Source organism: Archocentrus centrarchus, unplaced genomic scaffold, assembly GCF_007364275.1.
Source record: "Archocentrus centrarchus isolate MPI-CPG fArcCen1 unplaced genomic scaffold, fArcCen1 scaffold_36_ctg1, whole genome shotgun sequence".
NCBI lineage: Eukaryota > Metazoa > Chordata > Actinopteri > Cichliformes > Cichlidae > Archocentrus > Archocentrus centrarchus.
Window position 1 is genome coordinate 2,680,592 of NW_022060263.1, and position 248,510 is coordinate 2,929,101.

General features: G+C 43.7%; 8 protein-coding genes and 1 pseudogene across 21 annotated transcripts in view; 5 read left to right on the forward strand and 4 right to left on the reverse strand.

Moving 5' to 3' along the window:
• Positions 1 to 51, forward strand: part of ccdc93 (CCC complex scaffolding subunit CCDC93) — a 19,130-nt gene extending 19,079 nt beyond the window's left edge. For both annotated transcript variants that reach the window (XM_030724486.1, XM_030724485.1), the window contains exon 23: positions 1 to 51. This exon is cut by the window's left edge and continues 407 nt beyond it. The gene's annotated coding sequence lies outside the window, so the exon portion shown is untranslated.
• Positions 52 to 2,264: 2,213 nt separating this feature from the next.
• On the forward strand, positions 2,265 to 5,630 carry LOC115776660 (fibroblast growth factor 4-like). The gene is made up of 4 exons (XM_030724383.1): positions 2,265 to 2,430; positions 3,671 to 3,799; positions 3,924 to 4,027; positions 5,448 to 5,630. Exons 1-4 carry the CDS (start codon positions 2,265 to 2,267, stop codon positions 5,628 to 5,630), a joined length of 582 nt encoding a protein of 193 aa, XP_030580243.1.
• Positions 5,631 to 9,002: 3,372 nt separating this feature from the next.
• tmprss3a (transmembrane serine protease 3a) lies at positions 9,003 to 47,694 on the forward strand. The gene is made up of 14 exons (XM_030724475.1): positions 9,003 to 9,030; positions 9,154 to 9,194; positions 13,841 to 14,066; positions 18,997 to 19,113; positions 21,615 to 21,731; positions 26,736 to 26,859; positions 27,495 to 27,614; positions 30,226 to 30,272; positions 33,567 to 33,732; positions 40,300 to 40,469; positions 41,152 to 41,247; positions 41,359 to 41,501; positions 42,832 to 42,984; positions 47,624 to 47,694. Exons 1-14 carry the CDS (start codon positions 9,003 to 9,005, stop codon positions 47,651 to 47,653), a joined length of 1,578 nt encoding a protein of 525 aa, XP_030580335.1. The 3' UTR covers positions 47,654 to 47,694.
• On the forward strand, positions 29,449 to 29,567 carry LOC115776729 (uncharacterized; annotated as a pseudogene).
• A 76-nt stretch (positions 47,695 to 47,770) lies between the features above and the next one.
• pknox1.1 (pbx/knotted 1 homeobox 1.1) lies at positions 47,771 to 61,731 on the reverse strand. Of its 6 annotated transcripts, none has more exons than XM_030724426.1 (11): positions 61,653 to 61,716; positions 60,190 to 60,302; positions 58,046 to 58,176; positions 56,970 to 57,141; positions 55,343 to 55,543; positions 55,017 to 55,167; positions 54,804 to 54,901; positions 53,843 to 53,971; positions 53,684 to 53,760; positions 50,550 to 50,716; positions 47,771 to 49,571 (listed from the first exon to the last, which is right to left on the reverse strand). In XM_030724426.1, the coding sequence occupies exons 2-11, from the start codon at positions 60,238 to 60,240 to the stop codon at positions 49,390 to 49,392; spliced, it is 1,359 nt and encodes a 452-aa protein (XP_030580286.1). In that variant the 5' UTR covers positions 60,241 to 60,302; positions 61,653 to 61,716; the 3' UTR covers positions 47,771 to 49,389. The 6 variants fall into 6 exon arrangements, with proteins under 6 accessions (XP_030580286.1, XP_030580285.1, XP_030580283.1 ...); XM_030724425.1 differs by having other exon boundaries at positions 55,050 to 55,167; positions 61,653 to 61,713; XM_030724423.1 differs by lacking the exon at positions 61,653 to 61,716 and adding an exon at positions 61,165 to 61,346.
• A 456-nt stretch (positions 61,732 to 62,187) lies between these two features.
• On the reverse strand, positions 62,188 to 73,200 carry ndufv3 (NADH:ubiquinone oxidoreductase subunit V3). The gene is made up of 4 exons (XM_030724487.1): positions 72,601 to 73,200; positions 70,578 to 70,689; positions 66,925 to 67,884; positions 62,188 to 62,473 (listed from the first exon to the last, which is right to left on the reverse strand). Exons 1-4 carry the CDS (start codon positions 72,643 to 72,645, stop codon positions 62,304 to 62,306), a joined length of 1,287 nt encoding a protein of 428 aa, XP_030580347.1. The 5' UTR covers positions 72,646 to 73,200; the 3' UTR covers positions 62,188 to 62,303.
• A 25,638-nt stretch (positions 73,201 to 98,838) lies between these two features.
• Positions 98,839 to 135,557, reverse strand: LOC115776686 (fibrous sheath CABYR-binding protein). Of its 2 annotated transcripts, none has more exons than XM_030724437.1 (7): positions 135,450 to 135,557; positions 135,262 to 135,328; positions 134,380 to 134,482; positions 111,812 to 113,257; positions 110,427 to 110,490; positions 100,320 to 100,444; positions 98,839 to 99,109 (listed from the first exon to the last, which is right to left on the reverse strand). In XM_030724437.1, exons 2-7 carry the CDS (start codon positions 135,304 to 135,306, stop codon positions 99,078 to 99,080), a joined length of 1,815 nt encoding a protein of 604 aa, XP_030580297.1. In that variant the 5' UTR covers positions 135,307 to 135,328; positions 135,450 to 135,557; the 3' UTR covers positions 98,839 to 99,077. The 2 variants fall into 2 exon arrangements, with proteins under 2 accessions (XP_030580297.1, XP_030580296.1); XM_030724436.1 differs by having other exon boundaries at positions 135,262 to 135,323; positions 135,450 to 135,549.
• Positions 135,558 to 137,114: 1,557 nt separating this feature from the next.
• wdr4 (WD repeat domain 4) lies at positions 137,115 to 148,767 on the forward strand. 2 transcript variants are annotated; one of them, XM_030724428.1, is made up of 11 exons: positions 137,115 to 137,270; positions 138,757 to 138,825; positions 138,944 to 139,090; positions 139,159 to 139,315; positions 141,055 to 141,167; positions 141,275 to 141,335; positions 141,963 to 142,067; positions 142,550 to 142,614; positions 145,714 to 145,894; positions 146,425 to 146,494; positions 147,198 to 148,765. In XM_030724428.1, exons 1-11 carry the CDS (start codon positions 137,185 to 137,187, stop codon positions 147,362 to 147,364), a joined length of 1,221 nt encoding a protein of 406 aa, XP_030580288.1. In that variant the 5' UTR covers positions 137,115 to 137,184; the 3' UTR covers positions 147,365 to 148,765. The 2 variants fall into 2 exon arrangements, with proteins under 2 accessions (XP_030580288.1, XP_030580289.1); XM_030724429.1 differs by lacking the exon at positions 141,963 to 142,067 and having other exon boundaries at positions 147,198 to 148,767.
• A 4,382-nt stretch (positions 148,768 to 153,149) lies between these two features.
• On the reverse strand, positions 153,150 to 240,277 carry pde9aa (phosphodiesterase 9aa). 6 transcript variants are annotated; one of them, XM_030724415.1, is made up of 19 exons: positions 240,169 to 240,277; positions 220,153 to 220,223; positions 207,863 to 207,940; positions 184,995 to 185,038; positions 181,760 to 181,814; positions 179,852 to 179,922; positions 168,893 to 168,977; positions 165,727 to 165,787; positions 164,969 to 165,043; positions 163,790 to 163,876; positions 163,535 to 163,639; positions 162,958 to 163,040; positions 162,030 to 162,186; positions 160,959 to 161,072; positions 159,351 to 159,455; positions 158,949 to 159,077; positions 153,782 to 153,877; positions 153,613 to 153,677; positions 153,150 to 153,532 (listed from the first exon to the last, which is right to left on the reverse strand). In XM_030724415.1, exons 1-18 carry the CDS (start codon positions 240,229 to 240,231, stop codon positions 153,627 to 153,629), a joined length of 1,530 nt encoding a protein of 509 aa, XP_030580275.1. In that variant the 5' UTR covers positions 240,232 to 240,277; the 3' UTR covers positions 153,150 to 153,532; positions 153,613 to 153,626. The 6 variants fall into 6 exon arrangements, with proteins under 6 accessions (XP_030580275.1, XP_030580278.1, XP_030580277.1 ...); XM_030724418.1 differs by lacking the exons at positions 220,153 to 220,223; positions 240,169 to 240,277 and adding an exon at positions 209,549 to 209,578; XM_030724417.1 differs by lacking the exons at positions 220,153 to 220,223; positions 240,169 to 240,277 and adding an exon at positions 209,151 to 209,183.
• Positions 240,278 to 248,510: the final 8,233 nt, after the last annotated feature.

Sequence of the window (248,510 nt, forward strand, 5' to 3'; positions counted from 1 at the left end):
CTCTGACCACTTGTGAGCAGGATTTAATGAATAAAGAAATGTTGATGCTAATACCTGAAAGGCCTGTGGTCTTACTCAGACAGGGTGTGACTGCCCAGCACAGCGTGCAGCATTGTGTAGTGAAGTCAGTCAGTGACTGTGAAGGAAACGTCCTGTGTGTTACTGCAGCACCTCAGGCTGTCCAAACAAACACAGTGGCCTTCAGTTCTGATGACCTCGGTGCTTCCTGAGCTCATAAACTCCCAGAGTGACGCAGCAGAGATGATGGTGGGTGAACGTCCATGAAGAAATCACAGGTACAAGCTGCAGATTACTGAGAAGATACACCATCCTGCCAACAGTATCCACTCACCATCCAGATCACTGAGTCCAGGTGTTCCAGTCACTTCCACAGGTGTATAGATCAAGCACCTCGGCATGCAGACTGCTGCTACAAACATTAGTGAAAGAATGGGTCGCTCTCAGGAGCTCAGTGCACTCCAGCGTGGTACCGTGAGAGGATGAAACCTGTGCAACAAGTCCAGTCATGAAATTTCCAATTTGATTTTATTTATATAACATCAAATCACAACAAACAGTCGCCTCAAGGCGCTTTGTATTGTGGGTAAAGACCCTCCAATAATACAGAGAAAACCCAACAGTCCAAACGACCCCCTATGAGCAGCACTTGGTGACAGTGGGAAGGAAAAACTCCCTTTAACAGGAAGAAACCTCCACCTCACAGAACAAGGTTCTGGGTTTTGTTGGGTTCCCATATATATATATTTTGCTCGGGTGATTGGACCTCCTTGAACTGTTGTGATTCAGAGTCTATAATGTGGGATTAGATGTCATCTTCCAGCCATTCTTCTTCTCTGCTGTTCAGTCTGAGTTGCTGGCATCTCTGAGATGTGCAGGTGTCCTTTGGCTGGCTAAGACTAAAAGCTTACATTTAAATAAGGAGGCTGGGGGTTCACTTGGGTTCTCTGTTATTTGTGAGGTTTAGCACCACATCAGTGTTCTCATTAGAACTCTATAAATACATGTTTTAAAAATGCTGCTCTGAAATAAAGCTGCAGACCGCTAAAGCACCGTCATGTTACTGTTTTATTGCTGTGTCTGGGTTTAGCCACCATAAAGATTACTATAAAGGGGTACCCTTATGGGGCAGCTGTGGGTCAGGGGGTAGAGGGGGTTGTCTCACATGGTTGGTGGTTCGCTCCCCGGCTCCTCCAGTCTGCATGGTAAAGTGATGCATCCATGTGAGTGTGTGGATGTTAGATATGGGGAAAATCGTTTGTATGAATGTGTGACTGGATGAATGAGGATTGCAGTAAAAAGTGCTTTGAATGCTCAGTTAAAGTAGAAAAGTGCAGTATAAGTACCACACAACACTGAGGAACACTGCACTGTAATGATATGAATAAAACTGCCAATTCCATCTGTAGTCCCCGAGCAGGTCTAATAACACGTTACAGTAAACAAAACAAGCAAACAAAACCAAATACAAACATTACATCACACACAGATGAGTTCACAGGGGTCGCACACTTGGTTCAGGTCTGAGTCTTTATTGCCGCTGGTAAACCAAGATTGCCCGTTATAGTTGCTATTACTAAAAAATATCATGTCAGGAAACCTTTATAAGGCTTTGGTCAAAGGCAGTTTGAGGAGTGGCAGTGAGCTGGGGGCTTAATCACACTGGGTTTATCTGTCACATGGTTTAATATTCAGACACTATTTTAAACACTGTTAATAAATAGTGAATATTAAACAAACTGGAGAAGATGAGGTTACCTTCCCTCACTCGTGTTTGTGTGTTTATTATGAATGTGATCTGCTGCTTTAGCCTCGATCCTGCTATCAGCCCCACTCACTCTCCAATCTCACTGACTGCAGTACTGAACAGTTTGCATGTACCTCGCCCATCACAGTCTCACTGGACGACATATCATGTCCATGTTTAGAGGGTCAGAGTTTGTCTGACTATGTTGTTCTCTTCTTACAAACATCATCCATCTACAAACAGGCTGATGATGAGAGAAAATCACTGATATGTTGATGATAATGACTGTACAGTCAGGTATCTCACAGTGTCCCTGTCACTCAGGACTCCAGAGTAGGAGACATGGAGGAGATAAAAGGAGGAAGTGGCTGCTGAGGAGCCAGTGGAGCTCAGCTTTGTTGTGTTCAGCAGCAGAAGAAGAGCAGGTCTAATCTAATGAGATGAGTGCATGTAGGACATCAGTGTTTGGTCTGCTGCCGTCTGTCTGATTAGCTTCACTATGAATATTCCCACACTGCTGCCTGCATTCCTCCTGGTCTTAGCTCTGGGTGAACGGTTGGTGGGGGCAAAGAAACAGGAGTCACTGACTTCAGGTGAGGACTATGGCACACTCCTCAGGCGCCTCTGGAAGCTGCACATGAGGGACGCCCTTCTGACAGGAAAAGGTGAGGGGGGGCTTTTTGTTTTCAGAGGTTACCGCTGAGAAACTTTCAAATTACAATAACAGGAAAACATCACGTTAATGACGTTCCACACGTGTTACTTGATTCTGTAACACTTGATAGAGTTCTTACAGAGCTGCAGACCCTCTGAGAGGCACAGTTACAGTCCACCCATCACAGAACGTTATGCTGACCTAAATTAGTACTGTGGAGACTTAGCTCAACCCTGAAACTTACCCTAGTCTTAAACCAAGGCTTAAACTAACAAAAACATTTACATAATGAAGACTGAAGAGACAAATGCTCACAGTCTAACAGCTGTGTCCCCACAACATGACTTATACCAGAGTCATAAAAATGTACTCAGCAGCCACATCTGATAAAAATCACTTCAAAAGCTGCCTTTGCCCCACAATAAGGTTTTAATGGGATTGATTGATTGATTGATTGATTGATTGATTGATTGATTGATTGATTGATTGATTGATTGATTGATTGATTGATTGATTGATTGATTGATTGATTGATTGATTGATTGATTGATTGATTGATTGATTGATTGAGTGTCCTGAAAGTCATCCTCAGCTTTAATTTTGGGATGTTTTTTGTGAGTTTTGTCTCCCTATCATAATGTCTGTGCCAGCACAAACACACACACTCTGTTCAGTGAGTTTTAGGTACTAAAATTAAAGTAAAGATGTTTTCAAAAACAATCCCACAAACACAGCACTGTGCAAAAGTCTTGTGACAGCCCTTATTTCTTTATATTTTGAAGGTGCAGCAATTTATTGAAATATGTGCAAACATGAATGGAAACACTGTATGTAAGGCAAAGTTTGCACATTTCTAACAGTATTTGGTATGGCCGTCTTTACTCTGTAACACAGCCTGACTGGGGCAGGGTTTCTTGTAATTGATTGGAGTAGTTCTAGGATTAGTTCTCCAGGCTTTTGAAGGAAACTCCAAAGCTGGCTCGCTGGCTGCCTCGTCAGGATGACCCCACACTCCCCGGGCTTACTGTGAGCATCCTGTGGTGTTGAAGACCAGCTCAGTGCACTTGCACACACACACACACAGGGTGCTCAAAGCAGCTTGGAGAATTTGTCTGTTTCAGTAGATATAAGGTAGATAAAGTACTATCCATCATTGTCTACTTCAGAGTACAGAATAACAGTGTATGAATGTATGATTAAATGTAGCTTGTGCTATCTAAATGCTAGTCATTCCATTTCCATTAATGCAGATCCGAGTTCTCATCTAGTCAGACAAAGGTTCACACATCAGCTGCTCTACTGCCGTGCTGGCATTGGCTTCCATCTTCAGATCCTGACCAATGGATCTGTGGGAGGCGTCCACAAACCCACTGAATACTGTGAGTTCAGTCCACATGTAAGACCTGATAATAAGAATACAGTGAAAAGTGTAAGAGTAAATACTTGTGCTACTTGGAAAGTTGCACTTTAATGTCTTACTGTACCCTTCTGTCTCTCCTTAAGGTCAGCTGAAGGTGTTTGCTATGCAGCGTGGTGTTGTTGGTATCAGAGGGGTTCAAAGTGGATTGTACCTTTGTATGAGTAGAGAAGGTCTGGCATATGGAGCGGTATGTAGGCTCAGACACGGGGGGGTGGTCAAAGCTAGAGCTATATACAGGGGTTGGACAATGAAACTGAAACACCTGGTTTTAGACCACAATAATTTATTAGTATGGTGTAGGGCCTCCTTTTGCAGCCAATACAGCTTCAATTCGTCTTGGGATTGACATATACAAGTCCTGCACAGTGGTCAGAGGGATTTTAAGCCATTCTTCTTGCAGGATAGTGGCCAGGTCACGACGTGATGCTGGTGGAGGAAAACGTTTCCTGACTCGCTCCTCCAAAACACTCCAAAGTGGCTCAATAATATTTAGATCTGGTGACTGTGCAGGCCATGGGAGATGTTCAACTTCACTTTCATGTTCATCAAACCAGTCTTTCAGCAGTCTTGCTGTGTGTATTGGTGCATTGTCATCCTGATACACGGCGCCGCCTTCAGGATACAATGTTTGAACCATTGGATGCACATGGTCCTCCAGAATGGTTCGGTAGTCCTTGGCAGTGACGCACCCATCTAGCACAAGTATTGGGCCAAGGGAATGCCATGATATGGCAGCCCAAACCATCACTGATCCACCCCCATGCTTCACTCTGGGCATGCAACAGTCTGGGTGGTACACTTCTTTGGGGCTTCTCCACACCGTAACTCTCCCGGATGTGGGGAAAACAGTAAAGGTGGACTCATCAGAGAACAATACATGTTTCACATTGTCCACAGCCCAAGATTTGCGCTCCTTGCACCATCGAAACCAATGTTTGGCATTTAATTCTGCCGTGATTTGGGCAGCCGTGGTTTTATGTTTTTTGGATACAGTCCGGGTTAGCACCCGAACATCCCTTTCAGACAGCTTCCTCTTGCGTCCACAGTTAATCCTGTTGGATGTGGTTCGTCCTTCTTGGTGGTATGCTGACATTACCCTGGATACCGTGGCTCTTGATACATCACAAAGACTTGCTGTCTTGGTCACAGATGCACCAGCAAGACGTGCACCAACAATTTGTCCTCTTTTGAGCTCTGGTATGTCACCCATAATGTTGTGTGCATTGGAATATTTTGAGCAAAACTGTGCTCTTACCCTGCTAATTGAACCTTCACACTCTGCTCTTACTGGTGCAATTAATGAAGATTGGCCACCAGGCTGGTCCAATTTAGCCATGAAACCTCCCACACTAAAATGACAGGTGTTTCAGTTTCATTGTCCAATCCCTGTATATATATATATAGTTAAAAATAATAATAAAATAATATGAATAATTTTAAATATATATTTATATTTTAAATTATTCAATTTTTTTATTTTGTATATTTTATTGGGGGGAGGGGTTCCAGTATAAAATTATATGGCTGCATAACAGGTGTCTTTTATATAAGTGTATATTAATATTATATGTAATTCACTGAATTTGCTGGCTGTCTTCTTTTTGTAGGAACAGTTTTCTGATGACTGCATGCTGAGGGAAAAACTGGAGGAGAATCACTACACCACATACTCTTCTTTTGTTCACCCGGATATCTACCTAGCTCTTTCCCACAAGGGGGAGCTCAGGAGGGGCAATAGCACTGGACCCCACCAGTCCTGCACCCACTTTCTACCTCGGAAGAGACGATGATCAGGGACCATGACACCAAATTCAAAACATGGCTTCTTATGTTGCAGCCTACAAGAAAGGCACCAGAGGCTGCCTTCCATCTAGAAACAAGACAGAAGACTGCAGCACAGAAAAAACAAGGAAGGGATTGTTCTCAGACCCACAAACCTTGCAGTATGCTGAAATGTAAATGTAAACAGAACCACCTACAGTTTCTTAAGCCATTTAAAAGATATTAATCACACTGACAAAAAAAAAATTCAGTTAACAATTAACCCTTTAAATGCTGCAGAAATCAATGTTAAGCAACAAACAGGAGGCAGTGAAGTTTAGCAGCTAGCTTTGAACACAGTGAAGCATTTAGCACCAAAGGAAGTGAAAAAGAACAACCACTTTATCACAGGAGTTGGTGGAGGCCAAAAGCAGAGCTTTCATTTAGCAGATGCTCATCAATCAATCAATCAATCAATCAATCAATCAATCAATCAATCAATCAATCAATCAATCGGTCAGTCAGTAAGTTTTTTTTGTTCACTGATCTAATTCATGGTCACAGGGTGAATAGGACCTTCAATCATAAATAGGATCAATATATCTCTATTAATGGGCTAAACCATTATCATCAGTGACCCAGCTGTCTTAGCTAATTATAGGCCAATCTCCAACCTTCCTTTTCCCTCAAAGAGTCTTGAAAGAGTAGTTGTAAAACAGCTAACTGATCATCTGCAGAGGAACGGTTTATTTGAAGAGTTTCAGTCAGGTTCCAGAATTCATCACAGTGTGAGTTCCACAGGGTTCTGTGCTAGGACCAATTTCACTTACATTAGGCAGTATTATTAGAAAGCATTGCATACATTTTCATTGTTATGCAGATGATACTCAGCTTTATCTATCCATGAAGCCGGATGACACACATCAATTAGTTAAACTGCAGAAATGTCTTAAAGACATTAAGGCCTGGATGACCTCTAATTTCCTGCTTCTATATTCAGATCAAACTGAAGTTCTTGTACTCGGCCCCACAAATCTTAGAAACATGTTGTCTAACCAGATACTTACTCTGGATGGCATTACTCTGGCCTCCAGTAACACTGTGAGAAATCTTGGAGTCATTTTTGAACCTTCACCTGGTTTCACCTGGTAAACCAAAACTCACCACACCAAATCATAATGTGTCTGTGTCTGTAATGAGCCCTTTGTTTGCTAACACATAGCAGATTTATTAGCAGATAAACACAAGGGACAAATTTATTGTGTGCCCCAAAACTAGTGTTGGGATTTACTAAAAACTCACATTCATAAGTAAGTGATTGAAAGGCATTGCCTCATTGAATATAATATGTATGTATAGTGTATAGTATATAGAGTATAGTGTATAGTGTGAATTACTTTTTTTATTTTTATTCTTCTTATTTATATGTGTGTGTATATATGGTTGCAGGTACAAAATACATTTCACTGTGCATTGTACTGTGTATAACTGTGCATGTGACAAATAAACACTATCTTAATCTTAATCTTAAAATGTATTTGAAGTTTTCCTTTTCAAGTGCAGTATTTGGGGAAGAGAGTAGTTAATTTTCCAGTAGTCAGTTTACTGATGTTTGTGCCATTATTTAATGTGAGAAAAAACATGTACAGTAATGCTGTATCAAGAGTCACTGAATTTCATTCTGAATTATGATTCTTTCATATCCTGTTTTTTGCTCACAGGTCATGAACATAAGTAGATTTTTCCTTTGACTTTAATAAATACCTGCAGCATCAAGCACATGCAGAAAAAATACACAGCAGTAACTTTAATACCAATTTTCTCCAGATCTGACAGATAGTATTATTTTATGATGCTCTGCACATTTTACAGGTCAGTTGTTATACATTGAGTCTATGTTTATTCAGTAAAATAGTTTGTCTAAAATCAGCTCCTCACTTGATGAATGCTGCGCTCCATCTGAGGTCCCAGCTGCTGCTGCAACCCTAGACCCCTGAAAGACTCTTCTGCCACTGCCTGTTCTCAGTCTGATCTGCTGCTGCCTAAAGGACTCAAATGTGGAAAACCTGGAAATATTGTTTTCACCTGTGCTGTTGGCAGGTCTAATTTAATCCCAGCCTCATCGTGTCTGCGTGTTTGGGACCTTTTCATGTGTGCTGTCTTGGCAGAATGCTCTGCTCAAAATTAAATGGCTGTGTCTGTGTAAATAAATGTGACCAGTACTTTCCCCCTGCAGTACTTTCCTCTCCAATCAGTGCTTTTCTGTGATTGCATCCTCAAGTCAATTTGCCCAGCTTAGTAACTGTGCTCCTATATGCAGTATGGCTTTTATCGTCAGTTACCTGAAGCTCTGTCACACTCTGAGAAGAGCTTTGCTTCAGATAAGTGAACATTATGAATTATACTACAGGGATAGACTTTCAATTCAATTCAATTCAATTCAATTCAACTTTATTTATATAGCACCAAATCACAACAAACAGTCGCCTCAAGGTGCTTTGTATTGTGGGTAAAGACCCTACAATAATACAGAGAAAACCCAACAGTCAGAACGACCCCCTATGAGCAGCACTTGGTGACAGTGGGAAGGAAAAACTCCCTTTAACAGGAAGAAACCTCCATCAGAACCAGGCTCAGGGAGGGGGGGTCATCTGCTGAGAGGGGAGAGAGACAGAGATTAATAATAACTAATGATTAAATACAGAGTGGAGTATAAACAAAGTAAATAAGGTGAATGAAAAGAAACAGTGCATTATGGGAACCCCCCAGCAGACTAGGCCTATAGCAGCATAACTAAGGGAGGGTTCAGGGTCACCTGATCCAGCCCTAACTATAAGCTTGATCATAAAGGAAAGTTTTAAGCCTAATCTTAAAAATAGAGAGGGTGTCTGTCTCCTGAATCCAAGCTGGGAGCTGGTTCCACAGAAGAGGGGCCTGAAAGCTGAAGGCTCTGCCTCCCATTCTACTCTTAAGTATCCGAGGAACCACAGGTAAGCCAGCAGTCTGAGAGAGAAGTGCTCTGTTGGGGTGATATGGTACTATGAGGTCTTTAAGATAAGATGGTGCCTGATTATTCAAGACCTTGTATGTGAGGAGAAGAATTTTAACTTCTATAATTCTATTCTGGATAACTTGCTTCTTTGCTCCAAATCCCTGGTCTCTTTGGAGGCATTATGTAACCCAACCTACAGAGCAGGGGGTGCAATGTCACCCGATCCCCACTCTGTGTGGCAACACTCACCTGCTCAGGTGTCTCTTTGTGTCAAAGTCAGGAACAGCAGGAGGGCAGTCTTTAGGAGGAGATAAGAAGACGAAAAGGGAAGAGTGAGCATAACAAGGACATATTAGGGAGTTTGAGTTATATGGTCTTAGTCAAAGTGCAGCTGAGTGTGGACAATGGCATGATGACTGAAGACTCTGTGGAGACCAGTATGTTGGACATAATTTCGAATTCAGGAATATATCCTATCCAGCCTTTTTCTTTAGGAATGTTTTTCTTTGTCTTTGCATCTCCAGTTATACCTTTGTGACAGACTCTGTCTATTTTTACAGGTCCTGCTGCTGGTGCTGATAACACATCACCCCTCTCAACAGTAAGTGGACAGAATTTTGTAAATCAACCAATCCAGAACCAGTTAGCCTGCAGACATCATAGTCTTTGTCTTATATTGCTGTGAACTGTGAATTTTCTAGTATTTTCTTTGACACACACACACACACACACACACACACACACACACACACACACACACACACACACACACACACACACACACACACACACACACACACAGATCATGTGTCAGAAAATGTATTTATGTGAATATCCATGCACAGGGAATACATTATTGTAATGTTACACAGAATGGGCTTCTGAAAGAGTGACTGGGAGAAGTGCTCTGTTTTAATCCAATGGTTGTTAAAGACCATTAAAAACTCATGAAATAATAAACTATTATCACATACAGCGCACCTGTTCCTAAGTGCTGTTGATACACTAAGCACAGTTTACACAGGGCACTGTCAGCCTAATGTAAGAAAGCCCAATCCGTGTACTCATTAAGCACTGTGCACACAGTAAGCTGTTTCCACAGTAGCTCCAACATACTTTGATTTTTGAACATATTTTCACATCAATAATTTTCTGACAGTTTATTATAAATTGAAACGGTGAATTATGAATCTGTTTAGTGATGTACATTACATTTTAAATTCACATTTAAAAAACATCAATCTACACTCAATAAGCAACAACAAAGAGAAACATGATTTGATTTATTTTTAAATTAGAAAAAAGGAAGAAATCTGTAATTCTTCTGTCATTATTTAAGCCTCTTGCTATGGCTTCAACTTGTGGTCAAATGCATCATGCTGTCTTTACTAGTCTGTTAACTTGTGTGTATATTAACTATTAACGAGTTATCCAAACCAAGCTTTGAGTGCTCCAAGGAGCACACTGACCTCAAAACAAGAAATTAAGAAGTTGAAACTACCAGGTCTCTTCAGCTGACCTGCTGAAACTGAATAACAACTGCCTTTGTCAGGGAGGTGACCAGGCAGCACTTTGTCTATGTGAAAGCAATTAAACAGAAGACCATCTGTCCAGTGTCTTTTGTCCTGTCTCCCTCCCCCCTCAGCAGATGACCCCCCCCTCCCTGAGCCTGGTTCTGATGGAGGTTTCTTCCTGTTAAAGGGAGTTTTTCCTTCCCACTGTCACCAAGTGCTGCTCATAGATCAGGGATCCTCAAATCCAGGCCTTGAGGGCCCCTGTCCTGCAGGTTTTAGACGTGTCCCTGATCCAACACACCTGAATCAAATGGCTGAATTACCTCCTCAGTATGCAGTCAAGTTCTCCAGAGTCCTGCTGATGACTTCTATATTTGACTCAGGTGTGTTGAAGCAGAGACACATCTAAAAAGGTGCAGAACACCGGCCCTCGAGGCCTGGACTTGAGGATCCCTGTCATAGGGGGTCGTTTTGACTGTTGGGTTTTCTCTGTATTACTGTAGGGTCTTCACCTACAGTATAAAGCACCTTTAGGCAAAGGTGTTGTGATGCTGCGCTATATAAATAAAATTGAACCGAACTGAACTGAGTAAAAGACATGACAACCTGCTGCAGGGACTCTGGGCACACAAGCATAAAGGATAATGCATAAAGGATTACTCCTTAAGCACAAATACAAGCACTTTTCCTGGTAAACCTTAGACATTGCTCAGCATCTGTTAATGGTAAATGGACTAGTTCTTATATAACACTTTTCTACTCAGTATGAGCACTCAAAGCGCTTATACAACCTGTGCATTCACCCATGCACTCCCATTCATACAAGCACTTCCATTTTTACGAAGCTAAGTGCTTTTTAATTAACTAACATTCACACGCATTCATACTCCGACAGAACGGTCGGAGAGCAACTTGGGGTTAAGTATCTTGCCCAAGGATACATTGGCATGTAGCCTGGAGTAGCCAGGATTCGAACCGCTGACCTTCCGATCAGTAGGTGACCTGCTCTAATGCCATCACTCTAATCCAGCCAGATACCAGACTTCCACATCACAGAACATCTGTGAAGAAATCTGAAGATGCTAGTTACCTAATGATTCCATCTGATCTCAAGGAGTCCAATAGAATCTTCACAATTTTTATTATGTTGTTTTCTTCTTTACAGTCCCAATACAACAGGTAACAGCTGACAGAGAATACAACACATGATGACAGAGAAAAGAATTCAGCCCAACATCTTTCTTTTTTTCTTTCTTTCTTATGTCTCCTGGTCCTGGATTACTGAAGTGGCCCCACTCACTACTTCACTGCTGTCTGCCCCTTAATTTATCTGCACCTTAGACATTGGGGGTTTTGGGGGGGAGGTGTGGATGAACACTGCTGATTGGTAGTCAGGTGCTCATCATGCATCTGTCCCCTCAATTTAAGTAGCACTCCAGTTTTCATACAGACATACTCATTTTTTACACCTCATACACTTACATATTCCAACACATGCACCCAACATTTCACCTTCCAGATGAGTGGGGAGGGGAGCAGGCGGGTCTCTCCACACCCCTGTTTCCTGCAACCCCTGCACCCGCCCCAAGGCAGGGGTTGGCTAGGGTGTCGGGGGTGGGTCATTCGCCCACAAGTTGGAAGCCTGGGTTGACATGGATGGGTGTGTTTTGTTGTGCATTTGTCTTTGGGTCTGGAGCTTGCTGTGCCCCGCCCCCTCTGGGACATGTTTGCTACCCACTAGTCATTGCCGCCCACCTGGGAGGTGGGCACTCGGTGGTTCAGGGGCATGAGGCTGGGTGTTTTGGCCTGGTTGTTGGCCAGTTCCATTAGGGGTTGTGGTGGGGGCTGGCTCAGGCTGCTTCAGCATGCACGGGGGCGAGGAGTCAGGGGGGGGTTGCTCTGCCCTTTGGCCATGAGAACCCCAGCTGGGACCTCCCTCCTCCTTCTCTGGGGTTGGGCACGTGGTTGTCATCGGGATGTGTGGTCTCGGGTCTTCAGTGTTCATGGGGGGGCTGCAGGCAGCCTGGGTTTCCTGACTCTCTCTGTCTGTCTCTCGTTCTGGGGTCATTGTTGCAGCTTCTCACTCTCTTTATCAAGTACAAACACACACACACCCACCCACACACCCACACACACACACACACACACACACACACACACACAAGCAACAGAACAAGAGTGTGTGTCTGTTGTATTGTTCTGTTTCAGGTGCTGCTTGTTGTGGGCTTTTTTTTTTTGTATGTTTTGTGTTTTGTTACAGATGCAGCAGTTGGCGACCCCCCCACCCCCAAATCTCTATCATTTCTCACGCCACTTCCCTCCTGGTGTTGGTGGGCCATTAAACTTGTAAATAAAGAAAATAAAAGAAGAAGAAATTAACAGAGGAGCCTACAATACAGCTCCTCGTGGCACAGCAATGGTGTTTGGCACAACAGAGCATGCAGACAATAATTTTGCTTGCTTAAGCTGCCGGACAAGACAGGGTTAAAACAACAACAAAAACCCAGTCTTTCTCGTAGCAAGTCTTGCATCTGAGCAGCCGTTTTGGAATGAAGATTGGCCGATGTTCTCCTGTCTATGGACAGAACTTTAATTTCAGTGGTCACTGGGACACACAAACTGCTTGTATCAAATCACCAGTCAAAGCAGAAAGTCAGATTTCTTTGAGTTGCATCCTTCCATTAAAACAGTGTTCAGATTACAATGAGGTGCATTTCAAATGTAGATGGGAGATATTTCATTTCAAGGCTCTTTGCCAGAAAGTCTTTAAGTTGTGGTTAATGTTTAATATTTTTTCCTACACCTATCCAAGTGTATTTGTGCCTAACCTATCCAACATGAAAATGAAAAGCAAAATTTTTTTTAATAAAATAAATTTTAAAAAATGTGTCAGGTTAACCTAAGAAAGTAATTGTTTTAAGATGCCACACAAACCCCACTGTGTTAGGATAAAGTGTGTTTGACAAATTCATTCATTCACTACAATCTGCTCCTACATCACCATTGTTGCTCTTCATGCTGCCTCCTCTAACCAGATGAGTTGGTAGAAAACTGCCAAAAAGCCCTAAAGGGGAACCCCTACCAGTAGCATTTCATGTGTTTATCAGGGGCTTGTTCCTGTAAATTGTTGACTGATGGATAAAACCACTGCCCACTGGGTTCTGGAATTGACATTTTGAAGGATTTTGGCAGCCACCATATTCGTTTGTTTGTTTGTGCTACAAGCTATCATAGTTTGATGAGAGGGTGGAGTGCTATGTTATTTGCATTTTCGTAAACTATATAGTCATAACACACAGACACACAAACCCGCTGATTATTCAGCTGAGGCCCGGCAGACATCAGACAGTTACAGCAGCCATGCCCCTAACAATTCAACCACTTTACAGCTGTTAGGAAGGTCATAAATGTTTTTGTACCAGTCCACAAATATGCTTTTTGTAAAGCAAGCGTAATCATTTGCATTTGGAGCCAGCCTTTTATGGCAATGGTGGAACTGAAATTTTTAGCACAGCTGTGTTGGCTTTGATTTTCAGGCCCAGAAGTTGCTGTTTCAGATAAAACAAGCAAGTTCTACAAAATTTGGAGATTTAGACATTTGAGTTTTACAGTCACAAACATTTTCTGGCAAGTCATTGGAAATCTTGTCTGGGCTGTAGATGTATCTTGTGAAATAAACTGAATGTTGTTGGACTCACATAGTACCTGATCCCCTTCATCTTCAATCTTACAGGAACCTAAGGAAGATGAACCAGAGCAAGCAGCTGCCTCCACAATAGACCTGGTCTCAGTAACAGAGGAAGACCTCCCCACTGTCAAGACCCCCACCAGTCTGAACATCAGCCCCCTGGACAGCTTTGTTACTGACCCCCAGTCAGAGAACTATTGCACTAAACCTGCAAATCCAGCTGCACCCAGCCCAGCCATGCCCATTACCAAAGTGCAACCGTTTATGCATGGTGAGATGCTATTAATGTATAACACAATGGATATGAAAATTACTGTTCAAAGGTAAAAACTACAGTGGGATCAGTACAAAATAGGACTCAGTACAATAGCACTACATATTTCAGAGATTAAGTATATCAACTCTTTGTTGCTTGAACTTCTTCATTTTAATGCTTAAATTGGCATTTTAAACCTGATTTCTATAAAAGGGTATGAGTAATATTGAAGGAAATTATTTTGACATTTGTCTTGAAAAAAATGTCTGTTCCCTCCTGCTAAATCAATGTTGGTAAGGACCACAGTGCATGGGGTGGCTGTAGCTCAGTGGGTAGAGCAGGTCACCTACTGATCGGAAGGTCAGTGGTTCGATTCCTGGCTACTCCGGGCTACATGCCAATGTATCCTTGGGCAAGATACTTAACCCCAAGTTGCTCTCCGACCGTCCTGTCGGAGTATGAATGTGTGTGAATGTTAGCTAATTAAAAGCACTTAGCTTAGTAAACATGGAAGTGCTTGTATGAATGGGAGTGCATGGGTGAATGTAAAACGTGTTGTATAAGCGCTTTGAGTGCTCTGACTGAGTAGAAAAGCGCTATATAAGAACTAGTCCATTTACCATAAATACAGTGCAGTGGAAATGCCCCCCAAATACCGATATGCCTACCGGGGGTAGAACAAAATGCAACAATGTTTTCCATTTTCTCCAGGGTCTCTAATTAATCAAATTCAGAAGAAAAAAGGAAATATGCAAAAGTGGTTAAATCTAAAAATATTGTGATATACCACACAAATTAATGCCAAGCCAAATTTTAGATGCAACATCTGAAGCCAAATTGGGTGTGACAGGGCGTTCCTCTATATGTCTGAACAATCAAAATGTGAATACCTTGATGCATTGAGGAAATAAAGCCCTACAAACAAATAAGTACAATAGGTGGAAATTTCAAATATGAGAATATGTATTCATATAATTTTTGATAATTTTTGTTGTGATTGTCCCAGAAACACCAAAGATAGTTTGTTGGAAAGGTCTGTCAGGACTGAATCCAGCAATATATGATACATGACTGTTTGAGGTATAATTTTACATTAAAAAGGTGCATGATGTCATTCAAGTGAAATACACAGGTGTGAAATAGGTGCATTGGTAGCTTTTCCCCAGCAGATTGTCCTGAAAGCAGGCTGGCTGGGTGACTGAGAAGGAAATGCAGTCCTAAACAGAAACCCCTGGTGCACCACCAACCTGTTCACGTTTCAAATAGTTTTTCCCCACTCGGCGACACGCCTACTGGTTATTCCGACTCTGTTTAGAGCAATGTGATGCTAGCAACACCAGCTACCATTGTTGATTGTCTCGCCAGAGTTGCTGACATCAAAGGAAATCTGAAACCGCTGGCTATGGATAAATATAGATTTTGTAAAACAACAATTCATGCCGGGGGTAATGACACCCAGTTACGTCAATATTGAATCAGTGTGTAACTTTGCTAAAACAATGTTGGTTTTCTTTGTGTTCCTCCACAGTCAGACCAGGAATGATATGTTTGTGCTCCTTAAATAGCTGGCTGTCCAAAAAACCAACGTGGGCTTCATAGATAATTGGCAAAGTTTCTGGGGAAAACCTGGTCTTGTTAGGAGAGACGGCATCCATCCCACTTTGGATGGAGCAGCTCTCATTTCTAGAAATCTGGCCAAATTTATTAACCCTCCTAAAAACTGACTACCCAGGGTTGAGACCAGGAAGCAGAGTTGCAGTCTTACACGCCTCTCTGCAGCTTCTCTCCTCCTGCCATCCCCCCAAAACCCCATCCCCATAGAGTCGGTGCCTGCTCCCAGACCACCAAAAACCAAAGCTAAAATCAGCAAAAAGCTATTTAAGCATAAAAATTCAAAAACAATAAATAATACAGCTTCATCAACTGCACCAAAAATAAAACAATTAAATGTGGATTGTTAAACATTAGGTCTCTCTCTTCCAAGTCCCTATTAGTAAATGATTTAATAATTGATCAACGTATTGATTTATTGTGCCTTACAGAAACCTGGTTACAGCAGGATGAATATGTTAGTTTAAATGAATCAACACCCCCGAGTCACAGTAACTGTCAGAATGCTCGAAGCACAGGTCGAGGAGGAGGAGTAGCAGCAATCTTCAATTCCAGCTTATTAATTAATCAAAGACCCAGACAAAGTTTTCATTCTTTTGAAAGCCTGACTCTTAGTCTTGTCCATCCTAATTGGGAAAATCAAAAACATGTTTTATTTGTTATTATCTATCGTCCACCTGGTCCCTACTCAGAGTTTCTGTCTGATTTCTCAGACTTTTTATCTGATTTAGTGCTCAGTTCAGATAAAATAATTATAGTGGGTGATTTTAACATGCATGTAGATGCTGAGAATGACAGCCTCAACACTGCATTTAATCTATTGTTAGATTCAATTGGCTTCTCTAGATCTTTTTATGACATGTGACATAGAAAGTTTAAAGATATAATTCCTAAATTGTTTTCTTCACTGCTATATCTACAATGCAGAGTAGCTAACTGACTCACTGGTATAACTCACAAACGCACAGTTTAAAGTAGATAACCTGTAAGCTGGAGAGGAAATGGTGTCTCACTAATTTAGCCTGGAAAAAGAAAAAAGCCCTCCGTAAAGCTAGGACATCTTACTACTCAGAGTAGAATAGAATGACTTTATTGTCATTATACAGGATGTACAATGAGATTGGATTCATCATTAATTGAATTGAAGAAAATAATTGAAGAAAATAAGAACAACCCCAGGTTTGTTTTCAGCACTGTAGCCAGAGACAAAGAGTCAGAGCTCTGTAGAGCCGAGTATTCCTTTCACTTTAACTAGTAGTGACTTCATGGATTTCTTCACAAATAAAATTTTAGACATTAGAGAAAAAATTATTTATAACCATCTCACAGAAGTATCATTATGTACAGCTCTTCCTTCACCTCCAGTGTACACCACCTGGTTTAGGGGTGTACCACCATGACAGGCACCAGCCACCCTGCAGCAGCAGCTCTGTGTGACAACAATGGAGGTGTGGAACGTGGTCCATTTGGACTCAGTGTTCTCAGCCTCCGTCAGAATGCTGTTGAAGTTCTGCCAGAGGTGGGAGTTGAAGATCTCACTGAGTGGGACCTCTGCCAGGTGTTCCCAACACACCCTCACTATACATTTAGGTGCAGCAGGTCTGTCCAGCATCCTCCCCCACCACTCGAACCAACTCACCACCAGGTGCTGATCAGTTGACACCTCAGCTCCTGTCTTTACCAGAAAGTACAGAACATACGGCCAAAGATCTGATGATACGATTACAAAATCAATCATCCACCTGCAACCTTTTTTGTCCTGGTGTCACATGCACTTATGGACATCCTTATGTTCAAATGTTATGGACAAACTGTGATTTGCACAGAAGTCCACCACTCACGTCCAGATTAGGTAGGCCGTTCCTCCCAAACACTCCCCTCCAAGTCTTACTGTTGTAGTCTCCCAGCAGGATGATGGAGTCACCAGCATCCCATCCAGCAACTCCAAGCACAAATGATAGTCAGGACCTGTTCCCTGGCCTGGCATGTGAATGTTAGATAGAAAGCATTTTGAAAGCGCTATATAAGAACTAGTCCATTTGCCATTTACCACACCAGCCTGCCACCTCTTACCGAGACCAACTCCAGACTGGAACAGAGTCCAGCCCCTATCCAGGAGACTGGTTCCAGAGCCCAGGTTGAGGTGAGCCCGACCATATCTAGCTGGTATCTCTCAACCTCATGTACTAGCTCCTTCCCCACCAGAGAGGTGACATTCCATGCCCCAATAGCCAGCCTTGATAGTCCACCAGGACCTCTGCCCTTGGCCAACACCCAACACACACTGTATCCGACCCCTATAGTGCCTCCTGTGGGTGGTGGGCCTACAGGAGGGTGGGCCCATGTCTTCTTTTTGCACTACACCTCTTCAAATGAGCTTGAGAGCATCCTGGAGGGCTCCAGATTGGGACCCCAACCCTATGCCAGGAGAGGTAAACTGGCATAGAGGGTAGTTGGAGTTTGTTTGTTTGTTTGTTTGTTTGGGGGGTGATCAGGACCATAAATTCAGCTTGTGGGACAAAAAATATCCAATACAGATTAAGAACACAAAGGTAGCTGACATGAAACAAATACAGGGTAAAGTCAAATGTCCTTTACTGTTAGACAAGGTCCAAGAAGTGGAGTCAGTGAGCAGTATCCCTTAAAAAGCATTAAAAACCTTGACTTGCCAGTAATGAGCTTATAGATAGCTATCCTTCGGTTCCTTCCTCGATGCTAAATTAGTTTTTTCAAATCATTTATATTTTCCAGACTTACCGTAGATAGTTTAAAAGACATCTGTAAAGACTGTGGCTCATGGGTATGGGTCAAATTACACCTTGAATGTGTCATAATGGCTTGAAGTTATCAAATTCTCCTCAGCCAGTCAGGCTCTACTTCTATTTATCATTCTCTATATACTGACTAAGTCTAGTTTTGTAGAAGATGTTTTGCCAATATTATTTCCAGGACATTGGCAACTTATATCTTAGTCAAGTAAAACATATTTTGCTCAGCTAATGTATAAGTAAAATACCAGAGAATGGCTGTTTTGATACATGCACGCCTTTCACACCTGTGTATTTTACTTGGACCATGTCAAACACTTTTTAATGTAAAGCAATGACTATAGCTCACACAGTCACATATCATATACTGTATTGCTGAATACAGCAGAGCCAGAACCTATATTAAGATACAAGAAGTTAAATGTTATGACTAAATAAAGCACGCAATTACTGTGATGAACCATATGTTCATGAGCCTTTCAGTGTTGGAGGTGAAACAATATAAAAGTGCTCATATTGTGTATTTTTGGCACAGCAAATTTTCACAGTACCCTGTTTGTCAGCAGAAGATGGCATGGACATGAGCTGGAAGGCCAGAATCTTGGCACATCGCTTTGAAGTGCTGGTATTTGCTGTATGCTGTATCCTGGGGGTGGCTCTCCTTCTCAGCATTGGCCTTGGAGGTAAGGAGCTCAGTGCTGTGTCAACTCTGTGCATTTGGCAAAAACTGAGCCACTGAAGCATGGGCTGTGTTCGTTCCATCAATACTTTAGTCAGTCGTTACCTGTTATACAACCAAGGTTCCACACATATACTGCAGTCAGATGGTATGAGGTCACTGATTCACGTAAAGCTTTAATGTGATGGTCAGTTATCTCGTGTTTCTACACACTGACGCTCACTGTTAGGCAACAGAGACTAACTACATATTATAATGCATTTAATACCTGGCATAGAATCTTCTTTCTTGCTTGTGGTCAGCAAAGTCAACTCACAGCAAGAAGGTTTCTGGTTTGAACTCCAGCTGGAGCTTTTCTGGGTGGGGGTTTCCTCTGGGTGCTCTGGCTTCTTCCCACAGTTCAGTGCCTGTTAGGTTAACTGGTGTTTTCTAAATTGGATGTAAGGTAGATAAAGTGCTTGAACTGTATAGGGGGTGTATAGTGGACTGGGGGTGGCTGTAGCTCAGGATGTATAGCAGGTTATCAACTAACTGGAAGGTTGGTGGTTCATTCACTGTCTGCTCCAGTCTGCATGCCAAAGTGTCCTTGGGCAAGATATTGAACCCAAGACACTGCTCTCCGATGCATCTATTGTGAATGTGGCTGGATCTAATAAACACGTTGATGGTTCGGAGGAAGTAATTATTGAAGTTAACTGTGCTGAAAACAGCTGAAGATAAATCTGTAAGATGGTTATGAATAATTTTTTCTCTAATGTCTAAAATTTTATTTGTAAAGAAATCCATGAAGTCACTACTAGTTAAAGTGAAAGGAATACTCGGCTCTACAGAGCTCTGACTCTTTGTCAGCCTGGCTACAGTGCTGAAAACAAACCTGGGGTTGTTCTTATTTTCTTCAATTAATGATGAATAGTAAGATGTCCTAGCTTTACGGAGGGCTTTTTTCTTTTTCCAGGCTAAATTAGTGAGACACCATTTCCTCTCCAGCTTACAGATTATCTACTTTAAACTGTGCATTTGTGAGTTATACCAGCGAGTCAGTTAGCTACTCTGCATTGTAGATATAGCAGTGAAGAAAACAATTTAGGAATTATATCTTTAAACTTTCTATGTCACATTTCATAAAAAGATCTAGAGAAGCCAATTGAATCTAACAATAGATTAAATGCAGTGTTGAGGCTGTCATTCTCAGCATCTACATGGATGTTAAAATCACCCACTATAATTATTTTATCTGAACTGAGCACTAAATCAGATAAAAAGTCTGAGAAATCAGACAGAAACTCTGAGTAAGGACCAGGTGGACGATAGATAATAACAAATAAAACATGTTTTTGATTTTCCCAATTAGGATGGACAAGACTAAGAGTCAGGCTTTCAAAAGAATGAAAACTTTGTCTGGGTCTCTGATTAATTAATAAGCTGGAATTGAAGATTGCAGCTAATCCTCCTCCTCGACCTGTGCTTCGAGCATTCTGACAGTTACTGTGACTCGGGGGTGTTGATTCATTTAAACTAACATATTCATCCTGCTGTAACCAGGTTTCTGTAAGGCAGAATAAATCAATACGTTGATCAATTATTAAATCATTTACTAATAGGGACTTGGAAGAGAGAGACCTAATGTTTAACAATCCACATTTAATTGTTTTATTCTTTGGTGCAGTTGATGAAGCTGTATTATTTATTGTTTTTGAATTTTTATGCTTAAATAGCTTTTTGCTGACTTTAGCTTTGGTTTTTGGTGGTCTGGGAGCAGGCACCGACTCTATGGGGATGGGGTTTTGGGGGGATGGCAGGAGGAGAGAAGCTGCAGAGAGGCGTGTAAGACTGCAACTCTGCTTCCTGGTCTCAACCCTGGGTAGTCAGTTTTTAGGAGGGTTAATAAATTTGGCCAGATTTCTAGAAATGAGAGCTGCTCCATCCAAAGTGGGATGGATGCCGTCTCTCCTAACAAGACCAGGTTTTCCCCAGAAACTTTGCCATCACACTGCCTCCACCAAAATCTGTTACCCTATCAGTGCCAGTATCAGCATTCTCCACACTTTGACCCTATGATCCAACTGCTGTAGGCAGAATCTGGATTCATCTCTGGACATAATGTCCCTCCACATGTTCACATGTATTGAGTATTACCCAAAGACAGTGACAAAGCTGGACATAATTGTCATAATGTTTATCATAATGTCACTGCCATTGCTTGTGAAGTCTCATTTTAATGCTTAAGATGAGAGTTTTCATGTTTTGAAACTGGATGTGAGAAGAGAGAGGTGGAGCTGGCAGGTCAACAGTAAATGAGAGCACGCTGGATAATCCTCCTTTCTGAACCATAGAATGACTAAATTCACTAAACAGACTTAATATTTTATTCAGTATGACCAGAAATGAGTGACTGAGCCCATAAACTCAGCAAGGAAAATGTCAGGTCCAACTGCTGTTTTCCACTAGACTTCTAGATGATCGGAAAGTTATTCAGATTCTATCCAGTCTCATCTCTACCTACAGTGGGCCTGAGCTGTTATGGGAGGTTTCAGTGTGGCTCCTCATCGCAGTGCATCAACAAAGTTCACTTGTGTGATGGGATACTGCACTGCAACAATGGGGAAGATGAACTTGGCTGTGGTAAGACAGACACACACACACAGGCATACGGTACGAAGGACCGGAAGTGTATGATTGATCTGCTTCTGAATACAAAAAGCATTTAATAAAAAATTCAAGCTGTCTTTTTGTTTTTTAAAATTAATATTAATTATTAATATAAGCAACTTTATAGCAGGCAACTCAAGCTGCACTAGCTCACACACACACACACACACACACACACACACACACACACACACACACACACACACACACACACACACACACACACACACACACACACACACACACACACACGCACCACTCTCATCACACTGATATACTAAACATACAAAATACAGTCAACCCTCCCACATAGTGTTTTGGGCATATCTTTATGCAGAACTGAACTAGCATAACACATGGGAATGACTGTTGTGTTAAGACTACAAGATTGCTCAAAGAAGTCCTACCACTGATTAAAGCTTCAGTCTTAAAATTGATGAATCTATCTTTATTAATTGTCATGTTCTGGTTCTGAGACTCAGGGTTTCTGAGTTAAATGGACTTTTGTAATTAGTTAATTTACCTTTGTGATCACTGGTTCATTTTCTGTGATATTGTTTCTAATATTCCTTAGTGCATTTGTTTCTTCTTAGTTCAGTCTTGGTCTGTTTATTTGTCTTTTATGTGTTCTTGTTCTCTGTCTTTAGAGGTTAGTTCTCCCTGTTCTTTTCCCTTACTGTTCCTCCTTCAATGTGGAGTCTCTTGTGTCTGACCTCCTCAGTGTGTCTGTCTCCCCATGTTGTGTTTCTGTTTTCCTGTCTTCTCACTTCCTGTTTTATTTTGTCAGTCCCTTGTTCCATGTTCTTTGTGTTCTGTTTTCCTCAGGCCTTCAAGGTGGCTGTAATTAAACCTCTACTTAAAAAGCCATCACTGGGGCGCTTGGGTGGCTTAGTGGGGAAGCCGGTGACCACATACATATGCCGCGTTGCGGTGCGGGTTCGCGTCCCGGCCTGTTGCCAATTTGCCCGCATGTCTTCCCCTATATCTTTCCCCCATTTCCTGTCTCTCTCCACTGCTAGCAAAAAGCTGCTGTGGCCAAAAATGCAAAAAAAAAAAAAAAAAAAAGCCCTCACTGACCCAGCTGTCTTAGCTAATTATAGGCCAATCTCCAACCTTCCTTTTCTCTCAAAGATTCTTGAAAGAGTAGTTGTAAAACAGCTAACTGATCATCTGCAGAGGAACGGTTTATTTGAAGAGTTTCAGTCAGGTTTCAGAATTCATCACAGTACAGAAACAGCATTAGTGAAGGTTACAAATGATCTTCTTACAGCCTCTGACAGTGGACTCATCTCTGTTCTTGTCCTGTTGGACCTCAGTGCAGCTTTTGATACTGTTGACCATAACATTTTATTACAGAGATTAGAGCATACTATAGGTATTAAAGGTACTGCACTGCAGTGGTTTGAATCATATTTATCTCATAGACTCCAATTTGTTCATGTAAATGGGGAGTCTTCTTCACACACTAAGGTTAATTATGGAGTTCCACAGGGTTCTGTGCTAGGACCAATTTTATTTACATTATACATGCTTCCCTTAGGCAGTATTATTAGATAGATAGATAGATAGATAGATAGATAGATAGATAGATAGATAGATAGATAGATAGATAGATAGATAGATAGATAGATAGATAGATAGATAGATAGATAGATAGATAGATAGATAGATAGATAGATAGATAGATAGATAGATAGATAGATAGATAGATATGCATGTATACACAGAATACTCCAGCGTTCATTAATAGAAACTGCACAATGTGCAGTGAGCAGTTTCGTAATAGGTATATGAAACCTCTTTATCGAGACAGGGATGAGTCATTATATAAAGTTATTGCAGTGGGCAGGAATGATTTCCTGTAGTGGTCCTTAGTGCAGCAAAGCTGTAAAAGCCTCTTACTGAACACACTCCTCTGTTTTCTCAGTAGATCATGCAAAGGGTGCATTGTGTTATCCATTATTTTTATCAATTTGTGTAGCTTTTTATTTTTTCTCCACAGTCACCTCCAGGGGCTCCAGAGCAATTCCAAGAACGGATCCAGCCTTCTTTAAGAGTTTGTTTAGTCTCTTTAGGTCTTTGGCTCTGATACCACTTCCCCAACAGACAGCTGCAAAGAAAATTGCACTTTTTTGTTTTTTTTTTTTTGCCCACAGCAGCTTTTGTTAGCAGTGGAGAGAGACAGGAAATGGGGGGGGAGATACAGGCCGAGACTCAAACTCACACCGCCCGCACTGCAATGCACAGCATACGTATGTGGTCGCCGGCTTCACCACTAAGCCACCCGGGCACCCAGAAAATTGCACTTTCAACAACAGACTTGTAGAAGATGTGTAACATCTTGCTGCACACACCAAAGGACCTAAGCTTCCTCAAGAAGTAGAGTCTACTCTGTCCCTTCCTGTATACAGCTTGCATGTGACACCTCCAGTCCAGTCTGTTGTCCAAGTGAACTCCCACGTATCTGTAACTCTCCACCACCTCCACCTCTTCTCCCAGGATGGATACAGTATTTGATGCCGTAGTCATCTTCCTAAAGTCCACTACCATCTCCTTTGTCTTACTAACATTCAGAAGGAGATGGTTGTTTCCACACCACTCTACAAAGCACTCTACCAGAAGGCATTGCATCAGTTTTCATTGTTATGCAGATGATACTCAGCTTTACCTATCAATGAAGCCAGTTGACACACATCAATTAGTTAAACTGCAGGAATGTCTTAAAGACATTAAGGCCTGGATGACCTCTAATTTCCTGCTTCTAAATTCAGATCAAACTGCAGTTCTTGTACTCTGGATGGCATTACTTTGGCCTCCAGTAACACTGTGAGAAATCTTGGAGTCATTTTTGACCAGGATATGTCCTTCAATGCACATATTAAACAAATATGTAGGACCGCTTTTTTGCATTTGTGCAATATTTCTAAAATTAGAAACATCCTTTCTCAGAGTGATGCTGAAAAGCTCATTCATGCATTTATTACCAAATATTATTTAAGCACCAAATCACAACAAACAGTCACCTCAAGGTGCTTTGTATTGTAGGTAAAGACCCTACAATAATTACAGAGAAAACCCAACAGTCAAAACGACCTCCTATGAGCAGCACTTGGTGACAGTGGGAAGGACTGTCATCAAGTGCTGCTTGAAAGGACTGGTAGCAGTTGGTAATTTATAGCCAACAGCCTGTGTTTATGTGTTTTTAATCAAATTTTCAAGTAAATCCATCACTTTCTCTTGTATGTTGATGAGAGTGAAGACAGGCTGCTAGCCAGTACACAGATACTATAAAAGGTAGACTTCAGTGAGTGAATCTGATCAGTATTATCAGCTTAAATTTAAATTGACATTTGCTACCTTTGGTGTACCCAAACACTGACCATGAGCACCACAGCCTGCTCCAACATATTGCTCCAACCTCCCCACAATATAAGATAAGATAAGATAAGATAAAACTTTAATGATCCCACGACGGGGAAATTTGTGCATTACAGCAGCTCAATACAGAGAAAAAATGAAAAGGATGAGTAAGAACAAATAACTAAACTAAAAACTAAAACTAAAATTCAATAGAATAAAATAAAATAGCAAAAAATTATACACATATACATAAGCACTATATACATAAATATATATATCAGTGTCAATACCCACATTTACATATACACACATATACACACACGTCAACACTATATAAAGATATCAAAATATTATATACATTTGTAGCCGGTAAGGTACACAGCATACACGGTATGCATTATATGGGTGAGTGTAATAAATAAAATGTATCTGACTGTATGGATAAAGTGATATTGCAAATTAACCAGTTTAGCTTACATTAAACTGAACCAAACTACTTTATCAGATGTCAGGTTGTTTTTTAAGACATTTCACAATATGAAAAAAACACACATCATGTATAGATGTATTATCTGAGTTTAAAAAAAAAATTAATAGCTTTAATGAAAACATAGATTGTATTGCCAAAAGTCTTCACTCACCATCCAGATCACTGAGTTCAGGTGTGCCTTCTCTCCAACATCAGTGTCTGACCTCACAGATGTGCTTCTGGAAGAATGGTCAGAAATTCCCATAAACACTCCTAAACCTGTGGAAAGACTTCCCAGAAGAGCTGCAGCTGTTATAGCAGCAGAGGGTGGGCCCACATCATATTAAAGCCTCTGGATTAAAGATGGATGTTACTCAGGTTCATGTGTGTGTGAAGGCAGATGAGTGAATACTTTTGGTGATATAGTGTGTGTAAAATTTACATTTCCAGTTTATGAAATGTCATATTTTCAAAGGTAAGCAGTCCTTACCTTTGAAAAAAATCTCTCATCTTCCTCTCCTGTCCTCTTTTTCTTTCATCTTTCACCATCTGAGTGTGTCATACATTAAGATACAGCAAATTTAGCTAGCAGACACATCATGGTCAGAACTGTGTTTGGTGAGATTTGTTGAACACTGCCACTTCAAAAGTAAAAATGCATTCATGCTCACTCTTCTTCAGTAAAGCTTGCTAGCTGCTGAAGCAGCATGACCACAATATAAGTGACATCTGCAGACATCTGCAGAATGAATGCACCACAAGGATGAGAAGAAAAAAGGATGTGTTGAGGGTGTAAGCAGGCTGTGGGCTGACATTATTTTCATTTTACTGAGCAAGTCTCTCCCTGTAGTCAGCTTGAGCTCCAGGCTGCTGCACAACACAGCATCTGGGAATCTCGGGTGGTCTCCCATCCAAGGCCCAAACCTGCTTAGCTTCTGAGATCAGACACACTCAATTTGCATTAATTGCTCATTAACTGAAGATGCCAGGACACCAATCTGGATTGTTCTGGTCCATTTAACCCGTATTTACAGGAATAACTATGATATTAAGATTTCTGTGATTTAAAAGAAGAAGAAACTGTATTTCAGTGTACGGTGCTGCTTCTGTTCTTGTAACTGTGTGTGCTGCATGTCTCTGTGTGTCAGTGCGTCTGAGTGGCAGAAGTTCGGTCCTGCAGGTTCAGACACAGGGAAAATGGAGGACAGTCTGCTCAGAGGATTGGAACAACAGGCTGGGCAGATCTGCCTGCAAGCAGCTTGGATACTCCAGGTTACACCAGTGTTTCATTTCTAGCAGTGTCCACATGTTATGGTGTGATGGTACATTTCTTATTCATGTATTTTCTTAAGACACCTTTTAAAAGTTGGCCCACTAGTCTGAAGGTCCAACATATTTGACAGAGTAAACATTCTCCAATGAAGCACCAGAGTAAAGTTACTGTGACTGACAGTGACCTGTCCTGGAGGAAGCATGCCAGGAATACTGTAATACCTGAGCTACTGAGACATAAAATATAGTTTATTGTTTTGTTGAGCTATGAAGGAAACTTATGCAGTTTGTCTCAAACATCATGTGTAAGTGAGGCTCCAAGTTCAGGACTGTTTGGTTAAATGCCTGTTGCCTTGACCCCTCTTTCCTTGTCTCCTTTCCTCCTCCACTCTACTCACATCTTTGCTTGGATGAACTAAGATGTGAGGAGTGTAATCAAGGATGTGCACCTTGAGGAATAAGAAAGGAAGGGTTCTTCCATCTTTTCATGTAATCCCACACTGACTCAGTGATTTGAACTCTTCTCTGTGAACCTGGCTGGATGTAGCTGGATATAGTTGCTGGGTGTTTTTCTTTTATACTCTTTATATCAGCATGAAAAAATGATCTGTCTCATCCCTTTTATTGCCTTTCAGTTATGTGGAATCTTTCTTCATCTCTCTGACTTTCATTGAGAAGGACCTTCAAACCGACCTGATGTCCATCCACTGGAACAAGTCACAGATAATCAAACTTCAGGATGCTCCATCTGTCAGGTATGCAAGCACTAAAGGAGTGTGGCATCATTTTAAGCAACATTCTCATCAATTTTGAATCTTTAAACTTTTACACAACACTACCTATATATCAGCCTATAAATCAGCAGCCCAATATTAACAATTGTGGGCTCACCGAGAACCAAAATACAACGAAACACTGGTAATAAACACAAATAAGCTAATCCCATTGCAGGTCTTAATAATCTTGAGTTCGATGTGTGTATAATATCGGCTGTAGTAGCTATGCTGATGTCACCCATTGATTTTGGAGTCATGAGTGTTTTGGCTGCGGACATGTTAAATTTGATTAAATGGTAAATGGACTGGTTCTTATATAGCGGTTTTCTACTCTGAGCACTCAAAGTGCTTATACAACACAGGCTGTTGGCTATAAACTACTAACTGCTACCAGTCATATATAAAGTGCTAACACCAGTGTGTGAGCCATTTGCCACAAACTTCAACACAAGAGCAGTAAATTTAGGTCTGAGTAATGAGTAACATCACAAACTAACCACCTCCTATGACCAGTTTTAATTCTCCTTTTAAATATATAAATACATTTATATAAATATGTAACTATGCATACTTGTTGAACAGCAGGAGCACAAGTCAGCTAACAAAATCAAATCTAATGGCATTCATAATGCAAATTATTGTGACTTAATTAAATATTTTTTTCCAACAGTGCACCACTACACCCCATCTTTTGGTTCATCCACCTACCAAATCCCACTTTAACCCCTTTCTGTCAACCTCTCCAACAGCCATATATCACACAAAATTCTACTTTATTATTTAATTCAGTTCAGTTTTATTTATATAGCACCAAATCACAACAGTCGCCTCAAGGTGTAAAGACCCTACAATAGTTACAGAGAAAAGTACAAAAGACATGCTGTGGAAGAGAGACAGAGATTAATAATAACTAATGATTAAATGCAGAGTGGGGAATAAACAGAGTGAAAAGAGGTTAATGAAGAAGAAACACTCAGTGCATCATGTGAACCCCCCAGCAGCCTAGGCCTATAGCAGCATAACTAAGGGAGGGTTCAGGGTCACCTGATCCAGCCCTAACTATAAGCTTGATCATAAAGGAAAGTTTTAAGCCTAATCTTAAAAATAGAGAGGGTGTCTGTCTCCTGAATCCAAGCTGGGAGCTGGTTCCACAGAAGAGGGGCCTGAAAGCTGAAGGCTCTGCCTCCCATTCTACTCTTAAGTATCCTAGGAACCACAAGTAAGCCAGCAGTCTGAGAGTGAAGTGCTCTGTTGGGGTGATATGGTACTATGAGGTCTTTGAGATAAGATGGGGCCTGATTATTCAAGACCTTGTATGTGAGGAGAAGGATTTTAAATTCTATTCTAGATTTAACAGGGAGCCAATGAAGAGAAGCCAATATGGGAGAAATCTGCTCTCTCTTTCTAGTCCCTGTCAGTACTCTAGCTGCAGCATTTTGGATCAGCTGAAGGCTTTTCAGGGAGCTTTTAGGACAGCCTGATAATAATGAATTACAATAGTCCAGCCTAGAAGTAATAAATGCATGAATTAGCTTTTCAGCATCACTCTGAGAAAGGATGTTTCTAATTTTAGAAATATTTCACAAATGCAAACATATTTGTATTTGGACATATGCTGGTCAAAAATGACTCCAAGATTTCTCACAGTGTTACTGTGATAATGCCATATGTGGTTAAACACCATGTTTCTGTATGAGAGATATAGCTGGGTATCATCTGCATAGCAATGAAAATGTGTGCTATGCCTTCTAATAATACTGCCTAAGGGAAGCATGTATAATCTAAATAAAATTGGTTCTAGAATGAAACCCTGGCTTATGGCCATACCACCCTGAACACATCCAGTCTCATCTGATCTTGGAAGCTAAGCAGGGTCTGGCCTGGTTAGTACTTGGATGGAAAACTGCGCAGGAACACCAGGTGCTTAAATTTTAGAAGCCCCCAGTACACCACCAACCCGTCCAAGTCTCGAATGGTTTTCCCAATCAGCAGCACACCAACAGAGGAAACATACTCTGGTTATTGGTAACGCTATTCTGAGAAACATGAAGTTAATGGGACTAGCAGCCATCGCTGCAGAACACTAGTTAAATAAATTAAATTTTATTAAAAAGTGCTGCTAACTTTTGAGATTGCCTCAAGACAAGATTACATGAATACATACATATACACGACAATGGATACATGGGGGAACAATTCTGGTTTCAGAATATTACCCAAGATCACTTAAATATATGGACCAAGGGAGCCAGGCATCAAACTACAACCTTCCAGTTAGTGAAACACCCGGCATACTGCTTCATCCACAGCAGCCCTGTGGCTTTGTATTGAAAAGCCCAGTGCCTTTGACATCCTGCTAGTCACAGCCTGAAGATGAATAATTGATCAAGGAAATGAAAGTTCAGATTACATATGTGAATGTTTACATAACAGGCTTTGGAGGGAGGGGTTGGGAATAAAAGAGATGCCATTCAACCTATTACCCAGTGCACCATCAAAAAGGTTTTGAAGCTGTTGTTCACCATGTTGCCTCTTTGTATTTGTCCATTTTTTGCTGAGCTTCTATCTCTGTGATTCCATTTCACCACAGTAAGATGCAGTGCAACTCAGGGCTGGTGACCACCCTCAAATGTCTGGGTGAGAAAGCAGTTACATTTTATTGGAGTGGTGTATATATATATATATATATATATATATATATATATATATATATATATATATTGCAATTTTTTTAACTGGTCTTAAGATTTTGATCAAGAGTGTATATACACACACCCTGTGTGGTACATATAAACAAAGAAAGCTGTGCAACAGTCTTGAGCCACCCCTCACTCTATTATGTTACTGTGTTGAAAATGACTAATCTAGCCACAGGTGCAGTAATTTACTGAAACATGTACAAGCATCCATGAAAATGCCCTGAGGGGCCACCTTTATTCTTCTGAAAGTCCTTAAACCAGTGCTCTTGTAATTCCTATAAGCAGTCTTCAGGGACAGTTCTCCAGGCTTCTTGAAAGGCATCCCAAAGCTCTTCCCTGGATTTCATCTGCCTTTTGTTCCATTTTCTATCAAGATGATCCCATAATACTTCAATCATGCTGAGGTTTAGGGTCTGACAAGGCTAATACATGACACGACTAATTGGACTAGTTCTTATATAGTGCTTTTCTACTCTAGTTGAGCACTCAAAGCACTCACAACACATTTGAATTGACCCATTCATACAAGCACTTTTTTCTACATCTAAGTGCTCCCTATTGAACACTCCACTGAATTCACTGGGAGCAACTCGGGGTTCAGTATATTGCCCAAGGACACTTTGGCATGCAGTCTGGAGCAGCCAGGAATTGAACCACCAACCTTCCAATTAGGTGACCTGCTCTACCTCCTGAGCCACACTGATAGTGTTCCATTGCTTGTTTTTCTATCCACTGCAGTGTTTGGGATCATTGTAATGCTGAAAAATGCCAAATAAAAGCTTTCTAGATGGGACTGTGTGGTGGATCTCTCTGTGTTTTGAATTTTATCAGTTTTGACAAGCTGCTCAATGCCACTGGCTGAAATACAGCTCCAAACCAGACTGAGCTTCCACCATGTTGTACTGTCATAGCTCTTTCCTGACCTCCTCATTGGCAACATTTTAAACCAAAACTTTCAAAGTTGGATTCATCCCTCCATCAGACCTGTTGCTGCTGATTTTCAGCTTAGTTCTTGTGTAATTTGGCAGACCTCAGCCTTTTCTTCCTGTTTCCCTTCCTCAAGAATGGATTCTTGACAGCCACCCTCCCAATGAGACCATTTCCAATGAGACTTCAGAAACAGTAGATAGATGAACTGAAGGTCCAATTCTCAGGTCCTGTGTCAGGTCTTAGTGGGATTGTTTTCCTCTTTCTTAAGGACATGAATTTCAGATACTTTGTATCTGCTCTAGATAGTTTTTCAGGCCTGCCACTTCTTCTTTTGTCCTCCATTTGTCCATTTTCCTAACATTTTTTCAGGACATGCGGCACATCGTGCCAAGATATGCGAGATATAAGTTTTCAGCTAATAGCTCTTTGGGAATCACCTTTTTGGTGCTGTACTATTTTATGCCTGTCAAACTGTCTTTGGCATTTTGTAGATTCAGTGAAGAAATGGGAACAAACTAAATGGTTTCTGCAACAGGCTGCTAGTAACTAAATTAAAATTGGTTCTTACAAAGTTGTTAAATAAAAAATGAATATTTTGGTCAGGTACAAGAACTGGACTGAAAATGAGTGAAAAAGCAGCCAGTGTCCAAAGACACACCTGAGAACTGGAAAACTATTGCTCTTTGGAAGCAAAATATGAAGAAATGAAAGAAATTAGGGGTGGCTCAAGATGGAAGTGTGTGTGTGTGTGTGTGTGTGTGTGTGTGTGTGTGTGTGTGTGTGTGTGTGTGTGTGTGTGTGTGTGTGTTGCTCAAAAAATTAAAGGAACACTTTTAATCAGGGTTCAGCATCAGTCAGGTAAACCTCTGGGATATTGATGTGGTCAGTAAGTATTTGGGGGGGGGGGGGGGGGGGGGGGGGGGTCATCAGTTTCAGCTGCTTTGGTGTTCTTGAAATTACCAACAGGTGCACTAGAGGGGCAACAAGGAGACAACCCCCAAACAGGAATAGTTCTATAGACACCCACAGTTTTCCCTGCTCACCTTTCCTGACTGGTTTTTCACTGGCCATTTGACTGTCATCAGGTATCAGGATGATGTCCTTGGACCCACTGTCAGACCCCACGCTGGTGCAGTGGGTCCTGGGTTCCTCCTGGTGCTGGACAATACTCATACTCCTGCCACTGACAAAGATATCACTGACTGGCCCCCACACTGACCTAAATCCAGCAGAACACCTCTGGGACATCATGTTTCAGTCCATCTGACACCACCAGGTTGCACCTCAGTGATCCCCAGGTCCAGATCTGGGAGGAGATCCTCCAGGACACCATCTGTGGTCTCATTAAATGGTTCTTATAGAGCACTTTTCTTCTCTACTTTGAGCACTCAAAGTATGCCTCATTCACCCATACACACAAGCACTTCCTTCTATAGCCAAGTGCTTTCTATCGAACATTCACACACATTCAACTTGCAACTTGCCCAAAGTATGCAGACCAGAGTAGCCAGGGATCAAACCACCAACCTTGTGATTAGCAGGTGACCTCCTCTACCACCTGAGCTACAGCCACCCTGAATGCCTAACAAGCCCTGACATTGTCAGACATGCATAGAAGCATGAGGGGGCCAAACTACTGAGTACCATTTTGAGTTGCTGCAGTAACATTTCGGTCAAATGTTCCAGCTGCTGCATCATTTTCTCACTTTGGTTTTTGAAATGTTTTTGAATTCAGCCTCTGTAGGTTGATCATTTTCATTTCCATCAAACAGTGTGGCAGCTTTTCACTCCCAACACATAACCCAGTCTACATCAGTATAGATATCAGCAGGATTTCCCCCAATGAGATCTGATATGCTTTCACAGTGTTCCTTTAATTTTGGCATCCTTCCCTTAAATGAAATCATCGTTTAAAAACCATATTTTCTCTCTTCATTCAGGTTATCTCTGTCTAATATTAGAATTTGTTTGCTGATCTGAAACATTGAAGTGTGAGAAATATACAAGAAACTCAGAAATCAGGAAGTACTTTTTCATGACACTCTGACATTTCTTCTTCATATTTTAACCATGAAAAATGTTGTCAGTACTAATTGTTTATTTGTTTCCAGCACAGCACAAAAATCTTGATTCTAAAATTTTTCTGTGGTCTTGATTCCAGTATGACCAGTTAGAGCTGTTACCAGTATCTATGCTATCAAGTGCTGACTATAACCAAAACAGATAAGGTGGCCAAAGGCAGACAGGTAGTGTCACTGTGTTTGGTGTTGACATTATGAACTGCTTATTACTGTGTCCTCAGACTGTGGGTCCAGGCCTCAGTACAGCTCACGTATTGTTGGAGGTGAAATTGCCAAACCAGGCCAGTTCCCCTGGCAGGTCAGCCTCCACTTCAGGAATGAACACCTGTGTGGAGGCTCCATCATATCATCATACTGGATCCTCACTGCAGCGCATTGTGTGTATGGGTGAGTCAATCAGACACTGACAGTCTACATACTCTGCAAGCATCAACATCTAGTTCTGCTTAGATTCACCTGGAAGCTGATAAAACAGACTCAGTATGATTTAAACAGTACCAAATCACAGTCACCTCAGGGTGCTTTATACTGTAATGTAAAGACCCTACAGTAATACAGAGAAAACCCCAACAATCAGATGACCCCAGCATTTGGTGACTGTGGGAAGGAAAACCTCCAGAAGAACCAGGCTCAGGGAGGGGCAGCCATCTTTCACAGCTGGCTGGGGGTGACAGGACAAAAGACACACTGTGGAAGAGAGCCAGTTTAGCAGGTATAATGCTTACCAGTGATGAACACAAGTCTTCACTGTATTCACTGCCTTCTTTTCCTCCTGCCTGGCAGCTCCATTTTCAGCATCCTTTCCCAGTATATCCACTATCCCATCTTAACCTTGCTTTTCTATCCTTCTCTCCAAACCACTCAACCTGAACTGTCCCCTGATAGGCTCATTTCTAATCACCTCTAATTAAAATCACTGAAGCCGCCACCTCCAGCTCCGCCTCCTGTCTTTCTGTCAGTGCCACCATATCCAAACCATGCATCGTAGCAGGTCTCACTACCAGCTTGTAAATGTTCTCTTTCACTCTTCCTGCTATTCGTCTGTCACAAATCCTCCCTGATACTCCTCTCAACCCACCCCACCCTACCTGCTCTCCTCGACTCTCTTGTCCATTGCTTTGGATGGTTGCCCCCAGGTATCTGCTGTGACCGGTTGGGGCTGAGGGGAGAGAGACAGGACAAAAGACATGCTGTGGAAGAGAGCCAGAGATTAATAATAACTAGAAGCACTCAGAGAGCGCAAACCTCCGCCAAGGCCATAGGGTCACTGACGCTGTAATACGTGTGTCTAAATACTGTGAAATAATAATCTTTCATCTTTCCCAGACAACAATAACCCCCTATCCCGCAATAGTGAAGAATCCTTAAAAAAATTCCTGGATCCAGATCGTGATCCGGATCACCGCCAAAATTTAATCACGTCTTCCTCTTGTCATTTCCAACCACTCCACAAAATTTCATCAAAATCCGTTCATAACTTTTGGAGTAATCCTGCTGACAAACAAACGGACAGACCTCCTTGGTGGAGGTAATAATGATTAAGTGCAGAGTGGAGTATAAACAGAGTAAATAAGGTGAATGAAAAGAAACACTAGGAACCCCCCAGCAGACTAGGCCTATAGCAGCATAACTAAGGGAGGGTTCAGGGTCACCTGATCCAGCACTAACCCTTGAACAGGGTGTCTTCCTCCCCACTGTTGCCAAGTGCTTGCTCTGTAATTATTGTATATGTTTTACTTTACAATACAAAGAGATGACTGTTCGTTGTGAATTGACACTTTATAAATAAAATGAAATTGAATTCATTATTATCATAACAAAATTCTGTGCAATAGTTCCCATCTTAAAACAGAGTGTTTAAAACACGTACACAAACACGATATATAAACATACACAACAGGGACACAGTTATAAGGTCGTACTGTATTGCATGTTGTAAAGTCTTCAGTCTTTTAAGGTATGAGGTGTGTATGCAGGGGGGTGAGAGGGTTCACTGCTGTGGGGAAGAAGCTGCCCCCCCGGTCTGGTAGTTCCTGTTTCTCCACCTTCTTCCAGAAGGCTGAGGGACAAACAGTTGACCTTGTTGGGTGGAGTCTGCCCAGGTCAGGTCAGCTGTGATGTGAATGCCCAGGAACCTAATGATGTTCACCTGTTCTACCTCCTCCCCATGTATAAGGAGAGGAGCGTGTTGTGTCTTCCTGGACCTCCTGTGGTCCACAATGGCCTCCTTTGGGTCATGTGCTGGACCTCCTCTGTGTAGTGAGTCTCATCATTATGTGTAACAACTGTTGCCCATAGATTCATGATATGGTTCATCAACTCCACCCCTCTGTAGTTACTCCAGCGCTGCACATCACCGTTCTTCAAAATCAGTACCAGTACACTTCCTCTCACTCTGTTCAACATCCTGGCCAAAGAGTCCACTGCCCCCTCTGCTACACATATACATACCTGCACAGGTATGTCACCTGGACCACCCGCCTTTCTGTTCTTTATCTTCACAGCAGCGCTCAGTTCTCCCCTTACTAATTCTAATAACTCTGACACCTCCGTTGTTGCCACTGTTATGGACCAACAGGTTGTTTCTGTGAGGCTTTAATTTGCCTTTGCAAAGACTCAAACAGCAGCACAGAGCACAGAATCATTTATAGAAACATGTTATCTACCCGCCCGCCATGGTCACAGCATACAGTCAGGACATTCCATGCAAAAGATAGCTTCTACAGTATATCTTGTGATATAGGATTATATAAAGACAAAACATGATGCCTTCCATTCAGACATATCAACTTAACACAGATAATCATCTCTGCGTCATACAGAAATACTGTTGTCATGTGGAATATGCACTGTTAGTGTGCTATGAGAAACAAAACAGAGGCAAAACATCCATTTTAAACTGAAACGTCTGATTCTTCTTCATACTGTACATCAGTGGTTCCCAAAGTGTGAGCCGCGGTCCCCTGGTGGGCTGCAAAGGTACTGCAGGAGGGCTGCTGTAAGAACAGAAAGTATGCGTAGTTACATATTAATATACATGTATTTATATCAAAAGTGGATTAAACCTGGTAACAGGAGGTGGTCAGTTTGTGATATTACTCTGACCTTGTATTGAAGCCTGTGTCCCAGAGGCAGCTGGGTCACATATTAGCATTAGCACTTTACATATGAAAGATAGCAGTTAGCAAGTTATAGCCAACAGCCTGTGCTGTTTTCTTGTTTTAATCAAATTTTGAAGGAAATACATCACAAGTGCACAAGGGGGGGGGGGGGGGGGCTCTGGGTTTTAAGTGGGCCGCAGCACTCCTGACTTTGGGAACCACTGATCTACATGATAAGTTGGGATTAGGCTGCTGGCAGAGTCAGATCACACTGAACCAACTGGGCTGACAAATGATGATCACTCATCCTTAGCCGCACTGGAGTAACACACAGAACTACACAACAGGGGAACACAACTAACACTGGACATAATGGGACACATCAGGTCATAGTGGTGGTTGGGCTTGCTCAGATGACATCCTCATTCTGTAAGCTGTCTTTCATACGTCACACTTAGGTACAGACAGATGAGACATAATGCACACAGTCAGGTGGGTCCATCACACCTCAGAGCTGACCGGTGGCAGAAGTGCAGGCTGAGCTCAGTCAGCACTGAAGCTACAAAGCTGCTGCTTTCTGTCTGCTCGTCAGGTCAAGGTGATGCTCAGTCACATCCTTCACCTGTTTGTGAATTGGGGAAAGCAAAAAGTTTCCTGTCTCTCTGACCTTTCTGTTTTTAATTCAGGTTAGTTTCAGTCAGTTTGAAGGGGTTTAGCTTTAGTCTGAATCATTTTTGTATGGAGGGCATATCCCATAAACTCAGTGCAGGTATTACAATAAAAACAGAATTCTTTGAAAGCTGGACTCGTGGTCTCAGTAAACATGTACATCAAGCATCATCAGGCAAACAAACTAACAAATAATAACAATATTTTCAGTCAGTTTCACAAAATTCACAAACTCATCTACCCTGGTGTGCATGGTTTTCCCAGCCTCCTTCAAGTAGGTCACTTATGTTTCCAGCTGGTTGTCCCCACTGACAAGACCGTGGAGCGGCTGTGGCTCAGGTCATCTACCAGTCGAAAGGTTGATGGTTCGATCCCTGGCTGCTCCCGTCTGCGTGCCAGAGTATCATTGGGCAAGGTCCTGAATGTTCATCAGTGTGAATGTGTGAATGTTAGCTAGAAAACAGTGCTGTATGGATGTGTGTTTGAATGGGTGAACTGGTCCATTTACATAAGTAAAATGTTCTCACACCTTTTGTCCTGACAGAGTGAGCATAGCTGCCACTGACCCGTGGGGGGAGTCAGAGACACCATTTGTCTTCAAGGCAAGGAGTAGCTTGTGTTACAAGAGTGAGCACAGGCTGTATGCTGGCATGTGTTGCTGTAGGTGTGGTAAGGTCAAGTGTCAGCTGAGTTAGAGCAGCTGCATGTGTCTCCTGTCCTCCCCCCAGCCCCAGTCAACCCTGCCTGCTCGTCATCATCAGTTGGAGCGGTCTGCAGCCCCATGTCCCCTCTGATTCAGCTTCCTTTGGCAGGAGCTTGATATATGGTGAGGGCAGCCGTGTGGAGCTGCTGGGCTTTGAGGCCATTCAAACAGCATGATGTTTGACCTCCTCCCAGGAAATGCAGCTTGTCTCAAGCTCTGCTGCGATCTCCACTTAGAGACCTGTTTCTCAGATGGGTTTCCCAGCTAGTAACCTCAATACCCAGGTCTGCAGGGTGGTCAGTGCCACTGTGTATGGCAAACACTTCAGTCACATGAGCATAATATTCCTGAACAGGCTCATCATCCTTCTGTTTGCATGCAGAGATCTTTGCAGAGTCCATATGTGGAGGAAATGCCTTCTCCAACACACTGCACTGGGCTATAAGGCCTCCCTATTGGGGATATTGACACCTGATTGGTATGATCATCCCAATCATGATGTCATCTGTCTCCTGTAGGATAACTGCCAGAAGTCTTTGCCCAGTCTCCTGCTCCTGACTTCAGCACCAGCAGCTGCTGCAGTTCTGCCATGGTAGGACTAAACTCTGCAGAAAACAGCCAACCTCTTGCCTGAGTCCCTTTGGTGTAGCACATGAGTCATGGTTTAATCTGTGGCTCTGACCAAGAGCAAAGAACTAGGGGGCTGTCCAGTGCCGCACACCACTTCAACCATGGGCATTTGAGGGGCAGCTGGAGGGCGTGGTGGGGTATGGGAGAAACGTTGGAGGTGGCTGAGGTTTCTTTAGCTTGTTGATGTGAACCCTTCAGTGATGAATGTGCTGTGGTTGGTCCTAGAAGAATCTGCCTGTGCCAGATGATGTCCATCTGCGTTGTATGGTGGCAGGTGGAGGTCAGGCAGCTGCAGTCGTAACCCACACTGAGACTCTAAGGAGGGATACAAACAAGAATTTCTCTGAGAAGATTTATTTGTTTCATCATCATCCGTTTCTTTTCTTCTCAACATTTTCCTCAGCCTTTCTTTCCTTCCCTGCACTCTCCCTCACACAGATTTAATGTTTTCAGGCAATTTCCATTTCAACAAACTGCTCCTTTTAATTTTTCTATTGGCTTTTATCTCTTTTGTTTTCTCTTCCATTTGCATTAGCTGTATCCTCCATGTGTCTCTGTGTGTCCTGCTTCATTTCTTCTGCAGATGTGATCATCACACAAATCCAGTTTTTCACCACGATTTGTTGGTGCAGTCAATACAGCCAGGAGGACCCAGCATTTAAATACCTCTGCATTTAATCATTAGTTATTATTAATCTCTGTCTCCCCCCTCAGCAGATGACCCCCCCTCCCTGAGCCTGGTTCTGCTGGAGGTTTCTTCCTGTTAAAGGGAGTTTTTCCTTCCCACTGTCACCAAGTGCTGCTCATAGGGGGTTGTTTTGACTGTTGGCTTTTCTCTGTATTATTGGAGGGTCTATACCCACAATACAAAGCACCTGGAGGTGACTGTTTGTTGTGATTTGGAGCTATAAAAATAAAATTGAACTGAATTGAATTGTTATGGAAATCTGAAATAAATGGAGCTACACCAACAGGTTGTCTCTGAGAGGTTTTAATTTGCCTCAAACAGTCTGCAGAGCTTTGGACAAACAATAACTAGAAGCAACTCATCTACCCACCATGGTCACAGTCAGAACATCCATGCAAACCACAGCTTCTACTATATATTTTATATTTTGTAATGCAAAATATAAACTATATATTTTGTATTATAGGGGTATTACAAAAGTATATTTTGTAATATAGGATTATATAAAGACAAATTCAGCCATATGACTTCACACAGTGAAGGGCAGAATCTCAACATCGCACACTTGGACTCGACGCGCTCCATCTCCCTGACTATCCCACTTTTCCTTTGCTAACTTCTTCCTTTAATGCTTTCCTTCACTTCTTCATTCCACCACCAAGTCTCCTTGTCTTCCTTCATCTGTCCACAGGACACACCAAATACCTTGTTGGCAGTTTCTCAGCACTTCAGCTGTACTCTTTGCTTTCACTGTGCAGTTACATTACCTGTCCCCTTGTAGAAACCCTCCATCTACCTTCCTTCTCTCCATCACTTCAGCTAGCTCTCTGCCTTTCAGTCATAGTCTCTACATTTTAAGTCCCTACTCTCCCACCTTTCCTTTGCTCTTGCTAACCCAAACACAGCTTCCCACCCTCCTTCTCTTCTGTCTCCATCCAACAGTAACACAGTTTCCACCTCCACTTCAGACATCATGCTCATCTCCTTCATAAAACACCAGCATCAGGAACATTTCTGGAAATATTTTGCAGATGTTATCGCCGGTGCTGTTCAAACTTTTGCATCAGCTATAAGATGAATAATGAGGCTGATGGAATAACAGCGGCAAAGACTGAGCTTACAATATTTGCTGTGTGCTGATGATCTCTGCTGTTTATGTTCAGGTTTATAAACTCATCCATGTGGACGGTCCACGTGGGGCTGACGGAGCAGCTGCTTCACGGGGCCCAGGCTCTGGCTGTTGAGAGAATATTATACCATACTCGCTACCGACCCAAAGGACTGGACTACGACATCGCACTGATGAAGCTGGCCAAACCACTCCAAGTTAATGGTATTAGTTTACTTCAAGACCTCACTGACTACAACCTTTATTTCTCAACAGCACTCCCCAGTGTCCACCCATGAGCACAGCTATAAGATGCTGCAGTGAAATTAAGTTCAAATGTTCCAGCCCCCCCCATTTTGATTTGACCCTTTTATTTAGACCATATGAGTGTGGATATGAGCAGGACATTTTCCCATTGAGACCTGATGTGTTTTCAAAGTGTTCCTTTCATTGAGCAGTGTATAAATTATTGATGGCATTATTTGTTTCATGTATTCTGACTGTACTTTTATAGCTTTAAACCTTTGCACAGTACAGTCACATGCTGGAGTGCACTTCATGTCTGTCAGATTTTCTAATTATTGACTTCTATCTAATGAGCTTGTTGTCCTGTGCGGTGGCTTTTCACTCACTGTCCTCCCCTGCCTCTCTCTCAGGTTTCTTGGGGTGCCACTACCCAGATCATATTTCTGAGACTCACCTCTCTCCCTGCTGCATGTTTTAGGGGAACTGCTTTATGTCAATCAGCTGATTGCTGAATCAGCTAGGTCTAAATTGCTGTTATTTGTAAGGCTTGGAGGCAGAATAGGGATGTAGCTACCCATTTCTGATTATGGCAGAAATTGTGCACACAGCTGTGGCCAGTGTGTGTTGTAGTCTGGGGGTTTGGTAACACTTTCCTCCACAGGCTCTGTGCAGCCTATCTGCCTGCCCAGCCATGGAGAGGAGTTTAAGGAGGGCACCCTGTGCTGGATCTCTGGTTGGGGCGCAACAGAGGAAGATGGTGAGTGTAGGCATCTAAAGCTTTTTTGTAGCCTGTTTTTCCACAGTTTGGTTTTTGTGTGTTTGTGTTGGGAGCACCTAATAATGGTTAAAATTCATTTCTTTCTTCTAGGAGACACTAGTGTGGTTCTGCGCTCAGCCAAGGTACCACTCATCTCCAACCAGAACTGCAGCAAACCAGAGGTTTACAAGGGCTTACTCTCCTCCTGGATGATCTGTGCAGGATACCTGGAGGGAGGAACTGACTCCTGTCAGGTACAGCGGCTTTGTTTTATGGTGGATTATGTCAGTACAGGTTTGCCCTTTAGGGTTTTAAGACTGTTGTTACTATACTGCTACAGTATGGCTACTGATGCACAGACTCACTGACAGCTGAACTAACCATCAGCAGAGTTATGATGGTTTATTCAATATCTTTTTTATATAGTGACAAATCATAACAACAGTCGCCTCAAGGTGCTTTATATACAGAGAAAACACCAATAATCAGATGACTCCCACCCTCCCCTATCAGCAAGCACTTGGTGACAGTGGGAAGGAAAAACTCCCTTTAAACAGGCTCGGGGGGGGGGGGGCAGCCATCTGCTGGGACCAGCTGGTGGTGACAAAGATAGAAGGTGAAAGCTTCAGTTTGTCTACATCAGTGTCAAACTCGAGGCCCGCAGGCCAGATCCAGCCCGAGATACAATTATATTCGGCCCGTGAGATCATTTCATAGAATTATGATTAATGGGCCGCCGGTAAAATGCACTCTCACCACTTACACTACAAATCCCACAATGCACTGCAACAGCTGCCGCAGGTCAAGACCTGTGCACTAACTCATTTTCCGTGTTGCCAATGACACAGTGATCAGCAGATAAAAACATCAGTCAGCACTTTTTACAGTGACATGTAAGCTAACCCGACCCCCAAAAATGTCCAAACAAAAAGAGGACCTTGAAATCAGGTGGGAGGCAGAGGACCTGATCACTGGAGGGAAAGTCGTGTGTTTTTTCCACGTCTGTGACGTGCGAGGAAAATAGCAGATTGGTGGGATGGATTTGGGAGAAGATGCAGAGGGAGACCTGCACAGGTGAGCTGACAGACCTCATTTCAGGCTGCAGCTGAATAATTAGACTTTATAAATCAAATGTAAAATCAGGATTCAGCTTCATCTGATGGAGATTCAAGTTGTGTAAATGATGACAGCAGATATTATAAATAAATGATATATTTGATAAACTGTTATTCTGTCTATAATGATGTCAGAGTGGGTCAGGCTGATTAAAGTGACTCGTCATGCTACACATCCTCCATCCATCCAATTAACATGGAGGCTCCGCCCTTTATTTGCCCATTGCCATGGTGAATCCTGGTGTTGGCGCTCTATTGATGATGGCTTTCTTTCCTTACTCACGGACGCGCTAACTTAGGGTGATCATACTCAGCTGTTCTGGAACAGGAAACTCTGATCTCAGAGTTGGTTTTTAGACTCAGTTTGTTGGAGCTGCTGGAACAGGGACCTGATCTGTGAAGAACTGCTGATTTGATTTGTAAGATGGGGACTTACCTTCTATGCATGTTTGCCCATGTGTGTCTGCAGGGGGACAGCGGAGGTCCTCTTGCCTGTGAGGACTTGTCTCTGTGGAAGCTAGTTGGAGTAACCAGTTGGGGGATTGGCTGCGCTCAAATAAACAAGCCGGGCGTTTACACCCGCATCACACACGCTCTCAGCTGGATCCACAAACAGATGGAGGTCAGTGCAGGACAAACTAGGTTCTCTTCAAGGTCCTGATCTTACAAAGGTTCAGCCTTAACCTTGGTTTAAGACTAGAGCTGAACCTGTTTCACATCCAGTTTTCCACAGAGGTAAAAAGTAGGTAAAAAGTAGTAGACTACTTTCACCCCACAGAGGGGTGAGAGTAGTCTTAAATTCTTGCCGGAACTATGTGACAAAAACATTTTATATATATATATATATTAGGGGTGGGACTTTAACGCGTTAATTTCGATTAATTAATTACGGGGAAATTAACGAATTAAAAAATTTAACGCATTTTAATCACACTTTGCACCGTGGAACGTTTCTCAGTGCATGAGTTCCAGGCATACAGATTATATCGACGCACAATGTCCAAATTCAGGGGCCGCATCCTGCGAAGGACCCGGCCCACGTAGACCAGGTCCTTCGCAGCCCAGGAAGACCACAAAGGCTGGAAGTGAGCAGCTAGCCTTCATATCAGCCTCACCTGCCCTCACCTCTGCATGTCGCCTAGTAACCGTGAGTGCGAAGCACAGCTGTGTAAAAGCAGCTGGTTAAACGGAGAACGCACTTTTTCTGCTTTTTGTGGTTTAATTTTAATTCTTTATTCAAAATAAGCTGTTAAAACAAGCATAACAACATCAAGGAATACAGCTGAGTGAATGATTAATTTCAAACTATATTAAGTGAGACATTAATGTTGACTAAAACTATCCAGTTATGATGCTTAACTTTAATTTCAGGAGTTTGTTTATCACAGGAGCACTTCCACCCTTCATTGGTCTGTGTAGTAGACTGGTGGGAAAATAAACAACATTTTGAAGTTTAAGCTTATGTATATTGATTCATTCATCAACCAAACTTAAATTAATATTTCTCATGTCAAATATTAAAATGTGATTAAAATGTGATTAATTTTGATTAATTAATTACAAAGCTTCTAATTAATTCAATTAATTTTTTTAATCGAGTCCCTACATATATGGTAAATGGACTAGTTCTTATATAGCGCTTTTCTACTCAGAGCACTCAAAGCGCTGATACATGTTTTACATTTACCCATGCACACCCATTCATACAAGCACTTCCAATATTAGCTCAGCTAAGTGCTCTTTAATTATCTAACATTCACACGTCGGAGAGCAACTTGGGGTTAAGTATCTTGCCCAAGGATACACTGGCATGTAGCCTGGAGTAGCCAGGAATCGAACCGCTGACCTTCCGATCAGTATACATGTGATGTATACATACATACATACATAAACACGGTTATTATTGGCTCTGGAAAACCCATGTCGTAGCCTGTTGAATGGCCACGTCCTGTCTGCGGGAAATATGTAGAGCCTTTTATATGGCAGGCTAGACCCTCCCACTTTGACACCTCATTTGGCCAATCATATTAAGACATAGATTTTTCAGAGCCAATAATAACCAGAGGGCGTCAAGCAGCTTTTTCAGGTGATTTTGGTGCAGCCAGTCACATGATTGGCTGAATGAGGTGTCAGTCAAATGGGAGGGTCTAGCCTGCCATTTAAAATGCACTACACACATTCCTGATCAAAATCTTAAGACCAGTTAAAAAATTGCAAGAATTTGCATTTTGCACTATTGGATCTTAAGAAGGTTCTAAGTAGAGCTTCTCAATGCTAAAAGAAGAAATCAGAGCAAGACATAAAAACTTTAGAGCAGGGAATTTATTGAAAACTGCATTTACACTCAAACATGATTTTTCCAGCTGATCAAAAGTTTAAGACCATAGGCTTTAAAAGCCAAAAGCTGTGCAAAAATTTGGATTCCATGTCATTTTCTGTCAAGTCTTTACACTGTCCAGACCTCCTGATGGCAAAAGCAAAAAAGCTCACTGACTGAACGTGGTAGGATTGTTGAGCTGCATAAGCAAGGCCTCTCAACGTGCCATCGCTGCTGAGGTTGGACGCAGTAAGACAGTCATTTAGCATTTTTTAAATGATCCTGAGGGTTATGGAACAAAAAAGTCAAGTTGACCCAAAAAAATTTCACCAGCGCTGAGCCACAGGATCCGATTGGCTGTCCGTCAAGACGCGGGACGATCCTCTACCCAAATTAAGGCCATTACTGGTGCTGACTGCAGCCCAATAACCATCAGACGGCATCTGCGAGGGAAGGGCTTCAGAAACAAAAAGCGTCTTCAAAGGCCACGTCTTCCTCAACGCCACAAAACTGCCGGTTTGGACTTTGCAAGGGTGACCAAACATGGGGCACTGAAAGGTGGAAGAAAGTTGTCTTCTCTGATGAGGAAAAATTAACCTTGATGGTCCTGATGGCTTCCAACGTTACTGGCATGACAAGGAGATCCACCTGAGATGTTTTCTACACGGCACGGGGGGGCATCATGGTTTGGGGTGCGTTTTCCTTCAGTGGAACAGTGGAGCTTCAGGTTGTGCAGGGGCGTCAAAGAGCAGCTGGCTATGTGGACATGTTGCAGCGGGCGTCCCTCATGACTGAGGACCCTCGTCTGTGTGGTAATGACTGGGTTTTTCAACAGGACAATGCTGCAGCTCACAATGCACGCCTGACAAAGGACTTCTTCCAGGAGAAGAACATCACTCTTTTAGACCATCCTGCATGTTCCCCTGATCTAAATCCCATTGAGAACATTTGGGCATCAGTTCCAGACAGTGGATGCCCTTCGTGAAGCCATCTTCAACACTTGGAGCAATGTTCCCACTAGCCTCCTGGAAACACTGGCATCAAGCAAGCAAACGATTGTTTGAAGTGATCAACAAGAATGGTGGAGCTGCTCATTACTGAGTCCTTTTTTTGAAACTTTGATTTCTGTCTTGAGGGGTTTTCAGGGTTTTTTGAGCTTTGGTCTTAAACTTTTGATCAGCTGAAAAAAATCATGTTTGAGTGTAAATGCAGTTTTCAATAAATTCCCTGCTCAAAAGTTTTTGTCTCCTGTGCCGACTTCTTCTTTTAGCATTGAGAAGCTCTACTTAGAACCTTCTTAAGATCCAATAGTGCAAAATGCAAATTCTTGCAATTTTTTAACTGGTCTTAAGATTTTGATCAGGAGTGTGTCCTGTGGAGGTTAATGGGGTAAATGTAGTAAAGAGAAGCTGGAGAGTTGAGGCTCCAGCACCAACAGTTCAGAAACAATTTGAAATGAGAAAATTATTAGCTGATTAGGTCGTGTTTTAGACTGCGTATTACTAGCTGATCTATTCTGACCCAAAGTGCCGCTGTGACCGGTTCTGAATGACAGCTTTACAGCAGACAGCCGCCCCCCCTCTTCAGGTACTGCGTACTGGCGCAGAACCTTTTAGTGGTACGCAGTACTGGACCGTACCGGCTTACTTTCACCCCTGGTAAAAACCATCGTGTCTGCCAAGGTTCTCAGACTGATGCATTTTATTATTATCAGTGCACGTGTAGTATTCCTTTGAGGCTGATCTAAGGGTAACTTGTTTTAATTTCTCAGCTGGTTTAATCACACCCCCTTCAAAAGGTCAAAGGTCAAATTTCTTGATTTTCATGCTCAGTCCTTTTAACAGCAAGCACGCTGGGCTACATGCTCTGCACCCCTGTGAAACAAGATCAACAGCAGAGACCAGACTGAGTTTCTTCTGCCATTTTCATTTCTGTCACAAAACAAGCAGCACTCGACCAAAAGCTCCACCAAGGCAGCTCGCTGTGTGGGCAGGATGTGCTCTAAGGGACCTGAATCCGTGCTGAATAACTGAACTGAATGTTGTGTTTGCTTCATGTTAGTTTTGTTCTTTTTAAACGTCCTTTAAGAAGTTTGTAGTGCAGCCAAACTGTGATGAGGGCAGCAGGACAGGTTTGATTACACTCAGATAACAGGCACTGATTTCTAAATGCCTGGACAACAATAACTGAGCTTATTACATATTAATGTACTACAGTATGTGAGCCCATTCTCTCTCTGGACACTTTACAGATATAATGTATTTTGGGGTCAGCTTGAAAGAAAAGCAGATGTGAAATGTAAAAGTGGGGTCAGAGGTCAAATGTTATAAGGCCTTTTGTCAATTTTTGACCAGTAAATCATGAAGTTGACCTTGGTGGATGTTTAACACGTCCCACATCAGATCACTGAAAGCTTTTGAAGAGGATGGCACGCTGCTGAAACGTCAGCTGCAGACTGCTGGACGTCCTGTTAGAACCTGACCAGGTGAACATCCATCACAGCAGCTGCTGGTTCTCCTCCTTTAAGGACACCTGAGAGCAGCAGGTCACAGGGTAGTCTCATCAGCTCTGACAGCCAATCAGACCACATGGATCATCAGCATGACTCCCTTTAACTCAGGCCAGCATGTGTGAAGCTGCAGGAGCAGCCAATGAAAACAGAGCCATACAGAGGCTTTGTCACCTGTGTGGTGTTTGTGGTCCACCCAGCAGACACAACGCCTTTAGACTCAACATATTCACTTTGTACTGTACAAACTCAACCACTTCTAGTGGGAGTATTAACAACACACTCTGCATCATTTTAGGACCATCGTGTTAACATCTGTGCAAACTCACAGGCTTAGGAGAGCCATGAGGGTTTCAGCTGGAGCCCTGCAGCTTGGTGTGAAGAGAGTGTGGTTTAAAACATTTACGGATGAGTAAGTGTCTCTGTATGTTTCAGAAAGAAGAGGCTCTGAGAACAGACAACTGAACCCTGTCACCTCCAGTCACCACGCTGGACGTTTCCACATCCGACACAAAGAGCCTGCAGAGACAAACTGCACACATGATAACAGCAGAGACTCTGATGGAAGGAGCAGAGACGGCAGAGAGTTAGGCATCATTTATTCCAAAATAGAAAGCTCTAAGGCAAAACAGACAAGAGAAAAGTACAAGAGAAAAGTGAATAACGCTTCATAAAAAGCTAAACAGGTGACAAACTGAGAGCTCAGCGAGGACCGACAGTCATTGAGCCCTCAGGCTGAAGCCAATTAGCCGAGTCTCAACTTTACAGGAGGGATATAAACCAGGATACTGCAACTACTTAGAAACAACTGTTGTACAGTACAGCATTACAGTTATTTAAACAAGAGGCACCCCAATATGTGCAGTAATGTCCAACTGAAAGAGCTTTCAGATCCTTCTGTGTGTGTGTGTGTGTGTGTGTGTGTGTGTGTGTGTGTGTGTGTGTGTGTGTTGGGGGGTCCTCAATAGAGGCTGCAGCTCTCAGTCTCATTCCTTCAGGCGGGCAGTGAGTAGTAGGAAGTTTCCAGCTGCTCTGTATCCGATGCAGCAGCATGAATGTGTACATAAATAAAAGCTGAGTGCGTGCAAAAGTCCACGGCTCCTTGCTGATGGAGTTCTCGTCCCCCCCGTGTGATTGTGTGGTTAGCATAGTGTTCAGGATTGTGCATTTTAGAAGGTGACGCCTACGTTACTACTGTAAAATGGTTAAAGGACAGAAGGTATGGTATACACAATGTGGGCAAAGCTGGAGCAGTGTTTTAAAAACTGCAGTCACTTTTGTGTGTCAGAGGATTTCTTCAGGTAAGTGGGACGCTGCAGTACACAAAGGAAACGCATTAATGATGCTTTACAGAGCCACAACCGTCCCACTGTTTAGTGTCGTTCTGACCAATTTCTCCAAGGGTCACACTTTGTTTTTGTGCTTCTTGGTAAGACTCTTTTAGAAAAGAACGTGGATAAGGCCTTGTTAGGATCGCAAGCTTCAAACCAATTTAAATAGTGATTTTCATCAGCATTCAATTCCTTTTTCTGTTTTTTAGAAAACTTCAAAAGAACCCTGGAAAACAGGGTCGCTAGCATTTATTATGAATCTGTACATAAATATTTCTTACAAAACAGGAGAACACAAAAATGAAACAAAACACTCATTTCATACGTTTGTATAGAAAAATAAGCATCTCTCCTCTAATTTAATCTCTCCACGTGTGCTGTGCTGCCTGCAGGGGGCAGTGTGAGCCGTGGAGTCAGTCATAAGAGCACGCACATCTACTCAAAACACAAGCATGCAAAAGTCAAGACAAACCAGAGATACAAGAACAAGACAGAAGTCTAAAGTGGTGGCATCCAAAAACACAATCCAGCTGGGAGCGGGGCAGAAAGAAAGTCAACATTTATTAACGGACTATAGAAATTTGCTTCAGGTGTTCATAAACACGTTTTTTTTCTTCTGTTTGATTTCATTTTTTAGCTTAAATATACAAAAAGTGCACTCACCTACATCATCTATAGAATTAAAAAAGGGTTTCTGAAATGACACACGCACGCGCAGCATGAACCGCCGTTCAGCAGGGTGGAGGCTCGGAGGAGTGCGGCTCGCTCCCGGTGTGTCCTGTGCTCTGTGGAAATCTAACGGTGTCTGGACGCACCTGTGTTCTGGAGGACTAATTATGCGTGTCCGCTGTGTGTGAGGGAGCGCGTCCTCTACTGCAAGGAGTTGCTATTGTCCAGGCCCAGAGCAGCCATGTCTGCATCAGTGTCCTCGTCGCCGCTGTCCCCTGACTCATCTTCACTGTGGCCTCCCAGCATCACTTGCTGCACCGCCAGCGTGGCGCCATCTGACGTCAGGCTCTGCAGACCCTCCATGTTCATCGTCACCATCGTACCTGAAACGATAACTGCAGGTGTTTAAGCCCGTTACCAAAGAAGGCACAGGTCTGTCCAGTCATCTCAAAGCTGGAAACTCCTGACTGAGACCGCCCAACCTGCAGCAGGACAAGTTCCAAGAAAGCATTTCAGTGGGCATCAAACCTGAACGCCAGCTCAGGACGAGTCATTACAAACAGCTGTTTGATTTTAGGGGGAGTTTCTCACAGACAGACAACACTGTGGTTAGGATGTGTAGGTGCACTCGTGCTGTGTTACAGGCGTCACTACAACAGAGGAAAGTACTCTGTACCACAGGAGGAGTAAGATGGTAAAGAGGCACATCATCAAGAATTCAACCATGCTGACTCATGCTAATGTGCTACGGCCCTGTTTATTTCCTGGGCTTCTGGTGACCGGGCACCACATGTTCACTGCTCATCAGATGGTTTTTAAATAATGTTATCCTGCTCAACTCAAACTGTCTGTTAATGCTGAGCGCCAACATTAACGTTATGGTTACAGCCGTGTGTGTGTGTGTGTGTGTGTTATACAACAGGTTTCAGGCCCAGTTTACAGGGAAACGCCAGATATTTAAGTTAAGTTTAAAAGACTGAGCAGCACAAGAAGCACTCGTGATTCCGCCATTGTGATTGTTGTTCATCTATTAGTGCATGCACGGAAAACTGTGGCGGTCACAACCACAGTGCACATGTGCGAGCGCCCCCTTTTCCAAAAATAGTTTTCACTGCGTCCTCGTGTAAACGGGAGGGCGAAACGCATCAGAATGACAGTTTCCACTGGAAACGTCGTGTAAATGGGGCCTGAATCAGCTGCATATCTAATACACATTACTCCTGCTCCATCAGCTTTCAGCACACTTTGCTAAACTTGGTGAACAGATGAAATTCAGACAGATTAGTCAGCAATAAATATTATGGTACACATCCAGTTTAAAAACTAAACTCAACAAAGCATCTGGACAAAGTATTGCTTACCATCAGGCATGGCAACTTGCTGCGGGGTGCCTCCTCCTGCTGCAATGGAGTCAGGCCAGAAGCGCTGCAGTGGCCTGTTTTGTGGGGTCTTTTTCTTGGCTTTGGGCGTCTCTGAAGAGCTGGCATCCAGCATGGGCTGCAGGATCCGTCTCCGTGCATTTATAAACCTGCACACACACGACCGTGATGCTGGCTGCACACACCTTTGCACCTCAAATACTAACGAGTTCTGATCAGGCTCACTGACAAAGTATGGCTCACACAGCTACATTTATGCAGAACTCTGATATTGACAGGCTCTCCTTTACTGCACATATTAAATACACTATTAAACAAATAACACTTTTAATCAGAGTTCAGCATCAGTCAGTATCCCTCTGTGATACTGATGAGGTCAGTCAGTATCAGAGGGGGGGTGTTCATCAGTTTCAGCTGCTTTGGTGTTCATTAAATTACCAACAGGTGCACTAGAGGGGCAACAATGAGACCCCCCCACACACAGGAATGGTTTACAGGTGGAGGACACCCTCAGTTTCCCTTATCTTTTCTGGTTTTCACTAGTTCTGCATTTGGCTAGAGTCAGAGTCACTGCTGGTAGCGTGAGGTCATACCTGGACCCTACAGAGGTGTTTTTTAAGTAAAGAAAAAATAAATCATGATATCCTCTTTCCTATTGGTGGAAAAATGCACCACATCAACTGTGGAGCTTGATAAACAGGGCGACTGGACAAAAGGCTGCTTTCAGTTCTTGAACTGGAGAACTGAAGTGAGGTGAAACAGCTCAGCTCCACAGACTGCTATGACCTGCATGACTGAGCACCTACACACGCACCACAGCAACCAATCAAAATTTATACAACATGTGGCATTTGGTTGCTGAGCAACAGGTGGAAGTTGTGGGAGTGACAGCAGTGACAGAGAGACGGTGATATCAACAGTAAGTTCTTAAATTTGAGAGATTTGGGACATTTAGCGTGTTTGGAGTGTGTAGTTAGTGTGTTTAGTATGTTGTGTAGTCATGGCCAAAGCCACCAGAGGCAGACTCAAATGTACACACTGCCTCCTGGTGGACAGAAGGAGGACTGACACACCTGAAGTGTCAGGCCTGTGACGGCGCCCTCTGTCTGTGGGGACAGGAACTGTTTGATGTGTGGCTTCTTGTGACACCTGATTATCTAAGCAGTACAGAAACACCTGAGGCACTGCCTGCATTTGAATGTAAACAGCTGAGAGTAACTTCATTGTTGCTAAACAATTCATAGATTTGTATTTTATATTAAAATGGTTTTCACTGCAAAAATCTATTTTTTCAACTCTGATTTTTGTGTGTGTTTTGGTTCAATGTGTTAACACAGTATGTCAAAATGCAAAAATGTGACTGTACAGTCACATGTGAGGTTGTGCTGAAAAATTATACCATACAAGGCAAGGTGAACGGTTTTTAAGGTGAACTATAAGGTAAAGAAGCAGTGCAGCATCTGAGTATGGCTGTGGCCCAGACCCACTCAGTATACACTATTACTGCCAACAGTATTCACTCGTCTGCCTTCACACACACATGAACCTGAGTAACATCCATTCTTAATCCAGAGGCTTTAATATGATGTGGGCCCACCCTCTGCAGCTACAACAGCTTCAGCTCTTCTGGGAAGTCTTTCCACAGGTTTAGGAGTGTTTATGGGAATTTCTATCAGCTTTTACATTTTGCATAAGGTTATTTAAAATGTGGCAGTAAACACATACTTCATTCAAAACTTTTAATCAGGTTTGCTGCAGATATAACTTTAACGGTCCATTTTTCCAACCATTCAAAAACTAAATAAATAATATATAGTACTTTTTCGTCCCTGTAAAAGTTGGCACAGTTTCACAGTATCCCCCCATCACTAAACGTGCCGCTGAACGCTATCCGATCTTTAAGTCTGACCTCACTTCTGAGTCCAAATGCTTCTAAATAAACAGCACTGGTATAACCAATGACTGGTCACTATTAAAGATGATTGTAACATACCTCATCAGCTGCAGCCATTTCCACCTCTCTTTCTCATCGGTAAAATCACAGCTGAGTGTTTTTTTCGAGTTAAAACAACAAGGGACAAAGCATTACCGCAGATTGATAACGTGACAGTTTGGGCCCGGAAATGGAGTTCTACGTCATCACTTAACCGCGCACGTGTGAAGCTCGCCAGAGATAGACGGACAGGAAGATGTCTCACTACGTTAAAAAAAACAAAAAAAAACACCAGTAATAATAAACGACTATTATCGACAATTAAACTCGTCGTCATCTATTTTTATTGTCGATTATTGTCGACAATGTCGACTAATCGTTGCAGCCCTAGTCTCCACTGCTCTGGAGTCCAGTGGCGGCGTGCTTTACACCACTGCATCAACACTCTGCACTGAGCTTGGTGAAGGCTTGGATGCAGCTGCCACGGAAACCCATTCATGAAGCTCTCTGTTCTTGAGCTGATCTGAAGGTCACATGAAGGTTGGAGGTCTGTAGTGACTGACTCTGCAGAAAGTTGGTGACCTCTGTGCCCTATGACCCTCAGCATCCTCTGACTCTGAAGTCTCCACCACATATTATCTCTTTCAATTTTCAGATTACAGTAAATATGTGGGATCAGATGTCTGACTCGCCTCTCTCTCCCACAGTGTGTCTTTTGTCCTGTCTCTCCCCCCTCAGCAGATGACCCCCCCTCCCTGAGCCTGGTTCTGATGGAGGTTTCTTCCTGTTAAAGGGAGTTTTTCCTTCCCACTGTCACCAAGTGCTGCTCATAGGGGTTGTCTGATATTTGGGGTTTTCTCTGAGTTATTGTAGGGTGTTTACCTTACATATGAAGTGCTTTCAGGTGACTGTTATTGTGATTTGGTGCTATATAAATAAAACTGAACTGAATTTATTATCTATTGAAATCATTCTACTTTCACCCTACAAAAGAGTTGACTTTTTAAAATATTTTCTTCAGGATGTGTTAGAAGCATTAAGAGAGAGCAGGTAAAGTCTACTCTCTTCAGGCCTGGTTGTGTGGACTGAGAGTACCTGGCTGACCACTTACATTCCTACACTCAGTAGAAAACTGCCTGACAGCACATTAATGATGGTATTGTTTTTTGGCTATAGGACTCACCAGTTGTTGACCTGCAGAAGTGTCAGGTTTGTCTGAGTGGCAATCTGCTTCTTCTCATCCTCTGTCGGATATGGATGCTGCTCAAGAGAAACAAATGCATCACTGCTGTGTAAGGGCTCGAGTCTGATACAGGCAGATCACACACGCACAAAGACTCACCCCGATGTGCTGGAAGAGCCATGAGCGCATGACATTGGTGGCATGTTTTGGTAGAACGCCGCGCTTGTTCTTGGTTGAATTGTCATCGTGACCAAAGAGGTTCAAGTCCTGGTGAAACTGCAGCTGAAGCTGAGCACACAGAGGGTGGTTACGCCAGCTGGTGTTCATCTCAACACAACTCATGTTGTGTTACAATTACAATACTTTGATTAAGGATCTCATCTCTAAGCTTCTAATTATTTGCTCATAATGGCAGGACACCAACCCTACAAAGCTTCTCTTAGTAGCAGACAGCACATCCTGTGCCACAGCAGGAACTAGATGAACTTTTTATGCAGGATGTAATTTGAAAATGTGTCAGTGGGATCAGTTTCTGCACAGCTCAGTGTTCATGGTTACAGCACTGATCCTCCAGCAGCTCTGAGCTTGTCTGTATGTGCCATGTACCTCAGCCACAGAGGGTCGGGGGGCCTCATGTGAAGCAGTTACTTCCCCGTGTGATCAGTGCCAGTGATCACCTTTCAGCCGCTCACACAAACTTACAGTGTTGGCCAAAAGCAGTGGCACCACGGCCTGAACTCCATTTTTATTTGCCAATAAAACTTTTTGAAGCATCTGATTCTTCTTCACTATATCATAGAAACATGTAAATAATAAGCTGCAGATGAACTGAAGAGGTAAGAAACAACCTTTTAGCCACAGCAGCATATCCAAACACCATAATTCAAGGTCACAAAATCAATTTTCCAACTGGGTCTAAGAATGAAGAATTTCAATGAGTCCTTTTCCTTTAAAAACCAAAAAGCAGCATTTCAAATACAGAACCTGGCACAGATGAATGCCTGTATGCTGCAGTTATTTAACAATGATGGTAGTTTACAGCAGTGGAGGCCAGTAAAATGTCACAGATCCCTGCAGTACTTCACTGACCTGACAGCAGAGACAAACACAGATGCACTACCTGATTGTTCTGGACGCGTATCGTCCCAGGAGACAGAGCCTGTGTTACTACCTGGCCCTGAGGAGTGACCACTGTGACTGGCTGGTACACGGTGCCACCTGAAATCAACACACACACACACACACAGTTTTCTACACAGTTGGGCTGAGCACAGAGGGCTCAGAGTCCCATTGGTACATGAGAGTATCTCAGCGACAGTCATCAGTACAGTACCTGAGGGAGGAGCTGCACACCAAGGTGACATACCTGCGACCACCTGGGTAGGGTTGACGGCCGTCACGGTAACGTTTCCTTGCTGCAGGGCCGATGCTGGCACTACAATCTGACCCTGGGGACTAATGGTCCCTGAGACGGAGCTGGGGGTCTGTGTGACGCATACATAACATGTATGTTTTCCATGCTGTTAATTCTTCTAACCGTTTTAAAGCATTGTCATTTAAGTGACTAATATAAGCCAGCAGTGACACCGATCTATGGTAGCTACCTCTTCACCTGCACGTGTTTGGTGGTGATGCCTGCAGTTCACCTACGCTGCATACCTGAGATTTGGTGGGTGAGAAGCCCTGGGCCTGGCCTTGTACGGGGGAGTATGGGCTTCCTGGATCTCCACTCAGCAGGGTCTCACTGTTCATCTTAGTCTTGAGGCAGGCGATGTAGCGGCTGCAAAAGTCCTTACACAGGTCGCTCACCTTCTCCAGCTCCAGCAGGTGGATCCGCAGCACCTGGATGGCTTTCACCATCTTCACATATGAGGAACACAAAGAGTTCTCAGGCTGAACAGCTGTTCCTTCAGTTCATCTCACAGTTTCCTTTAACTTCTGATCAACTATCACTTGTACGTGTTTAATTTCCCCGAGCGTTTGCACACATCTTCTTCTCATACTTCCTTGTAAAGCACACTGTAAGCATTTGGGACATTTTCCCTCTTAGGTTATTCTGGACACTGATTACCTCAGGGTTCATACACCGATTACCTCAGGGTTCATACACCGATTACCTCAGGGTTCATACACCGATTACCTCAGGGTTCATACACCGATTACCTCAGGGTTCATACACCGATTACCTCAGGGTTCATACACCTTTTCCAGGGTCACATTCAAGCACTTCTCAAACCTTGAAAGCACAATATTAAAATCCAAGCATTTTCAAGGATTTCCAGCACCCACATGAACCCTGCTACCTGCAGATGTAAAGTTAAGATATTTTTTACCAAAAAGAGCAACATCAATCATGCAGCTGGAGTGACCAGAATAGGAGGAGCGTATGGCATCACTGAAGAAAACATGACTGAGTTTCTGCATGCACACACAGGCCTGCTGTCACAAACACAGTGATTCTGTGGGGAGCACCGGACCACATTTTGTACGTAATCAATGCATAAATGTTCTTTAGATATTCCTATCAACCTGGGGGCCTTTCAGGGAGGTCAAAGTTCAGGTCAGGCTATGAAAGTCTCACGATCACAACATCAAATGTCTTAAGTCAGACAGCTAAATAACAGCCACTGTGCACCTAATCCAGGGGTGGGGAACTCCAGGCCTCGGGGGCCGGTGTCCTGCCGGTTTTAGATGTGTTCCTGATCCAACACACCTGAATCACATATAAAAGTCATTAGCAGGACTCTGGAGAACTTGACTGCAAACTGATGAGCTAATCATTTTCACAAGATAATCCATTCTGATGAAAACACTATCACAATCCTGGGAAGCTCAAAGGTCACGGACAACTGAATGTGTGAGTCGGGTGGGTTCTTGGTTTACTGAGGACCATCACCTGCCTATTAGCCCCCAAAATAAATCCTCAGTAATATAAAGAGCTGCTGGCTGTCTGACAGACACTGCGTAAACAACCAGTCTGTGGGCTGTTCCTGCTGCTCCTTCAGTCAGCCGCAGAGAAACGTGCAGTCAAAACATTCAAAGAGTGAGACAGTGGAAATGTGCAGTCTCGTCTTTCTGTGCTTTTCATCCTTTTATTGAGCTTTATGTTTTGGGTTTTTGGCACTCCTTCCATCCTTTTCTGATTCTGACCCACTTTTCAACCAATCAGCATCATTTTCTGGAGGACTGCACGTTTGCATAGGTTGTCTTTGTGTTGGCAAACATGTACGCAAACACACAAACGCAGTACCGTGAAATACGGCCCTCTGAAGCAACAACGTCTCACCAGGTTGTCGAGTTCGGGGTCCTCACTGAAGAAAGGTTTCCCCTCCTTCTCTTGGTTGCGGACAAAGTTCTCGATATCCACATCGAAGCTCGCTGAGGTGATGCAGTCAGAGCTGAGCGTGGACTGCTCACACTTCTCAAACAGCAGGGCCAACAGGGGGAACAGTGGATGCCTGTGAAAGGTGCACACACACAGACACACACACAGTGCTTAACCAGTTTCTTTGACCACCTGTCAAAAAAACAGGAAAACAAATACTTTAGAAACCTAAGAGTTACAGAATTCATGTTTTCATACCCAAATATGAGGCAGCACATGGAATTATGAGAAGCCCCAACATAATCAAGCAAAACATTCAATCTGTCAAACAGGCATGACGGTAAATGGACTGGTTCCGGTTCTTATACGGCACTTTCCTGCTCTGAGCACTCAAAGCTCATACAACATGCTCCACTCACACACACTGACTTCTTTCTACAGCTCGGTGCTTTCTAACATTCACGCTCCAATGGACGCATCAGGAGCAACTTGTGTTTCAGCATCATGCCTAAGGATGCTGTGGCCTGCAGCTTGGAGCAGCCAGGGATCGAACCACCAACCTTCTGAGCAGCAGTGACCTGCTCTACCTCCTGAGCCCCATCAATAACTAAAATGGAACATCTTAATCAAAGAAGTGCTTTGCAATGTTTTTCTGCTTCTCTGTAAAACAGTCAGTTTGAATGGATATTAACAATGATACCATTAAAAAAGCAGTAACCAAAATTAGCATTAAACACAGATTAAAGACTGGTGGATTACAGAAACATAAAAAATGATCTTGGTAATTATCAGTACTGTTAATTTAAGGCAGCTGTGGCATTAGCCTTACACTGGGTGGTGGTCCAATACAGTTAAGCATTACATATGAAAACTCTCCCTGCAATGTTTGAAATGCCACAGAGCGGTATGAAAGTCACATGACGAGGGCGTCCCAGGGATGAAGGCAGACTTGGACAGGTGGGTGTTCTCAGTGATGATGAGGAGGAGGTCTGCTCTTCTGTTTCTATTTAAATAAACACACACAGAAGCAGCCCTACCGATATATGGATGCTTTGTCAGCGTCCATGGGTGTCTGCGGCTCTGCTGGGGCCGGGCTGGGCACCTCTCCCAACGTCTCCTCAATAAACTTCTGCTCCGTATCACTGTCTACCTTTATCACACCTTGCATCTGCAGGGGAGGTGAAGACAAACAAGTAAGAGAAGAGAAGACGGTAATGAGCATCACTGCTTTTCAACGTCACACAAGCATAAAGACTAAATCAACAACAAGGGACGCACGTCCTGAACAGTGTCCTTTTTGTTATGTGTGTGATATTGTAATATTTGGAAAAATGACTGCCATGCATGTCTGGTGGGCAGAATGACTTCAGTCTATGCCTGCAGCCCACACCTGCACACATTATCTGTACTACTGTTCAACATGAACCCTGGTGTGAACAGACTGGACCTATTCAGGCTGGTTTACATCACTTCCTGTGAGCCTCACTTCCAGCAGGAGACACATTAATGACATCAACCTCACCTGACAGGAACAACGAAGGATTTAAGAAAAAGAAGAACGAGCTGAACTCTGATTGTTTCTGGAGTTTAATCCCAGCTGCTTCTGTCCAACACTGAGCTTCACTTCTGCAGTGCATTATGGGTGATTTATGTCAGTCCAGTGTCCTCCAAGTTCAATTATGACAATATTGCCTTGAAAATAGTAAGCACGTGGCATGCTCCTGGGGTGGGCCCATAATAAGGTTTCAGACAGTAATCCAGCACACGTTAGGACAGAAGGTCAGGTTCTGGATTCTCTGCTTTTCACCTGACACAGTGCTGATCTATGTTCCATCTATGGAACTCGCCTCCATCTGAACTGAGAGCGCCTCAAACTTTGGACCGTTTTAGAAAGGACTTAAAGACTTTTCTTTTTATAAGAGCTTTGAATCTTTGTGCATAATTCTTAGCTATTTTATCTACACCCTGGTGTATTTTAATTTATACCATAGTCTGTTACTTAGTGTGTTTTATACTGTTTATGTTTTTTGTTTTGTAGCACTTTGAGGTTTTTTTTAAAAATGTAAAGTGTGTTATAAATTAAAGGTATTATTATTATTATTATTATTATTATAAGAGTGAGTGTGGGAGGTAGAAGCTAATGTTGCTTAGGATTACTGTAGCACTGTCCGCCTGATATAATGCTAATAATGGAGGAACAGACAGATGAGCAGAGCTGCACCTCAGCGCACAGCAGGACGTTTATTTCCCACCTCCAGTATAAAGGATGTATATACACCAGTGTGAGGATACAATTATATGAAGCTGTTTTACACAGCAATGACTGATTTAACCTACCTCATTATTAGTGTGAGGTTATATTTGCCTGGTTCTTTAATTCCCTTTTTTAACTTATCTCTAGTTTGTTCAAGCAAACTGTTGAAGGGAACAGTGAGCTAATAAGACACATTAGGTCTTTAAATCCACAGTTCATGGGTCTGATGGGTTGCTGAGCTGGAAGCAGCTGAGAACACACTCCCCAGCTTCCACGTCCATGCCTGTCACCCGGTGGAAGGCAGAGGACACTGAAATGTGAGCATAGGCTCCACAAAGTGCTGTCATTGATTAGGAGCCAAGTTTCTGCCCCTTTTTTACATTGCCTGCTTACCAGCAACACAGCCCCTTCCAGGAGCATAAATCCCATCCTCAACCATGTGACTGTGGCCAACAATGACTTAGATTGAACACAAATAGACTAAAAATAATCGCATGCTTTGGGAGGAACATTTCTCATTAGTCATAGTTCATTCTCAGCTCTCAACACCCACAAATTTTGGCACTTGTATAAAGATGTTTTGTAAGCAATTTACATAAGTGCATACAGACAAATACTAGGAAGAAATAAGGCTTTAGATGCGTCACTGATATCTCCCATATAATACTGAAACTGATGTACCAGCATCAACAAAGGGCTCCCCTTTATTCAGCTCCCCAGGCTGACCCATCACCTCCATAACTAAATGAAGGAGCTATTGAGCAAAGAGTGCAGAGTACTCAAAGTTGTAGGCTGGCACAGTTAAGTGTCCCAATGACAAACAGGATCCCGGTTTGCTGTTGTGCTCGTTTGTCTTTAGTGAAGCAGTGCCCACAAAGAGCAGACTGTGTCAGCCTCCAGAGCCACAAGTTTCTCCCTCTCACCCACCTGCTGCTCTCCCTTTGGGTACTTATCTATGGAGACCGGCTGGGCTGCCATCACGTTCACTGCAGATGCTGCAAACACTGGGGCATTATAGAGAGCAGGGACAGGTGGCCAACCTACACAGTACACACAGTTTTAGTTAGACTGCCTCGAGTGTATGCACAAAACCTTCAAATTACACACATGTACTCGTGTCACTACTAAACTATTATCAGCGTTACTGGCTTTATTAGGCTGGTATTACTGCGGGAAAATAAATAAAACAGAACTGCTGTTCTTTCTTACGTCAGGATTAAAATATATAGTTTTAATAAACATTTACAAAAACTCCGCATTTAGCAAATATACTAATATAGTCCAGTGAAGTCTTAATTTGCGCTGGAAACGAATGTGAGCACCGTGATCTGCAGCGTCCCTCTTATCCCCACACAGTTCATCAGCTCACAGCTGAAAGCCAGCGGGAGGCTGGTATTTTGGAGCTAATGGGTGTTGTACTAATAATCATGGTGAGCTTATCTTAGCGTGTCTTGCAACTGCTGTTAACACACCCACCACGGTTTAGCCTTTAGCCCGTGTTAGCTGTGGCAACTCGTGGTGGCAAGGGCACATTAAAGCGAAATACAAACTCCGGGCTAATATTAGCCTGCGATCCTCTAACCCGACCAACGTTAGCCGTAAACAAAGCAGCTCGGCTGCAGTCAGGCTCGCTTTCGTATAACTAATAATTACCCCGTAACGTTAACGCCACATTTGCGCTAATGCGCGACCCCAGCCCGGGGTTAACCCAAAACAGCAACCATATGGCTGAGCTAGCCTTATCGCTGTAGTCAAGTGTTAACTTCAAAGTGTTTTCGTGCTGGTAGTGCAGCCAAAACGCAAAGCGCCATATTTAGCAAAGGAAACCGCGGCCAAAAACAAGCTAACCAAGCTAGCCAGGTACAGAAAAGCCCTCCCTGCGGAGGAAGCGAGCCATTTTACCAAATCATAAGACAGCGTCGGTCGCTTAAGAGCTTATCAGTGTGCATTTTTAATCAATTTATATTTCTTGTCAGCTGTATAAAATAATTCGGCTGCAGTGATATTAGTAAGTATTGGATTGCTAGCCGGTTGATCCTAAATTCCTCCCCCTTTCAGTCAATCAATCATGCGGGGACAGCTGCCCTCTCCTTCCCCTCCCCTTCGCGCTAACGTTACAAGTGTCGGGCCTCGTTTCTAGCTCTCGCCCTTTGCTTTTCCACAGTCCTCCTCAGCCCCCAAAACGCCGACATATTTTTTAACCCCCCCTCCCTTGTATACAGATTTTTTTTTATCCTTCCCGAAGCTCTGCCGCTTCTGCTTCCCCTCCAAAAACACCCTCCGCTGCCCTGACTAAGTCCGCGCTCCTCGCCCCGGGGCATTTTTGCGTGCGGCCCAGATTGTTTGATTGATAGGGAACGGAAAAAGAGGGACTTTGAGTGACAGCTTACCTGAGTGCCAATCTTCGTCACACTGACAAGCGGCTGCAGCAATCGGGACCCGCAGTTGTCGCGTTGCGTCATCGCGCAAGGGCACGCAGGGGCGCTAGGCTCATGATTATGTATAAGGTGGGCGGAGACGTGACGTCCTGCAGCCTGTGAGTCCTTCTGCACCCTGCTGGGGCTTTTCCTTTTTGCCGCTTGGCAAACGCTATTCACTCCCCGCATTTACACATTTTCTGTACATATCTCCAGCTTTGCATTCCTTTATACACATCTTCTAATCGTCAACACATAACAGACTGCTGACTGCTTGCAGTGTAACCTGGGTAATTAGGACATTATGTGCAAGCCTGCTGAGTCAAAATTGTAATCATTAAAATAGAAACACAGATAAACCACTTGCACACTCAGCGCTATTCAAATAACGCCCCCGAGGCAGAGACACACGATAAAAGAACTGTTTGATCTTTCCTATTTCTCCATACACCCATTGCTTTATATAAGACAAAACAACCACGCCAGGCAAAAGCAGACCTCAATTCTCATGTGTGCACTTTAATGATAGAACATTTTAACAGAAGCAGAGGGACGATGGCACACAGTGTTACACTGCCATCACTAGCATCGCTGAGCAGTAATCTGCAGCCGGGTCAGCTCTTCTTAGTGTCTGGGTGACAGCTTGCCAGAGGAGGGCTGAGGGAGGCGAAACTTGGCCATCTCTACATCCAGGTCTGCAAATGTGTAGGGGGTGTAGCTGTGGTGCTGGCAGTTTTTGTAAGTGCTGTTATCAAAGAGTTCTTCAGGCTCTGGAGGTGCTGCTGCCACAGCCTCTGCAGGAAGGAAAAGAAAGCTATAAGAAAGCTTGTAAAGGGTGAGCATCACAAAATGTGCCGTATGAGAAGAGACAGAAAAGAAGGTTAGCTAAACACAGTACTGGGTTTGTCCCTGGTTTTAAGGAGGCCTTCATCACTGCACTTCTCACAAGGTCTAAGAATGAGAACAAACATCCAGTTTTGTAACTACTGTTTGAGGGACTGTTGTCACTCATGGTAACAAAGGGGGGGGGGGGGGGGGGGGGGGGCATTTCTGCTATGGCAGCCACCCCCAACAGAGTGGAGACGCTGGTGTGAAAAGCCCCAAGGATCATATTTGTGAGGAAAACAAAGGTGAAGATCAACATGTGCAGACAGTCAAACAGCCCATAGTAGAAGAGTGATTCTGCAGCAGCACCAGTGACATGGAAAACAAGTTAAAGCTCTGAAGGTTAAACGATACATGAACACACTTCTGTCAGTCTGCCGGCAGGCCTCCACAGGAAAGGTGTAAACTGAAAAAAACGGACCACCGTCACAGAGAAACGTTTGTTTTTATTTATCCACCCTTACCCAATAGGATTCCAGATAAAGAACACGTTTCCAGGATTTCAAAAAAGAGAAATAAGTGTTGAAATGAATGGAGGAGTGGGGGCAGGGCGGAGACCTCAGGAATACCCAGTTGGTCGGGGAAGTGTGGGACACAGAGGTATTACCACCAATTTGTGCTTCAGCAGGAAATCTACGTCTTAACCGGAAACCCCTCTGAATCCTACGCCGCAACCTTCGACGTAACTCCACGAAGTCCCAAGAACTCCAACTACACAACTGGGACACGACAGTTTTTATCCCACAGCAATAACCAAACTAAATGCAATTTCAAACAACCCACAAAATCGACATGTAAGATGTGTGTGAGAATGTTAGTTATTTATTTCTTATGTTGTGCACAAATGATTAGTTACTATAGCTATTATTTTATTTATTTATTTTAGGCACCGACTGATGGCATACCCATAATGCACTTGTCTGCAACGACGCCGGCCACTTACACAGGGCTCTACAAGGATCCAGTCTAAATCAGGCCTGACGTGTGCTACTGTCCGTTTGCCCCGGAGCTGGGAGCGTCCCTCCAGCAGGGCCGCTCTGATTTCCCAATCTCAAGGTCCAATTTGAGGGGAGCAATCCAGTTGAAAATTCCAACTGGGAACTTGGAAATTCTGATTTCCAACTTCAAATGGAGCACACCAAACAGCTCTGTAGTTGGATCATCTGACTGTCCAAAAACTACAAGGCACACTTTGATGAAACGTGATGGAGACGTGTCAAAAAAGCCTTACAGGACTCCCAGATTCTGCTCACCCAGCTGCTGTCAGGAACAGGACCTCACTGATTCACACTATTCACCATTTGCACTCTAACACTGCTGAGAGAAGCAACAGCAGTACCTGGAACAATCACTTGTAACCCGTGTTTCATATACACAAAGATATTAACAGACACTGAGATTAGAAAACAGCTGTGAGAGATTCTGAGGGAAGATGGAGACGGAGCCGCGGTCAGCCAGAAGGATGAAAAACATTCAGGGGTGACTTCCTGGGTCAGAGAGGGAAGGAAGCAGAAACAGGAGCAGGATTAGTGTAGAAGCAATGTTCCTCTGATGATACACCGCTAATCAGACAGCCGTGACTTTGGTTTGAGAGCAAGCCAAGGTAAAGGTAAAGCTCCAGAAATAGCAGAATGTGCAGAAGAAAAATGATAGAGAGACAAGCCTGCGAGCATCGATCCACAGCACGTGCAGGAGAGAACAACTTCATTTCAAAGTCGCGACTTTAAAAGGATTCTAACATGAATAAGAGGGGTAGCTTCATTATTTAAAATATTCTTCTTCATAATGTAAAAACCTTTAATGAACAGTAACCACACAGCATTTACCAATGAATCAGCCTTAATCAGCCTTCTTATGGTGCTGTTCTACTCTGGCTGCGCACTCAAAGCACTTTACACGTTTGCATTCACCCATTCATAGCGCTTTGTAACATTCATACTCTGATGGCTGCATCGGAGAGCAACTTGGGGTTCAGTATGTGGCATGCAGACTGGAGCAGCCAGGAATTGAACCACCAACCTTCTGATCAGTGGAGGACCTGCTCTACCTCCTGTCACTGCAGTCACATTTGGGCCAGTTCTCCGCTGCCCACAGACACTATTGCTGTGTTTCCATTAGCACCCACTCAGCGCGGGTCGGCACGATTCACCACGGTCACGTTGTGTTTCCATTGCAATTGAGGACCACCTCCGTGTGGGTGGAGTCAATATAGCAGTGCGGGCAGTAGTTTGTATGTGACTCAAAACACAACAATGGATGAGACAGAGGCAAGCTAACATAGCTAATGCTAGTTTAATATCATCATCATGCATAAGTCCCCCAGGGGTGAGCGATATTGACAAAAAATAATATCTCAACATTTTCTGTAATTTTTTTGATAACAATAATAAACAATATTTTGCATTATTTAAAAATGTGTTCATAAAAGAAGTGCAAGCTGGTAAAACAAGACTTAAATCAGTGTTTTTGAGACATTAACTTATTTTTATTTTAACTTTTATTTAACCAGGAAAAACACAGTGAGATTAAAACCTCTTTTTTTGTCCTGGGCATCAGGACAAATGTAAATAGAAAAACTTTGGTAAGTTTTTCAAAAGCAATCGCTCCATATGGAAGACTTGACAGAATGGAAAAAGAGGCTGTCCAGGGGGATTCCCCCTACATTATAGCCAAATAAATCACAGAGAGCACACACCTTCATCTGATCAGAAACCCACCCCAAACACGTGAGCTCCGAGAACGGTGCTAGGTTATGACGCAGCGATTGTAACATACCTGCTTTATCTTAAAGGATATTAAAATCCATCCATTATCTTCCTCTTTATCCCGCTGGTCAGGGTCACAGGGGCGGGGGGCTAAAGTTTGCTGAGTGTGTGTTTTGCCCGACACCTTAGCTGATTTAATTTTGTCTTGGACAGCGAGTTCCTGAAACTTTTCATATTCCTCATACTTGCTGATGGAACAGGTTAGTTGTCAAGCTGTCTGCTTTCTTACAAAGTGCAAACTGCAAACCACCTCCTCGCCTAGGAATTAAGGCGGTAGACTGCGAGGCTGGCGATGTCTGAATTTCCTCCCCTGGTGCCGTGTGTTCACTCATTTCCAGCTTTAGGTGTGTTGTTCAGGCGGCTATGCCAGTGCACAGGATGGACACTCTCACGCAGCAGCCTATACTGAAGCATAAAGTAGTGAACGCGCAGAGCCGAGGGTTTGATTGTTGTTTTTTTCCTCATTAGCATACTCAATAACGTCAGCTCGCACATCGTTAACACGGCAATTAAAGTAAATAGATGAAGGTTATCATTGTTAAGTATTATAATATGTATGCTGTGTGAGCATTTCAGATGGCTCTCATGTTGAAAAACTACTGCTTCAAACTGTCGGTCTGAGCATTCAGCCGGTGCTTTGCGGGCCTCCAGTTTCTTGCTGTCGGGTTTTAAAAATGGCGCAGTTGATTCTGGGAAAGGAGTCGCTCTCCTGACTCTGCTAGTGACGACACTCCCTGGCCAATCAGTGACATGCTGTTCTTCCGCATCACATTTTCGGATTGCCTTGGATTGCTTGGAACCCCGGCTGAGTGGGTACTAAAAAAGTACCTGGTACTAATGGAAATGCCTACAAACCGCGCTGAGTCGAGCCGCGCTGAGTAGGTACTAATGGAAACGTGTCATATGTTCCTCAGATGATGAGTTCTTGTAATGACTAGCTTTGACCAAAGTCTCCATTCATCCTGAGTCTCACATGGATGAGCAGAACTTTAAGGAGACCTGAGTCAGACACTAAGAACAACAACTTGCTCAGAGTCACCCTTTCAGTCTTTACCTGAACATCAGTGTTAACCATCAACCTGCTAAATGACACTTTCATCGGGTTTGTCAGATAATTAAAATTAGCACCAGTAACTTTGACGTATCCCAAAATATTTGCAAATATTATCTCTAAATTTAATCATCTCCAAATTATGAACGACTTCAAATCCATCCCCCTTATTTATGTTAGGATCAATTATAGCTGGCATAATTAGTGACTGAGTTTTAGGAAAATTCAAGCTGTTCTCTACTTTTTATTCTTTTTATTTATATAGCAGCAGTCGCCTCAAGGTTTGTGGAACTAACAAAGTGGACTCAATGGGAGATGATACAGCAACTGAAGAGAAGCAAAAAGGAGCCATTAAAAAGAAAACATTTAAAATACGTGAGTGCAGCAGCTGCTACATGTGAGGGGAGCTGCCAGCTGGTTAACAGATCACCAGCACACAGGATGTGTTTAGAGACACAGAGAAAACCACCTGTGGGGGCTTAAAGAGCCATAAATCAAACAGAGGGAGATACAGATTTGGGGGCTCGGGTGGTGTAGTGTGTACCCTCAGAGTGTTCAGGTGTGGCCTCTGCCTGCAGCTCCTCTCCTGCAGCTTCTGTCACAACAGGATCAGGGTCCACCAGCTCCTCGGTGCTCCCTGCATGGGCAGAAGCTACTTCAGCAGGGGGAACATCTTCTGTGGGGGGGTTTGCAGAGGCAGCTCCAGCTTCTGCAGGCTCAACTCCAGTTGCAGTGGCAGCTGCAGCAGAGGCAGGCTGGGTTTCTCCTGAGGTTAGAGCCTCACCATCACCTTCAGCTGGAGCCTCTACCTGAGCATCAGCAGGAAATGGAGCATCTTTTATCACTTCTGGAGGATCTTTGGCTGAAACATCAGAGCCGGTCACCTTTCTAGTGTTTTCTGCAGCGGTGCACAATTCAGGGGCTGGGTTCACTAACTTCTCCAAACCAACACTGGGTGCCTTCACAGTAGCTTGAGCTGCTTTTGAGGGTGCTGCTGTCTCTGCACCAGATGTGAGAGGAGCTCCAGATTCATTCTGACCCTCATTAGTGCCTTCCTTCACTTCTGTGACTGTAACCTTCTGGGGTTCTGCTGCAGGTGCAGAGCTCCTGGTTCTAGTCTTCGGCTCTGACTTCTCATCCTCAGAGTCAGAGTCTGAATCAGAATCAGATTCGCTAGATGATGATGAGGATGAAGAGGACGACAAGCCACGGGCGGCTGCATCACCACGCTCAGAGGATGCTGCAGCTGGAATGTCTTTTGGTGCTGAGAGTTTACTGTGCGCCTCAAATGGGATTTCGTGAGCTGGAGAAGGTGAAGCAACTATAGGTGGAACTGCACCACCGACAGCCCGGGAAACATCTGGGTCAGTAACTGGATTTGGCACGGCAGCTGCTGGTTCTCTGGCAGATTGTGCTGGGAAAAGTCCAGACCCTGAAAGTCTAACTGGGAAGGCAACTGCTGTCTTGTAGGCTAACAGGGCTGCTCTCTCATCTGGAGTCTCTGCTGCTGAGGAAAATGGTACATGAGCAGTTACATTCATTTAGCTTTGCAGGCGAGCATTCGGTACCCTTTTAGATACTTTTTAAATACCACTTAACTTTCAATGTACAGTCCCAATTCCAAAAAAGTTGGAATTTTGTAAAATGTAAATAAAATCCAGATCATAAACCCATACTTTATTCATATCAGAACATAGAAAACACTTCAAATGTTTAAACTGAGACATTTTATGATGTCATGAAAAATATTAGCTCACTGGGGCAACTTTTATCAGGGCTAACAACAGGCTGGGAAAGTAAGTGGTACTAAAAAGAAACAGCTGGGGGAACATTTTGTAACAGGTCAGTAACATGACTGCATATAAAAAAGAGCATCTTAGAGAGGCAGAGGTTCACCAAGCTGCAGAAACTGCCTCTAAAAGACTGAACATCTCTTCACCTGCAGTACGTGATATCATCAAGAGTCTGAAAATCTCTGTACTCAGGCCCTCAACCAGCACTGCACTAAAACAGGTACGAGAGGCAGCACCCGGCTATATATAAGCTAACACATTATATTATATTTCTATATATGTGTGTGTGAGTACCCCAAACAGCAGAAACCTGAGCAAGAACAGGAACCATCATGGAAGGACAGGCCTCTGCACAGCATGTACCACCAGCAGACTGAAGAAGTGGCTGATATAGAGAAATCCTACCAATGGCTGGACAAAGCTGGACTGACAGACAGCACAGAGGCAGCACAGGAACAAGCTCTGAGCACAAGATCAATAGAAGCTGGGGTCTACCACACCAGGCAGGACCCCAGGTGCAGGCTGTGCAGAGATGCTCCTGAGACAATCCAGCACATAACAGCAGGGTGCAAGATGCTAACAGGCAGGGCATACATGGAACGCCATAACCAAGAGGCCGGCAGAGTATACAGGGACATCTGTGCTGAGTATGACCTGGAAGTCCCGAGGTCAAAATGAGACACGGCCCCAAGTTTGGTTGAGAACAACAGAGCTAAGATCCTGTGGGACTTCCAGATACAGACAAACTTGTGATGGCTAACTGCCTTAAGCACCTTGAAGTGACTGTTCTGATTTGGTGCTACATAAATAAAATTGAATTGAACTGAACTGAATTAACCAACCGGACATCGTAGTGGTGGACAAACAAAGGTTGTAGTGATAGACGTTGCGATACCAAGTGATGGCAACACCAAGAAGAAGGAACACAAGAAGCTCGTTAAATACCAAGGACTCAAAGAGGAGCTGGAAAGGAAACCTGACCCCAAACCGGGAGAGTGGCTCCAGCAGATTCCAGAAACAACATCTGAGATCTCTTTGCAGAAGAGCGCAGTCCTGGGAACAGCTAAGATACTGCGCAGGACCCTCAAGCTCCCAGGCCTCTGGTAGAGGACCCGAGCTTAGAGGACAAAGACCACCCACAGAGCGAGCTGGGACTTTGTTTTTTTAGTTTGAGAACAATATATGCCCGTATCCAGACCATGACTTTTTCAGGAAAGGCCTTGCATATTTTTCAAGACAATGCTAAACTGCATACTGCAGGTATTACAACAGCATGGCTTCACAGTAGAAGAGTCCATGCTAGCCTGCCTGCAGTCCAGACCTTTAATCAACTGAAAACATCTGGCACATCATGAAATTGCAAATATGACAAGGCCCAGGATTGTTTATCAGACAACTGCTACCTGGGACAGCATTCCTCTGGATCTACAGAAAGCATACGATAGGGTGCCTAGAAAGGAAGTATGGAGTGGGAGACAAGTATGTGAGGCGGAGGTAGGAGGACAGTGAGACAGTGGTGAGATGTATGGCAGGAGTAACAGATGGGTTCAAGGTCAGGGTGGGATTACATCTGGGATCAGTTGTGACCCCCTGCTTGTTGGTAACAGTGATTAACAGATGAGGACTGAAAGTCAGTAGAAGCAAGACAGAATACATGAGTGTGAATGAGAGGAAGACAAGGAGAAGGGAAGGTGGACGTGTTTAAATACCTGGGGTCAACCACCCAAAGAGAGGTGAAGAAGAGACTGCAGCAGGGTGGAGACAAGTATCAGGTGACTTATGACAAAAGGACAGCAGCAAGAGTAAAAGGGAACGTTTACAAGACGGCAGTGAGAGCTGCTGAGACAGGAGGAGGAGCTGGAGGTTGAAAAATGCTCAAGATGTTCTTTGTGAGCGAGCAGGATGGACAGGATTAGGAGTGTGTACATCAGAGAGACAGTTCAGATTAGGCTGTTTGGAGACAAGTCAGAGAGGCAAGGCTGAGCTGGCCTGGACATGTGCAGAGGAGGGACAGTGGAGGATGATGAAGATGGAGCTGCAGGCAGGAGGAAAAGAGGAAGACCTCAGAGAAGACTCATGGATGTAGTGAAGGAGGACATGCAGAGGGTTGGTGTGATAATTTATGGGTTTTTAATTCCTTCTCAGGTGAAACTCGACTGACTTCAGGACCTGTGGATTCCACAGTGAAGCAGCAGCTTCACCTCTCACAGACTTGCACTGAATTAAATGACTGGAAGAGAGCATAAGGAACATTCCCTGCACTGTGGAAAAAGGTTCATGTTAAGCTTTAAAGGCACGATAACTTTAAACTACACACATACAGAGTATTATTACAATAAACCACCACCCAGCACTACTTCAATGGCCACAGCTTCAAGCAGTTAACAGAACCTGAAGGTCTTACTCTTGCCTGCAGCCTTGGCCTTCCCCACGGGTTTCACTGGCTCCTCACGTGCAGTGCAGAGTGAAGCAGCCGGGCACCTCCTCAGGATGCCCCAGTTCTCCAGCTGGAGACGCTGCAGAAGAGAACAGACATCATGAAACAGACGCTCTGTCAGTGACCCTCTTTCTAAATGCTGTCTGAACAGAGCTGACAGGTACTAAGGTGAGAACGACGCCACACAGCAGATCACACGGGTCGCCTTTCAGCTCTTTGCTGTGTCCGTTTATGGTCGACATCTTTGTGTAGTCATTTGTATTTTTGGATACCACTGTTTTCATGGTTGCTTGGCAATTATGGTGGTGCCTCAGAGCCACTGAAGGTTAAGATAATAAAGTAAAATTCTGAGAAAAAAGCTCCAAATTTTAGTCATCAATTTATGAGAAAATCTTTTTTACAAAAAAAAGTGCAAATTTATGACAGAGAAATTGCAAATTTACAGAGTTTTAATGAAAATGAGCTTGTAGTTGTTTTCTGCCTGAATGTGCTTGGATGGGTTACTGATCCCAGTTCATATATCTGATTTGTTGACTTCAATCAGTGAAGCAATATCACTGTTAGAAATATGTTTCCTCATAAACGTGTCATTTTTTTCTCCAGGAATATTTCCAATTGTTCTGCTTTTCTATGATGTCGTTTTGCTTATCTCCATTTTGTATCTCTGCAATTATGTTCCTGTATACTCTGCCGGCCTCTTGGTTATGGTGTTCCATGTATGTCCTGCCTGTTAGCATCTTGCACCCTGCTGTTATGTGCTGGATTGTCTCAGGAGCATCTCTGCACAGCCTGCACCTGGGGTCCTGCCTGGTGTGGTAGACCCCAGCTTCTATTGATCTTGTGCTCAGAGCTTGTTCCTGTGCTGCCATGATTAGTGCCTCTGTGCTGTCTGTCAGTCCAGCTTTGTCCAGCCATTGGTAGGATTTTTCTGTATCAGCCACTTCTTCTATCTGCCGGTGGTACATGCCATGCAGAGGCCTGTCCTTCCATGATGGTTCCTGTTCTTGCTCAGGTGCCTGAGGTACTCAGCAAACACATGATCAGTTGTGGCCATCTTCCTCATATACTCATGGATCTTTGTTGTTTTGGAACACTCGGGGCAATGACCCCCAAACTGGAAAAGTGGCTCCAGCAGATTCCAGGAACCATGTCCAAGATCTGTGTCCAGAAGACATGCTGTGCAGGACCCTCAACCTCCCAGGCATGGTAGAGGACCCGAGCCCGAGCTTGGAGGACAAAGACCGCCCACAGGGAGAGTGGGGAATTTTGGAATTTTATATTATATTATATATATTATATTATATATATATATATATATATATATACACACACACACACACACACAAAACCACCGGTGGCACAATAGAGCATGAGTTAACACCAACAGTCACACTATGGTACAGTGGCTCCTGCTGCGCTGCTTTGATTGTTGGACATGACTTTGACTGACACCTGTTTTACTGCTATGTGTGGGACCATAAGTGCTGAGCAATGATGCAGCCTTTCCCCAAAAAGGAAGAACGCAGCAACTTTTGCTTTGTTGTTGGTGTTCAGTCCATGTTGGGGCCGCGTGCCTCAGCGTGTTGCACTGATTTGCGGGAATCACACGTTTAAATGTGAATGAAAGTTTTCCACTTGCTTCGTCATCTGCTCTCTTCCTGAGCAGATCATCTCCGGCTACTAAGTCCTAATCGTGGAAACCGAGTTTCGGCTATCACGGAGCCTTTGGTCTGGGTAGATCACCTCTTTACAGTAACAGAAACAAACGGCGTGTAGCTGCTGTCGCGTCGGACTCTAAATGACTGCACCGAGCAGTGTCCAGGTAAAGGTCAGTCAGCCTACTGTCGGGGTGCTGCGGTGACGCGTCAGGCCGGCAGCCTCTAACAGGGCTGCTGCTCCGCCGTGTCCCATAGGACGTGTTGTATCTGTGCAAGCATGACAATGAAACGCTACAAAACCAACTCCTGACAGCCGCTACAGGTCTTATTACCTTCAGAGATCCCAGTCGCCCTAACCGAAACAAGGAAGTCGCCATTTCGTGTTCCGAATATGATACTCCGGTCGGAAACAGGGTGGTGGTAAATACAGTTCCACAATGAAATCGACGGAACCTAGTTTAAAAAATGTCTGACCGCACAGGATTTCAAAGCAAACTGATCTGAAGGCCCTTCATTTGACTATCTGACGGATTTGGCCTGTGTCAGACATTTGGAGGGTTCTCCTCAGAAAAATAAGCGAGACGTCGGAAGTCTTCTTTCGCCCGCTCCCTACAGGGGGCGCCACACCGGATCAGCTGCCTCCAGCTCACCCTATCCCCGCATCCTCATCTGTGACGCCAACCGTCTGCATGTCCTCTATCACCGCATCCATAAAGCTTCTCTGAGGTCTTCCTGTTTTCCTCCTGCCTGGCAGCTCCATCTTCATCATCCTTTGGCCCTCCTCTGCACATGTCCAACGCGTCTCAGCCTGAGCTGTGCCTCTAATCTGGTCACTCCCAGTGAAAGTTTTAACACCTTCAGCTCAGCTAAACTTTCCCTTCACTGCTGTCTTACTGTAACAAAGCACCCCTGACACTCCGCCCTGCCTGCACTCTGCTTCACCCCTCTTGTGCACCGTTGTTTGACCGCAGGTAAACCCATCTACCTTCAGTACCTCTGCTCCTTGTCTCCCTCTCACTCACACACTATTCTGGCAGCAAACGAGGCTTCAGAAGGAGAACCTGTTTGTGGTGAGCACCCGTACATCAAACAAGTCGGTGATAAATGACTTCCGGTCATCATTCGTGCATGTGGGACTCATCGAGGCGCTGCGCTGTGATGCATGCAGAGTCAGCTAGCGCAAAAGTCGCTAGAAGTCTCTAAGTATGTACACAAAACACAGTCAGAGGATTTCATGTTTCCGGGCTATCTCCAAAAATCGCCGAAGTCACCGTAAAAATGCTAAATCTGCCGCTAGTCGCTCTTTGGGGGGGAAAAAAAGGGGGGGGGGGGGGTCTGAAAAGTCGATAAATCTAGCGACAAAGTCGCTATGGTGACAACGCTGATTTGATATTTAAGTCTAATATCCCTACAGCATATATTCTTTCTCACACTTGCATCAAACTGTAGTATGAATCTTAAAAATAAAAGTCATCCAGACATGAAGTAGTTTCATGTGCTTTATTATGGCGCAGTGTTTCATTGCAGCACTTCCTGTTCTACTGCAGCAGGTGCAGGAGCTTTAATGATACCAGAGGCAGCCATGTTACATAAAAAAACCAAAAACAAAGCATAAAGATTTTCTTTGATTCCAGCTATGCTGCCAAGTAGCTACAGCTAAGATAACATTTAATGTGTGTAAGGGCCCTATTATACCTGCCATGTGGGCCTGACAAACAGCACAGTACGACAAAGTTGACCTCAAGCAATACGTTGTTTCTTCATGGCCTCAGCTCCTTGTTCCTACTTCCAGTCTGGAAAGCACAAAAATTTAATGTCATTCAGGTCATTTGTATGAGTGTACACTATCCTGCCAACAGTATCCACTCACCATCCAGATCATTGAGTTCAGGTGTTCCAGTCACTTCCACAGATGTATAAACCAGCACCTCGGCATGCAGACTGCTTCTGCAAACATCAGTGAAAGAATGGGTCGCTGTCAGGAGCTCAGTGAACTCCAGCGTGGTACCGTGATAGGATGATACCTGTGCAACAAGTCCAGTCACTGCTAAATATTCCACAGTCAGCTGTTAGTGGGATTATAACAAAGTGGAAGCGATTGGGAACAACAGCAGCTCAGCCATGAAGTGGTAGGCTACGTAAAATCACAGAGTGGGGTCAGTGGATGCTGAGGGTCATAGTGCACAGGGGTCACCAACTTCCTGCAGAGTCAGTCACTGCAGACCTCCAACCTTCATGTGGCCTTCAGATCAGCTCAAGAACAGTGTGTAGAGAGCTTCATGGGATGGGTTTCCATGGCAGCTGCATCCAAGCCTTACATCTCCAAGCTCAATGCTGATCGGAAGGTCGGCGGATTGATTCCTGGCTACTCCAGGCTGCATGCCAATGTATCCTTGGGCAAGATACTTAACCCCAAGTTGCTCTCCGACGCAAGCGTTGGAGTGTGAATGTGTGTGAATGTTAGATAATAAAGCACTTAGTTAATCATGGAAGTGCTTGTATGAATGGGGTAAATGTGAAGGTGTTTTATAAGCACTTTGAGTGCTCAGACAGAGTAGAAAAGCACTATATAAGAACTAGTCCATTTACCACATTAACTAAAGTAACTGCAGAACGATTTTGTTTTCAGAAACATGATCAGAAGGATGAAGAGTCAGTGACCAATTACTTAGTCGCTATAAGACAACTGTCACAGAATTGTGAATATGGAGAACACTTAAATGAAGCCTTGAGACATTATGTAATTAGTGGACTGACCTCTGAGTCAATCCAATGAAAGCTGTTGACAGAGAACAAGCTAACATTTGCCTGTGCATGTGAGATAGCATTAGTGATGGAAATGGTGTCGAAAAATTCCTTTGAAATCTTGGGAAAATCACAGCCTGCAGCAGTAAACCAAGTCTGAAGAGCAAAATTCACCAAAAAAGGAAAAAGACAGTTTAGAAATGCAAACGAGAGTCCAAACCAGAGAACAGAAGGAAAAGTGGGCAATGATCAGAAAATGTTATTGTTGTGAGGAATGGAAAAACTCCCCCCAAGAGAATCGAGGAATGTGGACATATTTCCAGAACAGGCGGAAATAAACAAAGAGCCGAGGCCCAATATGTGGGAACGGAGGTCAGACAGCAGGAAGAGAAGATGCCTCCTCAGGAGTCTGTTCTGTGTATATGGCATCCATCAGGGATGGAGGCATTAAAGTAAATGTGAAAGTGAGTGATGAGGACTTCAGCATGCAGTTTGATACCAGTGCAGCAGTGTCACTCACACCAAAGCAAAAAGTCAAGCATCAGATTGAAGGCGCTCTCTGGAGAGACCATCCTGCTGCTTCTCTCTGTAATGGCACCAACACTGCCTCTCATGACAGTGAGAGGCAATAGGCCTGCACTTATGGGACGAAACTGGCTAAAGAAATGTAAGGTGGACTGGAAAAGCACTTTCACGGTTCAAAAAGAAACAGAACACAGTGACTCAGAGTTACAAGGCCTACAGCGCCACTCAGTGGTGTTTTCTGAGAACGTCAGTGCCATAGAGGACTTAGACAAATGTGCAGTGATGTACAGTCCATATTTCCCAAAGCTGTGAGAAATGCTGTGGAAAAAGAGCTGTGATGTGACTATGCGGCCCCAGTTCTGGGGCTGACAAATCCATTTGTAATTGCAGGGAATCCAAAGTGTTTGTGACCTACCGCGTCTCAGAAGGAAATCGGTGACATACTGTCCATGTTTATCAAATACTGGAGAAGAGGAGAACTTCAGAAACTGGAGCCTTACACAGGATAAAGACTCACCACCAGCACCTGACCCACACATGACAGACAGGAGCTTCTGTCTGACAGGTCCAGCAGTGCAAGGCTACACCTCCTCTGCCCTGCAGTGCCCACACAGCTGCTGTACCACTACAGGTGCAGCCACAGATATCCTGAGAGGCTCAGCAGGGCTCCAAAGACACTCGACCTCTAATGAGTTTAAATGAATTCAAAAGAAAAACCTGTAAAATCAAAGAACGCTCTTACTGTGTGGCAGACATTTTAACTTGAGTCCATGTTTTGTTTTTGTTTTTTTTAGAGGGGTCTTAAAGGGAAGAATGTAAAAGACTTTTTTTCAGGCAATAATGTGATTGGTTCTTTGTGCATCATGTGACAGTTGCCTAACTGTTTTAGAGAGTGTGAGTTCCTGAAGTGGGAGGCTTGGGCTCTGTGTATCTGTTTGACCTAATCAGTAAATGTTATACTGACTGTGCAAACCACCATGGTGAGTGCCTAATTAATAAGGACACACATCAATCAAGACTGCTAATAAAGAACTCTCAGCTGAGAAAGATTTCAGAAGGCACAATCTGGCTCTCACAAATCAGTCCTGATTCAGTCAATCCTTATACCACAAACACTCAGTGAAACCAACGGCTGGTTCTTTGTTGGGGGAAGTGTCTGCCGGCTGGAGGAGCCACACATGTGAACAACATGGCACATAAGCCAGCCGAGCTTCCAGAATTCCTGAGGTGCACACAGGAAGCAGCACAGTGTCTGTCATCTAGTCACAGGGACATGGTAACAAAACTAACACACGGTCACCTGTTTGGAAGGTCCAGACTGTACTTATCCTAAAGGAATTTTTCTTACATAATGGTGCACGGTGTGGCCAAAAACTCAGTGAGCTGGACTGAACCCCAAAGATTCCTGACAAACAGCCCCTCATCACACTGATGGTTCGACTCAATGCAGAACTTGCAAAGCATGTTTTCCAGAGTTTGGGGTGGCTGTAGCTGTAGGAGGTAGGTCATCTACTAATTGGAAGGTTGGTGGTTTGATTCCTGGCTGCTCTGGTCTGCAGTATGAATGTTAGAGAGAAAACACTTGGGTGTAGAAAAAAGAAGTGCTGGTTTAAAAGAGTGAATGAGGCACTCTGAGTGCTCCAGTAGAGAAGTGCTGTGTAAGAACAAGTCCATTTACCTTTCTAATGATCACTTCACTTCTCTGTGTGATAAGTGATGGAGGTGCTTGACACAAAGTTTGTGCCCTGATCTGTTTGGATGAGTTTTGGAAGCCTGAAGGTTGAAAAGAACAAAAACACAGGTTTGTAACGAGCACAGGGGGCCGGCCTCGGGATGATGAGGAGCAGTACGCATCATGGTGACAATGTGTCGGTTTCCCAATTCTGCTTTTGGAGGAGGACCGACACGCTCAACAACAACATGCTTGAACGGGTCTTCAAAAACTGGGATGGCTTTAGTGACAGGAATCACCTGATTTGGTTGACCTGTAATTTGACCTGTATGACACTACACCTGAGTTTACATGCCTGCGCACACATCACAGCACACACAGCAAACACACACTCATGTCTGTTGGTGGTTTTTCAACTGCCGTGGGCAGCAGAAAAAATTTACTGCCAGCCAAAGAATTTCAAGGATAATGTCAGTTCCTGCAACTGGCAACTGAGGACATGCAGAAAATTTAATTTGCCTGACACAAACCAGGAGAACTGAACAAACTGCACATTTTTAAAAAATACTTTATTTATAATTTCTCAGAATTAAACAATTAAAGCAGATGAAAAACAATGAACAGTCAAAACAGTCTGTCAGCCCGCGAGTGTGCTGATAGACGAGGATAAAACGGTGCGTCGGTCCAAAGTGGGCAATTAAGCACGAGACAGAGACGTAAGGGACAACAGGCAGTTCAGGCAACAGTGTGGTTCAGACAGTGCACCATAAAAAAACTGATCCAAATGGTCAGAATAATCCTTTAGGCCCATTACTTTGTATATATCTACTGAAAGGAGCCCACACATCAGGGAACTTATGCTGAGTGTCTGAATCTCTTCAAGATAAATACAGGAGACCATATCATTAAGACATGTTTGAAACAAGGGGGGGTAGAGGATTTCCAGTCCCTCAGAATAACCTGCTTTGAGACCACCAACCCAAATATGAGAGCCTGCTGGAGACACAAGGGAAGAGTAAGAGAAAAATTAGAGCAAGCCAGAATAATCAAATGGTTGTCAGGAATGAGGTGTCTGCCTTAAACGTCACTGTAAAATTGGAATATCTTGCAGCAGAAGTCCATAAGTTTAGGGCAGGAGCAGAAAAGGTGGCCCAGAGTCCCATCATCTGATTTACATTTGTCACATATTGGAGTGACGTGGAAATAGTTTAAGTTTGGTTTTAGAAAAGTGCAACCGATGGACAACTTTGAATAGAATAAGTTTCGGTCCAGAGTTGATGGAACAGGATTTGCTTCTCCACAGACTCTTGTCCCACAGCTCGTCTGAGATTTCACCGAGTATGGCAGAAGACCAGGCAGCTTTTATATGGTCAGAGGGAGGGGACGAACTGAAAAGACTGACAAAATAATACATTAACTGTTCAGAGGTAGGGGGCTTTTTTATAAGAGAATCAGAACAGTCTTTATCTGCTTGAGAATCCTGAGTGAATGTTTTAGCATGAAATTGTCCTTCAGCTGATGGAAAGATAAAGAGAGACTGGAAAACAGAGCAGCAGATAGAGAGGAACTAGTGAGTGCTAAGGAGGCAAGATTTTCATTCAGCGGCCAATTAGGCAATGGTGAGTAAACCTCGTTATCCCCGGATAGACATGACTCCAAAAACCAGGCTCTGGCATTACAGGCCCAATAATAATGGGGAGAAACGGGGAGGCCGAGGCCACCCTCAGCAGTAGGTTTCTGAAGGTGAGACTTTGAGATTCGAGGATGTTTCCCAGCCCAGACAAAAGGAATGATCATTGAGTCTGTCATCTTAAAAAACGAGGCAGGAAGATAAATGGGTATATTTTAAAAAGATAAGTAAATTTAGGGAGGGCAACCATCCTGACATTAACACAGCCAATCAAGGAAAGAGGGGGAGTTTCCACTTAACTTGACTGGCCAGATAACTAGTGGCAGTTTACTAAGAAAAGCAGTGTCCAAACCACCAAACACACATTTTAACTCCCCACGACAGCACACCTGCACCACTGCAGGACTGAGCTGCACACCATCAGAAACCACCATTAATATGGGACCGTTTTACACCAGTGTCACAGAATAGAGTCAGGAACGCTCTTTTCATCCCAACAAAGAAACAAAACCTTTAGATACCAAAGGTTTGAGTTCCTCATCCCCTGTTTCAGCCGCAGCTACAGGATGTTATGAGCGAGGTTTAGTTTGAGGAGGATTTATCAGTGAAGGAGAGGTAACCTTCTCTTTTCTGTGTGTCTTCAGAGCTGGACAAGCACTGATGAGGCATCCGTGCACATGGTGGTAGTAACACTTTGGGGGCTCGGTGGCTGCAGTGTTTAGGGGGACGGTTTTTTAGGCTAAATGAACCAGGTGTGAACAGGGGATAAACGAACACTCAGAGCTCATCAGCCTGCACAGCAGCTACAGCAAGAATTTTAGCCTTCAGTTCATTTAAGTAGGTTTTTATCTTTTTCTGGAAGTTGATTTTTGAACTCATCCAACAACACAAGCTCTCACAGCTCATCTAAACCTTTGACCTGTAGTAGAAACTCAGTTAAATCCCTCACTGTCTTAAAATAACCTACATCTGATTCAGGAAATTCTCCATAATCCACGATTCTTTATTTCAAATAGACTTTTATGATTTCTGCCATTAGCTTACACTCCATAGTTGTGACTGGTGTACAGCAGAGAGGAAGCGGGGAAAGAATGTGAGGGAGTGATATGTAACACATGGTGTGGGGAGGGCTCAAACCCAGGACCCTGTAGTATACCTTTTGATTATGTCCCGCATACTAAACCAGGTGAGGTACAGCAGGCTCCTCTCAAGCTGGATTTTAATATCTTAATGAAGACTTGTGTTTTTGCTGAACAGACTGACCTACTTTCTAATGAATTCCTAATGTAGCTGACCATGGACACACGGGGCACTGTTACACACCATCACCCATTCAGCTGTGTCATTTCTGACCTGAGAGACGCTCGTCTGCCTTCACACACATGAACCTGAGTAACATCCATTCTTAATTTTTAATTGTATCATTGTAGGGTCTTTACCCGCAATACAAAGCGCCTTGAGGTGACGGTTTGTTGTGATTTGGCGCTATATAAATAAAATTGAATTGAATTGAATTAATCCAGAGGGTTTAATATGATGTGGGCCCACCCTTTGCAGCTGTAACAGCTTCAACTCTTCTGGGAAGTCTTTCCACAGGTTTAGGAGTGTTTATGGGAATTTCTGACCATTCTTCCAGAAGCACATCTGTGATGTTGGAGAGAAGGCCTGACTCACCGTCTTCATCCCAAAGGCGTTCTATCAGGCTGAGGTCAGGACTCTGTTGGGAATTTTTATCACTTTGATATTTGTTGGAATATGATATATGCTACATACATTTACTTACATACGTTTACTTCCCTGAGAAATTTGTCTGGAAAATAACTTAACTGATTAAAAATACAGAAGCTTATGTTCTGTGTCATCATGAACTTTGTGTTCTGACTGTACAATGAGCCACACTGATAGAGACTACACAATGATAGAAATGGAGACTTCGAGGTCACCCTGCTGTTGAAATTATCTGTTTTCCACATTCTGTTTTGTAAATGATGTAATCAAGACTGATATGCTCTGACTATATGACAACTGTAACTTGAATTAGAAAGCGCCAGTACTTCATGCCATCTCACACGAGTATGGTATGCAGTTCTCCATCCATCCATCCATCCATTCGCTTCCGCACATCCTGTTAAGGGTCGCGGGGGGGGCTGGAGCCTATCCCAGCTGTCACAGGGCGAGAGGCAGGGTACACCCTGAACAGGTCGCCAGCCTGTTGCAGGGCCAACACAGAGTGACAGACAACCTTTCACACTCACATTCACGCGCTCAGTCACACCTATGGGCAATTTAGAGTAGCCAATTAACCTAACCCCAGTAAGTGCATGTCTTTGGAATGTGGGAGGAAACCGGAGTACCCGGAGGAAACCCACGCAAGCACGGGGAGAACATGCAAACTCCACACAGAGAGAGGGAGAGGCCTGGGCCAAGGTGGAATCGAACCCAGGCCTTCCAGATGGTATTCTAACTGTGAGGCAGCAGTGCTAACCACTGCGCCACCGTGCTGCCCAATAGGACATTGGTATGCAGTTCTGACCCGGATTAATCTGTAAACTGTTTGAAAATGGCTTTATTAAATTTAATATTTGGACTCCTTATTTCTGTTTGTGTTATGTCATTCCTGTTCAAGAAATGAACACGCAGAAACCTAAAGGCTTAAACAGCAACAGCACACAGACACACACTTCATATTATTTTAAATTCCTTCAATTGGTGACCCCGACGTGATCGAACAGGAATGTTTTTGATTTTCAGATGTTTTTATATGTTTTTGAGTTTCTTGGGAATAAGAAGTGAATTTGGCCACCGATAATCACCGCTTCGAGGTTCCTCGTGACAGTACTGACTTCCAGACTCCTATCAGTGACCAGGAGATCTCCACCTAAAGGTTGGCAGAGACCTTTTCTAAATATCTGCATATTGAATGGTATCAAATTATAATGGTCACTGGTGGTATGACAGGAGGAAGGTGTAATTCGAGCCATTTCACACAGGTGTAAGAGTTTAAGAGAAAAAGAGTTGAAAAGAATAAAAGAGTTTAAAAAAGTAAAGAAAAATATAGGCAAAACGAATAGCGATGGTGATGAGTCCAAGGGCCGTCTGATCAGCGGACAGAATTAATACCCTTTTCAGGGGGTTTTTAGGTTTAGAGGGCCTTTGGTTCTTCTGAAGTGAACTGGCCATTTGCTTTTTACCAATGTCCTCCCGGTATAGAGAGGTTGGTCTAGCGCGTAAAGACATAGTACTCCTGGTAGAAGTTGACGAGAGTAATAGCTTATGGTTATATGGTTCTTTCATAAGAATCTTCACTTCAGAAATCCATAAAAGCAACTAAAACCCTTTAAAAGCCTCAAAAGATAGAGATAAAGAATAAAGAGAAAAAAGAAAAAGTAAAAGAATACAGAGAAATGAAGAAATAAAGAGAAAAGAGTTTGTAATAAAAGTAAAAATCCTAAAAAAAAATAAAAAATATAAATGGTACCTTGTTAACATTGTTTTTGTTGTTGCAGTTTTGACTGACTGACTGACAAAATGACTGATGACGCTGGGTGTAGAAAAGGGGCTCCGATTAAAAAGAGGTTGAAACTTCAAAAATAACTGGTGATGTAAAATTATTGTTATTATTGTGTAAACTTCCAAGCACAGATATTAAGCTGAAAGCTAAGTTTAAAGGAGAAATCTCTCCATGCTAATCAGGTAAAAGTTGATCTGTGGGTCAGAAACTAATTAAGCAATCCCAAAATTAGGTCACTTGGGAAAGAAAAATCTACAGCAATAATGAATATTGAGAAAAAAAAAATCTGATGGATGCTTGAATGTGTGTCTGTGTGTGTGTAAGGAGGCCTCCATGTGTCTGTCTGTGTGACTGAGTACTGCTGTGTATTTGTATTGTCATGTGTGTTTCAGAGAGAAATAGGAAATAAGGACAAAATATTTTGAGGTGAATTTCGTTGCAAAGTATGGTGTTATTTGTTGTTTAAAAAGGAATAGAGTTTAGAGGAATAGGACAATTTCCACTGGTCAATATTAGCTGTAATGCCATAGCTGTGTGTGTGTGTCAGTATGTGTGGGGAAGAAAAAAGGAAAAGAGAATGGTGCCAAGGCTTTAGCATTGCTGTGTGTGTGTGTGTGTGTGTGTGTGTGTGTGTGTGTGTGTGTGTGTGTGTGTGTGTGTGTGTGTGTGTGTGTGCATTTTTATCTCAAGGACGTGTGTGTGTGAATCTAAGTGAGAGCCAGAGAGACAGAAGTCGTGCGTATGGATGAGAGTTGTAGCTCTAAGTTTTTCTCTTCTTTTTTCTTTTCTTTAAATTGGACTGATATGGTTGTATAAGGGAATGCTGGTCAAAAATTCTCGGAAGGAAGGTTTCACTTCCGATACATATGAGAGATAAGCCGACCACAGATGGATAAAAAGACAAAAAAATTTAAAAATCACAAAAGAGGGAGTCAGGAGTTTATTGCTTTAAAAATAAATAATGAATAAACAAAGAGAGAAAAGCAGTAAAATAGATGCCTTGAAAATCTCAGGTTGAGGTTTTTTTTGTTTTTTGGGGTTTTTTTTGCAAATTATTAGAGGTCATTTTTCCAGAAGATTGTTGTTAAATTTCAAGAAAAAGTCTACGTGGGAAGCTCAGTATTAGTAAAACCTCAAAAGAAGAAAAAAACAGTGCATGTAAAGACTTTGTGAAACAGCCGAATCTGAGACCCAAAACAAAGTGCCAAACTTTGAGCTGCTGCTCTGCTACAAAGCAAAACATAGAGAACTAAAAACTTATTTGTTTGCCCATGTAGGATAGAATACAAGTTCCCGATTTATTCTTTTGTGTATTTACATTTATTTATTTGGTAGATTTGTTTAAAGCTAAGATTATAAGAGAAAAGCAGAGAACATTTGAAATTTGAATGTCTGACCAATTTGATATTAAATCAAGCATTAAAGGAAAAATCTCAGAAGCTAATAATATAAAAATCAGTATACCCTTTAGATAAATAAGCTAAAATTAAGGTAAATTATTGAGACAAACAGAGTTTGTCTCAAAAGGAGGGATATGGACTAGGAGAAAAGTAAAGATTTAACTAATGAAAATCTCTCAGTTTTATTCTAACAGGAGCCTGAACAACAACACAGGAGACTGGATCAGCTACCAGTAAAGAGACTGGTGCAGATCGAGGTGTTCAAGCTCATCCTAAGATCTCCTGAACAGACTGAGAGCTCCATAAACTCATATAAAAAGGCTCCTGGTGCTCAAGAAGGAGGAGGAGGCCAACCATCTCACAAACCGGTGACCTGAGAGTTCTTGACCCTTGACCTCGGTGTAAAGTCTGAGACCAGGAGGAGGGTCATCAACAGGAGATCTCTTCGACATGGGGAGCGTTAGGCCTTATTACTGCTCAGTCATAGGTTTCAGTGAAGAAAGAGCACATTAGAGGGTCAAAGGTCAAAGAACTCCCAGGCAGAAAGCAATTGATTTCAAGATTTTAATTACAGTTATGCTATATTCAGTAGTATGACTCAACTACTATTATAAGGCCACCCCTACAGGGGCCAGAATTTTGTGGTTTCAAGAGTATAACTTGTTTAATGCTTCCTCCAACACTAACTATTGTTCTCTTATAAATTCCCATGAGGCCTCAGGGGGACACGCCCTGATTTCAGTTTAGACGACCAAAGATGACAAACCTGCAGTGAGCTGCATGTAAGGTCAACAATGGTATTGTGAGTATGACCTCTGACCCTAAAAGTATCTACGTTTTGACTAAAATGTCCATGACATTTTTATTTTTATTTTGTTTGTTTTGTGGTGAAAATCCCACTGCAGGGGTTTAGATTTAAAAGCACAGAATTACACAAAATGGAAAAAAAAAAAAAGAAAAAAAAATAGTTAAAGCCATTCCTATTTTACTGCTGAACTAGTAACAACTGCTGATGTTGTTTTAGGTCAAGGTTATGCATTTTTACCCTTCACGATTTAATAACTTAAGGTTTATGAAGCCATATTTTGTCTGCCATAATTATGCTTTTCTTTTAGGTACAGACCCTTACAGAATAAATATAATTTTGAGTCCAGTAATACTTTGAAATGATTTTGATTGTCGATCTCTCTAAGATATTTTATTTCCCCAGATTTTCATGCCAAAGGAGAATTGAACAGTAATTTTATAGACAGAGTTATCCAAGAGCTGTTTAAGATCAGAGAACTTTAAAATGATTATTTTTAGATATTTTGAGAATCATCCCATGTTTTGTTTTTTTGTTTTCTTGTGTTCTTTTTGTTCCAGCTTACATAGAAGGTGTGTCAAATTTTAATTTAAGGATATTCATTTGCATTTTGAATTTTTTGATGAGTTTGAGACCAGAATGCAAAAGTTAACTTTACAATTGGATGAAAAATGAGACAGCTGACACTGAGCTTGTAAAAAAAAAAAAAACACAAACATAAACACTTGCAATGAAGAAGCAGCTTACACTCACACACACTCTCCCACTCACCCACTCATAGACAGACAGAAGCTCAAATTATATTTTTGCTTGATCTGATATTTAACTCTAGGTGCATTAAATCAGGTTCACTTTTGGTGGATTGAATCCACTTACTTAGTAAATTAGCAAATTAGTGGTATATGAAAATTGTAAGATCATTTTTCTCAGGCTGATAAACAAAAGAAAAGATTTATAATAAAAGCCATTGAATAAATACATCCTTAGAATATTTATGGACATTTTGATGTCCTGTCTTGGTTTGTGCAAATTTAATTATTGACCCACAGACCTGCAGTTCATGGTATTTTGTTTAACTGACAGGGAGAAATTGGAACTTCTTCACTGGACTTTTTCCACAGGTACCTGAGATCATACCTGAGACATTATGAGCCTTTAACAGGAAACTAACCAGGATGACGGCCAGATGTGAACAGCTGATGTCTAAAGAGGTGCAGGAATGCATCTCAGGGACGAGTGCTGACTGCTGTGGTTTGAACATCATGGCTTTGGTGAATATGAGCAGGGTGTGCTGAAGGCTGAAAGAAGGCTGCATATATAATTTTTACCTGTGCACTGATCAGTGATCATTTCTTTATGTTTGCAGTAAGATTTTCATCGATTGGAACTGGATTTGATCCTGAAGGGAGGCAATCCACATTTTTTAATGGATTTGAGAAAAATTATTAGATAGTGACTGTTTCATGTTACTGTTTGTCATGTGGGCCAATTTATATGCAGAATTTACTTTGGACTGATTAAATTTAAATGCTAATCGACTTCACTGAACAACATTGACACATGAAAGACTAATGCTTGTTGTCTTTTTGTTTTTCGGGCCATAAGAAAGTATAGAAAGTAGGTACATCCATTATAAGTATGACTTTATTGTATGACATTATTAAACTCTGTCTAATTTTTTGCTAAATTCACAATCACAATAGTATGAGATTAGTTTTCACAAGAATCCTCTTCTGGCTCTTAACATCAATATAGTCCTGGCTGACCACCCGAGGTCAGGCTGGTGAAGTTGACCTTAGAAATGTCTAAGGTCAAAAGGGGGATTGTTGGAATATGATATATGCTACATACATTTACTTACTTACTTACTTACTTGCAGTGGTTTGAATCATATTTATCTCATAGACTCCAATTTGTTCATGTAAATGGGGAGTCTTCTTCACACACTAAGGTTAATTATGGAGTTCCACAGGGTTCTGTGCTAGGACCAATTTTATTTACATTATACATGCTTCCCTTAGGCAGTATTATTAGAAAGCACTGCATCAATTTTCATTGTTATGCAGATGATACTCAGCTTTACCTATCAATGAAGCCAGATGACACACATCAATTAATTAAACTGCAGGAATGTCTTAAAGACATTAAGGCCTGGATGACCTCTAATTTCCTGCTTCTAAATTCAGATAAAACTGAAATTCTTGTTCTCGGCCCCACAAATCTTAGAAACATGGTGTCTAACCAGATACTTACTCTGGATGGCATTACTTTGGCCTCCAGTAACACTGTGAGAAATCTTGGAGTCATTTTTGACCAGGATATGTCCTTCAATGCACATATTAAACAAATATGTAGGACCGCTTTTTTGCATTTGCGCAATATTTCTAAAATTAGAAACATCCTTTCTCAGAGTGATGCTGAAAAGCTCATTCATGCATTTATTACTTCTAGGCTGGATTATTGTAATTCATTATTATCAGGCTGTCCTGAAAGCTCCCTGAAAAGCCTTCAGCTGATCCAAAATGCTGCAGCTAGAGTACTGACAGGGACTAGAAAGAGAGAGCATATTTCTCCCATATTGGCTTCTCTTCATTGGCTCCCTGTTAAATCTAGAATAGAATTTAAAATCCTTCTCCTCACATACAAGGTCTTGAATAATCAGGCACCATCTTATCTCAAAGACCTCATAGTACCATATCACCCCAACAGAGCACTTCGCTCTCAGACTGCTGGCTTACTTGTGGTTCCTTGGATACTTAAGAGTAGAATGGGAGGCAGAGCCTTCAGCTTTCAGGCCCCTCTTCTGTGGAACCAGCTCCCAGCTTGGATTCAGGAGACAGACACCCTCTCTATTTTTAAGATTAGGCTTCAAACTTTCCTTTATGATCAAGCTTATAGTTAGGGCTGGATCAGGTGACCCTGAACCATCCCTTAGTTATGCTGCTATAGGCCTAGGCTGCTGGGGGGTTCACATAATGCACTGTTTCTTCTCATTCACCTTATTTACTTTGTTTATACTCCACTCTGCATTTAATCATTAATTGATATTAATCTCTGGCTCTCTTCCACAGCATGTCTTTCTCTCCCCTCAGCCCAACCGGTCGCGGCAGATGACCCCCCCTCCCTGAGCCTGGTTCTGCTGGAGGTTTCTTCCTGTTAAAGGGAGTTTTTCCTTTCCACTGTCGCCAAGTGCTGCTCATAGGGGGTCGTTTTGACTGTTGGGTTTTCTCTGTATTATTGTAGGGTCTTTACCCACAATACAAAGCGCCTTGAGGCAACAGTTTGTTGTGATTTGGCGCTATATAAATAAAATTGAATTGAATTGAATTGAATTGAAACTAGTGGAGCCCAAAGGTAATTGGTCTGTTTCAGGTTCTTGGGGACGACACTTTATGTAAACTAGGAGGGGCCAAGGGCAAGTGGGCAGTTACCATCTTTAAAGGTATAAAATAAGATGCTTGTTCTTTGTCTGGCACTTTTTCACTCTCACTTTACTTTTTGCTCTTCCCTTTCCTGTCCTCTTCTTCTTCTCTTCCTGTTTCTGTGTGTGCATCCTACTCTTAGTGCTGTTACTGTCTGTCTTTTGGTTTGTGTCAGTGTTTTGTGTAACCAGTATGGCTAGTAAACAGCCTGCACTGGAACCTGCTCATCCCAGTGAGTTCTTGGAAACTTTGGTTTAATCGAATTTTATACAGGATTAAATCCACTTCACTTTGGCCAAAAAGGAACATGGGGACCCCTAAAAGACAACCCACAACTCTCTGCAGATGAGCCAGTCAAGCTCTTCCACACCAAACTGGCTCATCCATGTCTTTATGGACCTGCTTCGTCCACTGGTGTGCAGTCATGTTGGAACAGGAAGGGGCCATCCCCAAACTGTCCCAAATGTCTTGGTCTGCTGAAGCATTAAGAGTTCCTTTCACTGGAACTAAGGGGCCGAGCCCAACTCCTGAGAAACACCCCCACACCATAACCCCTCATAATTCCACTTTGTTATAATCCCACTAACAGCTGACTGTGGAATATTTAGCAGTGACTGGACTTGTTGCACAGGTATCATCCTGTCCCGGTACCACGCTGGGATTCACTGAGCTCCTGAGAGCGACCCATTCTTTCACTGATGTTTGCAGAAGCAGTCTGCATGTCTAGGTGCTTGGTTTATACACCTGTGGACATGGAAGTGACTGGAACACCTGAACTGAATGTTCTGGATGGTGAGCGGATACTGTTGGCAGTATAGTGTATCTTGGTGTTACCTCTGTACCGTGCCTCCTTGGCCCACTGACCACGAGATCTACATGGATGCAGGACTAAACAACAACAGTACATGAGATATATAGATGTGTCCCACATGGTCAACAAATGCTCTTCTAGGTCTGCATACTCTGATTACACAGCTGAATTCAGGAACAAGGGGAAGTTAAGGCCTTTCAATGTAATGCTGTTAAACTAAAGCTTTGTGGATGCCCTAGCTACATTAGCAATGTCAGAGCATGTCAGAGGACCAGAAGTCACCACCTTAGCAGGGCCCCAAGAACGCTTGCCCTCAGTGGTGAAAAGACGGAAGCTTCAGTGGTTTGGGAATGTTGCAAGACATGACTCCTTGTGCAAAACAATCCTCCAGGGAACAGTTGAAGGAGGAAGCCGATGAGGCCAACCACAAAAACGCTGGACAGACGATATTAGGCTTGGACTGGTCAGGGTATGAACAGCCTGCTGTGTGAAGTCAAGGACAGCCCAAAGTGGAGTAAGCATCTACCATGACATAGACAGCTATGTCAGCATCTCTTATGCCTCCCTACAACCGCAATGTGGTTACAGGATGAACTAACAATGCACCAAAGAAGAAGGATGCTCCTCTGGATTGTACTGAAGGCATTAATCCATCCTCAATGCCACCATGTAGAGCTGTAGTAGAGAACAACATCAAACAAGTAAATTATGTGGCTAGAATGTGGAAGCAGGCTGGAACAAAACGCCCTGCTAGCACAATGAATCCTGAGCAATGTGGACGGGAAAAGGATTTCAAGCTAAAGTGGTGTGATTTTGAACAAGTTCCCAAGGAAATGCTAGATATACTACAGAAACAGTCCTCAGGCCTTCTACATCAGCAAGATGAGGATGAAGATGGTGAAACTCTGCATGGTACTGATGAGGCAGATGATGAAGAAACTGATGAAACATGTACCTTCTAGTACCATATTTATCTGATAAGTATATGTATGGTGCCATGCATATCTTTATCAGATATGTAGAAGCATATCGTTTTTGTATGATTCTACACTACCTGACTGTGCATAGATCCCATACTGAGATATAGCATCACTCTGCTATAACAGATATGACTATGTGTATATGTCTATTAAACTATTATGGTTCTGATTATCTTTCTGATTCTTGTACACACCGGATGGTGACAGTGGAGAGTGTGGCTAGTTGCTGTGCTAACGTACCTGTTAATGTTTCCTTGTTCCGCCATGAGAATTTTTTTTTTTTTTTTTTTTTTTTAAGCCTGTCATGTCTGGTAGATCTTGCAAGCAGAACTGTGATCTGAATGCGTTGTTGTGCCAAACATATTTGCTATTTCAAGATGAGCTCTATAGGTTCTCAATAGGCTCTTCTTGTTGTTGTTTTAACCCTTTATTTTATTTATCTGAGTTATTTTTCCACATACTATGTAACAGCCAGAGCTGACAGGCTGAAGAAGAGGAAAATAAAGAGAAGAAAAAGGGAGAGAGAAAGGGAGCAAAAAAAAAAAAAAAAAAAAAAAAGGGGAAAGAGCACAAGTCTATTAATCAGATACTTCATCATTTTAACATATAAAAAAATACTATCAATACTTGCAAAAATAAATTTGTGTGTGAAAAACAAAACTAACAAAGCATGTTACGCACACCAACAATTTTGTTGAGTTGTGATTGAGTGGGCGTTTGTGTCTGTGTCATGTTTGTGTCTGTGTCATGGAACGTACTTACCAATGAGGGCAAAACGCTGCAGCTCCACCCATCAGAAGCCAGAGGCAGGTACGGAAAGCCCCCGGAACCCCAGGCCACCAGCAGCCCACCAAGAGCCAGGAAGACCCCCGGCCACTCAGTCCAAAGACAACCGCACACCTACCCCAGCAGACGGGAGAGGGTGGTCTCAGCCGGAGCCCCCCCAGTCGCGGAGCGCGGGCTCCAGGGAACCCAAGGCGATGAGAAGCCAGCCCCCCCCCCAGCGGCCAGCCCCCTGCACTGGCCGGCGGCAGGGCTCCCGGGCCCACGGCACCCAAGGACCGCCCGACCCTCCACAGAGCCCCCCCCCACGCCGAAGAAGCCAACGCAGCCCCGCACCGCACCCCCAAGGGGGGCAGGCCAGTACCCACGCCAGAACACCCAGCCCCACCCAGGAACCCCGAGGCACCCCCATCCCAGGGGGGTAGGGGGGAGGAGGCAACCAGCAAGGAGTGGCCAGGAGGCAAGGCACAAGGCCCAGACCCAGGTCCAGCCATACATACAAACACACCCAGACACCCGTGTACACATTTATACACAGATACTCATACATGCCCATACATACTTACCCACACACAGATATGCCATACATACACATTCACTCACCCACCCATACTCACGGAGACGGTGACAAATACACAAAGACACACATTCATCCATAGCTACCCACCCTCTGAAGGCGGGGCAAGTGGAAACCACCCCAGGGCCAACAGCGACCCCAGGACGCCACCAGCCCGGTCCCCAAGGAAGCACCCGACCCCTACCCCGGGCGAGACGCAAGAAATCGGGGTGTAAGATGACCCATCCACCCCTCCTCCTCCCCAACTTGTAGGTCTATGTGTTAATGTTTGTGAGTGAATGAGGTGTATAGGGTGCAGTTAAAATTGAGGGGACAGTTATGCCACAAGCGCCAACTGTTGGTCGTCAGCGCTTGCCCACACTGCCCCCCCAAAACCCTCCATGTCTAAAGTGCAAATAAAATTTGGAGACAGACAGTGACGAGGATCCGAGTGGGGCCACCTCAGCGGCCCATCTCATCAACCTCTGAGTAACATGCCTGCCCCAAAGGTCCTATGTGTATCAGGGTGTAAGTGTGTATGTGTTGTGAGTTATAATGACTAAAGTGCAATTAAAACGGAGAGGCAAGTGGTGGTGCAGCTCTCCACGTGGCCTCTCCATCCTACATCTGTGAGTGATGTGTATTCTGTGTGTGTGTGTGTGTGTGTGTTTGTGTATGGGGAGGGGGAGGGGGGGGGGGCATATGACCAGGAAAAATCCTGGAAGAAGAGAGCCAGCTGGCCGCTGGCTCAATAGGCACCCCGACCTCCCACACCCCAGCACAGGGCAGGGGGAGGTGAGCCCGGGGCCGCGGTGACAGCATCCCGGAGCACTGCAGCACCCGAGGTTGGCGCCCTCGCCCCCACCGCAGAGGGCGGCCCGCTCCTCCTAGATGCCCATTCACTCAACAATAGACACAAACAGGCGACAGGACATACTGGCCTGGGCATGGAAATGCAGTGCCCAGTCCCCCCCAACCACCCCACCGCGGCCCCATCCCCCACCCCACCCCCCCGCAATGCAGGCACCCCAGGGCCCCAAAAGCGTAGACCGGACATCCCGACGTCAGGCCAACCCACCCCACCCGGCGGCGCGGCCGGGACAGCAGAGGCCCCCCCCGCGCCAGGGGGGGCCCACCGGGAGCCGGCGCGGCCCCAGTGCCGGGGCCCCAGACCCCAGCCCCCAAGCCATACAGGGAAGACCAGCCAACCGACCGAGGGCCGGCACCACCCCCCCAAGCACCCCACCCACACCCCAGGACCGAAGGCAGCACCATCCAAGCCCCCACCACCATCAACCAGGACAGGCACACAGACATCACCAGAAGGTCGCCCCAGGACCCCAGCCTCAGGAGGCTACCAGCTACCCAGGCCCCCGGAGTCCCCCCCCACCCCCCCACAAAGCACATCAGGAGCAGAGCCCGCAGCCCACCACCCCCACTAAGTAATGGAGCTGAGCAGTGGGAACCAAAGAGAGTCAAATTCCTCCAATTTGTTTTTAGAAGAAGCAGACATTCTCTCTAAACTAACATGATCTACTAATAAATTTCTGTACTGAGTAATACATAGTTTATTTTTTGTCTTCCAGTTCATGAGGATCATCTTCTTAGCGATGCACAAGGCAGTAAGAACTATGTGTGATATATTTAACTCCATAATTAATTCACTGACATCACCTAAGATGCATAGTCTGGGGGAAGTTGGGATATGACAGCTAAACCATGTGGATAGATCTTCACAAATCCTCTGCCAAAATCTCTGAACTGGTACACAAGACCACAGAGCGTGTAGATGATTATCCTCTGAATTGCTTGTACAGTGGGTGCATATGTTTGAGTGTGTAAGGCCCATTTGGAACATCCTTTGTCCAGTGTAGTATGTTCTATGGAGAATCTTATATTGTACAAGTTGTATTTGGGGTCTTTTAGTCATTTTGAAGATATTTAAACATATTTCTGTCCATAAATTTTGATCCAGGTTGACAGAAAGATCACGCTCCCATTTTGTAATTGGGAGGGAAACTGAATCATCAGTTTTTATTAATAATTTATATAATTTTGATAACAATTTTGGGGTACAGAGGTTAAGAAATTCTGTTACCCAAGTAGGCATTTCTAGATTCAATTGATTAAGGTTAAATCTTCCCTGTAGGACGGACTTAACTTGTTGATATTCCAGAAATCTACCGTTGCCAATTCTATATTTTGATATAAGTTCTTGGAACGTGATAAAATTTCCATCTTGGATAATATGTTCTAAGTTATTTATACCCTTATCACGCCATAACGGAAAATTCAGCATTTTCTTTTTCTGACAAATATCTGGATTGTTCCAAATGGGTGTTAGTTTACAGGGGATGAGTGAAGACTTAGTTATTTTTAAAAATTCCCACCAGGCTGTCAGAGAGGTATTTATACTAAGGACTTTATAGCAGTTATGATGTTTAATACTGGAACTAATGAAAGGTAAATCTGAGATTTTTATTTTTCCACAAAACGCCTGTTCTAGATCCAGCCATGGGTTGTCTAATGAATTGGATTTGATCCACTTTGAAATATACTGCAATCTACTGCTTAAGAAATAGTAATAAAAGTTTGGTAATTCTAGACCTCCACTGTGTTTTGGCTTTTGTAAAGTTTTTAACCTTATTCTTGACGGTTTGTTTTTCCATAAAAATTTTGAGATGTTTGAATCTAGTGACTTGAACCAAGGAATAGAAGGTTTATTAGGGATCAATGAAAATAGATAATTAATTTTTGGTAAAACCATCATTTTAATGGCAGCAACTCTCCCCATGAGTGATATAGGTAAACTGTTCCAACGTGTGAGATCATCCTCTATTGTTTTTAATAAGGGGATATGATTTAATCGTACCAAGTCTGAGAGCCTGGCGGAAAAATTTATGCCTAAATATCTAATATTTCCTGACTTTAGTGGGGTCCTAGAGGTTCTCTGGAAATTACAATTCAGAGGCAAAACTGTTGATTTACTCCAATTGATAGAGTAATCAGATATAGATGAGAACTTATCTATCAGTGTGATAGTCTTCAAAAGAGAGCCTTGTGAATTCCCAAGGAAAAGTAATACATCATCAGCATAAAGGCTAAGTTTATGGTCCATATTTTCAGTTTGAATCCCTTTAATATTTGCATTTTGACGGATTGCTGCTGCTAGCGGCTCAATGAAAATTACAAAAAGAGAGGGAGAGAGTGGGCAGCCCTGCCTAGTGCCCCTCTGCAGACTGAAACTTTGTGAAATGAGATCATTTGTCCTAACACGCGCATTCGGAGAGCTGTGTAGTGTTCTGATCCAGTTTATAAAGGATGAACCGAATCCAAATTTTTGCAGAACTGCTAGTAAGAATTTCCAATTTACCCGATCAAATGCCTTCTCTGCATCTAAAGACACGATTGTCGTCTCTAATTTGTTAATAGAACAATAGTCTATTATATTTATCAGTCGACGTGTATTATTGGCTGAGTGCCGACCCTTGATAAAGCCTGTTTGATCTGGATGTACAATAAATGGAGTAATACTTTCTAATCTTTTGGCAAGGGCTTTGCAAATTATTTTAAGATCTACATTAATGAGAGAGATTGGCCTGTAGCTGGATGGGAGTGTGGGGTCTTTGCCTGGTTTAAGAAGCAGGCTAATGTTAGCAGAGTTTAAGGTTGGAGATAAGATGTGGTCATTCTGAATCTGAGTTACCATTCTGAAAAAAATGGGAGCTAGCTCAGACCAAAATTCTTTATAAAACTCGGCTGGAAAACCATCTGGGCCTGGGGCTTTATTATTTGGGAGATGCTGTAGGGCTTCACTAAGTTCAGACAATGAAAGAGGTAAATCCAGAGCTGCAGCCTGGCTGTCATTTAGTTTTGGTAGATTTATATTATTAAGAAATTCTTCAATTTCAGTATCAGATGGGTTAATCTGTGGTGAATATAAGGCTTCATAGAAGTCTCTGAAAGAGTTATTTATTTGTTGTGGGTCATGAGTAATAATACCAGTCGAGTCTTTAATAGAAAAAATAGCTGTTTTTTCTTTATTCAGTTTTAATTGCTTGGCCAGGAATTTTCCAGATTTATTTCCATGCTCAAAGTTTTCCAAACGCAGCCTCTGCAACATAAATTGTGTCCTTTTATCAATTATTTCATTTAGCTCCAGTTTCAGTTTCCTCAGGCTGATAATTGTATGTTCTTGTGGTGAAGCGGCATAAGCAGTTTCTAAAGATTTAATTTTTTGTTCTAATTCTAACACAAGTGCTTTTTCTTTATTTTTCCTATGCGAGCAGTAAGATATTATTTTGCCCCGCATTACTGCCTTTCCTGCTTCCCAAAGAACACATGGTGATATTCCTGGAATATCATTATATTCTAAGTATGCTGACCATTCCTTTTTGAAATAATTAATAAAATCTTCTTCTTTAAGTAATGATGTATTAAATCTCCAGTTCCTGATTGGTGGTGTGACTCTTTTCTGTGTCAGAGACATAGACACCGGTGCATGATCGCTAATAGTGATAGGGTGAATCTGAGTGTCTGTGATATCCATCATCATGGAGCTGCTAACTAAAAAGTAATCTAAGCGGGAATGAGATTTGTGTACTGGTGAGAAATAACTATAATCTCTCAAAGTAGGGTGATGTGAACGCCAAGCATCGCAAAGTCCAAAATCCTTCATGTACTGTTTAAGAATGTCTGCAGACTGCCAGTTCCTCTGACTCACTGCTGTACTGAGCCTGTCAATATCTGCATTAAGTACCAGGTTGAAGTCTCCTCCTATTACAAGTGTGGTGTCAGAGTGATCTGAGAGTGAAGTGAACAAAGCATGAAAGAAGGAGGGGTCATCAACATTTGGTCCATATATACTAGCAATACATAAATCTGTATTCTGTATAGATAAATTAAGTATTATAAATCTACCTTCAGGGTCTATTGTACTGTTGCTAATGTTAAAGTTTATCTTCTTGTTAATCAATATAGCTACACCTTTGTTTGGAGATATAGCAGGCTGAGTACGTGTGAGGGAACTGTGGAGAGGAAAGAGTGAGCACAGATGTTTTGGACACATGTGTCTCCTGTAGAAAAACAACATCTGCTTTTAAGTCTTTTAACCAATTAAAAATTTTTAGTCTCTTTTCCCTCGAACCAGCCCCGTGCACATTCCATGAGACAAATCTGAGTGTGCTCATATTTAAACTAACTGATGGACTGTTGTGTGCTCACTAAGGATGTGTGTGTGTGTGTGTACATATGTTCTGTATGTTGGCGTGTGCCCTTTATATTGATGTGTGCGTGTGTATGTGCGCTGTATGTTGGTGTGTGTGCATCTGCGCTGTATGTTAGTGTAGTAAACTGTAGCATTGTAAGTGACGTAAACATATTGCTGAGTGCAGAAAGAAAAAAGACGTGTAAAAAGTGACCTAAGTGACATAAGAATGAAATTAGATGAGGGGAAAACAAAACAGAACAAACAAACAAACAAACGATCACGGTACTATGCTGACTCGTCGGCGTTAATGGTACTACTTAGACAGATTTAGACTATTTAATGGTACTGTTTAGATGGTTGAAAAAAAAACTCAGAAAAGAACGTTAATATGGACACAGATCACCTGATCGATCAGCTGAGCCATGGCGTGGTGTTTTTGTCTCGGTAAAGCTGTCCGTTTACATACAGTTTGTCCACGGCGATGACAGCCCGGGAGCCTCCCTGCATGAACTTCTTCCGGATGGGGAATAGGGCCTTGCGTCGCTCCAGAATCTCCTTTGGAAACTGGTCGTTGACGCTGAAGTCCGTCCCTCTCAGCTCCCGGCCGCGGCTCTTCACCAGCTCTTTTTCTTTGAAGTGTTCGAATTTGGTCACGATCGGTCTGGGTCTGCGTGCTCCGGGTCGCTTCCCTCCCAGGCGGTGGACTCTATGGAAGGCGATGGTCTTCACGGCGTCCTCCGGGAGCTTCAGGTGAGTTTGGATAAATTCCTTCACTGTAGCCTCCGGGTCCTCCTCTGCCTTCTCCGGGATACCTGAAAACACAAGATTTTCTCTCATGCTGCGGGCCTGAAGCTCGATAATCGATTCTTTAATTTTCTTATTTTCTTCTGAGAGCCGGGTCGTTTCCTCGGTGAGGGAATTCACCGACTCTCTGAGGACAGCGTTTTCAGCAGCCAGTGTTTCCACCTGATGCTGGCTGAACTCGACTGACTCCCGCAGGGCCTGAAACTCCTTGTGAAGGATTTCAACCAGGGCCAAGCGGGCGTCAAAGCTGGACAATTTGTTATTAATGGACTCCAGAATGTCCACAATATTGGTGGTGGGTGGCGAAGTTGCCTCTGGGGAATCTTCTGGGCGGCTTCTTTTTGTGGACGGCGTTGCTTTGCTGGTGGAGGGAGTCGGCGTCTTGTCTGTTTTCCCCATGACGACTCGCTCAAAACACCCGTCGATGTACCGCAGCAAACTATCCAGGTCCTCTTCACCGTCCTCCAGATTGTTGAAAATAATTTAAGTTAGGCTAAGAAACTACCTATATTTTTTTAGTTTTAAGCCTGTCTAGTTATAAATTGGCGAGAAAAAAAAAAGGCTAATCACGCAAATGTTTGCTGATAGAGTCACGCCGCCATTAACGATACTGCCGAGATTCACAAAGTCTCGCGTGACTACAGCATAGTCTCCGTCAGGACTCTTGCCTCCGCCATGAGAATTAATCCGATGTTCAACATTTGTTCTGCATGACTTTCCCCCCCCCAGTCATTTGCGCCCCCTCTGTCATGACCCTAAGCCCACTGGTGGGCCGTGCCCCACAGTTTGATACACACTGAACTACACCAAGGCAAGGCTGTAGTCCCTGATCGCTTCAGCCTGAGTCTGCTGCAGTATAAAGTATTAGTGCTAAGGAAAACCTCATGTTTAGTGCAAATACCAAAGATAGCCACCACTTCTGGCCGTAATGAGGTCACACTGGTTTCCTGGACATCACGTGTAATGAAGGTGCTGGAGAGACCGCTTCTTGCCTTGTTTAGCTCACAGGTGAAACATGCTCGACCCTCGTCAGGTCATTTATCATCTTCATGTGGGGTTGGATGATGCTGCTACTATTTGCTCACCTTTTTGCTACCTGGACAGTACTGGTGACACTATGAGAATCATGTTTTTTTGTTTTTTTTCCAGTGCCATCCAACCAGTTCTGATGGATTGTGACTATCTGTCAGAGAGGTCTCAGTAAGACTGGGGGGAATTGGCACTGCAGTGGTTGGCTGTATTACAGGTGGGCAGGAGTCAGTGTACTGGGAGATGTTGAGGAGCTTTGTGGAGTGGTCCAGCAGAAATCACCTCCTTCTGAATCTCAGCAAGACAAAAGAGATGGTGATGGACTTCTAGAGGGAAAGAACTGTGGCTAAGCCCATCAACATCATGGGCGAGGAGGCTGAAACGCTGGACAGCTGCAGGTACCTGAGAGTTCATTTGAATGGCAGACTGGACTGGAGGACCAGCAGTGATGCTGTGTACAGGAAGGGGATGAGCACACTCTACTTTCTGAAGAAGCTCAGATCCTTCGATGTGTGCAGCAAGATGTTGGAGATCTTCTAGCTGTCTGCAGCAGCATGTGAACAATTTTGACTTGCTATAGTTCAGAGGTCATATTCCATTACTGAACACAATGGGACCCCTGTGTTATACTTGAATGATCCAGATACAAGAATTTCAAATTGTCAGGGAAAGATGTGGATACAACAAATATGGCATGAAATTTATTGTTTTCCTTAACACTACACAAAGATTACATTGTCTGCACGTCTACGTGTATTACTCCAGCTGTCATTCCCATGCAAATCTATAGAAACTGCTCTTTACATACAAATCTAGAGGCAGTGGCTGTTAGCACGAACACTATGCAGACTGCTCACGGTCCACTACGAAGCACAGATGGAGAGGAAAAGCCGACAGTAAAAAAGTTCACTTGAAAAGTACTTCTGTTCACTTCTGGGAAACTTCATCCAATGTGGGCTCTGAAACACACAATATGTGAACATTTTATGCTTCAAACACACTGCTCCAAACAATTTAAGGAGCACTTAGAAAATACATCAGACCTCAATGAGCAAAAGAATCATGCTGCATGTCTATGGACAGAAATGTTCCTACAAATGCATATGATATGATTCATGAGCATAAACTCAGATTGACAAATGTGTGCAATGACTTGTGTGTAACGTCTAAGGACTGTGTGCTCCAGTCCACACACAAAGCAGTCTGATTACACGTGAAACTATTTATATGCAAACGTGAATGAACATCATTTACACACAATTTCCCGGTTCAGCTCCAAATGTCTACAAATACACAATCCTTTCACTCACAAATGCACGCTGCCTTCAAGTACTAGAGGGAAACTGGGACATCTGGGCTTCCTCTGCATTCCTGCGTTCATTCAGAGAAAGTTTCTTTTTCCAAACGAGCAGAACAGCTCGTCAGCCCTCTGCTAGAAAACAGATTTACCGATTACAGGCTCTACACAGGAGCCCGTGGAGGTTAATGAATGGTTTAAATATGCTGCTGCTACAGGCTGCAGGTTCTTCTGCTGACAGAAGTCAGTCAGTGCTCAGCTGGGAGAACATCCCTGAGGGTCATCCTCTGCAGGTTTGCTGTACGTCAGCAGAGGGCTGATAAGCTGTTCTGCTCACTGGCAAAAAGAAACTTTCTCTGAATAAATGCAGGAATGCAGAGGAAGCCCAGATGTCCCAGTTTCCCTCTAGTACTCGAAGGCAGCGTGCATTTGTGGGTCTGTGGAAGCTGCAGCGTGAAATTTGACTCAAAACCCCACGTGGGCATGTGACGTTGTCTGTGCGGATCAGGGATCGTGGATTTGTAGACATCTGGACCCACAGGAAACTTTGTGAAAGAGAAGATGATCAGATTTGTGAGGCTGAACTGGGAAATTTTGTGTAAATTTTGTTTATTCACATTTGTATGTCCACATTTGTAAAATATGCATTTGTAACCCTTTTGAGGCATATTTGGCTCCATGGATAAACACACTGATATGGTCTGGGTAATGTGTTAGCAATGAAAGGATGCTGCATCATTTGATGAAGTGAAAATGATCCACCTGTAAACTGTTCCTGTTTGGGGGTGTCTCATTGTTGCCCCTCTAGTGCACCTCCCACTGTTCAGCATGAAAACCCCACTCAGTTACTGCTGCTATGTGATTTGACTCACCTGTGAACTTGAATGTTGGGAAAGAAGTGAGGTCTCCGCCACCATAGATTCTCTGCAGCTTTGCTATCTCCTCAGCCAAAGCCTTTTCATACTCCAAGCCTGCATCAACTAGCCCCTGGGTAGCCCTACAGGAGGACAAAGATCAACTTCATTTTCTCCAAGATTAAAGGCCTTTATTGTGACACGCAAAAGTGTTGTCTAAATTTATAAAAGAATAGTGAGTCCAAGATGAACTGGTCTCCAAATGGTGTAACATCAAAGATTAAACCTTCTTTTCAAAACTTTAAGAGCTTCAGAGTGAGAAAAAGGAAAGAAGGACTGGATTTTGGACACTCCAACAGATTTGAGCTCTCATAACATTTACCATGGTCTCAGACCCTCAGCCATCCACACAGAAATCAGTTTGCTTATTCCACATCACCTTCTAACTGACAATCAGTACTTAGAGGACATCCAGTTGCACAGGTGACCAACTAATACACAAAGGAACACTTTGAAAACACATCAGGTCTCAATGGGGAAAAAATATCCTGCTGGATATCCACACTGATATGGTCTGGGTAATGTGTTAGGAATGAAAGGATGACATCATTTGATGGAAATGAAAATGATGAACCTACAGAGGCTGAATTCAAAGACACCCCAAAAATCAAAGTGAAAAAAATGATGCAGCAGCCTGAAACATTTTTAATGAAATATCACTGCAGCATCTTGAAGTGGTCCTCAGTGGTTTGTGTGGTCTCCATGTGCTTCTATACAGCCTGATAGCATCAGGGCTCCTAATGAGATGATGGGTGGTGTCCTGGAGGATCTCCTCTCAGATCTGGACCTGACCATCGCTGACTCGCCAGAATAGGCAGGTCCAGCGGTTAATTCTGGTATTCTATGGTAAATGCCAATCAGGCTCCACGGTGCCAGGCAGTGAGCACAGCTCAGGACGTCGGGCCCTCAGGCCGCCCTCATGAAGTCTGTTTCTGCTTGTTTCCTCAAAGACATTCACACCAGTGGCTGCTGGAGGTCTTTTTGTAGCTCTGCAGGGCTCATCCTGTTCCTCCTGCACAAAGGAGCAGATCCCGGTCCTGCTGATGGGTTAAGGACCTTCTACGGCCCTGTCCAGCTCTCTTAGAGTAACTGTCTGTCTCCTGGAATCTCCTCCATAATCTGAGACTGTGCTGGGAGACACAGCAAACCTTCTGACAATGGCACGTATTGATGTGCCATCCTGGAGAAGTTGGACTACTTGTGCAACCTCAGCGACACACCCACCAAGGTTAGCCAATTTGCCAAGGAACAAACTCTGGTTATTGGCGACTTTGAGAAACATGAAACTAGAGACACCAGCAACCATAGTCGAATGTCTTCCAGGGGCCAGAGCAGGCGAAACATAGATCTCGTAAAATAATAATTCACGTCAGCAGTAATGACACTCAGTTATGTCAGTCGGGATCACTAAATTTAATATTGAATTTTGAGTAACTTTGCCAAAACAATGTTGGAGTCTCTGGTCTCTCTGTGGGTTTCTCTGGAGTGACATGTTTAACCACATGTTCTCCTTCAATTTCTGACTGTCCAAAAAAAACCGATGTGGGCTTCATAGATAATTGGCAAAGTTTCTGGGGAAAACCTGGTCTTGTTAGGAGAGACGGCATCCATCCCACTTTGGATGGAGCAGCTCTCATTTCTAGAAATCTGGATGAATTTATTAACCCTCCTAAAACCTGACTACCCAGGGTTGAGACCAGGAAGAAGATGCAGTCTTACACGCCTCTCTGCAGCTTCTCTCAGGGATATGAATGAGTCTGGTAGTGCAATATAAATAGTCATTAGTGCAGAGGCAGATGTGCAACAATGCAGTAATATACAGTAATACACAGTAGTAATGTGATAACATTTCTGATTTATAGAGTGACAAATATCAACATATGTAATGATGATTGTATGTTATTGTCCCCCAAGTGAATCACTGATGACTTTTGGAACAAATGATTTCTTAAATCTGTCCATTGAGCAGTTCTGTGAGAGCAGCCTTCCACTCATCACACTCCTCTGTTTCATTATACTGGTGTGTAATGGGTGACTGTCATTGTCCATGATAGAGAGCAGTTTATCCAGTGTCCTGCTCTCTGCCACTGTAGTCAGAGAGTTCAGCTCCACTCTGACCTCTGACCCAGCCCACCTGACCAACTTATCCAGCCTCAGCGCGTCTCTTTTCCTGATGCTGCCTCCCCAGCAGACCACCGCATAGAAGAGGATGCTGGCAGCTATAAACTGGTACTGTACAACATCTGCAAGAGTTTTCTGCAGATGTTGAAGGACTCCAATCTCCTCAGGAAATAAAGCCAGCTCTGCCCCTTCCTGTACAGTGTGTCGGTGCACACTGACCAGTCCAGTTTGTTATTCAGCTGCAGACCGAGGTACTTGTAGGTCCTCACCATCTCCATATCAACCCCCCCAATAGAGACTGATGGTGGGGGTGGTCCAGACCTATGGAAGTCCACCACCATCTCCTTAGTCTTGGCTGTGTTCAGCAGCAGTATGTTCAGTTGGCACCATTCCACAAAGTTATCCAGTCTCCTGAAATCCTCCTGTCCACCTGACATACCCGACGATGGCCGGGTCATCTGGGAATTTCTGCATATGACACGTCTCAGAGTTGTACTGGAAATCAGATGTGTACAGTGTGAACAAGACAGCAGAGAGGACAGTCCCCTGTGGTGCGCCCATACTGCTGATCACAGTCTCAGATGTACAGTCCTTCAGCCTCACACACTGCAGTCTGCCAGTGAGGTAATCCATAACCCAGGTCACCAGGTGTGGGTTAACCTGAATCCTGTTCAGCTTGTCTCTCAGTAGAGGGGACTGTAGTGTTGAAGGCACTGGAGAAATCAAAAAACAAAATTCTCACAGTGCCACTTCCATTGTCCAGGTCGGAATAAGTCTGGTGGAGGATGGCATCTTCCACACCCACCTTCTCCTGATAGGCAAACTGCAGGAGGTCCAGTGCACGTTTAACCTGGGTCTGAGTAAATGTAGGAGATGTTTCATGGTCTTCATGATGTGCAGTGTTAGAGCAATCGGCCTGAAGTCATTGAGTACGCTGGGGCACACTTTCTTTGGCACAGGAAGTAGACATGATGCTTTCCAAAGTGAGGGGACCATCCCCAACCGCAGACTCAGGTTAAAGATGTGCTTCAGAGGTTCACCCAGCTCAGAAGCACATGCTTTCCGCAGTCTGGAGCACACTTTATCTGGGCCAACTGCTTTCCTAATGTGGAGTCTTCTGAGCTCACCTCTGACCTGGTCTGCAGTGAAGTGGGGGGGCTGCTACATTACCTGTTCTGATGGCCTGCAGGTGAAGTGTCTGAGCAGCAGTGGGGGGAGGAGGGTAAATGGCTGGACAGGCAGTCGTGCCCATAGTTGCTGTTACAGTGAGGGGGGGTCAGGGCAGACAGTAGCAGTTGTAGCAGAGACAGGGCGGTCAAACCAGTTACTGATGAGATTGAATTAGTTCGCTCTTTTCATATTACCATCTTGCACTGCTGCTCCTCTGCATGCATCCTGTGATGGGCTTCATGCTGTCCCAGCCCTCCCTCACATTATTGTCCTGCAGCTTCTGCTCAGCCTTCCTCCTGTAGGACTCTTTGGCCTTCTTTAAGCAGGACTTGAATTCCCTTCGTATGCTCCTGTGCTCCTCCTGGTTTTCTTTAAAGAAAAGAACCAATACTATTATTGAAGAGGTCCTTGATGTCACTGGTTATCGGGGCTTGTTGTTGGTGAAGCAGCGTACAGTTCTCACAGGAACAACAGAAGTTTATGTAGTCTGTTGTGCAGTGTGTGAGCCCCTCAGTGAATCCTGCATCACACTCCAGTCAGTGGACTCAAAGCAGTCCCTGAGAGTCTCCTCTGCTTCATGAGACCATTTCCTGAAGGGACGTATTGTCACAGGTTGTTTTTGGACACAAGGTTTATACTGAGGCTGCAGGTAGATGACTGTGGTCATATTTTCCCAGTGGCGGCAGAGGGATTGCGGTGTATGCATCACTTGCATTGGTATACAGGAGGTCTATTGTTCTGCTTTTCCTGGTGGGACAGTTAACATACTGGTGAAAAGCAGACAGTGTTAAATCCAGGGCAGGGTGGTTGAAATCTCCCGGTAAAACAATGAACGCCTCCAGTTGCTACGCTTGTAGCCTCACGATGGACGTGTGTATGACGTCACACGCAGTCTCAGCATCCACCCGCAGAGGAACGTAAACACAAACAGCAATGTCATGTGAGAACTCTCTGAGCATGTAGGGTCGAAGAATCACTGCCAGCAGTTCAATATTCTGACAGCAGATTCATCCTTCACTGTCACGTGCCCGGGGTTACACCATCTGATGTTAATGAACAGCGCAAGCCCTCCTCCTCTGCTCTTGCTGCTCTGCTTAGCGTCCCTGTCGGTTTTTACAGTAGTGAATTCAGGAATGTTTACATTAGTGTTGGAATTTTGTCCAATAGCCACGTCTCCGTCAGACAAATCAGACTGTATTCTCTGTAGATCCTCTGGTGTTTCACTAATGAAGTGAGCTCGTCAGTTTTGTTGACCTGCGAGTTCAAATTCCCCATCACTGCTGTGGGAACAGATAACTTTTATCTACTGTGTTTCTCCGTTAGCTTAGCCTTTAGCCTAGCTGCTGCTCTGCAGCCCCTGAAGGGCCACTTCAGCTCACGTGGAATGAGGTGCATTGTGTTGGCATGGCCCATTGTCCTCAGTGTGAGTAGCTCTCCCCTTGAATAGACAAGGTTCTTGCGAAAAAGTGCGATCCATATCCATAGGATACACAAAAGACACACACTACAACGTAGTGTGATGAATATGTTAGTTTAAATGAATCAACACCCCCGAGTCACACTGTCAGAATGCTCGAAGCACAGGTCGAGGAGGAGGAGTAGCGCTACCATGGGTAGCAACAGTTCTGATAAGAGATGGAAACGTTCATCGGCAGCTGGGTCAGGGAGATCAGTTCTCACAGGTCAGAGAAGACAGGACAGCGGGGGGGTAGAGCATCTGTTTACAAACATCCAGGAGAAAACTGAGATAAGCAGCAGTCCAAGAACGCCAGGGAGCCAAATTCCTGATTCTATGACTTGTTTTGGTGCAGACTGTACTGATTCATTTGTTGACAGCCTTCAGTCTTACTGGCACCTCTCTGTGGCAAAAAAATCCAATCATCCGAATCCCTTGGTTCAATCCTTCACCGTGCAGAAACAGGTACCTCTCCAAGATTGAATCCCTCCAATCAGCTCCAGATATACAGAGTCTGAGTTTGAGTCTGTACCTTTCTGCTTAACCCGTCATAAGCAGCCTTACCAAGGCCCAACAGCTGCCCAGGTATCTCCAGATCCAATTCAGAGAGATCCCAGTGTCAATAAGCTGAATGTGTGTGTCCTCCATTGACAGTACGGCCAGGTACATCATCTTCCACCCACACAGGAATCCATAACGTAGCCAGCCGGGAATGTCAATTGGATAAGAGGAAATAGAGTTCTCCTTTCCCCAATCTTCTCATGGTGAAAATTTGATCAAAATAATGGCACTGAGAGACCAGCTGACCAGATCCATAATCATAAATTCTAGTTCGGAAGCTTTGTGAAGAGAGGCTCTAAAGCAGCAAAGCAGGATAAAAAAGGAAAGACTGGGGAGAGAAGAAAAGTGCGTCCGTTTCCACTGAGAGCTGAAGAAAAATCTATGTAGGTGTTGAAAATAAAAACCCTGTATTTAATCTTATTCATTCAATTGGCTTCTTTCAAACTGTAAATGAGCCCACCCACCACTTTAATCATACTCTTGTGATCTTGTCCTGACATATGGCATAGAAACTGACAGTAACAGTATTTCCTAAAAACCTGTTTTGTCTGATCATTTATTAATAACATTTAAATTTACAATAATGGATTATACAGCAGTGGGAATACATTTCATCTATTAATTTCATAGATGCCATCTGCCAACACAGCAGAGCAGCTACCTAAACTCTGTTCCCACAGAGGTTGATTATCTTTTTAATAGTTTTACACCCTCACTGCATACAACTGCGTAAGAGGTTGTTGCTCTATTAAAAAGCCCTCTGTAAAGCTAGGACGTCTTTCCAGCACTGTGGCCAGGCTGACAAAGAGTCAGAGCTCTGCTGAGCTGATTATTCCTGGAACCTCTGTCCTAAAAATCTTAGCAGCTGTGATAACTCCTGTACTAAAGAAACCTGGTGCAGATCCCAACAATTTCAATAATTTCCATCCCAGCTAACCTACCCTTTATATCTAAAATCCTTGAGAAAATAGTTGCTTCTCAGGTTCATGTTCACTTGTCTGGTAATAACCTTTATTTTATACACTGCTCAAGGGAACACTCAAATAACACATCCTAGATCTGAATGAATGAAATATTCTCATTGAATACTTTGTTCTGTACAAAGTTGAATGTGCTGACAACAAAATCACACAAAAATCCTCAATGGAAATCAAATTTATTAACCAATGGAGGCCTGGATTTGGAGTCACACACAAAATTAAAGTGTAAAAACACACTACAGGCTGATCCAACTTTGATGTAATGTCCTTAAAACAAGTAAAAATGAGGCTCAGTATTGTGTGTGGCCTCCACGTGCCTGTATGATCTCCCTACAACGCCTGGGCATGCTCCTGATGAGGTGGTGGATGGTCTCCTGAGGCATCTCCTCCCAGACCTGGACTAAAGCATCCGCCAACTCCTGGACAGTCTGTGGTGCAACGTGACGTTGGTGGATGGAGCGAGACATGATGTCCCAGATGTGCTCAGTCGGATTCAGGTCTGGGGAACGGGCGGGCCAGTCCATAGCTTCAATGCCTTCATCTTGCAGGAACTGCTGACACACTCCAGCCACATGAGGTCAAGCATTGTCCTACATTAGGAGGAACCCAGGGCCAATCGCACCAGCATATGGTCTCACAAGGGGTCTGAGGATCTCATCTCGGTACCTAATCGCAGTCATGCTACCTCTGGCGAGCACATGGAGGGCTGTGCGGCCCTCCAAAGGAATGCCACCCCACACCATTACTGACCCACTGCCAAACCGGTCATGCTGAAGGATGTTGCAGGCAGCAGATCGCTCTCCATGGCGTCTCCAGACTCTGTCACGTCTGCTCAGTGTGAACCTGCTTTCATCTGTGAAGAGCACAGGGCACCAGTGGCGAATTTGCCAATCCTGGTATTCTCTGGCAAATGCCAAGCGTCCTGCATGGTGTTGGGCTGTGAGCACGACCCCCATCGGTGGACGTCGGGCCCTCATACCATCCTCATGGAGTCAGTTTCTAACCGTTTGTGCAGACACATGCACATTTGTGGCCTGCTGGAGGTCATTTTGCAGGGCTCTGCTCGAGCTGACCTGAAAAGAGGAATTAAAAAAGCCAAGGCGGACTACAGGAGGAGAACAGAGTCCCATCTGTCCAGCAATAACACACGGGAGGTGTGGCAGGGCAGAGCATCATAAACTTCAGAGGCTGTGATGTGACTGCAGGAGACCTGAGTGTGTCACTAGCAGAGGAACTTAACTGTTTCTCTGCTCGCTTTGAGACACCACAGGACCACCCATCTGCTCCGGCCCTGCCACAGCCACAATCATCCCCGTGCCCAAAAGGTCTTCCATCACCAGCCTAAATGATTACCGCCCTGTGGTCCTCACACCGGTAATCATGAAGTGCTTTGAGAGGCTGGTTCTCCAGCACATCAAAGACCATCTGCCCCCCACTTTCGACACCAATCAGTTTGCATATCGTGCAAACAGATCCACAGAGGACGCCATCGCTGTAGCTCTCCACTCTGTGTTGAGCCACTTGGAGCAGCAGCAGAGCTACGCTCGCATGCTCTTTGTGGATTACAGCTCAGTGTTCAACACAATCATCCCGGACATTCTCACCACCAAACTGCACACCCTGGGCCTCCCCCCTCTCACATGTTCCTGGATCAAGGACTTCTTAACCAACCGGCCCCAGACTGTGAGACTTGGCCCCCATCTCTCCTCCACCCGCACACTGAGCACTGGCTCCCCACAGGGCTGTGTGCTGAGCCCCCTCCTGTACTGCCTCTACACCCATGACTGCAGTCCGGCCCACAATAACAACATCATCGTCAAATTTGCTGACGACACCACAGTGGTCGGACTCATCTCAAAGGGAGATGAGGCAGCTTGCAGAGAGGAGGTCCTGAAGCTGACAGCCTGGTGTTCAGAGAACAACCTGGTACTGAACACCATGAAAACCAAAGAGATCATCATCGACTTCAGGAAGCACAGGACTGACCCAGCTCCCCTCTACATCAACGGCGAGCATGTGGAGAGGGTCCACACCTTCAGGTTTCTTGGTGTCCTCATCTCTGCTGATCTCTCTTGGTCAGATAACATCACAGCTGTTATCAAGAAGGCTCAGCAGCGACTTCACTTCCTGAGGGTCCTCAGGAAGAACAACTTGGACTCAAACCTGCTGCTGACCTTCTACCACTCATCCATTGAGAGCCTGCTGACGTACTGTATCACAGTATGGTACGGCAGCTGCACTGAGGCAGACAGGGTCAGGCTTCAGAGGGTAGTCAAGACAGCACAAAGAATCATTGGCTGCCCTCTCCCCTCCCTGATGGACATCTACACCTCCTGCTGCATCAGCAGAGCCAGGAACATCATCAAGGACAGCTCACACCCTGGCTTTGACCTGTTTGACCTGCTGCCCTCTGGCAGGCGCTACAGGAGCATCAAAGCCAGAACAAACAGACTCAAGAACAGTTTCTTCACCAGAGCAATCACCACCCTGAACTCTCACACTCACCCACTGTAACTGTGCAATATTATATTATTCATACTGAACAATATCTAACATTCCTATATTGTGTAATATCCAGTATTCATTCACTAGTGCAATATTCATTTACCAAGTGCAATATTCATCATCTTTTCTTATTTTTTACAACATATATATTTTATACATTCTCTTATTGTCTATATTTTTAATACATTTTATTTTCTGTATATTTTTTATAGATTTTATTTTCTGTATATTTTTAGAAGTTCTATTTTATATTGACTTTCTACAGCATGTCACTGAACAGGAGTGGCCCTCCAATCTCATTGTACATTTTGTATAATGACAATAAAGGCATTCTATTCTATTCTATTCAATCATTAGTTATTATTAATCTCTGGCTCTCTTCCACAGCATGTCTTTTCTCTCCCCTCAGCCCCCTCTCAGCAGATGACCCCCCCTCCCTGAGCCTGGTTCTGATGGAGGTTTCTTCCTGTTAAAGGGAGTTTTTCCTTCCCACTGTCACCAAGTGCTGCTCATAGGGGGTCGTTTTGACTGATGGGTTTTCTCTGTATTATTGTAGGGTCTTTACCCACAATACAAAGTGCCTTGAGGCGACTGTTTGTTGTGATTTGGTGCTATATAAATAGAACTGAATTGAATTGAATTTGTGATTACATTACATTTAAGAAAAATTGTGCTTTCACAAAGATCATATTTTAATATAGCAACGTAAATACAATGAAAGGGTTTGGTTCTTTTGGAAGATAGTGTATGTAGTTAAACTATTGAAACATTGCAGTTTCTTGAAAAATATGAGCAGTTCATTTTAAAAGACCTCTGTTTTTTCTTTTAATATTTACTATTGCTCATTAATAAAATAAAAGTATTTCTTATCCAATTATTCAATTAATCAATGGAATAATTGCAAGAACACTTGATTACTAAAATAACTGATAACTGCAGCCCTCACTGGTACATACTGTATGCAACAGTATGTGCTTTGTAAGGATAGCTGCAGAACATAGTGAACATAGAAAAATGTGTACACGTTTGAATGCACAGCTGATTTGGCTGCAGTGGTTTAACTGGACCTGCGGTGGTTTTGAGGATGCAGTCAGGCCCTGTTTATCATAAAGCTGCATATTAAACCTTTGGCAGAGCTGCCAAAGGTCCCTGGACCTGTTCTAAACCACAGTTAAACCTGTCACAAGCTAAATGAAGACGCAACAGCCTCATGAAGTCTCTGAGATAAAGCTATAACAGACAAAGGGGTTATGGTGAGGTTGTGACACTTACTGGCTTTTTGTAGAGTACTGGCGTATCGAGTCCAAGAAAAGCTTCTGAATTGGGTCCATTTGAGCTGAAAGTAACAGTGAGAAAAAATGAACTTATCTTCATGTAAGAAATCCCCATAAACCGATATCATGTATTTGGGCATCACGTTTGTTTGGACAGAACAAGTAAATCAGGTTTAACCAAAGCCCTCATGCACAAAACAGCTCGAAAGTGGCAGAGACTCAAGCTACAAAGGTCACCGAGCAAAGAATGTGTGAAAGTCTGGGTCAGTCAACAGGCTAAAAGGTTGCTGTGATAAGTCATGCTACACTACACGACTGCAGCATGACTCAAAGATATCGGCTCCCAGCAGGTTAGTTGCAAAGTGCCTTCACACCTCATTCAACATCCAAAGAAACAATACAAAGAAACACACACACACACACACACACACACACACACACACACACACACACACACACACACACACACACACACACACACACACAATGACAAAAAGGTGAAGGAAAGTTAACATTTACATTTTATCCACTAACAAAATCCACAGATCAGAACAATAAAGAGCCATTACATCACGTTTACCATGCGACTCACAAGTGTGACAAGTGTGGGTGGGAGAAAATTGAGGCTTAAACACACACACACACACACACACACACACACACACACACACACACACACACACACACACACACACACACACAATGACAGGTGATGGCAGCAACCTTAACGTTCTGCTTTATCAGTTCAAATGTCACCTTTAACATTACCTTTACAAAACCATAATACAAAATCAAAAGTAGACAATCGTTTTCTTTGACACTGGATCTTAAAACAAAGAAATCTTCTCTAGTTTTGACTAAATTACAAAGTACCTGTGAAAAGAGTGGGATTAATAACGGATATATGCAGTTAGGTGTTCCAGAAAACAAAGTAAATCCTGTAATTAGCAGCCAGATGTGAGTAATGAGTTTAAAAGCAAAAAGCAGCCTGAAATCAAGCAAGCCAAAAATAAATAAAAAAAAATAAATTCCATGATGTTAAGCATCATGTGGAACCTAGCTGAAGCAGAGCAATGCACAGGACAAACAGTTCATTTAAAGCTCCATGAAAGATGGCTGACACACAGGGGCAGCATGAAGAGGGGAGGGTAGTGTTTCAGTGTTATGCTAACACTAAGAGACTGTTAGGAACAAGCTGTGTGAGGCTACAATCACAAAGTGCATTTGTGATGTCAGGCATCTTTATACTTTATCCTTACATTCATCACAAACTACTGGATCTTTGGATAGATAGTGACAAAAATGGAAACGACAGCTGGTAGACTGCAGGGTCCACAGAGGGAAAGAGAAGGATTGTGGGAGAAGGGAGTTTGTTGTGTATACCCTCAGAAGGATCAGCAGGTTCAGCTGCAGCCTTGGCTTTCTGCTCCTCTCCATCAGCCACAACTGGAGCAGGATCCACCAGCTCTTCAATACTCTCTGGGGGTGCACAAACTTCTCCAGGGGCAGCATCAGCCACAAGCTCTTGGGCAGCTTCTCCAATGGCAGCTTCAGCTACAGGCCCCAGAGCTGCTTCTAGAGGAGCAGCTTCTACCAGGGGTTCAGCGAAAACTTCAGGTGGGGTTTCCATGACTGGTGTAGTTTCTGCATGAGCACTCTGATTAAGAGCTTCTGAAGGTGCTGCTTCCACTAGAGGTGCTGCTGGAGCAGCTTCAAAAGTAGGTGCAGCAGCTTCATCAGTAGGTGCAGCCGCTTCATCAGTAGGTGCAGCAGCTTCTACCAGGGGATCAGCAGTAGAAACTTCCAGTGGGGTTTCCATGACTGGTGTAGTTTCTGCATGAGCACTCTGATTAAGAGCTTCTGTAGGTGCTGCTTCCACTAGAGGTGCTGCTGGAGCAGCTTCAAAAGTAGGTGCAGCAGCTTCAAAGGTAGGTGCAGCAGCTTCATCAGTAGGTGCAGCAGCTTCATCAGTAGGTGCAGCAGCTTCTACCAGGGGTTCAGCAGTAGAAACTTCCAGTGGGGTTTCCATGACTGGTGTAGTTTCTGCATGAGCACTCTGATTAAGAGCTTCTGAAGGTGCTGCTTCCACTAGAGGTGCTGCTGGAGCAGCTTCAACAGTAGGTGCAGCAGCTTCATCAGTAGGTGCAGCTGCTTCAACAACTGGTACAGCTTCAGCTACAGGCCCCAGAGCTGCTTCTAGAGGGGCAGCTTCTATCAGGGGTTCAGCAGTGGAAACTTCAGGTGCCGTTTCCACAACTGCTGTAGTTTCTGCATGAGCACTCTGATTAAGAGCTTCTGTAGGTGTTGCTTCCTCTAGAGGTGCTGCTGGAGCAGCTTCATCAGTAGGTGCAGCAGCTTCAACAACAGGTACAACTTCAGCTACATGTCCAGCTGCTCCATCAACAGTGTCAACAATAGATGCATCTTCAGCTATAGATGTAGTAGCGTCAATAACAGCTTCAACCTTAACCACTGGTTCTGCTTTTAGGACAACTTCAGCGACAGGTGCACCTGCTGGGGCAGATTCAGAGACAGATTTGGCAGCAGCTACAGCTTCAGTAACAGGTGTGGCTTCAGCTGCTGGAGCAGGCTCGGGGATAGCTTCAGAAGTGGGAGTGGCCGTAACCACTGGGATGGTGAGTTCCATCATAGGAGTGGTTGCAACAGCAGAGGGTGTGGGCTCTGCAACTGGTGTAGCAGCAGCTATGGCTGCAGCTTCTTGTGCTGCAATGGCTGCTGCTGCTGGAGAAGCTTCCTTCTTGGAAAACTCGTATGGCTTATGCTGAACAAGTTTCTCTATATCAAAGTATGTTTTAGCCTGGTTTTTGTCTAGAATGAAGGAAGAAGGCAAGCAGATGGTTTTTAAACATACGTATACTGTTGAATGGCAAAAAACATTAAAGCACATTTAACAACATCCCAATGTTTGACGCAAAAGAGATCCTGTGACAATAGTATCTGGTACATGTAGTTTTTACCTGAAAGTTTTTAAAAATAAAAGAAGAATAAATATCAAACGCTAATGTACTATAGGAACTCTTAAAGAACTCTTGGCAGAAGAAAAAAGTCTTGACGATAACGATTTTTATATTGAAATAATTATATCCAAATTCCAAAACAGTTGAGGTACAGTGTAAAAGGTATATAAAACCAAAATGCAATGATTTGCAAATTTCATCAACCCATATTTTATTCACAATAAAACATAGAAAACAAAATGTTTAAACTGAGAAAATGTATAATTTTGAGAAAAATATCGTCTCTTTTTGAATTTGATGGCAGCAACAGAACTCACAGCTGGGACAGAACCATGTTTACCGCTGTGTAGCACACCTTCTTCTTTAACAACAATCCGTAAGCCTCTGGGAACTGAGGAGACCAGTTGCAGGACTTTTGGGAGAGGAATGTTGTCCCATTCTTGTCTAATACAGGACTCTAGCTGCTCAACAATCCTCGGTCTGCTTTGTTGTACTATTTGTTTCATGATGCACCAAATGTTTTCAGTTGGTCAAAGGTCTGGACTACAGGCAGGTCATTTCTACTGCAAAGTGATGCTGCTCTAACAGGTGCACCATTGTCTTGCACAAAATTCAATTCAATTCAATTCAATTCAATTTTATTTATATAGCGCCAAATCACAACAAACAGTCGCCTCAAGGCGCTTTGTATTGCGGGTAAAAGCAAGGAAATTCGTGTTTGGTCAGTTATTTCTAACAATACTTCTTGGCAATAAATCTTATCCCGTTGGAAAGCCTGTTTATTTCCCCTTAAATGGAGCCACATTTGTAAGGAAAATGCATTTGTGGGTTGAGCAGCAGAGGTGAGGATGTGGGTCGTGCCCAAGTGCTCTCTGCCAATGCCAAACAGCACATTCTGCTATTGACTCGTCTGGTGTCATTTATTTGATTGGATGAAGTTTGGAGAAATGAGACATATTGGCAATTTAACAGTTTATTAATTTAACAAACTGGGGACTTCAATAGCATGTGGAAGAATTAAATGGAGCCACTTTTGTATATCCACATTCCCGAGCACCCACATCATTAAGTTGGTGGACAACACAGCAGCGGTCGGACTCATCTCAAATAACAAGAAGTCAGTGTACAGATTTGAGGTGGAACACCTGGAGACCTGGTGCAAGTACAACAACCTTTGCATCAGCGTGGCCAAGACCAAGGAGATGATCGGCGATTTCAGGAAGAACAGTAGCCCAGACCTTTGACCAATTGAAAACATTTGGCCCATCATGAAACAAAAAGTACAACAAAGCAGCATGTGCAGCAGAGGGCTGAGGACACATCCCTGAGGGGAGCCAGTGTTGAGGGCGATGGGGGAAGAGGTGATGTCTTGGATTTGGACCAACTGCTTCCTGTTTGTTAAAAAGTCCAGGACCCAGTTGCAGTGTGAGGAGCTCAGACCAAGTGTGTCCAGCTTGTGAACAAGTGTCTGTGGAATGATTGTGTTAAAGGTGGAGCTAAAGTCCAGGAAGAGCAACCTGACACAAGAGTCCCTGGTCTCCAGGTGGGTGAGAGCCAGATGGACTACCTCTGAGATAGCATCCGCAGTGGACCTGTTCTTCCTATATGCATACTGGTGTGGGTCAGTGCAGGGAGAGATTACTGATTTGATCTGTTCCATGACCAGCTGCTCAAAACACTTCATGACTATGGGTGTGAGTGTTATTGGCCTATAGTCATTCATGCATGACACAGCTGAGGTTTTAGGAACAGGGGTGATGGTTGCTGTCTTGAAGCAGGACAGGACTATTTCCTGTGAGAGTGAGGTGTTAAAGATGTCAGTCAGAACCTCAGAGGGTCAATATCCGCAGTCCTTGCAGATATTGACCCTCTGGAATGACCTCCTGACCTTTTCATTCCTGAGTCTGGGATGCTGCTCCTGCTATGATGAGGTGAGTTGGAAGGAGGGAGATTTGCTTCAAAGCGAGCATGAAAGGTGTTAAGAGCATCAGGTAGAGATGGGTCCCTGGGACATACAGCATCTTTCCTACTGTGGTCTGTGATGCTCCTAATACCCACCCACATCCTCCGAGGATCGTTGATGTTGAAGTGACCCTGGATCTTTAGGGCATATGCAGCTTTGGCTCTCTTGATACCAGCATCTAGAGTTCTCCTTGCAGTTCTTAACATGACTGTGTCACCTGACCTGAATATAGAATCCCGTGCTCTCAGAAGGCGTCTGACCTCTGTGTTCATCCAGGGCTTCTGGTTGAGGTGAACGGTGAATGTTCTGGTAAAGGTGACATCATCACTTACTGATGTACCTGGAGACAGCTCCTTCAGGTCCACCTCACTCCTTTTGTTGCAGCCTCTTTGAAGATGGACCACTCAGCGCATTCAAAATAGTCTTGGAGCACAGAGGTGGCGTCAGTGGGCCACACAGTGACTGTCCTTTGTGTCGGTTTGATTATCCTCTGGAGGGAGTTGTAGGTGTGGATGAGTAGAATGGAAAGTCCAAGTCCAAGTCCACGGTGAGGGTGACGGACAGCTCTGTATGCTCCACGCCAGTTTGTGTAAACACGATCCAAAGTATTGTGCCCTCTAGTTGCAATGTTTACATGCTGGTGGAACCCTGGCATCGTGTCCGACAGCTCAACACAGTAAAAGTCTCCCCCATCATGTTCAGAGCTTCAGGGTGTTTGTTTTGGGGGGAGGAGATACTGTCATGTAGCTCCCCGAGCGCATCTTTAGCATTAGCGTTTGGGGGATGTCGGCGGCTATGATGAACACTGCTGTGAATTTACAGGTTGGGGTGGCTGTAGCTCAGTAGGTAGAGCAGGTCACCTACTGATCAGAAGGTCAGGGGTTCGATTCCTGGCTACTCCAAGCTACATGCCAATGTATCCTTGGGCAAGATACTTAACCCCAAGTTGCTCTCCGACCGTTCCGTCGGAGTGTGAATGTGTGTGGATGTTATATAATTAAAAAGCACTTAGCTTAGTTAACATGGAAGTGCTTGTATGAATGGGTGTGCATGGGTAAATGTAAAAAACGTGTTGTATAAGCGCTTTGAGTGCTCTGACTGAGTAGAAAAGCGCTATATAAGAACTAGTCCATTTACCATTTAGGTTATGTGGCTGGCACTTGATGGTTAAGAGTTCAGCTTTCTCAGAACAGCTGCTGGTGACAGAGCAGTTAGTATACCATCCTTTGTTGATGTAAACACACAGCCCTCCACCCCGAGTCTTTCCCAACAGCTCGTTCCGATCGGCATGGAAGAGTAGCATTCCACTAATCTGGAAAGCTGAGTACAGCATGCTGTTTTTTAACCACGTTTCAGTCAGCATGACTGCACAGCAGTTCCTCATCTCTGGGTACTCACACATCCACAGCTGTAGCAGATCCATTTTATTGTCCAGGGCACAGATGTTGGTGAGGAAGAGTGATTGGATGATCAGTCTGCCATTAACCTTTAGCTCAGTTAGCAAGCTTCCGCACTTGCCTCACTTCTGTTTAGGCTGCACCATTTCCACTTGCTCCCCAGTCACCGTAAGATGGAGCGCCATGACGCTATCCTCAATAGGCCTAGCCTACCAGGCTACGCTTTCGTGTTCAGGGGTAAGTCCACCTCCGTCTGGCAGTTAATCCTCCGGTGCATGGATGTAACGTAAGAGCAATGAATGGCTCGAGGTATTTACAAAAGTAAAACAACTATTATAGAAGACAAAAGGAACCACTCGCACTGTCAAGAGCTCGAGAAGCTCCTGCCTGTCTGAGTGCTGCTATCTTGAGAACAGTAATATATTAGTAATCACTACTAAAGCTGCATCTAGGAATTTATATTTCTTCATAAGGGAAATGCAAACAGATGTCAAAAAGTAGATGCTACTGACAGATGTCTTGAAGGCACTGAAAAACTTTAGACCCTCCTACTGTGGGTCAGAGATCACGCTCAGAGATCCGAGGGATCTTCCAGGAATGGTGACACTATTTTCTGGAGAACTTGTCGATAGGCAGCTGCTGCTGATCTTCAATGTAGAACCCAACCTGCTCCGTAGCAGGTATTCAGTTCCTTTGTCTAGCATAAGTTACCACAGCAATATACCCAAGTAAGAAGTGAACCGCCTGTAGTATAGAAAACCCAGTCATGCCTGTTGGATGGTTGTCTATCTCTGTGTTAGCCCTGCGACAGGCTGGTGACCTGTACAGGTGTACCCTGCCTCTCACCCTATGACACCTGGGGTAGGCTCCAACCCTGAACAGAAGAGGATGGATGGATGCTTGAGAGGCCTAAGACTGCAGGCATCCATTATTGATTTCTCTAGAGTCACTGAATCTTTTAATGATATTATGCACTGTAGATGATGAGATGTTCAAAGTCTTAGCAATTGTTTGTTGAGGAACATTATTTTGAAATTGTTCGACAATTAGGAGATAATTTATCTTATCTTTAGGAGTTGGTCCACACCCCAAACACTTACCTTTCAGTCATACATCGATAAATGCTAATTTGCGCCATAAACCTGTTTGATTCTGTTTCCATACCCCCCGATTGTCAGCCTCCCTCAAAGGTATTGGGGGTCTGTGCCGATCCTGCAGCCTCTTGTTGTATTTGCGACTGGGTTCCTAGCGAACCAGTTTTTTTGCACACTGGGGAACCTCTACCTGTCTTTACTTCTGAGAAACTCTTTTTATACTCAGTCACTGACCTGTTGCCAGTTAAGATAAACAGCATTTCACTTACTTTTCCGGCCTTTTGTGCCCTCTGTCCCAACTTTGCTGCAATCAAATTCAAAATGAGCAACCGGTACATTTTCTCAGTTTAAACATCTGATATGCTTTCTATGTTCATTTTCAGTTATATTTTACACAGTGCCACAGCTTTTATGGAACTTGGATTGTATCAATCACATTGATGGGGCAGTTAGTGAAATTATCTCCAATACATGTGGAAGGAAGTGAAAATGATTAACTTGGCACAATCATCAGTGAATAATAGCACATCCACACAGGCAGTTAGCACGAAGCAAGCAGTTATTTCTTTCTATTTACACAACCGCTCTGGCCCTGCAGCCGTGAGAAGCTGCTGCATGGTACTCGTTTACAGTTTGGTTGAAACACTGAACATGTGGCCTGGAAGTCAGCTCTTGGCATTTTCTGTCATTTTTTCAAACATAACATTGACCTCATAGCATAAGTGTCTACATCAGATATCAGATATCTGTCATTTTTTCTCAAAACTCTAAAAGAGTTAGGCAATTATGCTATGAGGCTAACAACAACATTATTATTATTACAGGATGCATGTGTCATAAAAAGTATTTTTATGATGTCACTTTATGGTAAAATGGTTACTTTTTAATGCAAAGTGTTTGCTTTAAGAACTAAGTGGTTCTTAAACCTGTGACAAACTCAGCTGGGTTTATTCCCTTCTCACATTACTGGGGTAGAGTTTTTGAAATCCATGGGAAAGGCTGATGAGGTTTATATTTTTTACAACCTGTGTGAAAATTATAAAAGGAAATGGTTTTATTTATGAAACCTAACTACTTTATATGTACAAAAAGGTTTACCATATATCTAATTTCTGTTTGCTTGTTTGGGGATCTTGTGATATAAATCAGAGCTTTGTAGTAATACAAAAATATAGAGGTTATAACATTGAGGGAAGTTTGAGATTACTCAGGGGTATCTGTAAAGGAGCCCACCCACCATTTTAAAAACCCTTGTGACCTGCTGGAGCGCCGGCTCCCGACTGCTTTTAAATGCCGGTAAAATTGAAACCACACAGATAGAGCAATAAGTCTTTTTGCATATAAAACCAGAGGATTTACACTTAGTTATCACGCATTCAGCGTGTCCCAGAGCGCTGTATCCTTCCTCTAATGGTTCACAAAAATCACTTGGAAAGCGCTAACAACAACACGTACTCCATGTGCTTTATCATGTGCATTAGCATGTACAGCTATGGCATTTCTGGATCTAGCATAATATGTAGATACAGAAAAATGGTTTTAAATTTCTCTGTGGGTTAGTGCACTCTTTAGCTACCTTATGTAGTTACTATGGATTACCTTCATACATATTATTATAATTAGGGTTCTGAAGGTTCTATTGATGTGTAGTGAGTTGAAATATTCCACACGATGGTACTACAGCATGTATAACTGTAACAATATGGTCGGGCAGACTTGCTCTATTATAGGGTCTGGATCTTGTCCTAACATATGGCATAGAAACTGAAGACTTAACAGTATTCCCTGAAAGCCCCCTCCTGTCTGATCATTTCTTAGTAACATTTACATTTACTTTAATGGATTACACAGCAGTGGGGAATAAGTTTTATTACAGTAGAAGTCTTTCTGAAAGTGCTGTAACTAAGTTTAAGGATCTAATTCCTTCATTATTATGCTCTTCAGTGCCAACACAGTGCAGAGCAGCTACCTAAACTCTGCTCCCAGTGAGGTCGATTATCTCGTCAATAGTTTTACATCCTCACTGCGTATAACTTTGGATACTGTGGCTCCTCTGAAAAGGAAAGCTTCAAATCAATTCAATTCAATTCAATTTTATTTATATAGCGCCAAATCACAACAAACTGTCGCCTCAAGGCGCTTTGTATTGTGGGTAAAGACCTTACAATAATACAGAGAAAACCCAACAGTCAAAACGACCCCCTATGAGCAGCACTTGGCGACAGTGAAAAGGAAAAACTCCCTTTTAACAGGAAGAAACCTCCATCAGAACCAGGCTCAGGGAGGGGGGGTCATCTGCCGCGACCGGTTGGGCTGAGGGGAGAGAAAGACATGCTGTGGAAGAGAGCCAGAGATTAATATCAATTAATGATTAAATGCAGAGTGGAGTATAAACAAAGTAAATAAGGTGAATGAGAAACAGTGCATTATGTGAACCCCCCAGCAGCCTAGGCCTATAGCAGCATAACTAAGGGATGGTTCAGGGTCACCTGATCCAGCCCTAACTATAAGCTTTATCATAAAGGAAAGTTTTAAGCCTAATCTTAAAAATAGAGAGGGTGTCTGTCTCCCGAATCCAAGCTGGAAGCTGGTTCCACAGAAGAGGCGCCTGAAAGCTGAAGGCTCTGCCTCCCATTCTACTCTTAAGTATCCTAGGAACCACAAGTAAGCCAGCAGTCTGAGAGCGAAGTGCTCTGTTGGGGTGATATGGTACTATGAGGTCTTTGAGATAAGATGGTGCCTGATTATTCAAGACCTTGTATGTGAGGAGAAGAATTTTAAATTCTATTCTAGATTTAACAGGGAGCCAATGAAGAGAAGCCAATATGGGAGAAATCTGCTCTCTCTTTCTAGTCCCTGTCAGTACTCTAGCTGCAGCATTTTGGATCAGCTGAAGGCTTTTCAGAAAGCTTTTAGGACAGCCTGATAATAATGAATTACAATAATCCAGCCTAGAAGTAATAAATGCATGAATGAGCTTTTCAGCATCACTCTGAGAAAGGATGTTTCTAATTTTAGAAATATTGCGCAAATGCAAAAAAGCGGTCCTACATATTTGTTTAATATGTGCATTGAAGGACATATCCTGGTCAAAAATGACTCCAAGATTTCTCACAGTGTTACTGGAGGCCAAAGTAATGCCATCCAGAGTAAGTATCTGGTTAGACACCATGTTTCTAAGATTTGTGGGGCCGAGAACAAGAATTTCAGTTTTATCTGAATTTAGAAGCAGGAAATTAGAGGTCATCCAGGCCTTAATGTCTTTAAGACATTCCTGCAGTTTAACTAATTGATGTGTGTCATCTGGCTTCATTGATAGGTAAAGCTGAGTATCATCTGCATAACAATGAAAATTGATGCAGTGCTTTCTAATAATACTGCCTAAGGGAAGCATGTATAATGTAAATAAAATTGGTCCTAGCACAGAACCCTGTGGAACTCCATAATTAACCTTAGTGTGTGAAGAAGACTCCCCATTTACATGAACAAATTGGAGTCTATGAGATAAATATGATTCAAACCACTGCAGTGCAGTACCTTTAATACCTATAGCAAGCTCTAATCTCTGTAATAAAATGTTATGGTCAACAGTATCAAAGCTGCACTGAGGTCCAACAGGACAAGAACAGAGATGAGTCCACTGTCAGAGGCTCTAAGAAGATCATTTGTAACCTTCACTAATGCTGTTTCTGTACTGTGATGAATTCTGAAACCTGACTGAAACTCTTCAAATAAACCGTTCCTCTGCAGATGATCAGTTAGCTGTTTTACAACTACTCTTTCAAGAATCTTTGAGAGAAAAGGAAGGTTGGAGATTGGCCTATAATTAGCTAAGACAGCTGGGTCAAGTGATGGCTTTTTAAGCAGAGGTTTAATTACAGCCACCTTGAAGGTCTGTGGTACATAGCCAACCAATAAAGACTGATTGATCATTTTTAAGATTGAAGCATCAATAATTGGAAAGACTTCTTTGAACAGTCTAGTAGGAATGGGATCTAACAAACATGTTGCTGGTTTGGAGGAAGTAACTAATGAAGTTAACTCTGAAAGATCAACTGGAGCAAAAGAGTCAAAACAAATACCAGCAGTGCTGAAAGCAGCCGAACATGAAGAATAATCTTTGAGATGGTTATGAATAATTTTTTCTCGAATGTCTAAAATTTTATTTGTAAAGAAATCCATGAAGTCACTACTAGTTAAAGTGAAAGGAATACTCGGCTCTACAGAGCTCTGACTCTTTGTCAGCCTGGCTACAGTGCTGAAAACAAACCTGGGGTTGTTCTTATTTTCTTCAATTAATGATGAATAGTAAGATGTCCTAGCTTTACGGAGGGCTTTTTTATAGAGCAACAAACTCTTTTTCCAGGCTAAATGAGCATCTTCTAATTTAGTGAGACGTCATTCCCTCTCCAGCTTTCGGGTTATCTGCTTTAAGCTGTGCGTTTGTGAATTATACCACGGAGTCAGGCACTTCTGATTTGAAGCTTTCCTTTTCAGAGGAGCCACAGTATCCAAAGTTATCGCAGTGAGGATGTAAAACTATTGACGAGATAATCGACCTCACTGGGAGCAGAGTTTAGGTAGCTGCTCTGCACTGTGTTGGCACTGAAGAGCATAACAATGAAGGAATTAGATCCTTAAACTTAGTTACAGCACTTTCAGAAAGACTTCTACTGTAATTAAACTTATTCCCCACTGCTGTGTAATCCATTAAAGTAAATGTAAATGTTACTAGGAAATGATCAGACAGGAGGGGGCTTTCAGGGAATACTGTTAAGTCTTCAGTTTCTATGCCATATGTTAGGACAAGATCCAGAGTATGATTAAAGTGGTGGGTGGGCTCCTTTACATTTTGAGAGAAGCCAATTGAATCTAACAATAAATGCAGTGTTGAGGCTGTCATTCTCAGCATCTACATGGATGTTAAAATCACCCACTATAATTATTTTATCTGAACTGAGCACTAAATCAGATAAAAAGTCTGAGAAATCAGACAGAAACTCTGAGTAAGGACCAGGTGGACGATAGATAATAACAAATAAAACAGGTTTTTGATTTTCCCAATTAGGATGGACAAGACTAAGAGTCAGGCTTTCAAAAGAATGAAAACTTTGTCTGGGTCTCTGATTAATTAATAAGCTGGAATTGAAGATTGCAGCTACTCCTCCTCCTCGACCTGTGCTTCGAGCATTCTGACAGTTACTGTGACTCGGGGGTGTTGATTCATTTAAACTAACATATTCATCCTGCTGTAACCAGGTTTCTGTAAGGCAGAATAAATCAATACGTTGATCAATTATTAAATCATTTACTAATAGGGACTTGGAAGAGAGAGACCTAATGTTTAACAATCCACATTTAATTGTTTTATTCTTTGGTGCAGTTGATGAAGCTGTATTATTTATTGTTTTTGAATTTTTATGCTTAAATAGTTTTTTGCTGATTTTAGCTTTGGTTTTTGGTGGTCTGGGAGCAGCACCGACTCTATGGGGATGGGGTTTTGGGGGGATGGCAGGAGGAGAGAAGCTGCAGAGAGGCGTGTAAGACTGCAACTCTGCTTCCTGGTCTCAACCCTGGGTAGTCAGTTTTTAGTGCCTGACTCCATGGTATAATTCACAAACGCACAGCTTAAAGCAGATAACCCGAAAGCTGGAGAGGGAATGGCGTCTCACTAAATTAGAAGATGCTCATTTAGCCTGGAAAAAGAGTTTGTTGTTCTATAAAAAAGCCCTCCGTAAAGCTAGGACATCTTACTATTCATCATTAATTGAAGAAAATAAGAACAACCCCAGGTTTGTTTTCAGCACTGTAGCCAGGCTGACAAAGAGTCAGAGCTCTGTAGAACAATGAGAGCCTCAGAAACACCTCAAAATCAGAGGGGTTAGAAAGAACTGGGAATTTTGTAACTGTTCTGTGGATATAATGTCGAGCCTGAAAATGGTAGATTTTCAAGCAGATACTCTTCTGCCTCCCTGTTAACAGAAAACAGCACTATTGCCAACATTTCATTTATATCCACAAATGTTACCAAATGCGTCTAAGACTGAAAGGGCTGCAGAGACAGTCCATGGCAGATCAGACAACAGTAACAAATGGTCATCTGCATTCAGGGCCAACTTCAGGTCCATGACATTTCTGGTCATACCACATATATATATCAGGATGGGACTGTAAAGTGACGGACAAAGGCTCCATCACAATAAACGAGGAAAAATGGACATTCCTGCCTTGTAGAACTATATCAGTGGAAATATTCATAATGTGTGCCATTTGTCCTAATAGCTGCCTTAGAGGACGCATACAGTAATCACACCCATGCAACAAAGTTTTCCCAAGGTGACGGTACTGCAGGTGGGTATAGTCACACAAATTCAGATTGAAATTACTCACAAGTATGCATAGTTACATATTTATAGAAATGTATTTATTCATATAAAAAGCAAATTAAAACTGGTAACAGTCTTAGAACATGAAACAAAGCATAATGACAAATGTTCACTGTGATTTTGTAAATGGGAAAAGTGTTCACATCCCCTTCCTGATTTTCACTAAAACACAACTGGGCAAAAACTGGAATGCACAGGGTGTAGACTGTGCAGAAGTTCCTTCTACCTTTCAGATGACCTTTCTGCAGGAATTCTGTTTTTATCGATGCAGAACACAAAATCATCTACCCTCACTGTCGTGCCTGTCCAGACTGCTGCTGTAATCTGTCCGGTCCCTTATTAGGTAAACCATTTCCAGATGTGCGTGTGAGAAGAAACTACAGAACCTTTGCCTCCTCGTGGTGCTTCTTTTGGGCAGGAGGACATGTCCACAGCATAGGTGAACGGTAGCTTCCCTTACCCCGTTGGACCCCTACAATAATTTTTAGAGATTTTCAACAACCTCAGAGCTACTCTGGCTTCATCGGGGCCATGGTCATGGTCTTTATTTCCACATTTTGGCCTACAGAACAAAAGCAGCAAAGCTCATCTTTAACTTTGTAAAACAGAATTTAATTTGGCTCTGGAAAAAGAGCCACAAGGTATCAACCATCACTGAGGTACTGTGACAGACAGAGTCAGTATATTCATCAAATACAAATACAGGCTATGCACCTGACACTGCAGAGAGCAGGGCCCATTACAGCAGAGGCTATGAAACTGGTTATATGTTATTATATTCTCGTGTCAAAGTTCAACAGCTTTTGGGGACCTCTGGTCAGAGCAGTAATCTAACATAAAGCCAGCTGGTGAGTGAGCCTGAGGAACTTTTGAACTTAGTGCTTTTAAATACTTCTCTGTCATCATTCAGTGGAGTTACAGAGAGCTCTGCATTCAATACAGAAACTAAAAAGACCGAAGAAAACCATCAGACTAAAAAATTCTTTTTATTTCATTTCATATTTTATTTCTTTTTATTTCAATAAAATATCTATTATATTTAAACTCTCTGGTTTTTACACAGTGAAAACATAAGCCATAAAATTTAATTCCACTCTATGAAACTTTAACCACAGTGAAGTCGTTTTCAGAGACGTGGTTAAAACAGTCTATTACACATCAGATACGATCACATTAGACCGTCTGTGATCACAGCATCATTTTCTCCCATTTTCTGATATAAGTAGAGCACATGCTGGTATGCCAGTGTGTGTGTTCAATGAAGCACAATGCTGGCTACACATCGCTGTATAAAGCGCTTTGAGTGCTTTATAGAAAAGTGCTTTATAAGAACCGGTCCATTTAGCAGTTCCATCGTAAACAGAGGGTGTGACGCTGCCTTTTGAGGCAGAAAAGTCAGGATACTTTTAGGGTAATATTTATACTTTGGGGGAAATCCAAAAGGGTAAAAAAAAGGTAGCGGTTCCATCTTCATGTGTTAAAGCTAACCAATGGTTCCCCAGCCAGTACCCACGACTGGCCCTGGCTTGCAGTAAAGCTAGCTCATCTTCTACTAAGTGGCACATGAAGATTTCCACCTAGTGTTCATTTGTTAAAGACCTTCTCAGTAACAGTAACCCACCGGGCCCTGATGGGAGCTGGCAGATGAAATTCTTTAGAGCCCTGAATGCTCTCCTAACGAGCCCATGATCAGGGCCAAAGAAGACGGCCGCCAGCAGAATGAAACAATCTAAACGGGCTCGTCAGGTTAAAGGTTTCTTGGTGGGGGTGGGTGGCCCTGGCTTCAGAGATGAGTTCATCTCCCAAGGTGAAGTCACACTGTGCAAAAATTATGTTAAGAGAGTAGTTGATAACAGCTAGTGTAGCATGTGGGGGTAACTCAGAGCATTACTGCTGGTTATTTTTAATCTTAGATAAATAAAAACATTCAATATGATCTCTGTAATCAGTGCAATGACTCTCTTCTATTCAGTTTATTTATATAGGGCCAAATATAACATACTTGTTTTGAAATACCCCTGGCATGGTCTCTGACATCACCTGGAGACAGTTTTATGGATTTTCAGTGGTAAATATTATTATAGCTTTCAGCTGAGTCCTGTAAAACATTTATACAGCTGTGATTGACCTCCACAGTCTTCATTTTAATGCTTCATTAAGACATTCAACCACAGAGGGTTAAAGGGCTGTGGCACAATAATTGATAACCATGTCCTTCATTAACACTAATCTGTGGGTAACTTTTCAGAAACCTGTCTGTCTTTGGAAATGCAGACAAAAACCTCAGCACCAGGTTTTTGTCTTTAAGGGCCTTTTTGAAAATATGTCACTAAAAAAGAATTCACTGATAAAATCATCAATTTATTCAATAACCGAGAAAAGAAGGGACACTGATCAAAGTGTGAAATCATTTATTCAACAATAACTTAAAAGGTTTCAGTGGACAAAGAATCAAACAGTTTAAAAACATTTTGCAATAAGAAAAAAACTATTCAAAAAGTACAACATGCTAAAAAGTTTTGTATACCCAGGCCACAGCCTGAACCACAGCCTGTACAGTATCCACGTGTCTGTTTAACTTCAATAACCACTCAGGTCAGATTTTCTGTGATACAGGCATCAAAGGTCCTTCCACAAACTTCACTGACTTCATCAAAACAGCATATTTTATATAGATAAAAACATTTATTCTTGGTGTATTGTTTGAAGTGGAAGGATAATGTGTGGGGACCTCACATTATCCTTCCTTTTTGAATAACTGAATTAAGAACTGATTTTAATGAGTTTGATGAGCTGGCAGCGACCTGTGTGTCATCACCACGCGCTGGCTCGTCTTCGCCCGGTGGAGGGCAGTCGTGCCTCCTGAGACGCGGGTGCCATCAGAGCATTCTCGGAGGCCCGTGCACCGGAGGCAGGGAGCCGTGGTCTCTGGGCGATGAGCTCTTTAATGAACCGGCCTTTAGCTTTACGACTTTATTGCCTCAGGGCGGGGCACCGTGTCGCGCCCTCACACTTTGAACAGCCCGGCCTCTGTGGTGGGTGCAGGGTGGGGTGATGTGAACGGTCGCTCCCACAGAGAACAAGCAGACTGTCCAAGTTTGACTCTGTTTACAGATTAAATCTACACACAGAAAGCTTAATAGAGACTTCCAGCAGCTGCCCCCCCCCCCCCCCCCATTCTAATCAATAGTCCCATTATTCAGTTATGTTCCATATCATTAACATATTAAATACCATTTATACACACAATATTACAAAGTAAGAGTTTTACCTTAGTAACCATTTTACCATAGCGTGACATCATAAAAAACCGTTATGACCCAGTGACTATATTTTATTGAATTACTCTTATTTAATAAGACTACTAAATTATGATTTATTCTAACTTTATGAGAGGTTTACTGCCCCTCATAAATCACTTTTATCTCATTTCTCTTTGTTACTCTAAGTTTTGCTGCGTTTCATCTTTGCCAATAAACATAGAGACCAGAAGAAAACAACACCATGGACCAAGGCAACCGGCAACCTTTATGGTGTGTGTGTTGCTCACTGTATGAGTTGATGCTGTATATCTTAAATATAAATATGAAGGCATGTTGATTGTACAGGACCATTACTGGATTTTTTTATGGTCTTTTGCAAGTTTAAGTGGTTCTTTGAGCACTTAAAAATGTTCCCTGTAATCATTTATACAGAAACACCGAGTGTGAATATTCTTTTTCTTAACTTCATAACATTTAGTTCTCTTTCAGACCTCACTCAGTGCTGCATTATGGGAAGCACATGCTGGGTCCCTCAAAGGGCTTGGGGTCCCCTGACCCCCTTTATAACGGCCTCTGGCTCCCAGCAGGTCTTCCTGCTTTCTTTCCCATGAAGATCCCTAGAGCTCCTCAGCAGTCCTGGACCAGGATTACCCATTTATCTGTTCACTGACACAGGTGTCAAAGGTTAACTATTGTTATGCTGTAATTCTATATCTACAAGACTATACTTTTCTGGTAAGGGGTTGTTGTGTTGTTGCAGACCTACATCTTATCAACCTAGCATGTGAAGTGAGCTTGTGTTTGTGTAGCTATTGCTAGCAGTCAAAGCGGCGCTACTGCTGGATCCTCTCAGGGGTATGCTGGTGGCCGCAAGGTTAAGGACATCATCCAGATTCCCAGATAAAACTGAGTGCTTCACAGCCTCCATGTACCAAAAAGCTTACAAGTAGGCAACTGGGTCCATAAATGAAATGTTACTGTGGTCCCCCTGTTCTCAGCTCACTGGGCTGAACTGTTTAAGAACAGGAGCCACCTGCTGGATAAGGGTACCAGAGAGATGTGCCATTATGGATCTTATTTTCTGGGTCTCTAGGGGTGTAGTGGCTTTTTACCTCCACAAAGTCATGCCACACCAGCCACCGCCAGCACAATGTAGGCTTCAAGGATTCTACTTTCAAGCCACCCAAGCAACAGGCGTCTCACCAGCAGGGTTGACAGAGACAAAGGCATTACGGCAAAAAGTCTATCAGTTGCTGCCACCCCTGCTGCTGTGTGAAGTCATGCATTCGACCCTCCACGGGGAAAGAAGCAGCTGTCGACTCAGGAGTTTTAGTGGCTAGAGTGTTCGCATTTTTAGATGATTTTCTAATATGCATTTCCAGCAGAGGAAGCAGAGAAAAACAGCTGCTGTTATGCAGCCTGTCTGGATTGGGCTTTCAAGGGGAGGGCCATAAATGGCACCTGGTCCCAGAGGCTCCATTGTGCACCTGTAAGTTACCTGGAGCTCACAGCAGTTTTTCTGGCTTTGAAGAGTTTTTTTACTGTTGTCATCTCTTGGTCAGGACAGACAATACAACAGTGGTGCCATATGTCAGGGAGGCAGTCGCTCTGTGACATTACACATGCTGGCTCACAGCCTGACTATATGGAGCAGCAAGCACCTCCTGTTATCATGCAGGACGCACATTCCCAGTGTGCTGAACACCTGTGCAGTCCACCAGCTGTGGGACAGGTTTGGTCAGGCGTCTGCAGCTCTGTCTGCAAAAAGAACAATGCCCTCTGTTTTTTTAGCAATGAAACAAGGCTGAGCCATTAGCTGAGGACACAGTAACTCACCTGTGGCTAAAGGTCCTGCTGTATGACCGCCCCAGCCTTAGGGATCATTCAAATTATCAACATTTTCCAAAGCATACAAACTGTACAACAGGGGGGAGGGGCTTAACACCTACTTTACCCTTTTCAAATCGAAAATGTTGGTCAGAATTATGTAATCTGAGCGCTGCCGCCTGACCGCCAATGGCCGAGGCATCCACTCTCGTTCACTTTTACACCACTGCGCTGTTCTGTGGTCTGCACAGCAGGTGTGGAAAGCAGCCAAAGCCGCCGGAGATAAATTCAACAAGAAGTGGAAGCATTGTTCCAAAAATAGAAACTGTACACTGTAAACCGCAGAAAACTATGATGGATTTGGCCTGTTTTCATCTATGCTGGCCCAGATATTTGTGTGTCATCTGGTGATTGGTGCTGTTGCCAACTTTTATGTAAGAAGACTCGCTGTCGGCTGTCTCAGAAGTCGCTAAAGGACGAATCGAGGTCACCGGGAGTGGGGTGTTCCCCTCAGTGCGAAGCGAGGTCCGGGCGATACCACAGCGTACGAAGGGAGGCAGTACGAGCGCTGTATGTACACAAAACACGGCAACAGTGGAGTTTTCAGGTTTCTGGTGTTGTGATTTCCGATTTTTTTTAATGTATTATCTTTGCTTATATCGGTAAATAGACTGTGGTGCACAGACTGAGGATTTATGAAGGGCTTATATATATAAAAAGAAAAAATGACTTGTTTTGCAAATATATTTATGACTGCATTATTGTGTCTACATTATAATCAGCCCAGTCCTTTTTGGCTGCTCTTTACAGAACTGTAATGTTAGATTTGTTGCATTTTCTGAAGCCCTCTGGGCAGATCTCTGGGAAAAAATACATTTTTAATGTCAATGATAGTTTTTACCCTCATTAATAAAGAATATATGAAAGTCACTTTGCCAAGAAGTGACTGCAGCTTCAACCTGTGACAGGAGTGTTGTTTCTAGCTCTAAATGATGTGATATCATTCATGAGAGATATGTTTGACATGTTTCACAGATAGATTTTTAGGCCAAAAATTAATCTACAGCATTTTAAACACAACCATTTTTTGGCAAATTCAATTCAGTTCAGTTCAACTTCATTTATATAGTGGCAAGTCACAACAAACAGTTGCCTCAAGGTGTTTTATATTGTAAGGTAAAGAGTTTAAGTTTCCGGTCTATCTCCAAAACTATCCAAAAGTCGCCGACATCACCGGAAAAAGTCGCTAAATTTGTCTAATTTTGGAAGAAAAAAAAAAAAGTTGCTAGACAGCTTCTACGTGTGACAGAAATGTTCTTTATGACAACAAGTCAACAAGTCATTTACGACAAAATAAATACCAGAAATAATTTTTTGGGCAAATACCAGAAATAATTTTTTGGCACAAGACTTCAGATCACAATCGCTCCACTGCCACTGTGTACAGTGTGGTCATGTACATTTTGCGTACATGCTGTGCAGTACACATTCACATTAAAATCAGTTTATTGCACCCTATAAATTCTAATATATATCTAATATATATATCTAATGTATATCTGTGAAGTAGAGCGACAATACAATGTTGTAATAGATAGGAAAAAGTATATTTGATACCAAGATATTCAGAATTTTTCAACCAGGATGTGTTTTTAATAGTTCCTGTTACATTAAAATACCAAAGAACCAGGTGAAAGTAGCCCCTTAACTGGCAAGGGCCCGGTGACGGGCCGTTTGTAGTCCCTTTTATATGGCAGGCTAGACCCTCCCATTTTTATTGACACGTCATTCGGCCAATCATGTAACTGGCTGCACCAAATCACCTGACAAAGCTACGTGACGCCCTCTGAGTATTATTGGCTCTGGGAAACCCATTTCTTAACATGATTGGCCGAATGAGGTGTCAGTCAAAATGGGCGGGTCTAGCCTGCCATATAAATGCACTTCATTCGGCCCGCGGACCAGACGCAGCCGATTAATAGGCTATGAAATGGGTTGTTCAGAGCCAATAATGACCAGAAGGCGTTATGTAGTTTTTGTCAGGTGATTTTTTTGCTGCCAGTTAAGGGGTTAAATCTCATGAAAAAGATCAACATTTTCTTTGTACACTTTTGGGGAGGGGGGGTCTGAAAAAGAGTACTCTTTGTACACTCTCGAAAATGTTGATAATTGTGAATGACCCCTTATACCATGAGGGTGAGGGTGCAGCAACTGTCTGATTTTGATAGCTTGTTACGGGCCCAGCAGACCATGGCTGGCAGAGCTAACTCATCTGCTCCATAGGCAGCCATAGCCACTACCTTTGTGCGGGGACTAGGTATCACATGTGCACAGAGATTTTTTATCCACCTCCGCCTCGTAGCCCCTTTTTAAAGGTGTTTCAGTGGGGGGCTTCTGAGCAGCTGCTTGTTGGGCACTCCCACACACATTTGGGAGGTTTTATAGGTTTTAATATAGCACCAATTCAAAACAACAGCCACCTCAATGTGCTTTATATTGTAAGGTAACAATATTAGGGGTTTCTGTGATTGTTGGCATTTCCTTCTATGAGCAAGCACTTGGTAACAGTGGGAAGGAAAACTCCCTTGTAATAGGAAGACACCTCTGGCAGAACCAGGCCCAGCATCTGGTTAGACACAATGACAATCTATTTAGTGTTCTCTAATAATATTACCTAAAGGAAGCACTGTATAATGTAAAAAGTATTGGTCCCAGCACGGAACCCTGCAGAACTCCATGACTAACTTGTGTGAAGTAGACTCCCCATTTGAAAGCACAAATTGGAATCTATCAGACAGATGTGATCCAAGCCACTGCAGCACAGTACCTTAATACCAACGGTGTGTTCTAATCTCTGTAGTAAAACAGTGTGATCAGTGGTACAGAATGCTGTACTGACATTAAAGAAGACAAGCACAGAGACGAGCCTACTGTCAGAGGCCATAAGATCATTCCTAACCTTCACTTGTGCCGTTTCTATGCTATGATCAAAATCCTGACTGAAGCTCTTCAAATAAGCCATTCCTTTGCAAATGATCAGTGAACTGTTTGACAACTACTCTTTCAAGAATTTTTGAGAGAAAAAGGTCAAAAATTGACCTGTAATTAGTGAAGACAGCTGGATCAGGTAAAGCCTGTTTAGGTAATAGTTTATGTAACTGACTCTAAATTGTTTTAAAATGGCCACCAGGGGGCAGCATGTCTGCTGAGGTGAGGTGAGGTGAGGCTCTGCCTCATTTTGCCTCAATTTCATGTATTAGGTCGAAGGATTCATATTTCACTGTTTGTTTTTAGCACGGTTCCCGTGGATGACATCTGTTTACTTTGAATGGCGCCTTTTGGGTAGTGGAACGAGGTGTGTGGAATTTTTATGGTTTGGTTTCTGAGTTCAATACTATTGATAAGACTTTGTCTAGCATGTATTTTGCAATATTTTGTCTCATTTGAAACTGTTTAAGTTTTGTCTATTTGAGTAGCCTTTTCTTTGTGAGATATATTTTGTGAGTTTATGTAAGTTTATAGAACTAATCTCTGTCTCCCTTTGTATTTTTATCTTAGTTTTCACGGTGCACAACGAAGTCGTTAAAATGGAAATAAAGAATTATGCACCCTTTGAGACTCTCCATTTATTGACCCAAGGGCAGCTACAGTTTAATTACCGCCAAAGCCTGTTAGTAAAGATATTATATTGAATTGAAGCATCAATTAATGGTGAAATTTTTTGAGCAAAATTGTAGGAATGGGTTAAAATTTTATTTATAAAGTAAATCATAAAGTCATTGCTAGTTTAAGCTAAAGAGCTATCTGACTGTCAGCCTGGCTACAGTGCTGATAAGAAAGCTGGGGTTGTTCCTGTTTTCCTCGATCAGTAATGAATAGTGAGATGTCCTAGTTTTATGGAAGGCTTTTTTATAGAGTAACAAACTCTTTTTCAGCCCAGATGAAGATCTTTTAAATGAGTGCAACACCATTTGCTCAAAGGCACACTCAGTGGTTAATATAGGCTCTTAATGGCATGCTGACCTCTGGGGTTGCTGTGAGGCGCTGACCTGCCTGGCTCGAGGTACTATAGGTTTCAGAGCATGCAGTCTGGGAGTGGGCTATACCTCCCACAATGAGACACTGAGTGAGGTTTGAAAGAGAACATTTGGTTACCAGGGTATCCCTGATTCTATGGGGCCAGGGGCGACTTTTTATCCTCACCTATCCTATTGTGTATGCTTTGTAAAAGGGCTGCTCCTCTGATGGCTGGGAGGCCGCAGACACTTATCTCCCCTGTTTGTTTTGTTTTGATCGTCTTTGTGGATGGGTGTTCTGGAGCTCCTTTTCGTTGCATGTCTGACATGTGATGACAATAAGTTGATTCTGATTCTATTATAAAGGGCGTCGGGGAGCCCCCTGTCTGTGAAGTACGTCTTAGACATGGTGGAAGTGGAGTTTCCGTGATTGGTCACGCCAGAAGGCACATGCCATAGTAAGATACCACACATTATTTTCAGAGAACTGGAGTTACACTGGTAACCAACAATTCCACTTCACTCTGGTCTGCGATCATTCAATCAAACCATCGCTAAGATTAGCCATGTTTTCCACTAAAGACTTCCCTAATGTTGCTGGAAATAGCCATCAAAAGTGAAAGTCCATCCATTTTCACTTCTTCAGATTCCTCAGACGAAGCATGGCAGTTTAACCCGGCTTACAGCATACACAGTTTTAGCATTCCTCCGGACACTAATGGCTTATAATTTACAAACAACATGTTGTAATAACACTTTAACTAGTGATCAAGATCATAAACTCATCAGGAGCAAGTTTACTGAGGACAGGGGTCAGAGGTAGGAAGATGTCATTATTTTTAACAATAAACAACCAGGACTGTGAAACTAATATAAAAACTACTCTCAGCTTTAGGGCCTGATAACACTACTGTTGAACCAGATCAGTTGAGCAATCACCAGAAGTTCACCTGTACACAGGTGAACTTCAAGGACTGAGAGGAGCTTGAGCACATGTTGCCACAGCAGCAGTGCTTCTGAGACCTACCTGTGTTGTTCTTTTTTGACTTGTTGGAACCCCCAGATTTGGTGCCAAAAGATACAGCTGTGGGTGCTGCCCTCAGGGAAATCCAGCCCTCAGCCTGCAAATGCTGTCAACACACATGACATTAGATTTAATCAGATACCTAACAGGGTGGTAATGGTCTGCACATTGTCCAAAGGGCCGGTTAAAGTCAGTGTAACCAGTCACCAACGCAGCAGTTAATACGGTGCAAAATGTTGGGTGTTGGGCAAGTTGGAGCTGATTGTTTAACTGCAGGCCAGACAAATGCTCGCTCATGCAGCATGATGTGGGCACCAACGTGGAAGTCACTGTGTGCGATTCCAACAAGTGTATGTACACTTTGAGAGCATGGCAGACTAAAAAGGCTCGATTAATAAACGAAGATAAAAAATAGAACAGAGTAAAAACTGATATGTCTATAATTAGGCATGAACAAAGCCCATATTTGGGTCACATTAGTCAAAGTGAGACTCAAAGGGCTAGGCTATAGGACTGCAATAGGCAAAATATTTTTAAAAAGTTGGACTGATTAAATCATTTCTCTGATGGATACGCTGGAGAAGTGTCTGCATAGAAGAAGCACAGTTATTAAAAGTCTGAGATGAATGTAATGATCCATCTGCTTCTAACAGTATAAATGCACAGCTTAAACCAGTGAACTGACCTACAATCAAAGGCTTGAAAATCAAAGTTTAGATTAATTTAAAACTGAGCCAAATGAACTGATCTGGAGCATGCTGGCTCAGTGAATACGTATTAGAGCTCACCTGTGTGTGTGTGTGTGTGGGGGGGGGGGGGGGGTGCAGGGAGTTGTTTGGGTTTGTAATGACATAACAGCACACTGAAGGTCTGACAGCACTTTACCTTCACACAGCTCAGCCGTCCAATCCTCAGCAGGGAAGCCGCCATATTTCTGTCCAGCCTGCCTGTGCTGGGCACCAACACACAAACAGCCACTGATCAGCACCACAGTAACACAAACCTGCACGCGTAACAGCACCACAACGAACTCCACACCCCGTTTGTGTGCAGCAGCACAGCCGGGCTGTTACCTTTATTCTGGTCCCTCTCTGTCGCTGCAGACACACGGTCACGGTCACGGATCCGTTTGTTTATGTAACACAGGAACACGACAGTGAACGCCCCCTTCATGACGAAATTGTGTGTGTGTGTGTGTGTGTGTGTGTGTGTGTGTGTGCAGCCTGTCTATGGACAGAAATGTGCCTACAAATGCGTATGACATGGTCCACGACTTGTGTGTAACATCTAAGGACTCACAACTGTGTGCTCCAGTCCACACACAAAGCAGTCTGATTACACGTGAAACTATTTATATGCAAACGTGAATAAACATAATTTACACACAATTTCCCGGTTCAGCTCCAAATGTCTACAAATACACAATCCTTTCACTCACAAATGCACGCTGCCTTCAAGTACTAGAGGGAAACTGGGACATCTGGGCTTCCTCTGCATTCCTGCGTTCATTCAGAGAAAGTTTCTTTTTCCAAACGAGCAGAACAGCTCGTCAGCCCTCTGCTAGAAAACAGATTTACCGATTACAGGCTCTACACAGGAGCCCGTGGAGGTTAATGAATGGTTTAAATATGCTGCTGCTACAGGCTGCAGGTTCTTCTGCTGACAGAAGTCAGTCAGTGCTCAGCTGGGAGAACATCCCTGAGGGTCATCCTCTGCAGGGGTCTGTGCTCACTGATCTCTGTATGTTTTGAATATAGATATAATCCAGCTAACGTGGAATGACACGTTGATGCTAATCTAACATTAATGCTAGCTTCGTGGCTCATCCTGAACATTTCTGCTGTCATCAGCTCAGATGAACCCTGGAGGTGGTGATGAGCTCCGAGCAGTCATTTTTAACACGAGTCTATTTTGATCTAACAAATATTATTTTAGCTTGAAGTACTTTGAGTTCAGAAAAGTTTGTCATGGACCTGAAATGAAAACTGCCTGTCCTAAGACGTACAGCATAGCTGCAGGTGTTTTCTGCAGGTATGCTGTACGTCAGCAGAGGGCCGACGAGCTGTTCTGCAGGAATGCAGAGGAAGCCCAGATGTCCCAGTTTCCCTCTAGTACTCGAAGGCAGCGTGCATTTGTGGGTCCGTGGAAGCTGCAGCGTGAAATTTGACTCAAAACCCCACGTGGGCATGTGACGTTGTCTGTGCGGATCAGGCGATTCGTGCACGTGCATTTGAAAGGATCGCGTATTTGTAGATAGATAGATAGATACTTTATTGATCCTGAAGGAAATCAGGGCAGCTGAATACGCACCACAAATAGAAACAACTGAGGTATAAACTATGCAGACTACACAAAGCTGTACTGTACTGTAGTGCTCTGAACACAACACAAAACAAAGAAAACAGGGATATGAATGAGGTAGTGCAATATACACATACAACAGTGCAGCGGCAGATGTGCAGTAACGGTCAGCAGTAAAGTGGGAATGATGGTTGTGTGTCATGATCACACTTGTGAGGCTGAACTGGGAAACTGTGTGTAACTGATGTTTATTCACGTTTGCATGTCCGCATTTGTGAAATAGTTTCACGTGTAGTCAGATTGTTGTGTGTGTGTGTGTGTGTGTGTGTGTGTGTTCACTGTGCATAGACACGATCGGGATCCGCTCCACCTCTGATGCGCACGCGCGTCATCACCCGGGGAAACGTTTGCTGCTCGTGTCACGTGTTCCGTGACGTATTTCGTCCGCGACAAAACACGGCAGCGTCCCCTCGCACGCGTGGGTTCCCCGTCGCATCGTGAGCAGTGATGAGTGCTGTGGGTTTCTGCGGACCGTGGGTTATTCTTACCTGCGACAAGAAGCTCTGCGCAGCACACAGAAAAGAGGCGGACAGGTTTGAAGGACTTTAAACGTCTCATTCACAGGTTCACGCGCTCCGTGCTAGTGTCCACTGCTAACGTCACAGCTCCCACGATGGGACACGCGTGATTAACTTACTTTCGTTTTTTTTTTTAAGTATTGTGTGTTTGAAGTGTGAGCTTCTCTTACACCTGCCTGAGCCGCGCAGACCGTGGGTACCCACGGAAGAGGTAAACAGAGTGGGTGGAGGTGAATTCTTGTTGTACAGATGTAAAATCATCAGGGAGGATGTGTCGATGCTTTGATCATTGGTGCAGCAGCAGCGGGAACAAATCCAGATGTGGTGAATATGATGGCGGTGAGCTTGGAGCCTGCAGTCCACAGCTCGGGATGGATTCAGCGGACACAGCTGGGAGGATGAGCGGGTTCCTGGCCGCAGGGAGGCAGGAACCCACGGGTTTCACCAGATGCTGCGTGTCCTCCCTGAGATGCTCTGCCCTCCTGTTTGTGGGGCTCTCTGCATTTCAGTAACTGAAACAGTGTCTTTGCATCAAGGAGCTCTTGGGTTGCTTTTGCAGGGTGGCTGTGGCTCAGGAGGTAGAGCAGGTCACGTACTAATTGGAAGGTTGGCGGTTTGATTCCTGGCTGCTACAGTCTGCATGCCAAAGTATCCTTGGGCAAGATACTGAAGTCCACGTGGCTCTCTGATGCAGCCATCAGAGTATGAATGTGAATGTTAGACAGCAGTGCTGCAGATGTGTGTGAATGTGTGTAAGCTGTTTAAGAACCAGTCCAGTGGTTTGTTGCAGACCGTGTTTACACTGATGATGGTGGGTGATGAATCTTGAGGTGCTATGAGGACGTTCTCTTCAGAGTAAAGACTCTGTGTGCCTTTCAGGCCTGTTACTGAGCTCACTGCGGAGTTCTGGTTTTATAAGGAAGAGTCAGAGTGGGCTCAGCTGGACGAGCATGCTGTCCTTGTACCACTTCCTGCAGTGGCCCAGGTTCCATAGCTGGTGCCTCCTGAAGTGCTGTTTTCTGTGGACTCAGTGACAAAAGTGTTGGTAAATTCTTTTTCCTAAGCTTTCTGCTCTGTGGCCTCCTTCCTTTGCATCAACAGCTCTTTGGGCCTCATGTTGTCAGTCCCCCTAAACAGTAACCGTTGGGATGAGCTGCAGACCTTTGAGCTCATCCATCTGTCCTGAAATAATAAAAAAACAGGCCACTTAATGTAAAAACAAAAAACTGAGTAAATGTACTAAATGCTCTCTACTTATATTTTTCAAAGATTGATGTATTAACGTTCTCTGATAGGAGGTTTCAGATCGAACTGTTAGCTATGTAATCACACTCACAGCATTTATAGGTCACTTCTCAAAGCTGTGCTGTGGGAGCTTCAGTGGAAATACGTGATGTTATTTCCTGCTTGTGAAACTGACCTGAGATCATTAATGGGTAGGTGAAAAGTGAAGTGTAAAGCATACATCCAGGTTTAATGTGTCTGCTCTGCTTTATTGCAGAGAGCCGTTTGTGTTTGACTGCAGCACCGCTGAGAAGAAGCCGAAGAACAGGAAGGACGAGAGCAGCAGGTACACGCAGGCTGCTGATGTTTCATTGTGCCAATGAAAAATGTGACGAGGAGAAACTCCGACTGAAACGTGCTGAGACCAGCGAAGAGTAATTTAGCATGTCTGCTTTGTTCGTCAGTGATGGCGGCCCCTCAGAGGAAACAGGAAGTGACAAAGTCCTGGCCTTCGCCGTGTCTCCGTCTGGAAAGCTGCTGGCACTGACCGATGACACCAAGAGACTAGTTCTGTTTAGCTGTGAGCCTTCGTGGCACTGTGTCAGCATCAGGTACGACTTCACCTCTGTCATCCGGCTTCATCTGCTGCACAGATATGTTCAGCGCTGTGTGTCTGCAGGTGGGTGGTGAGGAGGTGCACGTCCCTGGTGTTCACCCAGGCCGAGGACGAGCTGCTGGTGGCTGACAAATCAGGAGATGTGTACTCTTTCTCGGTGGCCGAGCCACAGAAAGAAGGCGAGCTGAAGATGGGCCACCTGTCCCTGCTGCTAGCTGTAGTAAGAAACACCACGCTGCTTCAACACTACCACAGCTGCACTCACAGACAGTCACGTTGGACAGCACAGGGGTTAGCATTGTCCCCTCGCAGCAAGCTTTCTGTTTCAGACCTCAGTGTGGAGGTGACATGTTCTCTCTCCACCTGTGTGGGTTCCTTTCGGGTCCTCCAGCTTCCTCCCACAGTCCACAGACATGCATGTTGGGTTTTTGGGTGACTCTAAGTCAGGTGTGACTAAAGTCCTGCACCAGGACTCCTGCAGGAGCTGTTGGGCCATGAAGCTCCTGGTGCACAGCTTCTGTGCTGATGTTCATGCCTGAGGAGGTGTGGAACTCACTGAGTTAGCCAAGTGCTGGCAAACCTAAAAATCATAAGTTATAAACTGATACGCACGTCACTGAGGGAAATAAGGATTTGATCCCCAAGCAAAACACAACTTAGTACTTGGTGGAGAAACCCTTGTTGGGAAGATGTTTCTGGTTTTAAGATGAGGTTTATCTGTCACAGGTGTACACGCTATAATGCACAGTGACATGTATTTGGTACCTGCAGCCGATGGTACGGAGTGAAAATGTGTAAATAAGAATATAGAGTTATTGTCACATCACGGCACACAAGATAAAACAATCTAAATATCGAGGGTAAAAATGTAAGATTGTAGTTGTTGGTCTTTAGCTGTGGGGCTCTGAGATCCACTAACTGTTGTTGTGTGCTGCATCCTTCTGCCGTATGCTCAGCCAGTGTTGTTCCGTCTCCAGCCTTGGTTCAGTGTAGAGCATCTGGTTTATTCCTCTGGCTCCCATCTCTCCGTATACCTTGGTTAGCCACGGCTGTGATCTTTGGCAGTTTGTAAGGCCTCGGGTGTGGACAGCCCTCTCTTCATCACACCTTTCTGCAGCTCTGATTGTTGGCTAACTTTCAGTCCATGGAGGGTGCTGCTCCTTGCTGCATCTCAAGGGTTGCTGTGTTATAGATCAGCTGGTTGATTTCAGTGATGGTTGCAGTATGGAGTGTCTGCAATGCTGCATTCACATCTTCTAGTAGACTTTCAGAGGGTACTTGGTAGTCTTGGTAATCGTCCACGGACGCTCCAGGTTTCCAGCTTAGCCGCCATCTTCTTTCAGGGCAGCTGTCATTCAACACGCCAGCTGTTCTTGGGGCTTGGTACCCAGTCTCAGCGTGTGGGGATGAGGACGGCTCCCCCTTGCCGTAGCATTTTGTGTGTTGTCCTCATCGATCTCTAGTCACCGTGATAGCAGTAACAGTTCTTGCTGATGTTAGAACACGGAGCTCCGAGCTGTTTGAGCTTAGTTTAGACGATGGCTGTAGAAGAATCCAGAGGTCAGTTTTTAAACTGCTGATGAAAGTGAGTCACTCTAACATCTGTATGTAGCTCCTTCTGTCATCAGACATATTCATGATAACCTTAACATAAATCCATCTGCATCTCTAAACACTAACATCAAGTTTTAACCCTCAAACTGACCTTTAAAAAGATGAACCCAGTTTACAACATTTCATCACTGCCATAACTTAAAGTCAGACGGGCTCTCACCTGGGTCAGCAAGCACGGGTCTTTTATTCTATTATGTAAAGATGGAAGTGACCTCCAAGGCTTCCCATCAGTCATTTATACCACAGTATTGCTCCATGTCCTCAGTCCTAATAACTGCCTTTCTGGGCAGTCATCGTGTCTGTCAGAGCTTCATGACCAATCAGGAGCGCTCTGCTGTCTTTCAGACAACGTCGCTGGACGACAAGTACATCATCACAGCTGACCGTGATGAGAAGATCAGAGTGAGCCATCTCAGGTCTCCACACAGCATCCAGTCCTTCTGCCTGGGACATTGTCAGTGAGTACCTGAACACAAAGAGAAGCACAGCTTAACTACAGCAGTGCAGCAGGCTGTGCTTTCTCAGTGTGCACCTGTGTTTCTGTTTTTTACCTGCGTTCTCTCAGGTTTGTCAGTGCCCTGCAGATCCCATCAGGACATCCACACTGGCTGCTGTCTGGATCAGGGGTATGTGGCACTTTCCTTTCCTTTCCTTCCACCCCCCCCCCCCCCCCCCCCCCCAGCAGATGACCCCCCCCCCCCCCTCCCTGAGCCTGGTTCTGATGGAGGTTTCTTCCTGTTAAAGGGAGTTTTTCTTTCCCACTGTCACCAAGTGCTGCTCATAGGGGGTCGTTTGGACTGTTGGGTTTTCTCTGTATTATTGGAGGGTCTTTACCTACAGTATAAAGCACCTTGAGGCGACTGTTGTGATTTGGTGCTGTATAAATAAAATTGAACTGAATTTCCTTGCAAAAGCTTTCCACCTTCAGCCTCAGCAGCACTGTCGCCTGCTCTCTCCTCCTGTGTGAAGTCTGCATGTTCTCCCTGTATGAGTTTCTCTGGGTTTGTCCCACCATTGTGACGCATGCTTGGTTAATGTTGCTTATCTCGGTCAGTCCTCCAGAAGAGATTCTTTATCTCACGAGTTTCACTCGCAGGGGTGACACTCCGATCAGTGAGGAAATCCTCCAAATTAATAAAACACTCATAACCAGAGAAGCTGCAGATTTGCTGGGGTTGGACTGGCTCAGGATCTCAGAGATGACTCTGAGACTGATTCATGAATAAAATCAGTGTTGTGTGCTCGTTTGTCAGGACGGGACTTTGAAGCTGTGGGAGTACGAATCTGGCTGTGAGCTGCAGAGTTGGGACCTCAGACAGCTTGGAGAGACAACGAGCTGTGAGGCCAACAAAGACGAGGTAACAGCGTGCTTCATCCTACAGCACGAGCTCAGCATACCCAGGAGATCCTTTGTGTTACCTGGCTTCTCTAAAGCTGCACATTTCAGACAAGCATCACATCTGTGAGTGAGAAATGTAGTAGGTTATTGAAAGCTGCTCCTTACGTACTCCTCGACAGCTCTATGTGATGGATGTATTTTAGCATGCAGCGCTCCTTACAGACAGCTGATGTCAGGACAGGCACTGAGTGGCTGTGCTGCTTTAGGAAACATGTCGCCATCTAAATTTTCCCTGAAACGACCTCAAAGATGGATCGCTTTTGACAAACAAGCCATGAACAAATAAAACATAAAACTGAGACAGTTCTCTGTGGGGAACCGCAGGAAGTGATCTCTGCAGAATCTGAGCCGTCATTAAAGAGCACGTGCAGTCACAGCCTGTTGAGTAAAATGAATGTGATTATCTAACGTGTGTCTCCTGCTCCACATTTTACTCCTCAGAATCCAACGGTGTGCCGAATCAGCAGCTCCACCGATGGTCAGCTCGTAGCTGTGCAGTGTGAAAGGTGAGTGTGAGTCCCCCACCGACTCTGCATTGTGGCTGGCCTGTGTACAGCACACAGCTTTACAAGTGCATACATGTGAGCGGAGGAGTGGCGATTAGAGGAAAAACTGGAATCAGTGAGTGAAGGAACAATAAATGGATGGTACAACTAACATTGATGCTCAGTGGCACAGACAAAGATAGTGAGCAGAGCTGCTTCAGCCTGCAGGATGGGACTGACTCTGCTTACAGCACATCCCTGACAGAAGTGACAAGACATCAGTAAACAGCTGTTAGTGCACATTTGATGATGCATTAGTCATGTAAAAGGAAGAGCAGCTCTTCATTAATTTAGTCTAATTCAGTTCAGTTTTATTTATACAGCACCAAATCACAACAGTCGCCTCAAGCTCCTTCATACTGTAAGATAAAGACCCTCCAATAATACAGAGGATACCATCAGAACGACCCCCTATGAGCAGCACTCTGTGACAGTGGGAAGGAAAAACTCCCTTTAACTAGGTTATAGTACTGTGTTAAGTCTGTATTATATTATTCTGCCATCATGAGTGAAACTGATCATGTTTGACTTGAGCTTGTAAAACTTCAAAAACAGTTAATTTACTGAAATGCAAAGGAAAGAAGACCTGAGGACTGATTGAATCTACTGTCAGATCTATGAAAACAGGAAGTGCTCACGTCTGCACTGACAGAATACAATTACAATGTCCCACAGACTCTTCTGAAACCCTACTTGGTAACTAATGCTGGAACTTGGTGTTCACCTTCCTAGAACTACGACTATGTGTCACATGTCACAGCCTGCGACAGTTCTGATTGGCCCATTCAGTACTGTTGTTTCTGCTGATGGATTTCTCTATACTTGTTCACTTAAATCAACTAGAAGAGGATGGTTTGACTTGGAGAAACTCCAGTGCCAACTGTTGTTCCATCAACAAAATTGCAACGCAACAGAGGCACAGCAACTGTTGGCACCACTGTGGGTCCACCACTTAGAGACTCTGTCAAGGGTCCGTGATTTGATGTCAAAAATATGAGATTTGGCCCTTAAAGTTAGTTTTTTGACATTTCGCTAACTCCTCTTAATTGGAGGGGAAAGAGAAATGTCAAAAAACTAACTTAAAGGGCCAAATTGTCATATTTTTGACATCAAATCGTGGACCAGAAGTAGGGGGCGTGGCCAGATGCGGCCCGCGGACTGCGAGTTTGAGACCCCTACTCTATGTCATAGGCTCCAGATCAGGGGTCTCAAACTCCAGGCCTCGAGAGCCGGTGTCCTGCAGGTTTTAGATGTGTCTCTGCTTCAACACACCAGATATAGAAGTCATTAGCAGGACTCTGGAGAACTTGACTGCATACTGAGGAGGTCATTCAGCCATTTGATTCAGGTGTGTTGGATCAGGGACACATCTAAAACCTGCAGGACACCAGACCTCGAGGCCTGGATGTGAGGATCCCTGCTTTAGATAAACTGAGCACAGAAAGTAAAGAAATTAGTGTTTGGTCCATTATTTCTTTGCTGTAACCAGTGTTAATTTCACTGACGAAATATTTTCATCATAGTTTTGGTCAACAACCCTTTTTTCATGACAAAAACGAGACAATAACTAAATAAAAACTACCTAAAAGGATAAAAACGATGACAAAATTAATTGACACTTTTGTCAATGAATGAAAACGAGATGAAAATGCTTGGCAGAGACGACGTCCAATCAGAACTTTAATTTTGTGACAGGGTGGGACAAGTTAGGAAAACATCCAATCAAACGCACAGTTGCACAAATTTGCTCTAAACCCGGGAAGACCAAACTAGCCTGTGATTGGTCGTTCCTTCCGATAGAACTAAGTGATGTAACCAATGTCAGCAGGGAGAAAGAGAAGAGCCGATGTATGGACACATTTGTCCTTTGACGTTGTGACAAACAAAACGATGTGTAAACCATGTGGGGCGACTATCTCGGGTAAAAACACGACAAATCTTAAACGACATCTACAAACCAGTCACCCAGATCTCCATGCAAAGGTCAGCATTTTAATGTCCTGCAGGGTAAAGTGTTTTTCCCAGTTTGTGTTCAGAGAAAATCTCCACACCGCGGTGGATTAGCCTTTATAATCTTAGTCCTGAACACTGCCCTGTACCTTTCAGAGCGTCCTGCTGTAAAACGCTCGGATTATCTCAGTAAGGTGGTGTTAATGATCAGGTGTGTGGAAGCAGGTGAAAAACTAATGTTAATATTATTAATAATATTCCATAACTTTGAATAAATGTTTAATTTTGTGTAAGTGTGTATAATGACTAATTCAAGGGAACTGAAGAAAAAACATTTACATTTTACACCCTTTATATTTTAGTCGACTAAATCGACTGTAGATTTAGTCGACTAAAACTAAAACTATTCAGATGACTAAATTATGACTAAAACTAAATTAAAATTTGCTGTCAAAATTAACACTGGCTGTAACAATGTTTTTTTGGAAAGACATGTATTTATTCTGCTTAAATGGAGCCACATTTGTAGGAAAATGCATTTGTGGGCTGAGCAGCAGAGTTGAGGATGTGAGCTGTGCCCATGAAATCCTCTCTGCCAGCTTATTCTGCTACTGACCAGTTTTGAGCTTCTGATACCTCATCAGGTATCAGAGCATGGACCCTGCTCCAGGTATGCCACGCTTGACTGATCTGGACAGGGCCTGTAGTGGGGGGGCAACCTCAAGCTGCTGTTCTGCCAAGAAGCACAATCACAACAAATAATCTCTCTCACACTAATTTCCTTACTTTTGTGTCTGCGTCAGTGCAGAGGGTGTCATCAGCCATTAGAGCTTCTGTCCTGTCTTCCAGGACAGCAGTCCCCCAGCTGTAGGACCGAGAGGCTCATAAACATAAAGAAAAATGAGCACAAAACCACATCTTTAGTCCTTCAGCTGTTCAAATCTTTTGTTTTTATTTTAGCCGGGCTTGTTAGCTGGCTCTATATCAGTAAAATTGAACTGAATGATATTTCTGGCACATGGAGGTGACTCACAGCAGGCAGAGGGAAGCACAAAGGGGTCAGAGCCAGTGAAGAGGTTGATGATCACCTGAATGTCTCTGTGTCCTCAGGGTGTCCACAGTTCAGGTTTTCACTCTGGCTCAGGAGGAGAAACTTGTGCCACACAGCAGAATCTCACTGCCCCACTGTCCCCTGGACGTGAACTTTGACCTGGAGGGACGACTGTGGGTGCTGATGGACTCTAGTGACGCACCCCTTCAAATCTACTCACTGACACAAGGCTGCTGGGAGGTACGCTGCCATTCATTCATAATCAAAGTGCAGGTTGAGACAGGCAGCAGGAACCAGAGCTGTTCAAATGATGAGACCGTAAATATTTGCTGCATCAGTGAGTTTACAACATGACATACAGGAGCATGACTGATCTCTGATCAGTGATCGCACGGGTTTTTAATGAGCGCTCACATTATCATTCTAATGAGCTCTGATTGCTGTGATTGGCTCTTGAATGTGAACAAAGGCTCAGTCCTGTGACATGAGCAAAGTGCATGCTGCGCATTCATTGGTGGTTGCCATGGTTGTGTGTTTCACTGGACCCTCGACCTCTGTGCCTCTTATTAAATATGACCTTTTCAAAGGGACTTTGGTCCAGTACATGCAGTCTGTATTTATGATGCATTTCCTGATCACTCTGCTGCTGCCACCTTCACCATTTTCCATTTTGTATAATTCCCGTGTGTGTGTGTGTGTGTGTGTGTGTGTGTGTGTGTGTGTGTGTGTGTGTGTGTGTGTGTGTGTGTGTTACCTCTGGCTCCCTCCAGGTTGCTGCTCATGACCCTGACCTCAGCAGAGTGACTGAGGCTTTCAGGCCACACTGGGAGCCACTTGAAGGTGAGTAGACACAAACACACACAGTTGTGTGTCCATGACCTAACCTACCTTTAAGCACTGATAGCTGTGAGCCTCTCATGGTGTGTTTTTGCAAACAAAGTTTATTCAAAGACACAAACTGTCCACAGCAGATGGTGCAGGTGGATATTATGGTGTGTGGGACGTGCTGGGAATGAAAGGATGCTGCATGATTTGATGGAATTGAACCTTCAGAGGATCAGAGTGAGGATCGGGCTCATTCATTATGTTGCAATGTGACTGCAGCGGTCCTCAGTAGTTTGTATGGAGCCCTGACAGCGTCGGGGCTCCTAATGAGACGACTGATGGGGATCTCAGCTGATCCTGCCAGCAGTGACTCTGACTGAATCACACCTTTAGCAGTCAGAAAAGCTGAGGAGGAAAATGTGAGCATCCTCCAGCTGTGAAAACAGTCCTGGTTGTCTCATTGTTTCACCTGTTGGTAATTTCATGAACACTAAGTAACAGACGGGCTGACTGACTTGATGCTAAACGGATTAAAAAGTGTTCCTTTCTTTTTCATAAGTCATGTGCTGCAGTGCTTTTAGAGGTTGCCTTTGTTACATGAGTGAAAACAGGAGAGGCAGAGGCAGCTCATATTCATGACCATGATTTGTATCTGTTAATATCCCATTCATCAGTCACTGTCGCAGACATACTGACTGTAACTTCTCTTACACACCAGCCTCCATGAGGACCAATAACCGCTTTGAGCAGCTGCACAAGGTGAGCTTCGACAACGTGGCCGTGTACCTCCAGAAGAAGCAGCAGAGGCTGGAGGAGCAGCAGCTGAAGAGGAGCGCGGCTCAGACAGCAAACGGCAACAAGAAGGCCAAGAAGGAGGCGGACTGAGCCACTGTTGGCCTGAAGAACAGTTACTGCCTTTGTTTGCTGCTGTCGCTGGATCTCAGCTTCATTTCTGCTCCTCTGAGGGATCTTTATGTTGATTTTTACATGTGGCAGAAACATTGTCATTAAAATGTACCTTCTGTTTCCACCACCAGTGAATGAAACGCGTTCTTTCCTCACACTCACTCTGGATGCTTTGACTTCCTGTTTCTATTTTGGCTCAGACGTATGCTTGGATGAGCCGTCTGAACAGACACGAGCTCAGTAGTTTACCTCAGGGGCTTTCCACAGCAGGCAGGACCAACTCAGCTTTGACCATCAGCTCCTTATGAGAATGAATGAAATGGGGGGGGGGCTGAGGATGATGGGAAAAGCTGAAGCCTGGACTGCTGACAGTAGTTGTCACAGGCTCTGTGGAAAAACTGCAGCTGATGATTCAGCAGCTTTAGCAGCAATAACATGAAGTTATCATTTTCTGTATGACTTCACATCATTGTGAGGGAGTCGGGCCGTTCTAGTTTCTGTTGCTTCAGCTCATTGCAGTTTGTGGGCATTCATGTATGCACAGCTCTCTGAAGGAGGGTTGAGGTCTGGACTTTGGGCCGTTGCCTCATGTTTGACTCGAATAGGCCCAACACCTGTGGAAACTTGTGTCCACCACTAAAAACAAAATGCCATCTGTAACTCAAAATTTGGAGAAATGAAGTTGAAATTTCGAGTTAGCTCTTCCAATCAGGAAGCTCCGTGACAGAGGTCAAGGCCAATACATGGTTTTGACCTTTGAATGCCTCACCAGCCTCCAGCGCAGTGCTGACGGCCGACGTGTTTCTGCTGATGTGCTGTGTTTGCTCTTCAGTTACATGCAGAGGATTGTACAGAAGGTCACAGCTGAAGCTTGCACAGTACAACACCTTCCTCTGCGGGAGGAAACTAAAGGTGTGGCAGCTAGTTTAAGTAACACTGTTCAAGCTGCTTTCATATTTACTTAAATACAACAGTACTTGTAAAGGTATGTGTATTTGAGAAGATCTGGATATTATGGGCACATAAAATAATTCGGTTATGCAGAATGGATATTACACAGAGTAAAACTCTGCATAATCAAACTGAGTCATCTGCAGTCCATGAAGCTTTTCTGGAGCCACAGTGGGTCAGCTGGGGTCTTTCTGGCTAGTGTGCATGCAGTCTGAGGGCAAAGTGCTCTATCAGGGTGATCTGGTACTCTGAGCTCGTTAAGATAAGATGGGGCCTGATTATTATTGCAAAGGTTAAAGAAAGCAGTTGTACATATTTGTTTAATATGCATTTAATGTCATGATCAAACATGACTCCAAGATTTCTCAGTGTTGCTGGAGGTCAAGGTAATGTATCCTGCATATACAGGTGCTGGTCATAAAATTAGAAAACCATGAAAAAGTTGATTTATTTCAGTAATTCCATTCAAAAAGTTAAACTTTATTATATTCATTCATTACACACAGACTGATATATTTCAAGTTTATTTCTTTTAATTTTGATGATTATAACTGACAACTAATGAAAACCCCAAATTCAGTATCAGAAAATTTGAACATTGTGAAAAGGTTCAATATTGAAGACACCTGGTGCCACACTCTAATCAGCTAATTAACACCTGCAAAGGCCTTTAAATGGTCTCAGTCTAGTTCTGTAGGCTACACAATCATGGGGAAGACTGCTGACTTGACAGTTGTCCAAAAGACGACCTTTGACACCTCACACAAGGAGGGCGAGACACAAAGGTCATTGCTAAAGAGGCTGCTGTTCACAGAGCTCTGTGTCCAAGTTCATACTTTTCAGTCGGCCAACATTTTAAAAATCCTTTTTTTGTATTGGTCTGAAGTAATATTCTAATTTTGAGACACTGAATTTGGGGTTTTCATTAGTTGTCAGTTGTAATCATCAAAATTAAAAGAAATAAACATTTTAAATATATCAGTCTGTGTGTAATGAATGAATATAATATACAAGTTTAACTTTTTGAATGGAATTACTGAAATAAATCAACTTTTTCATGATATTCTAATTTTATGACCAGCACCTGTATGTTAGAAACCATGTTTCTGAGGTTTATAGGGCCAAAAATACTCACCTCAGTTTTTTTGAATTTAGGAGAAAAATTTACAGGACATCCAGATCTTTATGTCTTTAACTGGTTTTGTATCATCTAGCTTCATAGATAAAGCTGAGTATAGTATGCTCTAATCTCTGTAATAAAATGTTATGGTCAACAGTATCAAAAGCTGCACTGAGGTCCAACAGGACAAGAACAGAGATGAGTCCACTGTCAGAGGCTCTAAGAAGATCATTGGTAACCTTCACTAATGCTGTTTCTGTACTGTGATGAATTCTGAAACCTGACTGAAACTCTTCAAATAAACCGTTCCTCTGCAGATGATCAGTTAGCTTTTTTACAACTACTCTTTCAAGAGTCTTTGAGAGAAAAGGAAGGTTGGAGATTGGCCTATAATTAGCTAAGACAGCTGGGTCAGTGATGGCTTTTTAAGCAGAGGTTTAATTACAGCCACCTTGAAGGCCTGTGATACACAGCCAACCAATAAAGACTGATTGATCATTTTTAAGATTGAAGCATCAATAATTGGAAAGACTTCTTTGAACAGTCTAGTACAGGGCTCTTCAACTCCAGGCCTCGAGGGCCGGTGTCCTGCAGGTTTTAGATGTGTCCCTGATCCAACACACCTGAATCAAATGGCTGAATTACCTCTTCAGTCTGCAGTCAAGTTCTCCAGAGTCCTGCTAATGACTTCTATATTTAACTCAGGTGTGCTGAAGCAGAGACACATCTAAAACCTGCAGGACACCGGCCCTCGAGGCCTGGAGTTGCCCACCCCTGGTCTAGTGGGAATGGGATCTAACAAACATGTTGCTGGTTTGGAGGAAGTAACTATTGAAGTTAACTCTGAAAGATCAACTGGAGCAAAAGAGTCTAAACAAATACCAGCAGTGCTGAAAGCAGCCGAACATGAAGAATAATCTTTGAGATGGTTATGAATAATTTTTTCTCACCGTTGTCTATCCTGTAGAGGTCTGTGTCCCTCCATGGATATAGACCCTTTTACTGTTTGTAAACGATGATGACATAGGTAGCTATGCGCGCGCATTTTGGAAACGGAAGTACGGCGGAGTTCAATATCGTTTCAATCTATGAGAAAGTATTATCAATGAAAGATCAGGAAAACTACCTGCAAAAATTAATTTTGACCACCAGCAACCGACTCCAATCCCTGTGGTATGCTAGCAAGTGGCCGAGTATCCGTGGGCGGATATATACGTGTATTTGGTGGATAAACCCTGCGTAGAAGTTGCAGCGCAGATAAGTCACTGGATGCTTACAATGATGTTGTTTGCAGCGTGTACGAACATCAAATATCAAGACACAGACTCTGAGTTTAGTGTCTTGAAGGCAGAAGTTCTTCAAGTCAAAGACGAGGAAACAGGAGCGCTGTGTATGAGGCTCGGGTCATTGTACCTGCATGGCAGCCTGAGTACTTCATCAAACTGCTTTTCTAGCTTGTTAAGAGTTTTCCGACTACAGATATTATTGATCTACAATGACAATAATATATATATATATATACTATTCCACTCACACTGTGAGACATGCTCAACCATTCATATGTGAGTCTGCTCAGACTTTTGACTGGCACTGCATTTTGTAATCTATGGGGTGGCTGTAGCTCAGTAGGTAGAGCAGGTCACCTACTGATCGGAAGGTCAGCGGTTCAATTCCTGGCTACTCCAGGCTACATGCCAATGTATCCTTGGGCAAGATACTTAACCCCAAGTTGCTCTCCGACCGTCCTGTCGGAGTGTGAATGTGTGTGAATGTTAGCTAATTAAAAAGCACTTAGCTTAGTAAACATGAAAGTGCTTGTATGAATGGGAGTGCATGGGTGAATGTAAAACATGTTGTGTAAGCGCTTTGAGTGCTCTGACTGAGTAGAAAAGCGCTATATAAGAACTAGTCCATTTACCATTCAATATTAATTTAAAAATCAGGACTCTGAGTCCAGCGATGCCTCACCTGTAAACAGCCACACTACAGTTTAAAAGCCAAATAGCCTACCAGCTAATGCTGTTTACGTTAGATACCTGACATCCCGGTGTAACCAACGCAAGATAAATAACTTTACCGGATATAAAATGGGCGCTTCAAATGTGAACATTTCTGATCCTGTTCTCAGTCCTGATCGTGACCTCAGTCCAATTTTTATCAATACATTTGATGGCTTGTAACCACAAGCCTCCGTTTTCTCTCAAACAGCCGTGATCCCGTGGGATTCAGTACAACTTCAGTCCACTTTTGGTAGAGGAGAAATTCTGACAGCCAAACACGCAACAGCAGACATTTTGATGCTGATATCACTTTTAAATCACATTTAAACGCTGCGCAGTCTCCTTGTTCTTATTGATTTGAATGGAGCAGCAGTTCACTTCCGTTGCCAAAATGCGCGCATCCTTTGATGACGTAGGCTGTAAATGGGTCTGTACCTCCCCGACCATCACTGACTCACCAGAACTGGCAGGTCCAGTGGTGGACCTGCCAGTTCTGGTATTCTGTGGTAAATGCCAATCAGACTCCACGGTGCCAGACAGTGAGCACAACGCCCACTAGAGGGCGTCAGGCCGTCAGGCCACCCTCATGAAATATGATTGTTTGTTCAGACATTCACACCAGTGGCTGCTGGAGGTTATTTTGTAGCTCTGCAGAGCTCATCCTGTTCCTCCTGCACAAAGGAGCAGATCCCGGTCCTGCTGATGGGTTAAGGAGTAACTGTCTGTCTCCTGGGATGCGCCGAGACTGTGCTGGGAGACACAGCAAACCTTCTGCCAGTGGCACGTATTGATGTGCCATCCTGGAGGAGTTGTGCAGCCTCTGTAGGGTCCAGGTATGACCTCATGCTCCCAGCAGTGACTCTGACCCCAGCCAAATGCACAACAAGTGAAAACCAGTCAGAAAAGATGAGATTCCTGTTTGGGGGGTGTCTCATTGTTGCCCCTCTAGTGCACCTGTTGGTAATTTGATGAACACCAAAGCAGCTGAAACTGATGAACACCCCCCCCCCCCCCTTCCCCTCTGATACTGACTGACCACATCAGTATCATAGAGGGTTACTGACTGATGCTGAACTCTGAGTAAAAGTGCTCCTTCATTTTCAGTGTACTTTTACTCAGATTTAGTGCACTCAGGGCTTCTCCCCACTTCTGGATGGACAGTTAGAGGGTGAATATGTATAAAGAAATAACTTCCTAAACTATAACTTTTAAGACAAGTTGACCTTATTTTAGAGATTTGTTTTTTTAATTATCACAATTAGAAAGCCTAGTTTGCGTTCAGGAGACAGAATATTCATAAAGATAGGCTTCAAACTTTCCTTTTTGATAAAACTTCGTTAATGCTGGGTCAGGTGACCCTGAACCCTCCCTTAGTGATGCTGTTATAGGCTCAGCTGAGGGATTCCCATGATGCACTGAGCATTTCTTCTCCACTCTTTACTCCTGATATGTTTATATGGCACTTCTGTTTGTCCCTGGTAACACTTTACAATACGATGTGACTGAGGCTGTGGGTCTTTCACAGGCATGTTTCTCTCTTGTGTGTTGTCCTTGTGTTGCGTTGCTCTCCTTTCCCTCGCCTCTTTGGCTGCCTCTCCGTGACAAATGAAACAGTATTTCAAGTGGTTGTTTTGTTTGACAAAAAAAAGAAGAGATTAACAGGATTCTGCCATTAAGGTACTCCTTTTAATTTTTATAGGAAAGAACAAAAGTCACTATAAATCTGTACAGCTGGTAAAAAACAAACAACCCCACACACATTTCAAGAAAAAACTAAACAAGTTTTATATGTAAGTATTGTTCACTGTGCAGTCTGTGTTGTACAAATGCTGGATGAGAAAAGCTCTGGATCGCCCCTCCAGTCTTCCACTCTGTTAGCAGCTCATACAGCTGTCTCAGAGCTGCTGCCTCACACAGTCCATCCCCTTCCTGCAGCACACTGGAAATCCATCTGATCCCCCGCTCTGTGTGAGGAGAGGACGGCTGATGGAAGGTTTTACAGCTCCCAATGGACCAACACGGCTCACTACTCCACTTTATGTCAACGGTCACACTCGTGCTCTGTGCTCACTGGTGCTGAAACACACAGATCATAAAGAAAGCCGTTCATACAAAGTCTCTGAACCCTGACAGCAAACACTGTGTTTGGCTGCTACCTTCTCAAATCTTCTCACTTCTTCTTCCCACCCATGGTCAAGTTCTCGCTCTTCTTTTTCTGCACCTGAGGGAAACATGCAGAAAAAGAAATAACATCAGTTACAATCAGCACTGAGGATAAATCAGATGCAGCTGCATACAAACACACAACTGTGAAACTCATTCAACCTCATTCATGGCGTCATCGATCTGTTTGAGCTCTTCGTACCGGTCTCTGGACTCTCTGAGTGGCTGCACCATTGCCTCCTCAATCTGTGGGAACAGCTGACACACACACAGTCAGCATTATAGCTGCAACCCCCTCATTACTTTGTGTTCATGTAACTCCAAGTGTCAGGATGTGTAAGTCAGCAGACAGTGTTAACAGGAAGCAGTGCATTCAGATCCTTGGCATACATGCAGCACAATGCATTGTGGGACTTCTTTTAGCAGGAACTCATGCCATTGGTCAGAATTTTGAATTATTACAGGACAGAAGAACTGTGACAGTTTATGAATCATTTTGCATTTTATAGTTATCATTTATTATTATGCATCTCTGTTACAGTGTTGCTGTTACAGCCGTTTGAGCTGCTTTGTATACTCATTCTTATATGGGGTCCTTCACCAACAAAGTGTGTCGGATATTTTGGCCATCTACGACTGAAGCCCCTCCCACAGAGAGCAGACATTAACTTCTGTGACTGGTCAACTTATTATTATTATTGGATCTCTAGTTACAATTCAGAGACCAACACACAGTTTTAAGTCAAAGAGTCTGTAAGTCTATGCCCAAAGGTGAGGAGTGTGTAGGGAGCATGCTTCTCAGTCACTGGATTGTACACTGTTGTTTTACTATAACTGCTTGAGGCATCTGAGGAAGCACATACCACCCAGTTCTTACTGCTGTTGTGTGCTGAAAATGCAAAATGTCTTTTGGACATCTATTCATCCATTCTCTTCCACATATCTGGGGCCAGGTCGCGGGGCAGGAGCCCAAGCAGAGAAGCCCAGGCTTCTCTCTCCCCAGCCACCTCCACCAGCTCATCCAGAGGGACCCCAAGGTGTTCTCAGGCCAGCCGAGAGATAAAATCTCTCCAGCATGTCCTGGGTCTACCCCGGGGGCCTCCTCCCCGTAGGACATGCCCGGAACACCTCACCCAAGAGATGCCCAGGAGGCATCCTAATCAGATGCCCGAACCACCTCAACTGGCTCCTCTCGATGTGGAGGAGCAGTGGCTCTACTTTGAGCCCCTCCCAAATGGCTGCACTCCTCACCCTATCTCTAAGGGAGAGGCCAGCCACCCCTCAGAGGAAACTCATTTCTGCCGCTTGTATTTGCGATCTTATTCTTTCGGTCACTACCCAAAGCTCGTGGCCATAGGTGAGGGTAGGAACGTAGATCGACCAGTAAATCGAGAGCTTCACACTCAGCTCCCGCTTCACCACGACAGACCGGTGCAGCATCCGCATCACTGCAGACGCGGCCCTGATCCTTCTGTCAATCTCCCGTTCCGCTCTCCCATCACTCGTGAACAAGACCCCGAGATACTTGAACTCCTCCACCTGGGGCAGGAACTCAGCCCTGAGCTGGAGTGAGCACTCCACCCTTTTTTCGGCTGAGGACCATGGCCTCAGACTTAGAGGTGCTAATTCTCATACCAGCTGCTTCACACTCTGCTGCGAACCGTTCAACTGCGAGCTGGAGGCCACCACCTGATGAAGCCATCTGCAAAAAGCAAAGATGAGATTTTGAGGCCACCAAGGAAGAAGCCTTCCACCACCTGGCTACACCTAGAAATTCTGTCCATAAAAATCATGACCAGAATCAGTGACAAAGGGCAGCCCTGACGGAGTCCAACACCCACAGGAAATGAGTCCGACTTATTGCCGGCTATACGGACCAAGGTCTTGTACAGGGACTGAATGGCACATAACAATGGTCCAGACACCCCATACTCCCGCAGGACCTCCCAAAGGATACCTCAAGGGATGCGGTTGAATGCCTTCTTCATGTCCATGAAGAACACGTAGACTGGTTGGGAAAACTCCCACGCACACTCGAACATCCTCGAGAGGATCAAGAGTTGGTCTAGTGTTCATAACCACGACGAAAACTTGGATCCAAGGTTCACCTAACGGGCGGACCCTCCTTTCCGGCACCCTGGCATAGACCTTACCAGGGAGCCTGAGGAGTGTGATCACCAAAAGTTGGAGCACACCCTGCGCTCTCCCTTCTTAAGGATGGGGACCACCACCCTGGTCTGCCAATCCAGTGGCACCGCCCCAGATCTCCACACGATGTTGCAGAGGCGTGTCAACCAAGATAGCCCTACCACATCCAGAGCCTTCAGAAACTTAGGGCGAATCTCATCCACCCCAGGGGCCCTGCCACCAAGAAGTTGTTTAACCACCTCGTGTGAGTATAGCACCGCTTTCCCCTCCTGAGCCACCTGACGGTTTGTCAGAATCACTTCGATGTCATCTGAAAGTCTTTTTCCATGGCCTTGCTGAACTCCTGCCACACCCGAGTTTTTGTTTCGGCCACTGCCCGGGCTGTGTTCTGTTTGGCCTGTCGGTACCCGTTAGCTGCCTCTGGAGTCCCACAGGCTAACCAAGCCTGATAAGACTCCTTTTTCAGCTTGATGGCTCCCTTCAACTCCGGTGACCACCATCTGGTTCAGGAATTACCACCACGACTGACACCAACCACCTTGCAACCACAGCTCTGAGCAGCAGCCTCAACAATGGAGGTGCGGAACATGGTCCGTTCAGACTCAATATCCTCAAGATCTGCTGGAGGTGGGAGTTGAAGATCTCACAGACTGGGGCTTCTGCCAGGCGTTCCCAGCGCACCCTCACAACACGTTTAGGTGCACCGGGTCTGTCCAGCATCTTCCTCCGCCACCTGATCCAACTCACCACCAGAAGGTGATCAGTTGACAGCCCAGCTCCTCTCTTCAGCCAAGTGTTCAGAACAGACGGCCGCAGATCTGATGATACGATTACAAAATCGATCATCAACCTGCGACCTAGGGTGTCCTGGTGCCACGTGCACTTATGGACATGCTTATGTTCGAACATGGTGTTTGTTGTGGACAAACTGTGGTTTGCACAGAAGTCCAATAACAAGACACCATTTGGGTTCAGATCAGGTAGGCCGTTCCTCCCAATCACGGCCCACCAGGTCTCACTGTCATTGCCCACGTGAGTGTTGAAGTCCCCCAGCAGGACGATGGAGTCACCGGATGAAGCACCCTCAAGCACCCCGCCCAGCAACTCCAAGAAGGGTGGGTACTCTGAACTGTCATTTGGTGCATAAGTGCAAACAACAGTCAGGACCCGTTCCCTGGCTTAAAGGCACAGGGAGGCAACTCTAACACTGAAAACTCCGATGTACAGGCAGCAAGCCAGGGAGATACAAGGATACCCACCCCAGCTCGTCGCCTCTCACCAGGGGCAACGCCAGACTGGAACAGAGTCCAGCCCCTCTCCAGGAGACTGGTTCCAGAGCACAGGCCATGCACAGGCCCCTTTCCCATCAGAGAGGTGACATTCCATGTCCCAATTAAATAGCCAGTCTCGATAACCTGGGATCAGTCTGCCAGGGCCTCTACCCTTGGCCACTGCTGACACACACTGCACCTGACCCCTCCGATGCCTCCTGCAGGTGGTGGGCCTACAAGAGGGCCCATGTCATATCTTTGGACAGCGCCCGGCCCGGCCACCAGACGCTCTCCCTCGAGCTCCCTACCTAGGCCTGGCTCCAGGGTGGGGCCCCAGTAACCCCATCTGCTCCAGTCCTGCCTCCCCCACCAGGCTGCACCCCACTCACTGTCCAGGAGCATGAGGTACGGCGCGTGCTCCTGGCAGTGAACCCCAGGAAGGCTGCCGGACCAGACGGGGTACCTGGCAAGGTGATCAGAGCGTGTGCCCACCAGCTCACCCTGATTCTCACCAGGATTTTCAACCTCTCCTTGGCCCAAGCAGTCATCCCCCCCTGCCTAAAAACAGCCACAATCATCCCCGTGCCCAAAAGGTCATCTGTCACCAGCCTAAATGATTACCGCCCTGTGGCCCTCACACTGGTAATCATGAAGTGCTTTGAGAGGCTGGTTCTCCAGCACATCAAAGACCATCTGCCCCCCACTTTCAACACCCATCAGTTTGCATATCGTGCAAACAGATCCACAGAGGACGCCATCGCTGTAGCTCTCCACTCTGTGTTGAGCCACTTGGAGCAGCAGCAGAGCTACGCTCGCATGCTCTTTGTGGATTACAGCTCAGCGTTCAACACAATCATCCCGGACATTCTCACCACCAAACTGCACACCCTGGGCCTCCCCCCTCTCACATGTTCCTGGATCAAGGACTTCTTAACCAACCGGCCCCAGACTGTGAGACTTGGCCCCCATCTCTCCTCCACCCGCACACTGAGCACTGGCTCCCCACAGGGCTGTGTGCCCTCAGCAGTGACTTCACTTCCTGAGGGTCAAACCTGCTGCTGACCTTCTACCGCTCATCCATTGAGAGCCTGCTGACGTACTGTATCACAGTATGGTACGGCAGGCTAAATAAATAAAATAAATAAAATAATATTCCAGTACAGTAAATTGCGACACATCAAACTTAGAAAACAGTCTGCTATGATGAGTAATTTTTCCTGCAGAGCATCATCCGCTTTCACCCATATCTGCACCTCTGCGTACAGGGAGGGAGGCGATCCTGTTCATTTACTGAGATCAGAAGCAGATGTTCCTGGTTGAGAGTTAATAAATATGTGGGCTCTGTAACTTGTGAATGATGGTCAGATTAGGGTCGACCTTTCAGAACTGCAGTGTGGTGCAGTGAGTTTGTGTGATGGAGATACTGAAATGTTTCTGCCTCAGGCTGTTTGAGGCTGTCAGATTGTGTCTCCTGGGTGATATAGTGTTACAATACACAAAACTGAAATGATGAAAAAGGAATAATACGCAGAGACACAAATAGGTTCTTCGTGGTGGCACTTCACGTATATTTGCGGTATCTTTGTTTGCTACATTCTTAAAATTAGCAGGGTAACAGTGGAGTTCTCAGTAGAGTCTCAGTAGAGTCACTCGCAGTGTCACTTCAGATGTAATATGAGAGCAGCTGACCTCAAACAGCAGCTAGTTTACTTTAAACTTCAACCAGTAATAAGATTTCTGAAGGAGAGCCAAGGACCTACTCTTTTTTTTTTAATCAATTATTTTAGCAGGTAAAATGTTTGAGAACCAGTTCTCATTTACAAACTTGACCTGGCAAGTGGCATGACTCCCACTTTGCTCCTCTTTTTTTGTCCTTCATCCCTGACTGTCACTGCCCGACTCCTGCTCACCTTCATCACAGTCTCAAACATGGGGATGAGGACGAACTTGATGAAGCCAATCTGGGCCGTTGGCTTGGTGACCTTTTCTCTGTCCATGAACGGAGCCACAGGAAGTCCTTCGGCCTTCTCCCTGTCGCTCTGAGCAGCACAAACAGGCATCAGAAATTCAGTAAGCAGCTCACTCTGTCTTAGTTACTCCTATCAAAGCTAATGAATCTAGACTTCAACTGACTCCAGGTGACTCATTTATTAACTTGTATTAATTTGATTTCATTCATTCTTCCTCTACTTGTAGCATCAGTCAGTGTCAGCATGAAGGACCATAGCTAACCAAAGTTTTCCCTATCCAAGGAAAACACGAACTTAGGAATGCTGCCTGCTTGTATTAAAATGCTCGCCCACTCTGCCTACCTGCATGAAGTACTCCTCCAGCAGGCAGTCGACCCAGGGCTCAGCCACCTCCATGGGCCGGACTTCATTGGAGATGTCACAACACTTGATGAGTACCATCTTCAACTGCACACAACACAGGGTCAGAGGCCGAGGCCACCATGAATGCTGATGTAACAAAGTTTTTAATGAATGCAACAAGCATACTGCAAGATGACACAGAGCTGTTTAAATTCACTTAAAACACATGAGCTATGAGATTTTAGACTTGTCCCACAAGAAAAATTAAATAAAAACTAATTTTTTTATATTTATTTATATGAGGTAATAAGTGGCTCCCACAAGACATAACCTGTTGTCTTAGGAGCAAAAACATTTGTTTCCAGAGGAGGAATATCTATAATATAAAAATACATACAGAAATAAATAAAAACTTTACTGAATATCATTACCCATAGGTTTAAGCCCTGCATTTCAGTTTTTTCTTGAGTAAAAACATCAGTAAAATAGACTTTGTGTTTCAACAGTTAACACTTAAGTGTGTTGCAGCAGACTGGAGCTGCTGGAGTTAGCTCAGCTACACACAAGGCTTTCAGCTCCTTCTGCTCCTCTATTAGACTCTATCATACATGCATACATACAAATATTTCAGTTTGGGGAACAAATTCACTTCGATTCTATTTATACAGTGCCAAACACCACAGTCACAGAGTGGGCTATAAACAGAGTGAAAGAGGTGAATGAAAAGAAACACTCAGCCTAGGCCTATAGCAGCATATCTAAGGGAGGGTTCAGGGTCACCTGATCCAGCCCTAACTATAAGCTTTATCATAAAGGAAAGTTTTAAGCCTAATCTTAAAAATAGAGAGGGTGTCTGTCTCCTGAATCCAAGCTGGGAGCTGGTTCCACAGAAGAGGGGCCTGAAAGCTGAAGGCTCTGCCTCCCATTCTACTCTTAAGTATCCGAGGAACCACAAGTAAGCCAGCAGTCTGAGAGCGAAGTGCTCTGTTGGGGTGATATGGTACTATGAGGTCTTTGAGATAAGATGGGGCCTGATTATTCAAGACCTTGTATGTGAGGAGAAGGATTTTAAATTCTATTGTAGATTTAACAGGGAGCCAATGAAGAGAAGCCAATATGGGAGAAATCTGCTCTCTCTTTCTAGTCCCTGTCAGTACTCTAGCTGCAGCATTTTGGATCAGCTGAAGGCTTTTCAGGGAGCTTTTAGGACAGCCTGATAATAATGAATTACAATAGTCCAGCCTAGAAGTAATAAATGCATGAATTAGCTTTTCAGCATCACTCTGAGAAAGGATGTTTCTAATTTTAGAAATATTGCACAAATGCAAAAAAAGCGGTCCTACATATTTGTTTAATATGTGCATTGAAGGACATATCCTGGTCAAAAATGACTCCAAGATTTCTCACAGTGTTACTGGAGGACAAAGTAATGCCATCCAGAGTGAGTGATCAGCTAAAATGTGTGAGAACCAGTTCTCATTTACAGAGATGACCTGGCCACATTCATCTTCACTTCACATGTTCACATGTATGTATTTGTGATTGGTTCAGCTCAGCTGAACCTAACTGCAGATGTGACCCTGAGACTGTGAAGCTGAGTGTCCTTACACAGGTGACGTGCTCTTCGTTTGTGTAGTCAAAGCTGTCGACTTTCTGCTTGAAGGAGTCCAGGATCTCACCGTGGCGTGCCATGTCTGTGGCCAGGATCAGTGTGATGGTTCCCTGATAATCAGCACAAGGGAAACAGGTCATCAGTACTCAGGCACAGACAGCTCGAGGTGTGTGGACAGTTCAGCTGTGGTTCTTTGGATTTTCTGTAAAATCCATGGGATGACCTCGGCTTAACTGGACATGCAAATCCAATTCCGAAAAAGTTGGGATGTAAAATGTGATGCAGTGGTTTGAAGCTGCCCCACCCAATCAGTCTGGAAACAGCGGTGGGATGACAGGGAGCGGGGACAGAAGGTGGTTCAGAAGCACCACACTCTACTGATGCTTTTATTTACAGTAAGAAGAAGCATGTTGTAAATAAAATAATTTCATGAATGCAGTCTGAAGCTTACTAATATCACAGAATGAAGCCCAGGAGGAAAGTTACAGTAGCATCATCCTTTCCTCTGTCCTCAGTCGGCAGCACTCACTCATGAATTTGTGGAGGAAAAAACTGCCCCCTCTTACCCAATCAGAAAGCTGGGGTTACAGCTGATAACCACCATCATGATGCCCATTATGTCTGAGGAGGGTTTAGCCTGCCTGGGAGGAACTTGCTTCATAGCACACCCCTCACATTACAGATGATTTATTGGTCCCTTTTTTCTTGCTGGACTCTTTGCAACTCTTTGTTTCCTCTTTTAGTTGTTAAATGATTTTATTTCACCCTCTCTGAGCGCTCATTACTGATTTCAACCCAGGCTTTGTAAGACTTCATCGGGTGGGGATATTTACTGAAAAAACTGGTATATTTGGTACATTTAACAATGATTTGGCCAACTGCTCCAGTGGTGAGCCCAAAGAAGAAGCAGTGAAACAAACACCCACGATATAATTATTAGTACTGATGTTTTTAATGACTGCATACAGCACATGTTAACTACTGTGTGCAGAGTTGCATCAAATAATTATGTGATTATTTGTGTCACTGTAATGTACAGGTGTGTGTGTGCAGCTGCACATCAGTACCTGTCTTATCTGTTTGAAGGCCTCGGGGTCAAAGCTGGAGAAGATGTTGCAGTCAGGCTGGGAGAGAATCTGGAAGGCCACAGCACAGTGGTGGTTCTCCAGAGGAGAAATGTCATTGTAGCGAACTGCCAGCTCTGTTCTAGCATTGATCTGATACCTGCAACAGAGAGAGACACACATGAGAAAGAAGCTGAGACGGGAGGAGGGCGAGGGAAGGAAGGGAAAACAGAAAGAGACAGAGATGGAAGAAATGGGAATGAAGGGAGAATGGATGATGGTCCCTGCTGTATTGGTTAGCTGCACTCCTCTGTGTTTCTAGTTTCCCTGTTTGTCCTGTGGCTACAACATTTGTGCTTTGAGTTATTTCCTGTTTCTGTCATGTGCCACTGATGTCTCAGGAAGAAGAAGAAGAAGAAGTGTTGTCTGTTTCCACAGCATGTCTTTTCTCTCCCCTCAGCCCAACTGGTCGCGGCAGATGACCCCCCCTCCCTGAGCCTGGTTCTGCTGGAGGTTTCTTCCTGTTAAAGGGAGTTTTTCCTTCCCACTGTCACCAAGTGCTGCTCATAGGGGGTCGTTTTGACTGTTGGGTTTTCTCTGTATTATTGGAGGGTCTTTACCCACAATACAAAGCGCCTTGCAGCAACTGTTTGTTGTGATTTGGTGCTGTATATATAAAACTGAACTGAATTGAATTGTTTGTTCACCCGCCTGCTGTTCCTACGTTTTAAACATGTTTTGTATTCTGACCTCTGGGACTGATCCTGGCAGCTTCAGGCAGTGCTTTTGTTTGTCAGCGACTCGTGCTGAACTTATCTTTGTTGGTGTAAGCTGCAGCACTCCAGTGTCTGCATGTAGGTACTGAACTCATAACAAAATAAGATGGAAAAGAGGAGCGACTGAAAGCACAGCAGGATCTCTGTTTTCTTACGTGTTGTTGAAACCAGGGTGATCGAGGTCATGACACACAGCAGCTGTCATCAGAACCAGAACGTCCATCTGAGTGAACTTCTCCTGAGACACACACACACACACAAACACACATTATTATTATTATTAATCTCTGGCTCTCTTCCACAGCATGTCTTTTGTCCTGTCTCCCTCCCCCCTCGGCAGATGACTGCCCCTCCCTGAGCCTGGTTCTGCTGGAGGTTTTCCTCCCCACTGTCACTAAGCACTCTTTACCTTACAAAATAAAGCACCTTGAGGCAAGTGTTGTGTTACATAAATAAAATTGAAATGTAATTGAAATATTGGAATTAAAATTGTGTTTAACAGTTAAGCTGTCAATACTTTGCTTCCTAATAGGTTCTGACCCACTGACTTTTCCATCTGTGGTAGCAACTACAAAGGGATGCCACTCACTTCATGTGCAGCTCACTCCACAGTTGTAGAGAAAATGCTTTTTTGTGTTGCAGTGAAAATAGCCCCCGCACTGAGTTACAACAGCTGGCGGACCCGAGCTCGTCTGGTTGGTCTCACAGTGACGTCTCTGAGAATCAGATTACCTGCAGGCTGCAGAGGCAGATCATGCTGTACATCATTTGGGTGACACAGAAACAGTGGCGGAAGTTGTGGAAGGGGTTATTCCTGTAGTTGTCATGAATACTCAGCTACAAAGAGGGAGAAAGAAACAGCTGCATCACAGAAATGTCCCAAACTGGTATTTTGGAAAGGATTTCTACTCTGCTCAGGAGAGGTTCATTTAATATGCAGGCTGTAAAAAACACAGTGGACCCAACTGTAGTGGGTCCAGGTCTCACCAGCCATCTCTTCAGTGTGATGGGGTTTATACTGAAGTCTCTGACCAGGCCCAAGTCATGGTACATGTGTTCCAGACAGCTCAGCATCTGGAGAACAAAGGACCTTGTTTGTACAGAGTATGTTTTTGTCATTTAAACCAATTCAAACACAATATAATTATGTATTGTTAATCATTTATATATACATATATCTGTGTATTAATAAAATGTATTTGTTTCTTTTTAGGGTACGATCTGTTATTTTGTGGTATTTCAGACACTAAAGTTAACAGAATGAAGCTGCTGAATCTTTAACACAGAGCTGAGCTGCCGTCATCACAGCCTGCAGCCAATCACATCAACTCAGCTGAGTTATCACCTTTAATCTCATTACCTGTAACTCCACTGCTAACAGTTTGGGCAGAAATAAGAAGGCAGGAGTCTGAAGAGCAGCTACAGAGATCTGCTCACGTCTGTCTGACTCTACACCTGTGGACACTAAAGCTGACCTCAGGTGTCTTTGATGGAGCTCCTGGGCTCAAAGCAGCAGCAGCGTTTCCTGATCGACTTCATATCTGTGTGATAGAGGTGAGGCTCAGCATGTGTGGATGCAGCGATGAACCGAGTTCACTGACAGTGGGGTTTGGTTTGTCAAGACTATTATGGCCACTCCATCCTGGTGTTAACCTCGTCTCTCACATACAGAGAAATCCTGCATACATAATCTGTTTCAGAGGTTCAATATCTGGTTTCTTTTCTCTTCTTTCATCCTTCAGGGCTGTATATGATCGTCTTCAGGCACTGGAAATAGTTTTAGCATAAATTGTGTCATGTTGGGTGTTCGCTGTCTCTCCGGCCTTAGACCCGACCTAAGGATGTCTTTGACCTGCTACTGGCATAACTCACTGAACTGCAGCCAAGTTACATTGTTGGGAAATGAAGGCCAGTTTTGTACAATTAAACCAAAGCAAAACGATGATTGTATGATCATCGTTAAACTGCTGGTCCTGAGAACGGGAGCGTTTCAGACAGGCTTTGAAGCTGGAACTGGGAAGTGAAAACATCGATCTTCATTCTCACTTTAAGCCAAGATACAAACATAAGCACTTCCTCTCAGAACATTGTTACAAACACACGTCATTATTAGTTGATTCATCTGTAATAATTAACAGTAACGAACCTGAGTGTAATACGTCTCACCTCATTGGGCTCCCACTGCCAAGCATCAAACGTGGGCAGTCTAAGAGCTTCCATGGTCTCCTTGGACAGATGATACTGACACACAGGGAGACGGATGCAGAGAGGAGAGACAGGCTGTGGTGAGACGGGTTCAGCCAGGTGCTCATTCTTACCTGGTTGGCCTCACAGACATTAAAGGCAGATTTTTTTCTATTGTCTGCTGTCAGCATGCACTGAGGCAGCAGGTCTGTCTGCCTCACACCGACGCACAATCACTGTTCACCACGAGGCATCACTTTATCCTGAGCAGTGTTAACAAAAACCTCACACAGTAAGTTTTGTGTTGCTTATGTGGAAACACAGTGTGACAAACATTTGCAGGTCAGTAATGACCTGCATTTATTAATATATATGGACTTAAAGAACATTTCAAAGGAAACCATCATAATTTTACATTCACTCCTGTTTAAATGAGTTTGAGCTTGTGTCAAAGCTGGTCTGCAGGTGCAGCTCACAGCACAGCTTCAGTTTAATATTGTCTGATTTTAAAATGATACATGTGAGACAGACAAGCTGTCAGTGACCCACACCGAGGTTACACCACTGACATCTATTACTGTTTGATGGGTGCTGTGGATCTCACCACTTTGATTCAAGCGTAGTTCTGTATTTTGTACTTGTGCACAGACGGATTTGAGCGTTTGTTTACTCTGAACGCTCGAAGCTATTTTAGCAGCTGTGGGTGACGTGTGGAAACAGACTGGAGGAAAAAGCCTTACTTTGGGGTAGGAGGGCACGTCTCTGTAAGGAGTCAGCTTCTTGTTGTCTTCCAGGAAATTACTGAAAAAGAAAAAAGACCCTCAGGTGATAACGAACAAACAAAGGACAAATGACAATAATTGTACCACTAATTATACAATTAAAAGCTCTTATTAAATGAACATCTACCATAGCAAAACCTTCATTATTGCACGTGCTCTACCTTTTCGTCTTTGAGATTTATTTTTTGTGCAGCAGTGAAGTGAACAGGGGAAGACTCGGGCATATGGTCGCCTGCTCAAACAGTGAGCTAAACTAATTATTCCCTTTAGTGTTGCTCAACATCTTCATGGGGAGCAAGCAGGAGGGACAGCATTAGAATGGTATACAGCAGAGAGACAGCTCAGATTAGGCAGTTTGGAGACAAAGTCAGAGAGCCATGGCTGAGCTGGTCTGGACATGTGCAGAGGAGGGACAGTGGACACACTGGACAAAGGATGATGAAGATAGAGCTGTGAGCCAGGAGGAAAAGAGGAAGACCTCAGTAAAGGTTTATGGATGGAGAAGACATGCAGAGGGTTGGTGTGACAGAGGAGAATGCTGGGATAGGGTGACTTCATGGACTTCATGGCTCTAAAAAGGGTGGTTCGTTCAGCTGAACGGACCATCAGAACCACCCTCCCCAACCTGCAGGACATTTACACCAAGCAGTGCAGGCTGAGGGCCATGAAGATCCTAAAACAGCCCAGCCACCCCGGACACTCTCTCTTCTCCCTGCTCCCATCAGGCCGGCGTTTTTACCCACAAGCCATCCGTCTGCTCAACTCTAAGCCCTAACTGGACTATTATTGCACTATGTAAATATTATAATCTATAATTCCATGTAAAAGTGTGTATAGTGTATAGTATATAGAGTATAGTGTATAGTGTGAATTACCTATTTTTATTTTTATTCTTCTTATTTATATGTGTGTGTATATATGGTTGCAGGTACAAAATACTTTTCACTGTGCATTGTACTGTGTATAACTGTGCATGTGACAAATAAACACTATCTTATCTTATCTTAGATGATGAAGGAAGATGATTCGGTGTGAAGACCCCTAAAAAGGGAGGAGCTGAATGAAGAAATGTTGCTGTTGTTGCATGTTCTACTCTTTAGGTCAATTAACAGAAGAACTGCCTCTAACAGAGATTATGTTTCCCAGATCTGATTCATTTCACTGTACATTCAAATAATTAATCCATAAATTCTAGTAAAACAGTGAAATATGTTCATCACGAGTCCAAAGTGACACCAGACAAACAGCAACCACATTTTACAGTGTTAGAGAGAAAAGCAGCACTTATCACTCAGCAAGTCTTTGGGGGAAAAAAGCTCCCTGAAAAGCCTTCAGCTGATCCAAAATGCTGCAGCTAGAGTACTGACAGGGACTAGAAAGAGAGAGCAGATTTCTCCCATATTGGCTTCTCTTCATTGGCTCCCTGTTAAATCTAGAATAGAATTTAAAATCCTTCTCCTCACCTACAAGGTCTTGAATAATCAGGCCCCATCTTATCTCAAAGACCTCATAGTACCATATCACCCCAACAGAGCACTTCACTCTCAGACTGCTGGCTTAGCGTGTAGCATAAATGAAATCTCTGGTCATAAGCAATGTTTTCAAGCTGTGCTGTGTTGTTGAAATTGAGCAGAACATGAAACATGAAACACAATTAGTTAATCTCTCTTTGCTTTTAATTGGGATATGTTGTAACGAGCAGACAGACATTAAACGTAGCGGTGAACGTTTTAAAGCTGTTGAAGAAAGCCTCGAACTCCAAGGGGAGAGAAGCTAAAGAGCTGAGGCACGAACAGATCAGAAACCATTAGAAATGAGAAAAAAAAGCTATTTATTAACTGAATAAGTCGTGTTTTAGACTGCTTATTGCTAGCAGATCTATTGTGACCCAAAGTGCAGCTGTGACTGGTTCTGAATGACGGCTTTACAGCAGACAGCTCCTCCCCCTCTTCCAGGTACTGCGTACTGGCGCAGAAACTTTTAGTGGTACGCTGTACCGGCTTACTTTCACCCCTGGCCTGAACCCTCCCTTAGTTATGCTGCAATAAGCCTAGGCTGCTGGGGGGTTCCCATAATGCACTGTTTCTTTTTATTCACCTCTTTTTACTCAGTTTAATTCAATTCAATTCAATTCAATTCAATTTTATTTATATAGCGCCAAATCACAACAAACTGTCGCCTCAAGGCGCTTTGTATTGTGGGTAAAGACCCTACAATAATACAGAGAAAACCCAACAGTCAAAACGACCCCCTATGAGCAGCACTTGGCGACAGTGGAAAGGAAAAACTCCCTTTTAACAGGAAGAAACCTCCAGCAGAACCAGGCTCAGGGAGGGGGGGTCATCTGCCGCGACCGGTTGGGCTGAGGGGAGAGAAAGACATGCTGTGGAAGAGAGCCAGAGATTAATATCAATTAATGATTAAATGCAGAGTGGAGTATAAACAAAGTAAATAAGGTGAATGAGAAACAGTGCATCATGTGAACCCCCAGCAGCCTAGGCCTATAGCAGCATAACTAAGGGATGGTTCAGGGTCACCTGATCCAGCCCTAACTATAAGCTTGATCATAAAGGAAAGTTTTAAGCCTAATCTTAAAAATAGAGAGGGTGTCTGTCTCCCAAATCCAAGCTGGAAGCTGGTTCCACAGAAGAGGGGCCTGAAAGCTGAAGGCTCTGCCTCCCATTCTACTCTTAAGTATCCTAGGAACCACAAGTAAGCCAGCAGTCTGAGAGCGAAGTGCTCTGTTGGGGTGATATGGTACTATGAGGTCTTTGAGATAAGATGGTGCCTGATTATTCAAGTTTACACCCCACTCTGCATTTAATCATTAATTGTTATTAATCTCTGTCTCTCTTCCACTGTTTTTCTTTTGTCCTGCCCCCCCCCCCCCTCAGCAGATGACCCCCCCCTCCCTGAGCCTGGTTCTGATGGAGGTTTCTTCCTGTTAAAGGGAGTTTTTCCTTCCCACTGTCACCAAGTGCTGCTCATAGGGTGTCGTTTTGACTGTTGGGTTTTCTCTGTAATTACTGGAGGGTCTTTACCTACAATACAAAGAGCCTTGAGGCGACTGACTTTGTGCTATATAAATAAAACTGAACTGAAACAGAGAATTGCTTGTGTTCACCTGTTGTTCCTGGATGCCATCTCCTCACGGAGCTTCTTGATGTCATTGCGACACTTCTCAATCTCCACCACCTTCATGCCCTCCACTGCAGACAGAGTCATTCATTAAAACAGAGTCAGACCTCAATAAAGTTAGCATTTTCAAGACTAAACAGTTAAACACTTATTTATTTCAGTGACCATTGTTGTTAAGTGAAGGGTAGGAGAAACATGAGAAACATGGTCATCTGTGTTCTAGCTTACACTGGCATATTCATGTGATACAGCATGAGCAGAGGAAGAATCCTTTCCATTTTGAAACGGCCAACATATTGATCCCCAAGTTGCCTCCGGTGTGTTCATTGCTGTGTGAATGTTAGACAGAAAGCACTTAAGTGTGGAAAAAGTGCTCGCATGAATGAGGCATGTTGGATAAAGTGCTTGAGGAGAAAAGCACTCTATAAGAACGAGTCCATTTACCATTTTCTGCTCTTAGTGACCACACATTCATTCAAGCACTTTGTTCAACACATGATGAGATGAGATGAGATAGCATGAATCCTGGCTTACTCACTGAGCCGGGTTTGATATTACCAGCAGTCTTGTCTGATCACTCAGCAGACTGCAGGACTCTCACACATCTTTATCTGATTCTGTGTCCTCTCGCTTCAGTCTTTCATCAATCCAATGAAACAGAAAAGGTTGCCTCTGACAACACTGCAGCTCCCACTAGAATAGGTGACCATGACGACCAAAGTGATGAGAGGATAGAGATGTGTGTGGGCACCACACCGTTGCTATAGTGACCAGGTATCCAGGCATGCTTGTGTGAAGTGGCTGTGCGTCATTTGTGAAACTACAGTTAGCCTGCAGAAGTTTGGACAGAGAAGCACTGAAAACATCGTTAGAGGAAAAATCTTGAGGTGTACTTTTCAAAAGTGTGTTCTTGATGCTGGGAGGTCATCACAGTAAGGATTTAATGAGGCTTTGATTAGCTGTGTTTAAAATCACAGGGAGAAAATGCAATAGTGTGATCTTGATGTCTGCCCTGCTCAGAATGGTTTCCTGTTGCTGCTGCTTCACAAACAGGAAAAGTCTTCCGGCTGAATATGTGAGTTGCAAAATGGTCCAAAAACCATCTAGTGAGATGAAAAAAAAAGATGTGGTAGAAAAAAGTGTACAACAATAGTGATAACTGCACCCTGGAGAGGATTGTGGAACAAAAGCCATTCAAAAATGTGGGGGAGATTCACAAAGAGTGGACTGCAGCTGGAGTCAGAGCTTCAAGAACCACCAGCACAGACGTATGCAGACATGTTTCAGCTGTTGCAGTCCTCGTGTCGAGACACTCTTGAACAGAGACGGCATCAGAAGCGTCTCGCCTGGACTAAAGACAAAAAGGACTGGACTGCTGCTGAGTGCTCCAAAGTTATGTCCTCTGATCAAAGTCAATGTTGCATTTCCTTTGGAAATCAAGGTCCCAGAGTCTGGAGGAAGAGAGGAGAGGCACACAATCCACGCTGGCTGAGGTCCAGTGTAAAGTTTCCACAGTCAGTGATGGTTTGGGGTGCCATGTCATCTGCTGCTGTTGGTCCACTGTGTTTTCTGAGGTCCAAGGTCAACGTGGCCATCTACCAGGAAGTTTTAGAGCACTTCATGCTTCCTGCTGCTGACCAACTTTATGGAGATGCAGATTTCATTTTCCAACAGGACTTGGCACCTGCACACAGTGCCAAAGCTACCAGTACCTGCTTTAAGGACCATGGAATCCCTGCTCTTAATTGGCCAGCAAACTCACCTGACCTTTAACCCCTATGGGCTATTGTGAAGAGGAAGATGCCATACACCAGACCCAACAATTCAGAAGAGCTGAAGGCCACTATCATGTAGCTACAGCTAGATCAGGCAATCCTGAACTGTCTCTTACTTATGCTGCTATAGGCTCAGGCTGCTGAAGATGCAATAATAATTTATTTTCCACTGCCCTCCTTTCACTCCTGATGTTCTTTTTTAATACTACAAGATGTTAAAATTTTGTCTTCTCTCGACTATATTTTGTGTTTTGTCTGAATGTTGACGGTGGTTTTATTACAGAATATTCCAAAGATATAAACAGAAAAGCCGGGAGCACAGTAACCAAAACTTAAGTGAACTGGTATACAGGGAAAACCAGGAACAAGAATCCACACCTCCATGAGGGAGGACACGACAGAGAACAGAACAAACACAAGGGCTTAAATACACACAGGAGGTGATAATGGGAGAAAGGAAACAGCTGGGCAACACAGGGCACAGGTGAACAGAATCTAACTAATTAAACAGGGGAAGCAAAACTAAACAGAACACACAGGGAACACTGGACTGTCAAACTAAAACAGGAAGTAACCAAACAAGACACGAATGCCAGCTAAACACAATATGATAAACAAGAGAACGGAGACAAGCAGACACTGGAACACAGAGATGTGGGAAGACAGGAACAACGGGAAACAATGACCAGGCTAAACTCAAAACTATAACAAACTGGGAAACTAAATGATAAGTAAACTGGGCCACTGGACCAAGACCATGACATTGTCCTTAAATCTCAATCCTTGCCTTTTTTCTTTACTCTTTCTGGCTGCCCCTCACTGTGGTGGAGGTCTCTAAAAAGGCAAAAGGGAGTTCTTTCTTCCCATCGTGTTGCATCAGATTGTTGTTTTCTCTCTAATACTGTAGACTCTTTACCTTACAATATAAATTGTCTTGCACACTTTAAAAATATGAATGGGATGTGAAAAGTGAATTTCAATATAATTAATAACTCTGACACACTGTTATGATATTAGAGCCATCACTGACCCAGCTGTCTTAGATAATTATAGGCCAATCTCCAACCTTCCTTTTCTCTCAAAGATTCTTGAAAGAGTAGTTGTAAAACAGCTAACTGATCATCTGCAGAGGAACGGTTTATTTGAAGAGTTTCAGTCAGGTTTCAGAATTCATCACAGTACAGAAACAGCATTAGTGAAGGTTTCTTCACACACTAAGGTTAATTATGGAGTCCCACAGGGTTCTGTGCTAGGGCCAATTTTATTTACACTATACATGCTTCTCTTAGGCAGTATTATTAGAAACACTGCATAAAGAGATGATAAGAACTTTATCTATCCATGAAGCCAGGAAATTTGGCAGCCTTCACAGCATAGTTCTGAATTGTTTCCTGAACCGTTGATTCACATTGCTTCAAATGCAAGCAGATTTATGATATCACTATGATGACCAAAGCAAACTCAGGTCCTGTTGTCATGGTGACTGAAAGGGTCAACTATTATGAGATTGCATCCGCATCATATGGAGAAACATGTCATGATGTTGGCAACAACACAGTCCGTGTTAAAGGGTTGACTGGTTGATTTGTATCACCTGACTTCTAAATAAAGCTTGGTATCATCTGCAAAGCAATGAAAATGTATGCGGTGTTTTCTAATAACATTACCTCAGGGAAGCATGTATGTAGTTGTGTCATCAGTGTTTATGTTGAAAAACTGGGGGCTGCGTGAGCGTAATCTTGTAATGCTTTATATTCACAAGCATTCTCCTAAATACGTTTCTACTGCAGGTCTATATTTAGTCACTAATCAGGGATTAAAGTATCAAAAATATTTTGACGGGGAAGGGGTCCTTCCGGTACCGGACGCAGTGCTCGCTAGTAGTGATGGGTCGGTCGCGAACAATCCGGCTCTAAGAGCCGGCTCTTTGAAGTGAACGACGGGAGCCGGCTCCTGATAGTGAGCCGATTCTTTTTTTCTTTTCATTGGTTTGATTTTTTTTTTTTTTTTGTGGAAGCCGTACGTGATTGGTTAAGATGAATGGTAACACTGAGCGGGAGGGGAGGGGGCACGGACAGTGAGTAAGCAAACACCAGAGAGGGAGGGGCTCCTGCCAAATGGAGACAGTAAAGAGCCAGAGGAAGTTGCGCTTTACATAGAGGCTACACGCGGGAATGGTGAGGAAAAAGAGTGACAGAAAACATAGTAAAGACTGGACACATTATAACCTTACACCTCCAAACATGTCTAATGAGAAACAGCGAATTTCAAAAGTGCCGCTGTTTGCGGACTTCCGGCAACAAATACCACAATAATACATGACTGTGAAGTGCAATTTCTGAGCTTTCAGGAACTGTTTGAATTTTTTCGATAGGATAAACGGTCTCGGAGTTATGGTAAAAAGCCAGCTGATCAAAGTTCGTTTGATCAGCTGACTCGGTGGTGATACACTACGTCTTAATCAGCTGTTCGCGGCTAGTAAGGGCAGGAAACTGGTGCTTCAGCAGCAATCGCCTGGTGTTAAAGGATTAATGTGATAGAGTGTAGACTGCAAATTTAAGAACAATATAAATTGCCTCGAGGTGACTGTTTGTTGTGATATGGCACTATATAAATAAAATTGAATTGCTTCATCTATCACTACAACCTTCTTCCTCTGCTTGTCCACTACTACTATGTCTGGTTGATTAGTTTGTCTGTCGTATCTGGAAGTCCCACAGGATCTTTCCTTAGTCATTCTCTACCATCTTTGGAGGTGTATCCTGTTTTGAACTTGGAACCTCCAGGCCATACTCAGCACAAATGTTCCTGCTTGGTTATGGCCTTCAATGTATACCCTGCCTGCTAGCATGTTGCACCTTGCTGTTATGTGCTGGCTTGTCTCAGGTGCATCTCTGCACAGCCTGTCCTCCAAAGATTCATCCAGGGTGTACTCTTAGCTACAAGGGAAGAATAGCATAGACCCACCCAGTGATGAAGCTGAACAATACTGGAAGAACATCTGGCAGAAAGAGGCCTCAAACAACACCAACGCCAAGTGGCTGATGAACCTAAGCGGAGACCACAGCAACACCCTAAAGCAAGAGCCAGTCAACATCACAGAGGGAAACATCCAGAAATGACACTCCAGAAAAAAGAGCTGGACAGCACCAGGACCTGGCATGATTACTAAGAGACACAACCAAATTGCTGGGATGGTGTACAGGAACATCTGTGCCGTATATGGACTAAACGCACCCAAGTCTCAAAAGGAGACACTGCCAAAAGTGATGGAAAACAACTGGGCTAAGATCCTGTGGGACTTTATGTTCCAAACAGACCCTAACCCTAACTCTAACCAGACATAGTTGGTTGACAAGAAGCAGACGACCACATTTGTGATAGATGTGGTAATCCCAGTGGACAGCAACATGAAGAAGGAGCACAAAAAAAAAAGAGAAGTATGAGAGGAAGGAACAACTGGAGCAGATGTAGAAAGTAAAGTCCAATGTGGTCTCAGTGGTAACAGAAGTATTAGACGCTGTAAGAGTGGCTCTAGCAGATTCCAGGGACAACACCTGGGGTCTCTGTCCAGAAGACTGCAGTCCTAAGAACAGCTAACTACACAAATCCCTCAGTCTCCCAGGCCTGTGGTAGAGAGCCGAAGCTTGATGACGCCCCCCAGGTGCAGGCTGTGCAGAGATGCTCCTGAGACAATCCAGCACATAACAGCAGGGTGCAAGATGCTAGCAGGCAGGACATACATGGAACGCCATAATCAAGTGGCCGTCATAGTATACAGGAACATCTGTGCTGAGTATGACCTGGAAGTCCCGAGGTCAAAATGAGACACGCCCCCAAGGGTGGTTGAGAACAACAGAGCTAAGATCCTGTGGGACTTCCAGATACAGAAGGACAAGCTTGTGATGGCTAACCAACTGGACATCGTAGTGGTGGACATCAGAGGAGGAAGGCCACAGTGCTAGACGTAGCAATACCAAATGACAGTAACATCAAGAAGAAGGAACACGAGAAGCTCGATTAATACCAAGGGCTCAGAGAGGAGCTAGAAAGGATGTAGAAGATGAAGGTAACAGTGGTCCCCGTGGTAATCGGCACACTCGGGGCAGTGACCCCCAAACTTGGAGAGTGGCTCCAGCAGATTCCTGGAACAACATCCGAGATCTCTGTCCAGAAGAGCGCAATATTGGGAACAGCTAAGATACTGTGCAGGACCCTCAAGCTCCCAGGCCTCTGGTAGAGGACCCGAGCTTGGAGGACAAAAAGAAAAGCTGTGATTTCTTTTTTTTTAATATATATATTTACACACACACATACACACACACACAGATAGATATATAATCTACTGTACCTATCTATCTATCTATCTATCTATCTATCTATCTATCTATCTATCTATCTATCAAAGTTGGAGATCCACAGGCTACAACAAAAATGGAACAGTGTCCATGAACATAATGAGCATTTTGTCGATGCTGAGGCACCTGACAGCTGTGTGGTAGCCTGTGCCACCATTTTCATTCTCATGCTCCTCCAAAACTACAACAAACTGTGATTCAGTGCTCTTGGCCTGATGAAGTTAACTTAGTTACAGCATGATTCATTTTTGCACTGACTTACACAACATTTCCTGGTGCCTATCCGCTGTATAGGGGACAGAAAAAAACATAATGAAACGCTATCAGTCACGGATTGGCCTGCCCAGAGCCTGGATATTATTAAAGCAGTGTGGGATCATCTGGACAGAGAACAGAACAAAAGGCAGCCAACATCCAAAGAAGAGCTTTGGGATGCTCTTCAAGAAGCCTGGAGAACTCTTCCTGAAGACTGCTTAAAGGTCTTATACTAAAGCTTACCTCAGAAAGTTCAGGCTGTGTTGAAGAAGTGGTCATACTAGCCTGTTAGAAATATCTCCTAGATATTTGTGATTAGATGGACCTGATATGTATATAAACTAAGCTTCCTCCTTGAACAGGAAGTTGTATTTTGTTACATGGTTGTTACATACTTTTGTGAGAAAAAAAGATGTCCTCAGATGTGGACACTGGGATAATTTTATAGCATAACACAACAAAAATAACATGACTTAACAAAGTATAAAATATTACTGAGCACAATGAAGAATAAGGTGCAGCAAAGCCAAAATATAATGAGACGCAGGGTCTCAGGAGGATATACTATGTATTGTCATTCATGTTTGTATGTTTCAATAAGTCACTGTACCCATTTCCTAATAAAGGAATCCCAGCCATCCTGGAAGCCATCATTAGTTTGAAAGGCCCAAATCAACCTATCAGAAAGTTTTTTAAGGAGTGGCTAAATCAATTATCTGCTACATTTTTAAAGAAGTGCACTGGACTCCACTGGCCAGCTTAGCAACACCAAACAAATATGTACAATAACTAAAGTGGATGAGCACAGAATTTGAACTTGGTTAAGAAAAAATATTCACGTCATCCTGCAAAGTCAAGAACACTCAAGGAGGTAGGCATGTCAATTTCTACAATCAAGAGACACCACCATGAATGTTAATACAGAGGGGTCACAAGAAGCTCATCACCTCTACCCCCGCTTCGCCACTCAGACCACAACCTGGTCATTCTTCACCCCACCTACACCCCCATTGTGAAGAGGAAACCCCCCACCAAGAAGACAATAAGACTGTGGTCTGAGGACTGCAGTGAGGCCCTGAGAGACTGTTTTGAATGTACAGACTGGCAGGAACTCTGCAGGCCTCACGGTGAGGACATCGACGCCCTCACCCACTGCATCACAGACTACATGAACTTCTGTGTGGAGAACACTGTGCCAACCAAGAAGGTACGGTGCTTCTCCAACAATAAACCGTGGGTGACCCCAGAGCTGAAGGCCCTGCTGAACGAGAAGAAGAGGGCCTTCAGATCTGGAGACAAGGAGGAACTGAGGAGAGTGCAAAAGGATGTAAAATACAAGATCCGGAGAGGCAAAGAGAGCTTCAGGAGGAAGATGGAGGAACAGCTCCAACATAACAAAGTCCGAGAAGTCTGGAGAAAAAAATCTCTGGCCACTTTGAGGACAATGGAGGAGCCACAGTGTCTGCTGACCGGGGGTGGGCTAACGACCTGAATCTATTTTTCAATAGATTTGACTCTGGGTCGTTGACCACCTCCCCCACCCCTCAGCTCCCATTTGCCCCCTTCCGTATGCTGACCCCCCTCTCTCCTGGTGTAATGCCATCACTGCCTGCACTCTCCTCACCCTCACCCACAGTGGAGCCAGCCCCATCACCCACCCCAACCCAGCCTCACATCCACCTCACACCTGATCAGGTGAGAAGTCAGCTCAGGAAGACGAAGATCAGGAAGGCAGCGGGTCCGGATGGAATCAGCTCCAGACTGCTCAGGGATTGTGCAGACCAGCTCCGTCAGGTGGTCCTGCACATCTTCAACCTGAGCCTGAATCTGGAGAGGGTTCCTGAACTGTGGAAGACGTCCTGCATAGTTCCAGTGCCAAAGATCGCACAGCCCAGGGAGTCCAACCACTACAGACCTGTGGCCCTGACTTCTCACCTGATGAAGACCATGGAGAGGCTCATCCTGCACCACCTTCACCCACTGGTGAGCTCAGCAGTGGACCCCCTGCAGTTCGCCTACATGCCCGGCATCGGGGTGGACGATGCCGTCATCTACCTGCTGCACAGATCCCTCTCTCATCTAGAGCAGGCAGGGAACACTGTGAGGGTCATGTTCTTTGACTTCTCCAGTGCTTTCAACACCATCCAGCCAGCACTGTTGAGAGGGAAGATGGAGGGAGCCGGAGTGGACAGTCAGCTGATGGCATGGACCATCAACTACCTCACCAACAGACCACAGTATGTGAGGTGCCATGACTGTATGTCTGATGTGGTAGTCTGCAGCACGGGGGCGCCACAGGGCACGGTCCTCTCACCCTTTCTGTTCAGTCTGTACACCTCAGATTTCAGGTACAACTCGGACCACTGCCACCTACAGAAGTTCTCAGATGATACGGCCATCATCGGATGTGTATCAGATGGGAACGACCAGGAATACAGGGGGGGGTCATCAGTGACTTTGTCTGCTGGTGTGAGAACAACGCACTCCAAATCAACGCCAGCAAGACGAAGGAGATGATCATAGACTTCAGGAGGAAGCCACCCCCTACAGCACCGGTGAACATCCAGGGAAAGGACATGGAGACAGTGGTCTCCTACAAGTACCTGGGTGTTCATCTCAATAACAAGCTGGACTGGACTACAAACACAGACGTCCTGTATAAGAAGGGCCAGAGTCGACTCCACCTGCTGAGGAGACTGAGGTCCTTTGGTGTCTGCAGGACTCTGTTAAAGACTTTTTATGACTCAGTGGTAGCATCTGCCCTTTTCTATGCAGTGGCCTGCTGGGGGGGTGGATGCACCCAAAGGGACAGGAGCAGGATCGACAAACTGGTGCGGAGGTCTAGCTCTGTGTTGGGATGTCCTCTAGAGTCTGTGATGGTTGTGGGTGAGAGGAGGATGTTAGCAAAGCTGACATCCTCCTCTCACCCACCTCCATCACCCTCTGCATGAGTCTGTGGGTGAGCTGAGCAGCTCCTTTAGTCAGAGACTGAAACATCCTCACTGCAGGAAGGAGCGCTTTCACAGCTCATTCATCCCAACAGCAGTTAGACTGTATAACACATCATGATGTCACTTTACCTCCTCTGCCATCACTTTATCCATACAGTCCAGATACATTTTATTTATTACACTCACCCATATAATGCATACCGTGTATGCTGTGTACCTTACCGGCTACAAATGTATATAATATTTTGATATCTGTATATAGTGTTTTGATGTGTGTGTATATGTGTGTATATGTACATGTGTGTATTGACATTGATATATATATTTATGTATATAGTGCTTATGTATATGTGTACAGTTTTTTTTTTTGCTATTTTATTTTACTTTATTCTATTGTATTTTAGATTTAGTTTAGTTATTTGTTTTTACTCATCCTTTTCATTTTTCTCTGTACTGAGCTGCTGTAATGCGCAGATTTCCCCATCGTGGGATCATTAAAGTTTTATCTTATCTTATCTTAAGGTGCCAACCACTGGCTACACTCAAGAACAGGAAGGTCAGAGGTGACCTTAGCAGAAAACATCTTAAAGAGCCTGCACAAAAAATCACTGGACAGACGAAACCAAGATTAACTTGAAGCACAATTATGAGAAGTGAAAAGTTTTGAGAAAGAAAGAGCTTATGATCTGACACGTACCACATCATCTCTCAAACATGGTGGAGGCAATGTTCTGACGTGTCTGTCAGTGGAACCGGGTCACCAGTGTTAACTGATGACGTGACTGCTGATAGAAGCAGAAGGATGATTTCTGAAGCATCGCAGCTATACTCTCTGCTCAGGTTCAGCCAAATGCTGCAAAACCGATTGGACAGCACTTCACAGTGCAAATGCACAATGACCCAAAACACACTGCAAAAACAACAAAGAGTTTCTCAAGGCAAAGTAATAAGATAATCCTCAGAGTCAGTCACCTGAGCACGTGGTGATCACTTATTTTATTAGTTTTCACCTTTGATTTGTTAACAAAAATACAAATCTGCATGAGACGTGTGTGAAATGACAGAAACCAAGCCACTGTACACCTGTTGTACCTGATGAAAATATTTTAACTATTGAATCATTTTACATTGTTTTAGTTTGTTCATTTTCAGAGAAAAGCACTGATCTCACAGCATAATGTGTTGTAGTCAGGTTACAGAGTTTCTCTCATGCTGCTTCATCAGGATTTTAATAGTGTTGCTTTTAGCCTGATCGGCTGCTGCCTTTCAAAAATAAAAGACACATTTGAGGCCAGGACTCTGTGATGTGATGTGTTAAATGTTGATATATGCCATTACTTTATTAAGGAAAATGTGCAGTTCATTCATTTTTGTATGTAATCATGAACTTGTTGGCCACAAAGTTAATCTTCTACCTGTGTGGCAGGATTACGAGCACATTCCACAGTGTTCCACCTTGAATGTGATATTTATGTTCAAGGACCTTTCAGGGAGTTGAATATAATAAGTCGTGAGGACTTCTCTATTATTTCCCTACAGGATGTGACAGTGAGAAAGACACAGGTGCTGTATTCCCTCATCAAATGTGTGCTGGGAAGAAACTTACACTCGACTCTCTTCTCCAGCATCGTGAGCCGGTTGGTGACCTCAGTCTTCAGCTCGTTGATTTTGAAGGCCCTGCACATGGATGGAAGCAGGTGGGAGAGAGAAGGAGGTGTGAGGGAAAAAAGGAGACCTCAGATTCCAATCAACAATTAACAGCCTCTGCAAACTGTCCACAGCACTGAATTAAAGGTCAGAGTCTGCACTTCAACCACATATTGATTACTTGTTTAAAAACCACTGTGGTGACATATGGACAAAATTACAAAAACTTGTGATGATGGACCTAAGTGCGCGTCCCTGCACTGCTCTGCTCCAGCTCTACAGTAAGCTTGTCTTCAGAGATTAGGGGCTGTATGACTGCCCCCTCCCAGCATTGCTGTTCCTCACACTATCACACTTACACAGTGTAAATGTGTGCAGTTAACTGTGGCGTTACTTTTGTGTCCTTATTACAAAATTAAGCAGAAAAGGTTTGATGAAAACAGAAATTTGAGACCCTGTAATTTAGCATTTTTATTGTAAATAAAATGAATTTGTGATTAAACTGAGATTAATCTCCAGGATTGTCTCCAGACCAACAGACGTGCTGGTTAGTCCTGATAGGAGCCTGATAGCTTGGCAGTTAGTAAAGGAGGGAGGGAGCCCACGGAGAAGCCGGAAGATCAACGTGAGGTTATGTTTACACATAACTTCTGTCTTAGTAATGTTATATCTGAACGTTTATTCCATATCAGTTTGTTAACCTCAAACTGTTAATATGTATCCAAACGCCCATCTTCACACCTCATCTGTCACGTAAGGAAGAGCATGCAGAATCTTGCAGAGGTGGATGAAGAACGAGTATCTTCATTTTACAGTTTTGGCTTTTCTGTGTTAGAATAACTGCAAATGAGCAGCACTCCCATAAACGCCTGAATATTCCAGGTAAAAGCAGAAAAGCATTTAGAGGCTCCAGGTTTTCCGATCTTAAAGATCATTCTCCACAGTTTGTTTGTAGTGAAACCACATCATTCAGTAACTACTGCAAAATCCTTTTATTCATATTCACACCAGCAAAGTATCTGCAGTATTACATGCTACTGTACTAGCATGTGCACTGTGGTTGTCTTCTTACATCAGCAGGGTTCCTGCACTGTAGTAAAAGTCAGAATAATCTTTTTTATATAAAAAAGACATTTCAAAATGATGCATAATATTCAGTCTTTCAGCCATAACTACTTGGCTACACAACTATTCAACAGTCAACAAGGTACTTGGTGCTTTTTGGTCACACACTCTTTGGACCACTATGTACTCCGCTCAACTCCACTCATTCCACTGTTACTACATCTCAAAGTTAATAAAGTAAATTAAGTGACAACTTAAAAAACTGATGTACAAAATCCATCTTATTATTTATGTTCTTCTGCTAGTCTTAAAACACAGCAGGCACAAACTCAGTGTTGCAGTAAACCTATGGAAATACAGCATGTTTGACCCTGATCAACCACAGGAACTCTGCGGTGCTTCAGAGTCCTGCCACGGCTAACCCTGCTTTAGTGTCTGATGGCTGAGAATGATAAGAGCTAAAGCACCACGTGTGCAACAAGTGAAAGTTCAAGAGGCCGATGAAGACACAACAGCACCACTGATAACTACTGCAAACATTAATAACTTGCAGATGCTGCATGAAAACTTTCCAGCCTCTTTGGATTATTAAACAGTAAAAAACAGTCATATGAAAGAAAAGCAGCAGCAGAACTTTGTTCTTAGGTCTATCTCAGGTTTTCTAGAGAACAAAAGAACCAAAGATAACCTGATTAAAACAATAACAATAAGGACGGTGTTGGAACCGAGGCTAAAGAACATTTACAGTAAAGTGAGAACATCTGCATGCAGCTACAGCACTGTGTGAGCACACCAGCCTTACCTTGAAAACTGCTCTGCTACCTGCGTCAGTACGTTCTGAAAGAGTTCCTCTTTATCTGAAGAGAGAGCAGGCATGGAGCTGTGTTACATACTCAACCCCCCCCACACACACACACACACACACACTACATGACTAATGGTCTGCATCCACAGACACACACAGAGGGGTTATGGTAAACAACTTGAATCCACTCAGGCAGAATTAGCTGTGTTTGGTGGGTACAAAACAGCTAGAAGAGCTGTGCATCAATAGTCAGGAAAAACACACACACACACACTCACACACACACACACACACACACACTCACACACACACACACACACACACACACACACACACACACACACACACACACACACACACACACACACACACACACACACACACACAGAGGTTATGTAAGCCAGTCACAGAGGCCAAAGCACCAAATGGCTGAAGACAGAAAAGATAAATGAAATGTGTTCCCCTCCCTCTGGCCTCACCGTCAGTGACCAACATAGTGTCTGAAGAGAATAGGAACTCGCTGACAGCTTGATGTGTTAATGAGCCACTTCTGATTCCTCTTACCACACACTGGGGACAGGCAGGACCTACAAACTGCCCTGCTATTGGCTAAAAGCTCCAGCACTGTGGGCAAAGTTCAAAGCCACAGGCCAATAAACTAAGAGCCACAACAAACTGTAAAAAAAAAAAAAGTGTCCATTCAATTACAGGTCAGTGCAGACTAAAGGAAGAACCATAAAAACATTCCTGTCGGTGATCTGACTCGAAGTGAAGGTGTGCATCAGTGAAAACATGTGGAGACAGTCTCAGCTGAACATCTCAGGAGTTCACATCTGTAAGCTGTGTAACAGGTTTTAGCTCACTTAGGAATCTACATGCTTGGAGGATTTGTGAAACACTCACATCTGGAAACGTGAGACTCGAGCTCTGTGCAGCAGGAAGAACTCATCAGCAGAAACAAAACCTTACCAGGTTCTATGATCTAAATACACCCTGAGATTAACAACACATCACAATTACACCATGTCTTCATTTAACAAAGACTGCCAGAGTCAAAGTGCAGAACCAATGTGTGAAAAACCAGCCAACCAACTCCCATGATTCAATAGCTTGTAAAGCCACCTTTACTAGCATTTTCAGTCTCATATTCTGCTCTCACTCTTCTACAGTCACTTTGTGATTTGTTGTGGCAGATTTTTACTTGAAGATTTGATCAAATCAGTGACTGAATAAACTACAGCAGTTTTTTAGGAGGTTACCATCAACAGCCTCTTAAAAAATGAGTCATTTTTCAAGTCATAGGTATCAACAAATCATGTATAAAAACAGATATGTGTTAATGATATTTTACGACATCTTAAGTTTTTCCTCCCAAGTCCCCCAAACACTCTGGCTGGTGAGTGAGTGCCGGCTGTCAGATCACCGGTTACCTCGTGAAGCATCCACGTCTGTTTGCTCTGGAGGAGGCTGGAAAACTGAAAAGGCTCCAACAAGACATTTGGGATGATTTGATGCTCCAACTCTGTGGAACAGTTTGGGGATGGCCCCTTCCTGTTCCAACATGGCTGCACACCAGAGCACAAAGCAGCTCCATAAAGACATGGATGAGCCAGTTTGGTGTGGAAGAACTTGACTGGCCTGCACAGAGTCCTGACCTCAGCCTGATAGAACACCTTTGGGATGGATTAGAGCGGAGTCTGTGAGCCAGGCCTTCTCTCCAACATCAGTGTCTGACCTCACAGATGTGCTTCTGGAAGAATGGTCAAAAATTCCCATAAACACTCCTAAACCTGTGGAAAGACTTCCCAGAAGAGTTGAAGCTGTTATAGGACCAAAGGGTGGGCCCACATCATATTAAAGCCTCTGGATTAAGGATGGATGTTGCACTGTGGCTCGATGATGCACAACCCATGCTCAATGACTCTGGACCACCAAGGCCTCGGTCTCTGACTGCTGCCTGATCCACCAGACTCTCAGGTCCCACATTCATGTTGGACAGTAGTCAGTATACACCTGGTATTAGTGGCTGAAGCAAAATTCTGGTGTGACAGAAGTTTGGTGAGGCCACTGAGGATGTATTTTGGTTGACCTTGATGAGATTCTGGCAAACTGATGACTCGGGAGAGGAAAACAGTCAACTCATGATTTAGTTGGATGGTGGAACTTCTCCTGAATCTCACTGCCTCACATACCAGAGGGGTTGCAGCCCTGCACACTGTGGCCTGCTGGGGGAGCAGCATAACTGCTGCTGACAGGAAGAGACTCGATACGCTCATCAAGGAGGCCAGCTCTGTCCGGGGCTGCTCCCTGGACACTGTGGAGGTGGTGACACAGAGGAGGACGGCAGCAAGGCTGTGCTCCGTGTTGTCGAATGACCCCCACCCCATGTGTGACACTGAGACAGCCTCGAGGAGCTCCATCAGTGACAGGCTGCTGCACCCAAAATGTTTTAGAGCGCAGGTCCTTCCTGCCTGCAGCAGTCCAGCACAGTCCCAGAAATATTACTAGCACTGTACAATACTCCTCATTTCAAATAGTCCAGTATTTATTTAGTGCAATCAACAGATGCAATACAATAATCCATTTTGTAATATAATCTTCATGTAGTATGTTCTGTCCTCCATTATGTACATATTGTTTATACAGATTTTATCATTCTTTCTACTTTACCTTTTATACTTTTATATTTTATTTTTTTTATTTTACCTCTTATACCTCCTCTGTATAATACCTTTGATACCTGCTGATACACTGAATTTCCCCATCATGGGACTAATAAAGGGATTTCTCTCTCTCTCTCTCTCTAACTGAGGTAGTTAATAAATTGTTGGGTGGCTGCACCCTGTGGGTGGATGACATGTGCCATACATTCCTGCATGGTGCAGGGCTATCTTGGTTGACATTCTGCAACACTGCATGGGACATTGGATACTGAAAACATGGCAATCCACGGCAAGAAAAACATCTCATTGGGAGAAACGTCTGCTCACAACCAATTAAATAACAAGCTGTCAGTAAGAACCAATGAATGTTAATTCAGTTCAGTTTTATTCATATAGCACCAAATCACAACAGTCACCTCAAGGCGCTTTGACATGTGATACTTCTATTCAAACATAACAGTCGCCTTGTCTCAATATTTGTTAACCTTGTGCTCATATTTAATGTTATCGGATGGACCTATTTGTGCGTTACTGTATGCATGCGTATGTGTGAAGGTTTTGGAACTCACCAGATAGTTGTCCACCAATCAAAGGCACTACTCGGTACGGTGACCTTCAACACAAAACACACAGAGGTACAGGTTAGCTTTCACAGTGGAGGTGGTGTGAAGCTGGAAAATCTGTCCTCCTCGTACTCAACCGCCTACTTATTTACTCAAGGAGAAAGACACACATGCTGACACACAAACACAAAAACACACACACTAGCTTTTAAAGGAACATAATCAACAGTCAGATGATGTTTGTCAAAATGTTTCATATTTTACCCTTAGATAACATGCACGCACGCACGCACACACACACACACACACACACACACACACTCCCTAGAGGCCAACTCCAAGCCAATTGCACAAGTCATCATCGAGTGTGGGATGTACCAAGGAGCTGCCCTGTCCCCACTGCTGTGCTGCATAGGCCTGAATCCCCTCAGCCAGATCATCAACAAGACTGGCTACGGATACCATCTATGTAATGGAGTGAACATCAGCCACCTCCTATACATGGATTCAACTCGATTCAATTCAATTTTTTAATTTAACCTTTATTTTACCAGGTAAAATGTTTGAGAACCAGTTCTCATTTACAAACATGACCTGGCCGAGAGGCCCCGATAGAATCAAGTCCACTACACATAGCTACACATAAACATATACAAAAAAATCAATCAATCAATAAATAAATCTGAGATTAACATGGAACATGCATGTAAATCATGACAACTGGATAAAAAGCAGGAATGAGTAGAAGAATAGATGAGTTAGCATAAAGGGGGGAAAGGGGATGCTAACGTGTGTGTGATTGTACACATGTATGAATGAATATAGGAGAAAGTGTATGTGGGTATGTAAATTAGTGTCATCTGGGGTGATCAGCATGAGCAACAGTCAACTATGATGTGTTGAATTTTATGGTTGAAAATAGTCAGAGATGTTAAAGTTCCAAGTTTGAGGGAGCTTTGTAAAGTATTCCAGTCATTTACTGCTGGAAAGGAGTTGCAGCCAAAAACAGTAGAGGTATTGAAAATGGTGAGCTGGATGTATTCACTTGACCTTGTAGGATATGGGCTACATGAAGAAGAGATGACAGATAAGGTGGTGTCTTGCCCAGGATTGTCTTATAGATGAAGTGAAAGTGATGGAGCCACCAGGTATGAAGGGAGGGCCAGCCTACCAGTTTATAGAGGAGATGAGTGTGGAAAGGCACATTAGTGGCAAAGCAGATGGCTGAGTGATGAAGAGTGTCCAGTTTTCTGACAGTGCTTGATGCCATTTTGTAGATGATGTCACCATAGCCCAGAATTGGGAGTATTGTCATCTTGACAAGAGCGTGCTTGGCAGCATGAGTGAAGGAGGCTTTGTTGCAGAAGAGGAAACCTAATCTGGCTTTGATTTTTGTCTGAAGATGTTGATGTGTGTGGTGAAGGACAGAGATGAATCCAGCCAGATGCCTAGGTATTTGTATGATTTAACGTACTCCAAAGCTGTGCCATTGGCACAGCTAATCTTGGGGGGATCAGAGGCCTCATTTTTTAACCAAAGATGATGCATTTGGTGTTACTGGTGTTAAGACGGAGATGGAGGTTGTGAAAGGACTGTTCTACAGAGATGAGTCTGAGTGAAGTGTAGATGTTGCAGAACATAGTGAAGGTCCAGCATAGGATGGTATCATCAGCATAAAGATGGATTTGGGAATTGCCAGCAGCTTTGGCTACATCATTAATGTAGATGGAGAACAATGTTGGTCCCAAGATGGAGCCCTGAGGCACACCTTTGGAGATGGTTAATGGTTCCGACTAGGGCTGCAACGATTCATCGATTAACTCGATTAAATCGATTCTAAAAATTTATCGACACAAATTTACTGTGTCGATGCTTCGTTTAAACTCTGCCGCGCTCAGCTGTCTCGGTGTAAGCGGCGCTCCTCACTAGCATTAGCAGCATTAGTGCTGACGTTTTTTTGTGGGTTTATTGGGGGCTGGCAAACCAACATAGAACTGCATTACCGCCACCTACTGGACTGGAGTGTGAATCACTCACGTATACACAAGCACACATTCTAAAAAGCTCTCCGTCGCTGCGATGGATTTCATTTAACACAGAGTGGATCATCTAGAGTTGCCACCTGTCTCGTAAAATACAGAACCCCGTATGTTACGGGACTCCGTGGAATACGGCTCCGTAACATGCCGTGTTCCGTACTTTACGGGACGGGTGGCAACTGTCGCTGACATGCATTTCCACGCCTCCACTGCTCTCTGTGTGTCTGTGTGTGTTGTGCTCGCTGAGAATTTCAGCTGCTATTTTTGTCTTTACTTCAGCTGTAGCTACCAGAACTGGTTTGCTAGCGAGCGCGGGCCATTAGCACTAGCGATGGTTCGGTACCGGAAGGCCCGCCCCCCAGGACCGAGGGGCTCCTTCAAAATATTTTTTATACTTTAATCCCTTATTAGTGACTAAATATAGACCTGCAGTAGAAACGTATTTTCGAGAATGCTTGTGAATACAAAGCATTACACCATTACTCACACATGCGCCATGGCTCCAGCAGCCACTAGTTTTTCAAAACACTCATAGCAGGCAGCGGTTTTAACTGCGCAAGCACAAAGAGGCGAAGCTGTGACGGTGAGCTCAAGTAGTGAAAAAGGAAACGTTTTTGGCTGTCACTTGGTGTTGGCTCTCACTGCGGTATTGTATCACTTCCTGTTCCTGTTTCGGAGCACAGTGTTTTGCTGTCTGTTAGCTGTTATATCTGTATAACTCGATTTATCTGGATAATAACATATTTTAGTGTAATCTTCAACTACTTTAAATAGCATACTCTTTGCTGAATCACCTGTATTCACATTACTCACTTTATTTGTTTTTAGAAATTCGCTAGCTTAGCTCAGCTAGTAGCTTAGCCCTTAGCCGACTCACTACCAGCATGGCTTCTTCTCCTGTCTCTCCTGCACTTTCCTGCTCTGGGTGTCACATGTTTAGTTACTCCTCGGCCTCCTTTAGCAGTAACAGTACTTGTAATAAATGTAGTCTGTTTGTAGCTCTGGAGGCCAGGCTTTCTGAACTGGAGACTGGGCTCCGCACCCTGGAAAATCCTACATCTAGTCAGGCCCCTATAGCGGGTGCGGACCATGGTAGCTTAGCCGCCGTTAGCTCCCCCCCAGCAGATCCCAAGCAGCAGGGAAAACAGGCCAGCTGGGTGACGGTGAGGAGGAAGCGTAGTCCTAAGCAGAAGCCCCGGGTACACCACCAACCTGTTCACGTCTCTAACCGTTTTTCTCCATTCGGCGACACACCCGCCGAGGAACAAACTCTGGTTATTGGTGACTCTGTTTTGAGAAACGTGAAGCTAGAGACACCGGCGACCATAGTCAAATGTCTTCCAGGGGCCAGAGCAGGCGACATTCATGGAAATTTGAAACTGCTGGCTAAGGCTAATCGTAGATTTGGTAAGATCTTTATTCACGTCGGCAGTAATGACACCCGGTTACGCCAATCGGAGGTCACTAAAATTAATATTGACTCGGTGTGTAACTTTGCAAAAACGATGTCGGACTCTGTAGTTTTCTCTGGGCCCCTCCCCAATCAGACCAGGAGCGACATGTTTAGCCGCATGTTCTCCTTGAATCGCTGGCTGTCTGAGTGGTGTCCAAAAAATGACGTGGGCTTCATAGATAACTGGCAAAGTTTCTGGGGAAAACCTGGTCTTGTTAGGAGAGACGGCATCCATCCCACTTTGGATGGAGCAGCTCTCATTTCTAGAAATCTGGCCAAATTTATTAACCCTCCTAAAAACTGACTACCCAGGGTTGAGACCAGGAAGCAGAGTTGCAGTCTTACACGCCTCTCTGCAGCTTCTCTCCTCCTGCCATCCCCCCAAAACCCCATCCCCATAGAGTCGGTGCCTGCTCCCAGACCACCAAAAAACAAAGCGAAAATCAGCAAAAAGCTATTTAAACATAAAAATTCAAAAACAATAAATAATACAGCTTCATCAACTGCACCAAAGAATAAAACAATTAAATGTGGATTGTTAAACATTAGGTCTCTCTCTTCCAAGTCCCTATTAGTAAATGATTTAATAATTGATCAACGTATTGATTTATTCTGCCTTACAGAAACCTGGTTACAGCAGGATGAATATGTTAGTTTAAATGAATCAACACCCCCGAGTCACAGTAACTGTCAGAATGCTCGAAGCACAGGTCGAGGAGGAGGATTAGCTGCAATCTTCAATTCCAGCTTATTAATTAATCAAAGACCCAGACAAAGTTTTCATTCTTTTGAAAGCCTGACTCTTAGTCTTGTCCATACTAATTGGGAAAATCAAAAACCTGTTTTATTTGTTATTATCTATCGTCCACCTGGTCCCTACTCAGAGTTTCTGTCTGATTTCTCAGACTTTTTATCTGATTTAGTGCTCAGTTCAGATAAAATCATTATAGTGGGTGATTTTAACATCCATGTAGATGCTGAGAATGACAGCCTCAACACTGCATTTAATCTATTGTTAGATTCAATTGGCTTCTCTCAAAATGTAAAGGAGCCCACCCACCACTTTAATCATACTCTGGATCTTGTCCTGACATATGGCATAGAAACTGAAGACTTAACAGTATTCCCTGAAAGCCCCCTCCTGTCTGATCATTTCTTAGTAACATTTACATTTACTTTAATGGATTACACAGCAGTGGGGAATAAGTTTTATTACAGTAGAAGTCTTTCTGAAAGTGCTGTAACTAAGTTTAAGGATCTAATTCCTTCATTGTTATGCTCTTCAGTGCCATGTGCCAACACAGTGCAGAGCAGCTACCTAAACTCTGCTCCCAGTGAGGTCGATTATCTCGTCAATAGTTTTACATCCTCACTGCGTATAACTTTGGATACTGTGGCACCTCTGAAAAGGAAAGCTTCAAATCAGAAGTGCCTGACTCCGTGGTATAATTCACAAACGCACAGCTTAAAGCAGATAACCCGAAAGCTGGAGAGGGAATGGCGTCTCACTAAATTAGAAGATGCTCATTTAGCCTGGAAAAAGAGTTTGTTGCTCTATAAAAAAGCCCTCCGTAAAGCTAGGACATCTTACTATTCATCATTAATTGAAGAAAATAAGAACAACCCCAGGTTTCTTTTCAGCACTGTAGCCAGGCTGACAAAGAGTCAGAGCTCTGTAGAGCCGAGTATTCCTTTCACTTTAACTAGTAGTGACTTCATGGATTTCTTTACAAATAAAATTTTAGACATTCGAGAAAAAATTATTCATAACCATCTCAAAGATTATTCTTCATGTTCGGCTGCTTTCAGCACTGCTGGTATTTGTTTTGACTCTTTTGCTCCAGTTGATCTTTCAGAGTTAACTTCAATAGTTACTTCCTCCAAACCAGCAACATGTTTATTAGATCCCATTCCTACTAGACTGTTCAAAGAAGTCTTTCCAATTATTGATGCTTCAATCTTAAAAATGATCAATCAGTCTTTATTAGTTGGCTATGTACCACAGACCTTCAAGGTGGCTGTAATTAAACCTCTACTTAAAAAGCCATCACTTGACCCAGCTGTCTTAGCTAATTATAGGCCAATCTCCAACCTTCCTTTTCTCTCAAAGATCCTTGAAAGAGTAGTTGTAAAACAGCTAACTGATCATCTGCAGAGGAACGGTTTATTTGAAGAGTTTCAGTCAGGTTTCAGAATTCAGTACAGAAACAGCATTAGTGAAGGTTACCAATGATCTTCTTAGAGCCTCTGACAGTGGACTCATCTCTGTTCTTGTCCTGTTGGACCTCAGTGCAGCTTTGATACTGTTGACCATAACATTTTATTACAGAGATTAGAGCTTGCTATAGGTATTAAAGGTACTGCACTGCAGTGGTTTGAATCATATTTATCTCATAGACTCCAATTTGTTCATGTAAATGGGGAGTCTTCTTCACACACTAAGGTTAATTATGGAGTTCCACAGGGTTCTGTGCTAGGACCAATTTTATTTACATTATACATGCTTCCCTTAGGCAGTATTATTAGAAAGCACTGCATACATTTTCATTGTTATGCAGATGATACTCAGCTTTACCTATCAATGAAGCCAGATGACACACATCAATTAATTAAACTGCAGGAATGTCTTAAAGACATTAAGGCCTGGATGACCTCTAATTTCCTGCTTCTAAATTCAGATAAAACTGAAATTCTTGTTCTCGGCCCCACAAATCTTAGAAACATGGTGTCTAACCAGATACTTACTCTGGATGGCATTACTTTGGCCTCCAGTAACACTGTGAGAAATCTTGGAGTCATTTTTGACCAGGATATGTCCTTCAATGCACATATTAAACAAATATGTAGGACCGCTTTTTTGCATTTGCGCAATATTTCTAAAATTAGAAACATCCTTTCTCAGAGTGATGCTGAAAAGCTCATTCATGCATTTATTACTTCTAGGCTGGACTATTGTAATTCATTATTATCAGGCTGTCCTAAAAGCTTCCTGAAAAGCCTTCAGCTGATCCAAAATGCTGCACCTAGAGTACTGACAGGGACTAGAAAGAGAGAGCAGATTTCTCCCATATTGGCTTCTCTTCATTGGCTCCCTGTTAAATCTAGAATAGAATTTAAAATCCTTCTCCTCACATACAAGGTCTTGAATAATCAGGCACCATCTTATCTCAAAGACCTCATAGTACCATATCACCCCAACAGAGCACTTCGCTCTCAGACTGCTGGCTTACTTGTGGTTCCTAGGATACTTAAGAGTAGAATGGGAGGCAGAGCCTTCAGCTTTCAGGCCCCTCTTCTGTGGAACCAGCTCCCAGCTTGGATTCGGGAGACAGACACCCTCTCTATTTTTAAGATTAGGCTTAAAACTTTCCTTTTTGATAAAGCTTATAGTTAGGGCTGGATCAGGTGACCCTGAACCATCCCTTAGTTATGCTGCTATAGGCCTAGTCTGCTGGGGGGTTCACATAATGCACTGTTTCTCATTCAACTTATTTACTTTGTTTATACTCCACTCTGCATTTAATCATTAATTGATATTAATCTCTGGCTCTCTTCCACAGCATGTCTTTCTCTCCCCTCAGCCCAACCGGTCGCGGCAGATGACTGCCCCTCCCTGAGCCTGGTTCTGCTGGAGGTTTCTTCCTGTTAAAAGGGAGTTTTTCCTTTCCACTGTCGCCAAGTGCTGCTCATAGGGGGTCGTTTTGACTGTTGGGTTTTCTCTGTATTATTGTAGGGTCTTTACCCACAATACAAAGCGCCTTGAGGCGACAGTTTGTTGTGATTTGGTGCTATATAAATAAAAATTGAATTGAATTGAATTGAATTGAATTGAATTGAATTGAATTGAATTGAATTGAAGTTTTTCCAGCGTCCAAAACAGCAGCTTTTTCTTTTAGTAACCACCATTAAATCTGTGAAACAGCTGGAGGTCCTTCATCAAGCACCTGATCAGCAAGTGTTAAGGTGAAGAAAAGAGAACTTTGTAGCTGCTCCATTCACCGCTGTTTGTTCACATGGCGAGAAACTGCATTACGGAAGTTAAAATATGCAGATAAACTGTTAATAAAAAAAAGTATTTCTTATCCGATTACTCGATTAATCGCTGGAATAATCGATAGAATACTCGATTACTAAAATAATCGTTTTATGCAGCCCTAGTTCCGACAATAAGCTGTTTTCTGTTTTCAGCTGTTGGACACGTCAGCTAGATAGCTGGAAAACCAGTCACAGCAGGTGACCTCTACTGTTTTTGGCTGCAATGCTGGAAAGTCAACCTAAGAGGATCCTATGATCGACTTTGAAGAGGGGGAAGATCATGGTTGATTTCCAGTCAGAAGGAAAGACAGAAAGCTGTAGAGACAGGTTAAATATTCTTGTGATCGGAGCAGCAATGGTGTGAGTGGATGCTTTTAAGAAGATCAAAGCCAGCAGATTTTTTTGGGTCTGTTTTTGTGAGTTTACCCAGCCCTTCTGAAAAAGAGAGACATTTGAAGGAGAAACCAGTATTACTGGAAAGGAAAGGCTGAGCATCAGGTAAGGTAGTGACTGGGTCTGGAATAGTAAAAGCTTTGGTTGAATTAACAAAGGAAAGGTTGAGGAGTGAACAATGTTGTTGAATACCATAGAGATTGGCAGGTGGGGAGTTTGTTTTCCATGGACTTGACCGTTTTCCAGAACTTCCTTGCATCAGAGCCACAGGTGGTGAATTTCTCCTTAAAGTAGGAGATTTTGGCATTCCTGATTGCCTGTGTGGCTTTTTTCCAACATTGCTTGAAGGCAAACAGGAGATTGAGAAGAACAGGCTTTTCGCCAAAGGGTGTTCTTTTTATGGATGAGCTCTGCCAGGTCATGGGAGAACCATGGGCTGTAACAATTTTTAGTCCTAAATCTTTTCATAGAGGCGTTTTTATTGATGATCAGACGGAGTGTATTCTTAAAATAGGACCAGGCATCATCTAGGGAGTGGATAGAATTGATTGTGTCCCAAGGCACTGCCCCAACATCTAGAAGAAAGGCCTTTATGTCAAGTTTCTTCAGAGAGCACTTTGTCACAATCACTGGTCTATTAGCAGCGCAGCCAGAGTGTGATCACTCATTTGGCTGAAAACTCCAGATTTGTAGTTAGATGGGGTGTTATTGAGAATGAGATCTATCAGTGTGGAGGATGAGGGAGATTTGAGGTTGGGGCTGGTAGGCTCAGTTATAATTTGGGAGCAGTTCAGAGCATCAAATTGCTGCTGAACTATGTCTGGGGGGTGGATCATATCCCAAATTAGATCACCAAAAGAACAAATTCAGAGGTGATAAATGGAGCTAGGAGTTCACTAAAGGTGGTTAGTGAAGGAGCTGGGGCAGAGGATGTTCTGTAGCAGACAGCAACAGTGAGAAAGAAACTTGTTGAGAGTTTAACTTTTACCACCAGTAACTCAAATTGCTTGGGGACTGACTTAGAAAGAGTAACAGTGCAATGCAGATGGTCTTAGCTACACCAGCTCCCCTGAAGGCTCTATCCTAATGAAATACATTGTAGCCTGGTGTCAAGATATCATGGCCAGTGTTTGTTTCCTTAAGCCAGGATTCAGAGATGGCTGAGACATTGGAGTTAGAAGTATGTACCAGTGCTTTTTAAATTATTAAAGTGCCTAGAATTTAACAGACAATGGATGTTTACATGTAAAAAACCCAAAAATTTATGATCACAGAAATCACTGAATACGAAATGAGTTGAAGTGGGCTTTTCTCAAGCAGGCCCAGGATTTGGGTGAACATTACCCAAGAAAAGTAACGTGAGTATGATTAATATGCACCTGAGAGCAATATCAAAACAGTTTGGTTGATTATCTTTCACAGAGGGTGTGTCCACAAGCAAACAGTGTGAACCAAAAAGCTGATCCAGTAACATGAGTGGATAGAGTTAAGTTAAGATGAGATACCTGAACTGTAGGAAGTCCAACAATTTTGGTGATCCAGTAGGATGAGACATCTCTGGGGAGTAGAGTGAAATCCAGTGTTCTGCTACCATGGCATACAGTAGTAGCTCCAGATAAACTAAGAGGCTCAGGAACATGGGTCTGAGTGTGTAGCGAAATGACAAACAGTAATATATAGAAAGCCACTGGAATGCATGGCAGGCTAAGTGTGGTGGCAAGTGTAGTAGACAGGTGATAGTAGATGGAGGGCTAGGCTGAAGCAACAGAGGCCCAGGCTGTAAAAGGTAGAAGGCTAAGCTAATACTAGAAAGGTTCCCTGCTGCAGCAGGTGGAAGCCCAGTCTAAAGTTTGTTGTGGTTCAGGCTGAAACAGATGGAAGGCCAGGGCCAACAGAGGTCCAGGCCAGCAAATGGATACCAAATCCAAGTCAGCAAAGGCCCAGGCTGCAGCAGGTGGAGGGCCAGGCTGAAGCCAGCAGAAGTACAGGATGAAGCTAGCAGAAGTCCAAGCTGTAGCTGGTGGAAGGCCAGGTTGAAGCTAGCTGAGGTCCAGGCTGAATTCAATTCAATTTTATTTATATGGTGCCAAATCACAACAAACAGTTGCCTCAAGGTGCATTATGAGCAGCACTTGGCGACAGCAGGAAGAAAAATTCCCCTTTAACAGGAAGAAACCTCCAGCAGAACCAGGCTCAGGGAGGGGCAGTCATCTGCTGCGACCTGTTGGGGGTGATGACAGAGAGACAGGACAAATGACATACTGTGGAAGAGAGCTAGAGAGACAAGAAAGCTCCTTACCATGCATGGAGGGTTTCACCCCAAATCCAGCACCCTGAGACTGTACGCTAAAGGGAAGGAAGGAGGCCGAGGGCTAGTGAGTGTCAGAACCACTATTGTAGATGAAACAACAAAGATCCATGAGTACATCAGGAAGATGGCCACGAAGGATCATGTGCTTAGTGAATACCTCAGGCAGCAGAAACCAGAGAAAGAAGAGGAGGAAGAACAGGAACCATCATGCAAGGACAGGCCTCCCCACGACATGTACCACAGGTGGATAGAAGAATTGGCTGACATAGAAAAATCCTACTAATGGCTGGACAAAGCTGGACTGACAGACAGCACAGAGGCACTAATCATGGCAGCTAAGGAAGGGTGGAGTGCCCTCTCCGGCTCAGGGACAAGTTGCTGCTCCAAGTGGAGGAATTTAAGTATTTCGGGGTCTTGTTCACGAGTGATGGGAGAAGAGCGCGTGAGATCTACAGATGGATCGGTGCTGCGTCTGCAGTGATGAGGACACAGCACCAGTCTGTTGTGGTGAAGAGGGAGCTGAGTGTGAAAGTGAAGCTGTTGATCTAAGTTCCTACCCTCACCTATGGTCATGAGCTTTAGGTAGTAACCAGTGGTGGCAAAAGTACTGACATTCTGTACTTAAGTAGAAGTACAAGTACTTGTGTTAAAAACTACTCTGGTAAAAGTTGAAGTACTGGTTCAACTTCTGTACTCAAGTAAAAGTAAAAAAGTACAGACTCTGAAATCTACTCAAAGTAAGAAAGTAAAGGTATCTCCTTGGAGGACGTTTCTACCTCTTTCTTACATCTTCCTCCATCTGAGTGAAGTTATCGCTCATTCTTTGCTGTCCCTTAAAATATAGCAGCTGTTCTGTTAGCTAGCAGACACACTGTGTGACAAACTGCACACACTTTTTTTGTCCTTTACGTTTTCTGTCATTTATTTTCCTCACCGTTCCAGCGTGCAGCCTCTATGTAAAGCGCAACTTCCTCTGGCTTTTTCCGGTCTCCGAGCGACCGTTGCAGGAGCCCCTCCCTCTACCGTGTGGGGTGTCTGTTCCCCCCCCTCCCACCCTGTTGTTGCGACTTCCAAGAAAAAGCCGGCTCCCACACTGACCGGAAATGCAAACGTTTCTCAGACGCATTAAACCTAAAGTAACGACTCCAGAAACCAAGATGGCGCTGGTGAGGTCAGCAGCCGTCGTACCTGCTCCTACGCTTTGTTTGTATATATTAGGTTTAGCTCTAATTTTGGACTTTGTAATTCCGCCTGCTCTGTGTCATATCACGTATGACAGACAGACTCTTTTTAATATCAGAATACAGCACTCTGGCTGTATTCTGACACCTTTTTCTCCCGACCCGACTTGGCCTCGGGAGATCCAGCGTTTCCAGTGGGCCAGCTCAAACAAAGGACGCGGAGCACCCAGGTCACGGACAAGGCCCCGAGGGAAAAGAGCCGGCGTAAGAGAGAGGCTGAGGCGCAGAGCGCACCAAACGCCACTGCCGAGCATCCTGTTGGCTAATGTCCAGTCACTGGATAACAAGCTGGACGAACTCAGGGCCAGGATACAGTTTCAGAGGGACATAAGGGACTGCAACATCATCTGTCTCACGGAGACATGGCTGACCCCCCTCATACCGGACCACGCCGTACAGCCGTCGGAGTTCTTCAGTGTTCATCGCACGGACAGAACGAGTGAGTCTGGAAAATCAAGAGGAGGAGGTGTGTGCCTAATGATTAATAACAACTGGTGTGACAGTAGGAATGTTGTCCTTCTGAAACAATCATGTTCACCTAACCTGGAGCTCCTAACCCTGAAATGCCGTCCCCACTACCTGCCCCGCGAGTTCACTTCGGTCATCTTCAGTGCCGTCTATATTCCACCTCAGGCGGACACAAACACTGCACTATCCGAGCTACATGAGGCTATTTCCACCTATCAGGCTAACCAGCGTGATGCGGCTCTCATCGTAGCCGGGGACTTTAACAGTGCAAACTTGAAAAAGCTGATACCGGAATTGATTCAACACATCGACTGCCCCACCAGAGGAGAGTGGACCCTAGACCACTGCTATTCTCCATTCAAAGATGGCTACAAAGCAAAGCCTCTTCCGCCTTTTGGGAAGTCTGACCACACCGCTGTCCTTCTCATGCCGAAATACAAACAACGGCTCAGGCAGGAACCCCCTGCTGTGAGAGAAGTGACACGGTGGTCTGATCAAACAGAGGCCGCTCTGCAGGGTGCGTTGGATTCAACCGACTGGGACATGTTTCGCAGCAGCGCGGGCGGAGACATCGAGGAGTTTACGGAAACTGTTGTGGGATTTATTGGGAAAGTTGTTGAAGACACTTCACTTAGGAGGACCATCAGGACTTTTCCCAACCAGAAGCCGTGGGTGGATAAATCTGTCCGCGACGCCCTGAGGTCCCGCACCGTTGCCTACAACTCCGGCCTCGCCTCTGGGAACATGGAGGACTACAAGGTTGCATCATACAACGTCCGCAGAGTGGTGAAAGAGGCTAAACATCGCTACGGCCGCAGACTGGAACAGCAACTACAACAGTCTGACTCCAGGGGACTGTGGCAGGGACTACGCACCATCACGGACTACAAAGCACCACACACACACCCGGTGAGTGCCGACGCTTCTCTGGCTGATGAACTCAACATCTTCTTTGCGCGCTTTGAGTCGGGAAGCCGACAGCCCGCTGCGCTCCCGGCCGGAGGGGCGGAGACACTCACTGTGACGGAGCGCGACGTGAGGAGGGCGTTTAGACGTGTAAACACCAGGAAAGCGGCTGGACCAGACGGTATTAGCGGACGTGTCCTTAAGACCTGCGCTGACCAGCTGGCACCTGTGTTTACAGTGATATTCAACCTCTCACTGAAACTGAAGAAGAAGAAGAAGAAGAAACAGCCTTTATTGTCCCACAGAGGGGAAATTTGGGTGTAACAGCAGCCGCAGTTATTATAAATATAAATAAAGATATAATAATTCACACTATTAAGAAAAGAATATATATAAAATCAACAAACAATATTAACCTTAATACTACTACTAATAATAATAACACTATATACAATGTACATGATGTGCCTGTGTGTTGAACCTTAACAGGCCGGACTATTTACAGTATATTATATATTATCCTACATTGTGTAGGCTATTGTGGTTTTTGTTGGGAGCAGTGATGGTTATAAAGTCTTACAGCTGCTGGGAGGAAGGATCTGCGGTAACGCTCCTTTGTGCATTTAGGATGCAGCAGTCTGTCACTGAAGGAGCTCTCCAGCTCAGCAACAGCTTCCTGCATGGGATGGGAGACCTTGTCCATCAGTGATGTTATTTTGGTCAGAGTGTGTGATTCCCACCTGCTTTAAAAAGTCCATCATAGTCCCTGTCCCAAAGAAACCACACCCCAGCAGCCCCAATGACTTCAGGCCCATAGCACTCACCTCTGTGGTGATGAAGTGTTTTGAAAGACTCATCAAGACATTCATCACCTCCTCACTGCCCACCACCCTCGACCCACTACAGTTTGCATACCGGCCAGACAGATCCACAGATGACGCCATATCCTTCCTCCTCCACAAGACCCTTTCACACATAGACACTGGTAAGGGGAACTATGTGAGAGTGCTGTTTGTAGATTACAGCTCAGCATTCAACACCATAGTTCCCTCCAGGCTGGTCTCTAAGCTGCTGGACCTGGGCCTGGGCCCATCCCTGTGCAGGTGGGTTCACAGCTTCACAGCTTCCTGACCAGCAGACCACAGGTGGTACGAGTGGGTCACCTTACCTCATCCTCCCTCACCCTCAACACCGGATCCCCCCAAGGCTGTGTGCTCAGCCCTCTGCTGTACTCACTGTACACCCATGACTGCGAGGCCACGTCAGAGTCCAACGTCATCATCAAGTTTGCTGACGACACTGCTGTTGTGGGACTAATCTCTCACAATGAGGAGACAGCCTACAGGAGAGAGGTCTCCCGCCTGGAGAACTGGTGCCAGGAGAACCACCTCCTGCTCAACGTCAGCAAAACAAAGGAACTGATTGTGGACTTCAGCAGGAAGCAGCAGAGGGACTACCATCCACTTGTCATCAGTGGTGCTGAGGTGGAAAGAGTGGACACTTTCAAATACCTGGGAGTGACCATCTCACAGGACCTGTCCTGGACTCATCACATAAACATCACTGTGAAGAAGGCCAGACAGCGTCTCTACCTCCTCAGGCGGCTGAGAGACTTCAAGCTCCCACTCAAGATGCTCAGGAACTTTTACACCTGCACCATCGAGAGCATCATGCGTGGGAGCATCACCACCTGGATGGGAAACTGCACCAAGCAGGACTTCATGGCCCTAAAAAGGGTGGTTCGTTCAGCTGAACGGACCATCAGAACCACCCTCCCCAACCTGCAGGACATTTACACCAAGCAGTGCAGGCTGAGGGCCATGAAGATCCTAAAACAGCCCAGCCACCCCGGACACTCTCTCTTCTCCCTGCTCCCATCAGGCCGGCGTTACCGCTGCCTGAGGACTAAGACTGAAAGGTTGAAGAAGAGTTTTTACCCACAAGCCATCCGTCTGCTCAACTCTGAGCCCTAACTGGACCATTATTGCACAATGTAAATATTATAATTTAAAAAGTGTGTATAGTGTATAGTATATAGAGTATAGTGTATAGTGTGAATTACTTTTTTTTTTATTTTTATTCTTCTTATTTATATGTGTGTGTATATATGGTTGCAGGTACAAAATACATTTCACTGTGCATTGTACTGTGTATAACTGTGCATGTGACAAATAAACACTATCTTATCTTATCTTGTTTTGAAAATGTAAGAAGTAGAAAGTACAGATACTTGTGTAAAAATGTAGGGAGTAAAAGTAAAAAGTTGTCAGAAAAATAAATACTCAAGTAAAGTACAGATACCTGAAAAATCTACTTAAGTACAGTAACGAAGTATTTGTACTTTGTTACTGTCCACCACTGGTAGTAACCAAAAGAATGAGGTCGCGAATACAAGCGGCAGGTCCCTCCAGATGAGCTGGTGGAGGTGGCTGGGCAGAGGGAAGTCTGGGCTTCTCTGCTTAGGCTGCTGCCCCCACGTCCCAGCCCCGGATAAGCAGAAGAAACTGTATATATATAAAAGCAAGAGAGCGAGAGAGAGATTGCTGGATCAACTGAAGGTCCAGATGCATCTCTCCAATACTGTTTCAGGTCTTTGCTGGATTCTTTTCCTATTTCTTATGACATGATATTCAGGTACTGTCCATCTATTACAGATAGATTTTTATACCTGACACATCTTTTGTCTTCCACTTGTACAGTTTCCTCAAATATTTAAGGACAGCAAACCAGGACATCCCAAGTTTTCAGCTGCTCCCTTATTCACAAAAGTTTGCCACAGTAGCCAGCTCCCCATGTTTGAGTTGGCAGATTTTTACACCGTGTGCCTTTCCTGATGTAACCCTCAAAGAATCTGTCTCCTCCTGGGATCAAACTGGTGATCTCTTGCTTGCTAGGCAAAAGAGCAAACTACTACACTATGTAATCATTCATCACCATTTTGAATGCTCATGCTTGGACATAACAGTTTATAGACCTGAGTAGAGTGGCCTGGTTTGCCCTCTGCTTTTGTTCAGTTTATTTCTTCTTAGCTGCATTGTGTCATGTGTTTCGTATCGCGTCTATTCTAGCAGCACTGCGACTTGTTTCTTCTTCTTTCAGTATTTACCATGACAAAGGTTTCCAAAATAAACTTGACCGATGCATAAATTAACCAAATATCTGAATCTGAACCTGTGTTAGCCCTGCAACAGGCTGGTGACTAGTACAGGGTGTACCCCACCCCTTGCCCTATGGCAGCTGGGATAGGCTCCAGCCCCTCCCTTGACCCTGAATTGGATAAGCAGAAGAGAATGGATGGATAGATGATGTCTTGTAAAAAAAACAAAACAAAACAAAACAAATAAAATATGGTTCATACTTCTATCCTTGGTCAAGATACTAACCACAGAGTTGCCCCTGATGTATCCACCAGAGTGTGAGTGTGTTTGTGAATGTTAGACAAAGTGCTTTGTGTACTTTTCTTCTTCTTCTTCCTCTTCCTTTAGGGATTTCGACAATAGATCATCTACATCCATCTCACCTCATCCCTGCCATCCTCTCTCACACCAACCTTCTGTTGCTACTTTCCCACCGCCGAGGTGCCGGTGCTTGTGCCAGTGCTGGTTTCCCAATGAACCAGCGAAACCCTTAAGAACGGGCCCGCGTTTCCACCGCATTTCTGTGAACTGCTCCTTTACATATGAGTGTGGGCGGGTCCTCATCTGGACACGGAAGCCGAAGCGCACAAACGTGGGAGAACACGCTCCCCTTTCTTGTGCTGCAAATACGTTTTAGGGTCCAAACTAAACTACTGCAACATCTGTGTGCAGCACAGAGGGAAACACAGACAGCGATTAGACGACAAGTACGCACTTTGTGTCCTTTTATCTGTGATATGAACTGATACAAAGCAGAAAGTTCAGCCTTAGAGCCCAACCTAATTCACAGCCGTGAAAATCGCTTCGCTTTTCTCATTAATACACATGTAATATGGTAGAAAACTTGATGTTGAGATGGCAGAGTCACGCCCTTCTGCTGCTTTCGTCACGCGTTCTTGGTTCGAGACCAGCTAGCTTGCGGGGCCCGAGGTGAACCTGTTTTTCGGCCGAGCACCAAGTGCGTTCGCCAGAGAAAAAACGCTGAATGGGTCAAATACTGGCATTGGCACCCCGTCGGTAGAAAAGCGGCCTCAATGCATACATCATAGCAGGTCTTACAACCATCTTGTAAACCTTCTCTTTCACTCTTGATGCTGTCTTTCTGTCTCAAATCACCCCTGACACTTGTCTCCACCCACTCCACCCTCCACACTGTCGGTTGCTTTGGACGGTTGACGCATCCATCCATCCATCCAGCTCATCCGGAGGGACCCCAAGGCGTTCCCAGGCCAGCCAAGAGATATAATCTCCCCAGCGTGTCCTGTGTCTACCACGGGGCCTCCTCCCAATGGGCCATGCCTGGAACACCTCACCCAAGAGGCAGCCAGGTGGCATCCTTAATCAGATGCCCGAGCGACCTCAACTGGCTCCTTTCGATGTGGAGGAGCAGCGGCTCTACTCTGAGCCCCTCCTGGATGGCCGCACTCCTCACCTTATCTCTAAGGGAGAGGCCAGCCACCCTTTGAAGGAAACTCATTTCTGCCGCTTGTATTCGCGATCTTATTCTTTCGGTCACTACCCAAAGCTCGTGACCATAGGTGAGGGTAGGAACGTAGATCGACCAGTAAATCGAGAGCTTCGTTTTACACTAAGCTTCCTCTTCACCACGACAGACCGGTGCAGCGTCCGCATCACTGCAGAAGCAGCCCCGATCCGTCTGTCGATCTCCCGCTCCCTTCTCCCATCACTCGTGAACAAGACCCCGAGACACTTGAACTCCTCCACGTGGGGCAAGAACTCGTTCCTGAGCCGGAGTGAGCACTCCACCTTTTTCCGGCTGAGGACTATGGCCTCAGACTTAGAGGTGCTGATTCTCATGCCGGCCGCTTCACATTCGGCTGCGAACCGTTCTACTACGAGCTGGAGGCCACCTCCTGATGAAGCCAACAGGAGCGCATCATCTGCAAAGAGCAGAGATGAGACTCTGAGGCCACCAAGGAAGAAGCCTTCCGCCACCTGGCTACGCCTAGAAATTCTGTCCATAAAAATTATGAACAGAATCGGTGACAAAGGGCAGCCCTGACGGAGTCCAACACCCACAGGAAATGAATCCGACTTATTGTCGGCTATATGGACCAAGCTCTCACTGCAGTTGTACAGAGACTGAATGGCCCACAACAATGGGCCAGACACTCCATACTCCCGCAGTACCTCCCAAAGGATACCCCGACGGACACAATCGAATGCCTTCTCCAAGTCCACAAAGCACATGTAGACTGGTTGGGCAAACTCCCACGCATACTCGAATATCCTTGAGAGGATAAAGAGCTGGTCCAGCGTTCCGCGACCAGGACGAAAACCGCATTGTTCCTCCTGGATCCAAGGTTCAACTAATGGACGGACCCTCCTTTCCAGCACCCTGGCATAGACCTTACCGGGGAGGCTGAAGAGTGTGATCCCCCGAAAGTTGGAGCACACCCTCCGGTCTCCCTTCTTAAAGATGGGGACCACCACCCCAGTCTGCCAATCCAATGGCACTGCCCCAGATCTCGATGTTGCAGAGGCGTGTCAACCAAGACAGCCCTTCAACATCCAGAGCCTTCATGAACTCAGGGCGAATCTCATCCACCCCAGGGGCCCTGCCACCAAGGAGTTGTTTAACTGCCTCAGTGACCTCACCCCCAGTGATGTTCAAGTCATCTCCCTCGTCCCCAGACTCTGCTTCCACTACAGAAAGCGTCTCAGTGGGATTCAGGAGGTCCTCGAAGTATTCCTTCCACCGTCCGACTATAGCCTCATCAGCACCCCACCCGCACTATAAACCGTGTGAGTGGAGCAATGCTTTCCCCTCCTGAGTCACCTGACGGTTTGCCAGAATCGCTTCGATGCCATCCAAAAGTCTTTTTCCAAGGCCTCACCAAACTCCTCCCACACCCAAGTTTTTGCTTCGGCCACTGCCCGAGCTGCGTTCCGCTTGGTCTGCCAATACCTGTCAGCTGCTTCCAGAGTCCCACAGGCTAACCAAGCCCGATAGGACTCTTTCTTCAGCTTGATGGCTCCCTTCACCTCCGGTGACCACCATCTGGTTCGGGGGTTACCACTACAACAGGCACCAACCACTTTGCAGCCACAGCTCTGAGCAGCAGCCTCAACAATGGAGGTGCGGAACATGGTCCATTCGGACTCAATGTCCTCAGCCTCCCTCGGAACGCTGTCAAAGTTCTGCCGGAGGTGGGAGTTGAAGATCTCCCGGACTGGGGCTTCTGCCAGGCATTCCCAGCACACCCTCACAATACGTTTAGGTGCGCCAGGTCTGTCCAGCATCTTCCCCCGCCACCTGATCCAACTCACCACCAGGTGGTGATCAGTTGACAGCTTAGCTCCTTTCTTTACCAGAACACACGGCTGCAGATCTGATGATACGATTACAAAATCGATCATCGACCTGCAACCTAGGGTGTCCTGGTGCCATGTGCACTTATGGTGTTCGTTATGGACAAACTGTGGTTTGCACAGAAGTCCAATAACAAAACACCATTCGGGTTCAGATCGGGTAGGCCGTTCCTCCCAATCATGCCCCTCCAGGTCTCACTGTCATTGCCCACGTGAGCATTGAAGTCTCCCAGCAAGACTATGGAGTCACCAGATGGAGCACTCTCCAGCACCCCGCCCAGTGACTCCAAAAAGGGTGGGTACTCTGAACTGCCATTCGGCGCATAAGCGCAAACAACAGTCAGGACCCATTCCCCGGCCCGAAGGCACACGAAAACAATCCTCTCATCCACCGGTGTAAACTCCGACATACAGGCAGCAAGCCAGGGGGATACAAGAATACCCACGCCAGCTCGCCGCCTCTCACCGAGGGCAACTCCAGACTGGAACAGAGTCCAGCCCTTCTCCAGAAGACTGGTTCCAGAGCCCAGGCCATGCATTGAGGTGAGCCCAACTACATCTAGCTGGTATCTGGGGTGGCTATAGCTCAGTAGGTAGAGCAGGTCACCTAATGATCGGAAGGTCAGCGGTTCAATTCCTGGCTGGCTTGGGCAAGATACTTAACCCCAAGTTGCTCTCCGACCGTCCTGTCGGAGTATAAATGTGTGTGAATGTTAGTTAATTAAAAGCACTTAGCTTAGTAAAACATGGAAGTGCTTGTATGAACGGGAGTGCATGGGTAAATGTAAAACCTGTTGTATAAGCGCTTTGAGTGCTCATACTGAGTAGAAAAGCGCTATATAAGAAATAGTCCATTTACCATTTACCATATCTCTCAACCTCATGCACTAGCTCAGCCTCCTTCCCAAACAGAGAGGTGACATTCCATGTCCCAATATCCAGTCTCGATAGCCGGGGATCGGTCCGCCAGGGCCTCCACCCTTGGCCACTGACCGACACACACTGCACCCGACCTCTACGACGCCTCCTGCGGGTGGTGGGCCTACAGGAGGGCGGGCCCATATAACCTCTTCGGGCTGTGCCCGGCCGAGCACCACAGGCTAAGGCCCGGCCACCAGACGCTCTCCCTCGAGCTCCCTCCCCAGGCCTGGCTCCAGGGTGGGGCCCCGGTAACCCTATCCCGGGCAGGGTAAACTGTTCCCTTGCTGTTACAATCATGGGGGTCTTCTGAACTGCTCTTTGTCTGGACCCTCACCCAGAACCAGTTTGCCATGGGGACAAGCCCCCGGGCAACATAGCTCCTGGGATCACTGGGACACACAAACCCCTCCACCACGATAAGGTGGTGATTCACGGAGGAGTGGACAGTTGACCTCAGGTATTTAAACTCATCTACCTTAACTCCCTCTCTTCTACTTTCAGCTTCAGCTTCACTGTTACACCTGTCTCCTTCTCATTCACACAAATGTATTCTGTCTCACTTCTACAGAGTTTCCAGGCTCTCTTCCACCTGCTCCCTACTCTCACTACAGATCCCAATGTTGTCTGCCAACATCATAGTCCATGGAGACTCCTGCCTGACCTCACCCGTCAATCACTCTATCAGCATTACAAACAAGAAGGGGCTCAGAGCTGATCTCAGATGTAATCTTGCCCCCACCTTGAACCCATCTGTCACTTCTCCTGCACACCTCACCACTGTATTGCTGTCCTCATATATTTCCTGCACCAGCCTCAAATACTTTGCTGTCACTCCTGACTTTGACCTTTCCTGACTGGGACATTCTGGTGTGGAGTTTGCAATGTTCTCCCTCTGACTAAATAGATATCCTTTGAGTATTCCAGCTTTCTTCTACAGTCCACAAACTTTTATGATATGTAAATTTGTCTTTCTAAATTGCTCATGGATGTGAGATAAGATGAAGTGCATAGAATGTATGTGCTGATTAAAATGTAAAGTCTAAAGCAGTTTGAAAGGTCAGTAAGACTAGAAGAAACACTATATAAATGCAAGTACATTACAGTACACACTAAAATACACTGGAACCTTTGCATCTCTGCAGGTGAATCAGTAGTTTAACTGTGACAAGCTGCACCAGACCAGGACCAGGATTTAAATAGTGTGAAACATGCAGAATAAAGGGATAAGAGTTTCTGTTTGAGGTTGTCTATCTGCTGTCAGTGGTATCTGACACAGGTGATACCTAGAATTGTTAAACACGATCATCCATAAAAATTCACTGCAGTAAAAGGAAATCAGAAACGAGCTCATTACCAGGAACCGCCTCTGTGAGAAACTATAACTGCAATTCCACGAGCCAGGGCCGTGTTCACACAGCTTCCTGCTACTAAGAACTGCTCCTAGTGATGAAATTCTAGAAGATTCTAAGAATTAGAAGGAGAATTTTTCCTCAAGATTTAGCACTAAATCCTGGTAAGGGTAAAAGTTATTCACAAAGCATCTCAGCACTTAAAAGAGCCCCTTAGATGAAAAACTGTTAGGACTGAGGACAAGGATTTCTAACAACTTTAAGATTTTCTTAAGGAGAGGAGAAAATGGCAGAAAGACATAATGTAGTCTTTCAGGAGCACACCAGAATGAGGCTCTGCCATGTTTCCCCTCTAAACAAGGAAATAAAATATTTTTAGCTTGCATAATCCAGTTATTTAATAACCTTTAAACTTTAGAGGAGCCAATCATCATTACAGCAGGACATACAAGACCAGTAAAAACACACTGAAAAGAACACCAACTCATGCACTGATTAACAAGCTAGAAAACATTCCACCTTAAAACTGTCCAGTAGCTGCAGGTAGTCTTTGCATCACACACCAGTGTTTTTTCCTTCTATAGTGGCTGATAAGTGGAGACAGATATGAAGCTGGACGGACAGTCTAACCTTTGATCGTACGGTTATAGTTGACTAACATATGAACTTGCCACCATAATACAAGAGACTGGGTTACAGTAGTAACAAGCCACAACTGAAATGAGAGCGTGTGGATGCACACACATGACACTGGTGCCCCTTTAGCAAAGAACAAAGATCTAAATCATTACTTTCTGGAAGACAGGATATTTTGATGTCAAACATGTTTCGTATGTTTTCTTCTGTGCAATAAACATCAAGAAAAATAACAAGAAAAAGAGAAAAGAGCACTTGTAAAAGAACAATACATACAGAAACTAGGCTGTGGCCACTGCAAAGCTGCTGGAAGACACAGGCCTCTGTCACGTAGTTTACATAAGCTTTCTGCAGAAGTGACCCTATCAGATTCCTTTTCCATGCAGCCATATACCAGAGTGGACCAATTTGACTTCAAATGAGATTTATGTTTTTATGGGACTTGTACTCAGATGGCTTGTGAATTAAAACAGCTACAGGTTGCTGCCTCTACAGACCTGCAGATGTTGGCTGTTAATGGCACAAAGGACAGACTGAGGATTGCAGTCAGTTAGAGAATGTGCCTTTCAATCAGCCAACTGGTTAGCTAAACTCATGTTCTGCCAACAATACTGTGTATTAATCAGTGCAGACATCAGTGGGTTCTCAATACCTCTCTGTGTTGTGTGGCATGGTGGGGTCAATGGACACCACAGCTCCAGATGAATCCAGCAGAGACAGATTAGTGTTCCTATATGAAAACAAAAATACATGTTAAAGTTTGACTCTCACTGTGAGACAGCTCTAAATAATCTGACATCCAGCTACAAGAATTACCACCTTCTGGTCACATGCCTCTGCATGCCTGTCCAATATAATGCAGACACTATGAAGGAACTTAACATTTGGTCCCAACAGTGTCTAAACAAATATGGTCACCACTTCTGTTCCTTACTTAAACTGTTCAAGACTGAAAACAGAGATAAAATCCACAACTTCATCATTCTATCGTGTTAGACATTTGTGTGAAGTTTCGTCTGCCGGGTTTGATTCTTTTGAGATATGACCAAAACGTCTCACTGTGACAGGCAGAACTGACCCAAAAGCAGAACACCGTGGACTGACGTTAACTAAAAGGACTTTCTCAAAGAGTCAAAAACAAACGTACAAACAATCCTTTCAGGAGCAAGAAAAGGCACATAATCCAAGACATGGAACCTTCAAGACGCAACGTGGAAAAAGCAGACACACCACCATGATGGAAACAACGACGCGACAGACAAAGAACACAGGGAGACTGAGGCAACAAACACGCACACAGGTAAAATAGGGAACACCTGGGAGGGAAACACAGGAAGACACACCACACAAGGTGACACAAGGGCAGGGGATAAACAATGAACACACAACACCCGCTCAACCAGAGACTCACAAAAATACACAACCAAAGAAAAAAAAATCATGAATCAAAACTAGGAGCCAAAATAAGGAAACAACATAATACATTTAACAGAATATGAAAGGACAAAAAACACAACGCACTGGGCAAACAGCCCAGGTTCATGACACAAAAACTTGTTTGGTGATGTCACTTTACCTCCTCTGCCATCACTTTATCCATATAGTCAGATACATTTTATTTATTACACTCACCCATATAATGCATACCGTGTATGCTGTGTACCTTACCGGCTACAAATGTATATAATATTTTGATATCTGTATATAGTGTTTTGATGTGTGTGTATATGTGTGTATATGTACATGTGTCACTTGGTGTTGGCTCTCACTGCGGTATTGTATCACTTCCTGTTCCTGTTTCGGAGCACAGTGTTTTGCTGACTGTTAGCTGTTATATCTGTATAACTCGATTTATCTGGATAATAACATATTTTAGTGTAATCTTCACCTACTTTAAATAGCATACTCTTTGCTGAATCACCTGTATTCACATTACTCACTTTATTTGTTTTTAGAAATTCGCTAGCTTAGCTCAGCTAGTAGCTTAGCCCTTAGCCGACTCACTACCAGCATGGCTTCTTCTCCTGTCTCTCCTGCACTTTCCTGCTCTGGGTGTCACATGTTTAGTTACTCCTCGGCCTCCTTTAGCAGTAACGGTACTTGTAATAAATGTAGTCTGTTTGTAGCTCTGGAGGCCAGGCTTTCTGAACTGGAGACTCGGCTCCGCACCCTGGAAATCCTACATCTAGCCAGGCCCCTGTAGCGGGTGCGGACCATGGTAGCTTAGCCGCCGTTAGCTCCCCCCCAGCAGATCCCGAGCAGCAGGGAAAACAGGCCAGCTGGGTGACGGTGAGGAGGAAGCGTAGTCCTAAGCAGAAGCCCCGGGTACACCACCAACCTGTTCACGTCTCTAACCGTTTTTCTCCACTCGGCGACACACCCGCCGAGGAACAAACTCTGGTTATTGGTGACTCTGTTTTGAGAAACGTGAAGCTAGAGACACCGGCGACCATAGTCAAATGTCTTCCAGGGGCCAGAGCAGGCGACATTCATGGAAATTTGAAACTGCTGGCTAAGGCTAATCGTAGATTTGGTAAGATCGTTATTCACGTCGGCAGTAATGACACCCGGTTACGCCAATCGGAGGTCACTAAAATTAATATTGAGTCGGTGTGTAACTTTGCAAAAACGATGTCGGACTCTGTAGTTTTCTCTGGGCCCCTCCCCAATCAGACCAGGAGCCACATGTTTAGCCGCATGTTCTCCTTGAATCGCTGGCTGTCTGAGTGGTGTCCAAAAAATGACGTGGGCTTCATAGATAACTGGCAAAGTTTCTGGGGAAAACCTGGTCTTGTTAGGAGAGACGGCATCCATCCCACTTTGGATGGAGCAGCTCTCATTTCTAGAAATCTGGCCAAATTTATTAACCCTCCTAAAAACTGACTACCCAGGGTTGAGACCAGGAAGCAGAGTTGCAGTCTTACACGCCTCTCTGCAGCTTCTCTCCTCCTGCCATCCCCCCAAAACCCCATCCCCATAGAGTCGGTGCCTGCTCCCAGACCACCAAAAACCAAAGCTAAAATCAGCAAAAAGCTATTTAAGCATAAAAATTCAAAAACAATAAATAATACAGCTTCATCAACTGCACCAAAGAATAAAACAATCAAATGTGGATTATTAAACATTAGGTCTCTCTCTTCCAAGTCCCTATTAGTAAATGATTTAATAATTGATCAAAGTATTGATTTATTCTGCCTTACAGAAACCTGGTTACAGTAGGATGAATATGTTAGTTTAAATGAATCAACACCCCCGAGTCACAGTAACTGTCAGAATGCTCGAAGCACAGGTCGAGGAGGAGGATTAGCTGCAATCTTCAATTCCAGCTTATTAATTAATCAAAGACCCAGACAAAGTTTTCATTCTTTTGAAAGCCTGACTCTTAGTCTTGTCCATCCTAATTGGGAAAATCAAAAACCTGTTTTATTTGTTATTATCTATCGTCCACCTGGTCCCTACTCAGAGTTTCTGTCTGATTTCTCAGACTTTTTATCTGATTTAGTGCTCAGTTCAGATAAAATAATTATAGTGGGTGATTTCAACATCCATGTAGATGCTGAGAATGACAGCCTCAACACTGCATTTAATCTATTGTTAGATTCAATTGGCTTCTCTCAAAATGTAAAGGAGCCCACCCACCACTTTAATCATACTCTGGATCTTGTCCTAACATATGGCATAGAAACTGAAGACTTAACAGTATTCCCTGAAAGCCCCCTCCTGTCTGATCATTTCTTAGTAACATTTACATTTACTTTAATGGATTACACAGCAGTGGGGAATAAGTTTAATTACAGTAGAAGTCTTTCTGAAAGTGCTGTAACTAAGTTTAAGGATCTAATTCCTTCATTGTTGTGCTCTTCAGTGCCATGTGCCAACACAGTGCAGAGCAGCTACCTAAACTCTGCTCCCAGTGAGGTCGATTATCTCGTCAATAGTTTTACATCCTCACTGCGTATAACTTTGGATACTGTGGCTCCTCTGAAAAGGAAAGCTTCAAATCAGAAGTGCCTGACTCCGTGGTATAATTCACAAACGCACAGCTTAAAGCAGATAACCCGAAAGCTGGAGAGGGAATGGCGTCTCACTAAATTAGAAGATGCTCATTTAGCCTGGAAAAAGAGTTTGTTGCTCTATAAAAAAGCCCTCCGTAAAGCTAGGACATCTTACTATTCATCATTAATTGAAGAAAATAAGAACAACCCCAGGTTTCTTTTCAGCACTGTAGCCAGGCTGACAAAGAGTCAGAGCTCTGTAGAGCCGAGTATTCCTTTCACTTTAACTAGTAGTGACTTCATGGATTTCTTTACAAATAAAATTTTAGACATTCGAGAAAAAATTATTCATAACCATCTCAAAGATTATTCTTCATGTTCGGCTGCTTTCAGCACTGCTGGTATTTGTTTAGACTCTTTTGCTCCAGTTGATCTTTCAGAGTTAACTTCAATAGTTACTTCCTCCAAACCAGCAACATGTTTATTAGATCCCATTCCTACTAGACTGTTCAAAGAAGTCTTTCCAATTATTGATGCTTCAATCTTAAAAATGATCAATCAGTCTTTATTAGTTGGCTATGTACCACAGACCTTCAAGGTGGCTGTAATTAAACCTCTGCTTAAAAAGCCATCACTTGACCCAGCTGTCTTAGCTAATTATAGGCCAATCTCCAACCTTCCTTTTCTCTCAAAGACTCTTGAAAGAGTAGTTGTAAAACAGCTAACTGATCATCTGCAGAGGAACGGTTTATTTGAAGAGTTTCAGTCAGGTTTCAGAATTCATCACAGTACAGAAACAGCATTAGTGAAGGTTACAAATGATCTTCTTAGAGCCTCTGACAGTGGACTCATCTCTGTTCTTGTCCTGTTGGACCTCAGTGCAGCTTTTGATACTGTTGACCATAACATTCTATTACAGAGATTAGAGCTTGCTATAGGTATTAAAGGTACTGCACTGCAGTGGTTTGAATCATATTTATCTCATAGACTCCAATTTGTTCATGTAAATGGGGAGTCTTCTTCAGACAGTAAGGTTAATTATGGAGTTCCACAGGGTTCTGTGCTAGGACCAATTTTATTTACATTATACATGCTTCCCTTAGGCAGTATTATTAGAAAGCACTGCATCAATTTTCATTGTTATGCAGATGATACTCAGCTTTACCTATCAATGAAGCCAGATGACACACATCAATTAGTTAAACTGCAGGAATGTCTTAAAGATATTAAGGCCTGGATGACCTCTAATTTCCTGCTTCTAAATTCAGATAAAACTGAAATTCTTGTTCTCGGCCCCACAAATCTTAGAAACATGGTGTCTAACCAGATACTTACTCTGGATGGCATTACTTTGGCCTCCAGTAACACTGTGAGAAATCTTGGAGTCATTTTTGACCAGGATATGTCCTTCAATGCACATATTAAACAAATATGTAGGACCGCTTTTTTGCATTTGCGCAATATTTCTAAAATTAGAAACATCCTTTCTCAGAGTGATGCTGAAAAGCTCATTCATGCATTTATTACTTCTAGGCTGGATTATTGTAATTCATTATTATCAGGCTGTCCTAAAAGCTCCCTGAAAAGCCTTCAGCTGATCCAAAATGCTGCAGCTAGAGTACTGACAGGGACTAGAAAGAGAGAGCAGATTTCTCCCATATTGGCTTCTCTTCATTGGCTCCCTGTTAAATCTAGAATAGAATTTAAAATTCTTCTCCTCACATACAAGGTCTTGAATAATCAGGCACCATCTTATCTCAAAGACCTCATAGTACCATATCACCCCAACAGAGCACTTCGCTCTCAGACTGCTGGCTTACTTGTGGTTCCTCGGATACTTAAGAGTAGAATGGGAGGCAGAGCCTTCAGCTTTCAGGCCCCTCTTCTGTGGAACCAGCTTCCAGCTTGGATTCAGGAGACAGACACCCTCTCTATTTTTAAGATTAGGCTTAAAACTTTCCTTTATGATAAAGCTTATAGTTAGGGCTGGATCAGGTGACCCTGAACCATCCCTTAGTTATGCTGCTATAGGCGTAGTCTGCTGGGGGGTTCACATAATGCACTGTTTCTCGTTCACCTTATTTACTTTGTTTATACTCCACTCTGCATTTAATCATTAATTGATATTAATCTCTGGCTCTCTTCCACAGCATGTCTTTCTCTCCCCTCAGCCCAACCGGTCGCGGCAGATGACCCCCCCTCCCTGAGCCTGGTTCTGCTGGAGGTTTCTTCCTGTTAAAAGGGAGTTTTTCCTTTCCACTGTCGCCAAGTGCTGCTCATAGGGGGTCGTTTTGACTGTTGGGTTTTCTCTGTATTATTGTAGGGTCTTTACCCACAATACAAAGCGCCTTGAGGCGACAGTTTGTTGTGATTTGGCGCTATATAAATAAAATTGAATTGAATTGAATTGAATATTGACTATATATTTTCTGTATATAGTGCTTATGTATATGTGTATAGTGTTTTTCTATTTTATTTTATTCTATTCTATTTTTAGTTTTCTGTACTGAGCTGCTGTAATGCGCAAATTTCCCCGTCGTGGGATCATTAAAGTTTTATCTTATCTTATCTTATCTTACAGCGACCACCAAAAATTAAAACTGTTCAACCTTAGACATGCTCTAAAGCAGGGATCCTCACATCCAGGCCTCAAGGGCCGGTGTCCTGCAGGTTTTAGATGTGTCCCTGATCCAACACACCTGAATCAAATGGCTGAATTACCTCCTCAGTATGCAGTCAAGTTCTCCAGAGTCCTGCTGATGACTTCTATATTTGACTCAGGTGTGATGAAGCAGAGACACATCTAAAACCTGCAGGACACCGGCTCTCGAGGCCTGGATGTGACGATCCCTGCTCTAAAGGGTAAAGTTTTTAATATATTAAACAGTTTTTATTTTCACTGGATGATGCAGTGTCACCTCACACCAGGGTTATAATAGTTTTGGATTTTACATTATAGTTTAGTTTTAGTTAGTTTTTACTTTTTTTTCTCTAATTCAGTTAGTTTTAATTAGTTTTCAGAGCGGTTTTTCTCGTTTTTATTAGTTTTTATTTTTGGTTTCATGCTTAGTTTTAGTTAGTTTCAGTTAGTTTCAGTATTAGTTTTAGTATTTTCATACCTAATCAGGTGCAAGACTCAAGGCGCAAAAGTGACTATTGTGTAATGAAAACTTCACAAAAGATACCGTTTAAAGAAATATATTCAACACCCAACAGTTCACAAGACATGCTAAATTTGTGTAATATTAAGGACACACATGAACATCAACAGGGAGAAACAAAGAAAAACATGAACTCCCAAACTCAATAAATTCTACAATAAACTCCTCAATAAACTTCAGCATCAGTGCAGTAGATTAACAGCACCTACATGTGGTGTTTGACAAAAACAAACTCTTTGAAGGAGTCAAAGCTCAAATCCAGCTGCATCCTGATGTTCTCTCCACCTGAAGCTGCTTCTGTTTTGGAGCTAGCTTGGTTAGATGCTGCTAATTAAACTTGCAGGGTCTTTGTACACAACCTACGGAAGTGTCCGACCTCATGTCCACATTTATGCTTGTGTAGCTGGTGTGTGTGTTAATTACCTTGTGGTCGTGTGCAGGTGTTTTATATGCAGCGCAGGCTGGGACTTCTTTTTTGGTCCTCGCTCTTTGTGCTCAGTTTTTTGGCTGCAAACATATTTGTCCCTGTTTTTTTTCACTTTCTTCATTCCTTCACGTCCATCCTGATAGTTTCAGCAGTCTCCTACCAGGAATTTGCTGACAGTTGTGAGTCCTTATATTGATGCTTTGATTATTATTCCTGATTGTTATTCTCTCACTGATAAAGTAGCCGGAAACGCACAAGGACGCAACAGTTTGAGGTGGACTTTGATGTTGCTGGTTTTTCCTGACTGAGAAATGTTCCGCACATTTTTCATCTCCACAACAAGACTTTCGATTCTATCTGTGCTCTTGTACTCAAAGAACCTCCATACGGGACTCTGCCGCTTTCTCGGCAGACCGCAGCCATTACAGCGTGGTGAGCGCACGCACATGCGCACTCACACAGTTGTCCTGTGGCGCTCCCAGCTTAAACTCGGAGAGCAGAAAAAATGATTTCATATCAATCCACAAGGCTTAAAAAAGAAAAAAAACAAACCAGTAAATGAAAGTCAGTTTATCGATAATTTCAGTTAGTTTTAGTTAGTTTTGTAAACTCACAATTCAGTTTTAATTAGTTATCGTTTTTTCCTTTTAATTATAGTTTTTATTTATTTCAGTTAACGACAATGTTTTTTCAATTTCAGTTTTCGTTATTTCGTTCGTTTTCGTTAACTATAATAACCCTGCCTCACACCAACACACACCAAGGACCAAGAAGATTCTGGGTTCAAATTCATGGACAAACTGGAAACCATGATCTACTTGGACATGCTTATGTAAGCGTGTCCAAGTAGATCTGTGGAAAGACTTCCCAGAAGAGCTGAAGCTGTTACAGCTGCAGAGGGTGGGCCCACATCATATTAGACCCTCTGGATTAAAAATGGATGTTACTCAGGTTCATGTGTGTGAAGGCAGACGAGTGAATACTGTTGGCAGTGTCGGGTATATTTTTAATAAAAGAAAACCTATATATATTACACACACGTGTGTGTGTGTGTAATATTCTCAGTCCCTCGGTTTTCCTCCTCAGACACAGGTGATCCAATCAAACGTAACAGTAGATAGTAATAGATTTAACAGGCCATAATTAAATCCCCCTACCACTTCATGCTATTTGGCCAGCTTTAGTACTAAACTTCAATATTTAATATGAAATAAGTTTAAATTACAATAGCACAAAATAATGACAATCTAAAGAAATAGGCTAAATAAATATTCCACTATAGTAGATTCCTACACACAGTTCCAAATGTTTGGACACACTTACCTGTTCATATGAATGGGTAAGTTTATCTAAACCATTGACTGCTACTGTACACTCTCCTCCAAAAGTACTGGAACAGTGAGGCCAGTCCCATTATTTTTGCTGTAGACCAGTGATTCTCAAATCCAGGCCCCATGGCCCAGTGTCCTGCAGGTTTTAGATGTGTCCCTGATCCAACACACCTGAATCAAATGGCTGAATTACCTCCTCAGTATGCAGTCAAGTTCTCCAGAGTCCTGCTAATGATTCAGGTGTGTTGGCTCAGAGACACATCTAAAACCTGCAGGACGCTGGGCCACGAGGCCTGGATTTGAGAATCACTGCTGTAGACTGAAAACATTTGGATTTGATAAGAAAAGATGAATATGAGGCCAAAGATCAACATGTCAGGTTTTATTTCCAGGTATTTACATCTGGATCTGATACATAGTACAGAAGATGGCACCTTTGGGCTGAAGACACCCATTTTTCTTGTGAGTATAAGTATTGGAACATGTGACTGACAGGTGTATTTTGTTGCCCAGGTCTGTCCTATTTAAACAATAAATATTGCTGAATGTCTGCACTCACTGTCAGATTTGGGTTCTGCCTGTGCAGACTGTGTATTTACCGTATTTTTCGGACTATACGTCGCTCCGGAGTATAGGTCGCACCAGCCAAAAAATGCATAATAAAGAAGAAAAAAACATATATAGGTCGCACCGGACTATAAGTCGCACTTTTTTTTGGGGGGGGGGGGGGGTTGATAGAATCCGAGACTCAGAGCACAAATTCCATCTTGAACGGCAATTTAAAATAATAATGGATTAAAGAACAGGACGAACACGGTTACACCTACGTTATGCTAACGTAGCACATTCAGCTACATGACGCACAACGAACACGTGTTCGGTATTGTAACGTTGTAAACACACTTCCAAAGTTGGTGATATTCACAACAAAGGTCGTCTTTATTAACAGAAAAACGGCTGCTGTAGGCCACAGCCACGCCAACCACAACTACAACAGCGGAACAGCAACACACACACAGGCAAGCTCTCGGTCTTTTTCTCTCTCTCCATGCTGCCTTCACGAACCTCCTGAACAGTCCGAAATCCCACAACATCAACACGCTCTCTAACTAAGAGAATCGCTACAGTATGTTAACGTAACATTAAGTTATTCAGATAACCATAGCATAAAGAACATACTAACAAGTTAACCAAACCATCAATCCATTGAATTCTTCATCCTCGGTGTCACTTCTAAACAATTCCGTACACTCCGTAGACGAAGCGCCGCTTCCTCTTCTGTGTCGCGTTAGTCAGACTCGTCGTCAGCTGCAGTTCCAATTATTCCAGCCTTTCTGAATCCCAACAGGATGGTTTGTCACTGAAGCCCATGTTTTCTTGATCCATCCAATGACTTCCAGGAAAGTTGGGTGGCGCATTCTCCCAGTTGCCGTTAAGCTGTGCTCTCCATCCACTGCGCCCACAGGTTACGCAAGACTGCCTTAAAGCTGCAGTTCACGGAGATGTCAAGTGGCTGGAGTATTTTGGTTCATGTGTTATAAATGTCACATATACGTCGCTCCGGAGTATAGGTCGCACCCCCAGCCAAACTATGAAAAAAAGTGCGACTTATACTCCGGAAAATACGGTATAGTTAGAGGACGAACCATCATGAAACCAGAGAGCTGTCTGTGGGTGAGAAACAAGCAGCTGTGAAGCTGAGAGAAGATGGAAAATCAGTCAGAGCCATCAACAAACATGAGCCAGTATAACCGTTTGGAACATCCTGAAGAAGAAAGTCATCACAGGTGTACTAAGTAACAGATGTGGAACAGGTAGACCGAACAGGTAAACAGCAGCTGATGACAGAAAAGGGCTGTAAGGAAAGACCCTAAAACAGCCCTAATCAGCAACAACCTCCACAGGGCAGAAGTGAAGGAGTCACAGTCTGCTGTTCATTGAATACTTCATGAACAAACGTACAGAGACTTCACCCTAAGATCCAAACGACCAGTTAACAAGAAGAAGAGGAGGGCCGGGCTGGGATTTACCAACAAGTAGAGACATAGAGACAGACATGTTGATCTTTGGTCTCTTATAGATTTATGATGTCAAACCTAAATGGTTTCAGATCAGGAGGTAGAGCAGGTCACCTACTGATTGGAAGGTCGGCGGTTCGATTCCTGGCTACTCCAGGCTGCATGCCAGTGTATCCTTGGGCAAGATACACTGGCATGTATCTGTTTGTCACGTTGCTCTCTGATGCAAGCGTTGGAGTGTGAATGTTAGACAATAAAAGAACTTAGTTAATCATGGAAGTGCTTGTATGAATGGGGTAAATGTAAACATGCTGTATAAGTGCTTTGAGTGCTCAGACAGAGTAGGGTAGTAGCTATATAAGAACTAGTCCATTTACCAAGTGTCTCAGAAAACAGCCTGCTGTGACTCGACAGACTTTTTTCTGCTTTCCTCCGGAGCATCATCTCACATCACACCTGAAAATCTTTTTACAGAGAAGGAAGTGACCCTGTTCATTTACTGGGACCAACAGTCATTTTTGTCCTTAAATGAACGTATTGAACAAATATGTAGGACCGCTTTTTTCCATTTGCGCAATATTTCTAAAATTAGAAACATCCTTTCTCAGAGTGATGCTGAAAAGCTCATTCATGCATTTATTACTTCTAGGCTGGACTATTGTAATTCATTATTATCAGGCTGTCCTAAAAGCTCCCTGAAAAGCCTTCAGCTGATCCAAAATGCTGCAGCTAGAGTACTGACAGGGACTAGAAAGAGAGAGCACTTCACTCTATTGGGGTGATACGGTCTACTGGGGTGCACCTGCCCTCTTGTTCCTGTTAAAAGGGAGGTTTTCCTTCCGACTGTCACCAAGTGCTGCTCATAGGGGGTCATTTTGACTGCTGGGTTTTCTCTGTATTATTGTAGGGTCTTTACATACAATATAAAGTACCCTGAGGTGACAGTTTGTTGTGATTTGGAGCTATATAAATAAAACTGAATTGAATTGAATTGAACATTGACTTTCAAGTTTGAGAGTTAATTAATTTGTGAAAATGACCAGGCTATGCTACATGTTCTACAACATGGAAATTGGTTTAGTTTGTCAGCAGATCAAAGTGAAATTAATGTGATTGATTGAACAGGTATTCTTGGTGTGTGCTCTGTGTTCTGGTAGCTGCAATTCCAGCAGACTAAAAGAGACTGAGCAGCAGATCAGAATCAAGTATAACAACATTCATTTTCTCTATCACTACATGAAAATATACACATGCCTGTGGCAATGCACAGCCTGCCTTCATCCACTGGATAAACCCACTGAATGAAGGCAGGCCTGTGGCTGCACATTTAAAACGTATTCCCCCAGCAGAGGATCTATATACTGTGCTGCAAACATGCTGTAAATAAAAGAATCAGTAAAAACACAGCCCTTCAGTCAATTTGAAACTGAAACTCAGAGCATCCCAACCAGTGTTACCATGGTGATTTAGCCAGATCAAACAGAGGTCTCTGACTTCAATCTCACTGCACAGTCCACTCCTCAGGACTGATGACATGAACTCTAAAATATCTGCAGGTGTACCACAGGCCTCAGATAGGATTCTACTTAGATAGGATTCTACTTAGATAGGATTCTACTTAGATAGGATTCTATTTAGATTGGATTCTATTTAGATAGGATTCTATTTAGATAGGATTCTACTTAGATTGGATTCTATTTAGATTGGATTCTATTTAGATAGAATCCTATCTAAATAGAATCCTACTTAGATAGGATTCTACTTAGATTGGATTCTATTTAGATAGGATTCTATTTAGATAGGATTCTACTTAGCAACAGCATAATAAAATATCCAGGAGGATATTGGAGTGCTGTGCTAATCAAACATGATGCCTTCATATGGTCTTACAGCAGCAGTCCACTGACGGAGGATAATTATCACTCTGCTGTTTGCAGGGCTGACTGAGCATTGAGCTGATGAGAGATGAATATGTGTGTGTGTGTGTGTGTGTGTGTGTGTGTGTCTCACCTTGGAACACCCAGCGCTGTACAAAAAAGCTCCTTAATATCACATGGGCTGCAGAATCTGCTGAACACCACCTGTAGGAGAGCAGCACACACAGGTTCCTATTTACAGTCCATGACACGACAAAATGAAAACAGTGTATAGAAACACACTTTTATCATTGATGCATATCAGATGAGAAGAAACTGATGTTAGTCAAAGCAGTTCAGGCTTATTTAAGTGCTTCTGATAACCAGCTTTAACACAAGCATCATTCAGCAGCCACCTTAGAGCACAGGATGAGTTTCATGTTCCAACACTGCAGGAACAAATCTGCCACTAAGAGGAAGCCTCAAAGCCTTCCCTACAAACCTGTGCACACAAGCTGTAACTACACACAGGGCAAAGTCTGGACATTCTGACACACTGCTGCAGGTCAGAATGAGTGCTGAAGTTCATCAGCTGAGGAAGGCAAAAACATATCAAACATGAAACATTTGATTTATGCTGAGACCCCCCCCACACACACACACTTTGTTTTCTATTACATATGCAAATGCTTTAAAAATATTGTCCTGATATAGAAATAGTCTCAACGACTGTACGCTCATAAACACATTAAACTGAGGTTTGATTTTTTTTTTTACTTACAGTTGTTTGTAGGAGTCTTTCTTCTGAGCTAATGCATCACTGCAGCATCATACAGCAGCAGGATCCATCAGTGTGTCCAAACCAAGAGAACAGGCAAAACCATAAAGACCTTTACATGCTGTAGTGGAATTCTATGGATGTGCTTTCAGAGCACATGGATAACAAAGAAGCTGAGTGGAGCGCTGCACACTCCTCATCCTCAATATGTGCCATCTTCTTACATGGCAGAAGAGGCGGGACCAACCAACGGGCATGTGCTATGTTATTGTATATTAGACTGTAGTCACTGTTAGGGCTGCAGCTATCAATTATTTTAGAAATTATTCCATTGATTACTCAAGTAATCAGACAAGCAGTCCTTTTGTCTTTGAAATGAGCAATAATAAATATTCAAAAGAAAAAACAGGTCTTAAACCCTTCCATTGTATATTAGAACCATATTCTTTAATGCAAAAATACACAATCACAAGCACAGTGTGTGTGTGTGTGTGCGTGTGTGTGTGCATGTGTGCGTGTGTGTGTGTGTGTGCGTGTGCATGTGTGTGTGTGTGTGCTGTGGATGAATCTGTGGTTGTGAGTCTGTAAAGGAGGATGTGGTGACTGCAGCCTGTCGCGCTGTCAGAGCTCAGGTGAGTCCTGGGCTTTAACGTTTTCTGCTGCAGAACACGGACGTTCTGATGGTGTAGATGTTAATAATGTTCAGTGCCCAGCCTAACAGGCTCAGTGTTTTACTGGCCCATGTATATTTTTACTGGCCTTAAATATTAATACAATTTGATTTATAAAATTTATTTACAAATAATCTAAATCTGCAAAACAGTATTTCTAAATCCCTGAAATAGCTTTGGTCTCGTACACCCTCTGCCCCCTCAGACGGGCCCCTCGCTGCAGGTATCAGCCTGATGCTGTCAGTAAGCTAACAGTTCATCTGCAGATGTCACTGTAACTTTGCAGATTCTCTGTGTGAACCAAATAGTGGATGGAGCAGCTCTGAAGTTCTTGTCTTCTCCTTGCAGCTTGTTGATCAGGTGGTTGATGAAGGACCTGCAGCTGTTTCCCAGTGAAGGTTTAATGGTGGTTACAGGAACAGGTGCTGCTGCTTTCGGTGCTAGAAAGACGCTTCTTTCACTCCACCTGAGCTCAGCGTCTCAGTGCTGGCTCCGCCTCTTTGTGCTTGGCCGTGTGTGCAGACAGATCCACGTTAAACTGTGACAGCATCATCATCATCACTGCTGCTGTGTTATCAGTGCTTCTGTTGAAAAACTGGGGCCTACACAGGCTTAATGTTGTAATACTTGATATCCACACATGTGGTGACACAAGTGCTACACAATGAAGCACTGAAGCAAAAAACCTGCATCAAAGCTTTTTTATAATCGAGTTACTCGATGAATGGATGCAGCCAGTAGAACCATTCAGTATTACAACACAGTTTTGACAACTTGTAAATGTTCACAATATACCACAGCCAGCATGACAGTCATGGTCAAATGCTACAATCACTGCATGACATCACCCAGTGATGTCATACGGTGATTGTAGTGATGTCATACCCTTGGTATTTTGAAGATGAAGGAGGGCAGCTCTGGCTGAGACACTGAGGGGTACTGCACACTCATCAGCCCTGTCAGTCCCACAGTAAATCACTCGCGGTCCTGCTGAACACCATCCTATGTTGGTCCCATCTAGTTTGTTCAGGTGTAGAAAAACAGCAGTCTGCTGACCAGGTGAGCCAAAGACCTCCAAATAGGCCAGAGTCTTTCTGAAGCCACGGGACCTGCTGCTTATCAGAAACAATGCAGGTTTGACATAACTTCCAGATGTGAAAAGTGGACAATCTTTCATACATGGGCTTATTTATGGTCACAACAAACTATAGCTCACTGTGGCCCTGAGGAATAACACCGGCCGATGTAAGATGGGTGACACTTAATAAGACAGCATACTGGCTTTAGCTCCACTGAGCTTCTTATTCTGAGCTTTTATGTATTATCTGTGATTTGTTGTGTTCTGACCGCTGTAGGAAAGCATTATTATTATGATAATGTAGAACTCGTGTCTGAAACATCTTTGAGGCCATCAGAGCAGATAAACAATCTGTTTCTGTTTGATATTTTTAGTAGGGATGCGCCGATCCGATATTCAGTATCGGTCCGATCCTGGCCCAAATTACTGGATCGGATATCGGAAAGAAATAAAAAATGCAATCCGATCCGATCTGACCCACATTAGCTGTATTACAGTTCTCCGTCATCGTCTTCTTCTTGTGGGTTTGCGGTTGACCAAACCAGCTTAGGGCTGCATTACCACCACCTCCTGGAATGGAGTGGATCAGGAAATAACCCCCTCAGTTCTCCGTCGCTGCAACGGATTCCCTTTGACACTGAGTGGATCATCGCTGACATGTTTTTCCGCCCCCACCGCTCTCTGTGTGCTTGTGTGTTGTGCTCGCTGTGCTGAGAATCAGCTGTTATTTTTTTCTCTACTTCAGCTCCCGGACATACTGCTAGCGAGCGCAGATATTAGCACTGGTGACCGTCCAGTACCGGAAGAACCCCTTCCCCGTCAAAATATTTTTGATACTTTAATCCCTGATTAGTGGCTAAATATAGACCTGCAGTAGAAACATATTTAGGTGAATGCTTGTGAATATAAAGCATTACAAGATTACGCTCTTGCAGCCCCCAGTTTTTCAACATAAACACTGATGACGCAACAGCAGCAGTCTGCTGATTTACCTGCAATCAGTCTGCACAAGCGGAAAGAGACGGAGCCGGTGAGCTCAGATGGAGCAGAAGGAAGTTTTCTCCCTGTAAGCACCATTAAAAGTTTACTGGGAAACAGCTGGAGGTCCTTCATCAACCAGCTGATCAGTAAGTGAAGAAAAGAGAACTTTGTAGCTGCTCCATCCACCCTGTTTGTTTCACACAGGGAAAAACTGCAGTACAGAAGTTAAAATATGCTGATGAACTGTTAATGTGAAAAGTATTTCTTATCCAGTTACTCGGGTAATAATTGATAGAATACTCGATTACTAAAATAAGCGATAGTTGCAGCCCTTCTGAAATTTGCAACATACCATAAGCCAGTGCATCACCTTCTCACATAGGAGCAACAGGATTCAGGTGATAGAGTGATTGTTGTAAGTAAGCAAAGTTTATTTATTTAGTGCTATTCACAGACAAAAAGTCACAAAGCACTGTACAATAATTAAAACACAATATCAAAAAACCAGATAAAACACCATGTTAAAAACATGTTAACATTACCATATTAAAAGAAAAAGAATAAAAATAAAGTCAACAGAAAGCCTGGTTAAACAGAAACGTTTTCAACTGTTTTTTAAGACGTGACAGAGTCAGCTAAATGGAGCTGGAGTGGTAAACAGTTCCAGAGCTTTGGTACCACTGCCTGAAAAGCTCTGCCCCTCCCAGGTTCTTAGTCTTGTACATGGGACAACTAAAAGATTTTGATTTTTGTTGTGTGAGAGACTGTTGACTTATGTAAAATGTATCCAAGCATTTGAAATCAATTGTTTGTTTGTTTTTTTTAAAAAAAAGATCGGATTTTTATCAGTATCGGCAGATATCCAAATGTAAAATATCGGTATCGGTATTGGACCTAAAAAAGTGGTATCGTGCCATCCCTAATTTTTAGCAAGTTTTAATGTAAAATATTTTCTTTTTTAATGTAAGTTTTAATATTTTTTTAAACCTGTTAGTCTGGCAGCTCAAACAAGTGGGATTATTGTGTGCATGCTGTACTGTAGATCTCTTTCCTTATTTACACATATAAATGACCAGCAGCACCATGGCAGGAAGTGGCAGGAGAAATGATAACTGTTAAGTTTTAATGTTAAAGTGATCTAACATATTTGTCTATTGGTGAGAAAACAAAACTGAAATTAGAGAACATTTTTCTACCCATGAAAATGTTCACATACTTGTAGAGAAACTGCAGCAGGATATTTCAGTTCTGACAAAATGAATGTGACGCTCTGGAGAAAGTCTGAACTGTGATCCCATCCTCTAAATTAATCACCCCGTCTCCTCGTCCTGCCTCCTTCTAAACAAGTACTATCATAGCACATGTAAGTAATTAGTGTTGTACAACCAGTGAGTGTGATGACCCACATAGGTAAATGATTTGCATGTGATGGCATCAGTGATTACAAAGAGGCAGAAAGCAGCAATAAATGACAGGAGGAGGGGGTCAACGAGGTCAAAGAGCACTCTAACCGTCTGCCAATGGCAGCTTGTCACAGGTGGATGAGACAGACAGGTGGAGACGCACCCCAGCAGAAGCATTTAAGAAGCTGAATCAGATCATGAATACGTGGTTGATGATCAGCACATGGTAACTGAGTTTCTGCTGATAGACTGATCAATCAGTTCAGCCTCACTGTGAAGGGGATTAAACTGCTCCTGGTTTCATCACAGCCTGTCTGTGCAGAAGATGACTCAGTGTGCTGTCACCAAACACACATTCATCAGTACTCATTATCCACCGCTGAACTTTATAAAATCGTATCGACACTTTCAGATGAACTCAGACTCAGATGGAAGCAAACTCAACACAGAAACAAAATGTCTGAATATTCAACACAGCCACAGTCCATCTGCAGTGGAAGATGAGTTCACATCAACACTTTAATATCTGCATAATGTGAACCAGCTATAGGCACTTTAAATGTTTTGATTTTCATGCATCATAACACCATCACAGAGACGTCTGACTGCAGCAGGAGAGAGAGCCCAACCTAGAAGCAGGAGCCCTGCAGCACATCCTATTGCTTGTTTTCACAAGGTTATACGAAGGCTTTTAAAGCAGTTATGATGCTTAATACTGGGGCTAATGAAAGGTAGATCTGACATTTTTATTTCCACAAAGTGCCTGTTCTAGATTCAGCCATGGGCCATCTAATGAGTTTGATTTGATCCACCTTGAAATGTATTCCTGTCTTCTGCCTAAGAAATAGTGATAAAAGTTTGGTAGTTCTAGACCGTCATTGTGCTTTGGTTTGTGTAAAGTTTTTAAACTTATCCCTGATGGTTTGTTTTTCCATAAAATGTTTGAAATGTTTGAGTCTAGTGACTTAAACCAAGCAACAGAAGGTTTATTAGGGATCAGTGAGAACAGATAATTAATTTTCGGTAAAACCATCATTTGATGGCGGTGACTCTCCCCATGAGTGATATAGGTAAACTATTCCAACGTGAGAGATCATCCACTATTGTTTTTAATGGGGGGGATATGACTTAACCAAACCAAGTCTGAGAGCGTAGTGGAAAAATTTATACCTAAATATCTAATATTGCCTGACTAGTGGAGTAGTGGAGTCCTGGAGGTATTCTGAAAATTACAATTCAGAGGCAAAACTGTTGATTTCCTCCAGTTGATGGAGTAATCTGATATAGACGAGAACTTATCTATTAGTGTGATAGTCTTCAAAAGAGAAGCTTGTGAATTCCCAAGTAAAAGTAATACATCATCGGCATAAAGGCTTATTTTATGATCTGTATTTTCAGTTTGAATCCCTTTATATATAATCCCTTTAATATTTGCATTTTGTCGGATTGCTCCTGGTAGTGTAAGTGAAGGAGAGAGTGGGCAGCCCTGCCTGGTGCCCCTCTGCAGACTGAAGCTTTGGGAGCTTTGGAGAGCTGTATAGTGTTCTGATCCAGTTTATGAAGGATGAACCAAATCCAAATTTGTGTAGAACTGCTAATAAACATTTCCAGTTAACCTGATCAAATGCCTTCTCTGCATCTAAAGAGAGGTCTTTGTGGAGTCTTTGCCTGGTTTAAGAAGTAGGCTGATGTTAGCAGAGTTCATGGTTGGAGATAACATATGATTATTCTGAACCTGAATCACCATTCTGAAAAAAAATGGGTTCTAGCTCAGACCAGAATTCTTTATAAAACTCTGCTGGAAAACCATCTGGGCCTGGGGCTTTATTATTTGGGAGATGCTGTATTGCTTCATTAAATTCAGATAATGAAAGACGCAAATCCAGAGCTGCAACCACTTCATCATTTAGCTTTGGTAGATTTATATTATTAAGAAATTCTTCAATAGCAGCATCAGATGGATTAATCTGTGGTGAGTATAAGGCTTCGTAAAAGTCTTTGAAACATTTATTTATTTATTGTGGGTCATGAGTAATGTTACCAATTGAGTCTTTAATAGAAAAAATAGCAGTTTTTTCTTTATTTAATTTTAACTGGTTGGCTAGGAATTTTCCAGATTTATTTCCATGCTCGAAGTTTTCCAAACGCAGCCTCTGTAACATAAATTGTATCTTTTTATCAATTATTTCATTTAACTCCAGTTTCAGTTTCCTCAGGTTGGTAATTATATGTTCTTGTGGTGAGGCAGCATAGGCAGTTTCTAAAGATTTAATTTTCTGTTCTAATTCTAACACAAGTGTTTTTTCTTTATTTTTCTTATGCGAGCAGTAAGATAATATTTTGCCCCGCATTACTGCCTTTCCTGCTTCCCAAAGAACACATGGTGATATTCCTGGCAGGTCATTATGTTCTAAATATGCTGACCACTCCTTTTTAAAATAATTAATGAAATCTTGTTCTTTAAGTAATGATGTATTAAATCTCCAGTTCCTGATTGGTGGTGTAACTCTTTTCTGTGTCAGAGAGAGAGAGACACCGGTGCATGATCACTGATAGTGATAGGGTGGATCTGAGTGTCTGTGATATCCATCATCATGGAGCTGCTAACTAAAAAGTAATCTAAGCGGGAGTGAGAGTGATGTACTGATGAGAAAAAGGTATAATCCCTCAGAGTGGGGTGATGTGAACACCAAGCATCACAAAGACCAAAATCCTTCATGTACTGTTTAAGAATGTCTGCAGATGCCAGTTCCTCTGATTCACTGCTGTACTGAGCCTGTCAGTATCTGCATTAAGTACCAGGTTGAAGTCTCCTCCTATTATTAGTGTGGTGTCAGAGTGATCAGAGAGTGAAGTGAAGAAAGCATGAAAGGAGGAGGGGTCATCAATATTTGGTCCGTATATACTAGCAATACATAAATCTACATTCTGAATAGATAAATTAAGTATTATAAATCTACCTTCAGCCTGGAGTCAGGGTGTACGATACTGTCACCAAAGGACCATTTTTAAAACAACAACAGGAAGGGGGGAAGGGGGGCCCAACCCCCCACCCCCCAAAAAACTATGCTGGCATCAATTATCCTATTTAGACATGTCTAGTAGACCATTTGAATACAAGTAGGAAAAAAAACCCTCAGAAAAAGACATCAGTGTGGACACAGATGACCTGAAGGATCAGTAGAGCCATGGAGTGGTTTTCTGGCAGTGGTACAGCTGTCTGCTCACAAAGTTCATCGACTGCAATGACAGCTCAGGAGCCTGCTTGCATGAACTTGATTGGGAATAGGACCTTGCATTGTTCCAGGATCTCCTTTGGAAACTGATTGTTCACGGTGAAGTCCATTCGTCTCAGCTCCTGGCCACAGCTCTTCTCCAGCTCTTTTTGTGCTCGAATTTGGCCACAATTGGTCTGGGCGATGGTTTCTGGGTTTTCTTCTGCCTTTTCCAGGATGCCTGAAAATACGAGGTTATCCCTCTGGAGCTCGATAACGGTTTCTTTCATTTTTTTATTTTCTTCCAAGAGCCGGGTCATTCCCTCGGTGAGGGATTGCACCGACTCTCTGAGGACGGCATTTTCAGCAGCAAGTGTTTCCACCTGCTTTTGGCTGAACTCTACGGACTCCTACAAGGCCTAAAACTCTTTGTGGAGGATTTCCACTAGGGCCAGGCGGGCGTCAAAGCTGGACAGTTGGTCATTTATGGACTCCAAGATGTCCACCACAGTGCTGGTCTGTGGAGAAGCCGCTCCTGGGGAGTTTTCAGGGCGGCTTCCTTAATTGGACAGAGTTCCTTTGCTGCTGGAGGGAGTCGGCGTCGGCTGTTTTCCTCACAACAATTCACTGGTAACACTCGTCGATATAAACCTGTAAACTGTCCAGATCCTCTTTGCCGTGCTCCAGTGTGTTGAAGTTAATGAAAAAAAGCACAGAAATTATTCTTTATTACTCTCTGGAGCTTGAAAAAGGCGACTGGACTTCTTTTTGTTTCTTGAAGACGTTTCACCTCTCATCCGAAAGGCTTCTTCAGTTCTCAACCAAATGGTGGAGAGACCCAGGTATTTAAACCCCTGTGGGCGTAGTCCCCTGGAGGTGGTTATGACCCTCTATTGATCATGTGCGTGAACACATGTGCCCAGGTGTGAAGGGGGCGTGGGTCATATTTAATCAGTATTTAATATTTAAAATATTTAATCAGGTGATCAGGACCCTACAACACCGTGCGGAAAGTGTTCCCTCTAAGGCAGAAGGGAAGCATAAGGAACACACACACATTAAGAAAGCCCTCAAAACATGCGGTTACCCCAACTGGGCCTTCATCAAATCAGCTAAGATGCACAGGAATGAAGGCCAAACACAAACTACAGAGAATAGGAAGGACAAGAGGAACAACATTGTCATCCCTTATGTGTCGGGCTTGTCAGAGAAACTCAGAAGAATTTTCTCCAAGCTTGACATCTCAGTATACTTCAAACCAAGTCACACCCTAAGACAAAAACTGGTTCATCCCAAGGACAAACCCGCCAAACACAAGATCAGCGATGTAGTGTATGCTGTTCAGTGCAGTGAAGAGTGCTCGGACCTCTACATTGGTGAAACCAAACAGCCTCTTCACAAACGAATGGCACAACATAGAAGAGCCACCTCGACAGGACAAGATTCAGCAGTACATCTGCATCTGAAGGAAAAAGGGCACTCTTTTGAGGATGCCAATGTTCACATTTTGGACAGGGAAAACAGATGGTTTGAAAGAGGAGTGAAAGAAGCCATCTATGTCCACTGTGAACAACCATCATTGAACAGAGGAGGTGGATTACGTCACCAACTTTCCCCCGCTTACAGTGCTGTCCTGAGCTCCCTTCCCAGACGTCTCAACCCCCATTCACACCTTTGTTCCAGTGACCTCAATAGGCCACAGGAAACAATGGAGCGGAGTCCTAAATTGGTTTCAACTGAAACCACTGATTAAATATGACCCACGCCCCCTTCACACCTGGGCACATGTGTTCACGCACATGATCAATAGAGGGTCATAACCACCTCCAGGGGACTACGCCCACAGGGGTTTAAATACCTGGGTCTCTCCACCATTTGGTTGAGAACTGAAGAAGCCTTTCGGATGAGAGGTGAAACGTCTTCAAGAAACAAAAAGAAGTCCAGTCGCCTTTTTCAAGCTCCAGAGACTACTATGACCTGGATGACTGAGAATCTACACAGACATATTCTTTATTACCTTTGAAAGTGTCTAAAAATAAGCTGGTGGAGAAAACTGATGCCTCCATGTTCGAAGCTGCCGAGACTCCCGCTGAGTTCTCGCGTTACTACAGCAGTGCCTTCTTTTTTTCACTTCTTTACTACAATTTGTATTATTCGATACAGTTGAATGACAAATATTAAAATTCATTATTTTTAATAGCAAGCCAATTCATCATTTCAAAGTCTAAGCCAATCTAAAAAGAAAGAGTGTTGAAATGCAGAGTTAGTGTGTGGTAGCTTGTGTAATACTGCAGCGTGTTCTCATCCCAGCTGTTACTGCTGTTCTGTCAGGTCCCACCCGCCTCATTGTGCCCTTGGTTTCTGTCGCCCTGACCCATAAACACTCTGCATTAAGATGGATCACTATGGCATAAACTGTAGGTTTATGAAGCAGGAGACCTTTTGCAATTCTCTATTTTTTCTGTTTCTTGACTTGCATTGTTTTGTTCTTTTACTTTCTTTTCACTTTCACTTTCAGATCAAGACTACTTGGTTAGGTTTAGGCACTAAAACCTGACCTTTGTAAAGTTTGGGAAAATTTGGATTAAAATATGCCCCTTCACATCAGTAACCATGAATGCTGAACAATGTTACAGGATACTACATAACCTGATGCATCAAGCTCTTCTAACAGCAGGACTAGCAACAAAAAACTACCAGCCTCCTTAAGCAAAAAAAAAAACAAAAAAAAAAAACTCATGGATGCCTCAGGGTTCAGGGTTCAGGGTTCAGCCAGAAAAAATTCCCAGCCTGGAACAACAGTATCTCAGCCAGGTGCAACATGGGGGGCCTGTGGTGCAAGCTTACTTCCTCTTCTTGCTTAAGTTCATGCTTAAGTGGACAAGAAACTAAATCATAGGTCAAGGTGAGCACCTTTCATGGCAACTTTGTCACCATGCATGTTTAAACGTGTGGATGAGAGGAGAAAATTGTAAAGCACTCAGTAGCACCTGAGGCCAAAAGACCCATTATTAAATGCAAACCATTCACTATCATTTATAGTCAATACTGATAATGTGACAGGAAGTTAGGCAGACAGCTACACAGCTGCAAGGAAAGAAAACACAGACCTGATCAATTACATATAGAACCATGAAAACGCTGATAGCACTGATTAAAATCACCCCATAAACTTACCATGTCCCTGCCTGACGCTTGAGACACATTGTACTTTATTATACCTTGAAACCAGTGCACATCCTCCAACACTGCTGGGTATGATCCAGCCTGTGAAAATGTCTCCATGAGGAAATTGTGTCTTGTGGAGCAGACATGGAAAAACTCCATAAACTATTGAACTCCATAAAGAAGACATAATGTAATAAATGCAAAGTGTCAGTGAGGTATAAACCTCAGTATATGGCCTTTTATGAGCTTCTGTTTCTCCTCCACTGGTGGGCCAATGTAAACAGATTGCACTCTGTCTTTGCTCCAACATGGAGATGCAGGGAAAACGTCCTGAATGAGCATTTATGAGACTAATCTACTGCCACTGGCTAAGTGATAACACCTGCTCAGGGTGGAATAAGCAGCGTGTGGGACACACTGTTGAATTTTAGTGTGTGCAGTGCTGTGAAAAAGCATTTGTCTCCTGCCTGATTTCTGAGCTTTTTGCAAACACTTACATGTTTCAGATCAGCAAACAAACTTTAACATTAGACAAAAATAACCCAAGTAAATACAAAATGCAGTTTTTTAAATGATTTTATTTATTAAGGGAAAAAAAAAAGCTATCCAAACCTTCCTGACCCTGTGTGAAAAAGTATGTGCCAGCACCACGTCTGACTCTCGGTCTGATGTTCTCTGTATGAAATGCTGTTAGTTTATGCAGATGTAACGGGGCTCATTTTTAATTTTACTGCAAGAAATTAAGATCCAGACAAATATGGATTTTCCTCTGCATTTTTTTTTTTTTGGTGGACGCTAACCACTCCACTTATCCGGGGCCGGATCATGAGGGCAACAGCCTAAGCCAAGAAGCCCAGACCTCCTTCTCCCCAGCCACCTCCTCCAGCTCATCCAGGGAAATGCCGAGGTGTTCCCAGGCCAACCAATGCCAAACTCTACTTTTTGTGGATGATGTGGTCCTGTTGGCTTCATCAGGTGGTGGCCTCCAGTGGAACGGTTCACAGCTTAGTGTGAAGCGGCAGGCATGAGAATCAGCACCTCTTCACACTCGGCTGTGAACCATTCCACTGGAGGCCACCATCTGATGAAGCCAACAGGACCGCATCATCCACAAAAAGCAGAGATGAGATTCTGAGGCCACTAACACAGGAAGACACCCTATACTTCCACAGCACACACCCCCCCACCCCCACCCCCTCCCCCCAATTGGATACCCAGAGGGACGTGGTCGAATGCCTTCTCCAAGTCCACAAAACACATGTAGACTGGATGTGTTGTAGGGCTGTCTTGGTTGACATGCCTCTGCAACATCATATGGAGATCTGTAGTAGCACTGGATTGGTCCCCATCTTTAAGAAGGGAGACCAGAGGGTGTGCTCCAACTGTCGAAGGATAATACTCCTCAGCCTCCCCGGTAAGGTCTATGCCAGGGTGCTGGAAAGGAGGGGTCTGTCCATTAGTCGAACCTCGGATTCAAGAGGAACAATGCAGTTTTTGTCCTTAGAGTCAAAGTTTTCCTTTCCGCTGAACTCAGTGGTTTGTGACCCTGAATATTAGAACAGATTCTACAATTACATGAAGTCAGTTTAAAGAACCCTTTTATACAACCAACTCCAGCAGAATGGTCCTTAGACTCCTTACATAGTCCTTGCACATCAACATTGACAGATTTCAATAATAACAAATAGAGAACATTTGTAGAAAACTGGATTTCGTTCCAAAACCTAACATGACCTCCGGAAAAGCTTGTCCCTCTTACAGATATAATTATATCTAATGACTTTAAAATGACTTTAAAACACAAGAACTGGATGCACAAGTTTGTATTTATTTGGTATTTTCTCTAAATCACACAGGTCAAAAGTATACATGCAGACTCAAATATATACATACACCCACTTCAACATTTTAATAAGTGGTGCTGAAGGTTTCACATTTTAACTCGCCAAGGCCTATTAACCTCTCATTAGTGATGATAACATTATTGATATTCATTAGTGATGGTAGCTTCTCTTTGCCGGCATAAAATAAGATTTGACAGCACTCGTTGGAGTGACTCAGAATAATGTGGAACACCAAGGAACTCAGTGAAGCTCTGAGAAGGACAGCTGCAGGTTTACATGAGGTGGAAAGACCTTCTGGAGTCAGTTTCTACTTTCTGCAGATTCAAACAACTGTATGTAAATAAAGGTTTTCTGGATGTGTCACCACTTTGCCGAGGTCTGGAAGAAGACCCAAATGGTCACCTTCACAATAGAGGAATTGGGTGAAGATTAGGGCTGTGCAACTGATCAAATTTTGATTTCAATTTTGGCTCCAAACAATCACAAAAAACAATTATTATTATTAAAATTATTTTCTCACATTACACTATGCAAGTATAATCTTAGCCCTGATTTATGCTGTAGCGTTGAGTAGGGCTGCAACGATTCATCGATTAACTCGATTAAATCGATTCTAAAAATTTATCGACACAAATTTACTGTGTCGATGCTTCGTTTAAACTCTGCCGCGCTCAGCTGTCTCGGTGTAAGCGGCGCTCCTCACTAGCATTAGCAGCATTAGTGCTGACGTTTTTTTGTGGGTTTATTGGGGGCTGGCAAACCAACATAGAACTGCATTACCGCCACCTACTGGACTGGAGTGTGAATCACTCACGTATACACAAGCACACATTCTAAAAAGCTCTCCGTCGCTGCGATGGATTTCCTTTAACACAGAGTGGATCATCTAGAGTTGCCACCTGTCTCGTAAAATACAGAACCCCGTATGTTACGGGACTCCGTGGAATACGGCTCCGTAACATGCCGTGTTCCGTACTTTACGGGACGGGTGGCAACTGTCGCTGACATGCATTTCCACGCCTCCACTGCTCTCTGTGTGTCTGTGTGTGTTGTGCTCGCTGAGAATTTCATCTGCTATTTTTGTCTTTACTTCAGCTGTAGCTACCAGAACTGGTTTGCTAGCGAGCGCGGGCCATTAGCACTAGCGATGGTTCGGTACCGGAAGGCCCGCCCCCCAGGACCGAGGGGCTCCTTCAAAATATTTTTATACTTTAATCCCTTATTAGTGACTAAATATAGACCTGCAGTAGAAACGTATTTTCGAGAATGCTTGTGAATACAAAGCATTACACCATTACTCACACATGCGCCATGGCTCCAGCAGCCACTAGTTTTTCAAAACACTCATAGCAGGCAGCGGTTTTAACTGCGCAAGCGCAAAGAGACGAAGCTGTGACGGTGAGCTCAAGTAGTGAAAAAGGAAACGTTTTTCCAGCGTCCAAAACAGCAGCTTTTTCTTTTAGTAACCACCATTAAATCTGTGAAACAGCTGGAGGTCCTTCATCAAGCACCTGATCAGCAAGTGTTAAGGTGAAGAAAAGAGAACTTTGTAGCTGCTCCATTCACCGCTGTTTGTTCACATGGCGAGAAACTGCATTACGGAAGTTAAAATATGCAGATAAACTGTTAATAAAAAAAAGTATTTCTTATCCGATTACTCGATTAATCGCTGGAATAATCGATAGAATACTCGATTACTAAAATAATCGTTTTATGCAGCCCTAGCGTTGAGTCTTTGCAGGGCCTACAACCACAAACTCCGCAGCATTGCCAGGATAACCACTCTGTAAACCCGGATAAGTTGAATCTACTTAAAAAAAAAAAACAAGGTAACTCTTTGCCTTAAATTTTTTAAGTAATGAAGCATTAGTTGAATAAGTGCAGTGGACTATGTTCAATGTACTTGAGGCCCTCTTGGAATGGAATGAAAGATCTAAGTTGGATGTACTAATAACAGAGTTTCAGTAACTGAAGATATTTAGTTTAAGCAATCGTTCACCTCCCATTTATTTAACTCAGCTTGTTAAGTAAGCACTACTCCATTACCAATCGAACTAACTTGTATGTTCTAATTGACCAAACTTATCTTTTATAGTTCTTAAAAATCTAACCCCAGTAACTGCATGTCTTTGGACTGTGGGAGGAAACCCACGCAGACACAGGGAGAACATGTAAACTCCACACAGAGAGGCAGGGGCCAAGGTGGATTCGAACCCAGATGTCATTCTAGCTGTGAGGCAGCAGTGCTAACCACCACGCCACTGTGCTGCCCAACATAGCTTTTTATCACCCACAAAAAGTAACAAAAATATATTTTACAATGTTGAACTGTGTCTGTTTAAATTTGGTAAATAAACAAACATGATAAAACTCAGCCCTGCTGAACACATTAATATTTACAAATAACATTTGTGCATGGAACAATAAAAAACTCTACAAGTAGAGAACCAGAGGGTGAACAATAACCAATAGAAAAGACCAAATATCTACTCTTCCCTCCACCTCCACTCAATCCCCCTCCAATCTCTCAACATCAACAAAATGATTGAATAATGAAATAATTATTTAAATGTGTCGTTAATTTATTAAAACTGGAAATAAATTCATAAATAATTATACACACACACACACACACACACACAGTTTTTGCCATAGTACCAGCAAGAATTTAAAACTACTTTCACCCCTGGTTTTAACTCACCGTTTTGTCACTGAATTCTGGTCATTCAAGCAAAGCTTCAAATGTGGGTTCAATACCATCTCTGCTCTGTCTCACAACATTCAGGGCCCATCAATGCAGTCTGCTAAAACTGGTATAAATTAGATTTTTGGTGGGTGCAAAACCTGATAATATTAAGTTTTTGAATTCAAACACATAATTGCAATAAGAGAGACCATTACAAAAGTACAGTCTACTCAGAATTGATAATATATCAACATGACATGAAGTAATATAAACTCAGTTTATTTCAGTAGAAGCTGTTGATTGGACTTAAAAACACAATTACGATAAAAAATAGAACATGAACCAGCTCAGCTTACTCAGAATCAGGGGTGAATGTAAGCCGGTACGGTCCAGTACTGCGTACCACTAAAAGATTCGCTGGTACGCAGTACCTGGAAGAGGGGGAGGAGCTGTCTGCTGTAAAGCCGTCATTCAGAACCAGTCACAGCTGCACTTTGGGTCACAATAGATCAGCTAGCAATAAGCAGTCTAAAACACGACTTAATCAGTTAATAAATAGCTTTTTTTTTCTCATTTCTAATTGTTTCTGAACTGTTGGTGCTGGAGCCTCAGTTCTCTAGCTTCTCTCCCCTCGGAGCTCAAGGTTTTCATTGATGGCCAGCCTTTACTCCATTTAGTCTTTTAACTGGCCAGTGGCCACATCCACTGGACATATGTAATGTATTTTATATGGAAGGCTAGACCCTCCCATTTTGATTGACACCTCATTCAGCCAATCATGTAACTGGCCGTACCAAAATCACCTGGTAAAAACTTACGTAATGCCCTTTGGTTATTATTGGCTCTTGAAAACCCATTTCTTAACATGATTGGCCTAATGAGGTGTCAATCAAAGTGGGAGGGTCTAGCCTGCCAAATAAAAGTGCTTTGAGTGCTCAGATAGAGCAGAAAAGTGCTATATAAGAACTTGTCCATTTACCATTTACATGCGTCCCATGGACAGGATGTGGCCAGTTAACAGGCTACAACAGAGCCAATAATAACCAGAGGGCATCATATAGTTTTTTCAGGTGATTTTGGTATGGCCAGTTAACAGGTTAATGTCTGTCTGCTCGATACAAAATATCCCTATTAAAAGCAAAGAGAGATTAACTAATTGCTGAGATTAATTCACTGAGTTCCACATTTATATCAAGTAGGGCTGCAACGGTCCCTCAAATAACTCAAATAATTTGATTATAAAAAATCTTCGACACTGCTTTGATACTTCATTTAAACTCAGCTCAGGTGTCTCCTTGTAAGCGGAGCATTTCATCCACATTAGCAGCATTAAAGTTCTCCGTCTCTGCCACGGATTTCCTTCATTTGGAAAAATTACCCTTTAACACGAGTGGATCATCGCTGACATGTTTTTGCACGCCTCCACCGCTCTGTGCTGTGTGTGTGTGTGTGTGTGTGTGTGTGTGTGTGTGTGTGTGTGTGTGTGTGTGTGTGTTGCTCACTGTGCTGAGAATTTCAGCTGTTAGTTACTGGAATGGATCACCATTACCGTAATTTGCTAGCGGACGCTTTAGTACTGAGGGGCTCCGTCACAATATTTTTTATGCTTTAATCCCTGATTAGCAACCAAAATAGACCTGCAGTAGAAACATATTTCAGAGAGTGCTTGTGAATACAAAGCATTACAACATTACACTAATGCTGCCCCCAGTTTTTCAACAAAAACACTGATAACACAACAGCAGCAGCTGTTTTACGTGCAGTCTGTCTGCAAAGAGGCGGAGCCGTTACTCAGACAGTGAGCTCAGGTGGAGTGAAAGGAGACATTTTTCTAGCGTTCAAAGGAGCAGTGCTTGTTCCTGTAACCACCATTAAACCTTTACTGGGAAACAGCTGGAGGTCCTTCATCAACCACCTGATCAACAACATGAAGAACAGAGAACTTTGTAGCTACTCCATCCACCCTGTTTGTTTCACACAGAGAAACATCTGCAGTACGGAAGTTAAAATATGCAGATGAACTGTTAATAAGAAAAATTATTTCTTATTATGATTACTTGATTAATGGATGGAATAATCGATACAATACTTGATTACTAAAATGATTAATAGTTGCAGCCCTAATACCACCTAGGGCTGGGCGATATATCGAGTTTTTAAAAATATTGATGTGTTTTCATACGCAATAGAAGATGAGACAATATCGTTTATATCAATATAGTCTATGTTGCATTACATTCATACTTGTAGATCCACCAGTTCACCTTTCTCTTCTCCCAGTTTGTCTCTGCACAGCTTCACGCTGCCCCCCCTCCCACCGCTTCACCCGTAAATCATGCAGGAAGCGACAGCATGGCAGTGTTCCCAACTCAGTGATTTTGTCGCTAGATTTAGCGGCTTTTCAGACCCCGCTGACGAATTTCATTCCAAAAAGCAACTAGTGACAAATTTAGTGACTTTTTTTTTTCCGGTGAGGTTGGTGACTTTTGGAGAGTTCTTGAAGCCTCAAATCCTCCGCTGTTGCCGTGTTTTGTGTACATACAGCCTTCGTACTGCATCTGTTCATATGCTTTGGCATCGCCCGGTCCCCCAAGAGTCCCTGGCTGCAGGTAATAGGGCACCACCATACAGCAACTCCATAGCAGAAGTTGGTTTGTACCGTAAGTCACGTGACCTTAATAGCAGAAGTCGGTCTTTTTCGTGTGCTTGCAGACGTTGCATCGAGCAGGTGGGCCCGTTGCTGTAATACGTCAGCGCATATGTCTGTGGATTTTCTGAGCTGGCTACAACCCTGCTGACTGAAGGATGGAGTTTTGTTCATTCAGTCTTTTCACATTTTGCACAGAGTACTGGATGTACAGGAGTACACACAGGAGGAAGTACTTTGGTGAAGTCTACTTCACTGCAGACTGGCTTTGTAAAGAATCAGTCAGCCTTTTGCTGTTTTCGCTCTGTATCTTTTCTGTTTACATTTTAATAGCACAGCTGTGAGTCTTTTTTTATAGAGGAAAAAAAGCATTAATTTATTTGAGGAGCATTATTATTTAAATATGCCAATAGTTGATTTTTGATCAACTTCTCATGTTCATCTACAGCTGAATGTTAATAAAAATTTCTGTGTGACATTTGGGACATGTAGCTTTGACTTTGACTTTGTTTATACCTTTGGGAAGAAAAAATATCGACATATATATTGTATATCGCCATTCAGCTAAAAAATATCAAGATATTAGATTTGGTCCATATCGCCCAGCCCTACTACCACCTACTGTCAGTATAAAGACAGTATAAACAGCATACTGTGAGTGGCTGTGGTGTTGTGGAAATCAGCCAAGATGGCTCATGAAGCATGTGCTCCACCTTGCTGAATTCAGTTCATCCACAGAGAGCAGTAAACCTGGGAGTAGGTCAGCTGATCTCAGCCTGCACACACAGAACAGATACTGGAGCTCTCAGTCTAATGATGTGATTCTGTTCCCCACATGGAGCCACTATAACTGATCTTAGTGTTCCCACACCTGCTGATTCCCACTGTAACCCCTGGTTATTCTCATTTTTGTGTTCAGTATGGAGGCAGTCACCCTCTACAATGTAGGCAGCAGAAAATGGAGCTATTTTTAACTCCCTTTCACTGTGTGTGTCCTGAATAAGATTCAAGCTAAGAACATTCATTACCATTTAGATTGGAATAACACTTGTATTCCCATGTAATAATATTATTATAATAATATAGCACAAGGTTCGGTTGGCTTTGCGTGAAAACAGAAAGGAACGTCCTCCTTTTTTCAAGGCTCGCTGGTGGGGATGCTCGCCCAGGGCGCCAAACAGGCTAGGACCGCCACTGTCGGTGGGGTTAGGTTACCTGGTGATTCTAAATTGCCCACAGGTGTGACTGTGAGTGTGAGGGGTTGTTTGTCTCACCTGTACCCTGCCTCTCACCCTAAGGCAGCTGGGAAAGGCATCAGCCTCCCGAAAAAAAAGATAAGCAGAAGGAAATGGATGGAATTTAAATTTACATTGTAGCTGATATAAAAATACGTTGGTGTAAAGCTGTCTGCTCAGTGTGGTTATTATTTATTTTGTGATTATTTTTATTAAAATGCTTTTTATCAGAATGAATTCGTAATATTGTGACGTAGGCCCACCCCCTCAGCTTTTAACCAATCACGTTCCTTCCTGCTTCATATTGGCCGCTCTGAGTTCCACAACTTTTAAAGCTTCTTCTCTTTTTGTGTAATTTTGTTCGGTGTTGTGGTGCCGTGATTTCCCGGGTCTGCCTGCGCACCTGTCTCCCGTGGGTTTATCACCGACTGCGCTGCCCTGCTCTCCACACACTGTGCTCCTACCTTCTGAATCCTGCCGTCCACGTCCAGGTAAATGACCCGATATGACGACGAAGCGGAGCCCATTGCTTCCTCTGCGCTTCACGACGTCGGGTGTCCCTGTACGGCTCCGGGCTCCGTGCCGTCGCTCCGGTCCTGCTCCTGACGCCGTTTATTAAAAACCACGGAGCAAAAAGTGAGTCAGCGGTGTGCCAGCATCCCGCCGCCTGTTTCTCAAACACGCTCAAACTAAGTGTGTTCTTCTTTTTCTCGCTCCGACCGCACATCATAAAGCCGGCGTCTGCGCGCGTCCCCGCCCCCAATCTCTACAGACCTGCGGGGTCTGCGCGCGTCCCCGCCCCTCAATCACTATAGACCTGCGGGGTCTGCGCGCGCCTAAGGACACACACACACACACACACACACACACAGCTTTGGACTGTAGTGTAATTTAAGGCAATGACAGCGCTGAACGTTGACATGAACGCTCATTAACACCTGGAAGCGCCTTAAACTGATTCAGGTCCAGCAGAGCAGCACAGGAGCATGGACTCATTCTTAAATGTGTGGCTTTTGTTTTATTTATCGATTAGAAAAACATGACCATGATATTACCCACTGAAACCACCTCAGAGTGGACACTTAGACTAGAGATGATGAGCATTCAACTTTCCCACATGTGGGATAAATGAAGGATTTAACTCAGGCAGCAGTCATTTTGAATCAGTGTACCAGCTTTTCTCTGTGCTTCCTACAAAAATAATACCTTTCATATTCACGTCTTCTTTAGTCTCAGTTTGTACAGGTCTACTCGCCCCTGTTATAATGCCAGCTTTTGGGGTGTAAAATGGATCAATCATTGCTGAACTTTCTCACCTTTAATGTGACCTATGACCCCGTGAGATTGCGAGCACGCCTGCTCTCAGCTGGTTTGAGGTCTGGGCTCTGCTGAAAGGTGAAACTCCTCTTCATCTCCGGCTTTCTGGCAGACACCTCAAGGACTTGTGAAAAACCTGGCTGGGATTTCGAACTGTTCATAATTCCCTCCACCTTGACTGAAACCCCAGCTTCATCTGAAGAAAACGTGCCCCAGAGCACGATGCCACCACCACCGTGCTTCACTGAGGGTGTGATGTTCTTCTTGTAATGGGCACTTGTTCACCTATCATACAGCACTGTTTGTAATTGTGCCATTAAAGGTCAACCTCTGACCCCATGGGCTCAGCAGACCATTAAACGGTTTGCACCATGCAAAGGTGCTGAAAGGAGGTGCTGTAACTTGTGATACAGTATCAATTCCTGCACAAAATGGTACTGAAATAATTTTTATTGGTCTAATTAGTGTGGCAGGAGTGTCAAACTCAATCATATGAAGGGCCAAAATTGAAGGCACAGAATTAAAAATCATTTTAATCAGCAATATGATTTGAATGGTCAGAATACAGCAACTTTTTCCTCAACACATTAAATAAAATATAAAATTAAAATTTTCTTCAAAAATGTCATCAGGAAAAATGAGAATATTTCAAGCCGATGAAAATTTGCTAATTTTTCAGGTAAAAATTGTGATGTGAATTTTGTGCTTCACATGCGGAAAAACGCTGCATAAACTGCGCAGTGTGTCCAGTTTATCAGCAAAAGGCGCAGCTGCAAACACAGCGGTGGAGACCTGCTCTGATTTCCATCCCTGAAGCTGCAGGGACGAAGGTGCCGCCATTTATGAACTTTTACTGTAATAATTGGATGTGAAGCGCAATTTCTCAGCTTTCAGAAGCTGTTTGAATTTTTCCGATAGGACAAACGGTCGCGGAATTACGGTGATTCAAAATTCCTTTGATCAGCCGGCTCAGCGGTGATACGCTCAGTGTTTAACGGCTGTTCACGCCAGGTAAGCGCACGTAACGGGTGCCTCAGCGACGATCGCCGGTACTGTCTGTGTTAGGGGCTCGACACACGGGGAGCGACGTCGCTCGCTCTCCATTCATTTCCTATAGAGCTTGTGCGATGAGGCGACAATCGCTTGCCCTCCTCCAGCAAAGCGACCGGCGACATTCGTGCATGTGAAATTTCGAGCTCGTACACGTAGACGTGCACACGCGACCAGGCGACGCGACACAACAAAGTTGGAAAATGTTCTACTTTTGTCGCTGTCGCGTGGCACTAAACCAATCAGCAAGAGTTTCATTGACTGACCAATGAGCGAAGAGTATGCTACACACTGCAGTCTGCAACCACTTTCAGCATGAAGGAAAGCATCATTTTATCTGTTTGACTTTCCTATGTTATATGACACTTCACGCAGTGATTATCGAGTTAAACATAAAAGGCAGCCGTATGAGAACGTGTTGGTGCAAGACTAACGTTAAACAGACGGATAGAGAGGACTTTTGTGCTAATATAGGATGAACCCGAGGTTGTCTTTTTCTTTTGTAGCGGAGACTTAACAGCAAGATTTCAGCCAGTTCCAATAAAATCTTCAGACTCATCTTTATTGCCGTGTCTGACACGGACTGCTTTGAAAATGTCTAAATCCCTCCAGTTTCATAACCAATCACATTTCTTGGAGACGAGTGACATAAAAGCGCGATTCGCAAAGCTGCCGTCGCTATCGCGTCCCGTGTGTTCGGTTTCACCCCAGTGGCGATGCGACCCATTCGTCGCTGTCGTTTATCGCTCCCCGTGTGTCGAGCCCATTACGGTGCTAGTGACGCGTTGTGTCTTCGGGACTTTGCTGCACAGCGTTTCCTGCTGTGTGACGCAGTGATGCACTGTCAGCTCACCTGTGCAGGTCTCTCTCTGCATCTTCTCCCTAACTGTCCTTTCCCCCGCACATTTCCCATTTTTCATTTGGCCATTTTTGGGGGTCCGTCTTGCTTATATGTCACTGTAAAAAGTGCTGTCTGCTGATCACTGATCAATGAGTCATTGGCAACACAAATGGGTTAGTGCACAGGTCTTGGCCTGCAGCAACTGTTGCAGTGCATTATGGGATTTGTAGTATAAGTCGTGGGAGCCATTAATAATAGCTATATGAAATCATCTCTTGGGCCATATGAAATTACATCGCGGGCCAAATCCGGCCCACGGGCCTTGAGTCTGACACACGTGGTTTACGGTTTATGTTGGATTCAATTTTTTGCGCTGCATAGATTTTCTGATGCGCTGAGTATGTGCGAGCAGTGCGCGATTGCGCAGGCGCACAGCTTAGAGGGAACATTGCATGCAGGGTCTTTGCGGCCTCTGTTCACAATGAAGTGTCCGACCTCGTGTCCACATTTCTGCTTGTGTAGCTGGATTGTGTGTTAATTACCTTGTGGTCATGTGCTAGTGTTTTATATGCGGTGCAGGCTGGGACTTTTTTGGTCCTCGCTCTTTGTGCTCAGTTTTTTAGCTGCAAACATATTTGTCCCTGTTTTTTCACTTCCTTCATTCCCTCACGTCCATTCTGACAGTTTCAGCAGCTCCCTTCAGGAATTTGCTGACATTGAGTCCTTATATTGATGCTTTGATTATTATTCCTGATTATTATTCTCTGACTGATAACTAGCCTTAAACAAACAAGGACGGAACAGGTTAATCACAACGTTGTGGCTGCGTGGACCCGACAAGTAGTCACATTTCTCCACAGGTGAACATCAGGTCGGTTCAGAGCCACTCTGCCGCTTTCTCGTGCACACGCACGCACACAGCGGCCCGACGGCGCTCCCAGCTTAAACTCGGAGAGCGGAAAAATGATCGATCCGCAAGGCTTTTAAATAAAATGACAAACAAGAAAAGAAAGGCAATTTTATCCATAATTTTCGTTAGTTTTAGTCACTTTTTTAAACTCACAATACAATTTTAGTTAGTTATCATTTTTTCCTTTTAATTGTAGTTTTTATTTATTTCAATTATCGACAATGTTTTTTCAATTTCAGTTTTCGTTATTTCGTTCGTTTCCGTTAACTATAATAACCCTGGCAGAAACACTGCATGAAGCATATGAAGGAGATCTTTGTCACATGGATTATACAGCACAGGCCCCTCTGTGGTGTCTTTAATACTTCACAGTCTATTTCTGACCTTTCATTTGAGGCTGTGGTTCATGGCTTTGACTCTAAGATTCTTTATTCAGGGTTATTCAGAGTCCCTTTTACTGATGGGAGGTGTGTGCTGATCACTATTTAACATGAATATTATTGCTTCTTTTTGTTCTAAGAGGGGTTTCACAATTATGCAACCACATTATTTTATTTTGTATTTTTCTCCCTGAGAGAGTTCAGTTTGTTTTTCCGGTTATTTGTACAGGTCATAGGTCACAGCGAAGGCAGAAAAGGGTCTGAGATTTTTACACCATGAGAACCTGCTGCTTAGAGAGGAACGTGTAGACTTTTTCTGCCCTCGTGTTTTTCCACCAATCAGATACAAGTGTCAGTGATGTCACTCAGCACCCTCATGCTGGGTTACATCCCGATTATTCCTGAGTAAGGCTGATGGTGCACTCTGACCCTTAACCCTAACCCTTACACAGTTACAGGTTTGCAGTGTGTCAGTGCACCACCATGAGAATCATAATGTACTTGTGGTTTTGGTTTGAGCCTCAAGAACTGTGAAAATCTAATCACTCCATTTTGGTCAGAGGCCCCGTACATATGTTAAGTGATTGTACAGCATACACCTTTAATGACTTCTCAGGATTTCTCAGGCTCAAATATATACATTTACTAGGATTACTCATCGACTTTGTAAACATACTGCATTTATTGCACTTAAAGAACAGTCAGTAAATAAATAAATAAATAAAAAGGTATCATGACTAATAATACTAGGAAGAAATAGGACCAATTTATTTAAACCAAATAAATCTGCTCACATTTTAGTGCCACAACATCCTAACAGCTAATATACATCTGGCTGGTGGTTCGATTCCTGGCTGCTCCAGGCTGCATGCCAAAGTATCCTTGAGCAAGATACTGAACCCCATGTTGCTCTCCGACACAAGCATTGGAGTGTGAATGTTAGCTTAGTTTCAGATGGAAGTGCTTGTATGAATGTGTGAATGTAAACGTGTGTATCAGCGCTTTGAGTGCTCAGAGTAGAAAAGCACTATATAAGAACTAGTCCATTTACCATACATGTATTTAAAGGACTGGCATGAACATTGGTAGAGACGTGAATAGAATGCCTTTATTGTCATTATACATAATTGTACAATGAATGTACAATGAGTTTCCAGGGCAATCAGGGTCAGGCTAATCATGCCCTGTGATTGGTGGGGACATAACGGGCATTATTTGAGATTTCTCGGGAGGTGCAGGTCAGGTTACGGTGTAGATTTCCTGCTCGATAATAACACATTATCCACCTGCCCAAGCATGTGTTGCTGGCCCCTTACGTAGGTTACTTTGTAGGGCCAAAAAGACTCAAGGCTGCAGCATAAATCTGGGCTAAGCATACACGTAGCGTAATGTGACAATCATTTTAGTAATAATCGTTTTTTTGTTGATTACGCTGTTTTTGTGATTGATTGGAGCCAAAATCAAAATTGATATCAACTTTCGATTAATTGCACGGCCCTAATTTATACCCTGGTTAATATCTGGTTAAATGTTCCTTAGCAAGTTGCGCCTCGACCAAAGGCTTCTGGTAGCCATCAACAAGCTTCTGGTAAAATCCTGCTTGGATATTTGACCACTCTTCTTGGCAAAATAGGTAATTTCCTTTAAATTGGTTGGATTCCTGGCACATACTTGGCTTTTAAGTCTGGTCCACAAATGGTCAATAGGGTTGAGGTCGGTGCTTGGAGGAGACCATTCCAGAAGCTTAATGTTAGCGTGCTTTATCCATTCTAAAAGCAATGTTGGAAAACCCACTTGTGTTGAAGTTTCAACCTTCTAGCTGTTGATCTGAGGTGAAATTGAAGACTTTAGATCTACCCCTCCTCCTCCATTGTTCCATCTTTGTGCAATGTAGCATTACACTGAGAGCAAAACAGCCCCAGAACATGATGCTCCCACCACCGTGCTTGACAGTGCAGTGTTCTCGGGTTTGAAAGCTTCACTTCACTCCACCTGACAGACCTCTTGCCATTGTGGCCAAACAGTTCAGTTTTTGTCACATCTGACCATCAAACCTTTCTGCAGAAGGCGTTTGGCTTGTCCATGTGGGCAGCTGCAAATGTCAGTCAAACTACAAAGTGTTTGGAGCAGGAGCTTTTTTCTTGGTCAGCACCCTGTCAGTCCATGTTGATGGAAAACTGGCTTCACCTTGGACAGTGATGCTGGTTTCCAGTTCATGGCTTTAGTGGTTCCTGGGTTGTTCCTGAACATCTTAACCCATTTCCCAAACCCATTTGGGTCTTCTTCCAGACCGTGGCAAAGTGGTGACACATCCAGAAAACCTTTATTTGCATACAGTTGTTTGAATCTGCAGAAACTAGAAACTGACTCCAGAAGACCTTCCCATGTATGTAAACCTACAGCTGTCCTTCTCAGAGCTTCACTGAGTTCCTTGGTGTTAAACATTATTCTGAGTCACTCCAACAAGTGCTGTCAAATCTTTTTTATGCTGGCAAAGAGAAGCTACCACTTATTCTTCAGCACCACTTATTAAAAGGTTGAAGTGGGTGTATGTATATATTTGAGCCTGCATTTATATTTTTGACCTGTGTGATTTAGAGAAAATACCAAATAAACACAAACTTGTGCATCCAGTTCTTGTGTTTTAAAGTCATTACAGATGTGTGCTGTCCAAAACAACACTTCCAAGAAATCATTAAAAGCCTCAAACTACTGTGACATTCATTTTTTTTTTTTTAAGCAATTTCACAATTCTAACTTTTTGAGAAGCACTAGTAGGTTGGACAAAAAAACCCCCAAGGCAGTGGTGACCACACCTCTGCAGGAAGCTTCAATAGATGCAGAGATGAGCGTTTCCACTGAGGCTTCAAATGCCACTGCCCAGCTCAGTCTTTATCAAAATACGGTCATTTCTGAGCCACATACACCTACTTGTGACTGGAGCCAGAAAACTGCTGAGTAGGGCTCAACACTCAGAAGAAGCAGGACAATGAATTGCAGCTGCTGCTCTCTCAGCACCAGAGCAACCAAAAGAAAAAAAAAAGCCACCAGCAGGGTCAGATTTATCATCAGGTGGAGATCACAGGTACCTAGCTTGGTTCCCTCCATCATTGGCTGATTTTATTCAAAGTGTCTGAAAATGAGGCAAATGAGGCAATGACAATGAGGCAAAGCAGATACAAAAAAGAGGCCAACAACTGCACAGAGAGTGGCAACAACTAAAAATAAACACAAAGTAAAGTGAGAAGCAAACATCAGAAAAACAGACACACAAAAGGACCAGAAATAAAAACTCAACATAAAGCGTCTAAAGGCCAACTTAACGTAACCACTCTTTACACTTCCAGGACATACAGAGACAGATGGAGACGGCTCAGGTTTACTTTGGGTTTACAGCAGCAACAAGAGCTGCAGAGGGTCTGCATTCAACAGTAAAGCTCCAAAAGAAAACCTGAAGATCTGCCATTCAAGTCATGAATAAATCCAAGAGCTCGACCACAGAGTTCTCTGTACTGAACATTGTTGCTTCTCCCTGTTCAGACACGGTACAGGAGCCATCCATCAAGGCTACAAGAAGAGGAGGGTGGGGGTGGTGTCATTCTCAGTGAGTTACTGCAACACCCAACAACATTACTTCTGTAACAAACCCACATTAAGGCCATCATATGAAGAGCTGGTTAAACACTGCACTGAGGGTGAGTGCTGACAGTGCAGCATGCTGACTGAGCCTTTTGTACCTGCATGATTGTGAACAGGCTGCAGGTGTGCATGTGAGAGGGCGTGGTCGTCTGTGTTGGGCCTGTGATGAAACGGTGACCTGTCCGGGTTTTTCACCTGATGTCAGCTCTGATAGGCTGCAGCTCCTCAGTAATACCTGGATATGCATCCTTCTGTATACCATGAACTTCCATGAGCAGTAATGTGATGATGAGCATCACTCTGAATGCTGGCTGTTAAGCTGCAGTGATGACCACATGGATGGACCAGTTTTCCTCTCTGCTTCACTCCATCCTAAACGAGCTCCTTTAAGGTGGAGTGTGTGGTGGTGTTTCTTCTTTGCATGGTAGAGCTTACTCTTGATGCATCCAGAGATGATCATCTGCTACTGCTGCAGTGCTGCCTGAAGATCCCAGACCTTCATGAAGGTTTAGGGCTGTATCCACAGTCTGCTCCTCATCTTTACTTGACAAACATTCAGTTTCAACATTTTGGATTGAATGCAGGGTTGAAGTGGTTTTTACTGTGAGACAGCATCAGCACTGCTGTTGTTCAGGTCTCCTTCAAACCTTTGGGCAGAAGTGAAATCAA

Excerpts from the sequence above, each read along its gene's own strand:
- LOC115776660 (XM_030724383.1), top strand. The coding sequence starts at position 2,265 with ATGAATATTCCCACACTGCTGCCTGCATTCCTCCTGGTCTTAGCTCTG. Across the intron at positions 2,431-3,670 it reads CGCCCTTCTGACAGGAAAAG|ATCCGAGTTCTCATCTAGTC; the intron begins GTGAGGGGGGGC and ends CCATTAATGCAG. Across the intron at positions 4,028-5,447 it reads AAGGTCTGGCATATGGAGCG|GAACAGTTTTCTGATGACTG; the intron begins GTATGTAGGCTC and ends TTCTTTTTGTAG.
- tmprss3a (XM_030724475.1), top strand. The coding sequence starts at position 9,003 with ATGATGACTGAAGACTCTGTGGAGACCA. Across the intron at positions 26,860-27,494 it reads AAGCAGCTTGGATACTCCAG|TTATGTGGAATCTTTCTTCA; the intron begins GTTACACCAGTG and ends ATTGCCTTTCAG. Across the intron at positions 40,470-41,151 it reads CAAACCACTCCAAGTTAATG|GCTCTGTGCAGCCTATCTGC; the intron begins GTATTAGTTTAC and ends TTTCCTCCACAG.
- pknox1.1 (XM_030724421.1), bottom strand. The coding sequence starts at position 61,724 with ATGACGCAACGCGACAACTGCGGGTCCCGATTGCTGCAGCCGCTTGTC. Across the intron at positions 58,177-61,652 it reads TGACGAAGATTGGCACTCAG|ATGCAAGGTGTGATAAAGGT; the intron begins GTAAGCTGTCAC and ends CCTCCCCTGCAG. Across the intron at positions 55,168-55,342 it reads TCTCACCCACCAAATCTCAG|ACCCCCAGCTCCGTCTCAGG; the intron begins GTATGCAGCGTA and ends TGCGTCACACAG.
- ndufv3 (XM_030724487.1), bottom strand. The coding sequence starts at position 72,645 with ATGGCGACTTCCTTGTTTCGGTTAGGGCGACTGGGATCTCTGAAG. Across the intron at positions 70,690-72,600 it reads GGCGACTGGGATCTCTGAAG|CGTCTCCAGCTGGAGAACTG; the intron begins GTAATAAGACCT and ends TCTCTTCTGCAG. Across the intron at positions 67,885-70,577 it reads GGCCAAGGCTGCAGGCAAGA|CAGAGACTCCAGATGAGAGA; the intron begins GTAAGACCTTCA and ends TTTCCTCAGCAG.
- LOC115776686 (XM_030724436.1), bottom strand. The coding sequence starts at position 135,549 with ATGAAGGGGGCGTTCACTGTCGTGTTCCTGTGTTACATAAACAAACGG. Across the intron at positions 113,258-134,379 it reads GTCAAAAAAGAACAACACAG|ACAAAAACCAGGCTAAAACA; the intron begins GTAGGTCTCAGA and ends CCTTCATTCTAG. Across the intron at positions 110,491-111,811 it reads ACCTGCTGATCCTTCTGAGG|CTCAAATGGACCCAATTCAG; the intron begins GTATACACAACA and ends TGTTACTTTCAG.
- wdr4 (XM_030724428.1), top strand. The coding sequence starts at position 137,185 with ATGAGTGCTGTGGGTTTCTGCGGACCGTGGGTTATTCTTACCTGCGAC. Across the intron at positions 137,271-138,756 it reads CACAGAAAAGAGGCGGACAG|AGAGCCGTTTGTGTTTGACT; the intron begins GTTTGAAGGACT and ends GCTTTATTGCAG. Across the intron at positions 139,316-141,054 it reads TGTCCCTGCTGCTAGCTGTA|ACAACGTCGCTGGACGACAA; the intron begins GTAAGAAACACC and ends GCTGTCTTTCAG.
- pde9aa (XM_030724415.1), bottom strand. The coding sequence starts at position 240,231 with ATGGGCTCCGCTTCGTCGTCATATCGGGTCATTTACCTGGACGTGGAC. Across the intron at positions 168,978-179,851 it reads GCTGGAGAAGAGAGTCGAGT|TGGAGGGCATGAAGGTGGTG; the intron begins GTAAGTTTCTTC and ends CTCTGTCTGCAG. Across the intron at positions 159,078-159,350 it reads TGGAGGAGTACTTCATGCAG|AGCGACAGGGAGAAGGCCGA; the intron begins GTAGGCAGAGTG and ends TGTGCTGCTCAG.